This window comes from Panthera pardus, unplaced genomic scaffold (assembly GCF_024362965.1).
Source record: "Panthera pardus isolate Hobbes unplaced genomic scaffold, ASM2436296v1 HiC_scaffold_6, whole genome shotgun sequence".
Lineage (NCBI taxonomy): Eukaryota > Metazoa > Chordata > Mammalia > Carnivora > Felidae > Panthera > Panthera pardus.
In genome coordinates this window covers 19,546,344-19,783,295 of record NW_026526991.1, presented here as the reverse complement: position 1 = coordinate 19,783,295, position 236,952 = coordinate 19,546,344, and the positions used below count along the sequence as shown (strand labels likewise).

The following is a 236,952-nucleotide window of genomic DNA, read 5'->3' as shown; positions in this document are numbered from 1 at the left end:
CTGGGAAGGAAGGGAGGAGAGAGGCAGGGGAAAAGGTACCTATTTTTGCTAGTGAGCTAATGAAGATGTATGATTCTGAAGCCAGCGCTGCTGGAAGTCACTTCCTGCCTCTGCAGAAGATGTCCACCCCTGTTTTTGCTGGCGGAGTCAGCAGCTCCCCATGGCAGCTCAGTTGGGCTGAGGTTTGAGGAGCTCTTCCTACAAATCCAACCTAAAATCTCTTTGTTCATCTCTGGTAATAGTTGATGGGTGAATCAACTGAATCCCTTTCTATTTAAAATAATGAGGATTTTTTAGTCTACAAATAATCTGACCGAAATAAGGTTAGAGAATGGGCTTTGTATGATATCAACTCTGGAATTACTTGAGGTTTCTTTCCTTGCCCAATACATGATCAATTTTTGCAAACGTTTTCGGGTTTGCTCAAAAAGAATATACATCCCCTTCCTCCCCTGGCTCCTAATTACTTCCCTGTTTAAGTTCTCACAAGCCATCCATTGAACAATAGGTTCTAAATATTTCACAGGGTCAATATCAAGTGCATCATGATATATTTTGCAGTATCTACCTATTTGCAAAAGGTAAATCTTGCCGTTACGTTTGAAAGTTGGATCTATTTTCCTGGTCTCCAAGCCTTTGGGATTTTCTGACGTCCATGATTTTTTTTACTAGTTTTTAGTTTTCTGCTCCTTAGAGTCATGGTAGTGAGCACTCAACATGTAGATTTGATTATCTATAAAGATTGGTTATCTAACACATTGCAATATTAACTGATTAATCAGGAAGACTTGCATCTTGCACCGTATGCTTTCTAGAAGAATGTCAGGGGTACTCTGATATCTTGCTACAGTGCTTTGGCAAATGCTCTAAATTTATTATAGACGCTGTAAACAATCTTTTTTTTAATATGAAATTTATTGTCAAATTGGTTTCCATACAACACCCAGTGCTCATCCCAACAGGTGCTCTCCTCAATGCCCATCACCCACTTTCCCCTCCTTCCCACCCCCATCAACCCTCAGTTGACTGACCCCCCATCAACCCTCAGAGACTCAGTTTTTAAGAGTCTCTTATGGTTTGCCTCCCTCCCTCTCTAACTTTTTTTTCCCCTTCCCCTCCCCCATGGTCCTCCACCAAGTTTCTCAGGATCCACATAGGAGTGAAAACATATGGTATCTGTCTTCCTCTGTATGACTTATTTCACTTAGGATAACGCTCTCCAGTTCCATCCATGTTGCTACAAAAGGCCATATTTCATTCTTTCTCATTGCCAAGTAGTATTCCATTGTATACATAAACCACAATTTCTTTATCCATTCATCAGTTGATGGACACTTAGGCTCTTTCCATAATTTGGCTATTGTTGACAGTGCTGCTATAAACATTGGGGTACAAGTGTCCCTATACATCAGCACTCCTGTATCCCTTGGGTAAATTCCTAGCAGTGCTATTGCTGGGTCATAGGGTAGATCTATTTTTAATTTTTTGAGGAACCTCCACACTGTTTTCCAGAGCAGCTACACCAGTTTGCTTTCCAACCAACAGTGCGAGAGGGTTCCCATTTCTCCACATCCTCTCCAGCATCTATAGTCTCCTGATTTGTTCATTTTAGCCACTTTGACTGGCGTGAGGTGATATCTCAGTGTGGTTTTGATTTGTATTTCCCTGATGAGGAGTGACGTTGAGCATCTTTTCATGTGCCTGTTGGCCATCCGGATGTCTTCTTTAGAGAAGTGTCTATTCATGTTTTCTGCCCATTTCTTCACTGGATTATTTGTTTTTTGGGTGTGGAGTTTGGTGAGCTCTTTATAGATTTTGGATACTAGCCCTTTGTCCAATATGTCATTTGCAAATATCTTTTCCCATTCTGTCGGTTGCCTTTTAGTTTTGTTGATTGTTTCCTTTGCAGTGCAGAAGCTTTTTATCTTCAGTTCATTTTCACTTTTAACTCCCTTGCCTTTGGAGATGTGTCGAGTAAGAAATTGCTGTGGCTGAGGTCAGAGAGGTTTTTTCCTGCTTTCTCTAAGGTTTTGATGGTTTCCTGTCTCACATTCAGGTCCTTCCTTTATCCATTTTGAGTTTATTTTTGTGAATGGTGTAAGAAAGTGGTCTAGTTTCATTCTTCTGCATGTTGCTGTCCAGTTCTCCCAGCACCATTTGTTAAAGAGACAGTCTTTTTTCCATTGGATATTCTTTCCTGCTTTTTCAGAGATTAGTTGGCCATACTTCTGTGGGTCCAATTCTGGAGTCTCTGTTCTATTCCATTGGTCTATGTGTCTGTTTTTGTGCCAATACCATGCTGTCTTGATGATTACAGCTTTGTAGTAGAGGCTAAAGTCTGGGATTGTGATGCCTCCCCTTTTTGGTTTTCTTCTTCAGTATTACTTTGGCTATTCGGGGTCTTTTGTGGTTCCATACAAATTTTAGGATTGCTTGTTCTAGCTTCGAGAAGAATGCTGGTGCAACTTTGATTGGGATTGCATTGAATGTGTAGATTGCTTTGGGTAGTATTGACATTTTAACAATATTTATTCTTCCAATCCATGAGCATGGAATGTTTTTCCGTTTATTTGTATCTTCTTCAATTTCCTTCGTAAGCTTTCTATAGTTTTCAGCATACAGATCTTTTACATCTTTGGTTAGGTTTATTCCTAGGTATTTTATGCTTCTTGGTGCAATTGTGAATGGGATCAGTTTCTTTGTTGTCTTTCTGTTGCTTCATTATTAATGTATAAGAATGCAACTGATTTCTGTACATTAATTTTGTATCTTGCGACTTTGCTGAATTCATGTATCAGTTCTAGCAGACTTTTGGTGGAGTCTATCGGATTTCCATGTATAATATCATGTCATCTGCAAAAAGGGAAAGCTTGACTTCATCTTTGCCAATTTTGATGCCTTTGATTTCCTTTTGTTTGATTGCTGATGCTAGCACTTCCAACACTATGTTAAACAACAGCGGTGAGAGTGGACATCCCTGTTGTGTTCCTGATCTCAGGGGGAAAGCTCTCAATTTTTCCCCATTGAGCATGATATTAGCTGTGGGCTTTTCATAAATGGCTTTTATGATCTTTAAGTATGTTCCTTCTATCCCAACTTTCTCAAAGGTTTTTATTAAGAAAGGATGCTGAATTTTGTCAAATGCTTTCTCTGCATCGATTGACAGGATCATATGATTCTTATCTTTTCTTTTATTAATGTGATGTATCACATTGATTGATTTGCAAATGTTGAACCAGCCCTGCAGCTCAGGAATGAATCCCACTTGATCATGGTGAATAATTCTTTTTATAAGCTGTTGCATTCGATTTGCTAGTATCTTGTTGAGAACATTTGCATCCATATTCATCAAGGGTATTGACCTGTAGTTCTGTTTTTTTGCTCGGTCTCTGTCTGGTTTGGGAATCAAAGTAATGCTGGCTTCATAGAATGAGTCTGGAGGTTTTCCTTCCCTTTCTATTTTTTGGAACAGCTTGAGAAGGATAGGTATTATCTCTGCTTTAAATGTCTGGTAGAATTCCCCAGGGTGTAAACAATCTTTTAAAAATTTTTTCTAAGTTTATTTATTTATTTTGAGAGAGAGAGCACAAGCAGAGGAGGGTCAGAGAGAGGGAGAGACAGAATCCCAAGCAGGCTCTGCACCGTCAGTACAAAGCCTGATGTGGGACTTTGAACTCACAAACTGTAAGATCATGACCTGAGCAGAGATCAAGAGTCAGACACTTAACCGGACTGTGCCACCCAGATGCCCCATCACTGTAAACAATCTTAAAGAAACTCTATGAATCAAAATAACATCAACCAGTATAGTGAAGGGCACCAAATTCTAGAGTTTACTAAAGTCCAGATGTCACAGTAGAAGACTAGTTAACTGATGGCTCTGACACATCAGGCTAAAAGAGTTAGGCAATGGCCATGGTATGAATCTCTAGAGGATACCAAGGTAAAGGATTAAGAATTATTAGGGTTAGAGTAAACAGAGGAAAGCTCAAGGAAAAGAATAGATTTACTTTGGTCTTCTCTCATCAAGTACAAACTAGCTGCAGGTTTCTCTCAGTTGCTGCACTGTGAGGTGCACATGAAACAAAACAAATTCTAAAAGCCACAACTGTCAACGTGGACAGTTCCCTTCCTCTCTAGGGCTGATAGGCTCTTTGAGTTCTTAATTTGAAGCAGTGGCATCAAAATTACAATCCAGATAGGGTAGGACTAGTTTTCCTCATGCTTCACATCTCACTTCATATTGATCTAGATTCAATAGGTAAAGTCATTCTTTTTGGATTTCTTTTCACTTCATAATGTGCAGATTTGCTAAGTAATTTTAAGAATGTTCCTCTAGTTACAAAACAGATGAACCTAAAGGAAGGGAAGCAAAAACAACATAAAAAACAAAGAGGGAGACAAAACATAAGAGACTCTCTTAAATACAGAGAACAAACAGGGTTGTTGGAGGGGTTATAGGTGGGGGGATGGGCTAAATGGATAAGAGGCATTAAGGAAGACACTTGTTGGGATGAGCACTGGGTGTTGGACATAGGGGATGAATCACTGAAATCATTATTGCATTATATGCTAACTTGGATGTAAATTAAAAAATAAATTAAAATGATATATATTTTAAAAAAAGAATGTTCCTCTAGTTAAGCTAGAAACATGCTTTCATGTCAAGACAAATTTATCTCAAAAAGTCATGGTCAAAACTTCTGTGTCTGTAGAGCAACCATGGAATAATGTTTTTGTTTCCATTTCCATTTACTGCCTTAATTATTTTTCCTCAATTTCCTTGAATATTCCCTCTTTAGCTTTTTTAAGAAACCAAATTGATTGTTGTGTCATTTATATACCATAAAACCGACCTATTTGAGGTCAACAATGATTTTAGTAAATTTGTAGAGTGATTCAGCCATCACTGTAATCGAGAATTTGAATTTAGAATATTTTCATTATCCTAAAAGTTTTCTTGTACCTGTTTGCAGTTAATTCTCACTCTCACCTTCAGCCATAGGCAAACACCAATCTGCTTTTTATCTCTGTAAATTTGCCTTCTCTAGACATTTCTAGAAAATGGAATGGAATCATACAATATCTATGATATCCAGTCCTTGTGTCCACCTTTTGTCACTTAACATGATGTATTTGAGGTTCATGCATGTTGTAGCATGTATCAGTAGTTCATTGATTTTTATTGCTGAATAGTATTCCATTGTATGCTTACCACATTTTGTTTATCCATTCACTGGTTGATGGGCATTTGGATGGTTTCCAGTTTGGGGCTATTGTGTGTAATCCTGCTATGAACAATCAATCACATACATGTCATTGGGTGGACCTATGTTTTCATCTCTCTTGGGTAAATTTGGAGGAATGAAATTACTGGGTTATATGGTAAGTATAGTTAACTTTTTAAGAAACTGTCAAGCCATTTTCCAAAGTAGCTGTACCATTTTATATTCCCACCAGCAATGCAGGAGCATTCCAGTTCCTTCTCATCCTTCCCAACACTTGGCACTGTCATTTTAATTATAATCACTCAGTATAGTTTTAATTTGCATTTCTTTGCATTTCCCTGATGACCAATGATGTTAGCATCTTTTCCCATCATTATAAGCCATTTGTATATTGTCTTTGGTGAAATTTCTATGCAAACTCTTTGCCCATATTTAAATTGGGTTCCTCTTTAACCTTTGAAAACCTGATTTCTATTCTTATTCCTATTAAAAATGCCCTCATGGAAATAATCCAGTAGTGTTTTAAAATTTGTCTTCTCCTTGACCCTATTGCAGTATTCAATAGTGTCTTCATTAATCCTTCTTGAAATGTCATCTTACTTTGGTGTTCAGGACAAATAGTTTTTTTTTTTTTATTTAATTTTTTATTTTTTTTAATTTGCATTCAAATTAGTTAGCATATAGTGCAACAATGATTTCAGGAGTAGTTTCCTTAGTGCCCCTTACCCATTTAGCCCTTCCCCCCTCCAACAACCCCTCCAGTAACCCTCGGTTTGTTCTCCCTACTTATGAGTCTCTTACACTTTGTCCCCCTCCCTGTTTTTATATTATTTTTGTTTCCCTTCCCTTATGTTCATCTGTTTTGTTTCTTAAAGTCCTCATATGAGTGAAGTCATATGATTTTTGCCTTTCTCTGACTAATTTCACTTAGCATAATACCCTCCAGTTCCATCCATGTAGTTGCAAATGGCAAGATTTCATTCTTTTTGATTGCCAAGTAATACTCCATTGTATATATATATATATATATATATATACACACATATACATATATATATATAGTATATATACTATATACTATAGTATATATATATATACTATATATTTATTGTATATATATACCACATCTTCTTTATCCATTCATCCATCGATGGACATTTGGGCTCTTTCCATACTTTGGCTATTGTTGATAGTGCTGCTATAAACATTGGGGTGCATGTGTCCCTTCAAAACAGCACACATGTATCCCTTGGATAAATACCTAGTAGTGCAATTGCTGGGTCGTAGGGTAGTTCTATTTTTAGTTTTTTGAGGAACCTCCATACTGTTTTCCAGAGTGGCTGCACCACCTTGCATTCCCAAGGACAAATACTTTTTTGATTCTTCTATGATAATTGTTTTTTTTGGTTAATAGTCTTCCTCTTGCTCTAACTGGTTCAGTCTGCATGGACTAGACCTATGTCCTCTGCTCTTCTCCTTCTACATTTTATTCCATGGCAAGTTATAATATCTTTAAGGAAATGTCTAAAAGGAAATGAGATATTTAATAATGTCTTTAAGGAAATGGAGTTATCAGAACCTGTGAGGGCTGGAGCTGTTGAAGGGGAGCTGCCTGATAGGAGGTGTAGTAGTAAGTTGGAAATGCGGCCACTGTGAGAAGGTATGCAGCCAAGCAGTGAGGGAACAGGAAAGAAACACCCCAAACTTTATCTATTTCCATCCTTTGATCTTATACTAGTGCCTCCCCTTGGTTTGAAGCCAGAGATTAGGAGAAGCTTGGTAAAGCCATCGATGGGGTCAGCAAAGGGTATGGGAAATGACTCCAGGAGCAAATGGAGAATAGGCAACATAATGTCTTGTTGTTCCTTCATATTCAGAGTCTAAAACAGATGACATCATCTTAGTGCCTAAATCATCTCCCTGTTTTAAATTCTGTGCCCGTTAGGGGTGCCATTACCCTCTCCGTCTCCCAGGCTGGAACCTCAGAAAACACTACAATGCTCAGTCAATCTCTTCTGCTCACAAATTCTGTATCCCTTATTTGGCATTAATCACCTCACTGGTTTGAACCAGACTACTGTTAAGATCTTCTATAAGTGTGAGGTTGCATGGTTTTATGGTACTCAACATTGCATCGTGATTTCATTGAAATTCTCAAGTATGTATTTGTGTCTTGAACAAGACTATAAGCATTTTTTTAGGGCAGGGTCTGTTCCTGATACTTCTTCAAATTCTCTCTGGGCTGTATGAGGTTCTATTCTATTAGGTTCTGTTCTGTTAGTTTAGAGACTCAGCAAAGGTTTGTAAAACGAATGAATGAATGATTCAGACATGGTCCTAAAATTAGTCTAAATCACTTGTCCAAATTACAGATTTTGACAACAAAGAGTCAGCGTGTTTCACCACTAAGTGGCATCATCCTCAATGATAATTTCCAAAATGGCCCCATTCCAGGAAGCACATCAGTAAGGCTTCAATGATCATAGTAGCAAGAGTATGATAAGAACGGAACCTGTTGGTAAAGCTATTCTCTTTCTGGTGAAAAATTACCAATGGATTACTATCTGTGCAGATAAATTGCTAAAAAATTATGGCTAAGAATCAAACGTGTTTGCTTTGCTTTGCTTTTTTTTTTTTTTTTTTATTTTTCAACGTTTTTAATTTTATTTTTGGGACAGAGAGAGAGCATGAATGGGGGAGGGGCAGAGAGAGAGGGAGACACAGAATCAGAAACAGGCTCCAGGCTCCAAGCCATCAGCCCAGAGCCCGACGCGGGGCTCGAACTCACGGACCGCGAGATCGTGACCTGGCTGAAGTCGGACGCTTAACCGACTGCGCCACCCAGGTGCCCCTGCTTTTCTATGAATTGTAAATTGTTTTTGTTTTAGAGTTCAGTTTTCTTATCATGAAAAGTGTTGTATTCTTAGTATAGAGTAGGCCAAATAAGACAAAATCTCTTATAGTTCTTCCTGTTGTTTTTGTTTCTCTATAAACGTTTCACCTTGCTTTTTTCTTTTGCAAATTGACCTTTACTTTTTATTGTTCCAAAATAATTCATGCTTACAAAAATAAAAACAATAGAAGTGTATAGAGTAAAAAGTTAAAGACTTTGTTCCCTTGAAGGTCCTGCTGCCACTCCCAAGGGGTAACCATTGTTAACATAGTGATGCATATTCTTCCAGATTATTATTTTTTGCAGATTTAATTTTTTTTTAAGTTTCAGCAAGTTTTATTAAAATTCAGTGTAAATAATATTTCCTACCTGGTCCCTCTCACTCCACCCCTCCCCTTAAATGAATCGCAAAGAAGTAATCATTTGTTACCAGTTTGCTATGGATTCTGGTTGTCAACACTTAGGCATTTGGAAATATGTGAGGACATTTGTGGTTGTCATAGTGATAGGAAGCTCTGTGGCCCGTGGGGGACAAAGTGCTCAGATGTTAACAACTGTGGAATGCCTAGGAGGGTCCCACAAGATAAAACACTTTGTTCCACTTGGAATGTCACAAGCATTTCTGCTCAGAAACCCTAAAGATCTCTTCCCTACTGAATATAAACACACACACACACACACACACACACACACACACACACACACACTCACAGAGCCTTTTTTTCATTCAACAGAAAAGCTAAACGAATTTGACAGTAAACACTCAAGTACCTACCACCTAGATTCTACTCTTGACGTGTTGCCTTAACTCTTTTTCCCACAAATCTATTCAAATATGTGCCAATATCTATGCCAATTCCTATTCAACTATCCATTTTTTTTATGTATTTCAAAATAGGTTGCAAAGATCAGTATACATCATCCCTAAACATTTCACCATTAAGTTGTCTTTTATCTTTTTAATTGAAGTTTGGTTGACACACTACGTTACATTAGTAAATTGCCTTTTAAAAATCTTCTTATACATGGTGCTCTACAGCTTGCTCTATACATCTATCATCAATCATTCAATAACTCAATATTTTTATTGAGGGTTTACTATGTGTCAGATACTATGCTCGGCCCTGGGGTTACACTGATGAGTAAAACAAATACAGTCCCTGAATCATGGAGCTTACTCTAATAGAGATTTTGAAACTTTCTCCATAATAGTAGTAATAATAATAATTAGTAGTAGTATAACAATATTATAGCAATGTATAACAACATTATAACAACAAAATAATTATCATTATTATAACAATATAATAAAATTTTGTATTTGTTGTGTACACTATATTCTTGACATTGCTGTAAGTATTTTTTTTTTTTTTTTTTGAGAGAGAGAGAGAGAGAGAGAGAGAGAAAATGAGCTGGAGAGAGGGTCAGGGGGCGAGAGGGAGAGAGAGAATCATTTATTTTTATATATTTTTTATTATTTATTTTTGAGAGAGAGAGAGAGAAACAGAGTGCCAGTCGGGAGGGGCAGAGAGACAGGGAGACACAGAATCTGAAGCAGGGTCCAGGCTCTGAGCTGTCAGCACAGAGCCCAACATGGGGCTTGAACCCATGAACCACAAGATCATGATCTGAGCCAAAGTTAAACACCTACCTGACTGAGCCACCCATGTGCCCCAAAGAGAAGGAGAGAGAATCTTAAGCAGGTTCCACACTCGATGCAGACCCCCATATGGGACTCAATCTCACAATCGTGAGATTGTGACCTGAGCCAAAATCAAGGATCAGACACTCAACCAACTTAGTCACCCAGGCACCCCTAAGTATTTTAAATATATCAACTAATTTAACCCTATAAAGTAGAACAGTTATAGTCTTCACTTTGCAGATGATGAGACTGAGACACAGAAAGTAAGTAACTTGCCCAGGATCACAAAGCTAGGAAATAACAGAGCTGGAGTATAAACCCAGACAGCCTAGCTCCAGAGTCCACAGGCTGTACCACTACACCACTGCCTCTCCCATATTATCACCATGTTAATAGTATATGATGTACTCTATTCTTTTTTCACAGGTGCATAATATTCCTCAGAATTAATTTCATGCAATGTATTGAATGAATCCCTTACTTTGAAAATAATTTTTCACTGTCATATTTAATGACACAGCAAATATACATGTTCTTAAATTTTTTTGTATGCACATATTTTGGTTAAATATGTAACAGAAGTAGACTTGCTGAGTCAAAAGTCTGCACATTTTAATTCATTTGATTTGATTTGATTTGATTTGATTTGATATTATTTTTTTTAACAGAGAGAGTGTGAGCAGGGGAGAGGGGCAGAGGGGAGAGAGAATCTTAAGCAGGCTCCGTGCTCAGCATGGATCCCAAAGCAGGGCTGGATCCAATGACCCCGGGATGATGACCTGAGCCAAAATCAAGAGTAGGTCTCTCAAATGACTGAGCCACCTGGGCACCCCTACACATTTTAATTCTAATAGATACTGGATAACTGCCTTCAAAAAATGTTACACCAATCAGGTGGCATTTGAGAAACCTCACTAGTGTTTTAATTTTACTTCTGTAATTACCATGCAGATGGAGCAAATTTCTCCCCTCTGGTGCCTAGACTATAAAATATTTATGAGCGTAGTGTTTTCATAGACTTCCAAACTCCCTTCAATCACTAAATGTTAGTCTATAACTTTACTATGTGTGATGCTTTTGAATGAAGCCAATTGTAAGGGTGTCTTCCTTCCTTCCTCCCTCCCTCCCTCCCTTCCTTCCTTCCTTTTTTCTTTTTGGTCAGGCCTATTGAAGTAAAATTTACATACAATGTAACTAACCCTTTTAAAATGTACAGTTCCATGAATTTTGATAAAAATGTACATTTTTATAACCATCACCACAATCATGGTAGAGGATTATTCCATCACCCAAAAAAGTTCCCTCATGCCCCTTTGAGGTCATTTCCTACTTTTACCCCCAGCCTGTAGACGTCATTGATCTGTTTTTTGTATCTGTAGTTTTACCTTTTATAGGATGTCGTATAAATGAACTCATCTGGTATATAGCTTTTTGTGTCTTTTTGTACTTACATTCATGTTGTTTCATCTCTCAGTAGTTATTTCATGTTTACTTCTGAGTGGTTTTCCATTGTGTGGTTTGTACCATAATTTGTTTCTCCATTCATCAGTTGGTGAACATTTCAGTTGTTTCTGGTTTATTGCCGTTATGAATGAAGCTGTTGTGGGCATTCTTGGATGGTTTTTTGTGTGGACGTATTCCCTTTCCCTTGCATACTTATGCAAAAAGTATTCTTTTCCCTTGCAAAAGAATGGGATGAATGGGTCATATAATAAGTGTATGTTGAACTTTCTGTGATATTGCCAAACTGTTTTCCAAAGTGTCTCTAACTGCATTCCAGTTGACAGTTCCTTCAGAGTTCCAGTTCCTTCAGAGTTTCACCAGCAGTTGGTAATCTACTGGATATGTGCTAATGTCCCATTGTGGTTTCCATTTGCATTTCCTTATAGAGTAATGATGTTGGGCATCTTTTCACGTGCCACCTGTATATTTTCTTTAGGAAAGTGTTCAAATCCTTTGGCCATTTTAAAATTGTTTTTTTACTATTGTGTTTTGAGAGTTCTTTTTATATTGTGGATACAAGTGCTTTATCATATATGTGTTTTACAAATATTACCTTCTAGTCTGTGGCTTGTTTTTTCATTTCTTAACAGTGTTTTACACAAAGGAAAAGGCTTTGGTGAAGGCCAATTGATCAATTTTTTCCTCTTGTGGTTCATATTTTTGGTCTGTCTTGAGAAACTTTTGCCTAACCCAGATTTCTCAACCTTAGCACTATTAGCATTTGGTGATGGATAATTCTATTGTATGTGAGGGATCCCTTGTGTATTGTACAGTGTTTGCCAACATTCCTGGTTTCTACTCATTAGATCCTAGTAGCAATTCCCCATCCAAAGTTGTATTTACCAAAAATGTATCCAGACACTGCCAGGTGTCCCCTGGGGCCAAAATCACCCCTGGTTAAGAACCACTGGTCACTTCCAAGAACATAAATATTTTTCTTCGACACTTCTAGAGATTTTTTTAGGTTTAGCTCTTATATTTAAGTCTATGCTCAATTCTAAGTTAATTTTTGTATATGGTGTGAAGCACAGTAGTTTTTTTCTTTTTCTTTTCTTTCTTTTCTTTCTTTTTTTTTTTTTTTTGGTATATCATTATAGCACATTTTGCAGAAAAGACTTTGCTTTGTCCACTGAATTGACACCTTTTCAAAAATCAGCTGACTTTTATTTGTGGGTCTATTTTTGTTTTCAATTAGCAATAATCGTGCCTCGGATAAACCTCATTGGCTACCATACTGCCACTGTGCAAAGCCTGTGGGCCTATTTTTGGATTCTGTCTTCCATTCCATCAAATTCATGTCTTTCCTGACACAGATACCATACTCTAGCTTTATGTGAAATCTTGAAATTAGATAATTTGAGTCTTCTAATTTTGTTTTCTTTTAAAAAAATGTGTTGACCATTTGGATCTTTTGATTTTCCATAAAATTTTAAGTTTTATGGAAACTTGATTTCTACATAAAAAGGGTCTTTGGGATTTGGGTTGAGATTACATTAAATCATTAGGTCAATTTAGAGAGAATTACACCTTGATACTAGTGAATCTTTCAATTCGTGCACATGAGACTTTTCTCCAGTTATATAGACTTCTTTTGTTTTGAGTTAAATGCTGTACATGTTTTATAGTTTTAATCTTCTCCATTCTTTTTTCAATCTCAGATCTTTCTTCTGTACTCATTGTTCTTTCTGAAATACATTCTTTCGACATTGCTTTAGTGAGAAAGTCTAGTGGTGATAAAGATTCTCAGTTTATCTGAAAATTCTCAATTTATCTCAAAAGAGTTTTCTGTAAAAACTTTGGAGGTATCCTTCCACACTCATCTAGTTTCCTCTGTTACTGTTTAGAAATCAGTAGTTAAGGGTGGGTAATCTGTTTTTTCTGTCTGGCTGCTTTTAATTTTTTTTTTTCTGTCTTTTTTGGTGTTCTGCAGTTCCAATGCTGGCGTTGACATTTTTAAGGCATTTAGTATTCCCATGCAGAACCCTGGAATGTTCTTCCATGTATTTATTTCTCTTTTTTAAAGAATTAGTTATCTTGAAATTTTATACAAATCTACCACCAAAACCACCCTTGTTATTGAGTCAGCTATTCCCTTATATGAAGTGTTACCTTCTCTTAGGCACCACGTTGGTCTCCTCCAGGAAATCTAAACCCAATTAAAACCCTGTTTTGACATATGACACATTATATAACATCAAAGAAATCTAGATTCTAAGAAGAAATATTTGTTAGTTATATATGTTAAATGTGTGCTGTACCTGTTGTTAAATTAAAGCCTAAAAAAACAAACAAAACAAAACAGGAAACCATCCTATGATAATGCTTCAGATCTCCAAATATCAGTGTCAACTCCACCCCTGCGTTTGATAGCCCTCGAATACCTTTTGGAATTCCTCTTTCTCCAGTACACAGCCACCATGGTGGATGGCCGTATGTCCCCTTGAGGAAGGACTGGGAGAATCACTATAGAATACTCCTGTGGTGGGGTTTCAGGGTTCCTCCTCCTGGTGACCTGGCCACCTCTTCAGTCAACCAGGACCAGATCTGATAACTGACTCAGGCTCAAGAACTGGGCAAAAGATCATGACTTCCTAGTGGATGACCACCTTCATTTTGTCAAACACAGTTTCTTGACAGTATATATCTAGCATTAAGCACAGGGATTGACACATAGTAAGCCCTCAAAACATATTTGGTATATGAATGAATGATGTTTTGGTTTTCCTAGATATAAAAGTTTAGGGTGGTATACATACCTCAGTTAATCAATTGATTACTGAAACTTTTACCTTTCATTAAGTATCCTATTTGACTTACAGGGAGAAGATAGAGAACTCCTCAAGAGAAGAGTCTCTGGAATCAATCAGTGTGGATTTGATAACGCATCCCCTCTTACTATCCCTGAACCTCGTTCTCTCATCTGTAAAATAGGTATAATAATAGCCTCTCTGACCCATAATAGTAGGTCCCTTTCATTCATAATTGATCTAAACATTTTCACTAGTCTCCACCCCACTTGGTTGGAGGGAGAAGGGAAGCAGTAAAATGGGATGCCACAAGAGTTAAACTTGCCAAGTAAAGTTATCTTAGTGTGTGCTGTTTAAACTGTCTCTTGCTGGGTAAATATTCAATAATCTAATCTGTAACTCTACATCAAAGCCATTTCCTCCTTCCTCCCCTTCTTACTTTTCAGGGTGTCTGAGTTCAATGGGAAAAGCCGTGTACCCTCTTAGTGAGAAGAAGAAGTCCTTATGTCCCAAAGTGGATCTTTCTGTAGGCTCTGAAACGTTTGTTGGTCTTAAAGACCTTCCTCAAATTAGTATCCTAGATATCAATCAATGTCTGTGGAGACCCTGGGGACATTTGCTGTTGGAATGTGCAGAATTTAGACTATTGGCCTGTACTCCTGGTTGGACTGGGCCCAGTGATCTACAAATGCTGACTTAGCCCCTTGGCCCTACCTTAGAGAACTCAGGCATTTTCTCTGTCAGACCTGTGGCAGAGGTTGCCAAGTCACTTCTTGCTCCTACACCTCTTTCCTCGTGGTGGCCCCAAGGCAGGTTACCACTCAATTACCTTCCACTTCTAAAAGTATATGAGGGAGGGGGGATTTGGTTCCATCCAAGCCATCGAGGGAGGCTCCTTCTGTCTCGTCAACTATTGTTGCGTCCCTGTGTTGCAGGATCTTTCGCCATAATACCTGGGATCCGTTGTCTCACTGCTTTGAAGAATGAAGAGATGGACACAAATGAGCAACAGGCAAGAGTTTATTAGAGTATAAGATTAGAAAGGAAGAATAGTAGGAAAGCTTTCTTTCCGGAGAGGGGACATTCAAAAGTGAATGCCCATGCTATAATAGGCAAGGGTATTATAAGGGGTTTTATAAGGGGTATTATAAGGGTTTTATAAGGTTTTGGTTAGCCCTCCCCTCGCCCCTGTTCCCTCTCAGGTCCCACCCTTATTGGCCTAATAGCTCTAGGTTCTGGGTGATCCACTTCTGATTGGCTCAATTCCATTGTGTGAGGGGTGGCCTAAGGCCATACTCTGGTCTTTTTGTCAAATTCCTGAGGGAAACCTGTGGGGGAGTAGGTGGGATTCGTTACATTCTTAAGAGGAAACTTAAGCCTGCGGGGGTTTGCTGTGGTCAGACACGTATGTCCAATGTATGTGTTTTTCCCTACCCAGGGACCTCAGGTCCTATCCTTTCCTTCTCTGCCTATTTTATCCTATTTTTTCTCCCAGTCATATGAGGGGTGGTCCATGGCCATATAATTCCTTGTGGGTCATATGTTTTATGGCCTACTACTTATTTTTAGTTAGGTCTTTTGTCAAATTCCTGAAGGATGCCTAAAGGGGAGTAGGTGGTGTCTGTTACATTCTTAAGAGGAACCTTACCCCTGAGGGGGGGTTGCTGTTGTCAGACATTCCCAGCCTTGTTCCAAAATATGTGTTTTTCCCCACCCAGGGACCTCAGAGCCTAGCCTTTCTGTCTCTGCCTATTTCATCCTATCTTTTTCTATCATACCTGCAGCCACTCTGAGCAGGCATAGGGACACTCTTGAGTGGTGTTTTCTCCTTTAAAAAAAGCCAGGACACCTTTGCATTTGGTTTATCTCCTCACTGCAAACCATGGTTTCCCCTTTGTTAAAGAACAGAAATTCAACTGAGTAAATTTGAAGATCTAATTAGCCTTATTTAGTGATTCATGAATGGGAAAGCATCACATCTAGCAAGTAGAGGGGAGTCCAAGGAGCCATACAAAATAGAAGGTTTTTATAGGAAGGAGGGTGGGACAAGAATGTTATTAGCAGGAGAAAGGATTGTTGCAGGTAAGGTCACAGTCCATTAGGGAGAAAGGGCAGGAGCCTTACTAGGTAGATTACCTCATTATTCCTTTGGGGAATGGAAAGAGTCCATGTGACAAATTACCTTATTGGTGTTATCAGAAAATACCCAACTGATTAGTTAAGACTTTTATTTCTGGGAGAGGTTGACACTACTAGAAGTTTAGGTAGTAAGCCCGGGTTTGGAGACTCAGCCTAAGTGACACCATTTTGGGCCTGTAATTTTCTTTTTAACACCTTTTTTTTTTTTTTTAAGTTTATTTATTTATTTTTGGTGGGGAGGGGCAGAGAGGGAAAGAGAATTCCCAGCAGACTCTGGGATAACTAACAGCGCTTGGTGCGGGGCTCGATCTCACGAACTATATCATGAACCATGAGATCATGACCTTGATCGATGGGATTTTGGGATGTTTGTGGGGGTTTGGAGCCGACAGCCAAGAAAGAATTCTTTAAGACATCTTTGGTGCAAAAAGGTGATTTTATTAAGGCATAGGGACAGGACCCATGGGCAGGAAGAGCTGCACTGGGGTTGTGCAGAGTGACTGCTTATACACTGTGGAGTTGGGAGAGGTAAAGTCAAGAGAAAGTTTCTTAAAGAGATTTTCCTATGCTAAAGAGGATTTACAGTTTACTGGAGGCCTAGGTATTGTCAAGCTAAGGTTGTTTTTCCCTCTAGCAAAGCATTATTAAGATAATAGGGAGTTCCTGGAGATAGGCTATTGATAAGATTGACTTTTTCTTGTAATTTACTAAGATATTTGTAAACTGATGGAAACTCATCAGTTTAACTATTTGTTTTCTGTCCTTTCCTTTGTCCTTGGGTAGCCAGGAGTGTCCAAGGAATATCACACATATCCCACCTGGCAGAGGGTGGTGAGGGGAGGGTTGGCTTGTGCTTTGCTCTTAGCTTGCCTTATGCTCCCTCATCAACCTGAGCCGAAATCAAGAGTCAGATGCTTACCTGACTGAACCTTCCAGATGCCCCTTTTTAACAGTTTTCTAATCAACTACAACACATTGAAGTTTCAGCAGGGAGCTTGGGCTGTGTGCCAAGCAAGGTCTTGATGTCTAATCTCTTCTCCCACATCTTCCACAACCTGTACCAGTAGACAACAGGTGGCTTCCCAAAAGTACCCTTCTTCCTGAAGAGCATCAGAGTATGCCACTGCATATGGAGTATTTTGAGCTAAAGGCCATTGAGAAACAGCAGATACAGGAAAAACTCCAAAACAGAGTATAAATTTTCCTTTTGTAAAGGAAAGCTACATTTATAAAGGAAATTTCCATTTGTAAAAGGAAGCAGGACAGAGGAATACTTCACAACTCTTACCAACCTGCAAGCACTCAGTAAATCTGCATAGCAAATCTTACTAAACAATCTTCCCTAACCATACTTTACCAGGTCACCTTCTTATAACTTGCATTTTCCTTACCTCCTCTCATCCAAAAGGCCCAAACCCTGTTTCCTTTGTTTAGCCTAAAATGGCATATAATCCAAAATTCCAAGTACCACTTTGATTTGTTTATCTGTGAGTGTCCCCATATGTCTGTTCAATGCACATGTTAATAAACTTGTTTGCTTTTCTCTTATTAATCTGTCTTTTGTTAGTCTCATGTTCAAGGCCCCAGCCAGAGAACCTAAAATAGGTAGAGGAAAAACTATTTTTTCCTCTCTTATATTCCTTAATCCAAAGCTAGTTCCTTTCCCTTTCTCTGAGCCAATAAAACAGTCCAAGGCTTGAGGCACCTGGATGGCTCAGTTGGTTAAATGTTTGACTCTTGATTCTGCTCAGGTTATGATCTCACAGTTTTGTAAGTTGGAACCTTGCATGGCTCTGCACTGACAGCCTGGAGCCTACCTGAAATTCTCCCTCTTTCTCTACCCCACCCCCTGTAAGTGTTAAATTGTAGTGTTGGGCTAACCTGTAGCCTTAAGAAATAACAGCTTTGTTTTAACACTGTAGATTAAGAGATAACAGCCTTGTCCTATCAATCAAGGGAACAAAAGTTCAAGGAAAATCAACTGGATTAGTGTTTGATTGGATTGGGACAAGGGCATGTCTGAACTGTTTCCATCCCCATCTGGGAACTATTTCTTTGTTTTGTTCCCAGGTGATGATAAGAGATGTGGTCGGCTATAAGAACTCTGCACCCGGCTGTTCATGACCGCATTCTGGTCAAGAGTGTCCGTCCCGATCGGTTGGCCTTGCCTTTCATTGCAATAAACTTTTTTGTGACTGTCACTGGTGCCCGTAGCATTCTGTTTTAGGAGTCATGTGGATGCAACACTCCCACTCTCACTCTCTCTGTCTCTCTCAAAATAAATAAATTTATGAATGAATAAATAAATAAATAAATAAATAAATAAATAAATAAAACAGTCCAAGCCTTGAAGTTAAGAATGTTTGTAAGAGAAGGAAATAGATTACAGAGAAAAGAACTATTTGGGGGAGGTATTTCTACAATATTAAACCAGTTACATCATCCTTTAACTAGAAAATTTGAGTGTTCTCCCACCTCACCCCTGCCCACCTTTTTTAGATTAACTGTAGAAACTGAAGAAGCTATACAATTTTATACAGCTGAGGTATAATATTTAAAATTTTAACCATAAACATTAGAGCTCAATATTAGGATGATAATGGTGATAATGACAAATAACAATGATGGAGTTGAGGAAAAACAGAAAACTGGATTTGGCAGGAACCAAAGTTCAAGATAGCAGGCAGTGAGTGAGTGATCATGGGTAGGGGGTTGGTATGAGTTGAGCCCATAAATACGGGTGTTAGAAATAAGCCCATCAACCCAATCAAAGGAGGGATGCAAAGACTCAGAGCACAGTGAAGTGAGGCTTTAAGCAACATTCTTGCAAAAGCAGGTGTCTGATGGACAAGCATACTCGGGGCAGTTACAGCAGACAATTTATCTCCTAGCATGGAAGCCCCTTCCCTGGTTCCTCATTGGCTGAGTACTACAGAGGTTACAGCCTTATCCGGATATCGCCTATGCCCACATAAGGTAAAAAGTAGTCTGATTGGAACAAATGTACATTCCCTGAGGTGACACAAAGACTTTCAGTCCCTTCTCCCTTTGTTCTTTAGCTCAAGCTCATTGCAAAGCCTGCAAAAATAAGCCCGCGAAATAGAGACAGGAAGAATAATCAGGAAGTGAAGTGTCCTAGGTTTTGGGACTCCGTTGTGTGTCGGGGGGGGGGGGGGCGGGGGGGGCGGGGTTCTTACATATTTCCAATAGGTTGTAAACCTATTGTTAATTAGACAGCAAAGCTTTTATTTGGTATTTCTGAAAATAATTCATCTCCTTTACTTCTCACAATAGGCAGGGAAGGGGACATGTGGGATGTGCTCTTCTAGGCACTCCAGTGCTATCAGGGCTTTTCTGTTCTGGTGTTTGGAATGTTCTGGTCATTGCAAAATGTCTTCATCAGTGTCTCAAGGAAAGGCATTAAGAAATAAACACAATGCTTGGGTGGCCTGGGTGGTTCAGTCGGTTGGGCATCTGATTTCGGCTCAGGTCATGATCTCGCAGTTCGTGAGTTCAAGCCCTGCATCGGGCTCTGTGCTGACATCTCAGAGCCTGGAACCTGCTTTGGATTCTGTGTCTCCGTCTCTCTCTTCCCCTCCCCTGCTTGTGCCCTCTCTCTCAAAAAGAAATAAACATTAAACAAATTTTTTTTTACATAATAAAAATTAAAAAAAAAAAGCACAATGGGGTTAAGTTAGAGCATGAGTCAGCAGCAGTCTTGTCTACTTCTGGTTTTAACTATTGGGGTCTATAGTTGAGCAAGAGGTCTTGTTGACGTTCCCTTTTCCTGTTCTCTCTCCTCTTCCATGACCTTGTTTCATCACTTACTTCCTGAACTAGGAAATCTTCCAGTTCTCTCTCCCTTGGGTACGATTCCATCCTAACCCATAAATATGAGCGTTTCCCCATGATGTATTTGTGTACTTCTGTACCTATCATCTTAGAATAGAATTCTGAACCTACTGCCTTTACTCCTCAGTCCAATGCAATCCAACTTTTATTTGTACCACTGTACTGAAATATTTTTTACTAAAGATTGTCAATGACTTCGTATCTTCCCAAGCCAATCTTTCCTCTTCTCGTGCTGGATTTCACTACAGCATATACTCCCTTGATGATCTCACATATTTTAGTGGTGTACCACCTCCTGTCCACTGATGCCTCCCAAGTCAATCTCCAACTAGCTATCAGTTGTCTTCACCTAGGTATCCTACAAGCATCTTATTCATTAAACTGTTGTATATCTAAAACCGAACTCATAATCCTCCATATTTCTTGTGTTCCCTGGCTTAGTTAAGGGTTAATATGCCCTGAGCCTCTGCAGGAGGAAACCAACCCCATCTCCTCTTCAGTTCTTATTCCATTCATCCAATTGTTCACCAAATCCTTTTTCTCCATCCACAATCCACTGCCTTACATTGCTTTTTTGCATTTCTTAGAAAGCCCCACCTGTCATTAATCCCCAGTGATATCTCTAGTCCATGCACCCAGAGCCTGCTGAAGTTTTCACCAGAGACAACAAATCTGATAATGATATCTTCTACTCACCTTCTCCTCACAGGTTGCTCCCAGGTTGTGTTCAAACATCTTAGCATATTAATGGAAGACCTTTCACAATGTCATCACCACAATCTTCCCAGCCTTATTTTCATGTGTTCCAGTCACCGTAGACCTCTTTTCATCCCCCAAGCAAACTAAGTTCATTTGAACTCTGTGACTCTGACTTCAGGCACTGAGTGTTCTCTTTATTCTTAATCACAAAGCACAACATCTGACAAATTGTATCTCCTCAATCAATGTTTATTGGATGAAATAAGCACAAATCCTAGATAGTTGGTTCTTCAATAAGATATTGATTATTAATTAAGTAAAATAATTATAAAAGAAATGCCTCCTTCAAAAAAACTACTTTCTTTTTTTATTTTTTTTCAATATATGAAATTTATTGTCAAATTGGTTTCCATACAACACCCAGTGCTCATCCCAAAAGGTGCCCTCCTCAATACCCATTACCCACCTTCCCCTCCCTCCCACCCCCCATCAACCCTCAGCTTGTTCTCAGTTTTTAAGAGTCTCTTATGCTTTGGCTCTCTCCCACTCTAACCTCTTACTACTTTCTTTTTTGGATGGGGGAGGCAAATAATTGCCTGGTGTCCTGATTTTTCCATCATTATCCCAGACATGTTCAAGTCTTGTGTAATTCATGTCAGGCTATCAAACTGACAAAGCCTTCCCCACTCTTCTGTAATATTTTTACTGTGTAGAGAAATTTATTCATGACATCATAGTAAACATGAGTATCATACCTCAGTTTTTCCATAGATAGCGGTAACTAAAGCATGAACTGCACCTCATAATAAAACCCGATGTGGGACTGTTGCCATAAATAGAGATTTAGATTAGTTAAACTGAGAAAGTCAGGTCATATGAGTTCCTATATTTGCAAGTTAATTTAGAAAGTATCAAGGGGAAGGGAGAAAAAAAGACCTCTTAAAATTTACAAGAAATTCTCACCCTCATTGTCAAAATGGAAATTCCCAAATTTCTCCCATGTGTTCTTTCTTCTTTATCTCTGGTAGCATAAAAACACCTACCAGAAAATATTCTGAAACTGAAGAAGTATCTGGTATCATTGCCCAAACATGTAGTAACTTGTAATGATCAGTTATCTTCACTAACTGGTATCACTCACACAAAAGGCTCTGGTTTCTCTCCCTTTGAGTAACTGAAATTTCTAAACCTTTGCTGCAGCTTTGATTTCTGTACTCAGTGATATGGGATTAATAGCACCTCTTAAGAGATGTGAATATGTTGATGGTACATATAGTTGTATATACTATTGTATAAAGCTGTTAAGCTGGTACAATTAAGCTGGTATCAAGCATGTATCTATAGACTTTGTCACAAAAAGCCATTTATTAATCATTTATTTTGTGTCAGTGCTTGGCACTGGAGATACAAATAAAGGAGATTCATTTCCTGCTCACAAAGAGTTTAGAGTCTAGTGGGTAGACTGACAAGTTAACATCATGGACATTTAGTCGAATATATAATAGAATATATAATAGAAGTAGCCCAGAATGTTTTTGAATGCATAGGAGTGGCACAGAGGTCAGACCTTGGGAGTATTAGGGGAGACATCCTGAAGCAGGTCACTGCTGTGGTGAATCCATTCATCAAATATTCATTAAACTACCCATGTCAAGCACTGTTCCAAACCTGCGAATATAGCAGTGAAAAAAGCAGAAAGTCCTGTCCTTATGGAGTTTACAGTTTTGGAGAATATCCTGAAGGAAGTTTGCCAGATGAACAATCTAAAAAGAAAATGAACAATTTGTCTTTAAGGATTCATTATGCACAAGTGAGTATAGTTTAGGCACTAGAAAAATCTGGCTCACTTTGTAATTTCTGTCCTATTCAAAATGTGTTGAGAACATGTTGAAATTTCCTGCCTTTGTATACAGATGGGTGACTGGTTTCTGTACTTGGGAACAGGGCCCAGAATGCATTCATAACTCAGGGGTCCCTGCTATAATAAAGACACACACACACACACACACACACACACACACACACAGAGTGGGCCATTCACACAGCGACCAAGACTGAGTCATGACATCCCCATGGTGACAATATCCCTGTGCCAGAAGCAGGAATACAGGGAAGGGATTCCAGCTAACCCCTAACCCCAAGAGCATATTTTAAGTTTCTTCCTGATCATAAAAAGGAGACAACTTATATATAGTGCTTTTAAAAGAGATGGTACATGTTGGTATGTGTGCCCTTTTTTTCCAAGCAATGGTAACATACATTCACTCCGATAAATTTATTGGACTTTTTCCAAGGGCTCTTGGAAGAACGATAGTGACATGCCACTTGGGTGGAAAGATCCCTGTGCCACTGCCATGCATTGAAAAACATGCTATTTTAATTCTAAATGTATTGAATTTCAGTACTTCTTATTCACTTTAGTTCTCCTGTGTTTATTGTTCATAGCAATGTTTGTTAACCTCTACCTGACTCTGTGAATCTGGAAATACCATGTAAGGTCAACCTAGTTCAGATGAGTTAGGGAAGGTGGGAGACTCAAGTGAAGTAGATGTACATCCTAGTTAAGAAAATGTGAGCTGCTATAGTAGAAAGACCCAGAAATCTTAAAAGCTTCAGTTTCTCATTTATGAAAAGGCCCAGAAGAGTGCTTCTTAATGGTGGGGTGTGGGGGTTTGGGTGGAGTGCATTGCTTCACAAAGTTGTTCAGGGACCTAGGTTGACAGTCTCAATCCATAATATGTGGCTTCCAAGGTCATCATGGGCACTGACATCTAGCCAGTTGATGGGGGAGGAGAGAAAGTAAAAAAGGCATACTCACTTTTTCACCCCCTGTACTGGAGAATGACTCACATCTTCCATTGGCAAGAACTAGTATGATCCCACCAGGAGGAAATGAAGTCCGTGTCTGAGAAAATTCCTTCCCAGCAAGAGCTACACAACGAAAAAGGAGCAGGAACCTTCTTTCTAGGTGAACATCTAATCATTTCTGCCACAATATATGCTTTCTGTTTTTACAATATAATTTAGAAAAGCAATATGATCATCATAAGGTGACTAATGAAGTGTGAGGTTTTAAATATGAGATCTTAACATTGATCTAGGAGTAAATAAATGTAACTTTTAAACTTATTTTGGAATAATTTTACATTTATAGAAAAGTTGCAGAGGTGGCAAAGAAATTGAGATGATACATGACCCATGTGCTCCCAATAGTAACATCTCATGTTACCATCAGCTATGCTACAGGCTTTGTCCAGATGTCTCCAGTTTTTCCACTAAGGTTCCACTAAGTTTTCTGTTCCAGGATCTAATTTGGGATACCATATTGCATTTAGTCATCATGTCTCCTTTGTCCTAATATGGGACAGTTTTTCAGTCTTTTATTGTTTTTCATAACTTTGACGCTTAGAAGGTACTAATCAGGTATTTTATAGAATGGCCTTCAGTTTGTTTTCTTATGATTAAACCATGGTGTGGGTATGGGTTTGGGGGAAAATACCACAGAGGTGATGTACCTTCTTCTTATCACATCGTATTATTGTATGTGTATAATAATATAGAGAGTATTAATTTATTACTGATTTATTATCAAGTTAACTCTCATCACATTGTATTATTATATGTATATAATAATATATAGAGTATCAATCTATTACTGATTTATTATCAGGTTAACTTGGGTCATCTGGTTAATGTGGTATCTGCCAGATTTCTCCTCTGGTAGAGATACTTTATTTCTCTTCCATACTGTAGGCTTCAAAGGCACATCACTAAGTTCAGTCCACATTCAAGGAGAGAGGATACTGCGAATTTTAGAATGGAGAAATAATTCAAGTTTTTACTGCCTGTAGGTAAAAATATATACAATAAATAAATACATGGTGAGGGAAATGGGATTTATAGTGCTAATTTTTATACTTTTTTATCTGGTATTAAAGAGCTGGGTAATGACAAGTGACCAAGTTGCTGAACTGTAATTTTTTTTGTTGCTTTTGCAAAAAATATGCTATATTTCTAGTAAAATAAATGGCCCTAATGCGGTACCCCAGCTTCTTCTTCTAATAATGATGGACTAGGAAATTCAGACAAATGAAAAATCTGGAGAAATATAAAAATATTTTCCTAGAAGTATCAAAGATTTAACCAAATTATGAGGAGTTTTGGGGCCAACATCCCCCAAAAGAATAGAAATCCAGAGAAGTGAGCCCAGCTCTGGGGCTGTGTTTGCTTAGGGACATCTGTTATCAGAAGAGGCCACTGAGCAGGGCTTTCAACTACCTTATAGGTTATGATCAGGGTAATAAGTCTTGGAGGCCAGGGCTATGGAGCTGAAGGAATGGTGAAGAAGAAACAACCAGCCCTCATATATACCACAAGTCTGGCTTCAAGCTATCTGGGTGGATAGAAAACTTAAGCCCTAAAATGATATTCAGATGATGCTGAATAGCAAGTGTCCCTGGTGCAAGTAAGAAGTAAACAGAATACTCACTGGAGAAAGCCAGTATCATTTAAGACCTAAAATGATTTCTAAAAATATTTCTAAAAATAATTTTTCAAATACAATATCTAATATTCAACTAAGATAACTTAATATGGTGCCTGAAAATGGGAACTCCAGGGATATAAAAGCACACTTTAAGAGGGAAACCAAAAGACTGCAGTTTGAGTTTGTAAATTATCATTACTTGGTAGAAGAAATAAGCCTCTTAAGCAAATTTAGCATATGCAAATCTAGATTTACAAAGGGGATATATGATGGGGTAATTTACAAGAGGATACATTATAGTATTACAAAGGTGGTATTTAGAAAAATGAATTTATACTCAGTTTTCTAGGAATATGGCCTATCAGACAACTGGGGACCTGAGATTTAGAGACACCATAAAGGGGACGTGATAACCAATATGGGAAGTATTAGTTGTGGCTACACGTAAGAGAAAATTCCCTAAATAATAGTGTTTTAAGTAAAGTGGAAGTTTATTTCTCTTTCATATAAGAGAAGCCTAGAGCTAGACAAAAATCAGGGCTGCCTCAGCAGCTCCATAATGGCAACAGGGACGATGACACCCATCTTTTTGCTCCACTGTTTTCACTTACAGCTTCTTTCCTCAAGGTCAATGACTGCATAGTCCAAGATGGCTGCTGGAATCTAGCCATCCCATTATGTTGCAAGTCAGTTTCCCTTGAGCAGCCTTCTTCTATCATATAACACTTATATGTTAATAAGTGGACAGAACCAAGTCACACGGCCACCCCTAGCTGCAAGGGAAGCTGGGAAATGTAATCCTTTTGTGTGGGGGCAAAATGTGTCCATTCTAAGTTGGGGATTTATTACTAAGGAGAATGGAAAAACGGATGCTGCACTGGGTAGCTAGTGGTCTCTATCACAACAGTGAAATAAAGGATCAAAACTTTAAAAGGAAGTATGCTAAAGTCTCAAGTAGTATTTCATAGGTATTATATAACATTAAAAATATAGACAGGTAATATATAATGAAACTGTTACACACAGGTTATTAGAAGCAATGAAATTGATACAATAGTTTCAAATAATTTAGGATGTTTACAGATTTTAAAATGTTCATCTTGCCCTTTGGCACAGCAATCCCACTCATGGAAATTTACCTAAAGGAAAAAAGAAATACCGAAACAACTGAGATGCTTGTAGAATGTTATTTAAAATAGGGAAGTACTTGGATTAATACACATGCTTAGTATTGGGGGCAGTGAAGTATAGTGCATTAATTCAATGGACAAATATAGAGTAATGAAAACCAGTAACCCAAAAATTGTAATAACATGGAGTAGATATTTAATACATAAAGATAATAAAGCTACAAATTTGTAATTACAACTTGATTTTGAATATTCCTATGAGTAAGAACCAAATGATAATTAGGAAATTGGGAAAGTTGACTTGTTGGCAGAGAATTGTAGATGCTTCTCTATAGATGCTTCTTATTTTTACTGTTAAATAATGTGTAATATTTTGAAATGTTTTTCAAATCCAATGTATTCATAAATACTTACATAATAATAAAAGATAACTGCATATATCATAAGGAGTTTCTAAAATTTTAGAGCTTTGGAATTTGAAGAGTGAGAGTTCCTCACAATGGTTAGGGTTACAAGTTTTTGAGCCACATAGATCTGGATTCAAATTCTGTATCTCCATTAACTAGCTCCATGAATTTGAGCCTTATTTCCTCAGCCATAAAAGGGAGATGATACCTAAGTGCTCATGTGAAAATTATTTAGATCAGGAAGCATACTTTCAACAAATTGTGGTCACCAAGGAAGAATGTCTTCATCTTCAAAAGGGCAGTCTAACCAGATCCTTACTTTGAGTCAGTGTGGCTTTGACAGAGAGAAAGTCAGGAATTAATTCAAGGGGAGAAGCACAACTTTCATTAAAAATCCTAAAGAGGGCACCTGGGTGGTTCAGTCAGCTGAGCATCTCTCTTCTGCTCAGGTCATGATCTCACAGCTTGTGGGTTCAAACCCCATATCGGGCTCTTGTGCTGACAGCTCAGGGCCTGGAGCCTGCTTCGGATTCTGTGTCTCCCTCGCTCTCTGCCCCTCCCCCACTCGTACTCTATCTCTCTCTCAGAAATAAATAAAACATTAAAAAAATTTAAAAAAATATCCTAACAGTGTAGAGAAGGAAAATTATTTTTTTTCTCCTCTTTTAGGTTCTTGGCTGGATCTCTTTAATAAAAGACAGATTAATAAGAGAAAGACCAAATTTTATTAATATGTATATCTCATATACAGTTGACTTTTGAACAATGTGGGGTTTGGGGCACCAACCCCCATGCAATCGAAAATCCATGTATAACTTTTGACTCTCCAAAAACTTAACTACTAATAGCCTACTGTTAACTGGAAGCCTTACTGATAACATACACAGTCTATTAACACATATTTTGTGTGTATAGGTGTAATATACTCTATTCTTACAATAAAGTGAGCTGGAGAAAAGAAAATGTCAAGAAAATTACAAGAATGCACTGTGCTCTATTCTTCAAAAGAAAAATCAGCATGTAAGTGGACCTGTGTAGTTCAAACCTGTGTTATTCAAGGGTCAACTATATATGTGGGAGACACTCAGGGATGGGTAACTCAAAGTGGCAGCTAGAACTTTGTATAGCATCTTAACAAAGGAACAATCAACTTAGAAATAACAGGACAGAGGGAAAGGGTTTTAGGCTTTCACGGGCAGAAACCGGGGGAAGGTAAATATATGAGGGGAAACCAATGGAGCAAAGTTTGCAGATTCCTCTGGTGGCACTTCTGGGCTGAGTTTAGAGCTATCTCCAGCAAAGGAAATTTATATCCTGCCTTTAGACAGAAAGGAGGAGTGTAGAGAAATTTTCCTGTTTTTATTGCTGATTAATTGCCTTCAGCTCAAAATAATTATGTCAAAGAGGCATGTTTTGAAGTGACATATTCTGATTTCCTTCACCAGTAAGGTTGTTTTCCAGGACTTTTGCATTCCTATCATAAACTTTGCTATTCCAAGGAGAGGGTGTTTCATGATGTATGGTATGGAAGGCTTATAGAAAGGAAAGCAACACTGTGCTTCTCAGAGCTGCTTGACCCCATATGAAGTATAAATGGTCAGTTATAGTTATATACCTATTTTAAATATATGCATGTATACGTACTTATTTTAAAAAACAAAATATCTATTACTATTATTGTCAGACAATTCTTATTGTGTTTGTATTAACAATGACTAGCCAATTGGGTTGCTTAAGCAACCATAAGCAATGAAAGGATAAGGTGATCAGTTGAGTTATATTTAATGTCATAATTTCTCTGCCTCAGGGAGGGTATTTTATTTTTAAATTTTTTTTAATGTTTATTTATTTTTGAGACAGAGAGAGACAGAGCATGAACAGGGGAGGGGCAGAGAGAGAGGGAGACACAGAATCTGAAACAGGCTCCAGGCTCTGAGCTGTCAGCACAGAGCCCGACGCGGGTCTCGAACTCATGGACCATGAGATCATGACCTGAGCCGAAGTCGGACGCTTAACCGACCAAGCCACCCAGGCGCCCCAGGGAGGGTATTTTAAAATCAGAGAATCAGGGGCGCCTGGGTGGCTCAGTCGGTTGAGTGTCTGACTCTTGATTTCGGTCTCATGGTTGTGGGATCGAGCCCTTCAGTGGGCTCTATGCTGGTGCATGGATCCTGCTTGGGATTCTCTCTTTCCCTGTCCTTTCTCTGCTCGTGCTCTCTCTCTCTCTCAAAATAAATAAATATACATTAAAAAAATCAGATGAATCAGTAGTAGAGTAGGGGGGAAAGGAGGGCATAGGGAAAGGGAAGGAAGACCAGGGAAGAGAGTGGTTTACAGAAAGCAGAAACCAAGGTGCGGATGTAAGGGGGGTTACCATGGATGACAGCTCTTCTGATTTTTAAAAGCCTTAATTTAAAGCCTCTGTTTTATTCAACATGGTGGTCACTCCTCCCACAGCCACAGTGATCTGAGATACAGGGCTGTCCATATTCCTGTAATTTCCTCACTACCACAAAGCAAAAATGAAAACAAAAAGTGAAATAAAAATAATTACCAGGGCTCCTGTGAGATGGCCTCTTTGCCCACCTCTCCATTCTCTGCTTTACACTTATGTGAGTGCTTTTTCTAGTTCCAGAAATATAGGCAACACCACTCTACGCATTTTCTCTTATTGCTTCCTTGGCCTGGAATGCTACTCTCCCCTTTCTTTGTCTGGTTAGCAATCTTTTACTTTCGAAAACTCTAGTATCATCTGTCAGGAAGACTTCCCTAATACCTTTCTGAGCGCTGGCCTGTCAGTTCTGCACATGCCTCTTTTCCTTTTTAAAAAATATTCTATGTAATATTCCATGTAATTTTATTTAATTTTGATGTCAGTCTCTTAGGCCCCATGGTACTATTTAATCTTTGCATCCTGTCCCCTAGCAGGGTTTGCACCCAAGAAATGTTTATATGACTGAAATGAACCCACGTTTGGTCCCCATGAGACCCCCATGACCTCCGACACAGACCCCGGGCTCAGAATCTATAAACTATCCCTCAAAATCACCAGGGCTCACAAGTGCCTACAGGACACAAATTCTTTTCTCAGTGTTTGAAATGTATGAGGTCCCCATTACTCATCTTAGGTCATGGCTCCCAGCGTGGGCTAACCCTGATCCGTCAGCGGGGAAAGGGAAATCTAACTTCTAGGAAACACTCCAGGTCTGCTCTAGGGGAAAGCAGAACTGTGACGCACAAGGAGCCGCTTCGGGCCCCGCTTGAAGTCAGTCCGACCTGGACTCCCACGGGCCCCTTCCACGCTCTAGGTTTCCTTGTGGGCAGCATCCAGGTGGGTGTCACGTCCGTGCCCCGTGAGTTTGCGAACGTCACCCTACTTCTGACCCGACCCCTGCAGGCAGCAGCAGCAGCAGCAGCAGCCGCGGGATGGGGTGGGTGTCGCCTCGCGGGGGCCACGCTCTCCCCCCCGCGACGGGCAGGTGGCCATACCACGGAGGGGAAGCCCCTGGGGTTCGAGGCCCAGCATCCCGGAAACCCCGAGGGAAGAAGGAAGGCCCGGGAGGTCCTGATCGTTTCTCCCGAGTTGCTCAAGAGCTGCGGAGGCCGGGCCGGCTGGGACGGCCCCGGGCATCCCCGCCCTCCCGCGCCGACCCCCGCCGAGTCCGAACCAAAAGCGAAAGGAGTCCGGCGCCGCGAGGAGGTCGCCGCGCGCCTCCAAGCCCGCGGGGGCCGCCGTTTTGTGACTTCACCGGTTTCGCAACAAGCCCGGGCCGCCCGCGCCCCACCCACCCCCGGCCGGCCGCCTCGCCGCCCGCCGCCTCGCTGGGCTCTCCGCGCCTTCCTCCGTCCGAGGCCGGGCCTGCCCCGCCGTCGCGGAGCCTCCCGTCCGGCCGCCGCCTGCGGGCCAGCACGTGCGCGACTCCCGCGCCCCGCGTCCCGCGCCGGGCCCCGCCGGGCGCAGCGCCCTCCCGGCGGCGGCGCGATGCTGTGCTTCCTGAGGGGAATGGCCTTCGTGCCCTTTCTTCTGGTGACCTGGTCGTCCGCCGCCTTCATCATCTCCTACGTGGTCGCGGTGCTCTCGGGGCACGTCAACCCCTTCCTCCCCTACATCAGGTGAGGGCTGGGCGGCGGGGGCCCGGGGCCGGGCAGAGAGGGCGGCGTTGTCGCTGCGGTGGAAAGGGTCCCGACCCAGCCGTCCCGCGGACAGACCCAGGTCCGACGACGCGGGGGAGCGCGCTCCTGGCGGCCGGGACCGGTAGGGAGCCCGCGGGTGCAGAGCCCGGCGGTTCTGACTTTACCCTGAACACTGAACCCAGTGGCGTCGGGAGGGGCCCAGGACAGACGGTAGAACTTCCGACGGACTGTGGGACAGAATCCCTGGAAGATGCTTCTTGGGCGGTATTGAAGGAAGAATGGGTCCTGATGGATGCCATTTATTGAGTGTGTTAAGAGGCAGATTCAGGTGTGTGCTAAAACAGCTCACATGCTTCCTTCCCAGCATCCTCGTGATGGATGTCCGACTATTTTTCATACAAGGAAACCAAGTTTAAGCAGATGTTGAAATATCATCAATATGACACTGCTGTCACAGTTAGAAATGATGGAAGTGGAATTCACGCCCAAGTCCGTCCCATGCCAAAAGCAACACTTTGTCTCACTTCCAAGGATTTGGGAGTCAGGCTTAAGCATTCCTGGATGGAGCTGCCTAAGATCCCTTTGGATACTGCACCCCCAAAGTCAGAGCCCTCAAATTATCAGCAGCTTATGACATCTTTTGTGTTGCCATTGTACCATTTTGTTGTTGTTTGTTTTTTGGTTTTGGGGATTTTTTTGGTGAGTTTTGGCCTCTACCTTTCTTGAGGGTCACTTCATTGGTGCCCAGGAGGTCTTGATCCTTTTCTTTTTTTTTTTTTTTTAATTTTTTAAAAAATATTTATTTTTGAGACAGAGAGACACAGAGCATGAACAGGGGAGGGGCAGAGAGAGAGGGAGACACAGAATTGGAAGCAGGCTCCAGGCTCTGAGCCATCAGCCCAGAGCCCGACGCGGGGCTCGAACTCACGGACGGATCGTGACCTGAGCTGAAGTTGGACGCCCAACCGACTGAGCCACCCAGGCGCCCCGGTCTTGATCCTTTTCAAATGCCTCCCAGCTCTGTGCCTAGACCATGGCAATGGGCCTTCCTTAAACATTAGAAGGATCCATCTTTATCCAAGTGGTGTAACCTGCATTGGTTGGTGAGGGAATAGTAAAGTTGGTGACAACCAAGGTTTGTTACCACTTGATGGTTATAGAGATTGTAGGGCCTCTCCCTCCTGCAGCCATGCTGCGTGGTGAGCAACGTTCTGTTATGTTTGTGGGCCAGGAAGGGGAAACAAAGAAGGTGAGGCAAGAGGAGACTAGAGTTTGAAGCAAAGAAGAAAGCAATGTGGAGAATAGTGCAGAAAAGCAAATCTGCGGTTAACAGTGGTTTTGCCCACTTAAGAAGTGTTCCATGCATCAAGGAGACTTTCCCATCAGGCCTTGAACCCTGCGGAAACCTGGACTTGGTTTCTCATGGCTCATCTCAGTCCCACATGGCATTGTCTGGTTTCTCTTGATTCTGAAGTGGGATAGATCCTCTTGGACTCCTGTAAAAGGGAAGAGTTTCTCTCCCTACAATGCTTTTTATTGAGAAAATAGTAGCTGTGTTTGTCCTGGATATAAAGGTCAGGAACAGATAATATTTGGTACTTATTGGTGAAGGGGTGAGAGGCAGAGCTTGAGTCTTTGTGGAGATGTCCGAGGTAGTTGTGATTCATAGCACCCCAAGGTGAACTTGAAATGGAAGACGTTTAGAAATGGGGAAATGAGCTGACAAGGCGAACCACTTGTGAGATGCTCAAATCACAGACAGTCCAAAGAGCAGGTGTTAAATTCAACAAGGAAAGGAAGCCTTCAGGAAAAGCAGGTTTACAGGAGAAAAAGGCTGAAGATGGTCACCTTGTTGCCGGAGCCAACAGCCTATAAAGCACTTGTCCACATGTGCTGGGGTGGGGGGTGGGGGGCGGTTTAGGTTGTCTGCTCTCCTGCCTACTTGAGCAGCTAGAGCACTAGATCATCTCTGTCCCTCCTAGAAAACTAAGTCATTGAGGCAAAGGCAAGATTTAGATTAAGAGCAAGAAGTGATGGGAATAACACCAGGTTTATCCATTTGGCCCCAGCAATGTTCGATCTTATCTCCTATAACTTATCTCTACTGTCCTTGTCTCCTGTTTTGCCTTACCCTCATTCCCTCCACTTCCCTCCAAGCACACTGGCCCACCTTCCTGTGTCTTGATCATGTCAGGCACACCACCTCCTCATGACCTTTGCCTTGACTGTTCCTCTGCCAGATGGAGTACCTTCCTCCAGGTACTGTCAGGCTTTCTCCTTTACCTCCTCCTCTGTTCAAATATTGGTAAAGCCTATTGCCCTATTTAAAATTGTATGTGGGGGGCCTGGGTGACTCAGTCAGTTAAGCATCTGACTTTGGCTCAGGTCATGGTCTCTCAGTTTGTGAGTTTGAGCCGCACATCGGGCTCTGTGCTGACAGCTCAGAGCCTGGAGCCTGCTTCGAATTCTGTCTCCCTCTCTCTCTGCCCCTTCTGCACTCGTGCTCTCTCTCTCAAAAAGAAATAAACATTTAAAAAAATAATAAAATAAAATTGCACGCTAGTGTTGCTGATCCCCCATATCTAGTCTAATTATTCACCATAGCATCATCTATCATCTTGCAACAAACTCTATGATTAACTGATTTTTTTAATGTTTATTTATTTATTTTGAGAGAGAGACAGCAAGTGCATGCATGAGCAAGGGAGGGGCAGAGAGAGAGGGAGAGAAAGAATCCCAAGCAAGCTCCCTGCTGACCTGCTACAGGGCTCAAACTCATGAATGGTGAGATCATGATCTGAACTGAAATCAAGAGTCGGTCTCTTAACTAAATAAGCCACCCAGGTGCCCCTTAACTTTGATTATCAGTCTTCCCTCACTGGAATGTAAGATCCATGAAGGCTTTTGATATTTGTTGAATTCATATTTCTTGGGCATTCACTATTGATATTGTTATTTTTTTCCCCTAGGGCAATATCCCTTTAGGGATGATAAGGTCATTGGTCATTGATCAGCGATATGGATGTATTCAGGATGATCCCCTTTTACATGATGACATTGTTCAACCAATCTGATGTTCTGGAATTTCTTAACAACGTTGAACACTTTAAGAGCCATTGCATTTTAAATAAGAACCATAATCCTGGGAGGACCTTTTTCCAATATGACATTCAAACTCAGCTTTCTCATCACAAATCTTCTTGTAACATTGTTATTCTTCAGCATATTGGTTAAATGAGCAAATAGCTTTTAGACATATAGAAAGATGCTCAGCCTCATGAATGGGATAAAAATTCAAATTAAAACTCACTGATGTCATTTTTCATGATTGGATCAGCAGAAAACTAAATGTTTGATAACATTGGTATTGATATTGGTGAGACTTAGGGGAAACAGGCTTTCATATGTGCTGTTGGGAATGTAAATAGATTCAGTCTCTATGGAGGCACTTGGCATCTATCAAGATGACAAAAATATATCTGCAAGGGTACTTATAGCATTACTTTTAATAACAAAAGGATGAAGCAATGCAGATTTCCATCAGGGAGGACTGGCTAAATAAATATGGTTTATCCAAAGAATACCTCAAAGGAAAGCCCTGTCTATATAGAATACTCTTTTTTTTCTTAATTTTTTTAAATTTGTTTTTATATTTTATTTATTTTTGAGAGAGAGAGAGACAGAGCGTGAATGGGGGAGGAGCAGAGAGAGAGGGAGATGCAGAATCTGAAGCAGGCTCCGGGCTCCGAGCTGTCAGCACAGAGCCTGATGTGGGGCTCAAACTCATGAACCGTGAGATCATGACCTGAGCCAAAGTCGGACACTTAACCTAACTGACTGAGCCACCCAGGCACCTCGTCTTTTTTTTTTTTTTTTGAGAGAGAGAGAGAGACAGAGCGTGAGCAGGGAAGGGGAAGAGAGAGAAGACAAAGAATCTGAAGCCGGCTCCAGGCTCAGGGCTGTCAGCACAGTGTCCCCCATGGGGCTTGAACTCACGAACCGTGAGATCATGACCTGAGCCGAAATCAAATGCTTAACCGACTGAGCTACCCAGGCGTCCCTAGAATACTCTTTTTAAATTAATACATTGGTATGCAAAAATCTCCAATACATTGTTACATGGAAAAAAGCAAGATGCAGAGCAAAATATGCCACTATTAGTGGGTGGGGGTGAGAGGGGTTAGAGGGTGGAGGGAGTAATAGTGTATGTTTGTATTTGCTTGCATAAAGAAACTAATAAAAGTGGTTTGTGTATGATCGAGGGAGGAGGTCCTGGCCACTTAGAGTTTAGCAGTTGGAAAAGAGAGTGGGAATAAGACCTTGTGCCACCCTTTTTAAATTAATCCTCTTATTTTGAGATAAATGGAGATTTCCATGTAGTAATAAAACAATAATACAGAAAGATCTCATGTGTCTTTTACCCAGTTTCTCCCAAACGTAACATTCCCATACCTGGCATGCCTTATTTTATGTATTTATGTTTTAGCCACATGGCTTGGTTTCCTACCGAAAATCGAATTAGAAAGATGTGATTCAAACAACCACTAAATTTAACAAGCTGGAATAGCATAGTGCAATGCTTCTGTATTATGAAACTATTAATGCAAAGATATCAAAACTGAGGACAAGTTAAAGTCAACCTCAAAGGATTAGTTTAAATTTTTACAAGGCCACACCCACATTCTTGAGCACAATCATGTTTAATTTGTTATAGTTTCTTACATTCCCTTTGTAACCAAATCTCCCAGGCTATCGTGAATCAACTTTACATATTAATTCCTTCCAGCCAATAAGCCACTTTCTTTTATTTATTTTTTTATTTTAAGTGTTTATTTATTTATTTTGAGGGAGAGAGAGAGAGAGAGAGAGAAGACAAGCAGGGGAGGAGCAGAAAAAGAAGCAAAGGGAATCCCAACCAGGCTCCATGCTCAGTGTGAAGCCTGGCTCAATTTCATGACTGAGAGATCATGACCTGGGCTGATATCAAGAGTCAGATGCTTAACCACTGAGCCACCCAGGTGCCGCCCCAAGCCACTCTCTTTTACATCTTCTTTGGCCTGTGTTTCATGCTTCCAGAGTATTCTCTAGCTCTTTATTTTCAAAGTTTTGCCAGTTCTGCATCCTGGTTGCTTTTTATTAACCTAATCTCACTTTTTGTGCAAGTACTGTTTGTTGAGTAGATTGTGGCCTTTGGCCACTCCCATTGTTCCTCGTCACGACCACAAACCTACTCAGGGGTTGGTGGCAGAAAACTGGGTCACCTAGAATTAAGTCACCTTAAAAGGGAGACCAAAATGGCATAGTAAACAAAGGAAAAGAGGTTGGGTATTTAACTCCAAAAATGAATCTAAAAATTAGGGAAATTATTTTACCTTTCACTTGGTTAACAATCACAAAATTTAGGTCATAATCACAGTTAGGTGCTAGTTCTAATAATGAACAAAATTCATTATAATGAACACATTTTGTAATAACAAAACAATGAAAGGACAAAATTCTTATAATAAACAAAAATCTTAAAATGATTCGGGTGTGGATTTTTTAAGTGAATGATATATACTTTTTTCAAGAATAGTCTTATGATTGTGTGTTATGAAGTCCTTGATTTCACTTTTGTCTTTTGAAGGGAGATATGAAGAGGTTCATTTTTGCAGAAATGTTTTATGACTTCAGTTTCCCCAATGACCATTCTTTTTTTTTTTTTTCCAATGACCATTCTTAGTCTGCATGTAAGGAAATTGATCTTGATTATTGTGTTTTTCACACAAAATATGTTTCATGAGGGTAGAGATTTAGAGTTTGTTCATTGTTGCTTCCCTACCATGTATGACAGTGTCGGACACGTAGTAGGTGCTTAGTAAATATTGGTTGACCGCCAAGATAATTTACCCCAGATGGGCCTGCTTTAGTTGTGCCTGTTAATCTTGTCAGCTTCCCTTCAATTGTTAACTGATTCTGCCAGTGCTCACTGTTCATTAACTTGGGCTGCTGTTCTAGCTGTTCTCCAACACGATTTCTGTCAACTTCATGAAATTCTGCATGTTACACTGTTGAATATTTACTATCTTTGATAATCATACAGAGAAAGGAGCATAGCGTGGTGGGTAAGGGAACAACTTTGGAGCAGCCAACTTTGGTTAGAATACAACTCCACCATGTGTCCCCAACTATAGGACCCTGGATTAGTTAATTGAATTCCCTCTGCTTTTCTCTGGGTTAATAATAGCACCCCCCTCATAAGTTAACATGTGAACTCACTTAGAACTCATTAACACCCTGGTCCAAGAACAAAAGTTCTCTGTAAGCACTTAATATTATTAGTATTATCAAGGGACCAGTCCACAGTAGTCTGGATAGATGCTAGTGTTAAGTAGGAAGGGACATTTGGTTGAGGGCTAATTTTGTGAGTAGTAGGCTTATTTGTGATTATAGCAGAAGTTTTCTTTTTTTTTTTTTGATTAAATTTAATTTAAAAAAAAATTTTTATTTATGTAGGTAATCTCTACACACAACATGGGTCTCAAACTCACAACCCCGAGGTCAAGAGTTGCATACTCTATCCAGCCAGGTGCCCCTGTAGTAGAAGTTTTCTTAACCAACCTCTATCAACTTTCTGGGTTAACTGATCACCTCATTCTCTGAAAAATACACTGACCCGAAGCCACTGGTCCCTGAAAGTCTTTCCCAGTGCTGACCACTCTCTGGGTGTCTTGCTGTCTTCTCTCACCTGTTTTTTTGTATACTTATTTAATACCAGCTGTGTTTGTTCCCAAATGTGTTTTTGCCAGCTATATGTATATATACATATATATATATGTATGTATTCACACACATATAAATAAATAAATATATATATTTTACATATTATTTATAAAGTAAATAAAAAAAATATATATTATTGTAATTGTGTGATTTAACTCAACCCATATAAACTGTTGGTCTGTAAATGCAAAAAAAAAAGAAATCTAATTTTTAAAAAAATTTTTTAACGTTTATTTATTATTGAGAGACAGAGAGAGCAGAGCATGAGCATGGGAGGGGCAGAGAGAGCAGGAGGCACAGAATCTGAAGCAGGCTCCAGGCTCTGAGCTGTCAGCACAGAGCCCAACACGGGGCTCGAACCCACGAACCGCGAGATCATGACCTGAGCCAAAGTCGGACACTTAACCGACTGAGCCACCCAGGCGCCCCAAAAGAATTCTAATTTTTAAGAAAACTCAGTTGAATGCTTTGGGAAGATTCAAAAGACATAAGTTGTCAAAAAATTACAGTCTGTTTAGTAGTGTTTATGACAAATGTAAAGATTTACAAAAAACAATTAAAAAAAAACCTTAGGATTCTGCACTCAAATTGCTTCAAAAGTATCTTTAAGATCTCCTCCCACTTTAAAGAGACCATAGCTAGAAATGCAATGATTCATAGCAGGTGTGGCTCATATGCCAGGAAGACACACAGTGGAGTGGTACTCACATAACAGTCTTGGCCTATGTCAACAGGTATGCAAATAAATGTACATACATTTATATGCTTGTGGTGTGTGTATATCCATATAATTTTTATTTCTACCCACATAATTTTTGATGACTTTTTGCCTAAATGGCTTTTTTGATTGCTAACTACATTGAATTTCAGGCAATGGTGACTTTTGCTTCCATTTCAACCAAAATAATGGGGACTGGGATAATAAATAATCAGATAATGAGGTCTGTGTGTATAAAGGCACATATTCTGACATGATGTTAATGATACTTGAGTCTTTACAGTGGAGTGATTATTACTTCATAGTATCTCTAGGCCATGGTGTCATGAGGATGAAAAAGCAGGCTTGCCATTGAAAACTTTTCGCTAGAAAAGTATCATCCTTGAAATGATATAGTTTCACATTTTCTTCAAAAAAAGCATTACCCAAATTAGTTAATCCTAAGCATAGTAAGAACAGTGAAGATCCCAAACTTTCACAGCTCCAGAATTAATTGAGGTGATGGATGCAGTGTTGTTCAGCTTCTGAATCAACTATAAACATATGTAATTTCTCCTCTGTTTAAGTTTTCCATTGTCATTTGATGACATAAAATTCTTTTTTTTTTCATTGAAAAATAAAGTTGTGAATGTTTTTCTTCTGTTATTCTCACTTCTAAAAAGTCAGTAAAGTATTGCTCAGAAGTCTGACCTCTGCAAGGCTGACAGCTTGTAAGGTCTCAATTTCAACTTAAAAAATAGAGTGCTCTACTCAACATTTCTCTTTACCTGACAGTAATTACATTTCAGTCCATTAAGTGTATGTATTGTAGACATAGTGCATGCCAAGGATAACTTACTAAAGGCTCCAGAAGAAATAGCTGATGCAAACCTGGCTGTAGATATGCAGCACCGTAAACTCACATGGAAATGATAGGTTTTCATAAAAAGAAATGTAAATGGGGCTCCTGGGTGGCTCCTGGGTGGCTCAATCAAGAATCATCTGACTCTTGATTTCGGCTCAGGTTATGATCTCACAGTTGTGATATCGAACCCTGCATCAGGCTCTGCACTGACAGCACAGAGTCTGCTTAAGATTCTCTCTCTCCCTCTCTCTCTCTGTCCCTCTCCCATTCGTGCGCAGGCATGCATGTGATCTCTCTCTCTCTAACATAAGATGCACAGCGGAGTAGAGTTCCTAAGTTGTGTGCATTGAAATTAGCTCTAGGGGCGCCTGGGTGGCTCAGTTGGTTAAGCGTTCAACTATTGGTTTCGGCTCAGGTCATCATCTCACAGTTTGTGAGTTTGAGCCCTACATCGGGCTCTGTGCTGACAGTGTGGAGCCTGCTTGGGATTCTCTGTCTCCCTCTCTCTCTGCCCCTCCCCCGCTCTCTCTCTGCCTCTCTCTCAAAAATAAATAAATGAACCTAAAAAAAATATTTAAAGAAATTAGACAGCTCTAGATGCATGGCTTGGTTTTCCTATGTACTATCCATGTGACCTTGAGTGAATTACTTTTCTAAGACTCACCTTCCTCATCTTTAAGTTGGAGGTAATAAGTACTTTCCTTGTGAAGCTGTGAAGACCAAATAAGATGTGCCTGGCTGAGTGTGAGTGCTGAGGAAATGTTAATTTTAAAATTTCTTATGTAATATTAGTAGCTGTAATACAAGCAGGGGTAGTTTCCTAAAGACTCCTCTCGGAAAACTTCCCAAATCTGATGTCTTATCACCTCCGGTTTCATTACCATCCTGGTCTGAGCCACTGTCATCTCTTGACAAACTACTGAAATAGCTTTCTAACGGTCTCTTTGGTCCATGCTTGCCTCTCTACAGCCTTTTCACAACATCCTTTAAAAACATCAATCAACTTCATATCACTTCCCTGTGCTCAGCTCTCAATGGCTTCTCATCAACTTAGAATAACAGTCAGAGTCCTTACCGTGACCCTGGGGCCCTCCGTGATGCCCTCCCCCATATACACACATGTTCTTGCTCACTCCCCTCCAGCCACACCCGCTTCCTTGCAGCTACTGACATATTGCCACCTTAAGGCCTTTGACTTTATTGTTTATCTGCTTGTAAATTTCCTGGCCCAAATATTCCATTTCATCCAGACCTTTGTTCAAGTGCCTTCTCAGATTACTCTGTCTCAAGTAGGCAGAGCACCACTCTCTCTCGGTTTTCTCATCCAACTTTCCTTTTCTTGATAGCATTCATCACCCTGGACATTTTTTTAAAACAGATCTAACCTATTTTTTTTAAGTTTATTTTTATTGAGAGAGAGAGAGAGAGAGAGAGAGAGAGAGAGAGAGAGAAAGTGGGGAGGGGCAGAGAGAGAGGGAGACAGAATCCCAAGAGGTTCTGTGCTGCCCAATTGGGGGCTTGAACTCATGAACCATGAGATCATGACTTAAGCTGAGGTCAAGAGTCAGATGCTTAACCAACTGAGCCACTCAGGTGCCCCAATTTAAAAAAAAAATTTTTTAATGTTTATTTATATTTGGGAGAGAGACAGAGGCGTGAGCAGGGGAGGGGCAGAGAGAGAGGGAGACACAGAATCTGAAGTAGGCCCGTGCTCTGAGCTGTCAGCACAGAACCCAACGCGGGGCTCGAACTCACAAACAGTGAGATCACGACCTGAGCTGAAGTTGGAGGCTTAACCGACTGAGCCACCCAGGTGCCCCCCCACCCCTGCCCCGGCCTTTGTTTTGAGAGAGAGAGAGAGAGAGGGAGGGAGTGTGAGAGAGGAGTGGGGGAGGGGGCAGAGGGAGAGAATCTTGAACAGGCTCCATGCTCAGCCTAAAGCCAACACAGGATTCGATCCCACAATCTTGGGATCATGAATTGAGCCAAAATCAAGAGTGGGATGTTCAACCCACTGAGTCACCTAGGCACCCCCACCCTAGACTATTTTTGTTGCCCTCCACAGAATGTAAGTTCCATGAAGGAGGGACTTTTTCTGTTTTATTTGTCACTACATTCACCATGCCTACAAAATTGCCGGTTGGGTTGAAGGCAATCAGTAACTCTGTGTTAAATCAGTGTATCTTTGAATTTTTTGTTAGTTGATAAGCTTCTTGAAGGTTAGTTATGTTTTTTCATCTTTGTATCCCCATCACCTGGCACCATTCCTGACCTCTAAGAGATACTTAACAATTAAAAAAAATGTTGTGAACAAAGAGGATGAACAATTAATAGAAAGGGGAACAATTTGCATGTGGGTGGGGTGAGAGGAGAGCAAGTTGTTTGCTTTTATGAGTAGGAAATTCTTTTCGAGTTTAAAAATGGTTGATATAGGGGCACCTGGCTGGCTTAATCCGTAGAGCACGTGACTCATGATCTCAGGGTTGTAAGTTCGAGCCCTGTGTTGGGCAGAGAGATTAATTAAAATAAAATCTTTAAAAATAAATAAATAAAATAAAAATGGTTAATATAGCTGTATGGTGCCTCCCACTGTAGAATAATCATGAGCAAACACAGCTGCTAAAAGTCCTAACAATTAAAAATATCTAATAAAATGTAATGACTTTATTATCACACTTCTTTCCTTCAAATGTTATATTTAAATATTGTGAAGATAAAACAAGTATGGTCCCCTTTTTATTGGTGCATTTAGTGTCTTCAGGTTCTAAGTCCTGATCAGTTTACCAAAAATGGGCCTAGAATTTTAGGGCAGTCTAATAAGCCTCATTCTGGGCAGATAATTTTGTGCATTATCAGCATGTTATCATGTTATCAGTTCCCCAGATAAACCGTGACCCCAGACTTTGGAGTGTAGCTCGGCTTATATTATCATGTGGGTCTTCTTTGCATTGTTTTCACTCCTCTCAGCATCAAGTGATTATGCCCTGGTATAGCATCATAAATTAGTCTGGAGAAGGATATTAGACAAACAACTTGGAATTTTCCATGGTGAACTTAATTTGTAGAAATGTAAATACAGGAAATGTAGATGTAAACTGATTACTTAGACACAATCCTAATCTAGAAACAACCAGCTACACACAACAGCCTCAACAGCTTCTAAGCCTCATGCAAATGAACAATTACTTTCTGTCCTGGTTGCAGCTTCCAGGAAGTGCCTCATTTACAAGGAAGCATGTGAGGAGGAGCTGGGACCTGGCAGGGCCAGAACCCTGTTGCTTAAGTCATGAGGTACAGGACTATGTGGTGGGAATTGGGTGGGGAGACTATCAGGTAGGGTTGGGAGGCAGTTGGTTTCACCTCTTACTCATTCTCCAGTTTCCTGAATCAGTACCCAAGTATAGCTGTGCTGACCACTATCTCTGCCTTTGTGCAATGAGATCATTTAGTTTGAGCTTAAAACAATTAAAAATGAAAAGAGTCTACCCATAGTTTCTCTTGGTACCCCTTGGCGTTACACTCATCTGGATTCCAATATCAGGCAGAAGATGTGATGCAGTATTTATTAATGATGTCACATATTAGCTCAGAGACTGAAAGACTTAAAAGAACATTTTAAAGTAAAAGAGCCTAGCGGCGCATGGATGGCTCAGTTGGTTAAGCGGGCCAACTTCAGCTCAGGTCGTGATCTTACAGTTTGTGAGTTCGAGCCCCACTTTGGGCTCTGTGCTGACAGCTCCAAGCCTGGAGCCCTCTTTGGATTCTGTGTCTCCCTCTCTCTCTGCCCTTCCCCTGCTTGCACTCTGTCTCTCTGTCTCTCTCAAAATTGAATAAACGTTAAAAAAAAATTAAAAAGAACAAACCAAATAAGTATATTCCTTTAAAATTTTACTGGATAATGTCCCTAAAAACATGAAAATTTAATTAAGAGTAAGAATTAAAAATGAAAGATGGGATGCCTGGGTGGCTCAGTTGGTTAAGCATCTGACTTTGGCTCAGGTCATGATCTCATAGTTCATGGGACTGAGCCCCACATTGGGCTCTGTGCTGACAGCTCAGAGCCTGGAGCCTGCTTCGGATTCTGTGTCTCCATCTCTCTCTATGCTCCTCCCCCATTCACAGTCTGTCTCTCTCTCTCTCTCTCAAAAATAAATAAGCATTAAAAAAAAAAAGAAAAGAAAATTTAAAGTAAAAGAGCCTTTCATTTTTATTAATGATAATGGGCAACCACTACTATTTTTTTTTAATTAAAGTAAAATTAACATACAGTATTATATTAGTTTCAGGTGTACAATAGAATGATTCAACAATTCTGTGCATTCCTCAGTGATCATCAAGACAAGTGTACTTTTTATCTATTTTGCTCATTCCCTCACCTTCCTCCCCTTTGGCAACCACCAGTTTTCTCTCTGTAGTTAAGAGTTTGTGTTTTTGTTTGTCTCTTTTTTCTTTGTTTGTTTGTTTTGTTTCCTAAATAACATATATGGATGAAATAATATGGTATTTGTCTTTCTTTTATTTATTTTACTTAGCATTAAAGCTTCTAGGTCCATCGATGTTGTTACAAATGGTAAAATCCCATTCTTTTTTATGGCTGAGTAACATTCCATTTTGCATCATAGTGTGTGTGTGTGTGTGTGTGTGTGTGTGTGTGTGTACCACACCTTTATCCATTCTTGTATTGTTGGACACTTGGACTGCTTCCATATCTTGGCTGTTGTAAATTAGGCTGCGATAAACATAGGGGTGCATATATTTTTTTGAATTAGTGTTTTCATGTTCTTTGGGTAAATGCCCAGTAGTAAAATTGCTGAATTATATGGTCATTCTATTTTTAATTTTTTGAGGAACTTCCATACTGTTTTCCACAATGGCTGCACCAGTTTACATTCCCACCAACAGTACATGAGGGTTCCCTTTTCTCTACATCCTCACTGACACTTGTTATTTCTTTTAAATTCTAGTCTTTCTTACAGGTGTAGGGTGATGTCTCATTGTGTTTTGATTTGAATTTCCCTGATGATGAGTGATGTTGAACATCTTTTCCGTTTGTATGTCTTTTTTGGAAAAATGTCTATTTAGGTCCCCATTTTTAATCAGATTATTATTATTTTTTTGTGTTGACTTGTATAAGTTCTTTATATATTTTGGAATATTAACCCCTTATAGGATATATCATTTGCAAATATCTTCTGTCATTCAGTAGGGGGCCTGGTTGTTTATTGATGGTTTCCTTTGCTGTGCAAAAGCTTTTTATTTCGGGGTAGTCCCAAATAGTTTAATTTGGCTTTTATTTTTAAAAGTTCTTAGAAATGTCAGGGTGCCTGGGTGGCTCAGTGGATTAAATGTCTGACTTTTGATTTCGGCTCAGGTCACACACAATCTCATGGTTCAAGAGTTCAAGCCCCATGTGGGGCTCCGTGCTGACGATGCGGAGCCTGCTTGGAATTCTCTCTTTCTCCCTCTCTCTCTCTGCCCCTCTCACTCTCTCTCTCTCTCAAAATAAATAATCTTAAAAAAAGAACGTTCCTAGAAGTGTCACATTTTCGTATGCTGCTTAGACAGTTTTCTTGAAATATCTTGAGCGAAATTTCACCATATGTAGTTAGGTACCATTTTGTCACTTAAGGGAAATAAATCACAAACTGACCATTCTTACCTGATAGATTAGGGAATTTGTGACTCAGATTGTATCTAACGCATAGTATGTGTCCCTTAAATATTTTGTTCATGAGCAGATAAATTTCATGGTTATTTGTGGAGCCAAATAAAAAAAAAATTTTAAAGATGGTTGCATTTAATCAAACAACTGGTTATGAATGCGGTGCATTAATATTTTGCTCCCGTTTTTGTAGTATGGTCACTGCCTATGTCGTAGTGCGAAGTTTAGGAATGTAGGCCCATTGATACTCACATACTACTGGTAGGTGCTGTGGACTCAGTAATCCTGAAAGAAAATCAGATTAATTATGGCAGTAAATATTTGTCAAAAATGTTTTACAATTCAATTATGGTATTTAAGGAATTACAAGTTCTTGCCTAGTTTACACTTTCCTGGTGTATAAGAAGGGCATGATGATCTCCTTTCATTACCAACATAGTTCATTCCCATGGTGTGCTGGAGCCAGCTGATATGTGCTCCTGGGAGCCAACTGTGTATATTTCTTCCCAGTTCAATGTTTAGTAACCTACATTTTGGTAGCTTGAACTTTGACTTGTTGGCAGTATTTACACCATGGAAATTGGCCTATGCTACAAATCAGACTCCCTCCGAGCAAGTTGTTAAACATTTACCAGCATACCAGTGTTCATTCTCTACCCCCACTGCCAATCCTTCTAAATTCTTCATTCCTTGCCTGCTTTAGAGCACAGGGGAGACAGGGAAGTCAAGGAGTCAGATATCTGGATTGTATTAAAAACAAAATTTAACTGAACAAAAATTTAAAGATCTTATTAACTTTATTCATGGATTCATGAATCAGGCAGCATCCAATCTAGCAGACAGAAAGAAGATCTGAGAGGGTGCCTTGGTGGCTCAGATAGTTGAGCTATCCGGCTGTTGATTGCAGCTCAGGTCTTGATCTCAGGGCCATGAGTTCAAGACCCGAGTTGGGCTCCATACTAGGTGTGAAACCTACCTTAAAAACAAACAAACAAACAAACAAACAAAAACAAACGGAACTCTGAGGAGTTGTACAAATAAAAGACTTTTATAGACAGAAGGGAGCAGGAACAAGGAAGTTATACTGGGCAAGAAGCCAACTGGTTATTGCAAGGTTACTTTCCTTACACAGGAAGACAGGGGTCTTATAAGGCAGATTATGCAACTTGCTGTTCAGATGATTCCTGAATGACTGGTTTAAGATTCCATTTCCAGGAGAGCTGAAACTGTAAATAAGTCTCAGTTTGGTGACTTGGGGCTTAGCATGAGCAACTCCATTTTGGGTCTATTGTTTTGTGTTTAATAATTGGAATATAGATTCCTCTCCTTAATAACTCTGTGACCTTGAACAAGTTCTGTAACCTCTCTAATACCAGTTTCTTCCTTAGTAAAGTGGGGTTGAAATAAGACTTACCTCACGGGTCACCTGGTTGGCTCAATTGGTTAAGCATCTGACTTCAGCTTACATCATGATCTCACAGTTTGTGAGTTCAAGCCCCACATTGGGCTCTCTGCTGACAGCATGGACCCTGCTTGGATCCTCTGTCTCCCTCTCTCTCTGTCCCTCCCCTGCTTACACAGTCTCTCTCAAAAATAAACATTTAAAAAATCATAAAATCTCACCTCAAGATTCGAGGATAAAAAGAAATGATATATAATGACCACCTAACAATGTTTGGTCCATAGTAAATGCTCAGTACGTGGTATTTATTAGGTTTGGGGTTTTTTTTTATTATTATTATTGCCAGTACTGATAGTCATTCATTCATTCAACAAATACATATGGAATGGCTATTTACAAAGCACTTTTGATTTTGCCTGTATGGTTTTAAATGTACAAATGAATAAGAATAAAATACCACCTTGAAATTCTGACCTTTCAGATCACATGTCTGCTGTTATGTGGATTGCACATCTGGGCCCTTGACATATGTCTTGGTTTGCTGTCAGTGGACAGATAGTTCCAGAGTCTGGTCAACTTATCTCCTGTTAGGGCGCCTTCTTCCCACCAGCTACCTATCCTCATAAATATCTTCCTCACTCCTCCATTTCCTTGCCTTTCTTCACAAGTAAGCAGTCTTCCCGGCATGCGGCAGCTTACTCTCTCAGGTCTGTGATTGCAAGTACTCTTGCATAACTCACCTGGAAGCTGCCTCTTTAGATCCTGAGGACAAGGACGGAAGGCTTGATTTCTACATGAGATTTAATCTTTGGGCAAAAGTGCTGCCGGAGGGTATAAGCTGTCTCTGCCTTCTTGCCATTACAGGTTCGGTCCCCTTTTCTTACCCACGTTGTCGTGCTCAGAGGGACGTCCCACACATGGTGCAGTGTTCTCTGCCTCAGCATTCCTTTGGGGAGAAAAATGGTTATTTAAATGGCAACGTTAGATTCTAAACCCTCCAGATTCTTAAAGGTGCAAGTGGCACTGAGATTGAAATCATTAGGAATAGAAGTATTTGTTGTAAGGGGGAGTATTAGCCTCTTTATACTCTCCAAATATTAAGTGTGCACAAAACTTAGATTCCTGCTGCCTTCTGCACACGTGGGCTTCTTGTGGGATTTCTCAAATAGTTTGAAGTGTGCCTTTTCAACATGATCAGTTTTTCAATACTTACATTTCAGAGCTGTTTTAAAACACGGAAACACTTAAAACTGGTATGAATTATTTCATGCTGGGAACTCTTTTGCCATCAGTTTTAAACTGTTGCTTTATGGGAGCAGCTTGACAATGTAAAAATGTAAACTTTGGCATGAATGAATAGAAAACAGAACATGTCAAACGCTACTTTCCAGCTCATTATTTTTTTCCAGCTTATTTAATTGATTAATTGATTGCGCCAGAAAAATGTCTTATAGAAACTATCTTTTATTGAAATACTTTATCACAATTAATATATTCTTGATGCCTATTGTTTCCATAAGGTTCTAATAGGTATCAATGATATTGCTCAGCTTTCCACCATTCTGTTTTCAGCAGTGTAAACTCTTGTGGATAAATCAAATTGTTAAAAAAATGTACATGATGTGTTTATGTATAGTTACAATCCAGATAGTAGATTTTTCAAACTTGATTTTAGACTTCTTTTTCCTAAAATAGTCACATTCAATTCTTATTGAAAATGAACACACATCAAGTTTATTGAGAAACATCACTACCATTGACTTTAAATATTTTCTAGCTTTTTAAAAAAAATATTTATTTATTTTTGAGAGAGAGGGGTAGGGGCAGAGAGAGGATTCAAAGCTGGCTCTGTGCTGATAAGAGATAGCTCAATGCAGGGCTCGAACTCATGAACTGTAAGATCATGACCTGAGCTGAAGCTGGATGCTTAACCAACTGAGCCATGCAGGTGCCCCAGTATTTCCTAGCTTTTTATGATCGGAAAAAATTACTTAAAAAATTTTTTTTTTACCGTTTTTATTTATTATTGAGAGACAGAGAGAGACAGAGCATGAGCAGGGGAGAGGCAGAGAGAGGAAGAAACACAGAATCCGAAGCAGGCTCCAGGCTCGGAGCTGTCAGCACAGAGCCCGATGTGGGGCTCGAACTCACAAACCGCGAGATCATGACCCGAGCCGAAGTCGGACGCTTAACCGACTGAGCCACCCAGGCGCCTCATGATGGGAAAAAATTAAATGTAATCTCTCAAGGTAGAAAAATGAGTTTTAGATTTTTCAGAACCAAAATGAGAATACTTTAGAGCAAAATTAGACCAAGTCTTTGGAATTCAAAGTGGCTGAACACCCAGGAGAAACACCCTATAAAACCTGCCAATTACATAGTCTGAACAGAATTCCTTTTTAATAATTCAGAAATTTCTCTTTGTCAGTGATACAGGAACAACACCTCCAGAAAGTGGTATTTTTGGATTTATGATAAACTTCTCTGCATTTCTTGGTAAGTATGCAATAATTATTACGAAAAATTCACAGTGTCAAGTGAAGTAAAATGTGTCATTTACAGTTTGTATATAATTTTTTGTTATTTTTTTAGCAGACTCAATTTTTTAGAACAATTTTAGATTCACAGCAAAACTGAGCAAAAGGTAGGGATTTCTCATATATGCCTTGCCTCCCACCCTGTGGCCTCCCCCACTATGACCATCCCTGTAAAGAGTTGTACGTTGGTTACAATTGATGAACCTACTTTGACACATCATTATCCCCCAACCGACTGAGCCACCCAGGTGCTCCAGAGATTATATGTTATTGTGACATTACTCTCCGTAACAATAAGTGGTATTTGATTAATTGGTAAGGTCTTTGGAAAAACATACCCTTTGTACCGTCCTCACACCATTAACAAGAACCAGTGGCAATGAAAGAACTAGCCATGAAAAGCAACACTGTAAGATAATTAAGTTATAGGAAAATCCTTTAAAACCTGAGGATGGAAATGCTTTAAGCTTACACAAAACCCAGAAGCTAAACAGGAAAGAATTGATAGATTTAGTAGATAAGAAATTAAAACTTCTAAAAAAAATTAAAACTTCTAACTGATGAAGGATACCAAACAAACCAACCAACCAACAAACAAAAACCAAAAACAAAATTAAAGACAGACCAGAAGAAAACTTGTAATATTTATAGCAGACAGTAGACTAATGTATACAATGTTTAAAAAGCAACTGCAGGGGCCCCTGGGTGGCTCAGTTGGCTGAGTGTCCGACTCTTGATTTTGGTTCAGGTCATGACCTCACAGTTCCTGGGATCAAGCCCCACGTCGGGATCTGCACTGACAGCATGGTGCTTGCTTGGGATTCTCTCTCTCTCTCTCTCTCTCTCTCTCTCTCTCTCAGTAAACATTTTTTAAAAAGCAACTACAAATTAAAAATGAAGGGGTGCCTGGGTGGCTCAGTCGGTTGAGTGTCCGACTTCGGTTCAGGTCCTGATCTTGTGGTCTGTGAGTTCGAGCCCTGCATCGGGCTCTGTGCTGACAGCTCCGAGCCTGGAGCCTGCTTCGGATTCTGTGTCTCCCTCTCTCTCTGCCCCTCCCCCGCTCATGCTCTGTCTCTCTCAGTCAAAAATAAATAAAACATTAAAAAAATTTTAAAAAAATGAATAGACGAACTCAAGAGAAAAATAAAAGAAGTTTAAATGCAATTTTTAGAAAAAGAAATGCAGACGACCGGTAGACATACTGAAAGTTGCTCAATCTCACTAATGATCAGAGGGATGCAGTTTAAACCAACAGGTTGCTGATTCTCATTCATCAGGTTAGTAGCAATTAAAAAAGCCATTAAAAGGACTTGTAAAATTGCTTTCAAACTCTGCTGTGAGAGTATAAACGCTGCCATACAGTCTTGGGGCAATTTGCAGATACTTCTTGGCATTTCAGTTGTGCACGGTTTTTGTTCTGGTAATATTGTTTCTAGGAATTCATCTTTCAGAAACACTGAAAGCATGCCAAATACTTGTGTACAAGGCTGTTCACTGAGCATTCCTTGTAACAGGAGAAACAGAGAGACAATGTAGAAGTCGAACGTAAGAGAATGATGAAGTAAATATATACCGTGATGAGACCCCTAAAAATGTGGAAGTAGACTTACTTGTACTGACATGGTAAGATCTCCATGGTGACTTATCTCAAGTGAAAAAGAGTAAGTCACAGAACATGTGCACAGTAGCATTTATGTGAAAAAGATAACAGGCAAGTTTGTGTGTGATGATACACACAGTGGGGAGAGTGAGTTGGGGTGAGGAAGGACAGGGTGGGTGAGTGGGAGACTACGGCAGTTGGGAAACTGAAATACAGATTTTAAAAACACAATGCAAAACTTTCCCTGTGTTTTTCGTTCTAAAAGGTCAAATAATAAAAATTCACCAAAGTGCCCTTCTTTTTCAGGTGCAGCCACAATGTACACAAGATACAAAATAGTAGAGAAGCAAAATCAAACCAGCTATTTCAGCACGCCTGTTTTTAACCTGGTGTCGCTAGTTCTTGGATTGGTGGGATGTATCGGAATGGGCATTGTAGCCAATTTCCAGGTGTGTCCTGAAGTTTTTTTTCTGTTCTTGGGGATGATGGAATATGTGTGTGTCTGGAGTAGAGAAGCAGGAACACAAGGGGCATGCTTGTGCCAGGAGAGTTCTCAAATAGTTGATGAGTTTGTAAAAGTGGGGATAGTTTGCTTCTTAGAAACACATCTTTATCATTTGAAAGTCAGTCCTGCCTGGTGCTTGGGAGAGGGTGGGGTTCACGTTTGCACACCTATGAGAGAGCGTGTTTCACACGATGTTCCGGACTCTGCATTGCCCCATGTTACTAACATGATCTGATGGGTGGGGAGAGCGACTTCAGTCACTGTAATAGTTTCATAAAGAGTGTGAAAGTATTTGTGTATATGAGTGTGTGTGTGTGTGTGTGTGTGTGTGTGTGTATTTACCAGTTCACAGAGCAGCTCCTGATCTCTTCCCTTTGCAGGTGAGGATATAGGTACATGAAGGTGAAATCATATGCTCAGGGTTACTCAGCTCATTCATTATGGAGCCAAAACATGGAGCAAATGAACTTATATGGTGACTTCTGCGAAGTCTGCTTGATAGATTCCTACTGTGTTGAGTGTTTGAAAAAAACCCTACTTGCTTTATTCTAACTTGTAGATACCTGTTCATCCCAAGGTCTCTTTCAGGAAGGCATGTGAGCTATTTGTCCAAGGAGACAGTATTTAATATTTTTAAAAAATGTGTTGTATTTCAAATTCGTACTAGTTATAATAGTATCGTGTCCTAGGGTTATTGTAAAGGGCCCCATGAGATGTTGCAGAGTAACCAGCAGGCTGTACGTGGCAGCCCCCGGCCATCATTAGAGGCTAACACCGAGGTGGTCCTGTTCCCTCTGGCCCTGTTGTTTCTTTGTGGCGGCACAAAAGAAGTTACTCCAGGAAGACTTGCTTCTGCCCAGGAGGACTCCTTTAACTTTTTTCCCACCAGAAGTGGGCCGATCTTGTGTGATGCTGATATTCACAAAAAGGTGTCAACCTTGGCTGCCAGCCAGCTGCTAAAGTACACGTCCGTGCCCAGAAGCTGCAGTACAGGGCCGTTGCACCTGCTATGGGTCTGCGAGGGTAATAACCTCGGGCCTCCACCTGTACCATCTGCTTCCCATCCATTTGCTAATGCCCCCTCCTGCATGAAGTCAGACCGTTGTCAGAGAGTCCTCTGTCTCACCTGCACCACATGGCCTCATAAATCACTTTCTTTGCACTGCACATGGGGGATGCCATCTGTCGATCAGGGGACAGAATAAAGTGCTCCAGGAAAGTTGGTGCTGTGTTGTGAAGGGTGAGGTGGCAAACACCCTTCCTTATATTGCATAGTATCTCCAGGACACCCTATGGGGCAGGGATGGTCTCCCAAGCCTCAGGGCTGACGAGTTTTCATTTTTGGACATTATAAATCCATTTTTGGACGTATTTGTTGTTTCCGTATTAACATTGAAAGGTAGGTAGAAAGGTGAGAGGCAGGTTTGTAGCCTCCCCAGAGCAAGTGTAGAGGGCTTCATTGAAGGAATTGTGTGAATACATTTGCTTCTGGCTCCATTTACTTTGCTACCCCTCTTGTCCCTTTATGGCAAAATAAGACAAGGGCTTCTATACATGATTGCAGGTGACATTGGTCACATGGTGGAGACTCTTGCTTTATATTTTATGCTTGTATGCGTTTGGTTTTTCATGACAATTTTTTTTTAATTTTTTAAGTTTATTTATTTTGAGAGAGACAGAGACAGTGTGAGCAGGGAGGGCAGAGAGAGGGAGAGAGAATCCCAAGCAGGTTCTATGCCCCCACGGCCTAGCCCCACATGGGACCCAAACTCACAAAACCATGAGATCATGACCTGAGCTGAAACCAAGAGTCAGACGCTTAACCACCTGAGCCACTCAGGTGCCCCTTTTCATGACGACATTTATTGAAAATTTCCTATATGATAGAATTTATGAAAACATCCAGTACTCCTGTCATGCTAGTAATGACCTCAGAATACAGGTAGTAGCATTTTCCTCATTTGCCAGTGGAGAAATGGAGGCCCAGAGGGGTTAATACTTGCCCAGGATTGTCTGAGCACCGAAAGGCAGAAGTGCACTTTGAATTGAAGCAGTCTGTCTAGAGCCTGTGGGAAAGAGTTAACTCCATTGCCAGAATGGGTAAATCTCTGAGAGTGAAAGCATGTACACAATTCACATCCCTAGTACCAGAAAGCATGATGGGAAGCAAAATTAAAATGGGGGGTGAAGGGAAGATTTGGAATGATATAATCGTTAGTAGATTGTTGGATATGAATTATTCGGTGGGGAATAGTAGGCACTAGATGATATCCTATCGCTTTATTCTCCAAATAACTCATGGTATAAGCACCATAGCCATCAAGTTTTAAACCAGAAAGGCAGACTTTAGAAAGAAAACTTAGATGTCAGATAATTGAACTTGTGGTTCTCTTTAGGGTTTCTATGAAGTGATTACATCTTCACAAAAACCAGAAATAGAATCTTAAGCTTTCCTGAGAGCAGAGTGTTTGCCTTGTCATTGTTCCCATAAATATATCTTTACAACTTCCTTGTTTTATATCCTGTAATTCATTTTCAGCATGCCAACCTGAGCTGTTCCTTCCAGAGGAATTGGAGGTGTGCGGGCAGGAGAGCACTGGCTATCTCTGGGGGATTTGCTTGCGTAGGAGTAAATTGTATTCATCACAAGTTCCCAGAGCTCTCTGTCCTGAGCTGGTAGGCAGAATAGCAACTTTTTGGTGTGTCCTCACCAATCTCTCTCAATGCTTTACTTTCCTTCCAGAAATTTCCTTTTTGGAAAAGTTGTTTTCCAAGGTTTAACCCTTTCAACTTTCTAGTTTTCTCTATTTTTACTATCTTTTATTGTTTTAAATGTTTATTTATTTATTGTAAATGTTAACTCATTTTTTGAGAGAGAGACAGAGTGTGAGTAAGGGACGGGCAGAGAGAGAGGGAGACTCAGAATCCAAAGCAGGCTCCAGACTCTGAGCTGTCAGCACAGAGCTTGACATGGGGCTCGAACTCACAAACTGTGAGATGATGACCTGAGCCGAAGTCAGACACTTAACCAACTGAGCCACCCGGGCTCACCTCTATTTTTTACTTTTTTAAATTAATAAGAGAGTTTCAAAAAAGAGGTCCAAAAAGGGTGCTGGGTTTTTATTTTAGCCTCTATCCACAATTCATGCCTCATCTGAGAATCATTTTGCTTCTAAAAGATCTTTGATGCGAGAGTGTGTTCTCCACAGTGGAAAAAAGCACATCCCACATACGACCCCTGCAGAGTCAAGGACCTTTTGACCCAGTAATGTCAAGGTTAATGTGGGGGTTTTTGAGGGCCCATGAAGTTTGCAGATTAAGATCCTAAAGGATGTGTTGAATTGGCCAGGGTTTAAGAAGCGAATTCCCTGATAGTGTAATTGGAGGAAACAGAGTATTTAAGTTCAGGATGTTGATTTACTTAGCAAAAAAGAAAGTAGACAGTGGAAAACATCAGGATTCTCAGAAGATTATTCCTTAAAAGGACTCATTAGCAGTGGACATCTTGCCTTTTGTTTTCCCTTGTCCTAATGTGCCTAACATTCAAGGGGGGGAGGAGAGGATCTGTTTGTCTTCATTCTTTTATTATTATTATATTTTGGTTTAATATTGTTTTTTCCCCAGATTTACTGAGGTATCATTGACATATAACCTTGTATTAGTCTAAGGTGTATAACATAGTGATTTGATATATGTATATATTGCAAAATGATCACTATAAGTTCATCAACATACATTGCCTCACATAGTTACAATTTTTTTCTTGTGATGACAACTCTTAAGATTTACTCTTTTAGCAAAAAAAAAAAAAAAAAAAAAAAAAAAAGATTTACTCTCTTAGCAACTTTCGAATATACAGTACAGCACTGTTAACTATGCTCACCATGCTGTACATGACATCCTCAGGCCCTATATCTGGAATTTTCTATGTTTTGACCCCCTTTTCTCCACCTCCACCCCCCCATCTCTGGCAACCATCAATCTGTTTTCTGTATCAAAGAGTTCAGCTTTTAACTTTTTTAAGATTCCACATATAAGTGAGATCACACAGTATTTGTCTTTCTCTGTCTGACTTATTTCACTTAGCATAATACCCTCAGTATCCACCCATGTTGTCATAAATGGCAATACTTCTTTCTTCTTTATGGCTTAATAGTAATTGGTGTGTGTGTATCACATTTTAATTATCCATTCATCCATTGAGGGACACTTAAGTTGTTTCTATGTTTCACCTATTGTAAATAGTGCTGCTATGAACATGAGCATGCAGTTATCTATTCAAGAGAGTGATTTCATTTTCTTTGAATTATTGTTATTTTTCATTGTAGTAAAATAATTGGCCATCTAAACCATTTTTAAGTGTACAGTTCAGTGATTTTTTTTTAATTCTTAAAGTACTTAAATGTCTACAAATTTTTTAAAGGGCGTAGAATGTATTTTACTTTCTATATATAACTTTCCTAAATCTGTATGCCATGCTAGGTATCCTAGGAATACAAAATCCATACCTAATAAATGAGTAATTGATAGGCCATGTTGCAAAATGTCAGTGCAGCCATATTTTATTATAACATAAATCAAGTTGTGGATTTTCCCCTATATTCCAAGGTTTGATACCAGGAAATAAATTTCCCTAGCAAATAAATTTGAAAGTGGTTTTTCTTTTTTTTTTTTTCCTTAAAAAAATTTTTTTCTAATGTTTGTTTTTGAGACAGAGCATGAGCAAGGGGAGGGATAGAAAGAGAGGGAGACACAGAATCTGAAGCAGGCTCCAGGCTCTGAGCTGTCAGCACAGAGCCCGATGTGGGGCTTGAACTCACAAACTGCGAGATCATGACCTGAGCCGAAGTCAGACGCTTAACTGACTGAGCCACCCAGGCACCCCTGGTTTTTCTTTTTTTAATCTTCTTTTCCCATGTGGAGAATAAAGATTTGATATCAGTTTATTTTTGAACAGATGAAGAACACCGTGGTTCTGGGGAAGCCTGGGTGACCCAGGTCAAAGAAAAGTCTGGGAGGGACAGGGTGTGGACAGTGGGGCCAGCAGGAGTCTGGGGCCCAAACCAGGCCCTCTTGGACAATACTTTCACTTCCCCCTTTGCAAAGCTCACATCTTCAAGTTCAACCAGAGACTCTGTTGTTCAATCCAATATCATAGTTATACCATAATTGTGCCCGTTGCACAATTAAAAGGAGCCTAAAGTGAGCTCCTTGAATGGTCTATCATGAGCATGTTGGGGATCAATACTAGACTCTTTGCCTAGATGGGATGTAAGGGTGCCTTCTGGTTGAATTGGCTGGTTAGAGGATGTAGGGGTAGGGCCTTGACTTGAACCTACCTTGGCATGGCAAGGGCAGTGTCTTTACTTAGATTTGCATGTGCATGTGGGGAGAGACAAAGAGACTATTGGGGAGCAGGGAGCCTGAAAACCCGAAGCCACCCTTGGTACCTTCACGGAACCAGTTACATGCTGTTAAATGAAATTCATCATATAATTTTCACTGCAAACCTGCAAGGCAGAAATTATTATGCCTATTTTACAGATACAGAGACTGAGGTTATAAAATTTTTTTTTTTAACGTTTTATTTATTTTTGAGACAGAGACAGAGCATGAACGGGGGAGGGGCAGAGAGAGAGGGAGACACAGAATCGGAAGCAGGCTCCAGGCTCTGAGCCATCAGCCCAGAGCCTGACGCGGGGCTCGAACTCACGGACCGCGAGATCGTGACCTGAGCTGAAGTCGGCCGCTTAACCGACTGAGCCACCCAGGCACCCCGAGACTGAGGTTATAAACTAAGGTCACAGAACCCAGTGGCAGAGTTGAAATTTTTTTATCCAGTTCTGCCAGACTCCAGAGCCCACCATATTCAACTCTCCCCCCCTCGAAGGCAGATATCACTTTGTCCCTGTCCAGCATGCCCACGTTTGCTGTGGAACAACTAAGGGCATTTACTGCAGGGTCTGGAAGGCTTTTCTCTTGGTAGTCTTCTGCAGGCAGTCGCATTTTCCAAGGAGTGGTGGGTGCATCTGTGGCTTTGAGTGGACCAGCGTGGGTGGGTGCGTGGGCCTACTGCACGTGGACTCACGTGGAGTAACACCTGTTTGTGACTCTCTCTCCAGGAGTTAGCTGTCCCCCTGGTCCATGACGGCGGTGCCCTCTTGGCTTTTGTCTGTGGTGTGGTCTACACACTCCTGCAGTCTGTCATCTCTTACAAATCGTGTCCCCAGTGGAACAGCCTCTCCACATGCCACGTGCGGATGGCCATCTCTGCCGTTTCCTGTGCAGCTGTGGTCCCCAGTATCCTTTTGCACATTTGTCAGTGTCTTCGAAAGCTTAACCCTTCTCCCTCGCCCCCAAAAAAGTATGAAAAAAAAGGAAAAATTAACAGCCCCGTTTCCACATGCTTCAGAAGAACAACTGGCGGAAAAGTGTAAATCATTAAGAAAATATTTCCACATTGTGTTGTTATTTCAAAGGAATCTTTGTGGGGAACGGTGTGCAGGGAGAATGGCAACATGTCCAAACACTTTAGTCTGTTTCCTTTCCTCCCAACAGGGAAAATTTCATAAGCCATGTGAAAATATTTATTTTTCTTTGTAGTGCTTGGTCAAAGACACCAAATATTGATATTGTACTTAAAGTAATAGCCCTGTGAAGTCCCAAGGGGCTGTACTCTGCCCTCACCCTGCACATAGGTGATTCATTAGATGGTCTGACTTACTCATCCATGTTAAGAGGTTTTAGAAAGCTCTCTATCATTTATTTCTAAATCACTCGAAATACATTTAGCCTTCTCTTGTTATCACTGATGCCAGTTTCAACATGAAATCTCATTCCATTTTCGTATTCCACAATGTGAAAAGAAAATCTGAATTTTTATGCTTATGCATTCTGATTTAGAGGGAATGAGAGCTTGATCTTTCTCTCTTTCTTTCTAGAGCTATTTAACAGAAAAAAAAAAAAAAAAAGCTGTGTCTTTAAGAGGTGGAAAATTCCCCATCTTTCAAAATACTGTCTGTAGTCCTATCAGAGAAAACTGCAGAGGCATCAAAAAATGTTGATTCCTGTCAGATTGTAGAAAAATAGAAAACTCTTTAATTAGTGGAAACTTTGTTAGTCTGGACTGAGTTGTATAAAGTGGGCAAGCTTGAGTAAAAATGCACCATGTGCTTCTAAATATTAAGTTCTGTGATTCTCCTTTAAAATCGAAGCTATACAAAATGTACAGTCTAAGTATGATTTTGGGTTTCGTTTTGTTTTTTTCATCTTAGGGAAGGAAATTTTTGATTACAAAATTTCTAAGTACAGAGGAAGCATATCCTAGTGTTGAGAAATTTAAACAAAATACAGACCCTTGTTCCAGAGATGGTTCCTTTTCAATTCTTTGTTCTATTTATGGATTGAAGACACTCATGTTTGTCTTCAAATATAACTACTTTTAGCTTGTGTTAGTTGTAAAGTATATAGAAGTGTTTGTAGTGTTAAAACCAAAGTTCCTTCCTTGCTTCCAACTTTTGAGACACATCTCTAGATGGTAAAATTAGAGAGAATTTTAGCAGAATAAGGCTTTCAGCCATCAGAGTTTCACACACAAATAGTTCCCATTTTTAGGCAGCTCCAATGAGCCATGCCAAGGGACAGCTTTCCCACAGAAACAGATCATGTCCCTGTATTAAATGAACTTGAATGAATTCATCCATATGAAGAGTTCTTTTGTCTTAAACATTAGCAAGGTATTTATATTTCTTTACAAAGATTTCAAAGCATCTTTGAAATGCCCTTGTCTCTCCTTACTACAGTATTTCTGTGAAACACCATCATTTGACTACTGAAGAAACTGAAACAGAGAGTGAGGCTGGTTGCTAGGATCTTGCTTCTAAGCCCTTCCTGTGAGACTATCCATCTTGCACCTGGCTTCTAAAGCTTTCAAAACCTTCACAAAATCACTAACAGCATAAAGCCCAGGTTCCTTTTCTTGAGACCCATAATTTGACACCTCATTTTACATTGTTTCTTCTGGACCTGCCTGCTTTCTGTTCTCAGCTTTCACCCATTCTCTTCTACCTGGATGGATTATCTTCCTCCACCTTGTTTTCTAGAGCCTAGCTGTCCAGTATGGTAGCCACTAGCTACACGAGGCTACTGAGCGCTTGAAATGTGGCTGGTCCACATGGAAATGTGCAGTAAGTGTAAAAACCACACTGATTTCAAAGATTTAAGAAGAAAGAAAAGGAGAATATAAAATACATCACATTACTTCTTTATATTATTGCATGTTGAAATGATACCATTTTTGATATATTGAGTTAGATAAGATATATTATTAAAATTAATTTCATTTGGTTTTATTTATGTATTAAGATTTATTTTTATTTATTTTTTAATTTTTTTATTTTGGAGAGAGTGCATCCTCAAGTGGGGGAGGGGCAGGGGGAGAGAATAGGAGATTTTTTTTTTTTTAACTTCATTTTTTATTTTTTAAAATTTACATCCAAATTAGTTAGCATATAGTGAAGCAATGATTTCAGGAGTAGATTCCTTAATTCCCCTTACCCATTTAGCCCATCCTCCCCTCCCACAACCCCTCCAGTAACCCTCTTTTTGTTCCCCATATTTAAGAGTCTCTTCTGTTTTGTTCCCCTCCCTGTTTTTATATTATTTTTGTTTCCCTTCCCTTATGTTCATCTGTTTTGTCTCTTAAAGTCCTCACATGAGTGAAGTCATATGATTTTTGTCTTTCTCTGACTAATTTCACTTAGCATAATACCCTCCAGTTCCATCCACGTAGTTGCAAATGGCAAGATTTCATTCTTTTTGATTGCCGAGTAATACTCCATTGTGTGTGTATGTATGTGTATATATATATATATATATATATATATATATATATATATATATACCACATTTTCTTTATACCACATTTTCTTTATCCGAGAATGGGAGAATCTTAAGCAGGTTCCACACTCAGCACGGTATCCAACGTGGGGTTCAATCCCATGATCCTGGGATTATGACCTGAGCCAAAATCAAGAGTCAGATGTTCAACCTACAGCCACCCAGACGCCCCTAAGATTTTATTTTTAAGTAATCTCTACACCCAACAGGGGGCTTGATCTCACAACCCCGAGATCAAGAGTCACATGCTCTACTGACTGAACCAGCCAGACACCCCCTCATTTGGTTCTTTTTAGGTTTTTTGTTGTTGTTGTTGTTTGTTTGTTTGTTTTTTACTGTGGCTACTATAGTAGAATATTTTAAATTACGCATGTGGCTGGCATTAATTTCTGGGGTGACGCTGCTCTAGAGAGCTCCTCAAGCCTCAACTCAGATTAGGCTCAACTCAGTGAAGCCTTTCCTGACCCCTCACACCCCATTCCACTCTGAACTCATCGTTTTCCCTCCTAGTCATCACTGTGCCCTGTTCTTTTCTGTCTTAATGCAGCACATTCCCTGGGCTTCGTCCGACAAGGCTGTGATGTTTCCAAGAGCTGACACCAAGTTTGTTTTTCCAGAGTTTTCTCTGTCTCCCCCTTCCTCCCCACCAGCATGGTACCTGATGCACAGAAGATAGGACTCAAGAACAAAGAATTAAGAGATTTTTAAACTATTAGAAACAGATATGGTAATGACACGATCAGAGAATCTTCTATGCTTTCTACTCCTTTTACTTTGAGAAACCGAGAAGTGTTAAGAATTGCAAAATATTGGGGGGTGGGGAGGGCAGGGAGAGGAGATGCTGACTCTGTATTCAGAGGAAGTTCTAAACTTGGCATTGACTCTAAGCTTTGAATTCGTCTGTTTGCAAAAGCATTTTAAGAGCATCTCATCTCTAGCCTTCCCTTTTGCCTTCTAAGCTCCATCAGAATGGCTGTCCCCGCCTTTGTGCAGACAGTCAACGGAGGCTCTGGCCTCAGTCCTGGGCACTGTTTGACTGGCCTCTCAGGGTATCTCCTAAGGTCAGAGGTAGGACATTATCTCTTTGATTTGTACACCCTTTGGGCCAGGAAGGAAGGGCTCTGCTTATACCCGATTACTTGATGGGAAAAGTCTGTTTTTTAAAGACAGGAGTTTGAATCTTTACCTTGTTTTTGTAGATGAACCTTGGTAGTTTGTGGTGCTTTTGTACCTTGAAATGTTAATCTTCCCTTAAAGCTGTTGTCTTGAAAATAGTATTTTAGGGAAAGAGTATTTTTATTCAATACTTTTATTTAGGGAAAGTAGTATTTTAGGGGAAGAGTATTCAAAAAGAACCCATCTGGATGGCTGTGTCAGTCATTTTGACAAAATTTAAAAAGCAGAGTGGGGCATAATGTAGCCACAAATTAAATTTTACTATACGTAACTGAAAAGGTATTGCTAAGGAATGACTGTATTTCCATCACAGTCTAATTTAAGGGTTGAGATTATAAGAAGCTGATATAACTGGTTTGATTACAGAAATGTTGGTATTAATATTTTGACCCTGTGTGATGATTATTAGCAGAATAGTCTTAACATTCAAAGACCTGGTTTTTTTCTGGACTTTCCTTAACAATCTCCTTTTTTTAGTGATCGCCTGTGCTTCACTAATTTCTATAACCAAGCTGGAATGGAATCCAAAAGAAAAGGTAAAATTTAACTCAGTATGATTGTTGAACGTGGTTCCTGGGATTATTTTCAAAATTTTGAATTCCTAATTGAATTTCCTAATCAAAAGAGGTAGGGCAGGGGGTCAGTATGAATTAAGGTGTATGGAGGGCAGAAGAAGCAGAGAATGTTAAGCAGAGAGGATGAGATCAGCTCCAGCATGGAGAGTAGTTTGTTTCAGGATGGAGTGGAAAATAAATGTGGTCAGGGCTATATTTGCAGGAGGGGAGTTAACGCAAAGTTTTTGAATAGGCAAGTACGTGGAAAGAAGATTAGCAGGGAGGTATTAGTCAGAAGCAACCCTGGGATGAATGGATGAGGAGAGAGCCCGGAGTTAAGGTGGCAGGAAGAAGGCAGTTCTCTAGCTTTCAAATCAAGATTTGCCTAGGGGACTCAGCAGCACTCATTGTCAGGGAAATGAAAATCAAAACCACAATGAGATATCACCTCGTTCTGACACCTGTCAGAATGGCTAAAATAAAAAAACACACGAAACAAATGTTAAGGAGGATGTGAAAAGAAAGGGACCCTCATGCACTGTTGATGGGAATGCAAACTGGTGCAGCCACTGTGGAAAGCACGATGGAGGTTCCTCAAAAAGTTAAAAATAGAAGTACCATATGATCCAGTAATCATGCTACTGGGTATTTACCCAAAAAATACAAAAATTCTAATTCAAAAGGATAGATGCACCCCTATGTTTACTACATTATTTACAATAGCTAAATTATGGAAGTGGTCCAAATACCCATTGGTAAATAAATGGATAAAGAAGATGTGGAATATATACACAATGAAATATTACTCAGCCATGAAAAGAATGAAATCTTGCTATTTACAACAACATGGATGGAGCCAGAGAGTATATACTAAGTGAAGTAAGTCAGAGAAAGACAAATACCATATGACTTCCGTCATATGTGGCATTTAAAAAACAAATGAGCAAAGGGAAAAAAGAGAGAGACAAACCAAGAAACAGACTTTTAACTATAGAGGATAAACAGATGATTAGCAGAGGGGAGGTGGGTAGAGGAATGGATGAAATAGGTGAAGGGGATTAAGAGTACACTAATCATGATGAGGACTGAATAATATATGGAAATGTTGAATCATTACATTGTACACCTGAGATTAATATAACACTATATATTAACCATACAGAAATGAAAATTTAAAACTTTTAAAAATGGAATGAAAAGAGGGGCATCTGGGTGGCTCACTTAATTGGTTAAGCATCTGACTCTTGATTTCAGCTGACAGTTGTGAGACCAAGCCCCACGTAGGGCTCTATGCTGACAGCTCTGGAGTCTGCTTGGGATTCTCTTTTCCTCTCTCTCCGCCCCTCTCCTGCTCATGTGCGTGCGCGCGCGCACACACACACACACACACACTCTCTCTCTCTCTCTCCCTCTCTCTCTCTCAAAATAAATAAATAAAGTAAAAAAAAAAAGGAAATAAAAAAATTAGCCTAGGGTGGAAGTAATATGGGGAAATATTTAATGGGTAGTGGCAAGTGACAAATGAGAATAGAAGGACATGAATCAAAGAAGACTTCCAAGTGTTATCTTGGGGAAAGCAAAGAATCTGTCCCCATAAACAGAGAGAAATAGGGTCCTGAACAGGAATAAATGATTCCATGGCCGGGGGCAGGCGGGGACTGGGTGGTTTGGTTTTAGAATTGTTGAATCTGAGGCTGTAGTGAAACATTAAAGAGAAATGTCCAGTTATTGTGAGGGAATAGACTGGGGGGGGGGGGGGTGTGGGCAACTGGGAACCATCAGGGAACAGGGTAGAGGGACTGGTAATTTCCAGCCCAAATGTCAGAACACCTGGAATTGAAGGTTTGGAGTTGAGATGGACTCACGCCATTGGCTACTCATAGTGGTGGCTCATCTAGATGCCACATAGGGAACGAATGATGCCCAGGAGAGGAGAGTTAGTGGGAGAATGGCAGTTTGTTTTTCAAGGACCAGGGGAGTTACCAATGTTTTTCAAAAGACAGTTTCAGTAAAATGTTGGTATCAGAAGCCAATTGCAGGAGGTTAAAGAAATGGTGAGAGGGATGGTTCATTCATTCATCAGTCTAGTGTTTGGAGGTGTGAGGAAAGGGAGAAATAAGATGGTGGCTAGAGGGCCAGTGGGATCAGTGGATTTTCCACAACAGAGGACTGGGTCATGTGAGGAAGCCTGCAAGAGACAACAGAGAGACTGAAGATGGGGAGGAAAAGAATGATCCAGACACAAGTTTTAAGAAAGTCCCTTCTGAAAGCCAGACCTCACAGCCAAGCAGCTTCAGGTGTATTTTTACCATTCAGCCACTGGGGGGAGGCATTTCACCACAAATCAAACAAACCAGCTGCTGGGAAGGATTCATCAGAGTATATATATCCCCCAGGCAGTTGAAAATTGTTTTTTATTTCGACTTCTATCTTAAAAATATGAAAAGTACCACATTTTTGTTCACTCCATAAATTACCATGCTATGCTTGTGTTGCTTTCTGTTCCCAATATCAAGGAATGCACACAAAACCCTTTGCATTAATTCACTGAATGGGATAATCACTTAGGTACTTCCCTAGACTTCTGTGGAGAGCTTGGGAACTTTATAGCACATTCCTGTGCATTGACTTACTTGGTAGGGAGTGTAAGAATTATAAAATCATTGTCTCATTTTATTTTATTATTTTTTAAAAATTTCTTTTTAATGCTTACTGCTTACTTATTTTTGAGAGACAGATGGAGCCTGAGTGGGGGAGGGGCAGAGAGCGAGGGAGACAGAATCTGAAGCAGGCTCCAGGCTCTGAGCTGTCAGCACAGAGCCCGATGTGGGGCTCGAATTTGTGAGCTTCAGTATTATGACCTGAGCTGAAATTGGATGCTTAACCAACTGAGCCACCCAGGCACCCTTATAATATCATTGTCTCATTAAAAAAAAAAAAAGTTTATTTATTTTGAGAGTTGGTGGCGGGGGACAGAGGAGGGTCAGAGAGAGCAAGAGAGAGAGAATCCCAAGCAGGCTCTGAAGCACTGTCAGCACAGAGCCCGACATGGAGCTAGAACTCCCGAATCATGAGATCATGACCTGAGCCGAAGTCAGACGCTTGACGGACTGAGCCACCCAGGTGCCCCTAAAAATGCTTTTAAAGTAATTTACCGCATTTAAAAATCAGGAGAGATCACATACACAAACACACAAACACAGGCTTTCTTCTGAATCTCTCAAAGCAACACTGGAGTCACAGTTTCCTATTTGAGGAAAACGGAATTGAGCCGATGAGGAGTGGGCTCTCAGTCTTCCCTCTCTTTTTGCAATCATCAGTTCCATTTATTTTTATTAATTCTCTGGCCCACATAGGAGAAACCCCCAATTAAAGCCTTCCATTCTTTCATCCCTGCCCCCAATAAGATAGTTAACGTGTAGATGTCTCATTAGCCTGCACTTTGTGGCTGTGTTTACCTTACAGTGTTAAGCAGAATTAGGTTCTAAACGGACATTTTGTATAGTAACAGGAAATATAACACCAAGTGGTGACAGCCAGTCTCCTCCAGGTGCGAGAGCTCATTCTGTTTTAACAAGGGCCCAAAGGCTGACTAGATAGATGTTTTTAGGCATGCCTTTGAACTTTGGGATTCCTTAGCAGTGGGAGAGCAAGTCATGCCTTGAATGGAAAGTTCTTTCTTCCCTTGAGTCCAAATGTGTTTCTCAGCCATTTTGTGGCCCTTATTCTGCCTTTTGAATTGTACAGACTAGGTCATAAAACCAGAGTGTACGAGAGCCCCAAGAACTTTTGGGATAATTGCATTCACATTCTCATTGGGCAGGTGCCCTCACTGGGCAGGTGTTCATCTCCCTGGCCTTTCACTGCCTTTTCTCAAGGGGTTGATTTATGCTCATCAGACAAGGTTTTCATTTGGTCTGACCAGCGTTGTATTTCAATACATACAGTATGGTGAAGGTATTTAGGCTAAATTCTGTTTCTTTATTGTTGCTATTAGGATTATATATATCACGTAGTGAGTGCAATCTGTGAATGGACAGTGGCCTTTGGTTTTATTTTCTACTTCCTAACATTCATCCACGATTTCCAGGTAGGTATTTACCAGTTCAAATGTTATAAATTGCTGACAATTAGGATTAGGAGAAATCTATAGAACATTTCTTACACTAAAAAAATAAAAATTTAAAAATTAAAAAAAATTAAGAAAGCACTATCTGTCTTTTTACCCTTATGTGTTTGAAAAACATGTAAATATTAAGGGAAGCATCTTTAACAGATCTCCCAACAATGAAATTCTCATATGTCCTCTGCCACTAGATGCCTATAGTCAGATATCCTGGTTATTAGCTTTTTGAAGGCCTCATTTACTAGTTCCGGATAATAGGAAATATGTCCATTTAATAAACAAAAATTTGTTGTGGAAAATGTTCCCAAGGTAGAGAGAAGGTAGGACCTTATCAGGTTTGACAACAGGGAAGATCTTACATTTTGAAACAAGTGAATTCTTAGCTGAAAGGATATAGAAGAAAGCCAAGAAAACTCTTTAAGACCCAACTCGAACTCTGCAGAAACCATAGTGAGGTCATCTCCGAAGGGGTGGGGCAAAGCTGTCGGGAGTCCATAGCTGGCACCAATGTACCTCCTTTGAAGCCCTTTTCTTCTGTCTTTAATAGAGTGTCACCCTAAGGATATCCACAGAAATCAATGATGATATTTGAAGAAAGAAGAATTATATGTCACTCAGTGAAAGTCGCAGGCAATTTCTGGAAGTGGTACAGAGGAGGGTCTTAATGCTGCCCTGTGTGGAACGCATCTGCAGTACGTCCGGGACTTGAATTTCGTTAAGAATTCCCGATAGTTGTACTATTTCCAAAGGTATGTTTTCATAGTGAGTGCAGAGCATTTGTGACATCGTAGCAATGTTTTTATAATTTTCTAAGTAGACACTTTTTTGTATTAACAAATTCATTACAGAGAAGATAAGTTGTTACAGAAAATGGACAGCTCTTGTTTTTGCACAGATTCTGTTTTGTTTTCTTTGTGTGTGATTGGTGCAAATACACTAAATAAGGAATTCACTAAGAAGTAAAATCAGGGCATATTCATTTAAAATTTTTATTTTTAGAGCATGAACTGTCTAATTTTATATCACGAGAACACTTAACAAAATTTGATTTATAATGATCGCAATGATTTAGTTAACAAATTAACACTATCAAGGATACTCTGATTTTTATGTGAACTAAGCAAAATGCTTCTGCTGAAAGGCCTTACTATCTCTATGCACATTAACTCTAAGTGAACACAGAAGACCTCAGGTTTTAAATTCCGTCCCCCATGGGCCTCCCTGCCCACAGAGCCACAGTGTTTACCCTTGCTGCTGACTGGCATGCCATAGTGGGCCTAATTCCAGGTGGGATGAATTCAGCAAGGCAGATTAGAAAAACCTTAGAACAACCAGAAAATGGAAACAATCACCTGACAAGAAAGCCTCGTTGGATTCTGGATCGTTGTCCTTGCTGGATGAGCAAGGATGGAAAGTATCTCAGGGACCGTTTGTGGAAGAGATGGATTGTGGGAAGACCTTTGGTTAATACTAACCCTCCACAAAAGCCAAGCTATGAAAAGCATCAAAAAGGCCATTTGTAAAACCACCCTTTGTTGTAACTGGCATAAATTGATATATAGTCTGACTCAGAAGCTGAAACTCACCTCTCAAATTTATTTCATGGCAGTAAACCTGTGGAAGAGAATGTAGGTCTGAGAGAGGAGACGGGAGAAGGTAGAGGGTGCAGTTTATTTGATCCTTCTTTTTATGCCTGTAGCTGGATGTTTGCATACCTCACGAACTGTGAACCTGGTCCTTTGTTAAGACCGACACGACCTACACACTCCACCTTCTCACCTAGATCACAAATGACAAATGAAAAGCAAATCATTCCAGAACAAGAAGCGGGCCTTGACATGTTAAGGCTTAGGTTTGAAAACTGAAGAGAAGGCCTTCCTTCAAAGACCCTCCAGACCACAAACCTCCATCTGGCCAAATGGGTCCAGACCTTGAGTTCATTTGCCAGGGCCAGAACTTGGACAGCCTGGGAGGGAATCCGGGAGCGGTGAACACATCATGGCTCTTCAATAAATACCGAGTGAATGAAGCAGTCGGCCACCTCAGCAACAACAAACTGTGTTGCCTGTATTCAGCAGTGAGAACCTGATAACCATGTCTGAGTCTGTTACAACTTGTCGTGATGCTGTGGGTCCCCATAGTAACACTGGAACTGAAAGACTGACTGAAGCTCTGGCAAGCATTCATTATCTTGAAGATACATTCCTGTGCCGTGAAACCTGTAGGAGAATGAGTCCTCAGCTGGGACTCACTTTGAACAGACTTTTCTTATCTGCACTTCTCATGATGCATTATTATTCTTCATGTCCGTATCTCTCCGTGAGATAGATTGGCAGAGTATGTGCCTTGATCTTTATCTTTGTAAATCAGGCGTTTACCAGGGTGCCTCCTGGTACACAGCAGGTGCTCAATAAATACTCATGAATGCATGAATGAATGAGTGAACAAGTGAAGGAATGACTAGGGGTATTTGTAGTGCTGCATAGTGAGATTTACACTGGTTTACTAGTTAAGTGATAAACAAATGGTCTGTATCACTCAGTAATGTTGACTGTTTTGCTTTGTGTACTGTAAACATTTCAGTTGTTTGGGCTTCACGACCCTATGCCAACTCTCTTCAACCTGGACAGTTACCACAAAAATTGTTACATGGGATAGACAAAACGGTTCACCTGGCTTGCCAAACTGAGAACGCCAAAAATCACTCCAGACAATCACATTCTGCTGGTTCCCTGAAACCCCTAAAGCTGATCTCATCCACATTTATGGTATTATTTCTCATTTCCATGACTTTGCATTTCCTTGGCCCTCTTGGCTGAAAGAGTAGAATAAAATGAAATATTTCTTTATTTTAGTAATTTGTGTTTCTGTTCAGTTATAACATGTTGACTAGGTACTACCGTGAAGTGTGTGTATCCAGGGAACAATTCTAGCTCCACTTGGACTCTATAGAGGTAGAATTTAAACTCTATGTTTTCTTAATTCTTACAGCTTTGCATGTGGGCACAGTGGTTCATCTTTGTAGAGACTCAAACATTAGTATCAGAAGTTCTTATCAGTCTGGACTCTTAGAGTTGATGGTGCCAGAAATCCAACTCAAATTTGTTGAGGAAGAAAGGGGCATCTGTTGACTCAAGTGACTGAGAAGTCCACGGGTACAGCTGGCTTTAGGGATGGCTGGTCTGAAAGTGGCACCAGAACTCCATTTCTTCTCTCCCTCTTGCAGCTCTGCTTTTTCTCTCTATTGACATCATTCTCAGGCAGGTTTTCCTCTGGTGGAAGTGAGATGGCTTCTAGAAGCTCCAGGCCTACAACCTGTCCAGCAGAAAGAGAAGACTTCTCAATAGTTCCATCAAAAGCCTGGGAGTTAAAGCTCATTATCTCTGACTGGCTGGCTTGGGTCACATGCCCATGCCCAGCTCAGGGAAGTATGATGCTCTGATTAGTCAGCCTTGAGTCACCTGTCCACCTCCGGACAGGTCAACTCTGTCTGAGATGCTGGGCTGATGGTGGGTGAAAGTTGTTTTTCAGAAGAAAGGAACGGGAAATGGATCTGGGACAGACACAAAGCAGTAGATTCCGTCATGGAATTAAAGCTTTCCCCCAAACCCCCACACCAGATGTCTTGGGTGGTACCACACGACAACTTGGTTCCAAGTAAAGCAAATTATACTCGCTGACAACCTTTTCAGGTTAAAAAAAAAAGTAAACATCAGCCACTTAGGTAATAAACAGGCCTTCAGTTAACTTCAAAGTTATATATTTTCAAGCTTTTTGTGTTTTTATTTCACCCCATGTGTCTGGTCAGGCAGTCAATTATCACATTTCTCAGAAGAGGAAACTAAGGCAAAGAGAAGCTCAGTGATATGCAAGAGGTTCTACGGTGGGATGGCAACAGATCCCGGTCTGGGACCCTTGTTTTCCTGATTTCTGATCAAGTGGGTCTTTTTCTTTCTTCCTTTTTTTTTTTTTTTTTTTTAAACACTAACGGAGGATTCCACAGAAATTGCATTTCACAAACCAAATTAAGTACATCAGTGTTGTGCCGTGTTTGGGTTTCCTAACATCCCTTGCATGTGGCATTGTCCCATGTTCTCATTCTTTCGCTCAGTTGGAGACATGCTGGTGTGGTGTTTGGGCCCTGGAATGAGGAAGGGGGAGCGGGAGGGAGATAAGTGGCATCCCATTCTCTCCCACTCCCTGATTCTGGCAAGTCAGTAAGCCCAGCCGTCTCCCCACACACATATTCTTGGTCTGGCTCTGAACGCCCGGCATTCTCAAGGCCGGAATGTCATGCATTTGCGTCCTGTCTGTTGCATAAGAGAGCAACCACAGCCTCAAGCCCTGGAGGAGAAGCTTCTGGCTCTCCTTGGTCACCCCCAGGAGACTCATCTTCTAAAGCGAAGGGCAGCAGGATGCCAGACCCGTACTGGGGGGTGGCGGTGACTTCCAAAATCGATGCCCAGAAAATGCTGAACGAGGTACCAACCATCTGCTCTGAGAATTGAGCCAGGGTGCCATCAGACACGTAGTAAGCCCACAGTTAGTCCCTCGGCAGTGAGGAGTGCTCTGTGCCCCACTGTCCCCGAAGCCAGCTCTGCCTCTGAACTCTTCGGTTACAAGAGTTGACAGAGTCTTTTGAACTTCGATAAACTTGATAAGGATTTCTGATGCATAGCCCTGTAAGAGCCCTGACTGATAGGCCTTACGATCCTGGGGTGGAAAGATAATTTCTAGATAAGTGGGGATTCAGTTGCTCCCATTCCCAGCCCTTACTTCCTGAACCATTTGTTATTTAAAAATTTTTGAATCAGTAATAGTATTCAGGGGATTCAAAAATCAAAACAAAATAAAAAGGTATTCTGTGAAAAGCCTTTGTACTCTTCCTTTATCCACACTTACTCGATACACCTCTCTTTGTGCAGATAGCCACTTTTTATGAAAATACAAGCAGAAGCACTTTTTAAAATGTTTCCCTTTTAACTTCTGCCCCCACTGTAGCATACTGTACCAACAGTTTTGAGCCTTCCTTTTTTTGACTAAGCAGTGGGCCTTGGAGATGCTTCCTTATCAATACAGAGAGCTTCCTTATTTTTTTAGTTGGTTCTGTGTTACACCTGCATTGTATTCCATTATGTGGCTGTGCCATCATTTATTTAACAAGTCCCCTGTTTGATGAGCTATCGTGTGGTTCCCAGACTCCTGCATGACCTTGTACATACATCATTTCATGCATGTGTGAGGAAATCTGTGGGAGAAATTCCCATAAGCGGGAATGCTGGGACAAATGGGAACTGCGTTTGTAATTTGGCAAATATAGTCATCTTGCCTTTAGAACCTTTTTACTTGATCATTTTTTTTGTTGGGAAATCTTTCCAACTATTTTACCCTTCCTTCTAAACTGAGGATGCTGATTGTAAGTTCACCTTTGCAGGGGTGAGTCAGTCATTCATCGACAGGCACAGATGTGGATTCTGGGGTGGATGGTGTGGGACAGAGGCAGGCTGACTGTGTCACTGTTCTTCTACAAACACTCTCCCTCTTTGTTCCCCCTTTTTATTTAAGCACCTAAGGCAGGGAGGGCAAGGCTGTTTGCTCCCCTCTCTGTGGACAGCAGGACTCTCTTCTCTCTCCTCCCCGAAGGCTCCAACTCTTCTCGTTTTCATGGTCAAAAGTGTCTCCATCTCACTTGGGGTTTTCATTGTGATCTTGCACTTTTGTCATTGCCTCTTCTAATCTTGTGCCTTTTCTACCCACTTTCTGGCATCTCTTTGAAGGGCTACTATTCACTTACACTTTCTTCTGAGAATACTTTGCTTTTATAGACCTCAGTCATCAATCACAATATCCCTTTTCCCCTCTCTGGCAGACAGACTCATGACCGAACACCAGGGAGAATTCACAGATCCTTTGGCCCTCCCTGACCCCTTGGCTTGGTGGTCATTGTGGAATGGCCCAAGTGGGTGGGGGATACAGCAATGCAGGAGCCACAAAGAGAGAGAGGAAACTCCAGCTTTGAGAAACTGAAAAAAAACTTATTTAGAAATAATAGGTTTTAATTTTTCCTAAATGTACCTTTTATGCTATTTTTTAAATGTTTATTTATTTTGAGAGAGAGAGACGGAGAGAAGACAGAGAGAGAGAGAGAGCATGTGGGTGGAGAAGGGGCAGGGAGAGAGAGAGTGAAAGAGAGATAGAGGGAGAGAGACAGAATCCCAAGCAGGCTGTGTGCTGTCAGCGTGGAACCCAACATGGAGCTGGATCCTCTGAACCGTGAGATCATGTTCTGAGCTGAAACTAAGAGTCAGATGCTTAACCAGCCGAGCCACCCAAGCAACCCCCTTTTATGCCATTTAAAATATTTACACGCTTTACTTTTTAAAGTGGTTTAGGTTCACAGGAAACCTGGGTGGAAAGTACAGAGCTCCCCCACCCCCCACCACATGCACAGCTTCCCCCACAGCGTCAGAGTTCTCTGAGTCTCTAACAGCAGCAGGAAACCATAACGGTCTCAGGACTTGGGGTCCTGGGTTCCAGGTCTCTTGCCCATCAGAATGATATTGGCACCAGTGATAAGAATGCCTGGAAGACAGACTTCACCTTCGTGAGTGATCCTTTTGCTCAGGGTCAGCCCAGAGGAGCAGGTTCCTGGTACCACCCAAGACATCTGATTTAAGGCAAAGAGTGATGTATTTAGAGCTGGCCAGCAATTTGACAGCTGCTAACATAACCTTTAACACGTGTGCTAAAATGAATCCTGAGCTTACTTCAGTCTGTCATTTCCTCTTAATACTTGAAAAGTCACAGTTTTGTTTGAAAGTTCCCTCAAAAGGCTCTCGTGGGTGAATTTACTCTTCCGCTTGACTGCACTTGGAACCCTTAAGAGCCACCTTGAAGTTGAAACTGGGAAAATCCCGGGTTTCTCTGGCCAAGAGAAGAAGAAAAGGTATGTTCTGAGGTTTATTAAATAATTACCTAGTTGTTGACATGTTGGGGGAGAGGGGAAAAAGCTGAGGTGTTGGCAAGTGTGGACAGAGGTTAGTAAGGATCGTGGGTCACGTGGCCTATAAATGAGAGAGAACATTTTCGTGTTCAGGAGATGTGCTGTTCTGACTCAGTTAGTTAAACCTTAGCGTCGTACATCATTATCTGGACTCTAAATGACCATGCTCAAATGTGATCCAGGGCATCCTGAAGATCGTTGGCTGTTGGGAGTAGACACATAGGTGACTTGAAGGGAAGCAAATGCAGAGAAACAAAACCCAGAATTAATTGGCCATTTTGACTTCCCATCTGCAGTTGGTCTGAGTGGCAGATTAGGGCAGGTTTCCTAACAAATTGCTCTGAGACTAACTCTATTCAGAGCTTCAGGAAGAAATGTCGTTCTCAGTTTGGCGATCCCTTTGATCGGTATTCTCCAAAACTCCAACCATTTGTATGCCTCCTTTGTAATTTTTTCATGCTAGTAAATTACTGCAATTTACTTAACACTTTTCAGTGACTTGCTATATGACTTAACTATTTATATTTTAAGAAGAAACTTCTCTCACTGCTTCTCCTTCTGGCTGCCTAGCTTAGTAAATGGTGTTAACGTCCACTGGGTCACCCAGGGCAGAAACTTGAGAACCATATCCTAGACTTCTTACTCTGTTCCCTACCCCACCTCATATTCTAATAAGTTTATCTCCTATGTACAGGGTGAACAGATGGTTTAGGCAAACCAGGGTATTTTGGGGGAATGAAAGGGACACTATTGGCAATTGTACCTAGAATAAACTGGATCTGTCTGAAGCAATTGGAATGTCTGATCAACCCATCTCTATGGTCTTGAATTCTCTTTCTCCTATTTCCACCATCACTACCTTGGTGCAGGCCTTCATAATCATTTGCTTAGACTAGTACAGTAGCTCACTATTGTTTCATTGATCTCAGTCTTGGTCCTTTATAACACATTGCACATACACATATGATATATAGAACCCTCTTGAAATCCTTTAGTGGCTCCCCATAAATCCCCTAGTATGGTCTGTGAGGTTCTTTACAGATATGGTTCCTTTTTATTTTTCCAGCCTGTGAGCTCATTAACTTATTCATTTGTCGACATTTATTGAGAGTTACTCTGGGTTGGCACAATGCTAGGCTACGGAATACGACAATAAATAAGACGGGCTCTGGCCTCAAGGTATTTACAGTGGAATGGAGAAACAGCCAAGGGAATACTACTGTAAAACATACTATGGAGAAACACTACACTCTTTGATCTCGTTGCTCTAAGTGCGGTTCGGGGACCAGCAGCATGAACATCACCTGGAAGCTTGATAGCAATGCAGAATTTTAGGGTCCTGCCCCAGACCCACTAAGTCCAAATCTGCATTTTAACAAAATGCCAACATGACTGGAGCGCACGCCGGTTTGCAAAGCCTGGTCTGTGCGACCTGTTGAGGCACCTGGTTCAGATCTCCAGGGATAATCATGCCTGGAGGGAGACCTGGAGGAGGAGCCAGTTTGCTAAATGGAGGCAAGGTGAGAAAAGACACAGAGTGGAGGATTTGCCTATGCTGTGGCACAGAGAGGAAGAGAGAATATACTGTTTGGTGGGAGTCACAGATTTTTCAGTGTTTGGGAAACACAGGTTGCAAATGGGAGCCTAGCTAACTCAGAGATACCCTTATTCAAGGGAAAAAATGATCAATTTTAGCACCTCCATTTCTTCTTTGAGCCCATCTGGAAACAGTGATTTAGAAGAAATACTTTGATTCAGAGAGACAGCAGGATAGAGGTTACCAGGCCTGGAGGGAGAGGAGAATAGGGAGTTACTGTTTAATGGGTAGGGAGTTTCTGTTTGAAGTGATAAAAAAGTTCTGGAAATGGATAGTGGTGATAGTTGCACAACATTGTGAATATACTTTAATGCCACTGAATGATACACCTACAAATGGTGAAAGTGGTGATTTTTTTTTTTTCTTCCAAAGTTTTACTTAAATTTAAGTTAGTTAACATGCAGTGTAGTATTGGTTTCGGGAGAAGAATTTAGTGACTCATCACATACAATACCCAGTGCTCATCACAACAAATGCCCTCCAGAGTACCCATCACCCATCTAGCCCATCCCTCTACCCACCTCCTCTCCATCAACCCTCAGTTTGTTCTCTATAGTTTTTCTTTTATTTAAATCCAAAAGTGGTGATTTTTGTGTTATGTATATTTTACCACAATTTTTTAAAAAATGAGTACTTTGGAGTCAAAGGAGGCTTAATTTCAAGTTCCAGCCTTGCCAGATCTTGGCAAGTCAGATAACTTCTTGGAAACTCAACATGTTCATCTATAAAATGGGACGGATGATGGTACCTGCCTCATAGACTTGTCATGAGGATTCATTGGAGCAAGACCTGTAAAGCACTGGGCGCTTGTTGGCTTATCTTTGGGCCCATCCTTAGCACAGGGCCTGGGATAGCCAGAACTCTGCAGTGCAGCTAGAATCATTCCTTCCTCCCCGTTTGACTGAGGAGGTGGTTTTCTACTCTGGCTGCATGTTAGAATCACTCGGAGGGAACCCAGGTGATTCCAGTGTGCAGCCAAGGCTGAGAAACTCTGCAATAGAAGCGGGTCACAAACTTGAGTGTGCATCGGGATCACCTGGAGGGTTTGTTAAAACAACTCCTGGTCCCCATCCCCAGAGTTTCAAGGTTAGTAGATGGGGACCAGCCTTTCACTTTATCATCTGCCTAGTGGCTCTTTCCGTTTGTTGGCAGAGTTTGTACCATTCCACTCACTATCTGACCTCTTCCAGGTCCATTACTCTACTCCAGCTTTTCTTGAAAACATTTGCCAATAACTTTTCTCATGTCTCAATATTCCCCAACCTGTCCTGGCTTTAGACACAGTTTACCATGTCTCAAAATTCTCCTTCTCTGAATTCAGAGACATATTCTTTGCATTTTCTTCTTCCCTTCTCCCTCCCCAACTTGGAAGCAGGGATTCCCATGTGACACTCCCATGACCATATTCTTGGGTCCCTATATTTATCCCTTAAAAAGAACACAGTCTTGGAAATGAGACAGACAGGGATTCGTATCTTATGCTTGGGCAACTCAAACACTGAGCCTCCTTTTCCTTTCCGGTGAGTTACGGGTAAAGATAACAGTACCTCTATAATAATACATTCCTGACACAAAACACCCAATTATTAGTTATTACAATGTGTAACCTGGGGTGTCTGGGTGGCTCAGTTGGTTAAGCATCCAACTCTTGATTTCAGCTTAAGTCATGATCTCATAGTTTATGAGTTCGAGCCCTGCTTCAGGCTCTATGCTGACAGTGCAGAGCCTGCTTGGGATTCTCTCACTCCCTCTCTCTGCCCCTACCCCCCTCAAAAATAAATAAGCTATAGTGTGTCACCTTTAAGAACATGGCAAAATCGTGACTTGAAGACAACTCCGAGAGTAGTGGAACTAACCCATGGGGGGATACAGTAAGGGCTTTACCAAACCAGGATTTACCAAGGGGCAGGGGATGGTCCTAACCACAGATTTTCCAGAGGACCTGGGAAGACAGGGAGGTGACAGATGGGATTTGACAAAAGGAATGGCCAAGAGAGTCTCTGTGACAACATTAAAATGTGAGCCTATGGGCTGGTCCACGCACAGGAAGGGTGTTATTAATGGTGCTAGCACGGGCTATGGAATGGCCCCAGAGAAAATCCACAAGGGAATTTTAACCCCATCAATGTGGAATTCAGTCCTTTTGCAAGAAACAAGATGATAAAGAACCTGTTACAATTTGCATCATTTATTATAGTTGTGTGCAAAACATGACCACGGGGTGTTACACAGAGCTCTTGTTACAAGATGAGGGCTCTGAGTGCTGTTTCCCGTCGATGATGTTATTCAGCAGGATGGCTCACATGTTGAAATTTGAAACTCTTTGGGTGAAGAATCCCTCTGCAGGCTGTACCAGATGTTGCTTGTGTAGCTCCCTAAGCACAGAAAGATGAGTTAATCCTTGAATTATTCTGAACTTACATCAAACTCAGAGGCTTTGATCCAATGAGCCATGGCAATAAAAAACAAGGCTATCAGAAGAGCTGTGGGTGGTAGTCCTGTCTCTGAGAAAGGAACGGGGCCACTGGCTGACGGCTGCATTCCAAAAGGCCTCCAGATGCAGAGAGCCATGAGCAGAGGGCCTGACTTAGTGTGATGTTGTGAAAATCCTGCACTTGAAACACATGTAGTCATAAACAAAAACTTCCTCACCCTCTAAAGACCCTGCAGAAGTATCACCCCCTCCAACATGCTTCCCCTGGTTCCAGGCTCACTGATCCCACTTACCTTCTTTTATCCTCATCATCCATAACACGTAGCTTGACACTTGGTTGTTCTACAAATACACAGTTTTCTCTCCCCAGTTATATGGTAAGTTCCTAAAGGTCCTAAACCAAAAAAAAAAAAAAAAAATATATATATATATATATATATATATATATAAATACAAAATAATTATTTTGTATTTTTGTATTTCTGAATGCCTAGCACTCTTAAGAGATACCATCGTCATCTTTTCATCCCTAAATCTAGCACAGCACCTGGCAGGTAGCAGATACTCAGTAAGTGAGTAAATAGGTACTTAGTAAATGAATGGAATTGATTGACAGCTAAGTTGAGTTGGCAATCAATAAGAGAAGATGTAACAGGCATTTCTTGCTTTGTTTGCCCAGCACCTCACCCCACCCCCTTTCTTCCAGAAGTTTCCTCTCCCTTATCCCCATCTTTGTGGTTCCCACAGGATCTGCTATGTTGTTTCATGACCCCGTGGAGTTTACCTGACTCCAACTGCTTCAGTGAGTCCTTCCCTAGAATTTTTCAACTTGGAACCATAAAGAATGTTAAGATAGCTTTTTTTTTCCCTTTTCCTGATGACCAAAGCTATGAAACGTACTGTTTGTTAGCGAGCTCTTTGCCCCCATGTTTTTCACCACATGAAGAAAGCTGATCATTAGCTTGGATGAAGAATGAAACTAATGAAGAGAGTGAATGGACAGACAGAGACAAGAAGAATAAAAAGGAAACCTGATGGTTTTGAGTTCCTGGTTTCAGTTGTTCCCATGCCTCAGGCACATTCCTGTCTCTGGGTTTCACAGAGATCACATTATCCCTTATAATAACCCCCTCGTTTGCTTAAATGAGTTTGAGTTAGGTCTCTCTGTCACTGGTAACCACATAAGTCCTAACTAATACAGAAGTCCCTGCTTTGTGGTAGACACTCCATAAAGAAGAATGGATGAATACAACCTCATTAGGCCAAATTATGATGTTTTACAAGCAGGCATTTTTCAAAACTTCCCATCCTTATTTGTGGCTTTAATACATATCTCTTTGATACCCCTCCTTCTACTAACCACCCCCAGAGATAGCTCAGTTCTGAATATAGAGGAGGCACATGCTATATACATGGCAGCTAGTTTCTGGTGAGTTGCTTCTTCGTTTTTCATTTTCAATGACAATTTAATCCGTGAGTGCATTTGTTGAGAATCTAAGATGTTTGGGGCTGCACTGCCATCTGTGCATGATGGAAGACATTTGTAACAACTTTCTAAAGTGCACATAGAGTGACGGGTTTTGAACGGCAGCCATGAACTCAACATGAAAGGATGGTCTTCACGAGCAAAGGGAAAGAGCCTTTGAATAGCTCCATGGTAGACAAGATGGTACTAGAAACTTACTGGCGTCCACATTTTCTGGACTTCAGATTCAGGCACATGGCCCAGGGCATATGAGGGAATTTATGGGAACAATGGGACAGCTTGCTTGATGTTGGGTCACCAGCTCAGCAGCTCTGGTCACCATATTTATAGAGCTCATCTTTAGCATCAAACCTTTCTCTAGACAGGCTGGTCTGCTTACCGCCACACAAATGGCCATGTGGGTTTTATCCTTAACATTTTCTCGGAAAACTCCTGGTGCCAGATACCTCTTCCTGCCTTACTTCCTGTCCTTTCATTCATATCAAACCCATCCCCCAAGTGCCTCTGTCCTATCTCCTCCAGAAATGACTGTTCTATCTAATCTGCCACACGTGACATTTTATTCATCCTAAGAATGGCATGTACCATATAACCTCATATCCACACTCCCCTACTCATGAAAAACATCACTAATTGATATGGGTGCCCCTTCCCTCTAAGGCTGGTAGGAACATCAGAATTCTCAACATAGAACTTGAGGCAGACAGTACAAGCTCAGTGTGGTTTGTAAGCAGCATGAAACCTAGTTGCTATCTCTGATCCATCCCCTTATATTGTTATTTGAGGTTTTGGGATGTACCTTTGTAAATTTATATTTTAGTTACTATACAGTGCAATATTGGTTTCAGGAGTAGAATTCAGTAATTCATCATTTACATATAATACCCAGTGCTCATCACAACAAGTGCCCTTCTTAATACCCATCACCCATCTAGCCCATCTCCCACCCACCTCCCTCCATCAACCCTCAGTTTGTTCTCTATCACTACAGTCACTTGTGGTTTGTTTCCCTTTCTTCTCTCTCTCCCCATATGTTCATCTGTTTTGGACGTGCTTGTTTTCTTTCTTGCTCCAATATAACAGCAAATATTTATTGAACGCTTATATGTGCTGGCATTGTGCTAACCATTTTACATGTATTTTCTAATTCAGTCCTCAAAACAATCCTGTGAAAGTATTAGTATATAATACCCTCAATCCTGTGAAGATATCTGCATTTTATAGGTGGGGAGTCTAAGTGTTATATTTATTTATTAAATTGGTTTTTTATTTTATTTATTTAGTTTTTATTATTTTATTTTTTAATTTACATCCAAATTAGTATATGTTAAATTGATTTTTAAATAAAAATTGTATATATTTACAGTGTACAACATGATTATTTGATACAAACACACACACACATATAATGAAATGGTTACTGCCTTCAAGCTAATTAACATATCTTTTCCTTTCGTGGTTACATTTTGTTGTTGTGAGGAGAGCATCTGAAATCTACTCTGTTAGCAAGTTTATAATATTTGTTACAGTATTATTAAATATAGTCACCATGGTATACATTAGGTTTCTACACTTATTCATCTTACATAACTGAAAATTTGTACCATTTGACCAACATCTTATTTCCTCCACCTCCTGTCCCTGGTAACCACCATTCTATTCTTTGCTTCTATATATTCAATTTTTTAATAAGTGACATCATTCAGCTTTTTTCTTTCTGTGTCTGGCTTATTTCACTTAGCACAATGTCTTCTGGGTTCAGCCACGTTGTTGCAAATGTCAACATGTCTTTTTGAAAGGCTGGACAATATTCCATTATATATATCTCACAGTATTTATATATACAAATACATGGTGGTTTCTTTTTCAAAATTTTTTTTTAAGTTTTAAAATTTATTTTGAGAAGTAGACAGAGAACATCCCAAGCAGGCTCTGCCCTGTCAGTGAGGAGCCTGATGCAGGGCTCGAACTCACCAACTGTGAGATCATGACCAGAGCCAAAATCAGAGGCTCAACCGACTGAGCCACCCAGATGCCCTATATGGCAGGTTCTTAGTCCATTCATCTGTTGATGCACACTTAGATTGTTTCCATATCTTGACTATAAAAGATAATAAGTAACTTGTCCAAATACACACAGCCAGAATATGGCAGAACCGGAACTTGACTTCCAAACATTTGCTCTTAACCAACGTGGTGTATCATGTTGCTCTTCTTTGTATCATCCAACTAGCGCAGAGCTGTGTGCCTAATAAATATTTGTTGAATATAGGGGCACCTGGGTGGCTCAGTCAGTTAAGCTTCTTACTCTTGGTGTCGTCTCAGGTCATGATCTTACAATTCATGAGATTGAGCCCCACGTTGGGCTCTGTGCTGCCATCGCAGAGCCTCCTTGGGATTCTCTCTCCGTCTCTCTCTGCCCCTCCCCTGCTTGCTCTTTCTCTCTCTCTCTTAAAATAAACATTAAAAAATAAAAATAAAATAAAATAAATATTTGTTGAATATAGGGTTTTTATAAAACAATAAAGTTTTTCACAAGAGACAGAAATTGAATTGAAAATACCAGAAACAAATTCTCTAGCGAGAGTTGGAGTATACTTGAAAGGAGCCTACTTCACTTTCCCAGTATCCTTGGCTAAAGGCAGTGCCCTTCCCCATTCCACAAATACACATGCTTTATGAAAACAGAAATGCTAAAGATCAACTCTGACAGGGGTGCTCTAGGGAAGAAGCCCCTCTGGGAGCTTGAGAACCTCCCAACGGATCCTCAGGATGGCTCTGTTAACCACCCAGTCACTGGCACCTCCCTGGGGCTCAGTTTCCAAATTTTCAGAATGATTCATTTAGACTGGATCACCACTACCCAAGTGTGTTTCTTGGGATATTGGCCCTACAAGAAATTCAAATAAAAAGTAGTTGTATTTTCAAGTGCTAATGGGAAATTGCATTTCTCCTTGGAGATACATAATCCGTAATTAAAGGGTCTGAGTAGTCCAGCAGGAAAGAACCTGCCTATTTAACGTTTACTTAATGGCTATTTAACTTCGCATTGCCTAGTCCCCTTTGGTTTCACATAACTGCTAATATATCTCAGAGCTAATACACTTAGGAAAAAAAAAAGTTAAATATTTTCTAAAGCTCCTTCGTAACATTCTGTAAGTCTCTAAAGTAATATAACTTGACTATAAACTTCCCTCAGTGAATTAAAGATGGAATCACACCGTTTCAAGTTTTTGGGATTTCTTTGTCAGAAACGTTGAAAGGGTGTTTAGATGACCTATCCAGGTTTAGCAGTTCAGGCTGCCCTGTGTGTTTCCTGAAGGGGACAGTAGGGGGCACTAGTGGACTGCAGTAAAGGCCACCCCTCCACAAACCCCAGGAGAAGCGGCCAACTGAAGTAGCAACCAGCCCAATTCCTTTTCCAGCTGAAAGGAAAGCTACTGAGAGCCAACTCCTCTCCCTTTTGAGTCTCTCTCTTTCTCCTTTAGAGGAAATACTGGGATCGAATCAGGATAGATAACATTGTATGTGTGCCCTTTACCTTCAGAGATAGAAATCATTTAAGACAACTCTTTTCAACTGCTTTTCATTGATTGTGTTCATTTTGGGGCAGCTACACTTGACAATGGAAGTTATTATTGGACTAAACATAGAGCCTCTGAGTTGAAAAAGGAATTCTTTCCTTCATCAATTCTCTCATCTCAAAAAAAAAAAAATGTACAGGTGAAGAAAAGAAAAAAACTTTGTTCAGATGTAAGTTCTTTTTTAATTTATATTTTCTCTCTGAACTTCGGGTGTAAGGCTTACACAGGCAAGTGTAAGAGGCTTGGGGGGAAATGGAGATACATAACTTTTTCCCACTTATCGTCATTTTCCTGTGAAGTAGAACAACTCAGGCAAGCCTCCTTAACCTGGGCAAACACAAGAGATTGGGGTGATCTAAGATGATATTGTCATTTTTCCTACATCCTCCCTCATTGTTAACTCCCTGCTTCCCACCCCCCCATGCTGTCCCTGCAAGAAGTCCCCCTCTTAGGAAAGAAATACTACATAGACTTAAAAAATGTTTTCTTCATGAAAAAGTGTAAACACAATTCAGGAGTATAGCCTACAGAAAGGAACAGAAGGCAGAAATACTACTTTTCACCGGTAGAAATTCTCTGCCTTCTGGCTTAGAGGAACTTTGAGCTTGAAAGTCCTCAGCATCCCCCTCAAACCCATCCCTTTATTGTGTACTCCAGGGGCCCTGAGACCCCAGGCCATGCAGGGAGGTGTACCAGCTGGCCGATGTCTGTCGTTCCAATGGCCTCCCGCTGGATCCCAGTCCCAACCCTTTAGGAGATAATAGGTGCTCATCTCTGTAGGCAGCAAAGTGCACCAATCAACGGCCACACGCCACACTGATTGTATCTGTGGTGTGGACTGTCTTGTTTGTGACAACACCATTCTTGCCCAGTGAGAACAGGGGAGAAAATGGCAGGTGAGAGGGGGCTGCTGGGCCAGCAAGCAAAGCCTGGTTTGTCTGATTTCTGACCCATCTCTACTACTCACCTCTGTCAGAAAGTAATGCTGGGAAGAGCTCAGAAGCTCAATAAGCAGTTTAAGCTCTTTGGAAAATTCCTAGTGCTTTGAATTCCAGGAAGTACTGAATCATAAAGTCACAAAAGAGGAAAGGATTTATGAGAAAAGGATGAAATGAATATGTATTGAATGCCTCCCATATTATTGGATGTATTTTTCAACTTCATAGTCAGAGGTAGGCATCCTGTGATCCTCTCTGTGGATTGGGGGAAAAGAGGATCCCACAGGTGGAGGAGGTGGGCCCAAATCACTGGGTTTATAAGCTAGGATTTGAACTCAGGTCTGTTTTCACTGCTCAGAACCGTTATACCTTTACTTTTTGTGCTCACCTCCTGTTTTCTACCAGGGTGATGCTCAGACCATATCCTCTATGTGTGATTTTTTTCCTACACTCTTTTCAAATCTGTATAGATAACAGTATTCTGCAACCACATTTGTGTCTGCCTTTCACAATCAGCGTGAGCAAGTTCTTCCTAGCATCTAACTTACATACCCCCCAAATGCAGTGAGAGCTACTGGCCCTGCCCTCAGGGAACATGGAAGAAAGATGGCTACAGCATTCCAGTTAGCAGCGGCTTCCCAGTCCTGCTTCCAAATTGCTTCTGTTAAAAGAATCTGCAATTCAAAACACATGCCCTGTCATGAAGCCTCACCCTGTCCCAGATGCTTGACTCCTGTTTGGTCCCTCTTATTTTTTTATTAAAAAAAATTTTTTTTTTTTTGTAGTTTATTTTCTGAGCGAGAGAGAGAGAGCAGGAGAGGGGCAGAGAGAGAGAGACAGAGAGAGAGAATCCCAAGCAGGCTCCACACTGCCAGTGCAGAGCATGATGTGGGGCTCAAATCCATGAACCGTGAGATCATGACCCGAGCTGAAATCAAGAGTCAGATGCTTTACCTACTGAGCCACCCAGGTGCTCCTCTTTGGTCCCTTTTAGAGTGAGCCTGAGGGGGCACCTGGGTGGCTCAGTTAAGTGTCTTTCAGCTCATGTCATGATCTCATGGTCTATGAATTCGAGTCCCGCATCGGGCTCTGTGCTGACAGCTCAGAGCCCGGAGTCTGCTTTGGATTCTGTGTCTCCCTCTCTCTGCCCCTCCCCCCCTCGCATTCTGTTTCTCTCTCTCTCTCAAAAACAAAATAAAAACATAGAGTGAGCCTGAAACATCACTCAGAATCAGGCCCCAGATCGCAACAAGGTGGATCAAGGCTTTTCCCGTACTCCCGTTGCTGTGCTGAGGCCCTGGGCAGATCCCTTTTTTTTCAAAGTATGTTCTAGGGCTAGCATTTTTTGTGATCACATACAAAGGCTTACTTGCATCCAAGCTGTGAGGGACCAGAAAGCAAAGTTTCTTACACTGGGAATTTGGGTACTTTATTCTTTACAAATAAAAAAAAATCTAGCCTGGGAATCCCTTTGCAAAAATTATGTGTTTAGGACATGATAGGAATGCATAGCAGTACAACAACTTGCACTTAAGGTTTGTGGGAAAGGAAGGGAATTTGTAGGTAAGAGACCTGGGTGTGAATCTTATCACAGCCCCTTAGTAGCTGTGTGATCTTTGCATGTTAGCAAACCTCTCTAAACTTCCATTTTATTCTCTATGGAATGCAAGTAATAATACAGAACTCACAGGGATGTTGGAAAGATTCCTGTAAAGTGCTTTATAAAAATTTTAAAGATATTATTATTAGCGCTGTTGCCATTGCTGCAGCACTAAAAAAACAAGCCTCCCTCTGATTCAAGGGAAGAATAACTTTCAATCTTGCTACCTTGGGGCACACCTTTGTTCCAGATGTAGATTACCTTCCAGGCCTCCCAGATTTCATGTCTCATGTGTGTTAGCTCATTCTTACCTGGAAGGCAGATGGTATCTTTAGCATCCTCGTTTTACAGCTGGGGCAAAGAAGTGAAGCAAATTACCCATGGCTGTGAGCTAATAAGTGATAGAACCTAGGCAATCTCATTCCAGAATCCAGCTCCTAAGCACTATGTCATTTAAGATGCATTTTGGATATGAGTAGCAGAAACCCCAAATAACAGCGGCTTAAAATAGAAGTTTATTTCTCTCTTTTGTAAAAGTCCAGAGGTTGACAGTTCAAGACCAGATTAGAGTCTTGGCTCCACACAGTGCTCAGGGCTCCAGGCCCCTTCTCTCTTCTAGTACTCCTGATGTCTGGGAATAATGTCCCCAACATCCAAAATAGATGCTAGAGTTTCAGCCACTACATACACATTCCAAGCATCAGAATGGAGGACGGGATAGGAGAGAGAAGGGATAAAACACATGCCAGTTATGTATCGCAGACTGTTCCTGGTTGCGGCCATACGACATTTCTGTTTACTTCCCATTGATCATAGTAGCAAGGGGGTTGGAAAATGTAGTCATTATTCTGGACGGCTTTGTGGCCAGTTAAAAACTGGAGGACTTTATAGTTTGTGGGTTCCAGCCCTGCATCGGGCTCTGTGCAGACAGCTCAGAGTCTGGAGCCTGCTTCAGATTCTGTGCCTCCTTCTCTCTGCCCCTCCCCCACCCACACTCTGTGTCTCTCTTTCAAAAAAAATAAAAAACATGAAATTAAAAAAAAAAACTGGAAGATTTTATTACGGAAAGGGGAGAGGTAGTCAGAGGTTATGTGGATGTATGGAGGAGGGGGAGGAGATACCAAGACCCTACAGTTCACCACTCTAATCGCTGTGTTATTCTCCAATTTGAACAGGTGACAAGGGAAGGCAGGGCTGTCCCCTGAAAACCACCAGTTATGGCCACTGAATGGCCCTCTGAAGCCCCATAAGAGGCATTCCTAGAATACAATGCAAGTGTCCGCTTTGGTGGTAGACTTGAGGCTGCTTTCTGTCTGAGACCCATTAGCTCATTAGGTTAAAATGGGGGTGGGTGGCTTTTGATTCATGTCTCCAGCAAGTCCAGAAAGAGGAGGTGGGGTAAGAGGACACTGGGACAGAACACAGGCCGAGTAGCCCTTGGCTGGCTTCTCTAAACCTCCAGAGAGATCCTGGATACCACACACTGGAAAGTAACTTTGTTTCCAAAATCCCTTCCCATATGCTATTTCTCTTGGAATGCACAATAAGATTGTGGTAGGGGTTGCTTTGCTCCCTATTTTGCCAATGAAGAAAAGGAAGTCAGAATCCCCCTGTGATATTCAGCAGGATGAGGTCTTAGAATCTGTCTTTTCACAAGAGTGCCAGGTAATTCTTATGTTCAAATAACTTTGAGAAACACACTCAGGGCGCTGAGTGATATGAAAGGGTCACATCTAGGGTGGCAGATGAACCAGGAAACCATAGACTCCATGTGATGTTGAGTTATGTCTTTCATCATCACTGCTGTATCTCTACCAGCACATTGTAGGTACTCAGTAAATACTTGATGAAAGAATGAATGGAGACGAGTTTAGGGATCCAGCCTTTCCTTTAGTGCCATGGGATAATCCTAGAATGAGCTCACATTTTTCATGCTTAGTGCTGACAAGGTAGGAGACAAATGCTATTAAAACCTCCATTTTAGAGATAGAAACTGAAGTTGAATGACTTTCCCAAGGTTACATAGATAGCAAGCAATAGAACCAGGATTCAAACTCAGGCTCTCAAATATCATGCTTTCTTGTTTCTCTAATAGCGAATAACTATTCCATGGCAGTAGATTTATCACAGCTCAAATCATTCCCCATGAAACAGAAAAAGTCTGTTCTATAGATATATAACAGTTAACCTAATACACAGATGTGAGTCCTGTCATTTGACACCAGTGTTATAGAAGAGTTCTACTCTGCTTCATATACTCCTTGCTAACATTGAAGTGCCAAACTACATTGGCGGAGAGGAACGTATATTGACCTCCAATGTTTACTTTGCTTGTGAGCACACATCTGTTTTTGTTAATGGGGATGAGGGCAATCAGAGCAAACTCTCAGAAGCAGACATTCTTGACATGGAATTCACTCCCAGTCCTCGAAGTTTTATCATCCTTCAGGCTTGAGAGCAGGTTGTCAGTTTAGACAGTGGCCTGTTGAACCTAGAAGCTTCTGGACTCTTCAGTTCTTTGAAAAGAGGCATTGTTTTTCCAGGGCCTTTAGCTGAAGTTGAATTGTAAGGAGATGTGAGATTTTGTGTTGGAGTAATTACATCCAAAAAAACTCCAGGTAGACTTAGAGGAGTAAAACAACTTGTGGGGGGCGGCAGGGGTGGGGGGCATCTAACAGCTCTTCTGTTTTCCAGCAACAAATTCTAAGTACAAAATCTGACCCCTTTCCCAATTTGCCTTCGCAGGGGCCCCCCATTCCTCTACTTTTTTTATCCACTGCCCCAGCTGTAGCATGTGTGGGTGAGGGGAGGTTGACCACATCGGAAATGGTTTCCATTTCCTTCCTTTGCTGACATTCTTTTATAGAAGACACAACACACAGATTGCAAAGGCAAATGTTGCCTCATAACATGTTTGGCACCAGCGGCCTTTGTGTGCTTTCTTGCAAGTTCTTCATTGTCTTAGATGCAGGCAATGTCCTTGCACCCACTGACCACCATATCATGGGAGCACATAGCCCAATGGGTGCTCGGTTAGTGGGTTTCACGAAGACTGCTTTGTGACTCAGCTGCCTTACCTTAAAAGAAGTTGTTGACAGGACTACATGCTCCTTGGAGGCAAATGACTGTGACTGGGTTTGGGGATCCACCCCACCAACCCAAAGGATGAGAACAGTTGTCAATTCATTGACTGTTAGAAGATATGTCCCGTGACATCTGGTGGAAATGGGAGGTGTGGATACAGAGGGCCTTGAAAGTAAATCTATCCATGAAGTTCATAGTCTGTTCACAGTCTGACTTTGTATTGCTTTTATAACTCACTAAAAATGTGATTTCCTTGATTACAGAAGAAATGTGATGGCTTATGGTTCAATACTCTAAATGTAATTTCATAGACTTTGGACATTTATATTATGCTTCTAACACTTACATTGTTCATCTTTTGAGATGTCTGCTCATTCCATTGGGAAAAGCTTTATGTAATATGTACATATAGCCTCGTGTCATCCCAGACACCTCCCTTCACTTCCTACTCCCCACATGCCACACATAAGCTTTCTCAAGTCATAACTCTGCCAAATAAAAGGAACTGGAGATCTGCATCCTGCTTTTCTGTGGTGCTAACAGAATGTGATACTGGGCAGGCAACAGGTGGTTAAAGATTGAGCAGAAGGGCACTTGCATCCACTCTAATGCCTCTGAGATAGATGGACCTGAATACGGTATGTGTAAGTGTGAAAACGGGACACTACCTTCAAGGCTGTGGGAACCCAGATGGCCTCACCCCTTCATAAAGTTTCCCCTGCACCTAGCTTGGAGGGAGATAAGGCACCAGTACAGAGCCTCACAACCTTTATGATGCCCAGCCATGGCTTGAAGTTCCCTACCATCTAAGCAAAGGAAAAGAAACTGGGGAAAATGCCTGGCATTGAGCTTCCTCCCAATTTTGTCCTGTGTGGCACTGAATTTGGATTTAATTTAATATAGAAAAATAAAGATATCTTATCAGCTACACTCTGAGTACTGTGTAAGAATTATTGACAGTTAATATATGTAAGACAAAGTGAACCTCAATCTGCAAAGAAATTCAAATGAGATTTTTCTCCCATTAGATTAGCAAAGATGCTTTTATTGATTTTTATTTATTTTTCAAGGTTTATTTACTTACTTTGAGAAAGATAGACAGAGAGAGCAAGCAGGGGAGGGGCAGAGAGAGGGAGAGAAGGAATCCTAAGCAGGCTCCACACTGCACAGAGCCTGATGCAGGACTTGATCTCATGAGCCGTGAGATCATGACCTGAGCTAAAATCAAGAGTTGGATGCTTAACCAACTAATCCACCCAGGCGGCTCACAAAGATGCTTTTAAAAGTCCACACTTAGATGCTGAATGAGGGTGAAGAGCAATGGGTGTGCTTATGTACTTTCATTGGACTTATAAATTAGTATAATCCTTTGGCTCTTAATTGGGTCTTTATTAAGAGGCCTAAATTTTGACAGCAATTCTTCCACCAATCTACCATAATGAAATAATCAGTAACTTGGGTAAACTTTATACACAAAGATGTTCATGGTAGTTTTATTTTTAGTTATCATGAAGGTGATATGATGCATTAGGTAACAATGTGACACTGATGATAAGAAAATGGTTAAACATTATGGCACATCTGTAAGATTTCATACTGAGGTAGTCATTAAGACTTTTAAAAAGATATCATGGCTCCTTCCCAGATGAAATTAGATATAGACGTGTACAAGTCAGTTCTTGTTGTATAACACATCACCTCAAAATTTGGTGGCTTAAGATGTTCTCAAAATCTGGGAATTGGGCGGATGGATGGTTTCTCTGGTCTGGGCTGGTTGGAGCTTGATGGCTGAGAATGGCCTCACTTACATATCTGGGATTGCTAAAGCAGCTGGAACAGCATGGCCTCTCTCTCTCTCCATGTGATCTGCCATCCTCTGCATCAACCTTGGATTGTTCTAAAAGCATTAAGACAGGCACCTCGGTGGCTCGGTTGGTTAAGTGTCCCAACTCCTGGTCTCGGCTCAGGTCGTGAGATCAAGTTGTGAGATCGAGTTTGTTCTGCACTGACAGCACAGAGCCTGCCTCGGATTCTCTCTCTACCTCTCTCTCTGCTCCTCTCCCGCTCCTTCTCTCTCAAAATAAATAAACTAAAAAAAAAAAAAAAAAAAAAAAAAAAAAAGCATTAAGAGAGATCAAGCCTCAATGCACAAGCATATTTTAAGCCTCTGCTTAGATTTGTTACTGTCCCATTGGCCAAAGTAGGTTACATGGGCAAGCTGAGTTGAGGGATAGAGAAGTAGACTCAACCTCCTGATTGGAAGATCTGCAAAATATTGTGTCCATTTAAAAAATATGCCATGCCACATGACTTGATTTGGATAATAAAATGTGAAAACTTTGGGGGAAGAAGCCGTAAGAGCCAATGCATCCTTTCCTATATTCTCCTTTCCTTCTTACGCAATAGCCAGATACACTTGAGATGGTAGCTGCTCTACTTGCCTTGGTTCCAGAATGATCAAGATGAGCAGAATTTCCATGCCAAATTGCACTGGACATATGGCTTGACTAAGAAATAAACTTTTGTGGTTTGAAGCTATGCAACAAAATTACCTTTTTTTGTTATTGTTACAAAACCTAGCCTAGCCAAACTAATACAATAATTGTACAGGAATTAAAGTGATATATATATATATATATATATATATATATATATATATATATATATATAATTTTTAATGTTTATTTTTGCGAGAGAGAGAACAGAGCACGAGCAGGGGAGGGGCAGAGAGAGAGGGAGACACAGAATCCAAAGCAGGCTCCAGGCTCTGAGCTGTCAGCACAGAGCCCCCTGTGGGGCTGGAACTCACGAACCACGAGTCAGGTCCTGACGTGAAGTCGGATGCTCAACTGACTGAGCCACTCAGGTGCCCCTAATGTGATATTTCAAAAGAATGATTTGGGGGCACCTGGGTGACTCAGTCGGTTAAGCATCTGACTTTGGCTTATGTCATAATCGCACAGTTCATGAGTTCAAGCCCCTCCCCTGCTCTCTCTCTCTCTCTCTCTCTGAAAAATAAACATTAAAAAAAATTTTAATGAAAAAATAAAAGAATGATTTTTAATGTAGGAAGAGGTTCATTATAAAATTCTGTATCAACCAGCAGCCTATAAAGCAGGTATATACTTGTATATGTTGTATAATCCTAAATTTGTGAAAACAAGTAAATGCATAGACACATTGCCTGGAAGGAAATACATCAAAGTGTTAACAGTGGTATTATAGGCAATTTTTATTTTATTCTTTCCTGTGTTTTCCAATTTATTTATCATCAGTGTATCTTATCATGATAGACAAAATTATTTTTTTTCAATCACTTGTCACCCTTCCCTCTCCATCATCAGGTCATTTACTGTGCCTCCCACGAGAAGATTTTAGGTCCCTACCTCATTGGATTTGGATTTAGCCATGTGATGTGCTTTGGCCAATTAAATGTGAGTAAACTTGGCATTCACCATGTTGGAGCAGAAGGTTTAAGATTCATCTTGAGGTTTGGCCAGTTCTCTTGCTCTTTCCCAGATATGTCCCATGTAGGGACTGCTCTTTTGGCCTGGGTCCTGAAGTGAGAAGACAGCAGAGCCTAGGGTGTGAGGTAATAAAAATATGTATGTATGGATCCCTGCTCCTGGTTCTTGTCAAAGAGCACCTAAAATCTTATAATTCCCTAAGTGATTGAAGCACTGGCAGCACCTTTTGTTTCGATATTTGGTCTTTGATCCCCATTCCTGACATTGAGCTCCTAAATGCCTTGGAATTTCCTAGGTGATAGCAGTGTCTTTGTTCTATGAGGTGACTCTTGGTGGGGGGCTGGTCACCAGAAAGACTGAGCCATGGTTAGAAGCTTGGAAGAGGGGAGAAGGGCTAGAAATGAGTTAATGATTGATCATACCCAGATGATGAGGCCTCCATAAAAAATCTCAAAAGTATGGGGGTACAGAGAGCTTCTGGATCAGAGAACACTTGGAGGCACTGGGAGAGTGGCATGCTCAGAGAGAGCATGGAGGTTCTGTGCTCCTCCCCATGCCCTTATCCATTCATCTGCATCCTTTATCACATCCTTTTATAATAAACTGATAAACAGGAAGGACACTGTTTCCTGAGTTCTGTGAACCACTCTAGCAAATTAATTCTGAGGAGCGGGTGGTGGGAACCTCTGACCTATACCTGATCGGTCAGGAGCCCAGGTGAGAACCTGGACTTGTACTGGCATCTGTGGCGGTGGTAGTAGAGGTGGTCTTGTGGGACGGAGCCTTCACCTGTGGGATCTGATGCTGTCTCTAGGACGATAGTGTCAGAATTGAGTTGCATTGTAGGATGCCCAGCTGGTGCCACAGAATTGCTTGGTGCAGGAAGCCCCCCCACATCTGGTAGCAGAAGTGAATGTGGTGGTAAGGATAAAGGGAGACACACAGCAGGAAGGGCAAGTTTTTCCTACTCACAGCCTGGCGAAAATCTTAGCCAATCTCAGCCTCCAGACAGCACGAAGAAGAAATAAACCATTGTCTTGTCAGTTGCTGAGATTTGGGGGGTTTGTTAACACAGCAAACCTAGAAAAATTCCTTTTTTACTTTAAAAGACATACTTAAAAATATGGCCATCAGTTACTCGTAAGTCACCAAATTCCAAGTCCGACCTGTACACCATACTGCTTTCTTCTTTATCCCACGCCGTTCTCTCTTTTGCCTCCCCTTTCAGTTACAAGGTAGACTTCTACAAAGACACGTTGTCCTGAAACAAAAAGATCCAAATCTGCCCCAGTCCTCTTATAAAGGCACATTCCCATTTGCTGGGGATGTACCAGGGTTGCCACACTTTTGAACCCAAGGACAGGTGAGAAAGTAGCTCATCTTTTCTTTAGTAATATTTTAGCTCTGGCAGAGTATGGCATGATTCAGAAGTCACCAACCAGCACAGAATTTTTGTCATTCCATATTAAAATAGGAGTGTTTCATCCAAAACCTGACTGGGGGTGTTCATAAACCACATGTAGAGGGGTTGATCATTTACACACAATATACTCATTTCTTCAAAGAAAATGTGGTTTTCTTATTTTTCTAGAAAACTACCTAAGCTGCCTTATGAGCCCCATCCTGCTGAGTAATAAGGAAACTTAGATTTAAGTACCTCAGTGTCTGTTCCCTGTCTTTTCCTCCAGAATGCTTATTAAGTACACAGATTTGCTTATTGTATGGCTGTGGTGGTGAGCAGGTGGGAACTCAGATCCCTGCTATTCCTTGGATCTTCACTGTCTTCGAAGAAATTATTTCCTGGTGTACCTGGTTATGCCTTGCTTTGCTGCTACCTTCTGTGGACATCTGGGGCTAGAATACTCCAGGTCTGCTGTTTCTCACCTCAGTCAGGGCCTGGAGTCCTGGTTAACTTGCCTCATCTCAGTTTTCTGGGGTTGCCTATTTCTTTGAAGGGTAGACGGGATTCCCATTTGAGTTCCAGCTTAGGTGATCTGCCCTACAGGCCCCACTTTGGTAACTCTCCACTGAGTTTGCCAGCAACACCATCAACTACCTTCTGTGTCCTTCACTGGGTCCTTAAAGGACTCCTGGGTAATCTGCATGCTAGATGGGAGCTGAAGTTGCCTCACCTCATGTGGCAGCCCAGGCTGGTAGAGGGGGGCACTCTGTTTCTTTCCAATTGCTACCCTTGTGCAGAAGAGGAAAGATACGAGCTAGACTTCCTGCCCTTGGCCTTGGGTGAAGGTCATGGAAGGAAGTGGGCCACAGCCCAAAAATTGGAAATGAGAGCTCTGTGGGCTCCTCAAACCGGAACAAGATTCTCTCCTGCTTCTCTGAGAGCCATGCTTGGGCCATGTTTGGGAGCATATTTCCCATCTGTTTTTCATTTCCCCAGCATAGAATGTGGGAGGCCAGGATCACACAACATTCTCTTCTCATTCCCCAGATGCCTCTGAACTCTCTTCCTTGAATTTTTTGTTCCGACCCATGCTGAATTACTTGAATGGCTCCCAGCACACACCATGCTCTTTTATCCTTATGAGCCTATGCCTGTGCTGTTTTCTCTGCCCAGATTGCCCCTGCAACACTCATTTCTCTTGAAAACTTCTACTTCTCCCCCAAGACACTGCCCAGGATTCTTCCTTCAACATGCTCACTTCCCTCTTGGCAGTTTGTACCACAAACTTCACTAAAGAGATATTTTGGTGTCTGTCTTCATCATGAGAGCTTAAGGCACTAAGGCTCAGGGATCCCAGCTGGGACATCTTCGTTGTCCTGATGGCTGGCACAGAAAACATGTTCAATGAATGTTGGTTTAAAAAATTAAATCTTGATAAATCTTGGTAAAGGGTGAAAAGTGTATCTCTCAGCATCTCAAGATCTGTGAATCTGCAATTATCTCAAGGTAAAAAGATTTTCTTAAAAACACCTTAATGAGAAAAACCAATTATTCTATAAATCTCCCTGGCTACCCACTGGGAGAGGACCAGAGTTTAAAAATCCAAGGTCTTTACGAAGTTGTCATTTCCAAATGGGGGATGGATAGCTCAAGCTCTTAGTAGTCAGGTGTCCTGTACCCCACTTGCCCTCAGAACAATCAAGCCCTGAATGGCTTTGAGGGAAGGTGAGACACCGGCCAGCACATACAAATTATAACAATTATAAAAAGGAGCTCTCTCAGGCAGAGGAATTGGGAAAAATCGACTCCTTTTGGCTTCCTCCCTCCAGGAAGCTAAGAGAGGTGTATAAACAAGCTAAGAGAGGTGTATAAACCCAAGTTAAGTATCCCCCCCCCTGCTCCAGGCCTGCACTTGTGTGTAAAGACTAACCTGAACACAGCAGCCCCAGCCTGAATATTTCCCTAGGTTTGCCATCTAACTTCAAAGGGCCAATGGCTGTGTTTCCAGGCACTTGGACTGCTTGCTTGTGTTGAAATATTACTTGTGGGTATAAATATATTGTGGGTAATATAGATATATATATGTTCTGTTAACTTTCTTAGATGAATCAGTGTGAGTAAAAAGTGGGTTGTTTATTCTCCACAAAAATTAGTACATTAATTCCCCTTTAGTGAATATCTCCTCCTTTTGGGTTTGTTCCTAGTGCGAGTTCTTATCAGATACAGTCATCTGTGGGGGCTTTTTTCCCTGAGGAGTGAAAGTGAGGGTCTAGAAGCCAGCGTGGGCCCCCTTTATGAGTGGCCCTCCAGGAATTTACTAATCTAGGCAGAAGTATGCATTTTATACAGTATGCAGATTATAATCTGCCACCTGGAGTTGCAATGCTGTGACAGTCTGTCAAAGTCCCTTCTTTCCTCAAGTGTCTCGAAGGGTATTGCATCCTTACTGCCTTTGAGTTCTTTTCCATGAGACTGTGAACTACTTGTGCAGAGGGACCTTGAGTTCTTCACATCTGCATGCTGGCTAATTTCCTGGGGTCTGATGCTGTCATGCCAAGGTGGCAGACACACACCTTACTAGTGATGTGCAGCAAGAAGTGAAGTATGGTTTATTGGAGAAGCTTCCACCTTAGAGGCCGCAGAACCCTGGGCTCCCATCATCCAACAGAGAGATGTGTGCTTGACTGACCAGGGCTGAATGTCCCCCCGGGAAATGGCTCCAGGGAAAGGACCTTGCCCTGTGCTGCTCTATGGATTTATAGGAAAAGGATGGCAGAGAACATATGGTATATGTTTTTTGTAAAATTTCTTTCAATGTTTATTCATTTTTGAGAGACAGAGAGAAACAGAGCACAAGCATGGGAAGGGCAAAGAGAGAGGAGACACAGAATATGAAGCAGGCTCCAGACTCTGAGCTGTCCGCACAGAGCCTGACATGGGGCTCAAACTCGCAAACCATGAGATCATGATCTGAGCCGAAGTTGGATGTTTGACTGACTGAGCCACCCAGGTGCTACCATATGGTATGCGTGGGACAGAGCCTCCAGAGATTAGCCTCTGGCATCAGCCTGTTCTTCCCTCAAGCTAACACAGACCTGCTAAACCAGCCTCTTGCTAAACTACCAATAGGATGGTTGAGATTTGTCTCTCCTCTGGCACCACATAGGTAATTTGGAATACAGTAAGCGTTGGATTAATAGGACTGCTATTGTTAGGAGCATGTTCATGTTTATTTCATTTAAATTTGTTCTCCTTCCACACACTAGTTGTGGTAAGGCCCCTTAGAGGTCAATGAGCTGGGCGGGATCTTGGGGAATTTTCCATGCCTGCCCTCTTAATAGGGAAGGGGGTGGGAAGATTGACTAGAGAGGGTTCTTTTTGCACCTACATCCCCAGGATGGAAACCAAGCAAACTTCTCTTTCATGCTGGGTAGAAGACAACCTCTGGAGAGGCACAGGAGCAGAGGAAGCAGGTGAGCAGGTGAGCACAGCTTTCTTCCTTGCAGCATAGCTTGGGCAGAGTAGCCCCCAATGTGCCCAGAAAAACCTTATGACTATTCTGGGAGAGATCTCGTTAGGTATGGTAATCATGTTGTCTCAGCCAAAACATCAGGGCATTTGACAGCCATATGATAACTGCCGAGGGCTCTTTTGGAGATAAATGTTTGAAATCAGGCCTGTCCCAAGGGAAAGACAATCCAGGATCTATCAGAAAGATGGGTTTCTTATGAGCCAGTAAGGCCCCAGAATCCCTGGGGGTTCTAGATCTACTGCTCTGGGCTCAGGGATGATGACGGGGGTTGCACCTTATGGAGTCAGAGATGTCAGGGCTCAGGTAGTGTGAAGGATCCTCACCACAAGGGGGCTGGCAACTACCTTCCCGGGGAGGAAGAAGCTGCATTTCCTTCCATGAACAGTAGGATGAACTGCAGATTTAGAAGGCAGAGGATGTGGTTCTGAGCATTGGGCAGCCCTTTCTTTTTCTCCCCCTCAAACTGAAGAGACTTCCAGGGTGGGATGAATCTGCAACTTGCCAGTGATGGCTGGTCCCATGAGTTTGCTGTGTCAAGAATGAGGAAACTTACCCTTCTCTGCTGAAGGCCAATGTAGCTCATCTATTACTGCTGCTGCTGCTGCTACTACTACTGCCGGTTATTAACCAGGAAGTTTGCAAAAGTTGTACAAAGATTTTTTTCACTTAAGCCTCAACAATAACCCTATGAGGTAAGTTCTATTGGAATTTAGGAATCTGAAGTGAGGCCACATAAACTGTTCACGATAAAACAGCTTGGAATGGTATAGTCTGGATCAGAACACAGTTCAGTAGGACTCTAGCTTCACTATTGCTTTGCTATGCATGTATCTCAGATGTCCTAACAACAAGTAATCTCTGCAGCCAAGATATCTTCCTTCAGAAAGTGCCATGTGGCAGCAATTTTGTTTATCCTTTTCACCACTGCAGTCCCAATGCCTCGGCCGGTGCTTGGCCCATCATCAGCACTAGATACGTATTTGTGGAATGAAAACAGGGATGTGTATGTAGCAGCAAGACAGAAGTTTGTACAGAGCCTCAATCCTAAAGTAAGCTATGAGTCATATTCCTATACCAGGTTAAGGGAAGAAGCCATGGGCCATCAGGCTATTTGTGCCTTCAGTATTTCAATTCAAAACGAGAATTGTTTTATGATCAAAATGAATTATGCTGACATTCTTTCACATCTTATCAGACTCTTCTTTATTCAAAATGTTGTTGGTACTATTACTTAATAGACTGGAGCAAGCAATAAATTCCACTGGTCTACAGAGACTGTGGTTGGGTTCCCAGTACCAAAATGATTTTGATTATTGAATTGGCATATACCCCTAAACATTCCTAAATCAGTGGTTGGCAGCGGCAACATTCTGAGAGAAAGAAAAAAACAGTGCGCGCGCACACACACACATCTAGCAGCTTCAAAGCCTCTTACACACTAATGGATTCCTTATGGATTACATGGCTGTAACTGTGAAAGAGGACAAAGAACTAGAAAGAATCTTATTTCTTTAAACAAAAAAAATTTTTTAAATATTCCTTTGAAAAGTCAATTTTTTCTGAGGAGAGTAGGGAAAAAAACCCTAACATAATGGAACCCTTAAAAACGTGTGTCGGCACCACAATAGGAAACCAGAATAAATGTAGGCAAGGCAAACACATGAAGCCAAATGCAGAGTTCATCTGCACTCCAACAGCAGACGTAGATGGAGAAAACATCAAGCAGAGTAGAGTAGTAAGAGGGAGGATGCCAAGTCATAGTAAGAGGGGGTGGAGGTGGGAGTATAGTAGGGGGAGGAACATTCTAGAATTCAAAACAACAGACTATTCATATCATATTCCTAAAATCTGTATAATGAAACCTGTTTATATTATTCTCAAATTGATTGTTCAATGTTCAAATTTCAGTGTCCCAGCCAATGACCCACCAACAATTTTCTTGTTCGTAACATTTTCTTTTCTTGGTCCCTTGAAAAAATAACAAATGAGTTTCTCCATTTATAAAGCTGCTCTGAAATGTCTTCTTACGTCATGGAGGCTGGAGGTCATCTTGGGACACTGGATAGTAACGGGGGCCCTTGGGCTAGGGAACAGGAGGTTTTGTGATTGTGAAGCAACTTCTGATCCCATTAGCTGATGGTTGACTGACATTTTGGAACAGGATTTTGCAAGGGACTGGGGAAAGGAAAAGAAGGAGCATGGGAAGGAGGCACTTAAAAGATTGAGAAGGCAGGAATGAGCTGAGTGCTCCCAGATTTGAGGAGGATTTTATTATTGGACACAGATCTGTGGTAAACTTTCAGCCAGAATCTCAGAGGCCTGGTTTGAGGGGCCTAGTAGAGGCTTTCTTATCAGCATTGTGCTGTCCTTATCCAGCAAACTGGCTCTGTGAGGAAAGATGCAGTAACGTCTTATTTACAAATTAAGCAGTAATGTATATAGGCATAGTGGTGAGGCCCTTCCTAGAGGGCTAAAGGTGATATTTTAGGAAAAAATAAGAGGCAGCGGCTGGAAATCGTTTCTCTGAGAAGTGAAATAATCTAAAAAATAACTAGTTTCATGAAAGGTTTATCTATATTCCTTGGTACTATATTTGTAATAGTTATTGGAAGTGAAGGACTTTAGGGGATATTCTTAAGTTTTTCTCATTGTTATGATCAGAGGCAGAATGTTGGTTGGGTCAAAGAGAATCTGGCTGGATATGTAATTTCTCACTGAAAGCAGAAATTACACTTTGAAAGATGTCAGGAAGCTCCTCTGTCCAAAATGTGTGGACAGAGGAAAAAAAAAAGTGAAAAAAAAAAGTCATATAGCCCACTTTGAAGCCCACTTACATTATATCCTGGCTGTGGCACCTTGGATAAATTAATTTCTGAGTCTCCACTCCCATGATAAGGGTAATGATATGTGTTAACAAGTTTTCTGTCAAGAGCAAGGGAGATCATATATGTTAAAGCCTAGCGTGGGAACCTTTAGTAGGTTCCCAAGAAATATTAGTTCCATTTATGTCCTATACTTTACTTTTCTCCCCTGCCCTCCCCCACCTCCTGCACTCTGATTCTTGAAATCTTTTAGCCAGTGACAGAGCCTTCCTTGAAGAATTAATGTAACTATATAATTAATATAATAATAATGATAATTAATATAACATAGCATAACATAAGTAAGCAGTTAGAATACAATTTAATCTCATTCAATGCTCAAAACAATCCCATGAAATAGGTACCATTATTAACTCCATTTTGCAGAAGAAGAAACCAAATCTAAGTAGGGTTACATACTGTTTCAATGATCTATTTCTATACAACAAACCACCTTGAAACGTAATGGTTTGAAGCAATAATCATTTTATTGTGTCATGATTCTGAGTTGGCCAGGCTCAGCTGGGCAGTTCTGCTCTACGTGATGTTGTATGGGGCTACATTTATCTGGAGGCTCAGTGGAGCTAGAACATCCAAGATAGCTTGCTCACATGGCTAGCAATTGGTGCTGGATGTCAGCTGGGAGCAGAGTTGAGACTGTCTACCCATGGACATCCATATTCCTCCACTGTCCCTCCGAGGATGGCAGCTGGATTCTTAAGAAGGAGCCCTCCAGGAGGGAAGGAATGGAAGCTCTCGCTTCTCTTAAGGCTTGGGCTTAGAACGTCACTTATCCCGTGATCTGTTGGTCAAAGCTGTTACTGGCCCAACAAGATTTAAGAGAAGGAGAAACAAGGTTTATCTCTCAGTGGAGGAGTGGCTGGGGTGGGGGGAGGGGTGGGGAGGGAAGGAGTTATGGCAGCTAGGATTGGAGATGATCTACCACAAACACTTTACCCAAAGTCACAGAGCTAGTAAGTGTCAGTGTCAAGATTTCAACCCATCAGTCTGACTTCAGAATCCATGTGCTCAGCCACTAGGTCATACACATGACAATATACAATTAAATGCCAATGTCTATGGAAAGCCCAAAGAGTGCAATATAATTTCAGAGGAGAGATCAGTATAAAATTAAGAACTCTAAAGACCCTAAACTGAAAAGAGTACTCCCCCTTCCCACACAATGAAGAATAAATGTTATTTCTTGAAATGTCACAAAGGTTACATATGCTAAAGTTAAAATAAAATCTTTTTAGATTTTTCCATTTCAAAATTCTATATACATTCATTCAAGCTGAGATGTGTGTGTGGGGGCGGGGTAAGGCGGGGGTAGGGGGTGGGACAGCTGAGACCCCTGACTCACAAGTGCTATAAGCACATGCTTAGCTTGCCCAGTGAGTAACTCATGCCTGGGGGGGCGGGGGGGGTGGGGTCCAGAGGCCTAGAGTTGGCAGGGAAGCTCCAAGGAGAGATAGAATTTAGCTGGCTCCGAACTCTGATTAGAATTTGAATAAGAGAAAGAGAAAGAGAAGGAAGGAAAAATATGATTAAGACATGGAGTGGGGAATGAGCATTGAGAAGTAGCTAGGGGGTTGGAGGAAGGGACCAGGCTGAAATAAAAGAGTCTAGAGTTGGAAATGGGAAGGCTGATTGGCAATTTACTTGATGACCAGAGCTAATTGGCTCCCCATCTTCAGAGGTATCCCAAAGTAGCACTGAGAATCAGACTACAAAGAATGAAGATCCTCATGAAACCTAGGCCCAGCTGTGTAAACTCTGTTTTAGCCTTGGCCTTGCTAAAGGCAGATGCCTGGAGAGCCCAGTTGGGGGCTGGGTTGGAAGGATACTGCTTGAAAAGCTCCCCAGTGGCTGATCCAGAAACATCCAGACTCATACCACTGTCTCACTAATTTCTTTCAGAAAGGGACTAAGGAGCATAAAGCAAACCCAGTCATCATAACCCATCTGATAGCACTCTCCAGAGAGTTTATTAACCTAAATTTCTCTTATATTACCTATCTACCAGGACTTCCTGGTGAAGTTAAGGAGTTGGGGACCTTTTTGAGCCATTCTGAGCAAACACCATCTTCAGATTATTTTCCTACTAAGGTGGCTTCTATCATTTTCATTTGCAAAACCTTCTCTTTTTCTTCACATTTGAAAGAAACCCAGTACGACTGTTGTAATTTTTTTTCATGTAAATTATAAATATTTAGAACTTCTGTCAAAAAAAAAAAAAAAAGAAATAAAAGCAGATGTTTTCCCTTATCCTGGCCCCAAGTAGTACCACATTAAAAAACAGTATTTTCAAGTCTTGTTAAAAAGTATCTCAAGAAAATAAACATTTGTTGAATGCAAACAAGAATAGAATATGGCACTTAAAAAAATTTTTTTTAACATTTATTTTTGAAAGACAGAGAGACAGAGCATGGGGACAGGCAGAGAGAGAGGGAGCTGGCTCCAGGCTCTGAGCTGTCAGCACAGAGCCCGATGTGGGGCTCAAACTCACGAACCACAAGATCATGACCTGAGCTGAAGTCCGACGCTTAACCAACTGAGCCACCCAGGTGCCCCCAGAATATGGCACTTTAAATATTAATATAGAATTCAGAGCAAAGGAGTCTGAAGCCCAGAGAGACTGAGTGACCTGTATAAGGTCACAGAGTGAATATACAGCCAACTCAGAATCTGAACTTCATTCTCTCAAGCCCTAGCCTGAATATAGAAAGCCTAGTTAGTGCTTTCTATATTCTACGCAGAAGATGGACTGCAAAAGGAACCTATCCTAGTTTTGGACTCAGTTTGCAAGCCTCAGAATTTGGATCCCAACGCCAACTGCAACAGAGTTCAGAGATGCCTGGAAAACTTTTAAAGCCAAATCCAGCAACCTCTGCTCACTTCTCATTCTCACTGCCTCCATGACATTTGGTGCTTCTGACTGTACCCTCCTTGAATTCTCTCCAGCTCTGGCTCAAACTCATCTCTTTCATCACTGGTCTATCACCAGGAGCTCTTCTTCAGAGTTGTTTTTCCTTTTACATTTCATTTCTGGGCTACTTTTTCTTTCTGTTCTACACCAGTGGGTCTCAGTCAGGGATATGTATCAGGATTTCTTGTGCAACCTATTTAAAACTTGGAAGTAGGGGTGCCTGTCTGGCTCAGTCCGTAGGGCATGTGACTCTTGATCTTGGGGTTGTGAGCTTGAGCCCCATGTTGGGTACAGAGATTACTTAAAAATAAAATCTTACAGGAGCACCTGGGTGGCTCAGTCGGTTAAACGTCCGACTTTGGCTCAGGTCATGATCTCACGGCTTGTGAGTTTGAGCCCCACGTTGGGCTCTGTGCTGACAGCTCAGAGCCTGGAGCCTGCCTTGGATTTTGTGTCTCCCTCTCTCTCTATCCCTCCCCCACTCACACTCTCTCTATCTCTGTCTCAAGAATAAACATTAAAAAATTTTCTAATAAAAAAATAAAATAAAATCTTAAAAAAATAAAAAAAAAAACTTGGAAGCATAATAGCCATAATTTGAAAAATCCCCTCAGGTGACTTTGATGGACACTCCTGTAGCAAAGAGTATTTTTGAAATATGGCTCCAAAATATTTCCCATCCCACATGCCCTTCTGCGATGTGACCATGCCATTTTCCCCATCAAGAGGTGGAATCAATTTCTCAACTTCTTGAACATGATTAGGCCCTGTGACCAATAAAATGTAACAGAGTAACACTGTGCCAGTTCTAGGCGTGGTCCTTTACGGGCCTGGTAGCTCTAACTCCTGCCTCTGTAAGAAGTATCATCAAATATCCTGAGACCACCATGATATGAGAAACCCAAGCCATATGGAGCACCTCAAATGATAAGACCCCATGTGTGGAGCATGGAGACACCATGTATGAGTGAAGAACCATCCTGAAAGTGGATCCTCCAGGCCCAGCCACTATAGTTAAGACCATGTAAAACAAAACTATCTAGCTTACCTAATCCTTCCTCAAATACTGACCAACAAAATAATGAGCAAAATAAGTGGTTGTGTTAAGCTTTGTGTGCTGGTTTATTTCTTACTCAATGATAGGTAAGCCAGACCAATCTCTCCCTCCGCATAAACACACAACCTTGTTAAGAACCATTGCTCTGTACTGTCTACCAGGCCTATATGATTTCAGCCACTACCATGAGCTGACAGCTCAGAAATCATCTCCCCTCTGTCTGGGTATTTATATAGATGATCTGCTGGCACCTCAAATGCAATACATACTAAACTGAATACATCATTTCCCTTTTTAAAACTCCTGTTCTCTTGCAGTGAATTGCCCACACTATCTTCCACATCACCTTGGAGTATTTTTTCACTCTCTTTCACCTGGGGTAGACAATAAGTCACAAAGTCCTTTCGTTCTTTTCTTCATATCTACTCTGTCATTGTTCCAGTGAGGTCTTTATCGTCTCTCAGCTGCAATGTAGTAGTGATCTCCCAAGTGATCTCCTTTTTACCATTTCTTCACTTCATCTCCCACATCATGGCCAGAATGATTTTCCTAAAACAGGAGTGGGCTCACATTATTTCTGTTCCCCCAAAACAACAATAACCCAGAACATTTACCAATAAAACTTTACACTCTCAGTGTGGTAATCAACACCCTTCACTACTGAGCAATAAAGTAACTTCAACTCTCATTCATTACCTCCTTGTCTCAGTATAACTCCTGGCTACCTGATCTACCAGTTGCCTTTCCAGAACTCTGGGCTTCTGGATGACTCAGTCTGGAATACCTTTGCTCTCCTTTTTCATATGTAGAAAGTCTTTGTATATCTCAAAGCCCAGCTCAATTTTCATGTTTTTCTGGATGCAGTTTTGGGTTGTTCTTTTCCCCAGGGCTGTCACATACAGATTTGCAGATTGTATACTATACAACTCTAAGGAAAAACATTCACAATGACCACAACATAAATCGCACCTCCTAGAGTTGTATAGTACACAACTTACAACAACACATAAGTAATTATTTCATTCTCTGCACTCCTTAGACATGGTTCTTTATTTTGTTCTCTTAAAAATACTTTTATATTTTATATAAAATATTATATATTTTATATCAGTGCCTATATGCTAGGCACTGAGTAAAGACCACAAAGATGTGTTATGAGATTTTGGTCTTGAGAGGCTTAAAGTTAGGGCAGACAGGTATATAATCAAATGTATGCCAAAAACACTTTCACCTCTATTTTATCCTTAATTTATCCTTCCCCATTTTAGAGTTGGTTGAGAGCTCTATTTTAGTGCAAAATTCTTAGGGGCAGAAGTCATGTCTTATTTATCATAGCCCACAATGAACACTTGGCTTTGCACTGTATAGTGTCTCAGATAACGGTTATTAGATTGTATCAGATGTACCAGTTGTAACAAGAACAACCATTTATTGGCTCTGTACATGGAACACTGCTAACCCCATAATGCTGGATGAGGTTTAAAAAAACGTTTTATTTATTTTGAGAGAGAAGGAGAGCGAGAGTGAGAGCGAGAGAGAGAGAGAAAGAGAGAGAGAGAATCCCAATCAGGCTCTGGGCTGTCAGCACAGGGCCTGACCTGGGGCTCGATCTCATGAACTGTGAGATCATGACCTAAGCCAAAATCAAGAGTCAGACGCTTAACCACCTGAGCCACCCAGGCCCCCCATTTCCTTTTCTAAATGGGCACTCAGCTAGACTGCTTTTCCTAGCTTTCCTTGCAGTTAGGTGCATACAGCTGAATTTTGGCCAAACAAATGTGGACAGAAGGTGATATGTATCTAGGCCTGGCCTATATGAACTTTCTGCTTAATTTTCCACATTCTTTTTTCCACCTGAAGCTTGGTGGAGAGTACTCTGATGATCTAGAGCAGGTGGCACTATAAAAAGGAATGAGATTGTACCCTTGAAATATGATCATTGGCTGACCAAGAGTTCTTACATTATTACATGAGGGAGAAATAAACCTTTATTATGTAAAGCTTAAATTTGGGGACTGCTTGAGTTTAACTTGCCTAATACAAATTCTAAGTTTAATGTAACATTCTCAGACTGATCATGACTACCTACATTTCAAGAGTACCCAGTAAAGAAGATTCTAAAATTGCATTTATCACCCCCATTTAAGTATAAACCCTCTCATCTCTGTCATCAGAAATAATGGCCTTGTTCAATCTCTCACTTTTGTAATATTCAAAATACATGTGATTGGAATAATACCAAACAACTTCTCTTAAAATACATTTCAATAAGCCTAGAGAAAACTCTTTGGTATAGAATTTGAAAAGGCCTAGAGATCCCTGCCCCTGGTTAGGACATTGCTTGTGCCCTTCACAGCAGGCTGCTGCTGTCTACTGACGTTGTCATGAGATAGGAATACTGATATTCAGGTCCACTGTGTGCTGGGAAAGAAATAGCAGGGACTATGCTTTGACTTCCTCAATGCCTTAGAGCCAGTTTGCCACTTGTCATAACTCCATGGTTTGCATTCCTGTGACAAACTTACCACTTCTTGTTTTGGTTAAAAAAAAAAAAAAACTCTAAGAGAGAAATGAGGCCACAAAATTGAGGAAGGCCCAATGCACACCTTTTTTCTTTCATTTACTCAACATACATTTTCTAGCACGTATTACATTCATAACACTGTGTGTGTACGGGGAGGGTAGTTCAAACAAATATAATAAACAGATCTGCTTTGAGGGACGTTTTTAGACTGTTGGTATTTGACAGCAAGCAGCTATTTGAAAGACAGTATAGAGTAGAAACAGAATCCATCAATTACTGTGGTTTAAACTGGGCACCCACTTACGCACTTAAGTTCAGTTTCCTCCTCTGTCATTTTTGAGGATCGTTGAAAGAATTAGAGAATCCCTTAGCATGATGCCTGGCAAATAGTAGGTTATAGCTCTTCTTACACAGGGAGACAACGCACACACACATGCCTAAACAGTTGGATATTCAAGATATAGCAAATAATTGGCACAAATAAGAAAAGTTGGATGAGTTTGGAGGTGGGACTATCACATTGGGATGAATGGACAAAGTAAGTTATTAGTTTTACTTAATTAAGGCTTTCTCTTAGAATATTTCTCATTTATAATCTAATGTGGATGCTAGATCTAAATGTAAAACTCTCATGCAGGAATCTCCAAAAAAGGTATCAATGGAGAGAGGATTTTTTTAAGTTTGTTTATGTATTTTGAGAGAGAGAGTGTGTATGAGAGCACGTGTGAGTGAGGGAGGGGCAGAGAGAGAGAGGGAGAGAGAGAACCCCAAGCAGGCTCTGCACTGTCAGCATAGGATCCAAAGCAGGGCTTGAACTCACAAACTGAGATTATGACCTGAACTGAAATCAAGAGTTGGATGCTTAACCAACTGAGCCACCCAGGTACCCCAAGGAATTTTTTATTCCAGAAGAAAAGTTCCTGTATTAGATGAAAAAATTCACAACAGGACTGCTGAATTACACCTGTGTGTGCGTGTGTGTGTGTGTGTGTGTGTGTGTGTAATAGGCATGCTACATACATGAAGGATAAGCCACAAAAATTGTTCATATGTTCAGGAACAAAGAGTTATAACATAATTTGTAAAATTATGGAGATCCAATGTTAGAAGAGGATCTTTCAATCCAAACCATTCATTTACAATAGAAGAAACAGAGTCAAAGAGATAACTTGTCTAAGGCCACACAAGTAGGATATTGTGAAGCCAGGACCTGAATCTTAATTTCCTAGATTTCTGTCACAATGCTCTGACTACTAATTCCCTTGTCCTTAAGGCCTAAGAAGTAATTCCATACTGCCACTGGATAGAGCTTCTCAGAGGTCTTAGTTTTTAAGAGTGAATAATTCCAGTGAAGACTTCCCAGTACTATGGGCAGAGGTCAGGCTTGAACAAAAACTCTATGAAGGATTCCACAAAATAGTTAAAAATACTTAAAATAGCCCTCCTTTATTGAACCCTTGCTTTGTGTCAGGCACTGTGCCAAACACTTTACATATATAATTATTTACTTAAATTTTCATTCATACATAATGTATGTCAGGCATCTACACTATGTGCTAGGATACAATAGTGAAAAGATATGCTTGGTTCTTGAGCTCATGGAATCCCTAGCCTTCCCCATAACAGAAATTCCATAAGATTTGTTTGTTTATTGCATCCATTTACAGGAGATAGAAAAGGCCCTGAGAATAACAATGATGGCATCCATATATTAACCACCTGCCCCACACCAGGCACTTTTCTGAGCACTCTCTGAGTAAATCTGATCAACAGCTCTATGAGATAAAAAACGGAGGCATAAGAAGCTACAGTGACTGGTGCAAGGTCACATAGGTAGTAAGAAGTGATCAAGGATTGGAATCAAGACTATCTGATTCCAGTGTCCATGATTTTAACCTCTACATTATACTGACCAGTTGGATTCCTGCTCTTACTTTTTTCCCCCAATGTTTACTTATTTTGAGAGAGAGAGTGCACACACAAACAGAGAAGAGGCAGAGAGAAAGAGAGACAGAATCCCAAGCAGGCTCTGCACTGTCAGCACAGAGCCCAATGAGGGGCTCAAACTCACAAACCATGAGATCATGACCTGAGCCAAAACTGAGAGTCAGATGCTTACCAGACTGAGCCTCCCAGATGCCCTTCAAACCTTTTTAAACAATTTTTTAAGTTTATTTGTTTTGAGAGAGGGAGGGAGGGAGGGAGGGAGGGAGGGAGAGAGAGAGAGAGAAAATGAATGTGAGTGGGGGAGGGGCTGAGAAGGGAGGGAGAGAGAGAGAATCCCAAGCAGGCTCTGTACTGCTAGTGCAGATCTCCATGTGGTATTCAGACTCACAAACCGTGAGATCATGACCTAAGCCAAAATCAAGAGTCAGTTGCTCAACCAACTGGGCCACTCAGGCACCCCATTTGAACCTAGAGATTATTAAGAAATAGAGGCTGCTGGTAACAATATTGCTGCATCTGCATTCAGACAAAACTATGTATTTTTCTGAGGTTGGGTTGCTTTATTTAAATATAGAGACAGCAAGTATCTACCTAAATCTTCACACTCCTGTTAGAAAAAGACAATTTCTTCAGAATTAAATGCCAACCATAAAATTTATTGTGTAATAGAATTTACCCATCCGTTTAAGCCATCCTGTTGCAAGGTATAGACATACTCCTTGAGACAAAAAGCAGACTTGAACAATTTTCATTTTCACGTAAATTCTATTAAAGAAGAATAAAATAGTGAAATTGCAAAATTTCTCCATTCCCTTCCACCATATGGGTTTCTTTGAGGTTTAATAATATTATAAATAAAGCAGCTTCGAGATGAAATACAAAACAGTGAATAACAATCTAAAAACATTTTGAAGAAGCAAGTATTATATCCCAGTGTTGCCAGGCTTTCAACATAAGTAAGATAGAAAACAGAGAGAGAATTCTCATTTGTTCTATCAAGAAAGCATAAATATTGGCTTCGTATTAAGCCAACCTCTTGCAGCTGTACACCAGCTCTCAACTATTAAAAAGATTCTTAAATTCCCAGGGAAACAAAAATCAATTTCAGCCATATAAGTCTGTATATAAATCTATTGTGGTTTATTCCAAATATTTTCTCATCAAGGAGTTTGGAACAAAAATTTTTTTGAAAGAGAAATTCTCCAGTTCACCCATTACACCATTATAAATACTTGAATGACTTCCAGTCACTTTGCCTAGAAAATCTCAATGTTTGTGTAGCATGCCAATGACAGCTCAGCAGCAATGTCAATACTTTTCATTATTTGGCAAGACAACCACTCATAGCAATAGATTGGAATTCTGACTGCCTTTTTCATATATTATATTTCACTTTTGTCACAGCACACAGGATGTTTACTCTTGCCCTCTCGGCAAGATACTCATTTCTGAGCTTATATTAAAAATCTATTTTATCTGTTAAAGCTTAGAATGAGCTAAGTGTTTACTGTTTTAATCCCAAATCAATGTGTGTAGTCAGGTCTTGAAAGAATTCCAATCACTGTAGCTTTTGTTCATATTTTAGATGGATAATGCTATTGGGTTGTTTTCCTTGGGCTCAATTTACATATTCTATTTGTAGGAATTATGGACACTGGTATGGTGACTATAGTTCAAACAGAGCAATGGATGTGTTATTAATTTTCTGGGTGTGGTAAGGATCTGTACTGGCAAAATGAAATATACACATTTATTAAAGTTTTGTGAAACAGAGTAGAATGGAGATGTGCTTCTCAAACTTTAGAGTGTTTTAGAACCTCTTGCAGAGGTTCTACAATCAGTGATTCTGATTCAGTAGGTCTGGATGGAGTTTGAGATTTTGATTTCTAACAACGTCCCAGGTGATGCTGATATTGTCATTTCAAGGACCATCTTTTGAGTGGAATAAAATGGAATGGCCAATAGGGAAAGCAAAATCTTGCTTTTCCATTTACAGACTTATTGATTTGGGGGTAATTTACTTAACCTATTTTGTTTTTTATAAATTTTTAAAAAGTTTTTTACTTATTTTTTTTGAGAGACAGAGAGAGTGAGCAGAAAGAGAGGGAGAGAGAGAATCCCAAGCAAGCTCCTCACTGTCAGCATGGAGCCCGATGTGGGGCTCAAACTCACAAACCGTGACAGCATGATCTGAGCTGAACCCAAGACTCAGACACTTAACCAGTTGAGCTACCCAGGCGCCCTCACTTAATTTATTTTTAAGCCTTAGTTTCCTCATCTGCTCAATGGGGGGTTTATTAAGGATTAGATAAGTCTGTATGGCACTTGACATAGTGCTGGACAGATACCTAGTATGTGTTCAATGAATGATGGCCATGGTTATGAGAGATGATACAGTCTCCTTCTCTGGGATCCAACTGGTTGAATCTGCAGTGCTTCTGCTTCATATTCTAGTGTATTTGGCAAATTACTTGTTAAGTGTGTCCAGATTAGGAGTGATCTGATCAGTGAGTTAGCAACTATTCAGAACTTGAATTGCTCAGGTGGGCTCTAAAACAGTTGAATATTTTGCTCCTTGGCCTTCAAACTAACTACCATACTGGAACTTTGATTCCCTGTACTTTGGATTAGTTTTCATTTAAATTACTTTATAGTCCACAGCTCCACAGTTATGTCTTCTTGTGAATGATCTTTTTAAGAACAACATCAGTTTATTTTCGAAATCAAATTCAAGTCTTTGGAGACTAATATCATTTCTCTCCATATTTTGTTATTAAGAGGCCTGGTGTTCTGCCAAGACAACATATTAATAAATTTAAGCTTGAGATTTTCATTGTCATGTGAACGTTGAAATTGGCTCTCAATTACACAAAACAGCCAATTCAACAGGATACAGTATTGGATTTACAACGAACATGTCTGTGGAAAAATGACTTTAAAATCCCTGATTTTGTGGTTTGCTTTTAATTAGTTAAAAAGTCATGATGCACCAGTCACAAGAATCTCAGCCAGCTCAGGCTAAGTTAATTTTGAGAAATAAATGACTTGACTTTAGTCAAATGTTAATAAATGTATTTGTCTTGCATTCAACCATTTATTCAGCTATTAATCTAGCAGTAAGTCCCATTTCTGTGGTGGGTGATGGTCTAGATGCTGGGGAAAACACTTACCCCACCCTCCCAGAATTTACAGTCTAGTGAGAAAGGTAAGCGCACAGTTATTAGAACCTCATTTTAAGAGGTTGATAAATCTCCAGTCCTGAGCAGTTAGCAAGCTATAGAAAGTAAGCCTATTATTTGTGTTCCTATTCAATTGCTCATAGAATCTGTTAACCATTGTCCAAAGCTTGAGGCACATCCAGACAGCACTGGATGATGTCTTCCAGAAGTAGGATCCTCCAGAGCTTCTAACCAAAGAAGAACCTACATTTCCTACAACTTCATTTGTGAAATGAACTTAGAACAAGAAAATCAAGTCAACTTTGTAGCTTGCAACCGTTGCATAAACTCTCTAGCAAAATGACACCATTGAAAAGAGTACCAATCTATACATCAAAATGGATTTTTCTGGTTTTTCAAAAGATGCAGGGATTTACATTCATATGATCTGTTACAAACTGAATGTTTATGTCCTCACCCCCAGTTCCCCTACCCTCACTGAATTCATATGCTTAAGGTCTAACCACCAATGTGATGGTACTTGGAGATGAGGCCTTTGGAAGGTAATTAGGGTTAGATGAGGTCATGAGGGTGGGACCTTCACAATGGGATTAGTGTCCTTATAAGAAGAGACACCAGAGAGTTTGCTCTTTTCTACTCTCCTAAGTAAGGACACAGCAAAAATGTGGCTGTCTGCAAGCCAGGAATCAGGCACTCACCAGAAACCCAATCAGCTGTTACCTTGATCTTAGACTTCCTGGCCCCAGAACTGTGAGAATAAACATCTTTCATTTAAGCTACCCAGTCTATGGTATTTTGCTATGGCAGCCCACGCAGACTAAGACATGACTTTAGAAAGATGACAAGGATTTGTACAAAACTGTGGAAATGCATCAAACATATTTCATTTTCCCCAAGCAGGGCCCTCAGCCCATCTGCCAGGCCAGCTCTTTACCACTGCCTACACAGTGTTTGCTCTTTCTTGCCTAGAGCTGTCACTCCTCTTTGTCCTGTTTTCTTTACCAAAATGCCCGTCCCAAATCTTCCACTTCTGGCTCAGAGGCTCTAAGAAGTCTTTTCCTGATTAGCCCTAGTCCTTTCCCAGGCAATCCTTCACTGCGAAGTTTGTTTCCCTACACACTATTTGCATCTCTATTGTGTATTTATGTTCCTTCAAGGATGTAGGTCTTATCTCCTAAACTAGACCCTGAGCATCTCTAAGACTAGGGTCTAGACTTTTCAAATCTTTTGTGTTCTCCATTGGCCCTCTTAGAGTGTCGTGCAAATAACACGGGCATGAAACTTACTGAATGAAAATTAAACTGAATGCTGAGAGCCAACGAATGTTCTGAGGCAAATGAATCAAGAAGTGCAAGGAAGTACAATAAAACCCTGGCTCCAGAGCCTGCTGGTGGGGGTGGGAGAGAGCCGTTGTGGATAAGTGAGCTTAATAGACGGCTGAGGATTCATCCTTTTAAACACCAAGAGTTTTAATTATCTTGGATGGAAACATTTCCAATATATTAATCTTCCCTGCCTTCTAAAATAGTGCTCTGTAAACATAGCCTGGCTTGATGATGTGTCATTAGAAGTAGTGGTGTGCTAGGACACCGAGAAGTCTTCAGGCCCGTCAGAGATATGCAGAACTGTTTGTCCCTATTTTAAATGGCTGCAGATTGCTCTCTCTCTCTCTCTCTCTCTTTTATTGTTGTTTTGTTTTTTAGCTTTTCTGGATCCTCCCTTTCTGCTGGACTGTCCATCTCACCGATGCCCATGTGACTGACTGTACCATTTCTACACCCTGCTCCTAATTTGTGGCTTCTCATCTGAAATGAGTTTGGAAATCACATGTCCAAGCTCAGTGGTTGTTGTTATGATTACTGTTGGAGATGCTTGCAACTGAGAGCAAAGGGCTCTGTGTGAGGGCTTGCTGGGGTCTCCATGGCTACAGGGACAAGAGACAGACTCCTAGCTATTGTGAACTCCTAATTCAGCTTTTCTGAAGCCTTTTTAATGTACTTCCTATTCTACTTTTCTAGTCTAGAAATATTTTTTTTCACATAAATTAGGAATTAAATACATACTAGGTACCCTAGCATGGCCCTCTAAAATAAATACCTTGTCTGGCTTGATCACTGTTTTCTGTACTGCACTAGCACCTAGTAGGCACTCAACACATACTTGTTGAGTCAATGAAATAAACTTTATAATCTCAGTAGAGATAAGATATTGATTCACATATACACAAAACAAGCTTACAAAGTAAACTATAGTAAGAATCATAACAGATAAAGTATGTACAAGGACCAAAAGATTATTTCTTGCTGGAAAATCCAGAAGGACTTCATGGATGAGGTAGTAGTTTTGACTTGGCCTTGAAGAATGGTGTCATATTTTGATCAGCAATAAGTTAGGAAAGTAAGAAGAGACAAGAACACCACAGACAAAGCCAAGATGCTACAGTGGGAAGGGTGTATATGGGATACGATTAGTACATTCTAGCTGGAGTACATGTAGGGGAGTAGGAGGAAATCACATTATAATGTTATATTGAGGTCAAAGTATGGGTGGACCTTGAACATCAGGCTAAAGAATTTGGATTTTGTCTACTAGGTGACAGGAAGAAACTGGGGGTGGTTTAGGCTGGGAGGTGACATCCTTAGAGCTGGGCTTTAGAAGTCTTGGTAAGTGTTGGAGTTTAGGAATTGAAAGGAAAAAGGGCTGGAGGTGATTTCAAGGGTATAGGTAGGAGGCAACATGGGCCTGAACTGGGATGTTGGCAGTAGGAATAGCAGAAAGGGAATGATTGGCAGAGAGGCTGCAGAGGTAGAATAAAAGGACTTGGCAACATATTTGTTGTGAGGAGTGACAGAGAAGGGTATGTTGGTACAATTCCAAGTGATGTCCTTTCCAGAACTCAAAGAGTCCAGAAGAACAGGTTTAAAGAGATGGTGTGAGTTTGACTTGGGACATGTTGAGGTGTGAGAATGAATTGTTGATAGCTCTGCTATAAAAAGCATGAATGGGAAACTGCCCTAAAAAAGCACTAAAGAGATAACAATACTTACAAAATGAGTGCTTATGTGTACTCAGCCCCCAAAAGGAGTTAAGAGGCCCATGTCTTATTTTAAGTCCCCTCTTAACGTGACTATGTTAAAAATTGTTCATTTTTACTTTCAAACAGTTTTCAAGTGTACCTTTAAAAAAAAAACTTGTTTTTTTCTGAGATATTACTCTTGATAAGACTAGGGCATTAATGCAGTATGATGTTTGAACGTTATTGGAGGTTGCCAATGGATTAGTAGTAGCTCCTCTCTGAAACAAGACAGCTAGCAAAACAAAAACAAAAACAAAAACAAAAAACCACCAAAAAACAAAAAAACAAAAAACTGAGAAAACTTCCCCCAAACAGAAAATGGTTCTTGACTTTGACCATCAGAAACAAAGATGTTTTCAGATTAGCAGGAAGCTCCTTCATGGAGTAAGTAGGAAATCTAGGGACACCCGCTGGGTTTTCTGGAATGGATGAGTAGGGATTGACATGTGAACAAGAGGAAAAAGTTCTTTCCAGGCAAAGGAAAGTATATATAAACCTGACATGGAAGAATGACAAGGCATGGTCAGGGAATGGCAAGAAGTCATTTGGCTGGGTGACATGTGGAGAGAAAATGGGGAGAGGCCATACAATAAAGGAACTAGATGAAGGTAGCTTGAGATGTGGGTTGGGGCCAGGTGGGATGGGCCTCATATGCAACACTAAAGAGTTTGCAATTTATTAGCAGTGGGAGCCATCTCAGAGGTCCACTAGGGAAGCAAAACAATCAGACATGTTTAAGCAAACTCTCTGGTGGATCTGTGGAGGGTGACTTGGTGATTGGGGAATAGAGGCAGAGATGAGGATCTTAGTGAAGTATTGTTGCAAGCAGATGAGAGGACCTGAGCAAATGAAGTTATGAGCTAAGCCAGTACTCAGCTTATAACAGGTGTTGAATGTGGGCTACTTGACAGGCTGTTCAAGTAGGCAATAGCTCTTGGCCCATCATAATTGGATGCGTCTCCCCTTAGATTCAAGTCAGCTTCGGCAGGTTGTCAGGCCAGAGGGCTTTGAAGTGTGAAGCGTTGGAAAAAATTAATACGATAGCTAGAAGCCAAGATTCGTTGTGGCTTCATGTACATATTAATACAGAAGACACAGAGAAGCAAACTACCACCAGATTCTGGCGGACCTGCTTCTGTAGGATGCAGAGTACCCTGAGGCATAATCATTGTGGACAGGAACATGTCAAGTCTTTAGAGGGCCTTCTAGAGTAGCTTCTAAAAAGTCCAAGGGAAAAAACGGCAAGAGCTCTCCAATGAAGAGACTCTATTTCCTTTTTAAATACAGTGAATATGTACTCCTCTATAGGATTGCTCTACCCAACATGGTAAGCAACAAGCCCCATGTGGCTATTGACCATTTGAAATGTGAGTAGTCCAAATTCATATTTGCTGTGAGTATGAAATACACACCAGATTTCAAAGGCTTAGTATGAGAAAAATAATGTAAAATATCTTACATTTTTTTATTGGTTATAATTTTTATATTGGTTATATGCTGAAGTGATAACATTTTAGTTAGATTTATTTCATTAAATAAGATATATCATTAAAATGAATTCACTTAAATTGTGACTACTAGAAAATTTAAAATAATTTATGCAGCTTATATTATTCTGTTGGACAGAACTACTGTAGGAAGTTCACTGTTATTTTTTACTGCAAAAATAAAATAGGTCTATCTCCTCCAATTTTTCTGACCTTTTTTTCCTTTGTAGGGAAGTTGTCAACATGTGCACTAGGAAGAAACTCAAAATGAAATAAACAGGTTAATGCATTCTCATATAGAATTGTTTATCTGCCTTTTGGTGTTTCTATGGAGATTAATGCAACTTCAGGCTTCTTTTAGTGGCTATGGTTTTCTGTACAGTTTGCATGTTATAAAAATTATTTAGACAAAAAATTTGAAATACTTTATTATTTGGGCCATTAAAAGGCAAGAAGGGAGGGGGGAAAGACCTCATATTAATAACTTTCCTATCAGGGCAAGTTGTTCTCTGACGTATTTAAATAGACTCAACCTTTCTAAAGAAGAGGTTATTGCAAAATACTGCTCTCCCACAAAGAGCTTGGAGCCAATATCTCTATTAGAACATCAAATAACAACTGCAAATTCCCAAAAACCAGAATATTTGATCATTTTGCTTTCACATTGGTGAACAGCAAATAACTGTTCAGAAAAAGGCGTTCCTGGGTTCAACTGCGGGACCTCCAGTACACTGCTTCTTTTTTTTTTTTTTTTTTTTTCTTGTGGGCTAGTGGAAATTATAATGTTTAATCATAATACTGACCTTTAGCTTAATTTGCCCTAATTTTGTAGAAACTTCCGGCTTCACACCAACAACCCCTATATATGATTCTACAAATTTGGTGTGTTAAGTTAGCATTGAACACAATGTGAAATAGCCTCAAGTATTCACCGTCAAATAGAACTGATTATACAAGGAAAACAAACTTAAGCGAGGATCTGAGACATAATGGAAAGCATCTTGCTATGTCTTGCAAGATTCTTTGCATTCAGGAAGCAAATAAGTTTTCTTTAAAATAAAAGTGACTCCTTTAAAGAAAGCAAAACCTCCTTCACTGTCTTTGAAGAGTGAGGAAAAAAAAAATTCCAAAGTTAAATGAGGAGGATGAAACCCAAGGGAAAGAATTACAACCTGAGGCATGCCTGCCACAGGGAGGGTCTGCTGTGCTTCAAAGCAGTCGGGAGCAGTTTAACTCTGTATACAGATGGTCTGATAGTACTTGCTAGACAGATAGAACTTTTTGGACAGAACAGGCAGTTCTTAAATACCTGTCACCAGCATTATACAGCAGAGCAAGATGGAACTGAAAGATTCTCACATCATGCCTTTAATACAACAAAAATGACTTCTCTGCAATTAGTGAACAAGCTGTTCCTGCTCCTCTAATAGCTCCAGGAGGAGGAACTTATTTTGACTTTGATTTGTCCCATTTTTCCTGTGTACTGAGTGTTGCAACCTTATGTCAGCTAAAATCTCTTGGCCTGATAGTTATAGCCAACATTGAAAAACTCCTCCCTCAAATTATTAGTATAAATAAAATGAGGCAAAAAGAAATTAAATTCAGCCCTTCCACCCCCATGTTACATCCCCTTCTGCACCTCAGAAGTTCTATGGTCAAAATGTTCTAGCCCTTCATAAAATGAAACTAAATTTCTGGTTAATAAATTAACTTTACAGAGTTTTGCTTTGCTACTACTCCCATTGCTTTATTGGCCTGTTTGGGCAATGTATTCCATAAAGTTTAAAATAATTAAATTCTTTTACTTAAAGGAAAGAAACTCTAAAAAATCCCCTTCTTTTCCATTCAGTTTCAACTGTCTAATGGGAAACGTTATGAGACCAGTAAATATGAGAAAGACACTGTGACTTGACTATCTCATTTAGAAGAAAATTTTCAAATATCAACACATTAATGTCCCGGAAAAATCAGAAAGTGAATTTTGTGTTTTAACTTTGACTCACCAGTGAGCCTAAATAAGCAGACACATTGCTCTTTCTCATCAAAATCTGAAAAGAAATACTCAAAATCCTTTCCAAACATACCATTCTTCCGGGACTACTCTATCTTGCTAATGATAAGCCCTAGGAGTCTGGGGACTGTTAGCAAAGTAGTGCCAATTTCTTCTAGTACTTAAGGACCCAGATTCATTATTCCAAAGTGAAAAATAGATTTTATTCCAGTGAAAAAAATTCCAAGGGCAGTAAATTGGGAAATGTTCCCTTTAAAAGCAGTAATGAGGGGGCACCTGGGTGGCTTAGTTGGTTAAGCATCAAAGTCTTGATCTCAGCTTAGGTCTTGATCTCAGGGTTGTGAGTTCAGGGCCCCCCTTGGGCTCCGTGCTGAGTGTGAAGCCTACTTAAAAATATGGGGTGCCTGGGTGGCTCAGTCAGTTAAGCGTCTGACTTCAGCTCAGGTCATGATCTGAGCCCCATGTCGGGCTCTGTGCTGACGGCTCAGAGCCTGAAACCTGCTTCAGATTCTGTGTCTCCCTCTCTTTCTCTCTGCCCCTCCCCTGCTTGCTCTCTCTCTCTCTCTCTCTCAAAAATAAATAAACATTAAAAATAAATTAAAAATAAATAAATAAATAAAATAAGTAAAATGAAGCAGCAATAAGAAGTCACTTTTTTTTGTTAATGTGATGTATCATGTTGATTGATTTGCGAATGTTGAACCAGCCCTGCATCCCAGGAATGAATCCCACTTGATCATGGTGAATAATTCTTTTTATATGCCGTTGAATTTGATTTGCTAGTATCTTATTGAGAATTTTTGCATCCATATTCATCAGGGATATTGGCCTGTAGTTCTCTTTTTTTACTGGGTCTCTGGAAAGCAGTGTGGAGGTTCCTCAGAAAATTAAAAATAGACCTACCCTACGACCCAGCAATAGCACTGCTAGGAATTTATCCAAAGGATACAGGAGTACTGATGCATAGGGGCACTGCTATACCCCATATACCCCAATGTTTATAGCAGCACTCTCAACAATAGCCAAATTATGGAAAGAGCCTAAATGTCCATCAACTGATGAATGGATAAAGAAATTGTGGTATAGAGGTTCCGGAAGATGGCGGCGTAGGAGGACGCGGGGCTCACAGCGCGTCCTGCCGATCACTTAGATTCCACCTACACCTGCCTAAAGAACCCAGAAAACCGCCAGAGGATTAGCAGAAGGGAGTCTCCGGAGTCAAGCGCAGACTAGAGGCCCACGGAAGAGGGTAGGAAGGGCGGCGAGGCGGTGCGCGCTCCACGGACTGGCGGGAGGGAGCCGGGGCGGAGGGGCGGCTCGCCGGCCAAGCAGAGCCCCCGAGTCTGGCTGGCAACAGCGGAGGGGCCGGACGGACTGTGTTCCGACAGCAAGCGCGACTTAGCGTCTGGGAGGTCATAAGTTAACAGCTCTGCTCGGAAAGCGGGAAGGCTGGAGGACAAAGGGAGGGAGAGCTGCTGAGCCCCCGGACGGCAGAGCTCAGCTTGGCGGGGAACAAAGGCGCCAGCGCCATCTCCCCCGCCCATCCCCCAGCCAAAATCCCAAAGGGAACCAGTTCCTGCCAGGGAACTTGCTCACTCGGCGCAAACACCCAACTCTGTGCTTCTGCGGAGCCAAACCTCCCGCAGCGGATCTGACTCCCTCCCGCTGCCACAGGGCTCCTCCTGAAGTGGATCACCTAAGGAGAAGCGAGCTAAGCCTGCCCCTCCAGCCCCCGTGCACCTTGCCTACCCACCCCAGCTAATACGCCAGATCCCCAGCAACACAAGCCTGGCAGTGTGCAAGTAGCCCAGACGGGACACGCCACCCCACAGTGAATCCCGCCCCTAGGAGAGGGGAAGAGAAGGCACACACCAGTCTGACTGTGGCCCCAGCAGTGGGCTGGGGGCAGACGTCGGGTCGGACTGCGGCCCCGCCCACTAACTCCAGTTATACACCACAGCACAGGGGAAGTGCCCTGCAGGTCCTCACCACGCCAGGGACTCTCCAAAATGACCAAACGGAAGAATTCCCCTCAGAAGAATCTCCAGGAAATAACAACAGCTAATGAACTGATCAAAAAGGATTTAAATAATATAACAGAAAGTGAATTTAGAATAATAGTCATAAAATTAATCGCTGGGCTTGAAAACAGTATACAGGACAGCAGAGAATCTCTTGCCACAAAGATCGAGGGACTAAGGAACAGTCACGAGGAGCTGAAAAACGCTTTAAACGAAATGCAAAACAAAATGGAAACCACGATAGCTCGGCTTGAAGAGGCAGAGGAGAGAATAGGTGAACTAGAAGATAAAGTTATGGAGAAAGAGGAAGCTGAAAGAAAGAGAGATAAAAAAATCCAGGAGTATGAGGGGAAAATTAGAGAACTAAGTGATACACTAAAAAGAAATAATATACGCATAATTGGTATCCCAGAGGAGGAAGAGAGAGGGAAAGGTGCTGAAGGGGTACTTGAACAAATTATAGCTGAGAACTTCCCTGAACTGGGGAAGGAAAAAGGCATTGAAATCCAAGAGGCACAGAGAACTCCCTTCAGACGTAACTTGAATCGATCTTCTGCACGACATATCATAGTGAAACTGGCAAAATACAAGGATAAAGAGAAAATTCTGAAAGCAGCAAGGGATAAACGTGCCCTCACATATAAAGGGAGACCTATAAGACTCGTGACTGATCTCTCCTTTGAAACTTGGCAGGCCAGAAAGGCTTGGCACGATATCTACAGTGTGCTAAACAGAAAAAATATGCAGCCGAGAATCCTTTATCCAGCAAGTCTGTCATTTAGAATAGAAGGAGAGATAAAGGTCTTCCCAAACAAACAAAAACTGAAGGAATTTGTCACCACGAAACCAGCCCTACAAGAGATCCTAAGGGGGATCCTGTGAGACAAAGTACCAGAGACATCACTACAAGCATAAAACATACAGACATCACAATGACTCTAAACCCATATCTTTCTATAATAACACTGAATGTAAATGGATTAAATGCGCCAACTAAAAGACATAGGGTATCAGAATGGATAAAAAAACAAGACCCATCTATTTGCTGTCTACAAGAGACTCATTTTAGATCTGAGGACACCTTTAGATTGAGAGTGAGGGGATGGAGAACTATCTATCATGCTCCTGGAAGCCAAAAGAAAGCTGGAGTAGCCATACTTATATCAGACAAACTAGACTTTAAATTAAAGGCTGTAACAAGAGATGAAGAAGGGCATTATATAATAATCACAGGGTCTATCCACCAGGAAGAGCTAACTATTATAAATGTCTATGCGCCAAATACCCGAGCCCCCAGATATATAAAACAATTACTCATAAACATAAGCAACCTTATTGATAAGAATGTGGTCATTGCAGGGGACTTTAACACCCCACTTACAGAAATGGATAGATCATCTAGACACACAGTCAATAAAGAAACAAGGGCCCTGAAGGATACATTGGATCAGATGGACTTGACAGATATATTTAGAACTCTGCATCCCAAAGCAACAGAATATACTTTCTTCTCGAGTGCACATGGAACATTCTCCAAGATAGATCATATACTGGGTGACAAAACAGCCCTTCATAAGTTTACAAGAATTGAAATTATACCATGCATACTTTCAGACCACAATGCTATGAAGCTTGAAATCAACCACAGGAAAAAGTCTGGAAAACCTCCAAAAGCATGGAGGTTAAAGAACACCCTACTAACGAATGAGTGGGTCAACCAGGCAATTAGAGAAGAAATTAAAACATATATGGAAACAAACAAAAATGAAAATACAACAATCCAAACGCTTTGGGATGCAGCGAAGGCAGTCCTGAGAGGAAAATACATTGCAATCCAGACCTATCTCAAGAAACAAGAAAAATCCCAAATACAAAATCTAACAGCACACCTAAAGGAAATAGAAGCAGAACAGCAAAGGCAGCCTAAACCCAGCAGAAGAAGAGAAATAATAAAGATCAGAGCAGAAATAAACAATATAGAATCTAAAAAAACTGTAGAGCAGATCAACGAAACCAAGAGTTGGTTTTTTGAAAAAATAAACAAAATTGACAAACCTCTAGCCAGGCTTCTCAAAAAGAAAAGGGAGATGACCCAAATAGATAAAATCATGAATGAAAATGGAATGATTACAACCAATCCCTCAGAGATACAAACAATTATCAGGGAATACTATGAAAAATTATATGCCAGCAAATTGGACAACCTGGAAGAAATGGACAAATTTCTAAACACCCACACTCTTCCAAAACTCAATCAGGAGGAAATAGAAAGCTTGAACAGACCCATAACCAGCAAAGAAATTGAATCGGTTATCAAAAATCTCCCAACAAATAAGAGTCCAGGACCAGATGGCTTCCCAGGGGAGTTCTACCAGACATTTAAAGCAGAGATAATACCTATCCTTCTCAAGCTATTCCAAGAAATAGAAAGGGAAGGAAAACTTCCAGACTCATTCTATGAAGCCAGTATTACTTTGATTCCTAAACCAGACAGAGACCCAGTAAAAAAAGAGAACTACAGGCCAATATCCCTGATGAATATGGATGCAAAAATTCTTAATAAGATACTAGCAAATCGAATTCAACAGCATATAAAAAGAATTATTCACCATGATCAAGTGGGATTCATTCCTGGGATGCAGGGCTGGTTCAACATTCGCAAATCGATCAACGTGATACATCACATTAACAAAAAAAAAGAGAAGAACCATATGATCCTGTCAATCGATGCAGAAAAGGCCTTTGACAAAATCCAGCACCCTTTCTTAATAAAAACCCTTGAGAAAGTCGGGATAGAAGGAACATACTTAAAGATCATAAAGGCCATTTATGAAAAGCCCACAGCTAACATCATCCTCAACGGGGAAAAACTGAGAGCTTTTTCCCTGAGATCAGGAACACGACAGGGATGCCCACTGTCACCGCTGTTGTTTAATATAGTGCTGGAAGTTCTAGCATCAGCAATCAGACAACAAAAGGAAATCAAAGGCATCAAAATTGGCAAAGATGAAGTCAAGCTTTCGCTTTTTGCAGATGACATGATATTATACATGGAAAATCCGATAGACTCCACCAAAAGTCTGCTAGAACTGATACATGAATTCAGCAAAGTTGCAGGATACAAAATCAATGTGCAGAAATCAGTTGCATTCTTATACACTAACAATGAAGCAACAGAAAGACAAATGAAGAAACTGATCCCATTCACAATTGCACCAAGAAGCATAAAATACCTAGGAATAAATCTAACCAAAGATGTAAAAGATCTGTATGCTGAAAACTATAGAAAGCGTATGCAGGTAATTGAAGAAGATATAAAGAAATGGAAAGACATTCCCTGCTCATGGATCGGAAGAATAAATATTGTCAAAATGTCAATACTACCCAAAGCTATCTACACATTCAATGCAATCCCAATCAAAATTGCACCAGCATTCTTCTCGAAACTAGAACAAGCAATCCTAAAATTCATATGGAACCACAAAAGGCCCCGAATAGCCAAAGTAATTTTGAAGAAGAAGACCAAAGCAGGAGGCATCACAATCCCAGACTTTAGCCTCTACTACAAAGCTGTCATCATCAAGACAGCATGGTATTGGCATAAAAACAGACACATAGACCAATGGAATAGAATAGAAACCCCAGAACTAGACCCACAAACGTATGGCCAACTCATCTTTGACAAAGCAGGAAAGAACACCCAATGGAAAAAAGACAGTCTCTTTTTTTTTTTTTTTTTTTTTAATTTTTTTTTAACATTTATTTATTTTTGAGACAGAGAGAGACAGAGCATGAACAGGGGAGGGGCAGAGAGAGAGGGAGACACAGAATCTGAAACAGGCTCCAGGCTCTGAGCTGTCAGCACAGAGCCCGACGCGGGGCTCGAACTCACGGACCGTGAGATCATGACCTGAGCCGAAGTCGGACGCTTAACCAACCAAGCCACCCAGGCGCCCCAAAAAGACAGTCTCTTTAACAAATGGTGCTGGGAGAACTGGACAGAAACATGCAGAAGGTTGAAACTAGACCACTTTCTCACACCATTCACAAAAATAAACTCAAAATGGATAAAGGACCTGAATGTGAGACAGGAAACCATCAAAACCTTAGAGGAGAAAGCAGGAAAAGACCTCTCTGACCTCAGCCGTAGCAATCTCTTACTCGGCACATCCCCAAAGGCAAGGGAATTAAAAGCAAAAGTGAACTACTGGGACCTTATGAAGATAAAAAGCTTCTGCATAGCAAAGGAAACAACCAACAAAACTAAAAGGCAACCAACGGAATGGGAAAAGATATTTGCAAATGACACATCGGACAAAGGGCTAGTATCCAAAATCTATAAAGAGCTCATCAAACTCCACACCCGAAAAACAAATAACCCAGTGAAGAAATGGGCAGAAAACATGAATAGACACTTCTCTAAAGAAGACATCCGGATGGCCAACAGGCACATGAAAAGATGTTCAACGTTGCTCCTTATCAGGGAAATACAAATCAAAACCACACTCAGATATCACCTCACGCCAGGCAGAGTGGCCAAAATGAACAAATCAGGAGACTATAGATGCTGGAGAGGATGTGGAGAAACGGGAACCCTCTTGCACTGTTGGTGGGAATGCAAATTGGTGCAGCCGCTCTGGAAAGCAGTGTGGAGGTTCCTCAGAAAATTAAAAATAGACCTACCCTATGACCCAGCAATAGCACTGCTAGGAATTTATCCAAGGGATACAGGAGTACTGATGCATAGGGGCACTTGTACCCCAATGTTTATAGCAGGACTCTCAACAATAGCCAAATTATGGAAAGAGCCTAAATGTCCATCAACTGATGAATGGATAAAGAAATTGTGGTTTATATACACAATGGAATACTACGTGGCAATGAGAAAAAATGAAATATGGCCTTTTGTAGCAACGTGGATGGAACTGGAGAGTGTGATGCTAAGTGAAATAAGCCATACAGAGAAAGACAGATACCATATGGTTTCACTCTTATGTGGATCCTGAGAAACGTAACAGAAACCCATGGGGGAGGGGAAGGAAAAAAAAAAAAAAAAAAGAGGTTAGAGTGGGAGAGAGCCAAAGCATAAGAGACTGTTAAAAACTGAGAACAAACTGAGGGTTGATGGGGGGTGGGAGGGAGGGGAGGGTGGGTGATGGGTATTGAGGAGGGCACCTTTTGGGATGAGCACTGGGTGTTGTATGGAAACCAATTTGACAGTAAATTTCATATATTAAAAAATAAAAAAAAAAATAAAAATAAAAAAAAATTGTGGTTTATATACACAATGGAATACTACGTGGCAATGAGAAAGAATGAAATATGGCCTTTTGTAGCAACGTGGATGGAACTGGAGAGTGTGATGCTAAGTGAAATAAGCCATACAGAGAAAGACAGATACCATATGGTTTCACTCTTATGTGGATCCTGAAAAACTTAACAGAAACCCATGGGGGAGGGGAAGAAAAAAAAAAAAAGAGGTTAGAGTGGGAGGGAGCCAAAGCATAAGATACTGTTAAAAACTGAGAACAAACTGAGGGTTGATGGGGGGTGGGAGGGAGGGGAGGGTGGGTGATGGGTATTGAGGAGGGCACCTTTTGGGATGAGCACTGGGTGTTATATGGAAACCAATTTGACAATAAATTTCATATATTTAAAAAAAAAAAAAAAGAAGTCACTTAAGTTGTGGCTTGTCAAGTGGCATTCTTACTCTACACAATATTGCATTTTAATTTAGGGAGAAAAATTATTTTTACTTAAAAAGGTATTTCCATTTAGGGTGCCTGAGTGGCTCAGTTAGTTGAGCGCCCGACTCTTGATTTCGGCTCAGGTCATGATCTCGTGGTTCGTGGGACTGAGCCTTTCATTGGACTCTGTCCTGATGGTGTGGAGCCTGCTTGGGATTCTCTCTCTCCCTCTCTCTCTTCCCTGCTCCTGCTCATGCTCTCTCTGTCTCTCAAAAATAAATAAATAAACTTAAAAAAAAAATGTTTCCATTCAATTCCACATTTGATTTGTAAAAAAAAAAGGGAAAAAGGTGGTTTTTTTTTTTTTTCCTTTTTAGTGCTGGAATAATATATGTAGTTCTACTCTTGTCATGTCATTCTAATTTTCAAAAGGTCAAACGTGCTAATATAGGGATGAAAGAAGGCCAGTATAAAAATAATGAAGGAAGCCCAACTGTCTGTTATGTTTTAATGCAGTTTTTACAATTGAACTGAATTTACTTTACCCTTCTAAAATTTACTCTACCCTTTCTCCTGATTTAGGAGATGATTTCTCTCAAGACATTTTTTTAGCACTTAGCCTGGTAGCCTGAAAGTGACAGAATCAACACGCCAATACTTGCCATTTCTGAGCATTATCTATTCTCCATCCATAAACTATAGAGCTAGACCAGGGATAGGCTAAATTATTTTGGCAGATGAGGCATAGGAAGCATGTCCTCTAAGGAAAATTTAAGCCGCTGGGTTCAGACACTGGAAACAAGAAGAACAGGGTAGAAATCTCTGAAAAAGAGCAGGAGGTGGGGGACAAGACAAACCTGATGAATGCCCTAGCTGGTGAGTTTCCTGCCTGGTAAGTCCAGGCCACTGCACAGAGAAGTTTGTTTATGTCCCTGAGTTGAGGAGACAGGGTTCAGAGTACAGAGGTGCCAAGGCAGCTAGACTTCATGGGGCAGAGGACACTGGAGAGAAGAAAGCTGAAGTAAGATTGAGTTCCAGATGTCTGCAAAAGGTCCCCTTGAATCTTTAGCTGAATAATAATTAGTGCATGAATTTGAGGAAACTACTAAGACTGGAGAAGAAATCCTTAGAAAGGAGCTGGTAGAGCAAACTTTGGAGCACACACAAGGCTGGGAATAGTTTATGTTCCCACTAGCCAGAGTAGAAAGACTTCCTAACACAGAAGGAGCTGAGTAGAGTCTTCAGAAGGGTATTGTCTCAATGGAAGGGTCAAATTAGCCCTAGGCTTAAAGTTATTCTGCACCCAACAAAGTGTTTCCAAGTAAGTTAACTGCATCCTATTGCAAAGCCCAGAAATGTTTAAAGAATTATAAACATACTAAGTACCCTCAAAATGTTAGACTTACAATGTCTGACATTACAATTAAAAATTACCAGGCATGCAAAGAAGCAGGAACATAACAGCCAAATGAGGAAAAAATCAATAGAAAGAGATTCAGAAATGACATAGATGATAGAATTAGTGGACAAAAGCATTAAAACAGTTATCATAAATACATCCCATATGTTCAAGAATTAGAAGAAATCATGAGCAAGACAAGAAGAGAAATGGAAGATATCTAAAATTATCCAAGCCAAATTTCTACAGTTTAAAAGTGAACTAGTTAGGGGTAGAATTAATGGCAGATTAGACATGGTTAAAAGAAAAGAGTGAATTTGAAGACAGCAAAAAAAAAAAAAAAACTATCTGAAATGAAACACAAAGACTAGACACAATGAATAGACCATCAGTGAGCTATGGGACAACATCCAGCAGCCTAACATATGTGCTTCCAGAAGGTGAGGAGAGGCAAGCGGAGATAGGAAAAAGTATTTAAAGAAACAGTGGCTGAAATTTTCCACATTTGATAAATTACAAGCATGGCTTGAAAAAGATTCAGGGGTTCTTTTATTTTTTAATTTATTTTTAGTGTTTATTTATTTTTGAGAGAGAGTGTGGGGGAGTGCAGAGAGAGGGGACAGAGGATATGAAGCAGGCTCTGTGCACAGAGCCTGGTGTGAGGCCTGAACTCTTGAACCCTGAGATCATGACTTGAGCGAAGTTGACACTTAGCTGACTGAATCACCCAGGCACCCTGTTTCATTGGAGTTCCAGAGGGTGAAGAGAGGCAAGTGGAGACAGAAAAAAGTATTTAAAGAAACAATGGCTGGGGCGCCTGGGTGGCTCAGTCGGTTAAACGTCTAACTTCAGCTCAGGTCACGGTCTCGCTGTCCGTGAGTTTGAGCCCCGCGTTGGGCTCTGGGCTGATGGCTCAGAGCCTGGTGCCTGCTTCCGATTCTGTGTCTCCCTCTCTCTCTGCCCCTCCCCTGTTCATGCTCTGTCTCTCTCTGTCTCAAAAATACATAAAACGTTAAAAAAAAAAAAAAAACAATGGCTGAAATTTTCCACATATGATAAATTTCAAGCATGGCTTGAAAAAGATCCAGAGGCTCTTTTTAAATTATTATTACAAAGCACTGCCTCTGTATTCCCTTCAGAGGAATGCCCTCCCCCTGCTTCTCTACCTTTTCCACCTAACACACACTTTAAGCTCAGATCTCACAGCCTCCAAAAAACATTCCCAGTCTCATCCAAATAATTTCATCCTTTCCTAAACACTGATCCCTTTTTGAACATCAGCTGTTTGATAATTAATCATGAAATGACTGAGGGGGAGTTCTTGCATAGTTGTTTCTGTTCCTAGCTTTTTAGTTTTATTCAACTATTTACGTCTTTATTCAACTATTTATGTCTTTCCTCCAACCAACCTCTGGATTCTGTCTCTTCCCTCTTCAGAGCATACTTTCTCCATCAATTCTCATCTTTTCCTATTCAGGCATTTAACATCTTTAAAAAAATAAAAGTTTAACAACTAAAACCCTCCCATGACCCTTCCACCCTACTTTCTTCCTAGCTGTTGTTTTGTCTTTTCCTCTTCACAACCAAGCCTCTAAAAAGATTCTTATATTTTTCTCACATCCCCTTTCTACCTAACCCACTGCTATATGGCTTCACCCTCACCATCCCTGAAATTGTTCCCGTCAAGGTCTACAGTTACCTATTTGCTACAAAATCTAATGGATTCTTTTAGCTTTAATCTTAATTTATTCAACAAAATATTTACTAAGTATCTGTTGGGTACCCAGGGCTGGGAATATGATGGTAAGAAGTACAAATGCCCTCTCAGAGCTTAAATCTGGCAGGAAAGTCAAATGATTAAGTAATAAGGTACAGTAAGTGCTACTTAGCATTTGTAGATGGTGGCTGCTCCCTCCCACTTGAACCATTCTTTGATATTGGCTCCTGTGATACCATCTTTTACGGGTCTTCTTATGACCATATATTCATAGACTTTGTACTGGGCTGCTCTTTCCTCACTTGTCCTATGAGTTAGGTGTTGTCTCTCTGGCTCCTTCCTTGGCCTTCTTCCCAATATATGTCTTGTTTCCTTTGTGATCTCCTCCTCCTCCTCCTCCATAATTTCATCTACCTACTATAAATCTATAATAATCTATAATGTATAAACCTACTTCTAAATCTATAATTTCATCACAGATTTTCCCCCTAAGTTCCAGACTTTCTCTATCTACTAAACAGCTTCACTTGGATATCCACAAGTACCCAAAATAAACAGTCTAAGTGGAATTATTACTTACCCTAAGCCTATTATCTGCACTTAATTTAGTAAATGGTACCAAGTCATCATTCATAGCCTTAAACTGTGGCATCATCTTTGATTTCTTTCTCCTTCAAACCTCACACCCAATTGGTTGTCAAATCTTATTGATTTGTTTCTAGGCATTTCTCAAATGGGTCTTCTCTCTAACCCTATAGCCAGTGCCTTAATTCAAAGTTACTTCTCTTTTGGATCCAGTAGTCATATTTCCCTGCTTCTGGTCTTGGCTTCTTTCAATCAGATCCATGCAGCAAAAAGTGACCTTTCTGAAATAGAATCCAATTATGTCACTTTCATCTTTAATATCTTTTGATAGTTCTCCAAAGAATTCCAGATAAAACTCAAGTTCTACATCATGGGCCATAATGACCCAATGTGCCAGCCTCATCTCTCACCTCATGCTGAATTACTTAGTTCTCTGGATGCCCCATAGTCTCTCATACATCCTAATATTTGCACATGTTGGTCCTTCTGCTGGATCTTACCAACTTCCCCTAATGCCTCTTCATGGCCTTCTTTAATATTCAGTTCAGACATTGCTACATCTATACAGCTTCCCTGACATTCTCCTTCTCCAGACTGAGACTAGATGCCCCTCCTCAGTATATCCATAAAGTATTCCACATATATTCTTTGGGGAACATTCATTTGGATTTTTAAAAAGTATCTTTTTATGTCTTTCCCATCACTAGATTGTGAATATCTACTATCTATCCACCTTACTTTCTTAATTTTTCATTAAGCTCTTATCATCATCTGGTATACAATATATTTTACTTCTTTGTCTCTCTCCCCCAGCACAAACAAAAGCTACATGAAGGTGGACACTTTTATCTATTTTACTCACTGCAAAATCCTTCATACCTAGAACAATACTTGGCACATAGTAACAACTCAGTAGTTATTTGTTATATAAACAAACAAACAAACAAAAATCTTTGAGTACTTACAGCACTACTTAGAACATGGTATTGGTTGTCACATTCTACTACAACTTTGTTTATCCATCTGGCTCCCTACAAGAGGTATTGGATTCCTACCAAACATCTCAAAAGAACAGTATTTCGTAGTTATGTTCTTAGTTTCTTGCATGATTTTGATAGTTTTTTTAAAATTGTGGTAAAATATACATACAAAAAATTTAACATTTAATCATTTTTAAAGTGTACAGCCTAATGGCATTAGGTACATTCACAGTGTTGTCCAAGCATCATTACTATCCATCACCAGAACTTTTTCATCTTCCTCAATTAAAACTCCGTACTCAGGCGCCTGGGTGGCTCAGTCAGTGTCTGACTTCGGCTCAGTTCATGATATTGTGGTTCGTGAGTTCCAGCCCCACACTGAGCTCTCCACTGTCAGCGCAGAGCCCACTTTGGATCCTCTGTCTCTCTCTCTCTGCCCCTCCCCTGCTTATGCTCTTTCTCTCAAAAATAAATAAGCATTAAAAAATAAAAACAAAAATAAAACTCCATACTCATTAAATAGTAACTCTCTATTCCCCACCACCACCTCCCACAGCCAATGGTAACTACCATTCTACTTTCTGTTCCTATGAATTTGACCACTCTAGTTACCTCATATAAGTGAAATCATACTATATTTGTCTTTTCGTATCTGGATTATTTCATTTATCATGTCTTCAAGGGTCATCCATATTGTAGCATGTATCCTAATTTCCTTCCTTTTTGAGACTAAATAATATTCCATTGTATGTATATGCTAGATTTTGTTTATCCATTCATTCGTGGATGGGCATTTGAGTTGTTTCCACCTTTGGGCTATTGTGAATAATGCTGTTGAGTCCCTGCTTTCATATATACCCAGAAGTGTAACTGCTAGATCATACGGTAATTCTATGCTTCCCCCCCCCCCCCCGCCCCCAGCAGCTGCACAATTTTATATTCCCCCAGGAACAAGAGTTCCAATTTCTCCTGTCCTAACACTTGTTATTCTCTCTTGTTCTATTATATTTTATAAGAGTCATCCTAAGGGGTGTAATATCTCATTGTGGCTTTGCTTTTTATTTCCCTAAAGATTAGTGATGCTGGACATCTTTTCATGTGCTTATTGGCCATTTGTATATCTTCTCTGGAGAAATACCTATCCAAGTCTTATGCCCACTTTTTATTGGTTTGCTGCTTGTTTTGATGAATTCTAGGATTAGCAGTTTGACTGTACATTTATATTTGAAGCTTAGTTTGGCTATATAAAATATTATACATTTTATAATGTATACATTACACATTTTCTTCCTTTGGTTATACTATTTTTTTATATTTTTAATGTTTATTTTTTGAGAGAGAGAGAGAGAGAGAGAGAGAGAGAGGGAGAGAGAGAAAGTGTGTGTGCACAAATGGGGGTGAGGTCAAGAGAGAGGGAGAACCAGAATCCAAAGCAGGCTCCAGGCTCTGAGCTGTCAGCACAGAGCCCAATGTGGGGCTTGAACTCAAAAGCCACAAGATCATGACCTGAGCTAAAGTCAGATGCTTAACCAACTGAGCCAGCCATGCACCCCTCTTTGGATATCTTATATATGTTATGCCATAGTCTTTCAGCATAACATGCCCCTGTGTTCTCCTGTGGACCCACTCCTTCCACCATGTCCTTGGCAGGAGTCTATCCAAAGTCTATCTTGTGGCAATGTGCAAGCATCCCTCACAGGGTCCATCCAGGACCACCCCAAAGTGTTTACTGTCCCATGGAGAGGGGAAGATAACCACACACATCAGTCCAACTGTGGCTCCAGGAGTGGGCAGGGGGCAGACATCTGGTCTGATTGCAGACCCTGTCTACAAACGAAAGCTTCTCAGGGGACACAAGGGCAGTGCCCTGCAGTTCCATGCTAGCACAGCTCTGGCAAATGCCCAGTCTTACTCAACTTAAGCTCAAGGAAGTCCCATACTTATAATGCACATACTAAACCCTGCCCACAACAGGCAAAGAGAGCCATTGCAACTGACTGTGCTGAAGGCAAACATAGCTCAACCACAATAGTAGGGTGCACATACGTTCTGGTGAACAGGGGGCATTGCAATGGAGGGCACTATAGGGCCTCTTCTTCATAAGGCTACTACTTTCAAGAGCAGGAGATATAGCTAAGGAAGACAAAGACACAGAGTTAGAAAAAGGAGGAGGCAGACAAATATGTCCCAGATAAAAACACAGGACAAAATCATGCAAGAGAGGCAAATGAAATGGAGAAAAGTATATGCCTGATAGGGAATTTCAAGTGATAATAATAAGGATACTCACTGGATTGGAGAAAGAAGTGGAGGACCTCAGTGAGATCCTCAAGAAATGGACAGAAAACATAAAAAAAAAAAAAGAACTAAGCAGAGATGAAGAACCCAACTACAACTTCAAAATACACTAGATGGAATAAATAGTAGACTAAGGGAATCAGAAGAATGGATCAGCAACCTGGAGGACAGAATAACGGAAAGCAATCAAACTGAATAGGGGACAGAAAAATGCATAATACAAAATAAAAATGATTAAGGGAACTCATTGACACCATTAAGCATAATAGCATTTGCATTATAGGGATCCAAGATGGAGAAGATCGAGAAAAGAGGGAAGAAAAGCTGAAGAAATTGTAGTTGAAAACTTCTTGAACCTGGGGAATGAAACAGAAGTCCAGATCCAAGAGACACAGAGAGCCCCCAACAAAATCAACCCAAGGCGGTCCATACCAAGACACATAGTAATTAAAAGGGTAAAAAGTCATGATAAAGAGAGATTTTTAAAGTAAGAATAAGAGAAAAGACAACAGCTACACACAAAAGAAACTCCAAAAGTCTATCAGCTAATTTTTCAGGAGAAACTTTGCAGGCCGGAAGGGAGTGGCATGATATATTAAAAATGCTGAAAGAAAAAACCTGCACCCAACAATACTCTATCTCTATCCAGTAAGGCTATCATTCAGAATAGGAGAGAGAAAGAACTTCCCAGACAAGCAAAGTTAAAGGAATTAATCACTGCTAAACCAGCTTTACAAGAAACATTAAATGGGACTCATTGAATGGAAAGGAAAGACCATAAGTAGGAGTAAGAAAAGTAGGAAGTACAAAGGCAATAAAATTAATTTATCTATAAAAATCAGTCAAGGGATTCACAAAATAAAAGGATGCAAAGTATGATACCGTATACATAAAATGTGAGGGTTGGGAGAGAGGATTAAAACATTAGTGCTTTTAGAATGCATTCAAACTTAAGTGACCACCAACTTAATATAGGCTGCTTAATGCATAATATCTCATATATAAACCACAAATCAAAAACTGGTAATAGATATGCAAAAAGTAAAGAGAAAGGAATCCAGGTAGATGACTAAAGAAAACCAGCAAGCCATGAGAGAATAGAGCAAGAAAGAAACAGAGAAGAACTACAAAAACAACCACAAAACAAGTGAAAAGGGGCAATAAGTACATATCTATTAATTATTTCGAATGTAAATGGACTAAATGTAAATGGAATGTAAATAGACTAAATGTTCCAATCAAAAGATATAGGGAGGTGGAATGGATAAAAAAGCAAGATCCAGCTATATGCTGCCTGCAAGAGACTCATTTCAGACCTAAAGACTCATGCAGTTTGAAAGTGAAGGGCTATCCCACCAACAGTGCAAGAGGGTTCCCGTTTCTCCACATCCTCGCCAGCATCTATAGTCTCCTGATTTGTTCATTTTAGCCACTCTGACTGGCGTGAGGTGGTATCTGAGTGTGGTTTTGATTTGTATTTCCCTAATGAGGAGCGACATTGAGCATCTTTTCATGTGCCTGTTGGCCATCTGGATGTCTTTTTTAGAGAAGTGTCTATTCATGTTTTCTGCCCATTTCTTCACTGGATTATTTGTTTTTCAGGTGTGGAGTTTTGTGAGTTCTTTATAGATTTTGGATACTAGCCCTTTGCCTGATATGTCATTTGCAAATATCTTTCCCCATTCCGTTGGTTGCCTTTTAGTTTTGTTGATTGTTTCCTTTGCAGTGCAGAAGCTTTTTATCTTCATGAGGTCCCAATAGTTCATTTTTGCTTTCAATTCCCTTGCCTTTGGGGATGTGTCAAGTAAGAAATTGCTGTGGCTGAGGTCAGAGAGGTTTTTTCCTGCTTTCTCCTCTAGCGTTTTGATGGTTTCCCATCTCACTTTCAGGTCCTTTATCCATTTTGAGTTTATTTTTGTGAATGGTGTAAGAAAGTGGTCTAGTTTCATTCTTCTGCATGTTGCTGTCCAATTCTCCCAGCACAAAGACTCTCTTTTTTCCATTGGATATTTTTTCCTGCTTTGTCAAAGATTAGTTGGCCATACTTTTGTGGGTCCAGGAATTTACCCAAGTGATACAGGAGTGCTGATGCATAGGGGCACTTGTACCCCAATGTTTATAGCAGCACTCTCAACAATAGCCTATGGAAAGAGCCTAAATGTCCATCAACTGATGAATGGATAAAAAAATTGTGGTTTATATACACAATGGAATACTATGTGGCAATGAGAAAGAATGAAATATGGCCTTCTGTAGCAACGTGGATGGAACTGGAAAGTGTTATGCTAAGTGAAATAAGTCATACAGAGAAAGACAGATACCATATGTTTCACTCCTATGTGGATCCTGAGAAACTTGACAGAAGACCATGGGGGAAGGGAAGGAAAAAAAAAGGTTAGAGAGGGAGGGAGCCAAAACATAAGAGACTCTTAAAAAACTGAGGGTTGATGGGGGGTGGGAGGGAAGGAAGGGTGGGTGAGGGGTATTGAGGTGGGCACCTGTTGGGATGAGCACTGCGTGTTGTATGGAAACCAATTTGACAATAAATTTCATATTAAAAAAAAAAGAAAGTGAAGGGCTAGAAAAAAAATTATCATGCAAATGGAAACAAAAAGAAAGCCAGGGTAGAAATACTTATATCAGACAAAATAGACTTTAAAACAAAGACTGTAACAAGAGACAAAGAAGGACACTACACAATTATAGAGGGAACAATCCAACAAGAAGATATAATACAACAACAGTAGGGGACGTTTACACCCTACTTAAATCAATGGATAGTTCATCCAAACAGAAAATAAGAAAACAATGACTTTGAATGACACATTGGACCAGAATGATATAATAGATATATTCAGAACATTCCATCCTAAAACAGTAGAATATACATTCTTTTTAAGTACACATTAGTATTCTCCAGAACAGATTACATGTTAGGTCACATGTAATAATAAGTCTCAACAAATTAAAAAAGATTGAAGTCACACCATGCACCTTTTTCAAACACAACACTATGAAACTAGAAATCAACCACAAGAAAAAAATCTGGAAAGAACACAAACACATGGAGATTAAATAACATGCTACTAAACAATGAATGGGGCAACTAAGAGATCAAAGAGGAAATAAAAAAATACATGGAGAAAAATAAAAATGAAAACACAATAGTCCAATACTTTGGGATGCAGCAAAAGCTGTTTTAAGAGGGAAGTTCCTAACAATAAGCCATATCTCAAGAAGAAAAATCCCAAGTAAACAACCTAACCTTATACCTAAAGGAACTAGAAAAAGAACAAACAAACCCCGAAGCCAGTAGAAGGAAGGAAATAATACAGATTAGAGTATGAATAAATGAAATAGACAATAAAAAAACAGTGGAACAGATCAATGAAACCTGGAGATGGATCTTTGAAAAGATCATCAAAATTGATACACTTAGCCAGACTCAACCAAAAAAATTAAAAAAGAGAGGGAGAGAGAACTCAAATAAAATTAAAAATTAAAGAGGAGAAATAACTGACAGTACAGAAATATAAATAATTATAAGAGAATATAATACAAAGTTATATGCCAACAAATTGGATAACCTAGAGGAAATGGATAAATTCCTAGGAACATGTAACCTCCCAAAACTGAATCAGGAAAAAATAGAAAACATGAACAGATCACCAGCAGTGAAATTAAATCAGTGTTAAAAACTCCCAACAAACAAAAGCCCAGGACCAGATGATAAATTCTACCAAACACTTAAAGAAGAGTTAATATCTATTCTTCTCAAACTACTCCAGAGAATACAAGAGGAAGGAAAGCTTCAAAATCCATTCTATGAGGCTGGAATTACCCTGATACCAAAACCAGATAAAGATACTACAGAGAGAGAGAGAGAGAGAGAGAGAGAGAGAGAGAGAGAGAGAACTATAGATGACTATCTCTGGTGAACACATGAAAAAATCCTCAAAAGTTATTAGTAAACAGAATCCAACAATACATTAAAAATATCATTCACCATGATCAAATGGGATTTATTCCCAAGGTGCAAGGGTAGGTCAATATTTGCAAATCAATCAACATGATACATCATATCGAGAAGAAAAAAGGACAAAAACCATATGATCATTTCAATAGATGCAGAAAAAGCATTTGACAAAGTACAACATCCATTCATGATAAAAACCCTCAACAAAGTAGGTTTAGAGGGAACATACCTCAATATAATAAAGGCCAGATATGAAAAACTCACAGCTAATATCATCCTCAATGGGGAAAAACTGAGACCATTTCCTCTATGGCCAGGAACAAGACAGGGATATACACTCTCGCCACTGTTATCGAAGATTATACTGGAAGTCCTAGCCACAGCAATTAGACAACAAATAGAAGTAAAAGACATCCAAATTGGTGAGAAAGAAGTAAAATTTTCACTATTTGTAGACAACATGATACTGTATATATAAGCCCAAAAGACTCTACCAAAAAATTGCTAGAACCGATACATGAATTCAGGAAAGTTGAAGCATACAAAATCAATGTACAAAAATCTGTTGCATTTCTATACACCAATAATGAAGCAGCAAAAACAGAAATTAAGGAATCAATCCCATTTACAATTGCACCCAAAACAGTAAGATACCTAGGAATAAATTAATCAAAGAAGTGAAAGATCTGTACGCTGAAAACTATAAAACACTGATGAAAGAAATTGAAGATGACACAAAGAAATGGAAGAACATTCCATGCTCATGGATTGGAGTAACAAATATTATTGAAATGTCTATATACCCAAAGCAATCTACATATTTAATTCAATCTCTATCAAAATACCAACAGCATTTTTCACAGAGCTGCAATAAACAATCCTAACATTTGCATGGAACCACAAAAGACTCTGAATAGCCAAAGTAATCTTGAAAAAGAAGAACAAAATTGGAGGCATCATAGTTCCAGATTTCAAGATATATTATTAAGCTGTAGTAATCCTTAAAACATAAAAAATAGAAGTACCATATTATCTAGTAATTCCATTACTGGGTATTTATCCAAATAATATGAAAACACTAATTTGAAAAGATATAGGCATCCCTATGTTTACTGCAGCATTATTTACAATAGACAAATTATCAAAGTAGTCCAAGTGTCCATTGATGGAGATCCATTGATAAAGATGTTTTTTTAACTTTATTTTTTAAATTTACATCCCAATTAATTAGAATATAGAGCAAGAGTGATTTCAGTAGATTCCTTAATGCCCCTTACCCATTTAGCCCATATCCCTTCCCAAAACCCCTCCAGTAACCCTCTCTTTGCTCCATATTTAAGAGTCTCTTATGTTATTTCCCCTCCCTGTTTTTATATTATTTTTGCTCCCTTCCCTTATGTTCAACTGTTCTGTGTCTTTTTGTTTTTTAAATGCTGACAACAATGTCAAAGTTTGGTTTTTTAATGTTTTGTTATTTATTTTTTAGAGAATGAGGCAGAACAGGAGTGGGGGAGGGACAGAGAGAGATGGAGACACAGAATCCGAAGCAGATTTAGGCTCCAAGCTGTCAACACAGAGCTCCACGTGGGGCTCAAACTCACGAACCACGAGATCATGACCTGAGCCAAAGTCGGACACTTAACCAACTGAGCCACCCAGGCACCCCAACTGTTCTGTGTCTTAAAGTCCTCATATGAGTGAAGTCATATGATATTTGTCTTTCTCTGACTAATTTCGCTTAGCATAATACCCTCTAGTTCCATCCACGTAGTTGCAAATGGCAAGATTTCATTCTTACTGATTGCCGAGTACTCCATTGTATATATATACCACATCTTCTTTATCCATTCATCCACCGATGGACATTTGGGCTCTTTCCATACTTTGGCTATTGTCGATAGCACTGCTATAAACATTGGGATGCATGTGCCCCTTCAAAACAGCATACCTGTATCCCTTGGATAAATACCTAGTAGTGCAACTGCTGGGCCCTAGGGTAGTTCTATTTTTAATTTTTTGAGGAAACTCCACACTGTTTTCCAGAGCGGCTGCATCAGTTTTCATTCCCACCAACAGGGTCAAAGAAATCCTTTCTCCACATCTTCACCAACATCTGTTGTTGCCTGAGTTGTTCATGTTAGCCATTCTGAGAGGTGTGAGGTGGTATCTCAGTGTGGTTTTGATTTGTATTTCCTTGATGATGAGTGATGTTGAGCATTTTTTCACGTGTCAGTTGGCCATTTGGATGTCTTCTTTAGAGAAGTGTCTATTCATGTCTTTTGCCCATTTCTTCCCTGGATTATTTGTTTTTTGGGTGTTGAGTTTGATAAGTTCTTTATAGATTTTGGATACAAACCCTTTATGTGATATGTCATTTGCAAATATATCCTCCCATTCTGTTGGTTGCCTTTTAGTTTTGCTGATTGTTTTCTTCACTGTGCAGAAGCTTTTTATTTTGATGAGGTCCCAATAGTTCATTTTTGCTTTGGTTTCCCTTGCCTCTGGAGACGTGTTGAGTAAGAAGTTGCTAAGGCCAAGATCAAAGAGGTTTTTGCCTGATTTCTCCTCGAGGATTTTGATGGCTTCCTGTCTTACATTGAGGTCTTTCATCCATTTTGAGTTTATTTTCGTGTCTGGTGTAAGAAAGTGGTCCAGGTTCATTCTTTTGCATGTCACTGTCCAGTTTTCCCAACATGACTTGCTGAAGAGACTGTCTTTATTCCATTGGATATTCTTTCCTGCTTTGTCAAAGATTAGTTGGCCATACATTTGGGTCCATTTCTGGGTTCTCTATTCTGTTCCATTGATCTGAGTGTCTGTTTTTGTGCCACGTTGATAAAGATCTTTTTTATCCATGTGTATGTGTGTATAAACACACACACACACACACACACACACACACACACACACAAACACACTCAGCCTTATGGAACATTACTCAGCCATAAAAAGAATGAAATCTTGCCTTTTGCAACAACGTGAATGGATCTGGGGGGTATAATGCTAAGTGAGATAAGTCAGAGAAAGACAAACACCATAGGATTTCTCTCACATGTGGAATAGAGAAAGACAAATACCATAGGATTTCTCTCACATGTGGAATTTAAGAAACAAAACAAACGAACAAAGAAAAAACAAGAGAAACAACATAGTCTTAAATATAGAGAACAAACTGATGGTTACCAGAGGGAAGGTGGGCGGGGCGATGGATGAAGTAGGTGAAGGGGAGTAAGAGTGCACTTCTCATGATAAGCACTGTGTAATGTGTAGAATTGTTGAATCACATATATGTACAACTGAAACTAATATTACACTGTATGCTAAGTGGAATTAAAACAAAACAAACAAACAAAAAAAAGCTGTTGCCTGAGGGTCTAGCCTCCAACCAGCCTGAAACTAGGTGCTGAGATTTCCTCCCCTTGGATCACTGATGGATCTTGACACCTCCTCAACAATGGGGGCATATCAAGGATAAATCAAGAGGTTTATACAATCACAAAGGTTTAAGAGACATCCAAGTGCTATGGCAAAGTTAATCAAGAAGTATCATTGGGGAAACTGGCTGGCTCCATTAGTGGAGCATGCAACTCTTGATTTCAGGGTTGTAAGTTTGAGCCCCATGGTGGGCATAGGGATTACTTAAAAATAAAATCTTAGGGGTGCATAGGTAGCTCAGTCAGTTGAGCGTCCAACTCTTGGTTCCGGCTCAGGTCATGATCTCACAGTTTCATGGGTTCAAGAACTGTGTTGGGCTCTGTGCTGGCAGTTTGGAGCCTGCTTGGGATTCTCTCTCTCTCCTTCTCTCTGCCCCTCCCTTACTCATGCTGTCTCTCTCTCAAAATAAATAACCTTAAAAAAAATAAAATCTTAAAAACAAAACAAAATAAGTATCAACACCTTATACAAGGCCACTTTTTCAAGACTGAGAAAGGAAGCTGTTTTATCAAATATATAGAAGCATAAAGTCAAACAGAATGAGAAAACAGAGAAATATATTCCAAATGAAGGAACAAGACAAAGCTTCAGAAAAATACCTTAATGATATGGAGATAAGTAATCCACCTGATAAAAAATTCAAGTGATGGTTATAACAATGCTCACCAAACTTGGGAGAAGAAAGTATGAACACATTGAGAACTTCAACGAAGAGACAGAAAATAGAAGAAAGTACCAAATATTAGTCACAGAGCTGAAGAATACAACAGCTAAAGTGAAAAATACACTAGACGGGTTTAACAACAGATTGGATGAAGTTAAGGGATCAGTGAGCTGAAAGATAAAGTAATGGAACTTGCCAACACAGAATAGCAAAAAGAAAAAAAGAATGAAAAAAAATTAAGATAACTTTAATTAAAGGACCTCTGGGACCACATCAAGCAGAATACCATTTGCATTACACAGGTCCCAGAAGGAAAAGAGAGAGATAAAACGGCAGAGAACTTATTTGAAAATACAAAGGCTGAAAAATTCTCTAACATAGGGAAGGAAACAAGTACGCAGGACCAGGGAGCCCCAGAGAGTTCAAAAAGGGATGAATTCAAAGAAAACCACACCAAGACACATTATAATTGAAATGTCAAAAGTTAAAGAGAGAATCTTAAAAGCAGCAAGAGCATAACAAACTGTTTCATACAAAGGAAACCCCATCAGGAGATCAGCAGATTTCTCAGCAGAATTTTGCAAGCCAGAAGGGAGTGGCATGACATATTCAAAGTGTTAAAAGGAAAAAACTTCCAACCCCAAATACCATACCTGGCAGGGTTATCACTCATATCTGAAGGAGAGATAAGGAGTTTTCCAGACAAGCATAATCTAAAGGAGTTCATCACTATTCAATCAGTCTTACAAGAGATATTAAAGGAACTTTTTAAGCTGAAAAGAAATGGGACTAATTAATAACAAGAAAACATATAAAGGTAAAAATCTCAATGACAAAGGTAAATATATAGCAAGAGTAGGAATAATCATTTATAAAGTTACTAAGAAGGTTAAAGTACAAAAGTAATTAATTTGACAAAAGCTACAATAATTTGTTAAGGGATATATAATATAAAAACATGTAAAAGTGACATCAGAAATATAAAACATGAGAGGGGGAGTATAAAAATGTAGTATTGGAAGGTGTTAAAATTTCAGTTGCTATGAACTTAAAATAGACTATTATATATAGGATTATATATATAAACCTCATGGTAACCACAAAGCAAAAACTTATAGTAAATACACACACAAAAAATGAAAACATAGCAATAAGAAAGTCATTAAATGACACATTAGACCAGATAGACTTGATAGATACATAGAGAATATTTGATTCAAAACAGCAGAATACAAATTCTTCTCAAGTGCACATGGAGCATTCTCCAGGATAGATCACATGTTAGGCAACAAAACAAGTCTCAATAAATTCAAGAAGATTGAAATAATATCAAGCATCTTTTCTAAACCACAATGGTATGATAATAGGAATCAATTACAAGAAAAAAAAATGAGAAAACTACAAATACATAATTAACACAATTAACATAATTAACACATAATTTAATACAAGATTAAATAACATGTTACTGAACAACTACTGGATCATAGAAGAAATCAAAGGAAAAATTAAAAATAGATACAAATGAAAACATAAATGTAACATATCAAAATTTATGGGATGCAGCAAAAGCAATTCTAAGAGGGAAGTTAATATCAATACAGGCCTACCTCAAGAAATAAGAATAATAACAATTTAATTTTACACCTAAAGGAACTAAAAAAAGTAGTACAAAGTCCAAAGTTAGTAGAGAGAAGGAAATAAAAAAGTGAGAGTGAAAAAAAATAGAGACAAAAAAATAGAAAAGATCACTGAAACTAAGAGCTGGTTCTTTGAAAAGACAAACAAAATTGACAAACATTTAGCTAGACTCAACAAGGAAAAAAGAGGATTTAAATAAATAAAATCAGAAAGTTACAACTGATACCAAACACATACAAAGGATCATAAGAGAGTACACTTATACGCCAAAAAATTGAAGAGATAGTCTGTGCTAATGGAAGAACTAATATTGTAACAATATCATACTACCTAAAGTACTCTACAGATTTGATGCAATCCCTATCAAAATGCTAATTTTTTTAATAGAATTAGAACAAATAATTCTAAAATTTATATGGAACAACAAATGATCTCTAATAGCCAAAACAATATGGAGAAAGAACAAAGTTGGAGGCATTTTACTCCCTGATTTCACACTATACTACAAAGCTATAGTAATAAAAGCAGTATAAAAAAGTAATAAAAACAGTATGGTATTTGCATAAAAACAGACACATAGATCAATTGAACAGAATAGAAAACACAGAAATAAACCCCTGCATATATAGTCAACTAAGTTATGACAAACGATAAAAGGATATACAATGGGGAAAGGACACTCTCTTCAGTACATGGTGCTGGGAAAACTGGAGAGCTATATGTAAAATAATGAAACTGGACTGCTATCCTACACCATACATAAAACTTAACTTAGAATGGATTAAAGACTTGAATGTAAGACCTGAAACCATGAAATTCCTAGCAGAAAACATTAGACAGTAAGTTTCCTGACATAGGTCTTAGTGATGTTTCTTGGATCTGACTCCAAAAACAAGTGAACCAAAAGTAAAAGTAAACAAATGGGACTACACCAAACTAAAAAGTTATGCACAGCAAAGAAAACCATCAGCACAATGAAAAGACAATGTACTTTATGAGAGAAGATATTTGCAAATCATATATACAATAAGGGGTTAATATATAAAATATATAAAGAACTCATACAACTCAATAACCAAAAAAATCTGATTAAAAAATGGGCAGAGGATCTGAACATTTTTCCAAGGAAGACATACAGATGGCTAATAGGCATATGAAAAGGTACTTAACATCATTAATCATTAAGGAAATGTAAATCAGAAACACAACGAGATATCACCTTACAACAGTCAGCATGGCTATTACCAAAAAGACAAGAAATAACAAATTTGGTGAGGATGTGGAGAAAAGGGAGAAAAGTGTTTCTTATGCACTGTTGGTGGGAATATGAATTGGTACAGCCACTATGGCAAACAGTATGGAGCTACATATGATCCAGGAATTTCACTACTGAGTATCTACCCAAAAAAAGAAAAAATGAAGATAGTAATTAAAAAAGATATAGGCACCCCTATATTCACTGTAGCATTTACAATAACCAAGATATGGAAGGAACCTGTGTCCATTGACAGATGAATGGATAGAAAGGTTGTGGTATATTACTCAGCCATAAAAAAATGAAATCTTGCCATTTGCAACAACATGAATGGGCCTTCAGGGTATTATGCTAAGTGAATTAAGTCAAAGACAAATGCCACATGAATTCCCTTATATGTGGGTTCTAAAACAAACAAAACCAACCAAAACCCAGAGTCATTGCTACAGAGAACAGATTGGTCATTGCCAAAGTGTGGGGGAGATTAAGGGGGCAAAATGGGTGAAAGGTATTAAGAATTGCAAACTTCCAACTATAAAATAAACAAGTCGTGGAGATATAATGGACAGGAAATGGACAGTAATGGAATATAGTCAAGAATGCTATATTAACTTATTAAGGTGACAGTGATAACTAGACTTACTATGGTGACCATTTTGCGATGTTTACAAATATCAAATCCCTATTTGTACACCTGAAATTAATATAATATGGTGTGTCAATTATATCTCAATAAATTAAAAATGGTAAAAAAAAGTATTTTGTTGTGGTTTTAATTTTCATTTTGCTAATGACTAATAAATAATGTGCATCTTTTCATGTGCTTGTCATTGGTATACCTTTTTTGGTGAAGTATTTTTCAAATCTTTTGCCCATCTTTTTAGGTTGAATTTTTTATTATTAAGCTTTGGGACTTCTATATTTTAGAAACAAGTGCTTTATCAGATATACGATTTGCATACGTTTTCTCCCAGTTTATGGTGTGTCTTTTTATTCTCTTAACAGTATCTTTCAAAGAGAAGTTTTTAATTTTGGTGTTCTAATTTATTAGTTTGGGTTTTATGAATCATGCTTTTTGTATTTAAGAACTCTTTGCCCAACCTCAGGTCATCAAGATTTTCTCCAATTTTTTTTTTTTCTAGAAAGTTTATAGTCTTAGAGTTTGTTTTTCCCAGTGTGATGAGCCTTTATTGTTTGCAATGGGAAGTAGAAGGAGACACAACAGCTCCAGCTCCATGGGCAACTCCAAAGACCTACTCTATCATTGTCACTGAAAAAACTACTGTTAGTTTTTACATTTACATGTTAAGCTAGTTTTGTATAAGGTTTTGAATGGATTTAAGTTCTTTTAAAAATATATGGATATCCATTATTCCATTACCATTTGTTGAAGTGCTACCCTTTCTCCACTAAATTGCCTTTGTATCTTTGCTGGAAATTAGTACCATATATGTATTGGTCTAATTCTGGATTCTCTATTCTGTTCCATTGACTTTCTATTCTGTTCCATTGGTCTGTCTTTATTTACACCAATAACAGACTTTCTCGATTATTATTACAGGTTATAATAACTCTTGAAATCAAGTAGTTTTAGTCTTCCAACTTAATTCTTTTTCTGTTTGGATATTCTAGGTTCTTTGAATTTCCATATGAATTTTAAAATCTGTTGGTCAATTTCTATTTTAAAAAAGGCTTTGGAGATTTTTACTGGATTGCATTTAATCTACAGATCAATTTGCTAAGACTAGACATATTAATAAGATAGAGCCTTCCAACCCATGGATACAGTAAATCACTCCATTTATCTAATTCTTCCTTTGTTTCTCTCAGCAATGTTCTATAGTTCTCAGTGTACCTGTATTTCATATTTTTTTGTTAGATTTATCCATAAGGATTTCATAGGTTTTGATGCTAATGTGAATGGTAATTTTTAATTTCAATTGTTCATTGTTAGTATATAAAAATACAATTATTATATATTGTTCTTGTATCCTTCAACCTTGTAAACTCATTAGCTCCAGCTTTTTTGTAGATTTCAATAGATTTGTTTTATATAGATAAAAATGTTTGCAAGTAAAGAGAATTTTACTTCTTCCTTACCATCTGTATGTTTTTTTTTTTTTTTTTTCTTGCCTTATTTTCTTGGCTAGAATCTCCAGTAGAATGTTGAACAGGAGTGATAAGAGTGGATGTTGCTGTTGTAGGGGAAAAGTATTCAGCCTTTCACCATTAGGTATTATGTTAGCTGTGGTTTTTTGTTTGTTTGTTTGGTTGGTTGGTTGGTTTTGTTTTAAATCAAATAGAGAAGTTCATCTCTAGTTTTAGTTTATTGAGAATTTTTAATCAGGAACAGATATTGGCTTTTGTCAAATGCATTTTCTGTGCCTTTTGAGATGATCATATGCTTTTTCTTTTAGTTTATTAATATGATAAATTGATTTTCAAGTGTTAATCCAATCTTGCATTCCTGGGATAAACTCCACTTGGACATGACATATTGTTTACAAATATTTGTTTTGGGGCTGTTTCCAAAATTTGACTATTGTAGATAATGTTGCTATAAACATCAGGGTGCATGTATCCCTTTGAATTAGTATTTTTGTATTGTTTGGGTCAATGCCTAGTAGTGTAATTGCTGGATTGTAGGGTTCTATTTTTAATTGTTTGAGGAACCTCCATACTGTTTTCCACACTGGATGCACCAGTTCGCATTCCTACCAACAGTGCAAGAAGGTTCCCTTTTCTACACATCCTTGCCAACATCTGTTGTTTCTTCTGTTGTTGATTTTAGCCATTCTGATAGGTAGGAGGTGATATCTCAGTGAAGTTGTGGTTTGCATTTCCCTGATGATGAGTGATGTTAAGTACTTTTTCGTGTATCTTTTGGCCTTCTGTATGTCTTCTTTGGGAAAATGTCTATTCATGTCTTCTGCCCATTTTAAAATTTGACTATTCATTTTTTTGTTGTTAAGTTTTATAAGTTCTTTATATATTTTGGATACTAACCCTTTATTAGACATGTCATTTGCAAATATCTTCTCCCATTCCATAGGTTGCTTTTCAGTTTTGTTGATTGTTTCCTTCGCTGTGCAGAAACATTTTATTTTGATGAAGTCCCAATAGTTTAGTTTTGCTTTTATTTCCTTTGCCTCAGGAGATATACTAGAAAAGTGTTGTGTTGGTCAATGTCAAAGTTACTGCCTGTGTTCTCTTCTAGGATTTTTATGGTTTCAGGTCTGACATTTAGATCTTTAATCCAGTTTGAATTTATTTTTGTGTATGGTATAAGAAAGTGGTCCAGTTTTCCCAATACCATTTGTTGAAGAGACTTTTTCCTATTGGATATTCTTTCCTGTTTTTGTCAAAGATTAATTGGCCACATAGTTGTGGGTTCCTTTCTGGGCTCTCTATTCTGTTCTTTGACTTATGTGTCTATTTTTTCCCAGTACCATACTGTTTTGATCACTACAGCTTTGTAATATAACTTGAAGTCTGGAATTGTGTGCTCTTGCTCTGTGAAAAATTGTTGAAATTTTGACAGAGATTGCATTCAATGTGTAGATTGCTTTGGATAGTATAGGCATTTTAACAATATTTGTTCTTCTAATCCATGATGAATGGATAAAGATGTGGTGTGTATAGGTATATATGTATATATATACACCTACACACACATATGACATATATATAACATATATATTGTATATATTACATACACACATTGGAGTATTACTCAGCCATAAAAAGGAATGAAATATGCCATTTGCAATGACATAGATAGAGCTAAAGATTATGCTAAGCAAAATAAGTCAGTCAGAGGAAGACAAATACCAAAGGATTTCACTTATATGTGGAATTAGAGAAAGACAAATATCATATCCCTTCACTCATATGAGGAATTTAAGATACAAAACAGATAAACATAAGGGAAGGGAAGCAAAAATAATACAAAAACAGGGAGAGGGACAAAACATAAGAGACTCAAAAACAGAGAACAAACTGAGGCTTGCTGGAGGGGTTGTAGGTGGGGGCTATGGGTAAATGGGTAAGGGGCATTAAGGAAGCCACTTGTTGGGATGAGCACTGGGTGTTATACATAGGGGATGAATCGCTGGAATCTACTTCTGAAATCATTATTGCACTATATGCTAACTTGGATAGAATTTAAAAATTTAATTAATTAAAAAAAAAAGAAAAAAATTTTCAGAACTCCACTTTGCAGATTACAATGTGAACTTTTCTTTTTTTGGGGGGGGGGGAAGAAAGAGGGAGCACGCAAGTGGTGGGGGGCGGGGCGGACACAGGATCTAAAGCAGGTTCTGCATGGACAGCAGAGAGCCCAATGCGGGGCTTAAACTCAAGAACCATGAGATCATGACCTGAGCTGAAGGCAGACACTTCATCAACTGATCTACCCAGGTGCCCCACAATGTGAACTCATAAGAAGATTACTAAAATGGGGCACCTGGATGGCTCAGTCAGTTGAGCGCCCAACTTCAGCTCAGGTCATGATCTCACAGTTTGTGGGTTCAAGCCCCACATCGGGCTCGGTTCAGAGCTTGGAGTTCAGAGTTCGGAGTCTGGAGCCTGTTTCTCATTCTGTGTCTCCCTCGCTCTCTGCTCCTCCCCTGCTGGTGTTCTCTCTCTTTCTCAAAAATAACATTAAAAATAATTTAAAAAACGATTACTAAAAATTTATTTAAGATAAGAATATAACTGATGAAGTATTTTTGTTCATATAAATAAACTTTTCTTTCTTCTATTTCTTGGGAGAATCCTTCAGCTCTTCTGTGCTTCAATTTATTCATTGGTAAAAAAAAAAAGAGGCAATTAGACTAGATATTTGCAAAGATTTCTTCTAGATTTAAAAATGTTATTATTCAGTCAGAGAAAGACAAAAATCATATGACTTCACCCCTATTAGAACTTTAAGAGACAAAACAGATGAACATAAGGGAAGGGAAACAAAAATAATATAAAAACAGGGAGGGGGACAAAACAGAAGAGACTGATAAATATGGAGAACAAACTGAGGGTTACTGGAGGGGGTGTGGGAGGGGGATGGGCTAAATGGATAATGGGCACTAAGGAATCTACTCCTGAAATCATTGTTGCATTATATGCTAACTAATTTGGATGTAAATTTTGAAAAATAAAAAATAAAATTTAAAAAGTTATTATTCCAATACTTAGAATTTACTGAGAAAAAATATTTGTAAAGTTAACTATGAAGTGCTTAATTCTAAAGTATTTTAATCTACTTATATCAATTTGAATGTAAGTATACACAAATGACTAATAAATATTTTGTAGATATTGTAAAATGAATTTTCCCCAAGTTTATTCACTTATAAGCTGCCAATCTAAAGTAATAGTGTTTTGGGAACAGAGAAAATGGAGTCACAAATAAAATCTTTACACTTCACGTTCCAAAGGAAGATAAATGTCTCTTGTTTAAGCTTCCTATTCAAAATCCATGACACTCCCTTTTAATGTCAGTGCTTTTGTTTATTAATCTTCCCAACAAGAAAGGTAAAAGTGACTGTTTTTGAAAAGACGCCTTGGCACTGTTGCAGCAGCTGTGAAGTACAGGACTAAATTGTGGGAATTTAAGTTCTTCATGGATCCTGGAAATCGAGTTTGTTTTTGTGAAGAACTTGATCAGAAACAAAACAGTTTCACTGAACATTATGTTGTCTGGGCACTCTTCAAGAGCACATGGACACAATTTATTCTCTAACAGAAGCCATGCTCTGATTCAGATATAAAAGTTTCACAGAAAAACTCTGCAGGGATGTGTAAAAGGAAACATTTAAAAATTTTATTATAATTACCACAGACTGTAAAGATACAGATTTAATCATTTTTTACCCTTTGCTCATTCTTGGAAGATTTTAAAAACTAAAATTTGTAATGAAAACGTTCTGGAAATCTCGCGTGTGGCTTACCATCCAATTTGTCTTTATATCTAAGATGAAAATTATACATTTTAAATAAAAGTTAAGTTCAGATCAATTTGGTGTTTTAGAAGCAGCATTGTGTGCAGCAGAAGCTTCTGGCAGTGCCCTGCAACACATCCCCCAGGCCCACCTTGGATTTCAGTCACAGCTGTCGTAGAGTTCTATTCAATCTTGGACTCCCTCACCCTTTTGGTGATAGCAACCCATCTGCAGTGAATGCCCGACTTCTCCACTTTCTGACAAAATGTCCTTTATAACGCCATGGAGCCACCCAGGTGTACAGGCAAGTATATCACAGAAGTGTAGAGGAATAATGCCCTCAGTCATTGGGTCCAGGGCTAGTGGACACATGGTCCATTCTCCAGTCCTTCTGATGAACAATTCTGGGAAGGAGCTGTTCATTTCTAAGGAGGTGTTGGTCTTGGAATCAAGTCCCAAGCACCCACAGTGGAAATCTTGGTAATCTACCCTTGTATTTTTTTCCCTGTCCCATTCTTCCTACTCTCTCACTCTTGTCTCCTGGGATTAGTTCACAAATAAACATCTTGTGCCCGAGTGTTTGTCTCCAGATCTGTTTTAGGAAGAATAGAACATAGGACTTTGGTAGGATAGTGACCCTGGAAAACATCCCCAGGGTAGGCTTCTAGAACTGGATCACTTACCCTATTGTTAGGATAAGCAGGACAGTGGTAGTCTCTGGTGTGCCTCACAATTCATAAGAATCTCACTGGTGGTGGATTGGGACAAGAAGCCATGAGTTATCCAGCGGCTCTGTCGGTAGAATGGTTTGGGGGTAAAGGATTGCGGAATTGGCTAGCATTTGTTGTCTTGGAAATCTTGAAAAAGGGAAGTAAAAGACTCAGATCCATCAACTATCATCTTAGGGCACACTGAAAGCCAAAAGGCCAATTTCACAGTATTTAAAGAGATCATTATTTCCTCAGCCATAGGACAGCTGTGGTGAAAATCAGGTCCAGAGTTTAAGGGTGGCAGACCTGAAAAGGAGATGAAATGTGCAGCCTCCACACATTTGTTTTGCTAACGCCATAGCCCTGATATCAAAGAGGGACGGAGAAAATCTGAGTGGATGTGCTTGACCAGCTTGAATAGCATGCCAGCCAAAGCAGCTCTTTCTCCTTTACTAGAGGAGAGCAGCCTTGCCTTACCTGGAGGCCGTGCGGTTTTCACTTGAAGTGGATACCTTCCATGGAACATGACCTTTACCACCTCAAGATTTAATTTGTCTTTCCCCCACTGCCTTGAGAAGAATAACTAATGTCAAGTTTTAGCTGAGAGAGAAAATATAGTCCTTGATCTGGAAAGAAATAGCCTATTTACTGAATTTTAGAACTGGCTAACAAGTATTGGCAGAAATCTGGAGAACATGTGTGGGAATAGATCTGGAGTGTGTCAGACCAGAGGGGGCAGAATATAAGGCTGGATAGAAGAGAGTTTATTGACATGAGAGCACTCTTGTCACTCAACATTTAACATCCTGGCAAGGACATATGGAACTGGTGCTAACAGGCTGTCGGGATGGCTTCTTGAAACTTGGTCGTGATGGCCTATACTAAATTAGACGGAGATGCTGAAACTGCCTTGTCAAAGGACTGAGGAAGAGGTCAGTGGCCGAGAGATGGGAATGTCAGAATAGATTTATTTCTTGTGCTGAGAGAACCAACCTACTATTTTCCCAGGAAGGATCTAGAGAACTCTCTTTACTAAGGAAATAAAGAATGTGAGTAATGAGGGTGGTGCCGACATCTTTGGGAAAATCAGTGGTAGGTAGCTACATCCCGTAGGGATGCAGGGATATTGTTCATCCTGATATTCCACAAAATCTCATGCTGGTAACTTGTATTGGTAAATCAGGCTAATAAGATTTGGTGAAGAGGAAGTAGGAAGGATCTTGGTGCCCTATAAGATACACATAAGCTAGAAAATGGAAGATTCAGATCCTTGCAGGTTTTAATGGTTCAATGGTCTGGAGGATGCTGGGACATCCCCTCTGAGGTAAAGGACAAGTTATTAAACTCGTGCCCTCTACCATTAAGAACGAGGTATAGCATGTTGGGGATCTTGGCTTTTGAAAGCCAAATACTGCTCTCACCTATTTATGATGGGGAGATTTGGAAGGCTGCCAGTTTCAAATGGAGCACAGAGCAGAGAGGGCTGTGTTCCAGGTTCAGGCTGTGACATAAGCTGTCCTGCTGCTCAGCTGATTACATGACCTACTATCCATTGACACTACAGATACCTGATGTAGAACACTATGTAGCATCTCTGGCAAACTCTACTAGAAAGTTAACATCACAGATCTTAGGTTCTGGAGCAAAGTCATGCCTTTTGATTGCTTGAAAAACAGCTCCTGGCATACCTCCACACCCAACAGAAATTGAAAATCTGATATCAAGTGATTAACTAGAGCTGCCCATCATGAGGTGGGTGTTATCAGATTCACCAAATCATCAGGTCAGATAGTCCCAGTAGCAATCTATCATTTGACAGAAATGATACATTTGGGATCAAGCCTGAGCAAGTGCACACGGTATGTGTAAGTTACATGGACACGTAGCCTAGATTCCCCTATCACTTACATCTCTTACACTAATGTATCTCCTTCAACCTATTCCTATGATCTCATGGGGAATTACCTATGATCAGTTGTATCAGTTATATATTGCTACAGTTATACCATATAATAACAATGAGCATTTATTATTCACACATCTAGGGCCAGCTGGGAATTGGCTAGGCATATGTTCTAATCTTGGCTGCGCTTGCTCACATTTTGGGGTTGGCTGCTGGGTGAATAGAACAACTTAGCTCTGTTCCACATGTCATTCATTCTCCATCAGACTATCCTGGTCATATTCTTATGTCAGTGGCAGAGGCACAAGAGAAGACAAGACCATCCAAGTAGTTTTCAAGCCTCTGCTTGAATCACATGTGCTAACATTCTACTGGCCCAAAGCAAAATCACATGGTTAAGTTCAGAGTCAGAAGGTGAGGCAGAATGCTCCACCCACAGTGGGAAGGCAATGCAAAAGTATATGGCAAAAGGCACGGAGACAGGGGGAAGTGAAGAACTGCGACTATTTTTTGCAATATTAACATACCAAGTGACAGATAAGGAAAAAGTAGGCCGTGTTCAGGGATGGACCAGCTGGATAAATTGGGGTGAGACAACAATGACTGGCTTCTCCACTACAGCCTCTCTCAGAGGGGGCTGTACGGATTACTGGTGAGGCAAAAATCTTCCTGATGGACAGAGCTTCTAACAGTGCCCTTGGTCATCCATGTTGATAGAGAAAGACATGGCTTGAGTTAAGGATAAAAACAGTCTTTTGATTATGGTGAAATGTGCAGATTTTTGTATCATGGAATGTCAACTCACCTGAGGAAGCAACAATTAGGCAGATAGGATGATTCCAATAGATTTCAGTCAGTCTTATCCTTACCCACTCCAGGTTTGTACAGCAAACCCATGAATGGAGTAATCACGGTGATAGAGATAGAGGGAGGCCACGTATGGGCCCAACAGCTTGGTTTTTCTCTCATTAAGGGCTGCTCTAGTTACTACCACTATTGAATACGTGCTCTGTCAGCAGCAGAGACCAATGATTTGGTACCATTCCTTTATCGAAACCAAATAGCTACTTGGTAGCAAGTTGTGTGCACTGATTTCCTTTCACCCTGAAGGAGGAATTCATTCATTCCTATACTAATTAATTTGCACTCTTAATATAGGCTTGCCTTCCTTTCCAGCAGTACCTCTGCTATCATTACTATCTGATAGTCTACAGAATGCCTATTATCAACATAGTATCCTGGATTACACTGCCTTGGATCAAGAAACTGTTTTATAGCAAACAAAGAACATGAGTTATTGCATCCATGGTCCTATGTATACAGCATCATCCAGAAGCAATTAATCTAGTAGAACAATGAAATGGCCTATTACAGAGTCAGCTTAGGCATCAGCTCAGATATAATATCCTGTAGGATTAAGGTTCTATTTTCCAGGATAGGATACATGCACTATACCAATGACAGCATATGATTCTCTGTTCCCAACTTCAAGGTGCAGGAACCAAGAGGATAGAAATAGGATTGGCCTTTCTTACCACCATTCCCAGTGAGCTACTTGTAGAATGTGTTTCCCATTCCTACCACCTTAGGCTTTGCTGGATTGGAGGTCCTGTATCCTGACAGGGTAAGGGGAAGAAGCTGGCACACTTCCCCCAGGAAGCACTGTAAGGACTCCACAAAACTGAAGCTACAGCTGCCAACTGGTCCTGTTGGGTTGCTCATGTCTGTGGGACAACAGGCAAGAAAGGGGAATTAATATGTTGGTTAACATGAGGAGCTAGAAATGTGATTACAAAAAGAAACAGGGAGAATGTGTCTGGAACTCAGGTGATTCACTGGGGCATGTCTTGATGTTTCCGTGCCTGATGTGAATAGTGAACAAACAACTGTGATACTCATAGCCTAAAAAGGGCAAAGTAACCAAGACCCTAGATCCCTGAAGGGATGAAGGTCTGGGCCACTCAGGCAGTCAACCAAACTAGACTAGCTGAATTTCTGGCAGAGAGCAATGAAAATCTCAAATGGCTGGTGGAAGAAAGAGATGATGAATATATATTGGCCTTGGGTTCAGTTGTAGTAACAGGAACTGTAGCTTGTCTAATCGTCCTGGGCAGTCTTTTATAGACTGTTGCTGACCATCACTTTGAAGACTCAGTGATAGAATGAACTTAACATGGGACTCAAGCAGTTCTGAATAGGTAAGAACTATTTATTCAAAAACAAACATCTCTTTTGCCAAATATCACATCTCCTTGTCAACTTCTGATATCAGCCACAACTGCACTTAGAGAGTTCTGAACTCAGACCTGTCCGTTTTTGCTAGTGAAATCCTACCACAAGTGTGAGGCATGCATTTTTCCGCTTTCTGTTCCAAGTCCTTTTTCAATGTTGGGGTAGCCTACTTTCTCTCATAAAAGGATAGCTCAGAAATGCTGGGGTAGTCACTTCTCCTGGAGGTAACTTTCAACTAATAGGGGATGGAAACTGGTTAGTAATTATCCTATCTGTATTAGGTGAATATTTTGAGGAGGCACTTGGTAAACTTCTCAGGTCTTAGAGTTCAAAATGGCAACCTTGGTAATAAACTTTTGTATGGGTTTTCTTTCTCTTACTCTTCCTGTTCTCTCGCTTCTGCTTCCTGTGATCACCTCACAAATGCCATACTTACCCCCAAGTCTTTTCCTCAGGGTCTACTTTCAGGTGGGCTAAACTAAGACAGGTACCATTAATCAAATGCATTTATATATCTTTCCATGTAAGTATTTTAGAGATTTTCTAGACTGCGCAAATAATTATTCATGAAGAATTATTTGCAAGGTGAGGTAAGGACAGCATTTTAAATTAAAGATTTTTTTCTGTTTAGGCAATAAAAGAGTTGATGACATGATGCCTGCTCACTGTGAAACACACTGAAACTACCTTCAATTCAATTTCTATCTGATAATATTCTAAGAATATCTGACACTTTGATAGTATATGAACTAATGAACAAGTGGTGAAAAGCTCTATATGCCAATAAATTTCAACTTCATAATTTCTATGACATATAAGCTTCAAGTTGTCACTGAAAATTTAAATCCAATATTAGTCTCTGCCAGAAAATTCTTTAGCAATTCTCGTAATATAAATGCACTTAATACTTTTCATGCTAAAATAGTCACAAAAATTGAATAACTCACTTAGTCAAATTCACTTTTTTGCATTGAGTCTATTTTTGATCACCAAACTCACATTGACTTCATTTTCAATGCTCACCACATCCTGAAATCTCCCACCTTGGTATATGCAGCACTAATGGCACTTTATTTTGGTTATTCTACTTTTCAGTATTTTGGTAATAAGACATTCTGCCAGATTATAAATGCTTTATTATTTTTTTTTTAACATAGAGGGAGTTTGGTGGTAGATATATAACCATTTGATGTTTTTATGACTAAGAGTTCAAGCTCAGGCTCTCTTTCTTATAGAATGTAAATGCATACCCACACATGTATGTATAACTGTTATCAAAATTAAGCTTAGTCACTAAAAGAAGATTCACTATCTGAACTTTCTTCTGTATTTTTTTCACCTTCACCATCAGGCACTGGAGCATCTGGCCTCCTGAAAGAGAAGGAAACAATTTGGTTTTTCCAGTTGAAAAAAAGCAATTACTATCTGCAAATTAGGTTCATCCTAGAATATTGCTGTTAATAAGTTCACCGAGTCTGTGTCCTTAACTGGGAGTCTCCCAGTCTCCTCCACAGCATGCTTCTCTTTGGCTTTTCCAGCACTCTGGGGATTACTAGTGCTATTCCTGTATGGGCCACAGTGCTGTTTTCTCTTGCCAGTCCTTACAGAATTTTCTAGTTCAGTACTTTCTGCTTCTCATTCCATGGAGACCCAACTACAGACAGAGATGTGATGTGGAGAGGCTGGCGTGACCAGTGCTACGTCTCCGTAGTCTCCAAGTATACAAGAGGTACAGAGAAAGGAAAGCTAGAAATGGAAAGAAAACGAAAATCTTTATGTTCCAGGAAAGCTGCAGAAAGAAATTTACAAATGGAAGAGAGTTAAAGAATGGCCATTAAGAAACACAGACAGTATGGAAATTTTGCAGGGGAGAAGAGGGCCTGGTAAAAGGTTCTTAATGTTTGTTGAATGTTTTCACTTATATTTTATCTTCATAGAATGAATGTAAAAAGTATGACTTGGTAAAAATAATGTCTTGAAGATTCCCTAGGTAAAACAAGGAGATATGAGAATGATTAAACTCAACTTTGCAGGGAGATATAATAAACCAAATGAAATTTTACAACAAACCAAACATTCAACTAGATAAGTTCCATAGTGTTTGCTAGTAAATTATCTAATCAATATGGTAATACTATCATTCAGCCTCTATTCACTCTCACTGAGAAAATAAGTTAAGCAAGTAAAGTATACTTTTGGGGAAACTAACAGGGAATGGAAGAATAATATAGCTGCTCTGTCTTAATAATTGAGAACTACCAGACTTATTTCTCCCTCAGGCTCTTTGATTCTTATTAAAGATTTAGGACACCAACCAACAAAACTCTGCTTTGCCATAAATAAAATCACTGTTACTAAAATTAAAACATGTATAGTCTACCATGTACATTTAGTTATTAAAAACTATGGCTGAGTTTTGGCTTATAGTTTTTAATATCATATCTGTCATGTACAAAACAGAAAGATATGCTGGCACTGCTCCCCAGCAATGGGTAAAACAGAAACTCATTTGCTCTGCTGCACAGTTTTAGATTATACCTATTAGGAAGTCACATGTACTCGATACAGTAAAACTTTGAAGCTGGGTAAGGCGTTTACCAGGTTTTGACTGATACTCCATCTGCCTAAAACACTAACATGAGACCACAGTCTTCATTGCTCTCCATAGAAGCAAGACTGTGGAACCACTGGGCATGAATACTGGGCACATTTTCCAAGTAAATCTGTCTTTGCTGTATTTGTGATTTCTTACTGCCTTTACTTTGTTAAAAAAGAAAAAAATTACCAGAGGGAATTTGAATACAATGTAAAAATTATATCTATGGCAACTCAAACAAATAAAACAATGTATATGATACCCCTAAATAAATGCTACTAAGGGTAAAAGCAACTTAAGCCTAAAAGGAGCTGAAATTATAACATTAATGTATGTGTGTAACCATTTTTTAAATTTTTTTTTTTTTAACATTTATTTATTTTTGAGACAGAGAGAGACAGAGCATGAACGGGGGAGGGTCAGAGAGAGGGAGACACAGAATCTGAAACAGGCTCCAGGCTCTGAGCTGTCAACGCAGAGCCCGACGCAGGGCTCGAACTCACGGACGGCGAGATCGTGACCTGAGCCGAAGTCGGCCACTTAACCGACTGAGCCACCCAGGCGCCCCATCCATTTTTTAATACATGTAATCATCACAGCTGTATAGCATAGTGGTTAAGAACACACATTCTGGAGCCAGACTGCCTGGATTCAAATCCCAGTCTTGCTACATATTTGAGCAATTTTGGGGAAGCTAGGTAACCACTTTGGATCCAACGAACCGACTGGAGTATTGTAATGATTAGAATGAATTATTATATGTAAAGTATATCAAATAATATCTGGCACATAGTAAGTATATTAAATAAATGCTATCTTCGTGGTCATTGTCGTCGTCATAGTCATCGCCATCATCATCATCAACATCATCATCATCATCATCATCATCACGTACCCACAACTTTGCCAGGAACTGTGTTAGGTGCTAGAGATACAGAAATGAGTAACAAGTAGTTCCTTCCCTGAAGAAACTGATATTTTAGGGGGATATTTTAGAGGGAGACAGAAATATAAATTATTATTATAAATGTGATATACATAAATACAGTCGTAGTAACTATGCTTACGTAAAAAGTTAATTCACTCTATGAGGTTTGGTCAGAGAAGATTCCAGAGAAGTGGAGACATTTGTAAAGGGTTTTAAGATATAAGTAGGAGTTTCTCAAAAACAGAAAAGGTGGGAGTAAGTGAGGATGAGAGTGTTCTGAATAAAGAAAAAAAAAAATGGGAATGCATGCTGCATTTGGGAAACTATAAATCATTTGGGAGGTAGAGTATAAAGTAATTGCAGTTCAAATTTGATGAAATTAGAGCATATGGTAGGAGTAATAGGTATGAGAATTTCCTTCCTTTTTTAGGATGAATAATACTCCTTTGTACGCACATATTACATTTTGTTTATCCATTCACCTGTGGATGGGCATTTGGATTGTTTCCAACTTCGGGCTACTGTGAATAATGCTACTATGAACATGGTATACAAATACATGTTTCAGTCCCTTCTTTCACTTCTTTTGGGTATATATCTAGAAGTGGACTTGCTCAACCATATGGCAATTCTATGCTTAATTTCTTGAAGAACTGCAATACTGTTTTCCATAGCAGCTGTATCATCTTACACTCCCACCGGTGGGGTTGGTGGGATTCCAAGGGTTCCATTTTCTTAGTATGTTTGTCAGTATTTATTATTGTTTATCTTCATTCACTTAAAAATAAATTGTATGCTACTTTGGCTTGGAATTGCTAGGCAGACAAATGAAAAAGCATATACTAGTTCCCTTTGGGTACAAAAAAGAGAAAAACTTCAAGATACCATGAGAATCAAATGAAATAATGTATATGAAAGCATTATCTAAGTTAAAAAGCTTTATAGAAATGTTAGTAGCAGTAATAAAACTTATAATAATACCAGCATTTCCAGCATATTCTTAGTGGGAACAAAAATTTGGCTTTTTGTCTTATGATCAGAAGTGCTCTTGCTTGATCCTGTATATATGAACCTTTTAAGTTGTCTTTTTATGCAAAGTTTTTATTTAATGTTTATTTATTTTTGAGAGGGAGGTGGTTAGGGGCAGAGAGAGAAGGAGGCAGAGGATCCAAACCAGGCTCTGTGCTGACAGCAGAGAGTCCCATGCAGAGCTTGAACTTACAGACCATGAGATCATGACCTGAGCCAAAGATGGACTTTTAACTGACTGAGCCACTGAGGCACCCCCCACGCAAAGAAGTTTTAAAGATATATTTGAAAAAGTTACTACCTTAAAGTATTGGTATAAAGTTTAGTTTCTAAAAATTCAAATGATTCACTACTAAAATTAGAAGATGAGGACTTTATAACAGTTTATCTTAAATATACAAGTAAATCACTAAAAAAGAGTTTATCAGCAAAATATAGAGACACATATAAAGTCAAAAGTACATTCATGATGTATCATGCATGTTTTTTAAAAATCTCAATCTATAGTGGTTCAATGATAAAAAAAAAAACGCTAGGTTGGTAGCTACATTTTAATAAGCATACTTATATAATTTGTGGCACCAAGATTATCCAAAAAGTCTTAACAAAATCAAAATTATAGGAGTTTAACATTAAACTCATTACTTAGTCTATCTTTTAAAATAAGTATTTAAATTTTTTAAAAATGTTTATTCAATTTTGAGAGACAGAGTACAAGCAGGGGAGTGGCAGAGAGAGAGGGAGACACGGAATCTGAAGCAGATTCCAGGCTCTCAGCTGTCAGCACAGAGCCCAATGTGGGGCTCGAACTCACAAACTCTGAGATCATGACCCAGGCTGAAGTTGGATGCTTAACTGAGACACCCAGGCGCCCCTAAAATAAGTATTTTTAAGTTACTTATTAAAGTTACTAGGCTGACTTCAACAAAAAAATGAGCCAAAATTTAGAAAGGAAAGGAGAAGGAAGAACTAAACACATACAAATTAGTACTTTTTAGCATAGTAGATGCTGTGTGCAAGTTCTTTTTGTTACCTTTCTCACTTATGGGAATCAAATAAGGATGTCAATCACAATCTCTGTTCCCCCACTCTTTCCCTATAACCTTCCTTGTTTTAGTCACATAATCCAGGCTTGGCCAATCATTAAGAATCTTCCCCTGGGATGAGAGATTGATTCAAGGGAGGGCACAAGACCCACGCAGGGCCAATCACAATGTTTCCCTAGAAATGAGCTATAATATTCCATAGTTTATTTTGTTCAGTTAGCAAAACTAGCAATATTAAAGCCTTCATAATTGTGAATTCCTTGGCTTCAAGCAGTAAGCTCATCTGTAGCAGGAGAGAAGTGAATGACTATGCCAAGGAGTAAAGGTGGAATGGGTGCTAGGAAAGAGAGAACACCGGCAGCCAGACAGCAAGCACTGATGACACGGGGCCTTAGATCCTGCCCTACTACCTGGACTTCTTTGCTATGTGAATCAGTAACTTCTCTTTTTGTTTAAACTAGTTTGAGCTGGTTTCTGTGATTCTGAACACGAAAAGAGTCCTAACATACAAATATTGTTGGTTTAATTTGTTTTCGTTAAAGAGATATTTATACTTGTGCTTAAAATCACAGCCACTTTGAGGACACAAAAACCATATAAACATACTTTGGAAAAACATTTTTTAGTGTAGATAAATAGTTTAAAAATATTTTTCATTTTCTTTAAACCTAAGACCATTGAACTTAAAGCAGATTAAGTGACAAAAACATTGTTAGTAAAAATATTACTGAGTAGGTGGTTATGGGGAGAGTACAGTAGTTATCGTCCAAATCACTTTTCAATATCAACTATAGCACACTTAGAGCTATAATGTCACATGATACTGTTGTCACTCAAGACTGTTCTGTCATAGCTCTCTCTAGGCAATGGCAATAGGTGGTCTTCAGGAAAAAGTAAAACACTAAATTCCTGAACCAAGATTGTACTGACCATATAAAGATCTTTGGGGTGGTTATAAAAATGACAATCTAGACTACGATATTATAGTAGCTAGTGAGACTTATTTCAGCATTACATTTACTCAAACTACACATGCTTTGGTCTTTTTCTTCTGAATGCCCATCAACCCAGGTATATCCTGTCCTTTGTTGTGGTACATAGATTCCTGCAGTCAGGGAAACAATGTAATGCCTAATACTATAAAGAAAAAGAAAGTCAGCCCTCCTATAAGAACTGGCTTTTGCCATTTATCTTGGGGCCCTTTAATTCCCAGCTGCTCCTTTATCTTTTGCTTACTAGTCATTGGCAGGCCACAACTTCTTTTTAAGAACATCTCTTTAATATTTCTATTATTTCTCTGACTCTCGTGATCAAGGTCTCCAACACTAGACCAATAACAATATTTTGACATTGTTTTTTCCTGTCTTGTACTTTCTATCCAGTTTGCCAGCCAGTGGTTGAGAAACGATAATTACATTGAATGGGATTCCAGCTCAGCAAGAATTAAAAATGGAAGCAGTAAAACTATTTTTTGGAATTGTTCAGTTGGGGAATTGAGGTCTATCCCACCCTCAACCAGCCAAAGCCCAAACTTTAATCCATTGTGTTGTTGTGTGTAGCAGGACATAGACAAAGATTACTGGCAGATAAGGAATTCCCGTAGAGGGCTGGACATCCTTTCAGTATAATTAACAGAAAGTTTTCTTGCTTTCCAGTATCCTTTTGGTTAACACAAAGAAATCCCCTCTTGTCAAAGTGAGGCTGAGGTGATTACTTTTACTTCTGGCAACCATAACTTTGGTCATTCCACAGTCTGGGAGGAGGTATAAATGTCTTTTGAATAAATATCTCCAGGACAAATGTCAATGAGCTTGTTTGGTTCAAAGCCTGCACAATAACTTGACTCATTAGATGTTTTCATTAGCCAAATCAATATGTTACACCCACTTACATCAATGGATAGATCATCCAAACAAAATTTATAAGGAAGTATCAGCCTTATATGACACATTAGACCAGATGGACTTAAGATATATAGAACTCTCCATCCAAAAGCAACAGAATATCCATGTTTCTCAACTCCACATGGATAGATCATGTGTTAGGCCACAAAACAAATCTCAATAAATTCAAGAAGACTGAAATTTTATCAAACATTCCCACTCACAATGGTATGAAAGTAGAATCCATTATAAGAATTAATGGAAAAACTAAGAACATGCTACTGAACAACCACTGGGTCATCAAAAAAATGAGAGAAGAGGGGCGTCTGGGTGGCTCAGTTGGTTAAGTATTTGATTTCAGCTCAGTCATGATCTTGTGGTTTGTGGGTTCATGCCCCACATCAAGCTCTGTACTGATAGTGCAGAGCCAGCTTGGGATTCTCTCTCCCCGCTGCTCCCCTGCTTGTGCTCACTCTCTCTCTCTCTTTCTCTCTCTCAAATTACTAAACTTTAAAAAAATCAAAGAAGAAATTAAAAAAATACCCAGAGACAAATGAAAACAGAAATATGATATACCAAAATCTACAAGATGCAGCAAAAGTAGTTCTAAGAAGAAAGATCACAGCAATACAGGCCTACCACAAGAAAAAACCCAAAATCTCAAACCATCTAACTTTACACCTGACAGAGCTAGAAAAAGAAGAAAAAATAAAGCTCAAAGTCAGTAAAAGGAAGGAAATATTAAAGATCAGAGTGGAAATAACAGAATAAAAAAACAATAGAAAAGATCAATGAAATTAAGAGCTGGTTCTCTGAAAAGATAAACAAAATTGACAAGACTTTATCTAGACTAACAAAGAATAAAAGGAGTCTCTAATAAAATCAGAAAGGAAAGAGAAATTACAACTGACATCACAAAAATACAAAGGATCAGAAGAGATTACTAAGAATGACTACACACCAAAAAAACTGGACAACCTAGAAGAAATGAGTAAATTCCTAGAAATACACAATTTTCCAAGACTAAAAAATCTGAATAGACCGATTACCAATAAGAAGATCGATTCAACAAAGTCCAGGACTAGACAGCTTCACATGTAGTGAATTCTACCAAGCATTCAAAGATTTAATACCTATCCTTCTCAAACTCTTTCAAAAAATCAAAAAGGAGTGAATGCCTCCAAACTTATTTTAGGAGGCTGGCGTTACTCTAATACCAAAACCAGACAAAGACAGCACACACATAAGCGCGCGCGCGCGCACACACACACACACACACACACACACACAAACACACACACAAACACATACACATTACAGGCTAATATCCCCTGATGAACATAGATGCAAATATCCTCAACAAAATATTAGCAAATTGAATTCAATAATACATTACAAGGATCATACAGCATTATCAAATGGGATTTATTCCAGGGATGCAAGAATGGTTCAAAATCCACATATAAATCAGTGCTATATGCCACATTAATAAAATGAAGGAAAAAAATCATATTATCATCTCAACAAATGCAGAAAAAGCATGTGAAAAAATTCAACAGCCACTTATGATAAAATCTCTAAACAAAGTAGATATAGAGGGAACACATGTCAACATAATGAAGGCCATATATAACAAACCCACAGCTAACACCAGTCAATAGTAAAAAGCTGAAAGCTTTTTCCTCTAAAATTAGGAATAAGACCAGGATGCCCACTATCCCCACTTTTATTCAACATAATATTGGAAATCCTAGCCACAACAATTAGACCAGAAAAAGAAATAAAATGCATCAAATTGGAAAGAAAGTAAATTTGTCACTATTTGCGGATGACATGATACTATACATAGAAAACTCAAACAATAGCACCAAAAAACTATTAGAACTAATAAACGAATTCAGTAAAGTAGCACAGTACAAAATCAACATATGGAAATTTTGGTGTTTCTATAATCTATTAACAAATTATCAGAAACAGAAATTAAGAAAACAATCCCATTTACAGTTTCACCAAAAAGATTGGGGCACCTGGATGGCTCAGTTGGTTGAGTGTCTGACTATGACTCAGGTCAGGATCTCACAGTTTGCAAACTGAAGCCCCACATTGGGCTCCCTGCTGTCAGCACAAAGTCTGCTTTGGATCCTCTGTTCCCCTCTCTCTGCCCTTGCCCCGCTTGTGCTTTCTCTCTCTCAAAAATAAATAAAACATAAAAAAAAAAAAAAACAATTTCATGAAAAAGAATAAAATGCCTAAATAGAACTTTGAATTGAAAGACCTGTATACTGAAAAGTATAAGAAAGACATGGATGAAAGAAATTGAAGAAGACACAAATAAATGGAAAGATATCCCATGCTCATGGATTGGAAAAATTAATATTGTTAAAATGTCCATGCTATCCAAAGCAATCTACAGATTCTATTCAATTCCTATTGAAATTCCAATGGCCTTTTGGAAAAAATAATTCTAAAATTTGTATGGAAACAAGCTCTAAAATCCAAAGCAATCTTGAGAAAGAAAAAAGCTGAAGGTATCATGCCTCAATTTCAAACTACAGTACAGAGCCATAGTAATCAAAACAGTATGCTATTAGCATAAAAACAGACACACAGATCAAAGGAACAGAATTGACACCCCAGAATTAAACCCACACATATATGGATAATCAGTTTATGAGAAAGGAGTCAAGAATATATAAAGGAGAAAAGGCAGTCTCTTAAATAAATGATGTTGAAAAAACTGGATAACCACATGCAAAAGAATGAAACTAGATCACTATATCACACATAAAAATTAACTCAAAGTTAATTAAAGACTACGATGTCAGACATGAAAACATAAAATTGCTAGAAGGAAACATACAATAAGCTCCTTGACATTGGTCTTAGTAATATTTTTGTGGCTCTGAGTCCAAAAACAAAGGAAACAAAAGCAAAAACAAACAAATGGGATTACATCAAACTAAAATGCCCCTGCACAGCAAAAGAAACCATCATCAAAATGAAAAGGCAACCTACTGAATGGGAGATTTTTGCAAATCATATATCTGACAGAGGACTAATATCTAAAATATATGAAGGACTTATAAAACTCAACAACAAAATAACAAACAACCTGATTAAAAAATGGGCAGAGGATCTGAATAGACATTTTCTCAAAGAAGACATACAAATGACCAACAGGCACATGAAAACATCTTCAACATCACTAATTATTAGAGAAATGCAAATCAAAACCACAATGAGATATCATCTCCCACTGGGTAGAATGGGTATTATCGAGAAGACAAGAAATAACAAGTGTTGCTTAGGATCTGGAGAAAAGGTAAGCCTCACAAACTATTGGTAGGAATGTAAACCGGCACAGCCACTGTGGAAAACAGTATGGACATTCCTCAAAAAATTAAGAATACAAGTATATGATTCAGCTATTTGACTTCTGGGTATTTATCCAAAGAATACAAAAATGCTGATTTGCAAAGATATTTGCACCCCTATGTTCATTCAGCATTGCTTACAATAACCAAGAAATGGAAACAACTTAAATGTCCATCATTGGATGAATGGCTAAATAAGTTGTAGTATATATATTTATATGTATAGGTATGTATGTATATGTGTATGTACACACACAATGAATACTACTCAGCCATAAAAAAGGATGAAATCTTGCCATTTACAACAACATGGATGGACCACAAAGGTATTATGCTAAGTGAAATAAGTCAGATGGAGGAAGACAAATATCAAATGATTTTACTCACATGTGGAATCTAAAAAAAAAAAAGCAAACAAATGAATTAACAAAATAATACAAATTTAAGTTCACAGGTACAGGAAACAGATTGGTGGTTACCAGAAAGGGAGCAAAATGAGGGTGGGCAAAATGAGTGAGTGGAGTGAGGGATGGTGATGGATGATGGTAATGACTTTTAGTGGTGACCACTTTGTAGTGTATACAGTGTATACAGATGTCAAATTACAATGTCATACACCTGAAACTTATCAAATGTTATGTACCAATTTTACCTCAAAAAATGCTACAAACTGTACCCCACCCCCGCACCCCCCACTAATATTAACAGTGTGACCAGCTGAATTTCAATTTCAGAAGTCTGTTCTTTACTGCAAAGTTTAAAATACACATTTTTCAGTTTGAGAAAATGAAAACTGTATAAACCAAAAGGATAACTACTCTGTGTATGTTAAGTATGTCTTTGTTGAAAACACAATGGTATACAGGCGACTAGAGGATTATAAATAAGTTGCGATCCAAAAGCCTGGAAAATCCATTGATACCTATTCCCTCATTAAAACATTCATAAACCACAACTAACATTTACTGGCCATTTGCTGCTTGTCCAGAGCTGTGCTAAGTGCTTACATCATTCTCTAAGTCTGAACAACTCTGTGAAGGGTGAAGTCCTATTTACCATTTTACTGATGAGTAAATTTATGCACAGAGCAATTAAATAGTCCAGGGTCATATTGCTAGACAGTGGCAGGGCAGAATCTGAATATGCACACCATTTCTAGAGTCTGCCTTAGGATGAGCCGTAACCATCATGAATTTCATCTCCTGCTGGGCATGTACAGAGGCTAGTCTATGTATCCTAGAACAGTAAAAGTAGTAATTACTAGGTAATAATAGTAACCATAGTTCTAGGACATAAAAGTATACAAAAGAACAGGATAAGGGAGAAAATACTTTTTTTTCTCCTGATAAGAAAATTTGCATTGATTCAAAGAATATACCTGTTCTATCATTCTGAATGCAAAACTAGAATAGATTAATCTTAAAAGATTTCCATTTTCTCTCTCCTTAAACTATTTTTTTAAATGTTTACTTATTTTTGAGAGAGAGACAGAGCATGAGCCACGGAGGGGCAGAGGGACACACAGAATCTGAGGTATGCTCCAGGCTTCGAGCTGTTAGCACAGAGCCCCACGTGGGGCTCAAACACAGGACCTGTGAGATTATGACCTGAGCCGAAGTTAGACACTTAAACGACTGAGCCACCCAGGTGCCCCTGAACTATTTTTTTTTAAATTTTTTAACATTTATTTATTTTTGAGAGACAGAGAGAGTGCAAGTGGGGGAGGGGCAGAGAGAGAGACGCACACACACAGAATCTGAAGCAGGCTCCAGGTTCTGCGCCGTCAGCACAGAGCCCGACGTGGGGCTTGAACCCATGAACCGTGAGATCATGACCTGAGCTGAAGTCGGATGCTTAACAGACTGAGCCACCCAGGCGCCCCGAACTATTTTTTTTTATGTTTATTTATTTTGAGAGAGAGAAAGCACAAGTGGGAGAGGGGCAGAGAGAGAGGGAGAATCCCAAGCAGGGTCTGTGCTATGAGTGCTGAGCCCATGGAAATGTGAGATGATGAAATGAGCCAAAATTAAGAGCCAGACACTTAATTTCCTGAACCACCAGGCGCCTCTTCCCTTAAACTCTTTAGAGTATGATGGTGACAAAGGTACTCTTTTACATATCTTTATTTCAGTGTCATTGGAAACTAATTTTTACAAGCTAAACAGGAATAGTTCTTGGCTATATAAGCACTATTGTTATTTTCAAAATCTTGGGAATTTCAAAAATAATTCATCATTTAGAAGTAGCAAACAGGGGCGCCTGGATGGCTCAGTCGGTTGAGTGTCCGACTTCGGCTCAGGTCATGATCGTGTGGTTTGTGAGTTTGAGCCCCGCGTCAGGCTCTGTGCTGACAGCTCAGAGCCTGGAGCCTGCTTCAGATTCTGTGTCTCCCTCTCTGCCCCTCCCCTGCTCACACACTGTCTGTCTCAAAAATAAATAAAACATTAAAAAAAAATAAAACAAAGTATCAAACAAATTTTATTTGGTAACTATCAGGCATTTTCTTCAGTTTCATAAACTTTCTAAAATTCAATGACAGTCATTTTTCTAGGAAAATAGCCAGGTCTTATTTCTCCTTATATAAACTGTTTTATTTTAAAATTATATACTCTTAGCTTCCAAATTTTTATCCACACAGGTCAATGAAATCATAATGTATTTTTGATCAGTATTTATTTCTGTATCAACTTCAGCTTTGCTCTTTGCTCGGTGCAGACAGATCTAGACTATTCTAACCATTGTAGGAGTCTGTCTTACTACTTAAGGCTAATTTAAAAAAAGTGTATGCTTACACTTTAAAGGGAAAACAAAACAATCTTTACTGAAAGTTCTTGGCTGAGGCTTAATTTGTACTAAGATTCTCAATAAAAGTATACTCTTCCCTCAGATGGCACATTTTCTCTCCTTCAGCATCTCCAACTTTTCTCCTAAAGTCAGACTCCCTAATTTTCTATAAACATCATTCTCAAAGTGCCAGGATTCCTCTTTAACAAGATGGTTGATTTCACTTATCATATCTAGATAAATGCTGAGGTTTTCTAGTAGTAGCAGTGATAGGTTATAGTGAGTCACCCCCTCTTCAACCCTTGTGACTGATGGCATGTACGTATGAGGTAATGGATCAGAATTCAGGCTCCAGGCTGTGGTTGAGGAGCAGCTTTTCTGTAAGACAAAGTTAACTGTTACTGGAATTCTACCCCAAAACTTGGCACCACCTTGCAACTGAATGTTTCTCAACATTTACGGACAATGACGGGCCTTCAAACTTCTAAATGAGATACGTCAAGGAAGTATTGGGGTGCTGGGCATTCTCCCCTTGGTAGTCATCCATGGACTTCCTCCCATAGTGATACCTAAATGGAGTCTTAATTAATATGAAATTAGCCAGGCCAGAGAGGTCCAAGGAGAGGTAAAAAAAATTGAAGATACCAAAAGGGAATAGGGGAATTCAGAGAACTGCAAATAGTCTGCTACAGCTGCAGGAGATAGGAATGTATGGAAGAGGGGCAAGAAATGAAGCAAAAGAGTCTGGGTCTTGATGATAAAAGCATCTCTAAATGCAATTCTAAGTTGTTAAACTCTGTGTTGAAGGCAGTTGAGAGTCACAGAAAGTTTTGAAAACAAGAACAAAGCATGAACAGACCCACTAAGGCTTTCGTGGCAGACTGAAAGAGAATAAGGAAACCAATCAGAAGCAATTATAATAATTCAGGTAAGGAATGATGAGGGATGTGGTCAGCTGTGAGAGATTAAAAATGAAAAAAATCATAGTGACTGACATAATCAGGGATAGGGAAGAGGGTAAAATCAAGGATGACTTTCAAGTTCCTGGTGTGGGAGCTGATTGAAGTAAAGGATTATGAAGTAGGTTTAGGCTGGGCAGAGGATGAAATGAAGCCAGTAGGGGGTAAAGAAATTGGATATCCAACATATGCTGATACTTATTGGACTGTTAGTTTTCCAGTACATTTTCTCTAGAGAGAAAAATCATCATTTTAAAGGTCATTTTAGCTCTCTGTTATTATAGAAGATCTACTGTGTATTTCCAGAAGCAAAAAAGAGGTCATGGTCAATGTTAAATATATTTATAACATATATTCCAAAGAATACCAAAATGGATTGGACCCATATGTTCTATTCACATTAAAATATATGTCACAATCCATCTGCTTTTAAAGTGTGTGTCAGAAACAATTTCCAGAACAACTGCCAAATATCCTGGAGATGCTTTAGTTCAAATTACCAATATACGCCATTGTACTTGAACTGTTTGCTACTTGGATATATACTAAATGTAGATACATGTTGGAAATCTATTCTTACAGACTTGAAAAAAATTCTTAAATATTATTTTTAAAAGATAAGATAGGAGAAAAAGACTGTTTTACGGTGTTTCACCTCCAAAATGCACACATTTTCTTGAAGGGCTGAGAGCCAAGAAAAATTTCAAAGTATACTGCTAATATAATATGAATGTCTGGATAACATAACCAAATACATCGGAGTGAACTAAAACCCCAAACTGGACTCTTTACAAGTATCTAGATACTTGAAAAACAGACTAGCTCTGAATAATCCATTAAGATATATTTTATCCAGAATGAGCTATGTAGCCAGGTTTGCTTGGATGGAATAAATTATTGTCAAATTTCTGAGCCACAATTTGTCAGCATTTCTCAAAAATTTTTTTTATAAAATTCACACAAACAGATATCTAGTTTCATAATAATTATTAATGTGGACCTAGAGTGGCTTTACTTTATTCCTCAATCTGGCTCAACTTAGATCATGGTAGAGTAAACTTCTTATATACTAAGGTCTTAAAAAATCTGGTAGATAATTAAGAAAAGAAAGAAAAAAAAAGAAGAATAAAATACAATAAAAAAGAAAAGGTAGCATGAAAGAAAAAAAAAAAACCCTGCTTCATATAGACATTACTGCATGCAGCAAAACTGTCATCAAATTCCATCTCTTTTGGATATATATATATATTTATATATATATATATATTCATCAAGAATCTATTGAAACTGCTCCTTAAATATGCAAAGGCTGTTTTTAGTAGCATAGGGTAGATTTTTCAATTTTGTAATATTGGGAAAGACACTCTTTATGAAGATGGTTTCTTCAACCATAAAACACTGTTTAGTGGAAAAAAATAGAGCTTGGAATATTTTTATTATAAATGATAAATTCAACATATTAGTGTAACATTATATTAGAAAAATTACTTACTCAAGAAGATCTGGGTCTAGTCCTTCCGATATCATTTTGTTTCTTATTGCCATCACTGGAACACCCTAATCAAAGGACACAAGACAATCAATTATTAAAAATGCCTCTTTCATAAAAACAGATAAATAGACCAATGAAGCAGAAATGAAAGCCCAGAAATAAACCCAAATACTGATGGTGAACTAATATTTGATGAGGGAGCAAAGAATACTCAATGGAGAAAAGACAGTCTCTTCAATTAATGGTGCTGGGAAAATTGGACAGTCACATGTAAAAGAATAAAACCTGATCTTTATTTTACACTACGCACAAAAATTAACTCAAAATGGATTAAAGACTTATATGTAAAACTTGAAACCATCAAACTCTTAGAAGAAAATATAGGAAAAAAGTTCCTTGACATGGGTCTTCATAGTGATTTTTGTGGAAATCACACCTAAAGCATGAGCTACAACATTTGTAAATAAGTGACACTATATCAAACTAAAAAGATTCTGTTCAGCAAAAGAAACCATTAAAAAAGTGAACATAAAATACCTACAGAAATATTTAGGTATTTATAAACCATATGTCTGCTAAGGGGTTAATATCCAAAATACATAAAGAACTCATACAACTCAATAGCAAAAAACACAAATAATACAATTTAAAAATGGGCAAAGGACCTGAATAGGCATTTTCCAAACAAGATATATGAATGACCAACAGGTACACGAAAAGATGCTCAATATCCCTAGTTACTAGAGAAATGCAAATTAAAAATCACAATGAGATATTACCTCTACGCCTGTTAGAATGACCGTCATTAAAAGATAAGAGATAAGAGATGCTGGTATGCACATGAATGAACAAGGGAAATTTTGTGCACTGTTGGTGGGTCTGTAAATTGGCACAGCCACTGTAGAAAACAGTATGAAGATTCCTTAAAAAATTAAAAATGGAACTACCATATGATCTAGCAATTCTAGTCCTGGGAATATATCCAAAGGAAATGAATACACTAACTCAGAAATATATCCTGTAGCCCTATTTTCCTACTAGTATTGTTTATGATAGTCAAGACATGGAAACAAGCTAAGTATCCATCAATGGATGAATGGAGAAAGAAGTTGTGGTATATACACACACAATGGAATTTTATTCAACTACAAAAAAATGATAAAATACTACCATTTATGACAACATGGATGGACCCTGAAGGTATTATGCTAGGTGAAATATGTCAGACACATAAAGACAAATGCTGTATGATCTCATTCTATGTAGAATCTAAAAACAAAGCAAAACCACCAAACTCAGAAAAAAAAGATCAGATTTGTGATTACCAGAGGCGGGGGTTGAGAAGAAGGAAGGGGAATTGGAGGAAAGTGGTCAAATGGTACAAACTTCCTGTTATAAGATAAAGAAGTACTAGGAATGTAATGTAAAACATGATGACTACAGCTAACCCTGCTATGTGATATACAGGAAACTTGTTAGGAGAGTAGATCCTAAGAATTCTCATCACAAGGAGAAATTTTTTTCTTTTCATTGTATCTATGTGAGATGATGGATGTTAACTAAACCTACTGTGGTAATTATTTCACAATATATGTAAATCAAACCATCAGGCTGTATGCCTTAAACTTATACAGTGATGTATGTCGATTATTTCTCAATAAAACTAGAAAAAAAGTAAATAGAAGCTAAAAAAAAAAAAACCCCTCCTTTATAGGTTTCCATATACCCCCAAAACAAGACCTTTTATATGGCTCATTATTTAAAATTGCTCTTCTTTTGCCTTTATATTAGTATGTATGTAGCCCTTGAAAAATTTTTTTCATGTTTATTTTTGAGAGAGAGAGAGAGAGAGAGAGAGAGAGAGAGAAACAGCATGGACAGGGGAGGGGCAGAAAGAGAGGAAGACACCGAACTCGAAACAGGTTCCAGGCTCTCTGAGCTGTCAGCACAGAGCCTGATGCAGGGCTTGAACCCACAAAGTGCGAAATTATGACCTGAGCCAAAGTCAGAAGCTTAACTGACTGAGCCACCAAGGTGCCCCTACAAGGTACATATTTTAACTGACTTCATGGAATCAGTGCTATCAATAGCACATCCCCAAATTAAGTCATTTGCACTTATCCGTTACTAATTCTGCTGTACACACATCAGATATCATATTCTCACTTTCTTATATCACCAAAAAAAAGGTGATAACTCAAATGATTAAAACTTTGGCTGGGATGGTACAATACATACTTAACAAGGTGAGTAAATGTCTTTTCAAATAAAGACTTCAGAGCTTTCTTTCTTTTTTTTTTTTATGTGTATTTATTTTTGAGAGAGACAGAGTGACAGCATGGAAGGGGCAGAGAGGGAGACACAGAATCCAAAGCAGGCTCCAGACTCTGAGCTGCCAGCAGAGAGCCCGATGCGGGGCTTGAACTCCCAGACCACAGGATCATGACCCGAGCTGAAGTCGGACGCTTAACTGATTGAGCCACATAGGTGACCCTGAGAGCTTTCTACTCTGAAGTATAGTTATGTTAATGTTCTTTTCCTAATGGTCCAACTCCATTTGGATACATTATGCACAAAGGTCAAATAATTCAAGAACTCTCCTGGGACTATTTATATATCTTGCCTCACCAATACAAACACTAAGTAATGATAATGCTAATAGTGTACAAGTCACAAAAATACTAAGAACATATAAATCTTAAAATTCAGGATAAGAATATCAAAACTAAGAAAAGGATATGTCAGAAATAAATACAAATGTATTTGAAAAGGTAAATGATTTGATGATAAATAAACATTTATTGAAAGCTCACTAACAAAGCTCTAAGGGAAGAAGATGCAATCAAGTCTCTTTGTCAATTCCTGCTCTTCACATCATTCCAAAAGATGAGGAAACGTTAATATGATGTGTTAAATTTGAGGACCTTGGTTATATCACTTTCAAAAGTAGAATCACTGTGCTTTAAAAGGTTGTACACATGGCTGGGACCCTCTCCGTCTTATCTCTTCATCCCATGTGGCAAAGGGGTAAGCTGAGTCAGGGACCACATGGGGAAAAAGCTCAATCACTTCTCCACTGGTGCTGCATACTCTTCCCTTCAGGCCTTCCATGTCACTAGCCAGTTGTGTGACATTCAATTTTGAACCCAAGATATAGAAGAGGCCCTTTAGGAGCACTGATAGTCCAGTCCAATTTCTCAGAGCTCTACCCTGAAGTTTCTGGCACCAACCCAATTAAGATTCCCCTGCTTTCTTTTGCAGTTGTCCCTTTTGTTTTCTAGTCTCAAAAGAGTAAATTTCTAGGGTTAGTGGTAGAATTCTGATATCACAATCCCATACCTTCAATGTTTAAGAACACTATGGCAGCAGAGTGCTTTATGCTGAGAAAAGACATAATCAGTCCCTGCCCTCAGGGAGTAGTCTAATAGATGTATGTGTTAGGTAATCACAGTACAATCATGCAATTGATACAGAGGTTTCTAGAATGGGTAATGTTAGACCCAAGGAAAGGCAGACTGAGTTGAGGACAAGCAAAGGATTTGCTGAGGTGAGTCTTAAAGATGGGATAGAAGTTTTGATTAAAATGAAAAACACAAAGACTTAGAAATATACACGATGTTTAAATAATCTATCTTATATAAGTTTTCTCAAACATATATTTTTAAGAACAAATATATACTTGTGTAGATAGGTCTCTCCCCAACAATGCTGATTATATTTTACATTTCACCTGATAAAATCTGCATTTAAATCTAGGCAAGTATATGTACAAATGTGAGAATCAAATGGATTATAAATTTAATATGAAAAGTCTTCAAATTTAATGACCATATATCTCTCACAAAAATGTTACAGATCTTGCCATATTAAATTCAGATCATTATTAACTACAATCCTCATTTTTAAAATCAGAAAATGTATTAACATTTCTTATTTACTTTTTTGAAAAATGTCCAGAAAAGTTGGTTATAGAAGGAGTCATAAGTTGCCTTCTATAACCATAATTTCTTATTTCAGCAATGGAGGAGGAAAAGTCCAAGTTCTCTACAGCTTGCTAGGTTAAAGGAGTTTGGGAAAACAGGCTGTCTTTCAAATTTATAGGTTACCCAGAAGACTCTTTCTCCTGAGAGGCAGCAAAGGCAAGACTGTCATTTACAGGTCCTTGTATACATTCATCTTCATAACTGTTATGTTTAAATTATAAATTAGTAAAATGTAATCTACTAAGCAGTGGACATTTAAATGCATCCTAAATGTTAGAAAGATGAAAATAAATAACACCTTTGTAAAATTTCTTCAAAGCCATACTCCTTAAAGTAAAACTGTTCCATGGGGCAATCTTTAATAAATTCTAAAAAGTAAAATATGGTAGGTTTGGAAGGCAAAGAATGTGGAAGATAAAACTTTGGGCCTCTTGTTAGCTTATGAAGTTTCAGGATAAATGAAAGGGAAAAAAAAAAGGCAGTTACTTGCTTAGGGCCATCCAATGTGAACAGACACTTACATTTGGAAGAAAAAAGGAGGAGTTTAGAATATTTCATAAAAATACACTAAAGTGCTAAGGAGAGATGTGAAAAAGAGCAGAATTTTATGTTATATTTCTTTAAAAATGCCTCTCTTTCTATTAACTATGGTTTGATGGTATAAGGTCTTGCTACAAACTCAACTACATGACTTATTTATTATACTTTAGCATAATCCATAGGACATCATCGGAAAGGTTATATAAATAAGTTACAAAGCCAAAAAAACAGAAGGGAGGAGAAATGTGGTTGAAAAAAACATTTCCTAAAAGATAGCAAAAAAAGTGTGTATAAAGTGGAGATGAGGAGAGGCAGAGGGTAAGGAGTAATGGGGGAGGATAAGTTGGCAGAATTAGATAAGCTCCCTATTTTAACATTAGTTTTACGGACTTGGTTATAGTATAAAAATAATAGAAACCTAAATCTGTAAGCTCCATATTTTACCTTTCATTTCTTAAAGCTGTTTACAGTGTAAGAATACTGATATTACCAAAATTTGGTGACTCTTTAGTCCTTTATGTACATGGATACAGATAAAAGAAAATACAAATAACTTATAATATCTTAGCCTAATAGAGACTTTTAACATTATCATCACCTTAATACAAATCTCATAAAGCTTGACACAAAAATAATTTGGCCTGTGTTCCAAACGATGCATTCCAAAGGGATTTGCTGCTATGTTTCCAGTGATGTTGCTTAGAAAATTTGTTGTTTTGATATATTCTTCCTTAGGGGTTAAGGAACAGAGCTGGGTTTGTTAAACATCAAAAAGAAGTGTCCAATTTCTGATCTCCAAGAGACAAAGCTACTGGTGGTCTGAGGAGGACACGAGAGACCTCAAAACTGAAGTCTACTGAACTGTGGGATTATTTTTGGCAAGTGATAATGGCACTTAGTCCAACATAAGTAATGAAGAAGAGAGAAGGCAGCCATAAGTTTGATGTTCCAAAAAATCACGTCTGTATTTGCGTCACTGGAGAAAGTGTGTAAAGAAGCCACACTAATGAAATTATGATGGCAACACTAACAGTTACTAGTTTCTTATATCACAAAAACTGAAGGTTGCCAATATTTACATTTATGTATTGTGTTAATGAAAGACAAGTTACTAAACTCTTTTGTAAACCATGTTGAAATTTTCCTAAAGTTTTAGATTAGGAGAAAAAAAGGCCTTTACTCAATCTAAGAGATAAATGACCTTCCTTTTTCAAAGTATTTGTTCATAAAGTAACATAAAAATGCTCCTTATACTTTAGTTTTCCCTCTCAGTTTATAAGCTTGAATCACAACAATTCAGTTATAAAAGATGGAAAATATGAAGCTTTTTTCTCTACGTAGCTCAACAATTAAAAAAAAAAAAGATCTGTTGAGTTGACAGGTAGATAGTACTTTTTTTATTTGCAGGGAGAGGGAATGTGTAGGAGTTGAAAAGATGCTACGGGTTGGAAAAAAGGTAACCAGTCCTCTAATCAGGTTGTTTATTTAAAACTAGCTTAGTGAAATGAACTCAACCATTTCTTTGTCTTCTGATTTTCAATAGTGCTATCTTAAAAATATCTACACTGCCTTTTCTGAAATATATTAAGTATGGTGCTATAATTAGAATACAATTTTCAGGTGAAATATTCTATATAATAGTAAATGTTTACCGAACAAACCCTAACACAAGAGCAAGCACATGCTCAATGATCTCCTTCTGGAAGTTTTCAGTGAAGGAATACAAGATTAATGTAAATAAACTCTCAATCACTGTAAAATGAATATGGCTGTCCAAAAAAAGGGGAAGCTTTATTCCTAATGACTTGCATAGATTTAGAAAATGCTAGACTCTGATATAACTCTAATACTGTTGCCACAAAGGGTTGTTGATTTGAACCTAAATATGTGGGGAAAAAAAGAGGTTCACATATCCTGACTAGTGCTATACACAGTGGTTTACAGTGGAGCGAAGAGGAAATTATGCCTTTTACAATGATTATCTCGAGAGATAAGTTCACAGTGAGAATGTATTTCTCACTGAGTGCCCATGATATATCTTTAAAGATGAAGGAACAAATCACATGGTAAAATAGACAAAAATGACACTGGCCATGACTAGGGCCCCAGGAAATTGGTGAGGTAGTTATTATTACTTTATTCATAAAAAATAAATATGTTAACAATTCCCCATGTGCCTTTTAGCTATGGGAACTAAAGTTAACTTAAATCCCTATCAAGAAAAACCTTTAAAGAAATTATTTCAAAAGGCGAAGGATCTATCGTTACGAGTCAGTTCAAAATACAGCTGCATCAATTTCCCCATGTGACCTATTTTCCCCCTGGATACTCTTGTAACATGATAAATATTAAGTGCAATGATCATGGTGCATTGTGTTTTCTTTGCATTTTGTAGGTACTCAAGTATTTGTTGATTTAAGAGTAATTTGGAGCATTATAATGCAAAAATTATATCTAAAATTTAAAGACTGACTTTGTAGACTAATTAATGCTAGAACTCCATTGTAGAATACCTCAGCTACATTATAGCTTTGCTATACCACATTTCACTCAAATGATACTTGTTCGTTGAAATAGGTATTCATTAAATTTTCCTAAATTTAACTACATTTCTACTTTCCAGGAATAAAAACTTAAAAAGAATTTCTCTAACAAATCATTTTGGAATTCACTACTTAAGAGTGTAATTAAGTTCAGATGGCCTCGTGTTCCGTTTTTGAAAACTTAACTTACTTATACTAACTTACTTATACTAACTTATATGTACTTAGTCAAAGAGATTTAAAGAAATATCTCCAAATACAGCAATAAAAGCTATAAAAATAGAATTCCTGGTAGTTAATTATAAAGATGATTCTACTGATTGAAATCACAAAATAGTCGCTTTTGAATTAATTTTCCAATAGTGGTAATGTGAACTGGTGTGTTATAAGTCTCTCACTCAATGCCCCAGGGATCCACAGGTACCCATTTCAGGAGGTATGACCAGTATCAGCCATTCCACGTGGCTACAGAACCACAATGAAGGGCCCTGTATCTGTTATCAGTGTGTCATCAGCACATAGTCTAACCAACTAACCGAATAAAAGTCATTTGTGAACTTAGGTTAGGAAAACAACAAGGAAAGTTGGGATGCTGTCTTATATTATGAAAAACTGTGGCAAAATGTACTTATCTAGAGACATTTTTAAAGATTACAGTATTAAGATGTAGATATCTTCAAGAAGAGAAATAAATATCACTATTTTCCCAACAAAATTTAGTATTTTGAAATCTACTTCTTTTTAAAACATACAGTTAACATAGTATCATTTTTTCCAAACTATAAAACAATCCTTAGCAAAAAATTAACTTGCAAATGAAATATGTTATTGTATGTTACATTGCTGTGATCTATTCAAGATGAATTATCTTCCACACCAGGACTGTCTACCCCATTACGAATGTTTATGCTATCAGATCCTTGTCAAAAATGGTGCTAAAATGTCTTCCTCAACTTGATGGTCTATAAAACCTCTAAGATACTTCTCTCTCATGAGAGGTGAGCCTACTTCCTTATTATAGCTCATTTGCTTCTCTGGTCTTTTACTTTTTCTCCCACTGATTAACTGTAATCTTAGACAAATTTATAGTTAAAGCGAGAATCACAATATTTCTGAAAAGGGTAAGTAAGTAACTACTTAACTGACATCACTATTATTTCCTCCTTACAACTTTGGAAAACTTTTTTGTGAGGTCCCTTATTTCTGACAGAGGTGGTCAGTAGGAAAGAAGATAAAAGGGCACTGAAAAATCAAAGTTGGGTGACTAAAAAAATTACAGTTGGATTGGAGTAAAAGAACTATACCACACATTTCAGCAAGTATAAAAACTGTCATGTTAGTGTGTATCTTCAAAAGCTTAAGAACCTTAATAGTAGAGTACCGTTCTTCTTGTCACAATTTTTAAGTGAGTTGGAATGAAAGATATGAAATCAAAAGTTAAAAACGTTTTTCTGCTACATGCCCCTTGTTTTTTTTTTTTTTTGGTTCCCATTTTATATATCATTTAAAGGTGATTCCTATGAAATTTAAAACTACCTTAAGCTTATCCTCTAAAAGTCCCCTCTATGTTTTTGTTTGGTTAACTCCTTTTTCTTTCTTTTGTGGAAGTGACATAGGGAGGTACAGTGTTACAGTGAATTTAAGGCAGATGAAATAAATTTTATTGGCATTCAGCAAAATAAACAAATAAAGAATTGAATGTTTTGGCTTGAACGGATTATTTCAGATAGGCCATCCTATATAAATTATTTTAATGATGATACCAATGACACACAAATATGACACAGGGAATAAATTCCTAAAGAAATATATTCTCTTCATACATACATTTATACTTAGGAAAAACTGACTTGACAAAAATTTTTAATTATCTCATATATTATTAAAAAACAAAGAATTCAAGTGTACAGCAGCCAGAACTCCTCCTACAACTCTAAAGGAGACTAACATCTGTGTACACCAGCTTGTTGGTATGTGACTACTCTTCAAATACGACTGAGGATTCTAAATACTCTTGAAGTTCACAGTTCAAAATGCATTTTCTCCAGAGACTGTAAATACCATTAATGGTTAAACAACTAGTTCCTGGAAACAAATGATTTAAATCAACATTTTCTTGGCAACTGAATGCCTCAAAGGACAGCTACAATGAAAAATATGTGGTATCAGTAGTAAAATATTCTGAGCTATAGGTTTATGGCAAAGTGTTATTGGCAAAGAATATATGAGGAATAGATAAGGTACGTGCATATAGTATTACCAAATGGATATTGACAACCATCTTACTTAGTACCGACCCACTACATGTTTTTCCTCCGGTGTTCTAAGGAAGATGAGAAATCAGGAAAACAAATATATCAGGAAAAGCAAATTTAAAACCTGAACTTAGCAATATTATTATTTACCACTCTCTAACAAACACATACAAGAAAAGTAAAATAGCAAAGCACAAACAAAAGGGCAGGTACATCATTTAAGAGCAATACTTCTCAACATTAAATGTGTACACAATACGACTGGCTCCAAACTCAAGGCAACCTGGGGAAGTTCAAAAGGCAGCCAAACATTGAAAAATCATAATTGATTCTGAAATCAATTCATTTGGAAATTATTGAAAAATTGGGTATTTTAATGAAAATCTACAATCTTATTGGGAAAGTGAAACACTTTCCAGTAAAATAGGCATGATAATTCTTCACACATGGTTTCCTTAGAGGCTAGTTCATTGACTTTAGCAGAGAATAAGTAATTTTTTTTCTTGGGCCAAAAATATAACAAAAAGTTACCTGTTTCTAGGCCTTCCAGATACTCAGGGTATGGGAAAGCATAGATAACACCTCAAGGGCTCTCAATTGGTGGCTAACCGTCATGGTTTTTGGCCTTTGGGGAAATCTTTATCCAACACTTTTTCCATCTGATATAAGATAGGATGGAGAGGAAGGAGGGTAACTGTGGTTTCTTGAGTTCCACTGACCCCAATTCAAAGTTACCATTCTGCTAAGCTTTGCTTTTTTCTTTTAGTTGTAGTCCAATGTACCTGGCCGACCATTTAGTTGATGGGAAAGATAGAATATTTTCCCTTTTCAATTTGCAAAGTTGGTTAAATCATGTAATTAATTAAATGGGCAAATGTTTACTTGTATCTTTTCTTTATCCACATTTATATGTGTAGGAAATCAATTATTGCACATGCAGCTTTTATCTTCAATGAATAGTGTGATGCTAAAACACCACAGAAAGTTGCCCCCGGCACCCCAACCTTTATGTATTCAAAAAGTACTGACCTTGATACTGATTAGTCAACTTTAGGGAACAAAACACATGTTAATATAATACAGAGTCAGAAAACAATGAAAATACAAATATCATATAGTTAAAGTAAATCTGTACCAGTGCTTTCCACAACTCTGACTATATATGAACCAGAAGCTCCTCCTTTTTAAAAAAATTTTTACGTGTATTTATTTTTGAGAGAGAGAGAATGTGAGTGGGGAGGGGCAGAGAGAGAGAATCCGAAGGAGGCTCCACGCTGCCAGAGTAAAGCCTGATGTAGGGCTCAAACCCCTAAACTGCAAGATCATGATCCGAGCCAAAGTTGGATGCTCAACCAACTGAGCCACCCAGGGGCCCCAGCAGCTCCTTCTTCTGACTACACTGTTGATCAGTGCTGAGGAATCTACCCTGGAATTCTCTAGACCATGAGAAGTTATACTGAGGTCATATCCCAAACAAGGTTTGAAAGCCTTTAACTACTCTCACAAAGACTAGGCCTAATCTAAAGAGCACTCTAATCCATACTTTATTATTTTCCTGTGTATAAGGTGCATAACTTCCTGATGAACATCTTTAACAATCAGTGGGAGATTCTTCATCCTTAGTTAATGGAAGTCACATTTCCCCAAGCCAACATCCACTGCTGGCAACAGATGCATCAGAACCACCCAAACCAAGGAGATTATTCAATTCACATTTTAAGCCAGCCAAAGAAAATAGAACTTTAAAAAAGTCCAAGTGTCCGAAGAGACTGTTTTGGCAAATATGGTTTGAAAAAATACAAGTCATTAGCTTAATGTGGAAGTCGGACTTTCCCAATGCACAATTTATTACTGGCAAAGGATTCACCAAGCTCTGCCAGTAGAAAGGGGAGAACCGTTGGAAAAGTGATCTATGTACACAATTCCAGTTAAGTTATAAAAGCAATATGTAATTTAGTAAAGGCTTGTGCTGCACTATTATGACAACAAACATTAAATCAGAATCAATTATCTGCCACATTTGGAACACAACAGTATTACTCACTGAAAAATCTTGTGTAAAATTTGCTGAAAAAGGAAAAAAAAAATCAGAAAATGCAAAAAAATGCCAGCAGGTGTTCCAGGAACATTCATTAATAATGAGATTCAAATTTGGAGATCAATTAATAGATCATAAACATAGAGAGAACTTCAGATCTCATTTTATGTACGAGGGAACTGAAGCCTTGAGAGGTGATATGACCTGGACAAGGTCACTCAGGACTGCATGACAAAGCTAAGAAACTATACCATGTTGCATCCCAGAAGTAAAGATCTAGGTGTACTCCTAGTAATTCAAATTGTGTCACAGAAAAAGAAATACTTTCTGGAAATGTAACCATTATTATATCTCACAGAGGGTAATAATATGGGAGTGACAGAAAAAGGTATAGAGACCAAAAAGCAAGGTGCTGTTTATTTCTCTGTTGAACTGGTACTTGTGACACTTGAAAGATTCTGTTGGCTTCTGTTCAAAGAAGTTTATAATTATTAAGCAGTTTTAGTTGTCTAGTTTCTTAAACAGATTTGCAGGTATATGGCAAGTGAGGCAAGGCAAATTTAAAAGAAGTATATTCCAGGAGACTGCTAGGACCCAGGAAGAGGAAGTTTGCATGGCAGCTTAGAAAGAAAGCCAAAAACTCTGTAGTTCATCCTGATACCCAAGAAGCTTGAAAATTAAAAAAAAAGAAATCTTTATTTGTGACTTGTAGGATTTCTATGTCTTCTATCTGAAGTGAGTGATCACTACCTGGATAGTCAGAAAATTCAAGCTTTTATACTAGTGAAGAGGCTTAAAGGATTTCAGAAATACTTGTCTCCTCCCTGTCTTAGAGAGAATGAAATGGTTCTAGACAATAATTCAGGAAGGAAGCAAGAGTACAGATTATAAGAGGGTTGAGGGCCTAGTAAGTGTTAAGACACTGAGTGGAAGAATGTTACACTTTGGAAAAGATAAGAAACAACCTAAATGGAATTACAGGTACAAGACTCTGCTTATGGAGCAGCAACTCATATATATATATAATGTTTATTTTTGAGAGAGGGAAAGAGGGGAGGGGAGGGGCAGAGAGAGGACAGAGGGAGATACAGAATCTGAAGCAGGTTCCAGGCTCTGAGCTGTCAGTGCAGAGCCTGATGCGGGGCTCAAACTCATGAACCGCGAGATCATGACCTGAGCCAAAGTCAGATGCTTAACTGACTGAGCCACCGAGGTGCCCTGCAACTCATATTTTTAAATGACAAAAATATCAAGGCAATTAAAAATGAAAGAAATCCTATTATTGTCCGTAAGAGGTTAGAGAGTTTATGGCATTGTTAATTCCCTTTTGAGGATGCAGAAATGATTATTGAAGGATTTTAGGAGTAGATTTTTATACTGCTGGTATATAATGATTTTTTTTTCAGAAAGACAGGTATTTTTGAGACCATGTTACCTTCCCTTTTGTTAATACAAACAATTCCCTACATTTCGGATGGCAGGCTTCTAAAATTCAGCCTTGACAACATGTAGCGATATGCATGACGGATGACAAACTACTCAGGATAATACAAGTAGCCGAAGTACAATTCATTTGATGGATTACGTGGATATTGGTCTTTCTCGACATTAATAACTAAAACTAAATTTTTAGTAGTGGGCAAACAAGAGAAACCTTAGTCACCCTCTGAGGTTGAGGAAAATTGGGCATTTTAATAAAAATCTACAATTTTGGTAGAAAAGTGAAAGGCAATTTCTAATGAAGCTACCCTCTCAAATTAGCTGGGATTAGGCTCCTCCTTGTAGGAAGTGGTCAGATTCAGTTTTCTTTCTATCTAGTCTCTCTGAATCCTGTTTGTTCTCAATCACAGTCAAGGAACTAAACCACCAAAGCAAAATAATTGATTAGAAGACTAAACAGAAAGCAGGAAGGCAATTTACTGTCCGGAAGTATAGAGATACAAAGCTATGTAGATTCTTCCCACATCAATGACAAAAACTGAAGGATTCAATGGTACAGATTATAATGGGCCTCCAATGATTCTTTTCCACTGCTGTGAGGCATTTTTTTCTAAAGCAAGGTGGTATTGTCATCTGTTCTTTCAGTTAAAGTTACAGTTTTGTAAGAATATGGATATAGGAAGCACAACTAGGTATGCAGATGCTGTTGAAGAACCATATTTTAGGTAATGAATTATGGCATTAAGATGATTATACTCCTGGGAAAGTATAAGCATTCAGAAGAACCAAAAGATTATGCTTAACAAGACCCACATAGGTATGATCAAGGGGCTTTAAACTGAAATCAAAGTATAAAAATAATCTTCACTTAAAACTGAAAGACTATGGGTAACAATAATATGACAGCAGAAAAAATAGAGTGGAAGAACTAGCAGGTAATTATTAAAGAGGAGAAATATAAACAAAGAGAAAACAAATCCAATAGCACCCTTCCTCTCAAAAAGTGTGTGTTTACAGACAGCAAACCTGCAAATCAAAATAAGTAAATCTCAGGGATTGTTAACACTTAATAGAAAGGAATTCATGAATGGGAGCTGGCATTTGAAAGGAATATATTAGAATGTTTTACAACAGACGTGGAAGATACCTATAAATCAATATATATACACATATATGGAGATTCTTAAACGTGGGATAAAGGATCCCCCCACCCCCAGCAGCCAAGTGAGGCTAAAAGAAGGCAATAGTTGTATTATAAAAAGGAGTTTGATCACCTGACCTGATGGAGGATTTAGATCAGGCTTTCATAAAATATGTTGCGAACAAGTACAAGCATAAGATACAGCCTTGGGGCGCCTGGGTGGCTCAGTCGGTCAAGCATCCGACTTCAGCTCACGTCATGATCTCATGGTTTGTGAGTTTGAGCCCTGCATCAGGCTCTGTGCTGACAGCTCAGAGCCTGGAGCCTGCTTCAGAGTCTGTGTCTCCCTCTCTCTCTGCCCCTTCCCCGCTCATTCATTCTCTCTCCCCCTCTCTCTCTCTCAAATAAATAAAACATTAAAATTAAAACAAAAAAATTTAAAAAAAATAAGATACAGGCTTCACGGGGGACATTAGCTATCCAAATGTACCGGCAGCTTAATCTTCCTCAAATCAGAGTATCTGATAAGCTCCTATCACCTTGCTGAAAACTTCATCCTCCAACAGATAAAGGATATAATGAAAGGAAGTGATTTAGCTATTTCATACATGAATTTAAACAAAAAGCCAGAACTGAATTATGATGCAGAAGTGACAGGAACTCTGATAGTGACTGTGCCAAGGAAAGACAATCCAGGGCACTATCAAACATGTAACTACATTTGTGGTTGGATATTTTGACAGTCACTCATGACATTCTTAGGAAACAGGAAAAATGGTAGATTTATGTATGGCTTAATGAGAATAATCCAAAGAATGATTTGTAGATTCATGCAACCTTGAGGGAAACCTCTAGTTGCTGTATTCTTGATCTGGTCCTATAAAACGTTTAAAATCAGTAACTTGCAGAAATGGGAATGCATCCATATGTGTCCAGATGACACAAAGCTGGAAAGGAGAGTTAATATGCAGGATAAAATAGTACATACAATGAATATTGAGTGCCTTCCTGGATAAAGTGTTAAAGTGAATAGAAAGATGAGTCAAGATACAGTAGTTCCTCAGAGAGTTAATATGCAGGATAAAATAGTACATACAATGAATATTGAGTGCCTTCCTGGATAAAGTGTTAAAGTGAATAGAAAGATGAGTCAAGATACAGTAGTTCCTCAGAGAGTTAATATGCAGGATAAAATAGTACATACAATGAATATTGAGTGCCTTCCTGGATAAAGTGTTAAAGTGAATAGAAAGATGAGTCAAGATACAGTAGTTCCTCTCATGGTTCCTTTTCAACAGGGGCAATAAAAATATGTATAAAAACAACAAGATATGGAGTGATAAATCCCATAAAAAAATTAAGTGGTTGGACAGATCACTGAAGGGAGATATTACCTCTAGCTTTATGTGTTGGTGGGTTCAGAAGGAACATGTCAGATTACTAGAATTAGGACATGTAGTAATCAAGAGAAGGGGAATCTAGAATCAGAGGTGGAAAAGCATGGAGCTAATCTTGAGAAGGGTTTGTGGTTTTGTCTGCAGAATGAAATGCAGGATAGGGAGAAGGAAACAAAAGTTGGGTAATAAGATTCTGGGATTCAGGTTGGCACAATAAACTGAAAACAATAAAATTAAATTTAACTTGGATGAACTTGCAGTTTTAGGAAGGCAGTGTAAAGATGTTGCTCCCCTCTTCTTGAGAATTACCCCCAAATAATTAGGCAAAAAGAAATAAAACACAAATACTAATTTTAATGGCTAAGAGGCATATATGAACCATAATGCATGAAAATTAAAAGCAGATAAAAGAGTGATTGATGACTTAGCATATCAAAGGAAGGCCAAGTCTATGTGCCTGAAGAGGGGATACCACAAAGTAGCACTTCCAGAACTTTGGAAATGTTTAGGAATTAGAAGCACCCGTACCAAAGCAAAAGAGAGGCGAAGGACTGAAATCAGGAAAATTGGGGCAAAAACAGGATAAGTCTGAAGCAGAAGAAATTGAGCCCCTACTCATACTCAGTGACGCCAAGTAAAAGGCTGAGGCTAAGTGCCAAGCAATGCTACAGAATTAGTTAAGAACAAAAACAAAAACTCACAATATATTATTTCTTAAATGTTTTCAAATAAATTTTAAATTTATTTATTTAAATTTATTTTGTCTCTCAAAATATTTTAATTGATGTTGTACATAGTGTAAAATATTTTTTAAATAGCTCTTAATCAGAGGAGCTATTTTCAAAATACATATATGCTCTAGCTCCAAGTCCCAAGTTTAGAGATTATTTTTTATATGATGGGAATCAGTAACATGTTTTGACAATGTTTCATGTCTGAAAACCACTGAGCTGGGGTAAAAAAGAAATCTAGCACCAAACCTGTCAAAAGGTAAAATGACATAGAGGAAAATGTAGGCATTTTCATTCATATGTAAACACTATATGCCAGGTATCATTCTAGGAACTGAGAGTAGTGCAATACGCAAAACATTCTCTACCCTCATGGAGTTTATATTTTAGTGACAGAAGAGACACAAAGTATGTAAAATACTGGCCAGTTATATGAAGAAAAAAGAAAAGAAAAAACAGCAGGGAAGGGTAAAAGGAATGGGGCCAGAGAGAAGGTAATACTTGAGTAAAAATCTGAAAAAAGTGGAGTAGTGAAACTATCAAGAAACCTGCGGAAAAGTGTTTCCAGCAGAATAGCTGATGTAAAAGGCCTAAGACAGGAGACTGTATATTTATTTAAGGAACATCTGGCTGGAGCAGAGTAAGTGGAGATATGAGATCAAAAGAGTAATAGGGGAGCTAAATTGTATAGGATCTCATAGGTTTGTGAAGGACTTTGGCCTTTTATTCCTAGAGAGATGGTAAGCCATAAGATTAGATAAATGAATATTTAAAGACTCACTTACAGGGGTGCCTGGGTGGCTCAGTTGTTTAAGTGGTTAAGTGTCTGACTCTTGGTTTTGGCTCAGGTCATGATCATGGTTTGTGAGTTTGAGCCTCGTGTCGGGCTCTTCACTGGAGAGCCTGCCTGGGAATTCTCTCTCTTCCTCTCTCTCTGTCCCTCCCCCACATGCACACGTGTGTGCGTGTGTGTGTGTGTGTGTGTGCGCGCGCGCGCGTGCGCACACGCATGCGCACGCACACACACGCGATCTCTCTCTCTCAAAATAAATAAACGTTAAAAAAAAGTCATTTACACACACATGTGATATATATGCTTCTGAAAAGCAATGAAATTTGTCGAAGTAATTAATAACAAAAATAAAAATGTCAAGGGATTTCTGAGAACCTTAGCTGGCTAACTGTAGACAATTCCTAATAATAGTACCTTAAAGTGAGTATTTAATAAATAATTGTGGAATAAATGGACAGTGAATTTATATTGAAAAGGAAAATATGAGTTTTTGAACTTCTTATAAAATCAGAAGCAATGTATCAACAATATAAAAATTATCCTAACATGTAGTTTTTTATCAAAGATTTCAAGGCATTCTTATAGGTATCATCAAATGGTTGTTCCTATTTCATAGTTTATATGTGTTAGGTAAGAAAAGAGGCTAAATAAAAAGCCTTCCAGAGTCATCTTGAAAGTTTTCCTCTTCTGTTTGAAAGAGTAAAACACAGTTTTTCACAGTCCATACTTTAAGCTTAGCAGAGCTTTACTGGGTTCTAGCTTTATAAATATATTTATCAGGGGCGCCTGGGTGGCTCAGTCAGTTAAGCGTCTGACTTCGGCTCAAGTCATGATTTCACGTTTTGTGGGTTCAAGCCGTGTAGGGCTCTGTCCTGACAGCTTGGAACCTGGGGCCTGCTTGGGATTCTTTGCCTCCTTCTCTTTGCTAGTTCATTACTGCTCCCCTGCTCACACTATGTGTGTCTCTCTCAAAAATAAATGTTAAAAAAATTTTTTTTAAATTATTTATCATAATTCACACTCAAAACTAGCCCTACTTTATTCTGATTAAAGAACTTTATATATTTGCATCTCAAAGTCTGGTTTATTTTTTTCTAAAGTCTAGACCAGGGTTTTTGGCTGCCAATGAAGAATTTTGAATGTGATAAATCCACTTCTTCTGACAGCCAGGAAAAGCGAATATACTTTCTTCTCCCCAGTGTCACTTCTGTTACTTCTAAATGAACAATCTACTCTTTCTGATGTCAGACAGTATTTGTTTTCAAATTATTTTGGTAATAAATAATGTCATGGATATCAAAAACAAAACTGGTCTTTAATATTATGACCTCTTTTGCTTGATAGAATTTTATAAATATGATATTTTTTTTAATTAACAGAAAAATGATGAAGAGCTAGCTCCTTCAACCACTGCAATAGGACTTTCCACAAAAATGAAATCAACTTCTGCTGGTACAGACAACTGTAGATATTTTTTGGTATCATACCATGTAATGATTTCTCAGAAAAAAACATGAATTCTGAAGTCATATGATAGTAGAAGCTCTACCGTGAATGGCCAAGAGATTTAGGCTCTTTTCTATGACCAAGCCATTGACAAATGAAATTCAGAATAAAAATAAACTGCACTAGCATACAGGAATCAAGCTAAAGCCATATGATTTAAAAAAGAGTCCACTTTCATTCCTTTGATACATCCAAGATTTGCTATAACTTTATGTAAAGCAAAACAATTTACATAAATCTATATCCAACTACGTTAATTTGAAGTGTGAGATCAATTTTAACTAGAAAGATTTGACCTCTGTTTACTCTTTTATCAGGGCATTAGTTAGACATAGGAAAGAAGAGTAGAAAACTTGGTCACTCGGTTTAGCAGTTTTCTCAGAAAAAGTAACAACAAAACCTCTAGGGTTAAGAATTTCAAATGAGGCTGCTAGACAGAGAAGACAGACCAAATTAGCTTACCACTTGTACCATTTTGAGATATCTGGCATATCTTGGGTCCTTGGCTACAGTTAAGATATTTTCTGGTGTTACTTCACTTTCCTGTGGTCCAGAGTCTTGTAAACTGTTCTGCTGTAGAGAGTATTGCGTGTAAATCTTTAGACAATTCACAAAAGGGGTCCATTATGTTACTTAAAAAGGGATGTTTCTTATAAATCTAAAGCAATCAATATAAAAAAATCATATTTCTAAATTTAAATACCAATAATTTAATTATGGGATATATGTTTCCAAATATTTACAAATAATTAAATATGATTTCAGAGGAAGTTCCACTTAATATCAACACTATATTGTTCCTTAAAAAATGCAAATATATTCATAGCATTAAAAAATATTAGAATTCTGCTTTAGCTGTCCCCAGAGTATAGATATAGAACATGAATTATAGATGGACATATTATTTTAATGAAACTTCTAAAAAAGCTAATAAAACTATTTGATTTGCCAGTTATTCAACACTAGCAGACAGTGAATTGATTTTGTAGGTATCCACCATCTATAGAATTGAATTCCTCATTTATTCAGTAATCTTATTATAAGTGGATATAGTCTATTCTTTTAACATCTTAGAAAGCAATACCTAGAGAATTTGTGGAAGAGTAGCCCATTTCTATGGTAAAATTATCTAGTTCTATATATTTCAGGTACTGATGGAACTATTAATGTTAATACTACTTACAATAAAGAATATAGGGGAACAGTCTTTTTATATAAAAATGCTTTTATCATATAGGCAGTTCTCACTTTGCGTGGTACTGTGTTAAGTGAAAATTGTCCATTTTAGAATCCTGTCTTCACTGAAGTGCAAAGATAGGTCTGTCTGTACACAGTTCTAGATTTTTCTATCAACTTGAACATTTGTTATGTTTATTTTTGTGAATTCTCACTCATTATCTATATATTAGCTTTACAAGGTAGTTCCTGAACAGAATGAAATCAATCGTATGCCTACATATCTATGCTGAAATGTAGATAAATCAAGAAATATCTTTAAATGTTCATAGTTTTTAGAATATGAATGTGAATTATATATTAAGTTTTCCTCAGATCATTCAAATATAAATTAAACCTGTTGCAAATTCTAAAGCAAACAAAAACATCCCAAATCCCTTAGGTTTCTCCTGTTATATGGCACTGAGTAGATATATGTATTATTCATCTTTAAAATTCATAAATACAAAAAGTCCAAAACCCTTAATTAAATAAAAAATTCAAACATGACCCAAGTATGTTTTTGAAAAACATTATGGACAATAAACTCATACAACAGCACAATGGAACAAATGATAATTACACATGGGACCAATGAATTTCAAAACTCAGCTGTTAACTATGCGTAATAACCAAGATCTCAACAAGGTTTAATTATGTCAGCTCTTACACCTTTACTATTTAAATATCCATTAAATCCTCTATCATATCTCTCAACTGCCCTTCATTTTATTCTCAATCTGCACAATTGGATGTTCTATTGTGAGTAATGATAAGATCTGAACCATGAAATTAAAGTTGCAGAAAAATCAGTATGCAAACCTTAGGTCTTTGACTCATATAGATTAGAGACTGAAATGAATGAATGGTTAAGAAATTGCATTGTTACCCTTTATCAGATAAATTGACTGTAAAGGCAGTGGAAATTGTGTTAAGCAGTACTTAAGTCCATTTCAAAACATTTCACATAAAACATAGCAATAACAATGAAGAAATAAGAAGTTGATTTAAATATTATGAACATGCTGAATAGGTATTTTATTAAACTAATCAACATGCAACTTTGCTACAGTTTTTAAAATTCAGAAAGCCCAAAGAACTTCATAAATTCTCCAAATGAATTAATATATGGTTTTTAAATAAAATTGTCAAAATGTATCAAATCATTCTGAATTTTAGAAAATTTAGCTGTGATTACTTGTAATCAATTTTTTGAGACCTTAAATAGGCAGGATCAACACAACTGCAAAAGTTTTAAAGTACATATTGTAGATAGCATTCATAACACCTGGAAAAATATTCAAAATTAGACAGATACCACTTAAAAATTTTACAGAAACATATGACAGCTAGTATCCAACAAAGAATAACTACTAGGTAAAGTGAAAACATTTTCTTAATAATTTTTATACATGCCTTATTTTAGAAAAAGCATGGTCCATATTTAATTGAAAGGGCCTTGTAAAGTTAAACTCCTCTAACATATCTGGATTCCTTCTTGTATATTATACATATTCCAATGGTCATCATAGTGAAATTTACTACATAAACTAAATGGATGTTAAATTTTCTAATATCTAATTGTTAAGTAAATGGTCATCTAATTCATTCTCCAAATATGGGCTATAACTAAATTTATGCCTTCTCCCACAGCCTCATACCATATGTGTTCAGTATATTTAATGAATTCAACACAGGTGCTGGAGACAGTGTAGTCTAGCAGATAAGAGCTAGGACTCTTGGCACCAGATTGCCCGCACTGAAATTCCAGCTTTTACACTTATTTTCTGACCCTTGGCAAGTTACTTAACCTCTGTGTACCTCATTTCACTCATCTGTAAAGTAGAAGTGTAAAGTGAAGTTATTTACTTCATAGGGCTATTGTGAGAATTAAATGAGTTAATTTCTGAAAAGCGCTCAGAAGCACACCTGGTAGGTACACAGTACGTACCCTCCACGTGTTAGTCATTATCATCACAGCCAAAGTAATCATAACCTAAAAAATATCCTGTGAAAAGTATCTCCACATACAAATGCAGAATCCCACATAGATAAGAAGTCTATTTGTTCAGTATCACTAGACAGATCACCATTTTAGTGATTATTTTATTTTGAATTTTAATACCCCACTGAGATACACTAGAGATCGTCTGTTCTGCAGCAATGAGAATTTTTATTCCTTGAAATAAAAAGTAATATAAAATTGAAACGTATACAGAGCATAAAAGAACATTAAGACATAAGAACCAAATGCAAAGTGTGGACCTTACTAGGATGCTGATTTGAACAAATCAACTCCAAACCCACACTTTTTAGATACGTGGTATCTATAGATCAGTATCTCTCAAATTTTGAGAGCGACTACAAATCCTCTGGGGATCTTATTATGCTACAGGTTCTGATTCAACGGGTCTGGGATGCAGCCTGAGAGTCCGTGTTGCTGACAAGTCCCCCAGGTGATGCCCATGCTGCTGGTGCCGGGAGCATACCTGGAGTAACAAGGGGTTAGATGGTACTTGGGAATTACTGTTAATTATACTGTGTATGATAAAGACATTGTGGTGATACAAGAAAATGCCAGAACTTTCCAGAGATGCTCAAGGAGTTACACAGTGGTGAAATGGTATGATGCCCAGGATTCACTTTAGCAAGTGACAAAAAAGATAGATGAAGCAAATGTAACAAAATCTTTACTGGAGAATCAGGGTGGGTAATGGACATTTAAGTATTCACTGTACTATTGTATTATTGTGTGTGTTTGAAAGGTTTTATAATAAAACATCTTAAAAGTACAATTATTATAATAATGTAGGAAAAATGTCCACAATGATCTTGAAGAATATTATGCTCGAGATTTTTTCTAGTCCTATAAATAGTTTCTCTTTCATAGGCAAGGAAAATATTAACTTCAGGGAGCCCTTCAAAATAACAATAAAACAGCTCACTTCTTTTCAAACCTCATTTTCAATCTTAAGGGGTTTAAAATCTTACTATTCAAAGTTTTACATCTTCATTTAACTTCTTCCTTCAAACCTGCTGCTAGGTTTATCTGGTTTAACCAAGACAAACTGTTCGTGTTTCCTGGAACTCAAATACTTACCTGTGATTTCTCTGCAGTGGTTTCAGAATGTGATTCATTTGTGATACCAGTGGCGCTTACAGTAGAAACTTCAAATGTAACATCATCTAGGCCTGGGATAGATGACAACTGAGAAAAGAAAATTAATGTTGGTATATGAGGATAAGATTAGCCGCTTAAACACCGTAAATTTCTAGGTGTATGTGTTTTTGGTTTTTTTTTTTTTGTTTTTTTTTTAACGTTTATTTATTTTTTTTGAGACAGAGAGAGACAGAGCATGAACAGGGGAGGGGCAGAGAGAGAGGGAGACACAGAATCTGAAACAGGCTCCAGGCTCTGAGCTGTCAGCACAGAGCCTGACGCGGGGCTCAAACTCACGGACCGTGAGATCATGACCTGAGCTGAAGTCGGACGCTTAACCGACCAAGCCACCCAGGCGCCCCTAGGTGTATGTGTTTTAAATAGCAATCTTAAGTTTTTAAAACTATAGAAATAAGGTTTGTAAAATCTCATCTTTGGTGTCTGAAATTCTCCATGCCATTAACTATTTAAAAGTGAAAGTCATGCACAAGTAAAATATTTATGAATAATTTATCATTAATCTAACTTAGCTTATAGCCCTTCTTTTCCTGGGAATTATTTTTAAAAAATGTAAGGGATCCTAGTGCAAGGAATAAAAAGCAAGGGCTCTGGAGTCAGATTGTGTAGGTTTAAGTCATGCTATGTGACTTTCTGTAAATCTCCCTAGACCTCAATTTTCTCCCCTGTAAAGTAGGGATAAGAAAACTTACCTCACAAAGTTATTGTAAAAAGATTTTTATTAAACATGCTTTGTAACAACAAAACAACACACACACACACACACACACACACACACACACACACACACAAAAACAATCACACAAAAAAAGTCCTTTGCAGCACATTTTAAATTTGAACGATCTGGGAAATGACAAAACTCTTGTCATCACATTTTAATGACTGACAGCCCTTTTTTTTCTTTCTTTAAGCATTTATCACCAAATGTTACTAAAATGTGTTATTTTTCATATACAAAAGGTAGGTATGTTGTCAGTGGTTATATATTTCAGGCTGGATCTGCAAGATCCACGCCAACCCACTTTTCTGATTTCTTTCTGATATCAGTGATAGATATTTGTCAGATGTTTGGCTGACTTTAGGGATTAATTTTATGGTTATGGAAATAATTAAGGTTATGGAAATGATTAAAGTTAACTTATCTACACAGTAACTTGTGACCATGGATTCTAACTCAAGAATTGCCCAAACATTAAAATTAGACACATACTCATAATGAAGAATAATGAAAAAAACCAATGGTAATAAGGTCTGAAACAGCAATGTTCACTGAGAACTGCTGACTGATGACAATACTTAGCATAGTGGTTATGGCCCAAATAGTTATAAGTAGGTATGGCTGCTAGGAGAGTACCTTGAACATGGTCAAGGCCAGGTATCCTAAATTTTCCAAGCTACAGAAACGTGCTGAGAGAAATATAGTGGCTGAAGTCCACAAGGTGTAGAAAGTACGACCTAGACATTCTAATCCTTATGCTAAAGATGTCAGCCATTTTACTTCCTCATAAATATTCAATAAGCATTTTTTCAGATCAATTTTTTTTGAAAAAGGACAAAGTCACAAAAATATACTCATGTCTCCAGTATTTTATAATCAGGGAAAACACAAAACCTGCACATTTTCAAATCAAAACACTCTATTTTTGTTAGTTCTATTGTGTAATTTCTGACCTCAAAACTGGTATTCTTCATTAGCATTCAATATATTTGAATACAGAAAATAGTGATATTTTCTCCAAATTTTGCTCTGGAGACATGTGAACTTTTATTAATTTGTACTGTGTTATCAAATGATTACTATTGAGATAATTATGAATTTTCCATCAAATGAACTATATAGAACCAGCCCAATTTGTTAACATGTTATTCACATGCTGTTGACTAGAATAATGAAAGAAATTTCAATTCATGTGTATATTTAAACAGACTCAGGTAATGGTTCATAATAAGTATCATTTCCTTTGCAATTATAATGAATTAAAAACAAACACAAAACACTGTACCACCTCATGGATGCAGGAGCTAAATTGAATTCATTCCCAATTTAATTAAAGTTAAGTATGACTGAGAAAGTTGGTATATGCAGAAAATTTATACTATAAATTATTCAGAAATACAAACCTTCGCATCTAAAATATTTAGAGTTGTTTCAATTTGCTGGATACGAAGAGAAAGGTCTGCCAGTTTCTGGAAAAGAAAGATCAGAATAAAAGAACAAAGTCTGACTGAAATGAGCTGTTAACAAGGGTTAACAAAGGGCAGATTTGAAAAAAACAAACCCGCGATGGTTTAAATATTAGTCATTTTCTAATATACTACACTTTTACTTACATGAGTAGGAATGGGAGCTCAAGTAAGTATTTTTGTAACCTCCATTAGCATGCTTCATGGCTACTTTATAAAATTATATTCACAGATAAGCAAAAGTTATATTTTCAGCCTTATCAAACTCATCAGAGCCATATTCAATCATTGGAATCAGAAGGTAAACTTCTTCCAGGACAGAGTTTTTTGTTTACTGCTATATCCCTCATGCCCAGAGCAGTACTTGATACTTAACAGGAGTCTAATAATTATTTGTTGATGAATGAAGGAATTCTTCATAGAAAAGAAGAATAAAAATTAGCCCAAGACAGCTTGGAACAAGATCTGCCTTTATAAGTTACTTAAACACTTAAGTATATACAATTAGTCCCAAATTTAAATTTTTTAAGTTTGAAAATTAAAAGAAGATGAAATTAAAAGATGAGCAGTTCATGTTGGAAAGAAGTAAAACAAAGAGAAAAAATTAGAGTACTAAAAAGCAAAAGGAATCAACCTACCATCAAAATCCAAGATAAAAACAGAACCAAATGCTTACCATGCTCTAGTTATTCTGTAGAATTAAATTACCCGTGTGTGTATATACACTATACATAGCCACACAAGTAAAAGTAACACCATAAAATATGATCCATAAGAGCATTTATTTAAAACTCCCGAATCCTAAACATTATTATATTCAGTGACCTAGTCCAAGGCCGTTGGCCCATTGACAGTTGGCAGATGTACAGCATCCTGACTTCTTTCTGGGTTATTATCAAGATCCTGACTAACTCCCAAGCAGAATTTTAACACTACAAGCAATGGTCATTTTGCCCACATTTAGAGGGGAAAAAAAACTGCAATGCAGTCACAACGTAGTTAGAGCTTCACAAGACATTTTTAAGACGAGCATCCTGGTATCTACAAAGCTACAATTTTTTATTCTATAATAATTTTTTATTTTATAATGTTTAGTTCCAACATTAGAATCTAGTTTTAATGGCACTCAAAGCTTTCATTTCTTTTAACTTTGATTTCTAGCATTTGTTCATATAAGTCTTTAATGTAAATACAAATACTGGTTTACAAAACATATGAATGAATTCTCCAAATTATAAGTGTTTTCCTGGAAATCATGAAAATTACATTTTATGCAGATTTCATCAGTATTTTATAGAGAAGCTTAGTAACTGCAGAAATCCTACAACAAATTAATTTGTAAAGTGAGATAATTTCTAGCTTATTTATAAATACATGCATTGGTTTGATTAAAGTGAATACAGAAAAAGATGAATTAAAAATTGTTTAGATATATAAATGCACTTAAAAATTTTTTTTTAATGTTTATTTATTTTTGAGAGAGACAGACACAGACTGTGAGCGGGGGAGGGGTAGAGAGAGAGAGACACACAGAATCTGAAGCAGGCTCCAGGCTCTGAGTGTCCGCACAGAGCCCGATGTGGGGTTCGAACTCACGAACCGCAAGATCATGACCTGAGCTGAAGTTGGATGCTTAACCAACTGAACCACCCAGACGCCCCCATATAAATGTACTTTTAAGCAATAATCACCAGCATTGTAAAGGCCCCAGCATCCACCTTATATGCTACACCGTATATGCAATGTATCATTTGAAATCTCACACCAGGGGCGCCTGGGTAGCTCAGTCGGTTGAGCTTCAGACTTCGGCTCAGGTCATGATCTCAAGGTCAGTGAGTTCGAGCCCCAAGTCGGGCTCTGTGCTGACAGCTCAGAGCCTGGAGCCTGCTTCGGATTCTGTGTCTCCCTCTCCCTGACCCTCCCCCGTTCATGCTCTGTCTCTCTCTGTCTCAAAAATAAAAAAACATTAAAAAAAATTTGAAATCTCACACCAAATGCAGAAAGTAGGAACGATTATCATGCCAATTTTAAAGAACAGAAAACTGAGTTTTCATACAAGTAAAAGCATCTGAACTTAAACACTCCAAATCGAGATACAAAGATAGTAACTATCTTTCAAAGAAAGAATTTTTACATTGTTTGAAAGAATCATACATTGTTAGAACATGATGCCATAGACTCTAGGTGATGATAATGTGTCAGTGTACATTGTAACAAATGTACAACACTGATGGGAATGTTGATAACGGGGGAAGTTGTGGTTGGTGAACTCTGGGAGGCAAGGTGCACATGGGAACTCAATGCTTTCTGCTTAGTTTTGCCGTAAACCTAAAACTTTTCTTAAAAAAAAAAAAAATATATATATATATGTATATATATATATATATATATATATATATATATATATATAATTAAAAATATGCACACCAAGATGGAAAATTCCCAGGCACTGCATAGACAGAAATTTTGTTATTCAAATCTAGTAAGTAATCAATCCATTTCTCACAAAAACTAAGATGCTACTGTGCTTTAAAAAAAAAAAAAAGGTATCAAATTATTCTGATCTAATTTCTAAAATAGATGTTATTTATCTGGAATTATTTTTTTAATTTTTTTAATGTTTATTTTTGAGAGAGAGAGAGAGAGAGAGAGAGCCAGAGACACAGAATCTGCAGCAGGCTCCAGGCTCCAAGCTGTCAGCACAGAGCCCTAAGCACGGAGCCCGATGGGGGGCTAGAACCCATGAACCTTGAGACCATGACCTGAGCCTGAGCTACCCAGGCACTCCTATCTTTATAAGGATTTAAGGCAAACCTGAAATGCCTTGATTTGGGACAACAGGGTAATTTGCAAGGTAGCTGAAGTTTGTCAGATAAACTGAAAATTTCTTGATTTATCACCCACCTACTTCTAAAGAAGTGCATTTCATTAAAGTGAAAAAAAAAAAAGATGAAATAAATATGGAGTTAATAGTTGAACATGGAAACAAAAATAAAATACTGTGGTTTTTCAGGTTTGTAAAATATCCAGTTTGCATATCCAGCTCTCAAAAAGAGAAACAACGTTTTAAAATAATGGATCCCTTGGTATATCACACTGGGTCGATTATCTCCTATAAGCCAGAAAGGGAAGCAATCAGTGGTTTTATTAAGCTTCATCTGACACTTAAACCCAGCAGTTGTAAAAGTTGTAGCAGTAAATATAGTTTTTAAGCAAGATTATTTGGTTGAAGGTTAAGTCTGATGGTGGGATTAAAAACTGGATGCAGAAGGTAAGCACTCTAAAATTTGTTACGTTATATGAGAATCCCCAGCATTTTTCCCTATTCTTAAAGAATTTAGAAAAAAACCAGTTTGGAATATTTAAAAAATGATTAAAAACTCAGTATTCTACACATGTTACAAGTCTGAGTCAAAATAACACATATGATTGCCCTGTTTACAGAATACCTTTGACTTTAAAATTCATTATAAGGTTAAATTTCTGCTCAGTTTTATCTATGATATGCATAGAACTTACATTGCACTTCCTACCCCATCCCATTTTAAATTTGCACACCCGATGGGCCACCATAAGATTTTTCTGAGTAGTGTCCAGAATAGAAATGCTTACTGGGGATTTGTGAAGAAAGAACTTTGTAACTTGGGTCTGATTCAACTACTTTCCTTTCTCTGGCTTCCAACCTTTCTTCCTTACCCTGGTTTCAGTCATTAGAAGAGTTATAAAGTACTCTGGTATCCAGAAAGTTTTTTAAAAGTTAAGTTTTTCACTTTTCTCTTTCTTTTTTAAAAAGTTTATTTATTTATTTTGAGAGAGAGAAAGCATGCAAAGGGAGCCGGGGAGGGGCAGAGACAGAGGGAGAGAGAGAATCCCACGCAGGCTCCGCCCTCTCTGCTGAAAGCCTGGAGCAGGGCTCTGCGGATCTCAAGAACCATAAGATCATGACCTGAGCTGAAATCAAGAGTCGGACACTCAACTAACTGAGGCACCCAGGCTGCCCTTCACTCCTCTCTTTATTAGAGAACTGCAAAACCAGTATTAGTGATGAAGAAAGAGCCCTTATCATTTGTTTCAAATTTAATTCCAGTTTGAGTTTAGCTGTGATTGAAGTTGCTACAGTTTGTATTTGGTTCAAACCAGATTATATGAAAAACAAAAAACAACAACGATAAAACTCCCAGGTTTTCTTTTTTCCCCCGTTCATTTCCAATTCAAAAAATAGCACCTAAGTTTCCTATTTTGCTCAGGAAAACAGTCATTTTGGCTCTTGCTTAAGGCTTTAACTAAACAAGGAATACAGGTCTAACAGGTGCTATTGACAAATGACAACCCATTTTGAAAAATCACATTGATCTTAACTCAAGGGAAAAAAATGGCATTTGATGTTTGAATGCATATGTTATGTCCTTGGAATATATATCATATCATATCATATCATATCATATCGAAAAAGACATAACATCAAAGGATATGGCATAACAAAAAAGAGAATACAAATCTAAAAAATAAATTTTGAATAGCTCATTGCAGTCTCTCACTTGAAAATGATGTAAACATGCCTCTTACCCAGATCGGAAGGTGCAACGTAACAGAAGAGTGAAACGCTTTTGATTTTTACAGTTATTAGATCAGAGCTGGAACTCCAAGTCTGTTACTTTCTAGCTGTGTGAGTGTGGGTAAGTTAGAGTAACAGTCGCAGCTATAAATACTGTGTAAACAAATACATGCCTAAAGAATGAATAAATGACTAAGCAAATGATTTAAATCTTTCTACATCTCAATTTCTGTATTTCTAAAAAAGAGATAATTGGACCTCTCTCACAGGGCTGGGCCGTGATGATGAAATGCATGTAGAGCTCATACTACAATACCTACAGGGTAAGCACACAATAAATATTAGTTATTGTCATCACACCAAGCCAACAGTCTATAACTGACATAAATATCCAAACTGCTAAAATATGAATTGTAAATAATGAGTTATAGTCACTAGAGTCAACCCTAGACCACCACCCATTAAGGAGAAAAAGGCGATAAACTACCTGTAAACTTCATGAGTTTTTGGTCAACAAGCTTTTCTCTAGGGTTCAGGGAAGAGCTAGGGAATAGTGAAATACTCAAAACAGTTGAGGGAAAGTTGAGAGAGGAACAGAGGGGGTTAAAGAGTGAATCAGGAGGCTCTGGTAATGCATAAGCAAGCAATAAACAAGACAGGATTATTGTTATATTGGATTTAGTCTTCAGTAAATAGCACTCACTTCCTAGGCAGTGAAAATTGTTAAGCACTACAAAGGTGAGGGGCTATCCCTGCCTCAGGGCAGCTTAATCAAGTTGCCCTCATAGCTGTGTTTGCTGGTTGTTTTATTTTTTTAACCTGGTGAGGAGGAGCATGCGGATGGAGTATTTGCTCCTGTCTGCTACCGATCCTTGAATTGTCTCTCTCCACCCTACCCTGGTATAAAAAGTGAAGGACTAAATCCTTGGCTTACTGCTCTTTAGTCAGTCAATTCTATATCCCATTTAGAGAAGCAGCAGTAGGAGATAAAACTCCTGGAAGCAAGCGCCTAGCCTCTGGTGCTTAGATAAAATATAACGAACTGCGTCTCTTACTCTATCGATTATCATCATAGTTCACTTTCTTTTGTTTTAGTGAGAAGGCAGAAAAGATTTTGACTAGAGATTGTTAACTAGACAAAAATAAGATGTTACACAAATGAAAATAGTTTTCCTGTCTCCATGCAATTTCTGTTAATAACAACACATGTAACAAAAACTACTTGCTAAAGCTATACCTTATAAATAAGACCGAATGAACTAGATACTATTTTTAGTGACTCACTTGTGTATGATCTCATTTTACTCCTCTTTCTCCTTTTTAAATCCAACTTCAACCCAGGGTTCCCATTTTTTTCCCCCATTCTCTTTTTTTAGCTTTTTAAGAAAAAACAGGGCTCCTTGAATCTGGTATCTAATCCTTAAACTAGGTACTCAGTCCTCACTTCACAAGTCATTTGCTGGAAGTATTTTTATTATTTTCATAATGACATTTGATACTGAAGTTATGTTTCGAGGCTACTTCCCCAACCATCTTCTGGATCAAGAAATGTAAAATAATTTTAATATAGACTGAAAACTATGTGTACGTAAAAATATACATCTCTGGTGAAAACATGTAAAATTTCAAAATTAAAAAAAATGTTTTCAATTGTGAAACCCTGTTATTCCTTTTGTTCTCTTTAGGCACATAAGCCTTACTGAACTATCGCACAAAGGCCTCTAGTAAATTAATTCAGCAGAGGTGGGGTGCAAGACTGATGATATAGAATCAAAGAGGATTTAAGGTATGTTATCCCAATAACTGGATGACAAGAGGTCATGGTACATGAGTACCTAGTTCTTGTTTTACTCATTTGCCACCTCCAAAAGTACAAGATGATTTCTAGGCTCCTCATTAAACCAGTATCACCAGACCTACCTCCTCACAAACTGTAGAAAAGCGGTTGAGGAACTGTACAGTGTGCACCACAAATTGGTTTAGAAATGCCACCGTTCTTTTCTGTTGAATAGCTGGCACCTGTGTCATGTAAAAACAAACATGATTTGTACAGGAGGAAGTACACCGTGCAAACCCTTTGACGTCAATTATATATAATAATAACGGGGCATTTTTGCTGTATTATATGAGTTACTCTAAGTACTACGAATAGTCACTAACTCGTTTTCCTAATCTGTGGGGTGGGTCGTCTGATGACAGAAGCCGCAAAGTTTGAGTATGCGCTTTGGATTCACAAACGTGAACTTTAACAGATAAAAGGCAACACACATAAACACACACAACTTGCCGGCCATATAAAAGAGGTAGGGTTAGAGGTCGCAACCTGCTCCTATCGCCGTCGTGTAACCGGAGCGTAGAGCGACTCCTAATACGGGAAGCAAAGACCAGAAAAAGTACACCACCCCTTTAAACGGATCAGGAGGGACCCCTTTTTAAGGTGAACTGTGGGACTCTTCCCTCCCGAGGGCAGGACCAGAGAGGCCCGGGGCCAGGGACAGGGTTGGATATGGAGAGGTGGTGTGTCCCTGGGAACCGAAGTTTCCTTCCCCATCCTCCTCCCAGGTCGCCTAAGTTCAACTCGGTCGTTTACAAACCTTCGTCAGGTCTATGCCTGACCCCATGAGAGGAAGCCCGTCCTCATCCATCTCCTCAGCGGGCGGGGGACCCAGGGCTCACCCACAAACCCCTCCCAGACCGGGCCCGCCCAACCCGGTAATAATGTCCAAACACCTCCCCCTAGTCCCCGCCTCCAGGGCCCTTCCCACCGGAAGGAAACGCCTCCGCTTGCCAATCACGCCGCTGCTCCCGTAGAACCCGGCTCTTTGCGCGGCATTCTGGGATTGGTAGTTCAAATCGGGATTGTGACTACGTCAGACGCAAAGGCCCGCGCGGGGTGGGGCAAGACTGTAGGTTTAGCAGTAAAGTCTTTAAAAGGCGGTAAAAAGAAAAAAAAAAAAAAAAAGTAAAACACTGAGTCTGGGTAAGATTATTCCTGCTTAGTCCTGTCATATGAATTGCAAAGTCATTCGTTAATAAAACCTATACATTTTAAAAATCCTGCTAAATCCTGGGTACTCTCCTTTAGGTCCTGTGGGGAATACAAAGATTGAATCAGGTTTAGCCTGCTGCGCTGGAGAGGTTAATGCCCTGAAGCAGGACACAAAACTTGTTTCCTAAGGACTTTAAACATGAAATAAAATGTCAAATGCTACAAGTGAGGCAAAAACCGATGAAAGTGTGTTTTTTGTTTTTTTGGTTTTTTTTGTTTTTTTCACTTAAATCATCAAAAAGGTGCAACAGACAGACACCTGGACAGAATTTTGCATCAAGGGGTTTGAAGATCTTGGCTCAGATTTTGACTGTTCAGCTTAGCACCTACAGGACCTAGGAACAGCCACCAAACCAAAATGTGATCCCCTTCGTTGTAACTTTCCATCTATACAGCCACATCTCAAGTTCCAACATTCTCTGATGCCTGGGTTTCTGTAATAGTCTCTTCCTGCCTCCATCTGTGTTGCTCTAACTGAAACATATCGTAGCCATATAGTGACTGTTTAAAAGACAAACCTGATTATATTACACAGGATATAATTTTGCTTCTCATTTCTCTCAGTTTAATGTGCTTACAAGGCCCTCTGTATGGCTCTTGCTCACCTCTCTAACCTCACTTCTCACTATTCCCTCCATTTAACTCCCCCAAATTTCTTTAAGTTCTTGAAACCAGGAATTGCTCTGGGAATTAAATATGTTGTCTCCTTTGCCTAGAACAATCTCACTTGTTCCCTGACCACCCCTGCCTAACTCCTACTTATTCTCATCTCCTTTATCCTTGTTTTCAACGGTTTGAATACTGTGAACTTGGATTTAATTTTCTTTGTATTTATCCCTCTTCAAATTTGCTGAGCTCACATCTGTGGTTTGATGTTTTAAATTTTGGAAGATTTTTTGGCCATTATGTTTTCAAAACAAAGTTTTTTTCTGTCACATTTCCTCTTCTTTTCTGGAACTCCAAAATACATGTATGTTAGATCACTTGACCCTGTCCAAAGTTCATTGATGCTCTGCTCATTTTTTTCTCCCTGTGCTTTCAGAGTAGATAATTCTTATCGACTTACCTTCAAACTTACTGATACCTTGTTTTCTAGTGTTCAGTTTATTATAAAACTACTTATCCAATGAATTTTTTAGATTTTTCAGTTCTAAAGAATGTCCATTTTTAGGAGTTTCTATTTTTCTCCTGAAATTCTCTGCACCCATCTTGCCCTGTATATATGTGTGCATGTGTATAACCATTTTATTTAATTTATTTTTAAATTTATAACCAAGTTAGTTATCATATAGTACAACAATGATTTCAGGGGTAGATTCCTTAGTGCCCCTTACCCATTTAGCCCATCCCCCCTCCACAAGCCTTCCATTAACCCTCTGTTTGTTCTCCATGTTTAAGAGTCTCTTATGTTTTGTCCCCCTTTATGTTTTTATATTATTTTTGCTCCCCTTCCCTTATGTTCATCTATTTTGTATCTTAAAGTCCTCAAAAATATGGAAGCTTCACGAATTTGTGTGTCACCCTTGCGCAGGGGCCGTGCTAATCTTCTCTGTATCATTCCAATTTTAGTATATGTGCTGCCGAAATGAGCACCCCTGTATATATTTTTTAAAACTAATTTATAATTGTCACTTTCAAGTTCTTATCTAATGATTCTCATATCTGGTTCAGCTATTATGTCTGCTTCTGTTGGCTTTTTCTTGATTATGCGTTATATTGTCTACATTTGGGGATGTTACATAATTTTAATTTTTATTCTGGAAATGGTGGGGGGAAAAAAAAGGAACAATGGAGATTAAGTGAGGAACTCCTTCAAAACTTGAGTTGAACTGGTGCTAGGCTATAGTTTTAATTAGATTGAGTTCACTTGCAATTAGCCCAACTCCTGGTCTCCTGCAAAGGCTTGAGCTCTTTATCTTGTCAATATTTGAGTTAGAGGGGAATGGTCTATAGTTTCAGAACATTTTGGTTCACCTTTGTATTTGACTTCAGCAAGGCTCAGGAATCCAAGCACCACGAGAATGTGCAAGAGTTAGTGTATTCTCTCTACTGCTGCTTTCTTAACAACCTTGGGGGTGGGATGTAGACCTAAGTGATTTGTTTTTGTCCCTCTAGACCCAGACATCTCTATAGAATTTAGTTCATTAAGCTCTTATTCCATCCACTGCTTTCCAACAGCCCCATGGAAAAGTATGATTTTTGTTTTATCTGGTCATCATTACAACAGATGTGAGAGGTTTTCTTGCATCTTTATTCATCCTAACAAGTAGCAAAAGCCTTATTGTCCTATCCTTAGAGAAGCTGATCTACCAACATTAGGCTAACTGTTCCTCTGAATATATGCCTCTCTAGCATCCTCCGGATCACTTTATCTTAGCATATTTTAGAATTTTTTTTTAATGCTTATTTATTTTTGGGAAAGGGAGAGACAGAGTGCGAGTGAGGGAGGGGCAGAGAGAGAGAGAGAGGGACAGAACCTGAAGCAGGCTCCAGGCTCTGAGCTGTCAGTACAGAGTCCGACGCGGGGCTTGAACTCACGAGCTGTGAGATCATGACCTGAGCTGAAGTCGGCCGCTTAACTGACTGAGCAACCCAGGCTCCCTAATCTTAGCACATTTTATACTTGCCTGTTTGCCTAAATGTCTACTAGACTGTTGATTCCAGGCAGAGATTCTGCCTTATTCACTAGTAAGGCCCTGGCCCAATGACTGACCTAAGGTAAATCCTTAAGTATCTGTCAAATGACATTTGGGCCTAATGACCCTTGTGCTTCCATATCGTACTTGATCTTCCACTTGATCTTTGATTTAGACCACACTCATAATTCTGAGTAAACTCATTCAATTAGCCACCCTTGAGCACAGTCCCCAACTGGCCAGCCTAGCCTTCCTCTTCAGAGCCAAGAGAGGCTCCCAGTGATAGGAAAAAAACCAAAAAACCAGACAGTCACTTTATGGTTATGTATGTCATCTGTAAGTAGTAGGCATGCATACAGATGGTATAGAACTACAGAAACATGAACTTGTTCTCAGTCGGCCAGGTGACAAATTTTTTTTCAAACTGGTTTGGTTTCTTAAAAAAAAAAAAAAGACAAATGTAATGCTAGATGTGATTTTTAGTTAACAGAAAGAAGACTGGCTGCTTCTCTCTGCCTCCTGGGGTCCTTGATGATTACTGTTCATCAGTCATCCACAGCTTCTGATAAGCAGTGCCATTCACAGTTTAATAACTGAATTTCCAGGACTACTACAAACAATTTGTAGCTAGAAGTCTTGGCCAACTGCCAGAAATCCTCTGAAGTATATACTTCTTCCTCCAGGCTTTCATTGGAAATGTATTACCAGGTTTCATTTACTATAGTGAATTTTGGAGGCAGTGAAACAAGTAGACTATAATGAATACTTATTTCAAAGGGCAGATATATATCTATATATCTATATATATGTATATATATATATATATATATATATATATATATATATATCACCTGCATACATCCATTCAATAAAAAATCTTAAGAATTTTTCAAGTTTGTTTTCACAGATCACTAGAAAATAACTTATTTAGTTTTATCATGGATAAGTTCTTAGGTAAGTGGAACGAGGAGAATTTGGTTCCTATTTTTCTTTTGCGTTTCTTTCTGCTCTGCTACAGGATGAATAGAGGGGTGGGGTGTTTGTTCATAAAAGTGGGAAAATAAAATTAAATGTCTCCTATCTGTTCTCTCCACCCCATCGCTCATGAAGTGATACAAATTATCTATTGGGACTTGGTTAAGTGAAGGAATTTTAGCCTAATTATTTCAAATCTGTTAAGAATTAAATGTCTTGGCTACTTCTTTTAATTGTTTTGCCTTTTCAAACTTCCAGACTCAGTTGAGTTGTAGGCCTATAGCCTATTGGCAGGGAACTGGATTCTTCTCTAGAAAGCCACCTCAAGAGAAGAGATCTAAAGGTAGTTAGTCATCCCCAATAAAACAGCAAATAGCTTAGTAATGATCCTGCTTTCTTTGAAGGGGCCGGTGGGGGAAGCTCTCACTGTTGCATTTGTACCCACCGGTTTTAATTTATGGAGGTGACTAAGTGATGACAGAGTAATGCTATTGAGAGTTTATTCCTTACATTTCCCAAAAGAAGGGGGCACACCATGCCACACAGGGCCACAGGAAAATGCAAGATTTTGATAAGGAGGCAGATAGAAGCAGGAGCCAGGGGAAAGCATAGGCCAGAGTCTTTACTGGGGTTTCTGTGGGAAAGGAAAAGCAGGGCAGAGGAAGCAGTTGAAGACTGGCCTGGCTAGTGTGAATGATTCTGGTGAACTTTTAGGCATGGGAGCTGCCCGTAGCTGTCTGTACCTGGCCCTGAGTTGATATAGGGCAGGGGGAATGTTGGCTTGGTGTATAAGAGTTAGATAAGGGCTCCAGATTGATTGGTTTATATAGGAAAAATGTATTTCCAAGTAAGTTGTTTTACTATTTTTAGGAACTAGCCAGCCCCAGAAGAGGCAGTTTCTCCTCTTGAGGTCACAAAAGCCAGAGTCTCAAGAATATAGACAATTAAAAAATATATAGTTAATTGGCCCATCATAATTAGTGATGGATGCTAAAAAGACATATACAGAATCTAAGAAAATAGTGAGAATACTCACCTTTCAGTATGTGGATTTTAGGTAATAGTTTCAGCAAGGCACCAAGGCACCCTACTCCTGAGTCTACAGTCTCATTCAATTTCTCAAGAAGTGATCAGAGGGGAAGGAGCACCTGTATGGCTATGCAAGTGGTTGGCGGGGAGGGGGGGGCTGGTATTTGGAAGGGGTGTGTCTAGTCACTCCTCATCCACACTCTCAATCAAACTTCCTGTTTTAGTAACCCCTGATGCACTGCAGCCCCCTTCAGAGGAACTTTCCTGACTTAGAAGTTGATGCCATTTCTTTTCTTTCAATCCTTACAACACTTCTTGCTTTCATCACTCATTCGATACCTAGCACATGCTACCGTTATCTTTTTGTGACCAAGTGGTGTATTGCCAACCTCTGTAATTTCTTTGAGATCAGAAGCCAGTTTCCATTTATTTACAGTGCCATGCACATGTTAGTTACTATCTGGTTTTTAAGTTAAGAACTTATTATGGGGCGTCTGGGTGGCTCAGTTAAGCATCTGACTTTGGCTCAGGTCACGATCTCATGGCTTGTGAGTTTGAGCCTCTCTCGGGTTCTGTGCTGACAGCTTGGAACCTGGAGCCTGATTCAGATTCTGTCTCCCTCCCTCTCTGCCCCTCCCCAGTGCTCATTCTCTCTCTCTCTCTCTCTCAAAAAATAAAACATTAAAAAAAAGAAGAACTTATTATAGAAGTGAACTACTGGGGTGCCAGGTGGTGGGGAGGGGGCTCAGGTCATGATCTTGTGGTTCGTGGGTTCAAGCCCTGTGTCGGGCTCTGTGCTGACAGCTCAGAGCCTGGAATCTGCTTGAGATTCTGTGTCTCCCTCTCTCTCTGCCTCTCCTGCTTGTGCTCTCTCTCTCAAAAATAAATAAACATTAAAAAAAAAAAAAAAGGAAAGGGAACTATTTATCATGGAAAACTTAAAAAAAGCATAGGAGAGAAAAATGTCATGCACAGTCACTCTTCTTAGAAGTAACAACCATTATGGGGCACCTGGGTGGCTCAGTTGGTTAAGTGTCTGACTCTTGATTTAGGCTCAGTTTATGATCTAAGTGTTCAGTTTGCTAACAGCGAGGCACCTGCTTAGGAATCTCTCTCTCTCTTTCTCTCTGCACCCCACCCCTCCCCCCTCCCGCTCATGTGTGCGTGCTCTCTTGCTCTCTCAAGATAAATAAATAAATATGAAAAAAGAGAAGTGACCATTATGACTCTTATATTGCCAAGGTACTTTATTTTAAATTTACTAAGTCAGCTTTTTTTCCTCATTGGTGGGAGTATAAATGAGTAGGCCTCAGTCATGAGTCTTTACTTAGCTTTGTACACCTTTTATAGCACTCTGGCCTTTTCATAGAATAGCCCTCTCAATTTATTTAAAAAAAAAAAAAAAAAAAAAAAAGCAAGTGATGCCACAATCAGCTGCTTCTAATTAACCTCCCCTGGCTGTTTCAGTAAATGACTCAGCACCTGGACTTCTTAAAGCGGTCAGGTTATTTTGAATCACAACCACATAAAATCACTTAACACTACTCTGGAAGTTCAACATCAACATTTCTTCTTGTAGCCTTGTTTCTAGAGTCCAAAATGATCTTGTTAGAACCTTTGCTATTATCCTTTAAAAAATGACAGGGCCAGAAGGTATGAGCCAATCAGTCTAGGAAAGTGGTTCACAGTATTTTCCAGTATGAGAAGGCTTTTTTAATAGAAAACAATTTTGAGGAACCCCAAATGATTGTGGCTGAACATTTAATATCCATTGAGTGAATATATACATTGTTGAGGATTTAAAATAGGAATATTAAATGGAAATGGTGAACTATATTGAGAAATTCATCTTAAAATCCCAAATTTTCATTCAAAATAGGATTTTACTCCCTTCTATTTTCCAGGCTAGGTTCTATTAGTTTTCCCACAATACATCCTACTTTAGAAAGTCTTGCCTCTTATATGTCACATAGGCAGGAATTGTTAACTTTTTTTTTTTTTTTTACTTTCTAGAATTTATTTTTTATAATTTGTATCCAAGTTAGCATATAGTGCAACAATGATTTCAGAAGTAGATTCCTTAATACCCCTTACCCATTTAGCCCATCCCTCTTCCCACAACCCTTTCAGCAACCCTCTGTTTGTTCTCTATATTTAACAGTCTCTTATGTTTTGTCCCCCTCCCTGTTTTTATATTATTTTTGCTTCCCTTCCCTTATGTTCATCTGTTTTGTATCTTAAAGTCCTCATGAGTGAAGTCATAGGATATTTGTCTTTGTCTAATTTCACTTAGCATAATACCCTCTAGTTTCATCCACGTAGTTGCAAATGGCAAGATTTCATTCTTTTTGATTGCGGAGTTAATTCTCCACTGTATATATATATACCATATCCTCTTTATCCATTCATCCATTGATGGACACTTGGGCTTTTTTATACTTTGGCTATTGTTGATAGTGCTGCTATAAACATTGGGGTGCATGTGTCCCTTCGAAACAGCATACCTGTATCCCTTGGATAAATACCTAGTAGTGCAATTGCTGGGTCGTAGGGACCCATAGTTCTATTTTTAAGTTTTTGAGGAACCTCCATACTATTTTCCAGAGTGGCTGCACCAGTTTTCATTCCCACCAGCAGTGCAAAGGAGATCCTCTTTCTCTGCATCCCTGTCAACATCTGTTGTTGCAGGAATTGTTGAAGTATTCTGGCTCTCATTTGAACTTGAGCCAAACCTGGGGGTCACATAATAGATATCGAGATGACAGGCACACCTTGATGTATCTGGGAACTTTTTAACCCTCTCAAGATTTCTGAATGAGATCTTCAAAGCCATCTCACTGAATTGGAGAGAAGGGTTCATTGGAGGCGTATTCCTCCTACCTGTTAACAGCATTTTGGTGGAGGAAGAGGCTATTAGTAAAACACTTGAAATCAATGTCTGTTAGGATTATGTGGGCAAGTTTGATTTTTGGAGCTGTTTATAGTATTTCAGGACCCCAGGAAGTCATGGTTTCAAAGGTATAAAAGGATTTTAATAGTGGGAATATGAATACTGAGAAGCCTTAAAATAATTCCATACTCTTCCATTTGCCATTAACAGGTTGGGAAGCAATGACCCAGGGTTTTGTAAAGATTATATATACATGAGAACATAACTTATTGTGGCAGGTAGATGGAATGATGGGGAAGAGACTAGGTCAAAAACACTGACAGAATCTAGAATTGCTCCATGGGATCTAATGTATTTGTGGGTAAGTCCAGGAGGGGGTGAGACCTCTGAAGCAGCTACATATATGACCAGGTTTTGTACTTGCTCAAAATAAAGTGCCAGGGAAATCTTACTAGAGTTCTATAGATTGCAAGTGAGGGATAGATATTTCCACAGATTTCTCCTTGGTACAGGCAACTGGGAGAGAAGTGCCTCATTAGCTGTTCACAACACAGCCTGAGGCACTAGTGTCCCACTCACATGAGAATCAGCCCTACATAACATTTGGCAAAGTATTTTAAATTCCAGAGTCTAAACCTTAATGAAAAAAAAATTGTAGTCGAAAACTAAAGTGAGTTCTTATACAATAATTACTATAAAATATACCTGAGTTATTTTATCCATAATAAATACCTAGATTTAGTTAATACTAGTGGAAGAAAGAACTAGCAATTAACCAAAGAAATACTAATTAAGAAAAGATGGTAGAAAAAAGTTCTTTAACTTCTAGTTGGGGCGCCTGGGTGGCTCAGTCTGTTAAGCACCAGACTTTGCCTCAGGTCATGATCTCACGAACTGTGAGATCAAGCCCCATGTTGGGCTCTGTGCTGACAGCTCAGAGCCGGGAGCCTGCTTCAGATTCTGTGTCTCCCTTTCTCTGCCCCTTCCCCACTCACGCTCTGTCTCTCAATCTCTCTCTCTCTCAAAAATAAATAAGCATTAAAAAATTAAAAAAAAAGTAAAAAATAACTTCTAGGGGCACCTGAGTGGCTCAGTCATCCATCCAACTCTTGATCTCGGCTCAGGTCATGATCTCATGGTTTGTGAGTTCGAGCCCTGCACTGGGCTCTGTGCTGACAGCGTGGAGCCTGCTAGGGATTCTTTCTCTGCCCCTACCCTACTCGTACTCTCTCTCAAAGAAATAAACTTAAAAAAAAAATTAATAATAATAACTTCTATTGGTCTGGTTTAAACTAATGTCAACTAAGAGAATCATTTCTTACAGCTATAGTCTAAGTAAAAATGAACCAAAATGAACTAATTTGTTTAGACAGCCTCCAACTTCTTTATCACTGTGGCATAATTTATGACTAGTTGCCTCTGGCTTTCTTGAGAGGTTAGTTGTCTGGGGCTTATTTCCTTTATACACTGTCCCAAAAATAAAGATTTCCTAAAACAGCACTGGAAAGCTCTTACTTGAGATGGTTGCAGAGATTAACCTTAATTTTGGCCAGAGTCTAATCTTGTCTGGATTTGGCTCAATAATAGAACAACAGCTGTGCTTATAAGAAAGACCAAAGTTTTGTGTTTAAGAAGCAAACATACCAGCAGCATTTATTGTCTTTTACTATAAAGACACAGGCACTCAACTCAATATAGCACTAAACATGCAGTTGGTAGAAATGCTTTATTTCATACATCTTTAAATCTATTGGGCTACTCAAATTGTTTTTGCAAAGGCGGAGAAACTTGGTGGCCTCTCCTTTTACTTACCCTTGTTCTTATGGATTTTAAAAACTTATGTAAAAGTCCCAAGGTAGAGTATTCTGTTAAAAATTAGTTGAGAAGGCAAATAGCAATATAACAAACACATCAGTTAAACAGAAATAAGCTGATCCAAAGAAATTTCCAGGCAAATGTAACTTGATCCAACATACGGGCAACAATTGTTTTTACTAAGGTAGTTCAAAGAACAGCTGAAAAGGTCAGAAAGGAGATTCAGTGCTTTCAATTTCTCATGAAGTCTGTGTCCATGCATGCAAAAGAAATTGGTTATGTCGAGTTTGAGTAATGGATATGTCATCAAATGTGTATTTGTTTTTCCTTTTCTGAAAGGAGATCTTCAAAGCTGATATCCTAATTATTTTGTTGTGTTTCTGTGCTTAGTTAACAGATGGTTGCTATAAATTAAAGTCATGTTAATAGCAACAAAAGGAAACTTCTACCTATGTTTTAAAAGGCATATTTCTTTAAATGTATAATTAGAAACGAATGTTAGCTGTTTTGAAATTCCTTTTCAATGCCTGTTAAAATAAATGTTTTTGAATCAGCAAGGTGTTAGATTAAAGAAACAGAGTGTTCTCTCCTGTCCTTGTTACTAAGCACACCGACAGCTTGATAAAGATATATTGGAACAGAATGCTGCTTCTGAGGCTGGACCATGCTCTCATGAGGAATATGTGGAAATGGACCATCATAATGGTGATTTTTACTTTGCACATTTTATTTGGGCTCAAATCTAAGGCTATTACTGGTATCACATAAAGTTGGGTTGAGTTTAACTTTTTGAGCTACAGAAACATGAGGAATAATCTGGAGCAAATACATGTTCTCTCCTAAGAAATCAGTCTTGGGTATAATACTGTCTCATAACTTACCAATCAGCATTTCTGGGACAATGTCAGATTTTGGACAATTACAAAAAAACCAGACACAAATGTGCAAACCAGATTTCAATTTCTTCTCCACTGACATGAGATTTAAAACAGCAACAGGAACATTTCTAGGTCAGTGTCAATATGTAGTCACAAATTACCAAAGAAACAAATTGGAGTGCATGGGTGTACGATTTTGTGTTTTGGCATGGGAGAGACATTGAAATATTCACAACGTACAAGCCAAATCATAAAAATAAAATGGGACTTATGATTCCATCATTTTGAAAGAGTAGGATTTAATTCTGACATCTTGCAGATTTGTGATATCCTGACTTTTGCTTCAACATCTCTAAATAATAAGAATTTTAGAACACAAGTACAACTTTTTTTTCCTTTCCACAATATTTGTAAGTGAAGCAATCCTGAGGAAAACTTATTTTCAGCAGAAGAAAAACCCTCTTAGAATAAACAAACATGGAAAAACTAAAACTAACTGGGACACATACACATACACAAAATCAGAACTCATGTTATTTATCAGAAATTAGAAGTGATGACCAATAACTAATTCTCCATTGAACACTGCCTCCTGTGTTAGTCTAATTTAAACATAGTTTACTAAAAACAAAATTTACTATGGAAAAAGAATATCATTATGCCATTTAAAGTAATTGAACATAGTAAAGTTTAACAATGCTTACTCAGGATAACATGAATACCACTCCTGAAGCTAAGGGATAAAGAAATCCCTCTCATTTCTTGAGACTTGAGTCTTATAGTCACTATATTAATTTATAAATGAAACAACCATTTGCTTTCTTTAAGCGTTAACACTTCCTGCTTCTCGGCATAAATTGCATAAATTTAGTATTTATGTGACCACCATGGGTTATCTTTTCCCAAGACAGGTTCCCCTAACAGGCAGTAGTGCTACTGGGTAATTTCATCAGATAACTCATATTTGGGTAAGCCCTTATTCCAAAGAACCCATTTCTTAGACACCCAAAAATCCAAGGCCAACATACTTTTCAATCTCCATCCTTTTTTTTTTTTTTTAAGTTTATTTATTTATTTTGAGAGAGAGACAGAAACAGTGTGAGTGTGGGAGGAGCAGAGAGAGAGACGGAGAGAGAGAAGAGAGAATCCCAAGCAGTCTCTGTGCTGCCACCGCAGAGCCTGATGTGGAACTCCAACTCACAAAACTGTGAGATCATGACCTGAGCTAAAATCAAGAGTCGCTTAACTGACTGTGCCACCCAGGCTCCCCTCAATCTCCACCCTTAATAACAACCCACTCAATTCCTAAGTCAACGTCCTTAGACAATTTTCAAATGCACTGGCTCAATCTGACATCTCAATATGTATTCCTTATATCTGGGACACATCCTGAAATGAAAAATTCTTACAAATTCTTTGATCTACCCTAATGCTTTTAGGGTTCTCTGTCCCATCACAGAGACTGTTAAAAGGAAACATGTCCCAATTCCCTGACCTTTGCCTTTTTAAGTTACAATCCGCTTATGAAGGGGTAAAGGAAACCACTGCTATTATTTAGTAACAATTTATTATATCAAATAAGTGACTTAGAAATTGGTATACTATGCATTTTTTCATCAGTAAAGCACATAATAGTTTAAATATCTACATGATTAAAACATTTCATTGCATTAAAAAAATTAGTTGCAACATTTCCTTGTCTCGTAAAGCTAATTTTCTTTTCTTTTTTTTTTTAAGTTTATCTATTCTGAGAGAGAGAGAGAGAGAGAGAGAGAACAAGCGAGCATGGGGGAGCGTCAGAGAGAGAGAGAATCCCAAGCAGGCCCTGTGCTATCAGCGCTGTTTTACTGCCACTAGGTGCCATCTCAGAAACATCTCAGTTTCTTGATAAAAATGGTGAAGATTCATAACAGGCAGAGGCTGTTAAAGATATTAATTATAATTCATTTTTCAAGGTAAGCTTTATCCCATACACCAGATGTTCTAAGAATGTTGAGATGTCTAGTCAAAAGAAATTTGTATAAAGTCAACAGGACTGAGTCAATCAGTCACATTTTTAAGAAAGTGAAAATCATTCTTTGTATTAAGTTAAATGATAATCTTTTATAATTACTGAGGAAGTTGTAAGACCCTTACACATATAAACTGCTAACAAAGATGCATATACCCACACATATACATTCGATCACTTCCAGAGTAACACTGAAAGGAAAGACATTTTCTTCCTTTTGTAAATGTTTGCATCTCTGAGAATTAGGAAAACAGCATATATTCAAAGTATAGAGGACAGGATACACTTTGGATAATCTGTGATAAAATCATCTCTTTTCTGGAGCTGCTCAGTCAATTATAGTCTTGAAAGATGATTTTAAAAAATGTATGTTTTTAAACACATACATGCACATATACAGCACAGAGCAAGAAAATGATTTTTCAAACCATTAACAGTTTATTTAACAAAAGCAACAACTGGGACATTACTAGAGCTTACAGTATATTTGATATAAAAATAGGGAGTTCTCCAAAATATGTATTAAAAATACAAAGTTTATGCATCTAAGGTACAAAGAAAATTTGTTTTACATTTCAGTTACCCAAAACAACAGCTTGTGGTCTCCTCCAATTGCACACAGTGGAAGAGTTCTATGCCAGGAAAGGCCAGATCCGACGGCTACAGAACCAATGAGGACAGGCTACAATATACGTAAAGAATTAGAGAAACTCAATAGATCACCAAAGTTAATAAGTAAAAACTACCCTTCAAAAATAAGAAATGCATTGCTAACTTGTCTTTGTTTAATGTAGCAGAAACAGAATTAAAAATATGCTCCCTCATAAGTGAAATACACATTATTTTTTGCAGCTGGCTAGAATGAAGGATACAAATAATCTACGAGTAACTGGAGTAGCTTAGATTCAAACATTTTTGTAGCCTAAACCAAGCAAACAAGCAAAATTATTATATTTAAGTGAAGAAGGAAATAAAACAGAAGAAATAAATTTCTTCTTACGTGAATACTGGCAAAGTGTCTGTTACCACTGGTGGTTTAAACATTAAAAAATGCTTTCTCTTTCCAACCAATTTGAGCAGATAAGACATTCACAAATGTCTTTAGTTACATATTACAAATTTGGGGGCTATAAGTAGAAAAGTAAAAAACACAAATGTAGAAACATATATGCCACAAAACAACTCTACATTACCTGAGGGTGTCCTAAATGATGAATTTGAAACTGGCTTGCCATTTTGCCAGGATAACCAGTGGTTGCAAACAAGTTCTCATTAACTGTAGACCACCTAAGAAAAGAAAAAAACAAGTATAGTATTCTACAGATAACTACAAGCTTTTCTAAAACAAGTTATTTCTTTTTGCATAAAACCAATAATTTTGAAGTCTAAATTTGTTAATACAGCTTCACAGTTAGACTGGAAATTCCAGGGAAGTTAGCTATAAATATTTTCTCATTTTATAAATATTTATTAAATGCTTACCATGTGCTAGTTGGTTAAGTTCTAACGTTACAGAAAGTTAGCAGTTCCTTTCTTATAACCAAAGGGCCGACAGTGAGGTAGGAGATACAAACAAGGTATCAGACAGACAGAAAATATTTCACAGTGCAATACATTAAAAAAAAAAAAAAAACAACACTTATTGTTCTTACTGACATTTGTTGTACAATTAGCAATAAATTCATGCATTTAAACTCCTTGGGATGATACAAACACCTAGAATAGATATTTAAGCTTAAGTTTCAAGATATCCTAGACACTGAAATACAATGAATTAATGAATCAACAAGTGTTCCAGCAACATGCTCAGCACTACCATAAGGGCATGGGGAAGATATAAGAAAAAAGAAAGAATTCATTGATAAACAACGACAGCAAAAAATCCAAAAGCCTAAGTCTAGTTAGTATTTTTATATGGGCAGACATTACTAGTTGCTTGCCCAACAGCCTTTCTGCCCCTTTCCATGCTAATTGAACCCCAACTACGTCTGGCAGTGTGTTTGATCCCAAGGGATGAGACACGACTGAGTGAAGGCAATGGCAGCAATTCCTCAGTGTTCCTTCCTCTCCTCTTTGGACAAGCTTGTATGAGGCCCTGATGCATGGAACCCTGGCAGTCGTCTTGTGATGTTGAAGCAACAAGCCCAAAGCCCTGCCACTGCAGATGGCAGAGGGAAAGGTCTGAACTTGTTGGTGCTGATGAGCTACTAAGCCAATCTCGAGACTGCCTCTGTCCGAAGCATCACATCTCTTGTGATATGCTCACATTTCTGAAATCAGAATGTATCTTACAATCTATAGCATTCTTACACTTAATCGAATGTAGTTTTTTCTAAGGTGTACAAAAAATGATGGTGTCCCTAAGTTCTAGGATTTTATTGGGGGTAATTTAGATTTTATGAAATATAGCATATAATAAATGTTCCACTGGTTTTATTCTGTTAGTATTCATGTTACTAGAAGCTAAAATCACCCTAATGGAATTATGCAAAGGAATATATATACATAATAAACAATAACAATAATATACTATACAATGGTATCTTATAGTAATACTAGCATATTAATATTATTTAATAAATACATTAATTTGTTAATTTATTCATTTTATTAATATTAAATATTATGGTAATATACATAAAACACATAAATATACATAAACATAATAAATATACAATGGAATATTATGCAAAAATCAGTAAGAACAAGGGAGACATGTATATTAATACAAGTAGAGAAAAAGTCACAGATATATAATATAGTGTGTTCTCACCTGAAGCACAACAATGAAGTTTATATCTTTATCAGAACAAACAATAAGGATGTATATACTCCAAATCGTTGTAATGGTATTAGTGGAGTGGTAATGTGTTTTGTATTTCATAAAAATTTTCAAAGAAAATATTGGAAAACAAATCACTCCCTCACCCAGACAAAAAGACAAAAGCAAAGACTTAGTTAGGAAAGCAAAATAACCATTTATAAAATAGTCAGCAAATAAAACCCAAAACACCCCCAAACAACTCAGTACAAAGGAGAGGACTGGCAAAGTATTCCAGGTTGGGGGCACAGCATGCAACAAAGTAACCGAACTCAAAAAAACCAAATACAGCTCCAACAAAAATCATACATTACCTGAATAAGCAGGCTTGATCCATGTGGACAGGTCTCTTATCTTGAGGATAACTAAAAGGTAACATTTTGCATTTTATGGATTCATATGCTGGTCTCAAGTAGAGGAACTTAAGATTTAAAAGGTATTTTCTCTTTAGAGGATACAATACCCAATGTACTTAAACTGTGATAAAATTCTAAATAAGCACTGGATTAACATAAACGAAATATGATAGAAACATAGACATAATTTAGAGCTGTTACAGAACACCATAATTCAACAGGATCAGTTTTTTTTTTTCTTCTTTTTTAAGCATAAGTAAATACTGCTCATGTCTAAGATTTCTTCCTTTGCATTGCTCTTTCTGGGTTACTCTCAAAGTAAATCTGCAAAGCATGGGCATCTATCTCTGTTATGTGAAAAGCTGTAGCACTGGTCCCTCTACAAGAGAGACTTATTTTTGCTCTACAGTGAGGCTCAGGTATACAAGAATGGCTCAATGGATCATTTAGCAATAGTGACTTTTTGAGTAAGCAACAGATGAATATACTAAGGAAGTACCTGGATCGAGTAATATCCCAAATTAACCAATCATTTCCTGCAACAGCTCCAACTTTGAAGGTGTTTTTTAAGCACCAGTGAGCTGACATTAATGGCATCTGTTCTGATTCAAGAGATAAAATAGCCTGTTGAGCCAAAAGATCATAAAACCGGATTGTTCCATTCTTCTCTGCAACCATCAGCTGTAAGATAGAAAAAAAAAACTCACCTAATTCACTAGTCAAATCTGAGGCAGAAATTCAATATTACATAGTAATATGCAAATATTTGCATATATTACAAATGGGACATCAAATGCAAATGAAACAGGAGAAGCCTATGTAAGAATCTCTATCAAAAATAAAAAAAAGCTTACAGAATACTGGCAAAAGAAAGACTCAGGAACATTGGGTACAATTTTAAATGATGAGGTATGGTTATCAGGAAAAAATAAGCCCAAAGAATCATTCTGGGAAAAGTTATACCTTTAAGTTATATTGTCTAGAAAGGGTAGCTAAGTGTGTATTTCTCAATAGAGATACATAGTGTGTGTTACATATCCTTATGTGATGTGAGTTTGTTTCCAGAATGGAAGGCAGCATGGTGTAAAGAGCACAGATAGGCCTGGGGACAAGACCGCTTCCTCCACCTAAAAGCTGAATGACTGGCCAAGTTACAAGTCTTTGGCACTTTTCTCGTTTCCAGAATGCATCATGTGAGGATAAGAATAGTTACAGCATCACGTGTTGATTAAATGAGTAATAGCTCTAGAGCACCCAGTACAGTGCTTGACACCTTGTAGCCACTCACTCAATAAATCGCAGTTACTCTTACTTCAATATTTCCTTTAATTCTAAAATAGTACTGATTTAAAGATGTTGGCTAATGAGGCGCTTGCTTGCTTGCTTCCCCTATCCCTCCTTCCTAAGAAATACTTTAGCAATGTAAAAATAGTTATAAGACAAATTTCAATTTTACAAAATATTAAAATGTGAAAAAAAATTGTTTCTTAGACTCAAAGAACTAAGGGCACTTGGACACCCATTTGTGGGAATTAAGGTAAAGAGACTGCTATGAACATATAAGTGCATGAGTAGTTGTTGCCCAAACAAAATGGTTTAAAAACTCTCTATATTTTCTGTAAAGTTCTTACTTTTATAAAATGTTCTTATAATTCTAATTATGTTAAGGTGAAAACATTCCTGAAGATGTGGAGTAGCAGTGGTAGCCTGGGAAGAATGGGAGACTTAGTGTCAATAATCCTGGGTTCTACTAAACTGGTGAGTGACCTGGAGTTTGCTCTTTTCTTGTCTGTGAAATGTGGGATAATTACATCAGACTCCAAAGGTTACCATATAGCTAAAATGTGATATTGTATATACAAGTACTTCCTTAAACCCATAAAACACTATAAAAGTATTGTTACTATTTCTAATAAGAACATCATGTCTCGTAAGACACACATGGTCAGGACTATTGGCAGTCATTCTATTATTCATCTAAGAGACCTTTACCAAGCATCTACCCCAGCCCACCCGCTGCTGACACATAGTTGAGTTTCATTATTCATGGTACTTAGAGTCTATAAAGTTGCTGTGAACAAAGAATTAGTAAATTCTGAACATTAATTCTAGAGAGAAAATAAAGCGTTGGGTTCTTGTGAGTCTCTGGGCATAACATTTGTGTCAACTGATCAATACATAATCTTGCCTTAGGTATATTTAGAGATACCTTATTTCATATATATGCTTCACTAACATAGAACTCAGCCAACAGCACTATAACTTATGTCTACAAAGCTTACCTAAGACATGTATTTTTTCCATAAAGCACATCACAGTCTTCTGACACTTAGGAACCCTAGACAGCACTTTAGCACTTATGCTTGGGGGGCCATTTTACATGGTGAAATCATGAACAAAAAGCACAAAAATGTGTCACTAAATAGACCACAAGTAGGACACTTGTTTAGAGTATGAGAGCTAAAACAAGAAGGCAGATCACTGGCCTCATTCAGCCTTAGGTGGAAATACGCACATTAGCTGACTCAAATTTCTTGCTGCCCTGAGCAGGTCTGTGACTGAAATGCCACTGAGTATTGACTTTGGGGTTATAAATACATTTTGATGAGTAGACAAACTTGCAAATATGGAACCTGTGAATAATGAAGATTAACTATATACACGTGTGTGCAAAATACTATGCTAATTTCTAAAGAGATCAAAGGTAAAAGACATGATCCTTGGTATCAAGAAACTTTCCATCTAAAGAAGAAAATTATGAAAAAAACAGAACATAGAATATAGGTAGAATATTGGTAGTCTTTGCAACTATTGGATTCTTAATAGAAAAGGTGGAATTTAAAACTATTCTTTAATAGCTAGAATGTTTAAATAATACTAATATTACTAACAATAACATGAGGTCAATGACATATACAACAAAACCAAATGCAACACTGAGCTTTATATGCCCTGCTTATTGAATTCTGTTAACCCCTGTATGAAGAAATTACTATCATTAATCCCACTTTTCAGAAAGGAGACCGAGGCACAGAGTGACAAAAGTAACTTGTTGAAGTCTCACTGCTTGCCTGTGGCAAAGCCTGCATTGGAACTCCGGTCTTGAACCCAGGTCCATCTGACTAGAGCACATGTATTTCTTACTATGAGCTAGACTGAAGACTGGTGAATGGCATGGTGTGCTATATATAGTTGAGGGTTGGGAAGAAGCAGTGGAAATGAGAGGAGACCAAGGAAGCCTTAACAGGACCTAATAAAAATATTTGCAATTTTGAGCCTGACTCTAAAAATCTTAAGGATTTCAGGTATAAATTATGGACTGTGGAAGGGCAAAGTCTGTCTGAGTCTAGGTCCTAAATTAGGAGGGGCAATAAAGCAGTTGGGTTTAAAATGGGGCCTACCTGGGTGGGTCCTAGCTCTGCTCTATGATCTTAAGCAAAAGACCTTTCTATACATCAGGTCCTTATCAGTAAAAGTGGAGATAATAACAGTACTTACTTATAATAGAAGGATGGTATGAGTTAACACATGTAAAGCACTCAGAACTGTCTTAGCACAGAAAAGGCACTCAGAAAACATTAGGTATTATTATAGGTTGAAGTCAGATCGAAAACTCAGTTCTCAGTTATTTATCCTTTAAAAAATTTTTTAAAATGTTTATTTATTTTTGAGAGAGAGACAGAACAAGAGCAGGGGAAGGGCAGAGAGAAAGGGAGACACAGAATCCAAAGCAGGCTCCAGGCTCTGAGCTGTCAGCATAGAGCCCAATGTGGGGCTTGAACTCAGGAACGGTGAGATCATGACCTGAACCAAAGTAGGATGCTTAACCAACTGAGAGCCACCCAGGCACCCCTTATTTATCCTTTTTAAACTGTGCTCAAGTGTGATGATAGTTTTTGGGGTTTTTTTTGTTTGAAAGCAGATAGAGTAAAAACGTTAAATAAGTTTGGAACTGCTGGAGCTGAAAAGTTTACAGGGGAATTTTTCCTTTACCATTTCTCAGAACCATAAACAGAATATGCACTGAATTTTCACAGGGGAAATATCTTTTGCAGCACAGAACATTAGTACTTGAACCAGACCGAGGTCAAATCTGTGCCTGTGTGGCCTTGGAAAAATTAGTTATTAACCTTTTGGTGCTTCAGTTTTCTTATCTACAAAATGGATAGAATAACGTTACCAACTTCAGAGTGTTCTGTGAGAATTACATGAAAACACATGTAAAATGCTCAGCACAATTCCTGGCACTCAGCATTCAACAAATGTCAGTTGTTACACCTCATTTCATTTAGCAGTTGTCTATTCTCTCAGAGACTGAGATGTCCTTGGTCCCAATTCTCTGATCGTCTGACATCCTAAACTCTTGGTTCTGTTATTACTACCTAATAAAATCTAGTTCCAATTGTGGTTAATTGGATTTAAGACCTTAATTTCTCAAGATCTTTTGACGTTTGTATCTTTTACTATTAAACACTAGCATTTGCTTTGTGCCTTCCAGATTACATGGCTCTTAAAAAAATTTTTTTTTTTTTTTTAACATTTATTCATCTTGGAGAGACAGAGACAGAGTGTGAGCAGGGGGAGGAGCAGACAGAGGGAGACACAGAATCCAAAGCACGCTCCAGGCTCTGAGCTGTCAGCACAGAGCCTGACGTGGGGCTAGAACCCACTAACCGTGAGATCATGACCTGAGCTGAAGTCGGACACTTAACCCACTGAGCCGCCCAGGCGCCCTAGAATGGCTCTTTTTGCAAAGTTCACACCTCATATGATTTTCCTAAGAATTCTATGAGACAGGTAATCATGGACCCATCTCTTTCTCTTGTCTGGCTGCCTCCTTTTCACCCAGGCTAAGCATATCCGAACAAAAATTCTGGGCTTGAATGGGTATGGTGGACCACAGAGAACCACTAGCTTTAGTAGTAATGGTAAGTGTCAATAATGACAAGCAGCTAAAATTGACTGAGTGCTTATTATGTGCCAGGTTCTCTTTTAAGGACCTTATAAGGATTCACTCATTTAGTCTTTATGAGCTTCCATTTTACAAGAGGAGGAAGTAAAGGCAGTTGAGAGAGCTTTTGTAACTTACCAGAGATCACACAGCCAGTAAGTGGTGGAACTGGGGTTTGACTCTGGGCAGTTATCTCGAAAGTCCATACTCTTATTCACTTCTGTGTTGCCTTTATGTATTTTGAATTTAGGGGTGATATGATGAAACTGATATTTTAAGATTAGTCTAACTTAAAGTAGGTAAGAAAATCAAAGAGTGGAGAGTCAAAAGCTAAGCCTTGGCAAGAGTTACTTATGAGAACAGAAAGGTGAAGAATATACCTTAATGATGGAGGAATGTGTTCTAGTAACAGGGAAGGAAAAATTAAAAACCTCGAAAATTCTGCATACAGGGAAGGAAGACATCAAAGGTGATTTCAGATTTTGAGTTTATGTAATTTACAGCAGGGATTTCTAAACATTCTGAAGTCATGGAAGCAATAAAAAAAAAAGGAGAGGAGGTGGGGTGGAGTTTTAATGATATACAGAAGAAAAACAGAAATTAACTTAAAGCACATGGAGGAAAGGGATCTGAATCATTAGCATTAAGATACAAGTTTTGGGACAGAGGTTGTAAGAAAAGTTCTCATTTCTCATCTAGGTCACAGATTTAATTTTTTAAATTTTTATTTTTTGGGAGAGTACAAGTGGGGGAGAGGCAGAGAAAGGGGGACAGAGGATCTGAAGCAGGCTCTGTGCTGACAGGCTGACAGCAGTGAGCCCAATGTGGCGCTCGAACTCAAATCGTGAGATCATGACCTGAGCGGAAGTTGGATGCTCAAATGCCTGAGCTACCCAGGTGCCCCAGGTCACAGATTTTAAAAAGTAACCTATTGTATTTATACATGGTGATATTAACATTTAGGTAGGATCCCTAATTATACTTCAAGTAGACTCACTACTACAGGGGAGAAATCTGGCATAAAATAAAATACAGGGCCTGGCTTCATAATACTTCTACATGGAACAATCCCTACATATGCAATATGAATAAATGGGAAAATTTTACTCATGCACATATACAGGGTATGTAGTTCTACTGAAGAAAGATCCAACAGGCCTGAAACAAGTTTTCATGGCATCCCAAGGTTCAGAGAATACAGTTATATGGTCTGGGATATTTCAGCTCAGGATTACCTCTTCTGTGAAGGCTATGAGCAGATCTGTTTAATCCTTTTTTTATGTCATCATTCTACTTATTAGATTTCTTTATTCCAACACTTAAAATCTGTGTTATTGTATTTAATTACATGTTTTTCTTCCTTACATGTCAGTCATGTGTAACTTAAGGGCAAGGGCTTTATTCATTCTTCTATCCTCTCTTACAATAAAGGGCACAGCGTAGATGAGAATTACCTCTTGCAACAATTCACAAATACATGGTGAAAGAAGCTGACAGAGGAGAAAGAAAAAGGGAAGATAACACGCAGAGATGCTCAAGAGGACTAGAATAATGCAGCTTTAAAGATTAAGTGAGCAGGGTTTCAAGATAGAAGTGGTCTCCTTGTCTGTAAAGTGAGGATCATCATAGTTGCTTGCTATCTCATAAGGATGCCATGAGGATTAAGTGAGCTAACATGAAATGCTGATAATGGGCCAAGTACATATGTGTACTATGTAAGTATTTGTTATAATTAAACAGGCTTATATTTCTCTGCAAGTATGAGGACAGAAGAGAGTCAATGGAGAAGCATGAAAGACATTAGAGAGCTATAAAATCAAGATGCCTAAGGAACTGGCATGAACTCTATACAGCTAAAGAATTAAGTTTAAGAAGATGAACATGGGAACTTCTTAGGTTCTAGGGAAAGATAAAATAGAGTGATGCCCAAGAGAAGATACTGGCAAATAAGAGAATTCTTATTGAATATAGCTGATCTTCCCAATGAAATAAGAATTAAGGTCAATTGATAAAAACTTGCAATATATTTTTAGAATTTTAGAAAGCTCTACTTTGAATAATAGGAATTGAATACCACTGCAGCTAGGTCAAATTTGCCTTGTGTCACTGATGCTTTCTGTTTACATGTTATGGCTTGCAAGAGTGGATTTTAACATTTTTTTTTTCCCCTAATGAATACTGCTACTAGATAGTCTAGGCATCAGTTTTTTTTTTTTTTTTAATTGAAATCTACCAGAGGGTAGGAAAAATGTACTCTGAAAAAATTCCATTTATGGATGATGGCTGCAAAATAAAAACTTAATTATAGAGTTTTTAAGTTACAGAATTCTGGACTAGTCTAAATGCACTTATGACAATTAGAGTCCCTGAGGTGGAAAAAGTAATTGCTTTTTCTCCTCTATGTATGCATGTATTACACATGTATATGTCTTTTCAGCATGATAAAAGAAAGCTAAGTTGTAAATAACAACCTTAAAAGTTTCCTCAGGATGCCAGCACACACTCATTCCCGGGGAATGAAGAACAAAATGAGCTGTCTGCATTCCTTCCAAGTTCCAAATCCTAATAAAAGAATAGGAGTACAATGTTAAATATTTTTGCTATATCACTACTAAAAAAATGAAACCTCCATGAATTCAAAGCTATTAACTACAGATTGCAAGGTTGACATTTACACCTAAAGTATGTTTTTTTTAAGCCATAACATAATGGTAATTGTTTTAGAAAAATGTGAAAATAGTATGAAGGATTTGAGTTTTACCATACTCAATCACAGAAAAATTTAACACAGCAACACTGTAACACAGTAACCAAATTATTCATACACTCTTTATTTTGTGGCTAGAATCTTCAAGTTTCCAGTTCACTAAACAGGTTGCATTCTTAGTTCAGTAGTCATTTCAATAACAATAATTTCAACCAGGGGTGCTTAACACATACCCCGACACACCCAATACTCCCATTTTTCAAAATAACATATAAAGAAGCTAATATGAGGTGATGTGAATTTAGGGAGATAGTAATTTTCCATAGTTGCTTATTCCTTCTGCTTTTGGCCTTCCATGCCAGGGGCTACTTCCTATCTTATATCTTTTCTGATCTGGCTCACTTCCCCAATTCTTGGTGTCAAAGGTGGCTTTGATTGAAAGTTACCAGATTAAAGGTTGGTTGAAGGAACAGATACCTGGCTCCTTCCACTCTTTCTCTTTTTAGTACTTAGAAATCTATAGTAACAAAGCTACTCTGTGAGATGGCTTTCTACTTCAATTTCTTTACTTTCCCCATAGTAGAGATCAAGCCTTAGAAATCTCAGTAATGGCACTCTGTTGTGAGAGGTGCTACTCCTCCACCCACACTGTTAGTTGCCCAGCTCATCCCTCACACTCAACCAAGGCTGTATCTCACTGGTACAGAATGTGGGGGGAGTTAGCATGACAGAAGGCAAAAGTGGTGAGTGGTTGGCAAAGTATTCACAGAATTCTGGTCTTTAAGAATTGAACTCACTCATTAGAATGCCTTAGACCTTTTCTTCTAGGGGTATGGTTCATATCTCATTGAGGACCATAAAATAATTTTAACAAACTTAAGGAATATATGTTTAAAGTCTAGGCAAAGATTTACTTCCAAAAAAAGTAGACATAGTTATTGGACAATGCTGCTATTCTGTGTCAAATCACATTATTTCAAATATTTTTTCTTCTTTGTAGAAATTATAGGGTCTCCAATCATGGAATGTTATAGTTAACATATAAACTAACATAAATGTTTTTCAAAATGATTATCTACTTGATTAAATACTTTAGAAGCATACTCTTTTCTCTTGCCAAATCAACACTTTTCATCTGTATTTACTACACAAGGGAAACAACTACAATTTAATTGAAGAGGGGAATCACATTTATTAATGGTTTATGCAATTGTGTTTCACTCCCCACAATGAATAAGATTATTCATTATGGCAACTGAATATTTCTTTCTTCTCTATTGCCTCTTGCATAATAAAGTGCTGGGCTAGCATATATTTGTACCACTACTGAAATAATATGAACGTCTTGCAAATTCAGTGAGTCTCATGAGAGAGAGAATGGTTTAAGGCTTCTTTTGATCTTATTCTAATATGTATTTGATTTTTGTTTGTCATTATATAAATTGAATAAATGCATACCAGAATATTTTCATGATTTTTTTCCTTTGAAATGAGGAAAACCAGAGGTAAAAATTATCAATAAAGATATTCTACAAAAAGAGGTCAGTTAATGAAGTGTATTTTTGGCCAATGAACCAAATTTCAGTCTAATTTTTAAATAGTGTTTTATCCTGAACAGAACCTAACACTTAAAAAAAATGAGAAGGGCAATCCAGATTACTTTACAGGACTAGGATAAAGTAATTTATTGTTTATATTTATATGCTTATTAAATAATTCTCAGTGGTTGCATAATCCAAGCACTAAGTATGCAAAATACAACAAATTGGCTTGAAATGAGTTATAACTAAATAAGCTACATATGGTACACTTCAAGTTGTTAACTCTTATTTCCCTTTTTGATAGATTCCATAATTAAGCTCTTCACAAATCCCTTTGTAGAATTCAACTTAGTTTTCTGTTATTACTTCATGTAGTTAATATTAGTCCCATCAGATAAAATCACATTCTTTTCTTTTTTTGCAGTTCACCATACATAATAAAAACACATATATCTTAAGCATACAGCTCAAAGAGAATAGCACCCAAGTTAAGAGAGAGTATTTCCACAGCTCCAAAAGTCATCTTGTGCTTCCTTCTAGTTACACTTCCTTGCTTTCTCACAAAAAGCACACCATAGCCTACTTTTGCCAGGTCTGAACATCATACAAATGCAATCATATATTATGTATTTTTCTTGGTCTGGCACTTTTCACTTATGGTTAGATTTTGTGAGATTTACCAACATTATTGCATGTTGTACTTTGTCCACTCTCATTGTTGTAGATAGTATTCCACGAATTAAGTATGCTGTAATGTATTTACTCATTGTACTGCTGACACTTAAGCTGTTTCCAGTTTTAGTCATTAGTAATAATGTTGCTATAAATCTTCTTGCATATTTTTTAGTGAATACAGACATCCACATGCACCCCCTCCCCGCCCCCCGCGAGTATATACCTGGGTATGGAATTGACGGATTATAGCTTATAAAACTAGTTGAACTCTAGCAGTTTTTGTCAAATGGCTTTCCAGATTGCTTGTACCTTTTCTTTTTTCTTCCCACATCTTTTTAAATTACCAACTGAAAAAAACCTATACTGTCTCTGACAAATTTTCTGACGAAAACAATCTTAACAACAATCATTTGACTGGCAAAAGGTAGTTTGCAGTTGGTCTTATTTGTAAGACAGATTTTTCAAATCATCCTTTTTTCTTGCATGTCATTTTCATGTACCTATGTATGGAAAAACTTACATCAGTTTTAAAATGTAGTGAATACAGTGGATAGGAAAAGGTCTTAACTGACCTCCTTTGACAGACTCTTCTACAACTGACAGGAACAAGAAGGCTATTTTCTAATAAGCTTATACGTGCATTTGTTATAGACTTAACCAAGAGGGAATATGGATTTTTTTCCTTAGCAAACCACTGTTTGTAAGTGGTGTAAACCCATGCTTAATTATTAGTATAATTACATAATTAGTATTATATAAGCTGATAAAATATGAATGTGAAAGAGCTGTTTCTTTTTTTTTTTCAATACATGAAGTTTATTGTGAAATTGGTTTCCATACAACACCCAGTGCTCATCCCAAAAGATGCCCTCCTCAATACCCATCACCCACCCTCTCCTCCCTCCCACCCCCCATCAACCCTCAGTTTGTTCTCAGTTTTTAACAGTCTCTTATGCTTTGGCTCTCTTTCACTTTAACCTCTTTTTTTTTCCCCCTTCCCCTCCCCCATGGGTTTCTGTTAAGTTTCTCAGGATCCACATAAGAGTGAAACCATATGGTATCTGTCTTTCTCTGTATGGCTTATTTCACTTAGCATAACACTCTCCAGTTCCATCCATGTTGCTACAAAAGGGCCATATTTCATTCTTTCTCATTGCCACGTAGTACTCCATTGTGTACATAAACCACAATTTCTTTATCCATTCATCAGTTGATGGACATTTGGGCTCTTTCCATAATTTGGCTATTGTTGAGAGTGTTGCTATAAACATTGGGGTACAAGTGCCCCTATGCATCAGTACTCCTGTATCCCTTGGGTAAATTCCTAGCAGTGCTATTGCTGGGTCATAGGGTAGGTCTATTTTTAATTTTTTGAGGAACCTCCACACTGTTTTCCAGAGCGGCTGCACCAATTTGCATTCCCACCAACAGTGCAAGAGGGTTCCCGTTTCTTCACATCCTCTCCAGCATCTATAGTCTCCTGATTTGTTCATTTTGGCCACTCTGCCTGGCGTGAGGTGATATCTGAGTGTGGTTTTGATTTGTATTTCCCTGATGAGGAGTGATGTTGAGCATCTGAAAGAGCTGTTTCAATGAAACGAAGTTGAAGGCCACCAACTAAAGGTAAATTTCTAACTTAAAAAATGCTCTTAAATTAGGCAGGTGTGTAAGTAACAAAAGATTAAGCAATAAAGGTAAAAAGCCTAGATAATTTTGAATTAAGAATGCCTAGCAAATGTTTTCATTGTAGACTCTGTATTATGGGTATGGTTCATGCAAAAAAGAGGTCCAGTGCTAATCAACAGACTCATAAATTAAGGGGGGGAGAAAAGGTTTTGGCCTAATATAAAAAAAAACTGGCAATTAGCAAACTGGCAAATTTTCATAAATTTCATAAAACAAGGTAAGTAGATAGTCTCTTAAAATGATTTCCCGAGTTTACTCACTTTTTGAGACTAGCTTAATCAATTAATTACAATTTAAATTCCAATGTAGTTAACATACACTATTACATTAGTTTCAGGTGTATAATACAGTGATTCAACACTTCCATATATTACTCAGTGCTCATTACAATAAGTATGCTTCTAATCCCTATCATCTATTTCCCCCACCCCCCACCCACCTCCCCTCTGGTAACTATCAGTTTGTTCTCTATATTTAAGAGTTGATTTCTTGGTTTCTCTCTCTCCTTTCTCTCACTTTTTTTCCCTTGTTCATTTGTCTCTAAAATTCCACATATAAGTGAAATCATATGGTATTTTTCTTTGACTGACTTATTTTGTTTAGCATTATATTCTCTAGCTCCATCCATGTTGTTGCAAATGGCAAGAATTCATTCTTTCTATGGCTAAGTAATATTAATTTTCTTTATCCATTCATCTGTTGATGAACACTTGGGCTGCTTCTGTAGTTTGGCTATCGTAAATAATGCTGTGATAAACACAGGGGTGCATATATCTTTCCAAACTAGTGTTTTTGTATTTTTTGGATAAATATCCAGTAATGTGATTCATGAATTGTAAGGTAGTTCTATTTTTCATTTTTTGAGGAACCTCCATACTGTCTTCCACAGTGGCTGCACCAGTTTGCATTGCTACCCACAGTGCATGAGGGTTCCTTTTCCCCCACATCCTCACCAACACTTGTTGTTTCTTAAGTTATTGATTTTAGCCATTCTGATAGGTGTAAGGTGATATCTCATTGTGGTTCTGATTTGCATTTCCTTGATGATGAGTGACACTGAACATCTTTTCATGTGTCTGTTGGTCACCTGTATGTCTTTTTTTTTAATTTTTTTTTTAATGTTTATTTATTTTTGAGACAGAGAGAGACAGAGCATGAATGGGGGAGGGGCAGAGAGAGAGGGTGACACAGAATCGGAAGCAGGCTCCAGGCTCTGAGCCATCAGCCCAGAGCCTGACGCGGGGCTCAAACTCACGAACCGTGAGATCGTGACCTGAGCTGAAGTCGGACGCTCAACCGACTGAGCCACCCAGGCGCCCCTCACCTGTATGTCTTCTTTGGAGAAATGTCTCTTCATATCTTCTGCCCATTTTTTAATTGGAATTTTTTTGACGGGGGAGTGTTGAGTTGTAAAAGTTCTTTATATATTTTGGATAGTAACCCTTCATCAGATACATCACTTGCAAATATCTTTTCCCACTCAGTAGGTTGTCTTTTAATTTTGTTGGATTAGTTTACTGACTTTTTTATTGTTTAACGAATTACAGGTTTAGACCATGGCAGATAAGGGAGTTTGTATTGTAACAGGGAAAAATTCATAGAACTGAAAGTTCATATTAATATTTCCAAATTTATTGCTAATAAATCTGTTTATAATGAATAAAGTTACTTAAAGTTAATTATAACCACAGATACATACTTTTCAGGAAAGTGAGGCATCACAATAAAAGCTGTAAGGGTTCATAGGCTTTTCAGTTTTTAAATTAATTAATTAATTAATTGTTTTTGAGAGGGAGAAGGTGCAAACAGGGGGAGAGGAAGAGGGAGAGAGAGAACCGTAAGCAGGCTGCACGCTCAGTATGGAGCCCAATGTCATGACTGTGAGATCATGACCTGAGCTGAAATCAAGTCAGATGCTTAACTGACTGAGCCACCTAGGTGCCCCTCATAGAGTTCTTAATACACATAATCAAGCATATGGAAAGGTAATGGACTATTTATAAAAGCATAAAAATATAACATTATCAAGTTAAACTAATGAGCAAAAATCAGGAGCTATATGAAATATATTGTATACCTATTTAAATGTCTGCATGGGAAATTTCAAAGAAAAAGCTTTTAAAGTATAATTAATTTACTGACATATTGAGAAGCCAATACTATGGATTAAATCAAAGGGCACTGGAGTACAGATAGCATCACTCTTCAAGTAAAATAAAATAAATGACAGTTTTGAACCAACTTGACTATAATTATAACAAATACCTCTACCCATCCCAACTCTGTGGTCCTCAGTGGAACTCTTAGATTTTAGCTGTAACATGTACAGATGGACAGCTGTCCAGATCTAAGGTTATGAATTATACTTACTTTACTTTCAGTAGTTTACTCTTAAAATTATTGCCTTATTTCAGGTTGAGTGCTTTTTAGCCGAACATTAAGTATCCTTATTTAGTTAATAAAAAGATCCCATAAATTGGGTGTTGGCATATTGCAGCTATCCTAGATATTCTCAAGGGTCTTTTAAATTACAATTAATAGAGGGAGATGTTCCCTCTGAGATTTTGAAAGGAAATTTCCTGGGTAATACTCTGTTCTTTTATTTGTTTGTTCTCCATTTTTAATTGGCAGCTCATTGTCTGGTAAGGAGTTCATTGTAGAAGGAAATTTCTGCTACCAAATGTTTCTGACAACACAAAAGAAGGAATGGATGACATTAAATGACACATCTGTATCCATCTGGCCTTCTCTAACTAGTAAAAAAAAAATACTAACTGCAATCTTTCTAAAAGACTTGACTGGATCACATGAATTGCTGTACTGATTAATTAAATATGAAAGCAAGCAAAAAAAAGTAATGCTGAGATGTAGTAATAAGGAGGAGAAGGTACTTTACAATGTTACTGGGTGCAAGAAAGGGATTTCCAATACTCTTAGACAACAAACACTTCTTTCATTGAGTTTTGTGATAACAAAATGAAGATTTTCCCCTACCATTTCCAAATAATCACTAAGTTACACATCACACTATGGATAATTCAAAAAAGGGAAAGACATAGTATATTTCCTTAGTAAGTGAATGCAGAATTAGGAAGAAGTGAAACAAATTACAAAGTAACTTACTGCTAAAATGTCTGGTTTTAGGTGCAAAAGGAGTTCAGAGGTGGGAAACCATATCAACTAAAAGCACAAATCTAGGGTTAAGATGGGCCAGTCTCCATAGTGGGTATGGAAGGCTAGAGTGGTGAATAAATAAACTTTGTCATCTGGGCAAAAGCCTTTAACAGTGGAGGCAACAAAAAGGCATGAGAGTATAAAATAAGAATTTTGTACAGGGTACTTTCAGTATGTGTCTGTGTTTCAAATATATTCAGAAATAAGATTAGACTAATTCAGCTTTTTTTTTTTTTTTTTAAATGTTAGAGACTACTATGCAAGTAGTATTAATGTGCTAGTAAGTATTAATGATAAACGAAATGGACCACCACAAATTTTATTGACTTGAGAGTAAGAAGAATAGTAAGGGTGAAAATGAGAGATAATTGCATATGCTTATTATTTTATCCTCCAATAACAAAAAATAATGAGTCAAAAAAAGAATCAATAATCAAAGACTATGTGTATTTTGGAGGGGAGACAAAGGTAGCCTGTTTCAAACATAACACTAATAAACCAACTATACCATACATAAAATAATCTACCTTTGTAAATCTTTACAAAGCTTTGGAAGAGTTAAAAAAAATATTACAAGCTCATATGTTTTTGCTTCATTTTGTTTTCTTGAAATTCCAAACAAATTCAGCAGAAACTACAAGTTTATCATCACAGAGGTGAGAAACTAGGTGAGGCTGCCCCAGGGGAGAATTAACATCTTACTTAACTTACATAGACAGATTTTTGAAGGATAGGAATTCTGAGAAATTTTGTCACATTTAAAAATAAATTCAAAATTAAACTCTCAACTGCAAAGAAATACCATATGGTAGTTTTCAAACAGATCATACAGAATGATTTCATCTTCAAGGAATTCAAAGTAAAAGAACTTTCCCTTTAACTAACATAAACACCAGTAATACTATCCAGGAAATATTAGCATTTTATTATTTCCAAGAAAAATGTTGATAAACTTTAGAACCTAAAATTTGACTATATGTTATAAATGAGGGAAAGGACTCCTTGTTAGTGACATAAATGGACTTTCAAAACAAACCTGAAGAATGTTTATGGATCTGATTCTCATTTATAAAATTCACTTCCTGCAACCACACGAGGGCCACATAAAACCAGCTTAAATTACTGCAATCACTGATATGGTAATACAATTTATGTGGTAATGGTTTTGGATTTCATCTACAGGAGCACATAAGAGAGAACAAAGAGTTGAATATTAGAGAGAGGTGTGACCAGTACCTGATCATATAAAAGTTTAGAAAAGTCTTGTATCACTTTCTAACTTTCACTCTACTATAATCTTGCATACTATTTAACTGCACTGAATTGAAAAAGGTCTGTAAATGTGATCAACAGGTTTTAGTATAACTTTTGGATAGTTCTTATGAAGAAACAGATCCTTATGTTCCACACAAGGGAGGTAAACTATTACCAAACCTAACACAAACTGTTTATTTATCCTATTCTTAAAACTCTTGTTATAACTGTGCAATAATTGATCTTGATTTAAAATGTTACAAAAAATTACATGGAATTTTGGAAGGCAAGCAGAGAACTTTATTTCTGGATTTATTTAACCATAACATTATAATAAATAATATAAATTCTCCCGATTTCACTTTGTACCTGGAATTACTTAGGCAAAGTTTATTTGCTCCTGAATAGGAATTCACTGAAGGCTCTCAGTCCCCTTCTTTCTGTTTCCTGCAAGGACTATTTTTAAATAGACTGCATATTCTGTGATCCCAGTTGGGGTCAGGGAGGGGTAGGGTGGGGTGGGTCAGAACACCATCTTAACTATGGATTCTGAAGACTCTCGAACGTACATAAACAGAGGTAATATGGAAAGAACTTGGCTGGCATGGGGTTCACAGAAGACATTTGATAAACATTTTTTTTCCTCTTGTATAACTTTTCAAAAAACAATACAATTGGCTTAGTGAGTATCTTAGGTAATTTAGTATTCCTTTATCCAATGATTTGGTTACATTCCTAAAAAAATCTTATTTTTTATATGCTACCCCTTTTCCCATTCTTTTTAAAAATGATGACAGCTAGAACATGACAACTACTAATATCCCATGTTTTATAGACAAAGAATGGCACATTACATGCTTCTATTATTTTAGTCTTAAACTAAGAATCCCTTGGTTTCTAGAAGCCAATTTTCCTTCACCATAAATTTTATCTAATATTTAAAAAGATTGTTGGGGGGGGTGGAGGAGGAAAGAGATTTACTTCTGACATCCTTTGTAGTTACAGTGAGTACTGGGTCTTCTATTTCTTTTGTATCCCCCAAAGTACTAAATGTTGGCTATACTAAACGTGTTTAATAAATACTTGTTGATCTGACTTGTTCTTACAGAACGGTACTGTTTTTAATATACAAGAACATCTGTTATTTGGCACTGACTGGGAATGAGATGTTCTGTATTAGTGAGTTTTTAAAATAATAAGCTTAACCCATTAAATACTTAAAACACCATTTTTACCTTCCTTTGGAAGTATGGGATAATAAGTCTTTCTAAATGAATATGTACTTATTTACTTCTCAAATATAATAATAACTTTAACCTTCTTTTGATAATGCTGGGTCATAAGTCTGAACACGAGTAGTGACACTTTCCTGTGCATATGCATATACATACATATACGCATGTATGTGTGTGTATATATATATATGTGTAAATATTTACATATGGTGGACATGATGAGGGCCATAAAGGAGACGGTACCGAACATGAGGCTGAATGGCTAGCAATGCCATTGTTTACACATCTCCTGTCAGATGCTTTGTTTGGTGGTGGCAAGACGTGACAGGTACAGAGTTGTATTCATTCCTTCTCCTACTCACTCACTGAGTACTGCCACAAGGGCACTCAGATGCTACGATGACTGACTCTAAGGTAGTAAAGCAAAGCTGACCCTGAAAAATACCTTATTAGTGCAAAGGCCATAGCAATCTCCTCTAGAATAATTTTCCTTATCCTCTAGAAAAGTCTGTTTCTCTTTACTCTTCTTCCTCATCTGTAAACTGCACTAATGAAGTAGGAAGAAGGAACATGACATCTTTTCAAGAACTGGTATAAAATGTTTTAGCAAAGGTATCTTTCAAACATTATAAACTCTACATAAGCGGAAGATAACACTTCTGCAGACGTGACTCTAACCACAATTGTGTCAATTTTATTAAGCCCTACAGAATGCTTAATTTTGAACAGAACACACAGGTTATCTGAATACTTACTTTTTCAGTAATATAAAAAGACGAAAACTTAAAAACTGTTAAACTGGAAACAGCATAATGTAGTGAGCAAGACTGCCTGGGATTCCCCTCTGTAAAAGGGGGAAAACCTACCACATAAGGGTTTTGAGGATTAAATGAATTAATCCATCAAATGAGAATGAAATTTAGAAATCCCACTAAAGGCGGGAGCATTTCAAGATACAAGATGAAGTTTTTGCAATCTTTGTTAGTATTCCATCCCATGGAATAACAGTGATTTATTTTGATACTATCGATATAAAAACTGATTGATTTCCATGAATATTATCCTTCCTTAGTTTTTCAACTTGACATCCTATAATACGTCTGTGTTATTTTTACTTTGAAAACATTATTTCCCTCTTTCACTTTTTTCTATTAAGATGGACATGAGTTTTAGTCAAATAACCGTAGTTTCACTCAGACACACTGAGTTATGACACTGCAGAACTCCAGATGGCACTATTTACATTGTACTTGATACAAACCATATCCCTGGAATCCTGAAATTTGGCAGCCTTGTCTCTGCCTTATATTTTCCTATCATCTTGTTTTTCTGATATTCAACTTTATTCATTGTAAAGAGAGACAAAGACTACCTGAGTATATACACACCACACTTTTATTCTGTAACAATTAGTTTTCTTTTTTACAGAAATGTATAGTACAATTAAGGCACTAAAATAATTTTTTGTGAATAGATATTTTGATAGCTTATATTTTCTATGAGTTTCATTTATGACTGTATATGGGCATTATAAAATATTTATTTTAAAAAGGGGATATTGGGACTGATAAGAACTGCTGACTTAAATGAGAATTCAATTTTCTTATAAACCTACATAGATCACAGAATATAAAACTAGGTGAAATTTTAGATTACAATTTAATCTCTCATCTTCTATAATAACATTTCAGATTATGAGTAGCCCTGTGGTTCATTGTTTAAATTAATGAAGTTATATCACAGAATGTAGAGAAGTAAGAAAGAGCTGAAATAGTTTAGATACAAATATGTCTTCTCATGCCAGGTGAGTAAGAGTGCAGGTACTAGGGTCAGATTGCCTGATACTCCTGTTCCTCTACTTAACAGCTCTGTCCCTTTCCACAAATTACTTAGCCTCTCTTTATCTTATATCCCCATCATGTAAATGAGCATAAAAATAGTACTTATCTCAGAGTTGTTGTAAAAATTAATTAAATTTACATAGGTAAGTGGTGGTTAATATACAGTAAAGCACTCAATAAAATATTTAGTAATGTTTTTGCTTATTAATATTGTAATTCACTTATAGAAAACAAAATACCTTCGTCATTCTTGGAGAAGCCTGAAATGCCTTCCTCCGAAATGATTATTCACAGGTTTAAAAATAAGTCAATGATTACTGTTCACTGCCTTTCTACCTCCCTGTCAACACCCAAAGGGGGACAAAAAAAAAGTCAGTGCTTACCAAGTACCTAGCTAGCATGGTGCCTGGCACATACTAGACATTTGATACTTGTCAACTGAATGGACTAGTCTATATATTAATTGAGTCTCAATACATTTGTTTGTCCTTTATACAAGTGACGATTTGTTAACAGATAGATTGACATGCTAGTACAAGTAAGAACTATCT

General features: G+C 38.5%; 3 protein-coding genes, 1 long non-coding RNA gene, 1 other non-coding gene and 1 pseudogene across 17 annotated transcripts in view; 1 reads left to right on the top strand and 5 right to left on the bottom strand.

Moving 5' to 3' along the window:
- Positions 1–12,399: 12,399 nt before the first annotated feature.
- On the bottom strand, positions 12,400–12,521 carry LOC128775111 (U4 spliceosomal RNA; annotated as a pseudogene).
- Positions 12,522–22,066: 9,545 nt separating this feature from the next.
- Positions 22,067–30,065, bottom strand: LOC109265412 (uncharacterized). The gene is made up of 3 exons (XR_002079169.2): positions 30,006–30,065; positions 23,525–23,637; positions 22,067–22,469 (listed from the first exon to the last, which is right to left on the bottom strand). It is a non-coding gene; the product is annotated as an uncharacterized LOC109265412 (long non-coding RNA).
- Positions 30,066–30,319: 254 nt separating this feature from the next.
- DRAM1 (DNA damage regulated autophagy modulator 1) lies at positions 30,320–90,842 on the top strand. 7 transcript variants are annotated; one of them, XR_002079168.2, is made up of 8 exons: positions 30,320–30,842; positions 48,680–48,747; positions 50,695–50,837; positions 57,016–57,211; positions 60,339–60,518; positions 60,751–60,859; positions 61,445–61,503; positions 66,195–66,248. XR_002079168.2 is itself a non-coding variant. In XM_019446597.2 (7 exons), exons 1-7 carry the CDS (start codon positions 30,712–30,714, stop codon positions 66,237–66,239), a joined length of 717 nt encoding a protein of 238 aa, XP_019302142.1. In that variant the 5' UTR covers positions 30,378–30,711; the 3' UTR covers positions 66,240–68,496. The 7 variants fall into 7 exon arrangements, 3 of the variants coding, with proteins under 3 accessions (XP_019302143.1, XP_019302142.1, XP_019302144.1); XR_002079167.2 differs by lacking the exon at positions 66,195–66,248 and adding an exon at positions 65,519–65,572; XR_008419413.1 differs by lacking the exons at positions 60,339–60,518; positions 60,751–60,859 and adding exons at positions 65,519–65,611; positions 90,718–90,842 and having other exon boundaries at positions 30,378–30,842; positions 57,016–57,193; positions 66,195–66,396.
- An 11,820-nt stretch (positions 90,843–102,662) lies between these two features.
- On the bottom strand, positions 102,663–201,603 carry WASHC3 (WASH complex subunit 3). 6 transcript variants are annotated; one of them, XR_002079171.2, is made up of 8 exons: positions 201,472–201,603; positions 200,798–200,896; positions 194,260–194,325; positions 192,061–192,168; positions 188,208–188,318; positions 169,379–169,443; positions 152,591–152,779; positions 102,663–103,170 (listed from the first exon to the last, which is right to left on the bottom strand). XR_002079171.2 is itself a non-coding variant. In XM_019446603.2 (7 exons), the coding sequence occupies exons 1-7, from the start codon at positions 201,520–201,522 to the stop codon at positions 152,743–152,745; spliced, it is 537 nt and encodes a 178-aa protein (XP_019302148.1). In that variant the 5' UTR covers positions 201,523–201,603; the 3' UTR covers positions 152,309–152,742. The 6 variants fall into 6 exon arrangements, 5 of the variants coding, with proteins under 5 accessions (XP_019302148.1, XP_019302145.1, XP_019302146.1 ...); XM_019446603.2 differs by lacking the exon at positions 102,663–103,170 and having other exon boundaries at positions 152,309–152,779; XM_019446600.2 differs by lacking the exons at positions 102,663–103,170; positions 152,591–152,779 and adding an exon at positions 154,407–154,658.
- A 1,810-nt stretch (positions 201,604–203,413) lies between these two features.
- Positions 203,414–203,519, bottom strand: LOC128775126 (U6 spliceosomal RNA). The gene has a single exon (XR_008419778.1). It is a non-coding gene; the product is annotated as a U6 spliceosomal RNA (small nuclear RNA).
- An 11,056-nt stretch (positions 203,520–214,575) lies between these two features.
- NUP37 (nucleoporin 37) overlaps positions 214,576–236,952 on the bottom strand; it is a 41,912-nt gene continuing 19,535 nt past the window's right edge. For both annotated transcript variants that reach the window (XM_019446605.2, XM_019446606.2), the window contains exons 6-10: positions 224,760–224,850; positions 217,837–218,018; positions 217,296–217,346; positions 215,354–215,447; positions 214,576–214,842 (exon numbers count right to left, since the gene is read on the bottom strand). In XM_019446605.2, coding sequence (XP_019302150.1) covers positions 214,729–214,842; positions 215,354–215,447; positions 217,296–217,346; positions 217,837–218,018; positions 224,760–224,850 — 532 coding nt within the window. In that variant the 3' untranslated portion in view covers positions 214,576–214,728. The remainder of the gene's footprint in view (positions 214,843–215,353; positions 215,448–217,295; positions 217,347–217,836; positions 218,019–224,759; positions 224,851–236,952) is intronic.

Bases quoted from the DNA above. Each gene is read 5' to 3' on its own strand.
- DRAM1 (XM_019446597.2), top strand. From the start codon at position 30,712: ATGCTGTGCTTCCTGAGGGGAATGGCCTTCGTGCCCTTTCTTCTGGTG. The intron at 48,748-50,694 runs GTAAGTATGCAA...CTTCTTTTTCAG, and splicing joins AAACTTCTCTGCATTTCTTG to GTGCAGCCACAATGTACACA. The intron at 57,194-61,444 runs GTATCCTTTTGC...TCCTTTTTTTAG, and splicing joins CTGTGCAGCTGTGGTCCCCA to TGATCGCCTGTGCTTCACTA.
- WASHC3 (XM_019446600.2), bottom strand. From the start codon at position 201,522: ATGGATGAGGACGGGCTTCCTCTCATGGGGTCAGGCATAGACCTGACG. The intron at 200,897-201,471 runs GTTTGTAAACGA...TACATGACACAG, and splicing joins CAGGCATAGACCTGACGAAG to GTGCCAGCTATTCAACAGAA. The intron at 194,326-200,797 runs GTAGGTCTGGTG...TTTCTTTTCCAG, and splicing joins TTTCTACAGTTTGTGAGGAG to AAACTGGCAGACCTTTCTCT.